The sequence below is a fragment of the Mytilus galloprovincialis genome, chromosome 3 (assembly GCF_965363235.1).
Source record: "Mytilus galloprovincialis chromosome 3, xbMytGall1.hap1.1, whole genome shotgun sequence".
Taxonomy (NCBI): Eukaryota; Metazoa; Mollusca; class Bivalvia; order Mytilida; family Mytilidae; genus Mytilus; species Mytilus galloprovincialis.
The window spans coordinates 16100491-16344283 of record NC_134840.1 but is presented as its reverse complement, the minus strand read 5'-3'; the positions used below and the strand labels follow the sequence as shown (position 1 = coordinate 16344283).

The window sequence follows — 243793 nt, the reverse complement described above, 5'->3', positions numbered from 1 at the left end:
CCAATTCAAAAATAAATTATGTAATCTCATTTCTTTGTTTTCTCCAAAATTTCAGACCCAAACCTTTTCTATTGAGTCATAAAAGTGGATGTCTCAAAAACACAAACAAGAGACGTGGAGAAAGCTTGAATAATCTGTCAAAATGAATTAATGAGGCAGCTCTAAGCTCTGAGAAAGACTTTTTTGAAGTTGCACTACACCTTGACCTGCAGCAGATTAATTTGCTGTCGCCATTATTACATCATATTCAAATGTAACGATATTATGCTTTAATCTATTTTTAAATTTTCAGAAATTGACATGGGCTCTATCCTAAAGGAAGGAGGGAACACCTAGAAGTAAGTGACAAATATTACGTAACATTTATGGTCATAGTCACATGTTTATCTCATGTTTTAACTTCATATTTCATTTAAATATATATATAAGCAGTATTTTGGTTCCAAAACTAAGAATATCATGGGGAACATGTTTTTTAATGTGTCAGACCATTTCATTGTTTACAACATGTGTTTTCGTTGTTAAAAAAAAATATCAATTGATGGTTTAAAGGATCAATATTAAATTAAAACCTTGTATGCTAAATTGTCATCAAATATTAATTTGAATTTATTTGATGTTTAACTGGATGAAGAATTATCCAAAATAAGAAATAACAATATTTCTATTAATGGCATCCATCATTATAAACATGTTGTTGTCAATGTAGCGACATATTGTAATGGTAAATTTGTTTGTTTAAAACTGATTATGTATCTGCATACTTTTGTTTGAATTTAGTTATTTTGTAATTCATGTACAAATGTATTCTGCAACCTTTTTTTGGGGGAAAGTCCTAGAAAGAAATGTATTTTAGGATATAATATTTCCCAAATACAAAATCACCATAAGTGTGACAAGAAATCCTATATGTTGTTGTTGGTGTCATCAACATTTAGGTTGGACTGTGGTAAAGTGTTTTTTAGACAACAATGATTTTTAGGCTTCATTTAATTTTTCAAAACAATTGACAGAAACCACAATCAAAAGCTAAATTTTTTTTTATAGTTAAGATTTTGATACAGTATAGGATCCAAGGTTTTCAATCATCAATAACCTTCTTTTTTTTTTTAAGACTTCATTGAATTTCAGCAAACTTTTATGGAATCATCTTCATATTAAAATTAAGAATGGAAGCAGGGAATATGTCAAAGAACCAACTACCTAAATAAAGAGCAAAGAACAGCCAAAGGCCACTGATGTTCTCATAAGCAAGAGAATACAATACACATCTATAGTAAAAAAAAAAAATATCACTAATTGTTTTTATATAACAAAATGCATAATTTTACCTGAACTATACATGTTTTCTCCAGAGTCCTGCATATATCTACTATTGAAGCATGGTATTGTTTATAAATTGAATTGTATAGGGATTCATTTCAATGTTTCCAGTTGTAATTATGACATTTATTCTCTTTGAAGTTTAAAATTTTATTGGAGTTTTAATTCTGTGGATAAAATCTATTCACAAAAATATTAAAACTGAATTAAAACATGAAAAAAAAGTTCTGCTTTTAAAATTTATATTAATTATTTATTGATTTCAAACATATATTTCCAGAAAGTCTATCTCCCGAAGGTATAACTAATGATTTATTTTAATATTTATCCTATTTAGCATGATTCTGTATTATATAAATATATTTTCTGTTAGTAGAGGTATAATTGTACTGCGCAGCAGTACACATTGTAAAGGCAGTGATCAGAAAATTATTTTTATAAACAGTATCAATAATGCCCCAGAATAGTTATCATGTACCAATTAGTTTACACATGTGATAAATAAAGGTTGGAAGGGAGGGAAAGGGTTTAGTAATTATTGCATCAGTATTTTATCCATTCATTCTTTGTATCAACCAATTCATTCATACTTTAAAATGAGGGGTTAAAATTGACCCTTGAAATAAAGTATTTTTTTATAGCCAAAATACAAATTTGAATTGTTGTGATATAACTATTAATACAGAATTATTTCCTTTTCACACATCTTATTACAAATACTGAAGTTATGACCCCTGAATTATGCATTAATATAAAAAATTGTTGTTACATCAGTTTTGTTGTGATATTTGACTGATATTTTTTTTAGCATATATTACTTTGGACACAACCCCTAATCCAGAAATTGTTGTGTTAATAGGGATTCATTGTAAAGCTGTCACCTTTTGGTTTCAGAACATGAAACATGTTGGTTTCAGAACATGAAACATGTTCACATGAATATGGATTTAAAGAATTCAATTTATTCACTTGCAAGTGAATAATTCATGTGTGATTAGTGATGTTTCTTTGTTTATTTTGACAATACTGAACCTAACTGACTGCTAAAAGTGAATTATTATTTTATATTTCACATCCCTTAATGATTGAAACAAAAAAAATCATATTGATTTGGGGATGTAAGGGCGGGCGGGCGGCAACCAAATGTTGTCCGTGCATTTACTCATGAACCGTTCAACCAAACCTTTTAAAATTTTAATATGTTGTTACTGACAACATAACGGAGGTCAAGTTTTATAATGACGATTTTTACTTTTACCGTTCAGGAGTTAAGGTTCTTGAAAGTTTAAAAAATGTCGTGTCCGTGCATTTACTCATGAATCAGTCAACCAAACCTTTTAAAATTTTAATATGTTGTTACTGACAACAAAATGGAGGTCAAGTTCATTGCCTTTCCATTTGAAAACTATACAATTCATTCATTTTTAGCTCACCTGGCCCGAAGGGCCAAGTGAGCTTTTCCCATCACTTTGCGTCCGGCGTCCGTCGTCCGTCGTCGTTAACTTTTACAAAAATCTTCTCCTCTGAAACTACTGGGCCAAATTGAACCAAACTTGGCCACAATCATCATTGGGGTATCTAGTTCAAAAAATGTGTGGTGTGACCCGGTCAACCAACCAAGATGGCCGCCACGGCTAAAAATAGAACATAGGGGTAAAATGCAGTTTTTGGCTTATAACTCAAAAACCAAAGCATTTAGAGGAAATCTGACATGGGGTAAATATGTTTATCAGGTCAAGATCTATCTGCCCTGAAATTTTCAGATGAATCGGTCAACCCGTTGTTGGGTTGCTGCCCCTGAATTGGTCATTTTGAGGAAATTTTGCTGTTTTTGGTTATTATCTTGAATATTATTATAGATAGAGATAAACTGTAAACAGCAATAATGTTCGGCAAAGTTAGATTTACAAATAAGTCAACATGACCGAAATGGTCAGTTGACCCCTTTAGGAGTTATTGCCCTTTATAGTCAATTTTTAACCATTTTTCATAAATCTAAGTAATCTTTTACAAAAATCTTCTCCTCTGAAACTACTGGGCCAAATTAATCCAAACTTGGCCACAATCATCTTTGGGGTATCTAGTTTAAAAAATGTGTGGCGTGACCCGGTCAACCAACCAAAATGGCCGCCACGGCTAAAAATAGAACATAGGGGTAAAATGTAGTTTTTGGCTTATAACTCAAAAACCAAAGCATTTAGAGGAAATCTGATGTGGGGTAAAAATGTTCATCAGGTCAAGATCTATCTGCCCTGAAATTTTCAGATGAATCGGTCAACCTGTTGTTGGGTTGCTGACCCTGAATTGGTAATTTTGAGGAAATTTTGCCGTTTTTGGTTATTATCTTGAATATTATTATAGATAGAGATAAACTGTAAACAGCAATAATGTTCAGCAAAGTTAGATTTACAAATAAGTCAACATGACCGAAATGGTCAGTTGACCCCTTAAGGAGTTATTGCCCTTTATAGTCAATTTTTAACCATTTTTCATAAATCTGAGTTATCTTTTACAAAAATCTTCTCCTCTGAAACTAATGGGCCGAATTAATCCAAAGTTGGCCACAATCATCTTTGGGGTATCTAGTTTAAAAAATGTGTGGCGTGACCCGGTCAACCAACCAAGATGGCCGCCACGGCTAAAAATAGAACATGCAGTTTTTGGCTTATAACTCAAAAACCAAAGCATTTAGAGGAAATCTGACATGGGGTAAATATGTTTATCAGGTCAAGATCTATCTGCCCTGAAATTTTCAGATGAATCGGTCAACCCGTTGTTGGGTTGCTGCCCCTGAATTGGTCATTTTGAGGAAATTTTGCTGTTTTTGGTTATTATCTTGAATATTATTATAGATAGAGATAAACTGTAAACAGCGATAATGTTCATCAAAGTAAGATCTACAAATAAGTCCACATGACATAAATGGTCAATTGACCCTTTAAGGAGTTATTGCCCTTTATAGTCAATTTTTTTTTCTCTGTTACTAATGGGCAAAGTTCATTATAGATATAATTGTAAGAAGCAAGAATGTTCAGTAAAGTAAGAACTTCAAACACATCACCATCACCAAAATACAATTTTGTCATGAATCCATTTGTGTCCTTTGTTTAATATGCACATAGACCAAGGTGAGCGACACAGGCTCTTTAGAGCCTCTAGTTTAGCCTAATTTTCAAATTTGGATTTATTGACCAATATCACAATAAATCGTAGCTAATACAATGACTAGATTGGAAAAAAGTCTTTTTGTTGAAAATTTACGTTCCTGTGTTTTATTCATGATGTCACAAATAGTATTAATTGTGATTTTCTACGAAAATAGAATGAAAATGGGTAAATTTCCAGTGAATATTTGGACAGGAAACCTAGAGCACATACATCGACAAAACAAGTCTGTGACAATAACGTTTGTAATGACATTTTACATGTCTAACTTAAATATTTAGGTAGTCAACCACGTTGCTCTATGTTACCTGGTCTTAAATTTGGCTGAAATCCTGCCAATTTTGTCAAATTTTGCCAAAACTGCTTATTTTGGTCTAATTGGGATGTAAAAATCAACACTGTTGAATAAAATTATGACAGAAATAGTTCTCACATGTCTTTAGGTCAACTTATAGCATTTTTAGCTCACCTGGCCCAAAGGGCCAAGTGAGCTTTTCCCATCACTTGGCGTCCGTCGTCCGTCGTCGTCGTTAACTTTTACAAAAATCTTCTCCTTTGAAACTACTGGGCCAAATTAAACCAAACTTGGCCACAATCATCATTGGGGTATCTAGTTTAAAAAATGTGTGGCGTGACCCGGCCAACCAACCAAGATGGCCGCCATGGCTAAAAATAGAACATAGGGGTAAAATGCAGTTTTTGGCTTATATCTCAAAAACCAAAGAATTTAGAGCAAATCTGACGGGGTAAAATTGTTTATCAGGTCAAGATCTATCTGCCCTCAAATTTTCAGATGAATCCGACAACCCGTTATTGGGTTGCTGTCCCTGAACTGGTAATTTTAGGGAATTTTTGCTGTTTTTGGCTATTATCTTGAATATTATTATAGATAGAGATAAACTGTAAACAGCAATAATGTTCAGCAAAGTAAGATTTACAAATAAGTCAACATGACCAAAATGGTCAGTTGACCCCTTTAGGAGTTATTGACCTTTATAGTCAATTTTTAACCATTTTTCGTAAACCTTAGTAATCTTTTACAAAAATCTTCTCCTCTGAAACTACTGGGTCAAATTAATCCAAACTTGGCCACAATCATCTTTGGGATATCTAGTTTAAAAAATGTGTGGCGTGACCCGGCCAACCAACCTAGATGGCCGCCATGGCTAAAAATAGAACATAGGGGTAAAATGCAGTTTTTGGCTTATAACTCAAAAACCAAAGCATTTAGAGCAAATCTGACATGCGGTAAAAGTGTTTATCAGGTCTAGATCTATCTGTCCTGAAATTTTCAGATGAATTGGACAACCTGTTGTTGGGTTGCTGCCCCTGAATTGGTAATTTTAAGGAAATTTTGCTGTTTTTGGTTATTATCTTGAATATTATTATAGATAGAGATAAACTGTAAACAGCAATAATGTTCAGCAAAGTAACATTTACAAATAAGTCAGCATGACCAAAATGGTCAGTTGACCCCTGAAGGAGTTATTGCCCTTTATAGTCAATTTTTAACCATTTTTTCGTAAATCTTAGTAATCTTTTACAAAAATCTTCTCCTCTGAAACTACTGGGACAAATTAAACTAAACTTGGCCACAATCATCATTGGGGTAACTTGTTTAAAAAATGTGTGGCGTGACCTGGCCAATCAACCAAAATGGCTGCCACAGCTAATAATAGAACATAGAGGTAAAATGCAGTTTTTGGCTTATAACTCAAAAACCGAAGCATTAAGAGAAAATCTGACAGGGTTTAATTGTTTATCAGGTCAAGATCTATCTGCCCTGATGTTTTCACATGGATCGGACAACCCGTTGTTAGGTTACTGTCCTGAATTGGTAATTTTAAGGAAATTTTGCCGTTTTTTGTTATTATCTTGAATATTATTATAGATAGAGATAAACTGTATACAGCAATAACGTTCAGCAAAATAAGATCTACAAAAAAGTTTACATGACCAAAATAGTCAATTGACCCCTTAAGGAGTTATTGCCCTTTATAGTTAATTTTTAACATTTTTCATAATTTTTTGTAAATTTTTAGAAAATATTTTCCACTGTAATTACTGGGCCAAGTTCATTATAGATAGAGATAATTGTAGCAACAAGAATGTTCAGTAAAGTAAGATCTACAAACACATCACTATCACCAAAACACAATTATGTCATGAATTTATCCGTGTCCATTGTTTAATATGCACAAGACCAAGGTGAGCGACACAGGCTCTTTAGAGCCTCTAGTTTTTGTCGAGCCTGCAACTTTTGTTGCAGAAAGCTCGACATAGGGATAGTGATCCGGCGGCGGCAACGGCGGCGGCTACGGCGGCGGCTACGGCGGCGGCGTTAGCTCACTTCTTAAAAGCTTTATATTTTAGAAGGTGGAAGACCTGGATGCTTCATACTTTGTATATAGATGCTTCATGTTACGAAGTTTCCGTCAGTCACATGTCCAATGTCCTTGACCTCATTTTCATGGTTCAGTGACCACTTGAAAAAAAAGTTCAAATTTTTTGTAATGTTGAATTCTCTCTTATTATAAGTAATAGGATAACTATATTTGATGTGTGCGTACCTTGCAAGGTCCTCATGCCCGTCAGACAGTTTTCACTTGACCTCGACCTCATTTCATGGATCAGTGAACAAGGTTAAGTTTTGGTGGTCAAGTCCATATCTCAGATACTATAAGCAATATGGCTAGTATATTCGGTGTATGGAAGGACTGTAAGGTGTACATGCCCAACTGGCAGGTGTCATCTGACCTTGACCTCATTTTCATGGTTCAGTGGTTATAGTTAAATTTTTGTGTTTTGGTCTGTTTTTCTCATACCATATGCAATAGGTCTACTATATTTGTTGTATGGAATGATTGTTAAGTGTACATGTCTAGCGGGCAGATGTCATGTGACCTTGACCTCATTTTCATGGTTCAGTGGTCAAAGTTAAGTTTTTGAGTTTTGGTCTTTTTATCTAATGCTATATGCCATAGGTCAACTATATTTGGTGTATGGAAATATTTTATGATCTTTATGTCAGTCGAGCAGGTTTTATTTAACCGTGACCTCATTTTCACGGTTCATTGCACAGTGTTAAGTTTTTGTGTTTTGGTCTATTTTTCTTAAACTATAAGTAATGTGTCAACTATATATGTTGTATAGAAGCATTGTTAGCTGTACCTGTCTGCCTGGCATGGTTCATCTGACCTGGACCTCTTTTTCAAGGTTCATTGGTCTTTGTTTAGTTATCTTGGTTAATGTAAAGTTTATGTGACAGTTGTAATAAAGCTTAGATTTATACTTAAGACTATCAACATAATATCAATGATTAGTATAGAAGGCGAGACATTTCAGCATGTGCACTCTTGTTAGATATTTTCAAAATCCTAGGTAGGTGGACTTAGTAATTTTTTCTTACTTTATTCATTAAGGGGACACAGTTTGTCCTGCTAGAGGGTCATTTTCTATCTAGTTTATATGTTGTTATTGTTGACAACATGGAAGTCAAGTTTGATATTGATAATCATAAATTTTACCTATTAGGAGTTTTGGTCCTTGTAATATTGATAAATGCCAGAACACAAATAAATGTTAAAGAATCCGGTTTACTGTCATTTTGACAGCTCTTGTTTCTATATCTCCTAGCTAGCCCCTTTGATGAGAATTGTATGTCTGTGAGCATGGCGAGAGTATTGCAGTAATTAAAACTTAAATTCTACTATCTGATATATATAATTTAATTTGGATGTAACACGTCTTCTGATTGGCTGATGTTATTTTGTTATCAGCCCATAGACATAATTTAGTCATGTGACCATGATTTCATCAACGTTTTTCATGATTTTCTACGGTTTAAATTTTAGAAATGACTGTAATATTTTTTCTCTCTATTTGAAATAACATAAAAAATGTGGTGCACACCTTATGCTATGCGCTTTATTCAGTATGCACCAAATTTTTTATGTTATTTCTTCATGACAATCAGAATAATTTGTGACTATGCAGTAATTTATGTTTATGTTCCGGGACATATGAGTATTTGGACCATATGCGTATGGTCATGAACATATGGGTATATACTCATATGGTCGGAGTAATTAACACTATGATAAGATAAGATAAGATAAGATAAGATATTTTTTATTTCCAATTATGGGCCCCAAAGGGCATAAACATTACAACATCAATAATTTTTTTCATAATACAATACAAACAATGAGATAGTGCTCTATTTTTTGTTAACACATGTGAAACTAAATGGGCCAGATTTTGGGGCAAATATTGACAACAAAAAACAGTTTTTAAAAGAAAAGATCCCATTTTCTCATATTTTTCTGGTGCATGTTGATGTTATATCTTCATGTTTTATTTTAGGTAGATGGAATTAAGAATTTATCAAAGTACAAGACTGCTTATTGATTACAAGTGATTCTTAATCTTTAAAAACATAATTTGTTTTTACATTTTAGCAACATTTAAAGCAGAATTTGTTACCCTTCTAGATTACACTAAGATCACCTTCTAAATTACAATGTTTTATTGAAGTTGTCCAAATTTTAAGTTAATGTAGACATTTAGTGTTTGTGTCACATATTGCTTCTGCAAAATTGACAAGGTTCTTTAATAAAATGCTATCTTAATTACTAAATAAGAATCTTTAATTGATTAATTAGCCATTTGTGGCTTTGTAAAGGATTTGTAGAGCCGTGCTCAGAAGGAGAGGAGGATACTGCTCTACCCCTAACCCGAATAATTCAGTCGTTATATTCCGCTGATCTACGAAGGCTACATTAACGCCTGAACGTCTTCCTCAATCAAGACCGTCAACCGGAAAATTTAAACCACTATGCAATATGGGAATTTTGATTTAAATTGGCAGCTAAAGAAGGAGGAGTTCCGGATGTTAATTGATGTTAAATGATGTAAACTGATGTTAATTGATGTTTAAATTAATTATTATCGGATTTGTGTTAATTGAACACACATGTTTGGTAAGACAATTACAAGACAGTTGCGCAGACTCATTATCCTCATCGCCGCCAATTGGCTCTCGCTCCCAGAGAGCAGGCGACGCTGCCAATGATCATAAGGAGTTCAATCCCTCTTGTGGGAGAAAATCGGACACGGAAAGGGCTTGAATTATTCGAGTTACTCTACCCCCTGTTTATCCAAAAATCTATATCCATACCATGAAATTCTCTGTACTTTTCTGAACTACAAATTAATTCAGATCATTTTGTCGCATGCTTTACTGTTAGGTTGCATTTACAAATTGCCCACCAACTTCTTGCTTATTGAATCTTTATGTATTATTAAACATAATTAATGACCATTTATGAATTTTCTATACCTTTCCTAGTAGTTAATCATCTTGGTATCCAGAAATCATTGGAGAATGTTTTACTGTTTTAGGAGTTTTCACATCCAACACTCTTCAACTTCTTGTTTGCATACTATGTTGGGGTATCATCAGTTAATTATAGCAGTAGCATACACTTCCAACTTCTTCAATTTCAAAATAAAGCTTATAGTTACAGTTAGTTCATTGAAAAAGTGACAAATAATAATGGTATAAGGCAAAAACATGTTTTCTGCATATTCCATGTAATGTAAAACATTTTGATATTATTTTTTTTAAAGAAGTTGGCAAGATAAATGAGTTTGTTCTTAGTATCTCAAGTCATTGCTTCAATTATCTCCACTATACATCATGTTTGACTGAGAGATAATAATATTGAGAAAAAAATAAATGCTAAATTCCAATCTAATGAATTTGGTAACAAACAATAAGTTAGATGATTATATTTAGTTTGTGTACTATTTTTTCTTTGGCATGTAGGTATATTTTTATGTTTTTTGTAATAGATGGAATAAGAAAAAAACTGAAAACAGCATTCTAAGAATAACTCAATTACTTAGTGGAAGTAATCTTATTTATAGGTTTGCTCATTGATAATAAGTGCTTCTTTTTCTTTATGATTATTAGTGATTTTGTTTGTCAGATATAAAAAGTGATTTTTTTTTTGTCAGATATAAAAATGTAAAGAAAAGAAGATAGACAACTCCCCACCAGAGATTAAACGACGTAGAAATTAGTAACTGTGCGTCACTGCCTTTAACAATGAACAAAACTCATATAGCACAGCAAGCTTTAATGAGGCCCTGAAATGACAAATGTATAACAATTTAAAAGAGAAAACTCGTATCCTGTTAATAAAAAAAACAAATATGTTTAAGGCCGTATGGTGACCTATAGTTGTAATTACTGTGTCATTTGATCTCTTGTGGAGAGTCGTCTTATTGCCAATGATACCACATCTTCTTTTTTATGAGTTCAGCACAAAGCTGTTAATTTCTAATAGGAAGGTCAGGTTAGAGTACAAACCAAATATTGATGCCATGAAATTAATGCAATAGTAACGGTACATAAGTTAAACAAAAATATAGGACTGCACAATAATCCACACCGACATCCAACTAGTATGACAAACAACACATGGTCAATAGTTTGAAAAGGGCAATAACTATGAGTGAGAAATTATGTCATGATATTCAATTCCATATTGGTGACATTACTGAGTATAACACAAACAAATAATAGAATAACTTATTAAACATGAAAAGAAGCAAACTTAACAAACAACATATTTATGATATTTGGAGTTGGAAACTTTCAAGCATTATTTACACATTATTGTTCAATATAAGAAATACTTGACACACTAAGCAGCAGGAAGAAGATGCATGGATAAAAGAAATGTTAGGCACAATGTTTCCTTGTGTTAAGTGTTCAGTTATTAAATAACCCCAACAACTTGAATTTAAATATTGCATTTAATACCAAAACAAAATTTTAAAAATATATTTTTTCTTTTGGGCTTTCATAATACAGATTTTCAGTGAGGATTTTTGGAGAAAATTCTTATATCAAATCTAGTGGACATTTTTTCTCTCTCACCTAGAAAAAATATTTTTTTCTTACACATTTTAATTTATTCCAGTACTTTCCTTTCTTATAAAAAGGTAATGTTTGTTCAATAAGACAGCAATCCAACCATACAAATAACAAAAAAAGTATCTAGAGGTCATAATCAAATTGTATAGAAAAAAATATTACTGCTTTTGGTATTGAGGGAAATAAAAGTCTTCTTTGATTTACCATTACCTAGAACAATTCCCTCTTAATAATGGGAACAGGTTTGAAATCCTTGAAAAACTAGCAACATTTTAGTTTGAAAAATTTGTCTATTTTAAACAGGATGAATGTAAAGGATTGATTGATTGATTTGTACCGAAATAAAAGACGAAGGTGTATTAAAAAGAAGCCTTGAAAATGTAAAACTGATTTACACTGAAGTTGATTAAGCACATTTTGTCTGCATGTTAAGTTAATTTAAAAGGTGTGATGTCACTCAAGTCATATTTTAATTTAAAAGGTTTCTTTCATCCCATATTAAACATGCTTGGCAACAGACGGTCAGAAAATCTATTTTGGATTGAAAAAATAAGCAAGCAGATAATTTAGGAACCAAGTTTTTGTAATTTTGTGTCACAAAGACTTAATACTATTGTGTTGCAATAAAAATTGATCATAGCTACAGAAACATTGAGGCGGTCTTCCTATTAGGTTTGTATTAAACGGAATTGCTTCAGGGGAAAATGGTGTCCTGAATTAACTTATTACAACACTTTATTGATTATCGGGGATTACGTAATATTACACACGCTAGGCTTAAATTGCCTCCAAGCCTCTACCAGTAATTTCATTTGCAAATCCGTCTTATAATTCTGTCTTTTGAATTCATGTCTGCTTTGGTACAAATATATTGTCTGCTTTGGTAGAAATTCTAACAAAAGTGGAATCAAGTGAAGCCTCATTTATTATGGTTTCAATGACATTAATTAAGGGTACAAAGACTTAAAAAGTCTAAGAATACCAAGATCCAGACACTGCTTTAAGCAAGCATAAACCAAGAAAGACATTTTCTGTTGGTAAAAACCACCAATATTTTGTAAAATTTAACAAGCTTGTAAATTACTGGTATATGTAGTTCTCTGCTTGAATCCTTGTATATTTTCTTCATATGACTATAGTGTAATATTCCTGTGAAGATTATACTTTCATGTATGGAACGTGTGACCATGGCACAGTTATCATTCTTATATCAGTGCTTATCTGCAGCTTCTGTGTCTGATATGCTAGATAACATATTATGTCTGCATTGACAATGTGTTCTCCAGGCAATAATAATTTATATCAGCCTGAAGTTTTTTGTATTTATTATAGGTTATGGCAGACAAAACATAAAAATATTAGTGATCTATTGCTCATGTTGCTTGTAATTTATAAAATTATTGAATTGAGGCATATTGATATCAATAAAAAATGTTACAAATGGATAAATGATAGGAATAAATAGGATCTGTATCAGTGATCAAAAGAAATTAACATGTCAGCTGTACTTCTGTGGTACATATACATTTAAATCAGTAAAAATTGAGACAGAACCTAAAAAAGTCTCAATCAATTTTTGTTGAATTTGCATAAATGATTATACATGTAATTTCTTTAAATATATATTTTTAATTGTTTTTTTAGCTCACCTGGCCCCAAGGGCCAAGTGAGCTTTTCCCATCACTTTGCATCCGGCGTCCAGCGTCCGTCGTCGTTGTTAACTTTTACAAAAATCTTCTCCTCTGAAACTACTGGGCCAAATCAAACCAAACTTGGCCACAATCATCATTGGGGTATCTAGTTTAAAAAATGTGTGGCGTGACCCGGCCAACCAACCAAGATGGCCACCATGGCTAAAAATAGAACATAGGGGTAAAATGCAGTTTTTGGCTTATAACTCAAAAATCAAAGCATTTAGAGCAAATCTGACATGGGGTTAAATTGTTTATCAGGTGAAGATCTATCTGCCCTGCAATTTTCAGATGAATCAGACAACCTGTTGTTGGGTTGCTGCCCCTGAATTGGTCATTTTAAGGAAATTTTGCTGTTTATGGTTAATATCTGGATTATTATTATAGATAGAGATAAACTGTAAACAGCAATAATGTTCAGCAAAGTAAGATTTACAAATAAGTCAACATGACCGAAATGGTCAGTTGACCGCTTTAGGAGTTATTGCCCTTTATAGTCAATTTTTAACCATTTTTCGTAAATCTTAGTAATCTTTTACAAAAATCTTCTCCTCTGAAACTACTGGGCCAAATTCAACCAAACTTGGCCACAATCTCAATTGGGGTATCTTGTTTAAAAAACAAGTGGCGTGACCCGGCCAACCAACCAAGATGGCTACCACAGCTAAAAATAGAACATAGGGGTAAAATTCAGTTTTTGGCTTATAACTCAAAAACCAAAGCATTTAGAGCAAATCTGACATGAAGTAAAATTGATTATCAGGTCAAGATCTATCTGCCCTGAAATTTAAAGATGAATCTGACAACCTGTTGTTGGGTTGCTGCCCCTGAATTGGTAATTTTAAGAAAATTTTGCTGTTTTTGGTTATTATCTTGAATATTATTATAGATAGAGATAAACTGTAAACAGCAATAATGTTCAGCAAAGTAAGATTTACAAATAAGTCAAAATGACTGAAATGGTCAGTTGACCCTTTTAGGAGTTATTGCCCTTTATAGTCAAATTTGAACCATTTTTCGTAAATCTTAAGTTATCTTTTACAAAAATCTTCTCCTCTGAAACTACTGGGCCAAGTTCATTATAGATAGAGATAATTGTAAGCAGCAAGAATGTTCAGTAAAGTAAGATTTACAAACACATTACCATCACCAAAACACAATTTTGTCATGAATCCATCTGCGTCCTTTGTTTAATATTCACATAGACCAAGGTGAGTGACACAGGCTCTTTAGAGCCTCTAGTTTGTTATTATCTTGAATATTATTTTAGATAGAGATAAACTGTAAACAGCAATAATTTTCAGCAAAACAAGATCTACAAATAAGTTTTCATGACCAAAATAGTCAATTGACCCCTTAAGGAGTTATTGCCCTTTATAGTTAATTTTTAGCATTTTTCATAAATTTTTGTAAATTTTTAGAAAATATTTTCCACTGTAATTACTGGGCCAAGTTCATTATAGATAGAGATAATTGTACCAACAAGAATGTTCAGTAAAGTAAGATCTACAAACACATCACCTTCACCAAAACACAATTATGTCATGAATTTATCTGTGTCCATTGTTTAATATGCACATAGACCAAGGTGAGCAACACAGGCTCTTGAGAGCCTCTAGTTCATCAATTTTTGTAAATTTTTAGAAAATATTTTCCACTGTAATTACTGGGCCAAGTTCATTATAGATAGAGATAATTGTAGCAACAAGAATGTTCAGTAAAGTAAGATCTACAAACACATCACTATCACCGAAACACAATTATGTCATGAATTTATCCGTGTCCATTGTTTAATATGCACAAGACCAAGGTGAGCGACACAGGCTCTTTAGAGCCTCTGGTTTTAATCTTCAGTCATGGTGTATACATATTGCAGAAGTTTTTGTCCCAGCAATGTCCACTTGGAAAAAAAAATTATTACAATGAATTTCTGTTTTAAAACTATTGAAATAAAACTGTTGAAAGAAGTTAATACATGTACTTAAGCTGTGTTCTGCACCTGTAATTATGGTTTGTCTTCAAGATGTCAGAAATAACTTGACTAATTGGCAATAATACAGTAGATTGATAATACATGTATGTTTGCAGGTGGTCTACTAGTGGTTCCACGATATAATTTGTTACATGTATAATGATGACTATGTTCACCTAGGGGTTCCAGCCTTCAGGTCCAAAGAGGTTATTGTTGGTTGACAATATTGTATCATTTCAACGTTACACCAGGGGTGTTCAGTCTTGGTATAGTTTTCTATAGAAAGTAATGAACAACTTTATGATAAATAAAAGGGGTGTGGTAAACATCAATGAGACAGCAGCCCAAACTCAAATAAGAAGAAAATATCAGAGATCATTGGCCCTGCCCTCTCAGTCATAGTCTTCTGACATTGAGAGTATGCAAAGTGTTGTTATTTTTTTATGTCAACTTTTGCATTTATAATACTATTAAGACTGCAAACAGATGAGACATTTATCTGTGTCAATCTGTGAGTTAATTGAAATATAAATTGCCCATGCATTTTTTTTTATTCAGAAAATTCAAACTTAGTTTGTTCAATTGTTTGATTGTTTATTTTAGAGGGTGGGGAGGGGATGTGTTAGCAGGGCTTGAAAACCCTATGTAACTAAAGTTTTTTTTACTATATTGAACTTCAGACGATGTCCCTGTATTGATCTTTTATATCTATTTTTTGTTAAGTGTAACTTAGTATTTTTGTTGCAACTAGAATATGCATCAATTACTGATGATATATAGAATAAAATACACCAGATAGCCTTTATGGTTTATATTGTCTATACAAGATACTTCAAAAATTATATTTTAATGGACAAGTTTAAATGGTGAGATGCATATAATTATCTTTATATGAAAAGATAGTTATCCAACAACTGATTTAAAAAGATTTATTTGAACAGTAATTTAAAATTTCCTATTCAAGTAAGTGTAAAGGACTATTTTATACAAGATGATCTAATATTTGATATAAATTATTTTGTTTGGTATCTGTTTTATTGTCTGTAGAACTTGTTTACAAAACATTTATTTATTTAAATAGAAAACCTTCTTTTATAAACATGTTCTGAATATGGAATGATCATTAAAATAAATTTGATGCAAAAGTTATCTCATTAATATTCAGTATTATATCATAGTGTTTAGAGATGTCAATGTAAACATGATTTAAAAAAAAGAAAGATTTGAAAAAAAGGAAGATTTGTAAAGAAAGCATTCTGGTTTCACTTCCTGGCCAAGTGAAACTGCAAGTAAACAGCCAAGAGTGAGTCATAGCCGGAAAATAGAAATAAAAAGCAATAATAAAATTGTTAGATTTGAATATGCTGTTTTTTTTCATATCTTTAACTTACAGAATTCATTGAAATGATATAACATGGAACATATTTAGATTTCTTAGATAGAAGCTGCCATACGAAACTTGTCATTTATATTTGGTAGAATTGAGAGTACCATATCCATGATGTGGAATGTGAATTAGCTGCAGCTGACTTGAATCAGATACATAAAATGCAACATCATGTTGAATAAATTAATGATTATATCTTTTGAATTTTTATACTCTTGGGTTGGATTAATGAGGAGAATTCATTGTTTTGTCAACATATTTTATTGATATACATTATACATTTGTGAATGTATCTTGCTCTGTCAACAATAGAGCATTTATACAGTCACTACTGTGTATATCCTGATCATATATGTTACTACAGTACATTAATTATGAAAATGTTATAGTATGGTCCAAGGACACAGTTATTGTCCTTTGGTTTTCGTTGTCTACCAATGTAGTCCAGTTCAAAAAGGTCAAATTTTCTTCTGAAGCTGTCAAACTGAATTTGAGACCCCTTTTACACAGAATTGTCAATATTTTGAGTTAGAGTAGAGCTGGTAGAAGTTTCTATAAATTTGGCATTATTTGTCTAACTAGTAGTTCACTATACTGTAAAAATCTTTTTGAAATAGAGCAGGTGAGATTATTTTAAACTGAATTCATTATCTAAAAGACAACAAATGGAAGTTTTTAACGACCTTGACTGGCTATACAGCCCTTGCACGGTCGGCTTGGTGCCCGAAGGCGTTTGGTGAGCGTTTGAATAATTTTGCCATCGGTCAGGAACGAGTGGTGGTCGCCATTTTGGAGGTCGCCATCTTGGTTTTGTGAGTTGTTTTGGTTTGATATGTTGACTAATTTGATGTTATTTCTTCACAACGGCTGCTTTCAGGGCCAGTTTGGTCAGCTTGGCAGCCCGCTAACCTCGATGATGGAGTACTGGTAGATGAGTCGTGGACGTAGTTCTAAAGATGACAGGAAGCGTTATCAGGACCAAAGCCCTGAGGCAGTGAAATGAAGGTCAATCACCCAACACCTAGGATACATCCCTCGGACATTAATTGGCATAACACTCCCCATGATACAATGGTTTTGGAGTGCATGTTAACGCGGGGCGGCTCAACCATTGCGTTTACTGTACGGTGTTGGATTGGTTACTGTCATCTAAAGTAGTAAGTCGTTGATTATCTAACTGTAAACCCTCATCGAAGACAGCGGGTAAAGGAGAGCTGGCCCAGAACGTCCGTTCAGCTGTAATGACTGAGACGTGACTGAATGGAATGAGGATCTAAAAGAAATGCACTCCTAAATAACTGTTCTGATGTCTAATGGATTGTTAAAAAGCTGGAAAAAACTGTAGATCTTAAATAAATTTTGCAAATTTTTATAGAGTAATGCAATTCATTTTAAAACTTTTTCCATCTGCAAGAATATAAAAGTGTGTTTTATCTTATTGATTTGACAGTTTTTACAAATACATATATATTTTCTTGTTCTTTTCATTATTTTTTTTAACTAAGCCATTTGATTAAAGGGGAGATAAATCAGGTAATTTAATTGAATTGATAATATACAATTTATAACAACTTTTTTTGTAGCAAGAAAATGATGTCTGTAACCCAATTTTATTCTTTTTATTTTCTGAATGCACATTATAACTTTATAGAGCTTTCTTTTCATATTTTATTTGAAAAATTTGTTTTTTTACATTATCTTCTACACAGATATCATCATAACATATATTTTTTGCAAAGTTTGGATTATTATATCATTTAATTTTAATAAGGTAATATACAGTCAACTTTATAAAATATTATCTCAAGAAAATGAGGTCTATCACCATTTTTGTGTTCTTTTCATTTTGCCTTTATAATTTAATAATATTTTACCTAAGTTTAATATATATATATACCGGTATATGAATGGGATACAGAGATAAGTTGCTCTTGGCCTGACTTGAACTGTTAGTTGTGTAGAGTCAATATTTTTTACTTTTCTTGTGGAAGAAACATTAGAGCAGTATGCCACAAAATCTTGAAATGAGGTCCTAAGTTAATTTGTTTGGGAAATAGTTTGCTGACAATTCTCTGAAACCAATAAAAGCATATTAAACTTCCCATGCCCACTGCAACACTGCTACAAACCCATGTACCCCGTAATGCTCTGTGAGATGAATTATAAACATGAAGTAAAAAACAAAAACTGTAATGATGCAGTTGATCTACAGTTGCATGACTGGAAGTTTTTCATAAAATTAGACAATAAAAGATCTTCTATTACAGCTTGTGAAAGGCTTAGTTTTAAATCAATGAATTCACAGGGTATCAGACAAAGACAATGAGAATGAAGTCACCGCAAAAAAATCACCTACTTTCACTTTCACTTCTGAGAATTCGACATTTTCTAAATATTACATCATACTTTAAAAGAAGTCTTTGTTATTTTGGAAAATGGCACTTTATGTTGTTACTGGTTATTATTTTTTTTAGATACAGTTCAGTATTAATGTATTTCACTTTTGCATTCCATGAGTTATGGTCCTTCATGTACGGGAGTGTCTGTGAAATTGCTAATGAATTGTTTCAAAATCTGCTCTTCTAATTTAAGCTGCTTTTGCATGATTAAAGAAGGTGTTCAAATTGTATATTGAAGATTTTCATTTTTGCAAGAGTTATGGTCCTTGTTTTATTGAAAATTTGCACCATATGTTCTTTTTCAAGCAGTTATTTATCAACTGTTCTACCATAATGCTTTTAAAATTTTAATATCCTGTTATTTTAACAAAATGGTGATCAAGTTTGATATTGCCAATTTTCATTTTTTGTCTTGATGGATTGGAAAATTAGCATATAAGTTTCCTAAAAAAAATAGCATAAAAAAGCCATTTCAAATTACAGAAAAAAAACTAGTTTGTTTTCAATTTGACAGCTCACTCCTTGTTATAATTTTATGTAACTTTCAGCATAGTCACTGTCAGGTGACATCCTTTTATTTTCTACTTTTTTGCTATTCACAATAATTTTTTTTTTTTTTTTGTGAAATATTTTAAACTTTGTTTGATATCATTCTTGGTGCAAGGTGTGATATTTTCAGTCATTTTAAATTCCAGTTGACATGGTTGATGCATATTAAGTAGTTTTTTTTTTGTGTTTTTTTTTTATCTCTTTTTTTATCTTTACTGGAGAGTAAAAGACTATAATGCACATGAGGCATGTAACAGTATTTGTTTTTCATTTATAAATTACATTGATAAATGCAGAAACTTTTTCATGTACTTTTATTACTTTGAGGCAAGATTGGTAATTAGATATACCATAAAAGGTTATCTTGTTTGATCATTGAGGGTCAAGGTTTTGTGTATTGAATTTTGCCTAATACCATTGAGTGATATGTTTATCATCCATCCAGAACTTGTTTAGCTGGGATAAGTACAAAAGTGATAAACTTTTTATTTGTTACAAAATAATTTATATAAAATAATCTGGTTTATTTCCTGTTATTAAAAGGTATCATATAATTGACTTGCTCAATAATTTTATAGAAAGTTAACTGACTAAAAAAAAATCAATTTAAATTAGGATACAATATGAAAGGATATATCACCAACCTGAGAGAAGTATTTTTAAATGATGGATCTAGAAAACATAAAAGTAATAAGGCATAGATTACATTAAATCATTTTCATATGATAGAACTTGAAATAAAATGATTTTGCTTTAAAAGCCCTTGATTTTTTTTTCAAACCTTGGAGCATATCATGTCTGTCTGACAGATATCTATGTCACTTGGCATTGAATTCATTAAAACTCATTTTAGATTGGATTTATGCTTCAGAAATTATGTATTTTAACCCTGCTCTGAAGGAAGCAAGGTTATTTCAAATTTTAGTCACACTTTTCTAGAAAATCACTAATCAGAGCTTGCTGAAATTTTATAACTAGCTGCATGTTAGAATACATTTCTTATGTGTATTTTCAGAATACTTTCATATTCTTACCCAAAATGGCCATGTATGAAATTATCTTATATTTCTACCCAAAATGGCTATTTATGAAATCATCTTAAACGGATAGTAGCTACGATTTTCATTAAAATTACTTTTTTAATCTATATGCCGGATTTTGAACAAAAAGTAAAATAATTATGATTAAAACAATTACAGGTTACGTTTCATTAAGCATTTAGAAGCTTTTTAACGTTTAACACCTACATTTATTTATTATCTATAGATAATAATTCGATGTTAAGCCCAACTCTTATTCACATGACTTTTACTCTTCAGTTCCCAATGCACAATCGCACATTGTGCCTCGAAGGGAAAATGGTCGAACAGGGGAATGTTATCGTGGAAATGGAACGCGAATTTACAGTTTCAGCGAGAAAAGAAACAAAAAAGAGGTGCAGACAAGTTATTGTAAATTAAAAATAAAAAAACGTCGATGAGATCGGTCATTAAAATCACTCAAAACACCTGCGACGATGGCAAAGTCAAACAGAAGTAGCCGACGGTTTGCGTAATGTTTACATTTCTTAAATTTTCCAGATCACATGAAAAAAAATCTGAACATGTTCACAATTGTCAAAAATATGTTTACAAATTTACGGGCAGTAATCTCCCACCTTATAAGAAATTAGAAATCAACTTCCTAAACTTTAGTATTATTCTTCAAGTGTACCCCTTCATGGAGGCCCCGATTTAACACACAAACATACAAACACGTGTATACATTATCGCCATTGTTGGAGAATCTTGGTTGGAATAATATGCCGGTATTTGTTATACTTTTTATTTACATAATTTGATAAATGGCGTCAAATATGTACGTTTAATAAAGCGTAATTATCAAATATGCAAGAAAACAAAAAGCACGTGTTCGTATCTATATATATCTTGGTTAGCTCACTCGCTATGTCGGCAAAGTTCGGGAAGTAAACCCGATGCATAATTAATGAGATGAAAAGGCACACAACGCGATATGAATTATCAATTATTAACACTTCTGTAGTTTATGAAAACATTCTAGCGATCTTATTGCTTATATTTAGTACATATCTTTGATTTTAGCAGCTTTAAAACTTGTTCATAATTTTGTCAAAATCGTAGCTACTATCCCTTTAAATACCTACCCCAAAATTGCCATTTATGAAACTGTTTATATTCTTGCCCATTATGGCTATTTATGAAATTGTTGTCACCAAATTTTCCCAGGAACAACCAATTAAGGCTTTAATCTGAAATTTGAAATCATTTGTGAGCATGCTTATACCCCGTTTCATGCCTTTCCCATCCATCAATTCTCAACTTCCTATAACTTAAGTGTGGTATCATTTATGAGCTGTAGCTCACAATTCAACTTGTTTTATGTCATTACAGGAAAGCAAATGTTCAAGACAGCATTGATTTGACCATGACATCAATTTGAGAGATTTTTTTTTACCTTTGAAATATCATTTCAGCATCTATGACAGTTTTTTTCGTGTGTGTTAATGTCATGTTTTGTATATATGGGTTGTCATTAAAAATTTCTGATGCTGCAATATTTCTCATTACACTGTGCACAAAAATTTAGAGTTCTCAAATTTTCAAACCTTTTTAATATAATGTCAGAATAATCCACAAAGGCCATGTATTGCCAAAAATGTTTAGTAAGCAGATTTAAAGTTCTGTATGTGGTTTGTGATTTGGAATCATCTGATGTTCAGGTTAACTGTAACTGATGTTTGTTTTAGTGGAAAGGGTACCATCATCTATTCATATTGAAATGTACTATGTGTTTTTCTACATGATTAATCAAGGTTATGAGAACATGATTCTCTAAGCATTAGATATCATTTCCTGCCACTTAAGACATAATCAAATGATGTTGAATGGTTAATATTGAATTGATAATAAATGTACATATTGTACTTACAAGAAATGAGTAATGTATAATATTTTGTCTTGCTGCTAAGATTACTACTGTAAACAAGAGGTATACTGATCTTTTGTTGTCTTAATTGTGTACTGTAACGTATAAGTACAAAGCTTTAGATTTCAAAAGAAAGGCTTAAGTGAGAACATCCATTCCAATGCATGCAGTCAAATTTGGTTATTTACCGTTTGTCCAAATGGTCGATACTGGAATTTAGAAAAAAAAAAACACACAACATTAATTGAAAATTGATGTTTGGTGAAAACTATTTCCTACCTTGTATGATTTTTTTATTCTTTGAGTAGGGGTTAAAAGGGTTTAAAGAACCCCTCCTCTGACATTTTTCGTAGTTACCTGGCAACGTTGGTAGACCACTAACGCACATTAACACTTTGATTTATATAATCAGACTCAATGTGATTGTCTAGACCAAATTTGTTGCATTTTATGTTAAAAAAATAAAGTGTTGGCGATCGATGACAGAATTTGAAATTTAAACTTATTTTCTGCAACTTTTTCTTATCATTTGCATTTGATCTGTACATGTCACCCTGTAACATCGACAATGATCAACTGGTCGATTAATTTTATGCAAAAGGAAATAACTCTTGAAATTTGTAAATAAATTCCTGCCTTGTTGTGCAAGGAAGTGATAATTTTACTGACGGATTTCCTTTTTCCTTATACAGGTTCTGAAGTAGCTGGATGCTGTATACTGTTAAACTATTGCATACCTTTAGAGTGAAAGATATACGTAGAAGTTACAATTAAAGGTAAATTTGTTTTTAAGAAATTGAGATATGTGGTATGATTTTCAAAATAGAACTTATTTTAAGTTGATCACTTATAAACGCAGACGCTGATTATGCATAATCTGTTGATCCATCTGATCATGTCTGAAAAACCAAAACTGAAATATTTTTAATTTGTGGAAAACAAAATCAAAATAATAACTTGAGAAGTTAGGTGAAATGTGAGCATTTCCTGCCGTGAAAACAAATAATCATATGATATAATATATGACAAGAATTTAATTGATTGTTTGATGCACATATTGTACTTCAGATATTAAATGCATGTTTTTTATTTGAATAAGATTATATGGTTTTCATTCTGTTTTAATACATTGAACAAGATTGAAGAATATTTAAAAGACAGATGAAATTAGAAGATTAAAGAACAAAGAAAATATTTTTTTCAGTCTGGACTTTTACAGAGTTATCTCCCTTTTTGAACACAGTAGCAAGGTTTGGAATAATGAAGAATAACTATAGATTTCTTCTATACATATCCAAGATTATTTTAAAAGAATAGTTCCTTCTGATGTAAATATAAAATTTTGGGGCACGTAATTCCAGAAATTCACCTTTTTGACCCGAAATTGTAATTTTCTAACCCAAACAGCAAAAGTTTGAAAATTTTCACAATGTTGAACAAATACCTTACATTAAACGATGTCCTTTCAAAGTGTTTTGTACATAAAACAGCATTGTATGCCGAAGAGTATACAAGTCTGGCTTATATTCTTCCAATTTCTTTTAAAAAATATTGTTCCCTCATTTCAAATTGGAGTAAAATCTGATTTTGACACTGTTTTCAACAAATGAAAGCGCCATGTTTACACTTTCATCTGGGTAATCAATAAAGAAAAATAACTTGTGTTTGCAATGTTTTTTTAGAGTTAACATAAAAGAGGCATTCCAATCACGATAAATTGGGACTCTTCGTCAGCTTTCTGAAGCGTTGGTGAAAGGGTTAAAAAACCAAAGCTTCAGTAAAATGTTTTAACATAAGCAATTTCGTACTTTCCTGTGGACTTCTAAAACTAGAATAGAGGTGAATTCTATCTATTGAAATGATATGCAACTTCAGAAGAGATCATTATGTTGAAGTCTGATTTTGAAAAAGTTCTGTTTCTGAATAAAGATACTCGTGGAAGTATTAGTGCTAATGTATAAAAGTGAAAGAATTTCTTATCAGTCAAATTATGAGAAAGAAATCCTTTCATGCAGTTACAAATTTGTTGTGACATAATATGTCAGATTAAAGCATGATATTTTGAAAAGAGTTGATATCAAGAAATTATTAATTCATTTAAAATGAAGGATCAAATTTTCCCACAGCCTCTAATTTCACAAGTTTAAATATTTTCATTGACAATTTCTAATTGCCAGTGTTGATATGTTGAACATGTTATTTTTATTCCTACCAAATGTTGTTGGTTTTCTCCACACTATGGTTTCCTCAGCCAGTAAAAACTAACTACCTTGATATGGCCAATAGTACAAAAAATTGCATTAAACTCCCAACTATTTATCTATCTAGTATATATATTGAAGAATTTGAGTAAAAGATTTTATAGTACGCTCAAAATTTTCTTTTGAAGAATGGGATTAAGTGTCCAAATGAATTTGCATTCTCTAAATAGTAAATTCGTTTTTCTAAAATTTTATATTAAATATCACCAACAATTTTGTAAAACTTAAAGTGATGTATCAGAAGATCTGTATAAGACCTAAAATAAAGGTTGTTTACCTTTCTCAGACTGACAAAGTTATAATATCACCTGAAATAAAAACAAAATGAGTTTGTCTGTCTTTATATGTGATTAGTTATTGTGATCAAGGGCAAACATGGTTGTCCTGGATAAATGATAAGTGTAGTTGTTTTCTGGTTAGTGATGTGTTAGGTCATTTAGTATAGTCTGTGCCTGTAGCTAGTGGTACCAACAAAAAGTCAGATGTGTTCTCATTATACGACTGCAAAGACCTTGAACAAATCAGTAGCACCACAACAATTCAAGAGTTTTGAAAATAATGTTAAATATATAAAGATGTCAGAACAAAAGAATATGTTTAGCTTGCTTTATAGTTCTTTGTTTCATTGATGACAAACGTGACAAAGGACTAAAGTAGTTGAAGAAAAGTCTGGGATTTCAGAAAGCTGTAATAATTTTCAAATATTAATATTTGTCTATGATTTTAAGTATTTTTTTTTTTTTTTTTGAATATGTAAAGTATAAAGGACAAGGGTCACTTTTTGTTATATTTGCCCAGGAAGACAACACATGCATTCTTGTTTGATTTTTCTATTCTCAGTATGAAGTTTGTATCGTAGGGGATCTATACTTGTTGACATTTTGTCTATTGGTTTTTGGGGAATAAATAGTCTGTTTTGAAATGATGCCACATTTCTTAGTTTTTAGTTTCAAGTGTAAATTTACTACCAAAAAAAGAAAGTGAGAGCATGCTTTAATATCATTAATTCAGGAGGAAGTATAATATCAATAAAAGAGTAAGTGCAATAAGGTTAGAACAAGAAACAGAAAGAGGTTGATCATTTCTTATTGGTGCTTTTAGAATTTACTGTCTAGAAGCAATTAAGGATGTTTGCTTCTCTGGATTTCTACTTTTTGTCAGATATTCTGAGACCTCTAGTTTTACCTGTACTTTTTTTACTAAAATTTTATAACATATAGTTCAAAAATCTTATAAACAAAATTTCTTAGCTTTTGAAAGAAACGTGCAGATGTTAAATGTATGATCAATTGTTTATGTCTCAAAAACAAGGACAAAGACCTTTCATTTTTTCTCCTTTTTTTTTGAAGTTCTGTTATTTATATACTATTAATTTATTGCAGTCTTTTAAGTAGCTTATTATTTTTAGACAGAGGAGTAAACATCACTAAAACTCTGCTATGTTTTTAATTAGAATTGTTGCCTGTTGCACTTTAAATTAATGTCGTAGGTAATAAAAGGTGCTCTGTAAAGAAATGTTAATGTTTATTTCACAAACAGATCTGATTTCAAGTTAAAATATAACTCTATTATTCTAAGTCATTTTAATCAAATAACTTTTACATATAGATTAACCTTTAGAACAGTGAAAAATTGTTATTTTTTTTCTTAATGATTCATTTTCTTTAAAATACCAAATAAGGTTGAAAGGAGTGTTATCATTATAAATAAACTCTTGTTTATTTTAACTCTGATAAGTATTTTTTTTCTAAAATCATATGATAATGACTTTCAATTTAAAAGACAGAAACTTTATTCTTAAGTTGGGTGTTAATTTTATGTTACTCATGGTTTCATCTCCCAAGTTGGTAAGACATATATTTCATGTTTTAAAACAATTTTTTATGTTGGTCTTCCAAAATTGCATGTTTTGTGTGATATTCATATTTGCTGAACTAGTATACATTTTTTAAGGGGCCAGCTGAAGATAGATTTGTGGCTTTTGCCTGCTTTCTGTTCTTCTGTGTGTTGTTGTCTCTTTGACACATCCCCCTTTGCATTCTCACTTTTAATTCCATTTTTTTTTTAAATCTTTTGTTAATTATAAGCAAGTATAACCTTGTCCAAATATCTGTTCTTTTTGTCAGAATTTGTAGCCCATTTTATGTCAAGGGACAGTTGACTTTGCTCTCATATATGCTTTACATGGCTTTAACTGAATTGGTTTTGAAATGAAAGGAAATTTCTATAGATAATATTCACAGTTGATAAAACAAATGTTATTGAAACTAAATGTTCATCCCTCATGTATTGACTTGTTTTCTACAAAATTGCTTTGTTGTCATTTTGATGAGGTACAATAATCCTGTGGTCACTACATTAATTTTTGCCCAGCCTGCATCTAAATTTGAGGTGTTTAATTTTTTTTCAAAAGTGACATCTTTGTTAACAATCTGTAAATGAAATATATTTTCCCTGATTTTAACATAAGATGACTAAGATTTGTATGGTTAAAGGTCATGGTCAAGGTCGTTGCCCCAGTGTTCAAGTTCTGTTTTTGGATTGCCTTTTCTTAGTAACTATACATTAGAGGTTAACAATGTTATAGATATAGATTTGTTCCGATGAGTTTTAAGTTCATCTGACATTGTTATATATCCTTGACTCCTTTTCCCTCTTCCGTATTCCTTATAATATCTTCGTTAAATCTGAATAACTTTAACTCTACTTTCTGCTATATAGATGACGTTCTTTCACTAAACAATTCAAAATTTGGTGACTATGTGGAACGCATCTATCCCATCGAATTGGAGATAAAGGATACTACAGATACAGTTAAGTCGGCTTCATATCTTGACTTGCATCTAGAAATTGACAATGAGGGTCGGTTGAAAACAAAACTTTACGACAAAAGAGATGATTTCAGCTTCCCAATTGTGAACTTTCCATTTCTAAGTAGCAACATTCCAACAGCACCTGCATACGGGGTATATATCTCCCAATTGATACGATATTCCCGTGCTTGCATTTCCTATCATGATTTTCTTGATAGAGGGTTACTGCTCACAAGGAAGCTATTAAACCAAGAGTTCCAAATGGTGAAGTTGAAATCATCCCTTTGTAAATTTTACGGACGCCATCACGAGTTGGTTGACCGTTATGGAATAACCGTTTCACAAATGATATCGGATATGTTTCTTACGTCGTAACTAGAACCCCTTCCCTTTCATGAATGTGACCTACCGAATTAGACTATTTACCGGATTTGTAATCACATAAGCAACACGACGGGTGCCACATGTGGAGCAGGATCTGCTTACCCTTCCGGAGCACCTGAGATCACCCCTAGTTTTTGGTGGGGTTCGTGTTGTTTATTCTTTAGTTTTCTATGTTGTGTCATGTGTACTATTGTTTTTCTGTTTGTCTTTTTCATTTTTAGCCATGGCGTTGTCAGTTTGTTTTAGATTTATGAGTTTGACTGTCCCTTTGGTATCTTTCGTCCCTCTTTTATAATTGTGTATAACTGTATATAGATTTTTTTGCATTGGTTTAAGAGTTACTTAGAATGACTTCATGTTTAAGTTTGAACATTTCCTGTTGTTATAAATTTAGACTCAAGTATATGTACATGTAGTTTGATTTAAGATGTATATAAGTAAAGATTACGTCAGGGCTATTATTCTGTTTGAAGTATTTTTTACATTATGATAAATTATTATCTTGACATTGGAAACTGAAAGAGTTGATGATCTTCTGTTCTTTATTTGTCAGGTTTTGTTAATTAAACAGTAAAAAGGGCTTGTGATAGATCCACATTTACTTCAACAATTACACAACAAAGAAGACATGTGATAGATCGTAATTTTCTTCAACAATTACACAACAAAGATTCAAACACATCATATTACTAAGAGTCCTCACGTATAGGCTATTTTCTAGTGGCAGTCATGATTGCTAATGAGACAACTATCAATTATGAACAGAAAACGAAGCTGTGAACAATTACAGGTCACACATTTAACCTTTAACAATGAGAAATACCTATACCGTAAAAAGTTGCACTTCTGTAAATATAGACATGGCAATTTGCCAAAGTAACTCCTCTTACAGCTAAAACTGCAACTTTTATTATCAAGTTTCAAAAAAAAATTATATTCCAGATGGAAAGTTCCTTTATACTACTCTTTTTTCAAAGGTCAAAATAAATTAGGGCTGTGCGGCATATTTTCAACATTTACATGCCCTGAACTTCCAAGAGATTAAAGAAATTCTGTACTACCCCTCCCTTGACTTTGGTCTTCTTCAGAACTCAATTTAGCCACTATCTATGTGTATTTATACTGGTACCTTTCCCCTGTTATGTCCTTATGAGTTGAAACAGACATCATATCTGGGAACCAGTGTGTAAACAAAAGAAAATATCTTTGAATATTATATATCTCCCCCAAAAAAGTGTGGTTTGTAAAACAATTGAAAAGAGAAAACCAATAGCCTGATATATACTGCAACAAAAGACAAATAACAAAAATGACAACAACCTACAACATTAATTGGATTTCAGGCTTGCGACAGGCACTTAAAGAATGTGGTAGGATTAGATGTGGTACGAATGCCCAACTAGTGAATATAAGTCTCCTTCCTTCTCACCATCCCCCTTAACCTGGGACAGGGGTATGACAACACTATATATTGATAATAATTTACTACTGTAAGATTTATAACTTATATTGGAAGAAAACAGATTTTTGGCACTAAAGTAAAAAAGAATTTTAAGATTATTTCTCTTTAGATTTACCATATTTTGCCATTGTTCCTATGAAATCTATTGTAAAAGCAAAATAGTTGCATATTTTATTGTCAGCTATTTTTTTCCATTAATGTTTTAATTTAATTTGTTCATAAATTCTGCATTTGTACATTTTGTTGACATAGTATTTATTTTTTCTTAGAACAAATTATGGTATTGACCAGTGGCTAAAGAATTGTTAAAAATACTCAGTTTCTGCATGAAGGGTATTGAAATTCCAATAAGAATCAATTGATGGATAAAACCATTCTGTATTAAAAAAATTCAGTTGGCAGGTGTTTATAGAAATTTCATACATGTATTCAAAACATCAAAATTATATGCATATGTGTGATTGTTAAAAAAAAATACTCTTGACTCCAGACAACACTTTAAATTTTCTTTGACTCATTTAAAACTGAAAAAGAACTTTTGTACATTGAGGCAGGATTCCATACATTAGTCCTATATTTTCCTTGGTTTCTGAAACATTAAAATTTTTTGTAACTTTGTTTAGGCCTAAAAAAAAAAATGTGTGTTTCCGGTAACATCATTTTAAAAAATAGGGTCGGTAGGTCAGTATTCTTTTTTTTTTTTTACATTTTTTATTTTGACATTGTAGCGAAATCTGGAAATTTATCATAATTTTTCCAAGTCCGGGTCCATAATTAGTTTCAAATACCGAAGGTGCAGCCATTTGCAATGTTTTTGAAGCACCTGCTGTGCAAATTTCTTGAATTTAACCTATTTGGAATACCTTTTGACATTAATAAAATGTTTTACTGGCTTTCTGTGCCAGTAGAAGCAAGTTAGATAAATTATTATGTCGAATAACAGAAGCCTGTGTCAAAAACAGGGACTGTTGATACCATTTTTTTTTTGGAGATCCAATAAAAAAATTAGGGTCAGGCTAAAAAACAGGGTCGGTCGGGTTACCGGAAACTCAGATTTTTTTCTTTCTCTGCCTTATAACATTTACGATTTTCATTTTAATCTTGATGGTAAATACTTTTAGTTTTAATTAATATTAATTTGAATGCAGAAATCACAACAAAGTTATTTTAGACAAATATGACATTTAAAGTTTGACAGCGAAATCACTATTTTAATTCAAATTTGTTTTGAATCCAATTTACAAACAATTAGAAATGAATTATAGATAAAGTAATATTCCATTTATAAATCTTTTGAAATACATTTAAATAGGGTACAAATGTATATTCAAAACATAAAATCACAAGTGCAGTAAATTGATGCATTGAATTTCTTTACATTACAAGTTTTCCCATATGCACAATGTAGTTAAAAAGATCCTTTATGGCAAATTTATTTGAAGTTATATTAAAATTCAATAAAGATTAAAAAAGTAAATATACTATAACTGAATATAAATATTCTATTATAAATGCACACTTCAAAATCAGTACTGCATATATTCTATGCTTGTTGCACATGTATTGATTTCAAAAATAAGTTTTTTTATACCTCATATGTAGTGAATGTCCAATCAGAATGTAAATTCTATTTTTAGCTGGTTGACGTGTTGTCTGGAGATTGTGTGTTTGCTTTGCCATGCTTTCACTTGTAGCTGTCTTGCTTTTAAAGTAGCTGGTTGCTGTTTGAATTTTATGAAAAACTGTGACTTGATAGTGTGTGATAGTTATTGTACATTTTTGTGGAGGTTTTTATACAGTCATGGATAGGTAAGCCTATAGTTGTTATTGATAGATCAACTTGACCTAGATTTACGAGCAGACGACTACTGACTGTGTAATGTTTTGACCAGCAGATAAAAAGGGCATTTCAGGTCATACTATTTAATACCTTTATTTATAGACTGACCATACTGAAGTGAACAAAAATAGCCATGGTCAGTAGTTTCACTTTGGTCACACTATATCTTTTTAACAAAGAATTTTCCACCATGTATTTTACAAATAGAAAATAGATATCTTAAGTTATTTAATGGCGGTTTTGTGTGTCTGTGATACAAAGAATGTGTGTCAGGGAGGAGTTCGTTGTTGAATGGCGATACACAAAAAATTTCATACAAAATGTCATCCTCATTTATTAAGATTTCAATACAGGTATTTTCTTTTTCACGTGATCGATTTTGATCTTTTTAAGATTTGGTACATGCGCATTACCTTTTCTTTGAATTGATTGTTAAAAGTGTGGATGAAAATAACTAAATTTTGATATAGAAGTCTAAATGTTGGACCCAATTTTTATTTCATTGTTGTCATTATTTCTTTGTGTTCAGTATCATTTTTAATGGCCACTAACTTGTTCATAACCGTGGAACAGACAAAATAATTGGACATCAGTAACCTTTGTCACGTACCTGTTTTTATTTACACGATAAAAAGGAAACTTTTAGATTTGATGGCAATGTGATTTGTAAGTAGAAGTATATATATTATTTATGAAGCAGTTATGGAATTTAAATTTGTTAAGTGAATTGTACTAAAACACATTTAATTAGGTAGTCATGCAACAAAAATTTGTACTTTAAAAACCGGCTGTTCATTTTCATTTTAACTGCCATTTTAAACAAATAGAAAAAGATGAAACAAATGAATGTATTGAAGCGTTATGTTGATTTTTTGACACTGTTAGGTTTTTAACCACCTGAACTTATCAGATTTCCTGGTTTTTTTAAAAGCTTCGAAATAAACAATTAATTCAATTGATAGAATGAAATAGTCTTTCTCTTTATAAAGTCAACATAAGACTTCAGTGTTTTTTAACTGTAGTTTTGTGAGTAGTTGAACTTATACATGATAAATTTATTGAAAAACTGGATCTTCTAGAAATTGTACCTTAAAATGAAAAGTATGTTAAGGATATTGACTTAAAAAGACAGAAAAAGGGCAGAGCCTGTAATTAGTCATAATGATAGTCGGCTTTTTACTTTCTTGTGTCAATATCATAAATTACATTTTCATCCTAACAATGTGTCTTTTGATAAAGAAAAAAAAAAAAGAAGTAATTTCCTTTTTAAACTGTGATGTTTGTTTTTACAACTTGGATGGTAAATAATCTTTATAAATTTGGATCCTTGTAATAGGAAAAAAAGATCCGACAAAGGATATCCTCTTGTTTGTCAAAATATTTGTAATTTAGTGCGTCACTTAATGAAACGGACTAGACAATTTTCATAGATTTTTCCAGTTTTATTTTGTATAACTATATACTTCTGAATCTCTGTGTAAAAATTGATATGAATAGCAGACAAAAGCTTTTCAGATATTTTTCCTGATGGCATGTTTCCTTTTTTGGTCTCAAGTAAGTCATATATTACATCAATGATATGACCCGGTTGATAAAAAATATCTCTTGATATTCTCTTTAAAGTTTAATTCTATAATATCTTTGGAACTTACTGTATTTGTAAGTTTGGAAAGTAACTTAAATACAAATTGTGGCAAATATTTAAAACCTGGACTTTCCCTTTTATAAAACATCCAGAAAAAGAAAAACAGGTGGATATTTGTCTCTTTGACGTCACGCAACATCTCCTTATTTATGTAGGAAGCTAATTTGCATTTCAAATAGGTGATATTTTGCTTGAAATCAGTTTTCCTCAAAACAGTATTATTTGTGCACTATATTGAAAGGTGCATTGTCAACGGCTCTGCCTTAAATGTTGGGTGCAAACTAATTGAGTCTTTTTCTCCCGGGATATAATAGAGAGAAACTGAAATTTCATTAAGTTTTATTTGAATTTGAAATCTTGAATTGAATTTGTTACATAATCGCAGGATTATATGACCTGTATGACCTCACCATTGTTTGATCTGTGATAAAAGCACTGCAGACGTGCACTTTGCTGGCAGGTGTAAAAAGTACACAAAGCGTGAGCAGATGTTTACTTTTAATGAATACGTGTACATATAAATTAAGATTTTTAAAATTTGGTCATCTTAGTTTGAAACTTTCAGTTAATATTATTGATGTAAAAACTTGTATCTTTTTATTGAGTAAGATTTGATTGACTTGACCTTGATATTTGAGACCTTCTTTGTGTTGGTTGACCTTTAGTCCATCAATTTAGAATCTTGACAATCATGACGAATTTCCAATCTTATTATTATGCAGATATCGTGTTATTTGAAAGCTTGGTGTTACATAATATTCTGCTGCACAGTTTGTGCATCAAGAAAATGCACAATCAAATATCTTGAGTGCAACACAAAGAAAATGTTAATTTCAATTTTATGAATCTGTCATTTGCATGTGCCTAGATTTTTTAGTAATCATTGCCCAAACATTCTCACATTTTCAATTGTAATGCAAATAGAAGTTTTGTTTACAGTCATGTCTGAAGATGTTTTCTCTCTCAGAATAGCGTCGTCAATTATAATTACTTCACGGGTTGCGGAAGTTAAACTTGTAAAAAATCCCTAATAAGTAGAATGAGCAATATAGAAAACTTACAATGTTTGCCAACATGATGAGCATAAAGTTCTTTGTAATGAAAAAAGTGGCGCCATATTTTCTGTTGATGTCACGTTAAGTTGTATGGTATGTTCACCACTCTAGGTTGGCTGATGACTACTCATTGCTATCATGCTATATTGCTGCCTTTCTGGATCAGACCGTAGGTGAATGGCAGGCAAAATAAAGTTCCTATCAGCCTATTCAGTCATATACCAACTATCTTCTTCAGACAATTTTGAAACATGGTTTTTGAAATTTCATAACTAAGAAGCATTATGTTTTGATGGCCTGTGCTTCTGTTTGTTTGTCTGTTTAGCTATCTGTCTGTCTGTCCTGCTTCAGGTTGAAGATTTTGGTCAAGATAATTGTTGATGAAGTTGAAATGCAATCAACTTGAAACCTAGTACACATGTTCTCTATGATATGATCTTTTTAATTTTATGTCAAATTAGTTTTTGACTCCAATTTCATTGTCCACTGAACATAGAAAATGATAGTGAGAGTAGGGCATCTGTGTACTATGGACAAATTCTTGTTTTTTTTTAAATTTCCAAAAGAGACTATCTACATGTATGTGTTTACTGACCTTATTTCCTAATCCTTGCTTTGAACTTTGTATAGATAATAAGTAGATTTTTTATATGATGAAATGGTAAGTTTTACCTTGCAACACGCCACCTAAGGACACCTTACTAAAAGAGTTGTTGCAACTTTCCCCACACAGCATCAGAACCTTGACACTTTCTTATCATGACATTCAGTTCTAATGTCAGAACCTTGACACTTTACTTGTAATGAAATAAAAGAGATGTGGGGTAAATGTCAAAGAAAGTCATTGATACAATATAATTTTTTTGGGAATTTTCCTGATGTTATATTTTAAAATTTAAACACATTTCCTGGATTCTAATCTGTGCACTCTTTTCTTGGCTTTCTGTTACTCAGTGTTATAGGAAGGGAATTAAACAACTCCCTTTTATCTTGTGCAGCATTTAAGCTTTTATTTGGTCAATATTTGAAAAGTGTTGTTAAGTTAATACAACTTGGATTCCAATGCTCAACTAATGTTTTGTTCTATTTGCAGTTCACCAATACCTGTCCATATTTTACAAATTGATATTTTTTATAACAATTTATTCTTTTTGGCAACCTATTTAATAGAAAATATATGACTTGATTCAGTTCAATCTGTCCATTAGGACTGTTGTGTCTTTTACTGTGATAATGTTAATAAATCACATTTTCATAAGTATTTTTTCTTAAGGTTAATCTTAAGAGCAGACAGGATGCATGATAGATTAACCCTCCAATAGAAACGTAGAGTTGTGTGTCATACCTGCACAGGTAACATTTACCTTTTTATCTGCTGTGAGCAGGTGTTGACACAAAGATCACTTGGGACAAATAAAAAGACTTTTGAATTTGAATATCTTAGTTAGGATCAATAGTTCTTGCAGATTTGCTATAATATACTCCAAGCTAGACTCATGCAAATCAATTTGTTAGAATTGGATAGACTGATTTTCCCTTATGACATATTAATGCAATGTTGATGGTTGGGAATAAAAAGTGAAATTGAGTTTCCTGGTCACAGTTGGAATAAAATGACAGGTTTGATGAGTGTGATATATAGATTACACAATATAAATGTCACAGGTTCACATTGTATTACTCCATTGTTGTATTGTTCCAATGAAAGGTACCTGCAAATGAATAGCTCCCAAAATATATACAATGCAAAATCACTAATAAATATTGTTCAAACATTTTTATATTGAAATTTGTATTGTTAGCAACAAAAACATTTGGTAAATCATTTTTGAATTGTATTAAAAATTTTAAAAGGAAAAAGGAAAAACTTAAGGAAATATTTCGTGGAGATGCAGCACTTCTGTTAATTCTTTCTTACCTAAGAATGTGTGTGTATGTACTTGAGAACTAGCATTACTTGAAGTGTTGATGCATGATATGTTTGGTTGTCTGAAGGCCACAGATATTCTTCTCATTGTAGAATGATTTTGATGGAATAGGCATCTAAAATGTTCCCATTTGGTTTCTTGTTATATAATTGAAAGATGAAATTAACAAACAGCTGAAATAAGCATACATTTCACCCTATCTTTAATTGAAAAAATCATTTTGATGGTTCCTCAGGCTGCAGGCGTTGCATTGCTCATGTTTATTTTCTTATTCATTAGGATCTAGAGTTAGAAGAATAACAATTCAATATGTAATCAACAAATGTTATCTTCCTTGTCAATTGCTGTGATCAGTTACATTACCCTAGTAAAAACCTACATACAAATTGAGAATCCTCGCTGCGACTCCTGCAGTAATGTAATTGAAGTTGTCTGTTGTCTCTCATCTCTCTCCGCAAAATAATTACAAACCGATAAAAATTGTTATGCAGAATAAAAGTGAAAACTGTCTGGCAGTGATTATACATTTTATTGAGTCTACAGATAGGAGTTCTAACTACGTACCTAGTTCCAAAAGGCTAACAATAATTATACATTTTATTGAGTCTAAAGATAGGAGTTCTAACTATGTACCTAGTTCCAAAAGGCTAACAATAATTGTACATTTTATTGAGTCTAAAGATACGAGTTCTAACTACGTACCTAGTTCCAAAAGGCTAACAATAATTATACATTTTATTGAGTCTAAAGATAGGAGTTCTAACTATGTACCTAGTTCCAAAAGGCTAACAATAATTATACATTTTATTGAGTCTAAAGATAGGAGTTCTAACTTATGTACCTAGTTCAAAAAGGCTAGCAATGATTATACATTTTATTGAGTCTAAAGATAGGAGTTCTAACTACGTACCTAGTTCCAAAAGGCTAACAATAATTATACATTTTATTGAGTCTAAAGATAGGAGTTCTAACTATGTACCTAGTTCCAAAAGGCTAACAATAATTATACATTTTATTGAGTCTAAAGATACGAGTTCTAACTATGTACCTAGTTCCAAAAGGCTAACAATAATTATACATTTTATTGAGTCTAAAGATACTAGTTCTAACTATGTACCTAGTTCCAAAAGGCTAACAATGATTGTACATTTTATTGAGTCTAAAGATACAAGTTCTAACTACGTACCTAGTTCCAAAAGGTTAACGCTGGTGGTGAGCAAGATTTCAGTAAAGATTTTAACTACGTACCTAGTTCCAAAAGGCTAACACTGCTGATGAACTAGATTTCTGAACATTGAAATTTTACTAAGAGTACTTCTTACAAAACTTGATAGGAAATGATTCCTTACTTAGGTAGAGTGGTTGAAACTGATAGTCACTTGGCAAACCATTGTTTACAAAAACGGAAGATACAAAGTTTAGTTGTCTTCAATATTATTTGAATTATCAAAAAATGGAATGTGATTCATTCATCCAGGCAGCAACCCAAAATTAAAAAAAAAAATTCAGAGATGAACAAACAGTCCTCGTTCATACAGACGAGTTGTAGATGAATTCAACAGATATTACCAACAGTCTGGCATGAATACATGATGAATACTTAAACAATGTTAGAAACAGGGACAACCTCTTAACTTTGGAAATTAATATAAATATTACATTCTTGCATGTTAAATGAGTACTTACTTAACCCACCTATTATCTCAGTAACTCAATAACATCTAAATTTAACAAGAAACACAAATCCATAGGTAAAACACATTTGAGAGTAAATAGTACTGTTTTTGGATAAATGGTTTCAAGCTGAAGAGTCTAGAGAGAACACTTAATAATACAAATGTTATGGTCAAATATTTATTTTTGTTCTAGAAAATGCTGAAACTCTTCATTGTAAAATATGAAATCAATCTGAGATTTTTAAAAAAAAATGGAATTTTACTAAAGAAAAAAGCTTATAACAACTTCCTGTAAACAACATCGTTCCTTTCAAATAAAATGAATTTGTGGGACAAAAAGCCATTGGATCAGATTATAAAAAAATCAATGGGATGATTTGAAGATAACATTTCAAAATAGTGTCCAATTGAGAATTGTAACATTAGATAGACCTTTAAACTGGCTGATTGTGACAACAACAAAAAAACATGAAATCTATCCCAGTAAAAAATAGCAAGTTTATAGAGTTGTTCAGAAAAAAGTTGAATAGATTTTAGTAACAGCTACTTAATGCATTTGACATTTAGAAACAAGCAAAGTAATCGTTTTTAGTTTGTGTACATATAAAGTCTAGACCATTCAAAAAGCATTTTCTCATATACAGATTTAAATAATATAGTTTAATCTTGCTGTGTAAATGTAAAAATAAATACTTTGCCCTTGAGGCAGAATGACTTCCATACATACAGCAGATGTCATACTTATATTTTATAAATGTCAACATATTGTTTTGGGACAAAATTTGTAAACCCTTTTTACACTTGGAATTGAATGGTTCTTATGCAAAATAACAGAATCTGCATAAAACAGAGAGGTTTGGATTTGGGTTTGGAAACATGGTTGTCCTTTACTATGCATACCAGAGTAGCAGCTAATTGTAAGGCCTTCCAGAATTTGCAAGTATTTAAAGTGGGGGGGGGGGGGGGGGGGGGTATTTGCTCTCAGCTTTAAACTACAGCAAGATTTACCAGTATAAATGTATACTGCACACAACAAACAAGGCAAAGAAATATGTGATCATTAGTTAGCAACCAATCACTCACCAACCAAGTATTGGTTACCAGTATTGAACCAGTCAGTTTTACTGGTATCCAGCTGGAATTCCTCACATTCTTGATAAGGAATTTGATAAGACCTCCATGCAGATTATATTTGTGATAATCTTTCTGCATATTGTCAGTTCATATTCCATTAGAAATCTTGAAATATTGAAAGCTGAACAGATAAAAGCAAGCTATAGATTTCTTCTTATTAGTCACTTAATGGTAAAGAAAGTTTTTGTTTGGAAAGCGTCCAAAAATAAAATCTTGTATTCTAGAAATTATTATGCAATGCTGTAGTCAGGAATGTATTTAATTGTTCTGATTTGTACAGTTAAGATTGACAGATTTCCTGCCAAGGTCGTTGTGTCTTAAATACTTTTGACTTCCTCAACTAATGCAAACTGGCTACAGTGACATTACCTAGAGTGTCGAAAGTGGCATTCAACACAGCTACCAATTAATCAATGCTGTGTTTAATGGTTCCACAAGTCTAGATGTAGAGTATACTGTGTAGTGATGGTTCATAGTTCAGCTGTGTACATTGGTTGAACCTGTCTAGTTCTACATTGTAGTGTTAATTAATTGTTTTGTTATGTACATTGGTTGAACTAGTTTAGTTGTACACTGTTTTGTTTGTTCATGGTACCATTGTGTACAGTGGTTGAACCAGTCTAGTTGTACACTGTTCTGATAGTTCCTTGTTCTGCTGTGTACATTGGTTGAACCAGTCAAGTTGTACACTGTTCTGTTGGGTCATTGTTCAGCTGTGATCATTGGTTGAACCAGTCTAGTTGTAACACTGTTTTGCTGGTTCATGGTTTTACTGTGTTCATTGATTGAACCAGTCTTGATATACACTAATGATGGTTCATTGGTCAGCTGTGGTCATTAATTAAACCAGTCCAGTTGTACATTGTTGTGTTGGTTCATTGTTTTCCCCAAACAAAGGCGAACTGCCCTGTCTAGGGACAACATGTAGAATTTCATTAAAATCTCAAATTTTTTCAAATGTTTCATGTGTAAATAATGATACTTTTAGTATTTAAATATCTAATACCTCCAAGAAAGATTCATATTTATCAATATTACACAAGCTTTAAAAACTTTTTATTGTCTTCTCATTAAAAATTCTGTCGCAGTGATGTGTCAATTGTTTGTACATTTCAATAGTTTTGTTTGTAATGGTTGAAGAAAGATATTATTCTTCCTGAATAATTGGTCTTGCCGTTTGTTGAAAGCCAGTTTTGAATATTTGATTAGGAATTTGAGCTTTTATTTGTTTGGTTTAATTCTAACAGAGTAGTTTGTGTCAGGTATCAATTTCTGGCATTTTACTTAAATTGTTTTGGAGTTGTTTTTGTTTGTTTCTGTATGAACAAACCACAATTCAATACACATATGATTCATCTATTGCTTCCATTCTTATTTTAAAAGAAAAAAAACAAAATATAGGAAGCCAAGGTTCCATTGGATGTTAATAAGTGGTTTGCTTGTTTTAAAAATCTGCTGTTATATATCGAAACACAGATTGGCAGGTCTTGTCTTACTTTGCTGTAAGTTCAGTATTGTGAAGACATTTTGGGGGGAATTTAAAGCAAAGAGAGTCTAACAACTTATGTTCTGAGTTCAGGATTCAATCAGTTTCATATACAAATGTTTTTTTGTATCTTTAAAAGTATTGGTCTGAGTGTAACTTTTGAAAGTTGATATAAGAGTTGTTTTATTGACACATCAAGTTTTAAATATTATTTTTTGTACTATTATCAAATTTTATAATCAAATTACCTAAGTTTTATAATTTATAAAATCACTCTGTTTGATTTTGAGAATATATGGTTCATTAAATTTGATCACTTTATTAAAAGTGGTTTGTAAACTCAACTTATATGCGACTAATTTAAGTGTTTTGTAGATTTTCTGTTGTTTACATCTCTTTCCTTTCTTTTTAACAATGAATATCAGTTTGATTTTATATTGTCCCCTTGGTATCCTATTTCTGTCATATTTTTCAAAAGAGTATAATATATATATCATTAAAAATAGGCGTTGACTGAAACTTTGAGTAAGTGTCCACACTATCTAGTCTTACAAAATAAGCATGTGTAAGGTCAACTATACCAAGGAACAATAGGTAGTATAGGTCTCCCATTAATCTTTCTGTGAGAGACAAAGCTTGTAGGTGTATATGATAATGCATGAGAAATTAAATACATGCACATTTATGTTGTCAAACTATGTGGTTAGACTTTGATGTCATGTGCAAACAGTAACCCTATTTAACTTGTCAACAGCCTGATATGACTAACTAAATAGTTTGGGTGTTAACCAATCAAACCCAATAGTGGCCCGATAGACCTTTAATTGTCAATTTTTGTTGTGGAAGTTTCCATTTTGATAAGGAATGTTTTTTTAAATACTAGTATTCTGAAGTTTATACTAAAAAAATGAACAAATTTGAAAAACGAGGCAAAATATAACTGCAATATGTTAAAAAAAAAAATCATATGATGAAATGATTGATTTTTGAAACATCACCTCGACAAAATAAATTGTATCCTGTTCCGGATAGACAAAGGATTGGGGAAAAAAATCAAAAATTTCTGTTTAATCATGATTGAATGAACATTTCCTGTCCAGCAATTGCAACTGGACCTTGAGCAGTCCTTGATCAATCAATCAATCGGTCAGACTGTTAAAATGATTTGGGTGGAAATTTTAGCAACTAAATATGCAATAAGATCACCACTTATGACATTTAGCCATTCCTAATGAACCAGACTAGATATTTGTACATATGTAATAAATATTTTGTTTTAAATAAATGTAGAAAGGATTTTGTTTAAAAATCAGTTCAGATGGGTTGTTGTTCTTAGTGTTACATGATTGTTCAAGTTGTTGGGTTGTAAGTGTACCCCATTTCTCATTATATTCATATAATGCTACTGAATATTATCCTTATATAAATCCTTTTGGTCATTGAACATTATTTCTACTTACTTTAACCTTGTATATTTTATTTCTTAATCACTATTTGCCTTATCCACATAACTCAATATTAAAAAAAGATTTGAAATGCAAATTAAGACTATTAAAATCTCTACATTCAGGCTTATTGTAACATCTTATATATCAGAGTTGTTGAAATTGATTTGGACGATGAAATGTACATAAGCGGAAAATATCCTGACTTCGTTATTAATGCATACTTATATCCTTTTGTAGGCAGATGGTCGCTGATTTCACATCGTTTTCAGTCTAGCAACAGACGAACATGTTCAGAATAAATTATTTAGATTTTTTATGACAACACTTGAACTATTTAATGTACATATAAATTGTTTTTAGTTTTTGTGTTCTTTAATAAATTTTTCCTATTCAAACATCTTGGTGTCTTTTAAGTCGATTCTCTGTCAAAATTATATGCATTTGTGGTTGATGAATCCAAGGGGTCAAACTAAAACCCCAAATCAAAGGACATCCATGCCATGTCTATGTCCATTATATTTGTATTGTAATGTTAACATTGTCCTCATTTAACTTATTTAAATATATAGAATAGAAAAGTAAAATTTGATATATCAGATATATAGAGGGATTTATTCATATTATATAATTACAAAATTATTTCTTTGATATTAAATATGGATCATAAATGTCATAGATTTGTACATGGTTACTTTATAACCACAGTTCAGCCTACACAGTCATTTAAAATGACATGAATTATACAACACCCTTATATTGGATACCTTTGTACCTGGATTTTTTCAGTGCAGCAAAACATGTGATGCTGTTTTATTGACTATTTTTTGTCAAGTTGCATAAATTTTAAGATATTTTGTCTTTTATATAAAAAATGTTTATAGATTAGTAATTTAATCAATTTGTAAAAGTGAGTTAAAAAAAACAGACATAACTAAGTTCTGCATCTGAGGCCATGCCAAATTGAAATTAATGGAGTGACAATACAACTTATAATAGATTAGCTAAGTGCTTCTTAACTTTATTTGTTGCACCTGAGGAAGTCGGTTTATAAAACCAAGATTGCAAGGGAATAAGTTCACAAGCACTTCTACATGTTTCTGCCAGGATTCAGACAGTGCATGTGAAGTTGTCTCCAATGTTTACATGGGCTAGTAACATCACCATCAAGGCCTGTTTTTTTACCCTAGTTATAATTCATGTTCTCAGAAGGATCCTATCTTGAATCTACTCAATCACATAAATTGGTTAAAGAAAACAAGGTAAGAAACAAAACCTGAGGGAAACTCTTGATTCAACAACCTTCTTTATACTGCTTTAGTCTTCTACTTAAATAATATATTGAGGGATATTATACACATATCAGAACTCAATTGAATAACATCTAAATTTGAGTTTTTAGGTCTATTAGATCATAAAAGTAATTTTAGCATACAAAACATCCTATTCTATTGCCTGCAAGCTATTGAAATACCCTATAAAAGCAGTTAATATTTAAATGTTATACAAAATTCATACAATTAGAAATCCATAAACTGATGATTTAATAGGTAATGAGATTATATGATAGATGCATGTTTTTTTTCTGTCGCCTCTTCAAATTCACGCTTGGTAGAATAGCTATCAATATGGAGATATTATAAAAAGGATCTTTGTGGACTTAATGGTTGTTTGACTTTGTCAGTTACTATGTGGTGGACTTTGGTAACAGATCTGTGGGCTGTAATGGCCGTCATGGTCCGAATGATGCATTGACTTTGGTTTATGGCAGTTAAAAAGTTATTAATAAGCTTTTTAGTGATTTCTTTTGAAGTGTGATTTCTTTATAACAATGTGCTAAAGATTTTATTAGAGTTCTTATATTTTAAGGAGTCAAGTAGATTTGGTGGACCTCGGCTGTTGTCTTCTCTTAGGTCGAGGACATATTTCCCATTTCCATTCTCAATTTTATTTCTCAAAATGTATAAACTGGTGAGGGATTTTATGACTATTTGGAGCATGGCATTTTAAAAAGGCTGCATATTGAACAGTCACCTGTCTTTTGTTAAATACCATATTTTCACTTGTGGATATTTGTGTTTTTGAGTAGCTGTCTCATTGAGGTGCACCCACTTTCCCAGGTTAACTAGTAACTTTTGTCAGGCAAACAGATCAGTATCATTTAGCCTTTAATGATGAAAGTCAGCTCTCTATATTATCTTGTTAGCTTACTTGAAGAAATCAAAAGATAAAAGTTTAGAGAAAGTTGATTTACAAATATTATTAATAAAGATCATTTGCAAAAGCTGATATATATCAGACTTGATACTTGATAAGTAAAAACAGTGTTTTGAGGCTTGGAACGAAACCTACCTTACTCTGTGGGGAATGGAACAAAGACATTTTAAGTTTTATTGAATGAATTTGACTTGGTTTCACTTTACAATTATTATCATATTTTGTTTCTTTAAAAGATCACAGTTGGAAAAATCTAGGTTTCAGAAGGTTATATCAATTATCATAAAATGAATGTCTAAAACTAATGTGAAATGCCTATAATAAATATCCTTGACTTAATTTTTTTTTATAAGTACTGAAAACCATAAATTAGATTGTAACAGGAGCTGTTTAAGTAGATCACAAACAGGAAGTAAAAGTGGGTAGTTTTGGTACTAGGTTTCCCTTGACAGGAAATCATATTTCATTAGCTCTTCCACTGCATATTTAGCATGTATTGATTTTCAAATTTAAAATGAATTTAAATCTTGTTGAATTTTATTCAGCACTAGTGTCAAAATAGCAATATTGAAAGTTCAAAGAAGGCAATTTATTATAAATATTGTAAATAAATGTGTTGAAAGCTTTATTTGAATTCCTTGGTTGGTTTGTTAAATAAGTTCCCTATTAATTTCAATAGTGTTTTGCTAGATTTGAATAATAAACTAAGTGCATTTAAAGTTTTTGTTTTATATCTAGAGTACTACCATAACAGGATTAAAAGTTGCTATTTTGTATTCAGTATTTTTTTTTATAGACTTTTGTTATTCACTTTTGGTGTATACATGTAGTCCGTTTCGAATAAATTGAGTGTCATCTCATCTGTGTATTAGCATGTGGAGTGTCATATTTTTCATTAGCAAATTATTGATAAAATCTTTTAATATAATTGGTTATCTTAGTTTTGTGGAGACATTCAAAACGTTTATTATTATGTGTATAATGTATGTAAGCTAGTTCCATCAGCTAATTAGCAGTGTAATAAATGGAGTTTTTAAATGTCCCCTTCACCCAAGTTATTGCATAACAAATTTAGTTATTTTTACAAGACTTTTACAGGAAATCACTTAAAGCTTTTAACGTAACTTTGAAAATATGGTTAATGGCATCTTATACTGGAAGTTAATAACTTTTTTAATTGAATGCATACAACTATTGATTTATTATTGCCCTGTCCAGACAATGAGGGGTGCGTCTGATTGGTTAGGATTGAGGTTAATTACTAGTGGGTGACTTATTGGTTAGGATTGAGGTTAATTACTAGTGGGTGACTTATTGCATCTCGTGTTATAATGCACATTGGTAAATAAAGGCAACAGTAGTATACCGCTGTTCAAAACTCATAAATCCATGGACAAAAAATACAGATATTCTGCAGGGAAATATTATATAATTGTCAATGATCCAAATACTGCATGCTATGGTTTCCCTATACTACTAAAATAAAAACAATACTTACTTTATATAGATTGAAATGGTGTTTTATGGAAGAAGGTTTAAGTACAGGTTAAAGGAAGCCTTTAATTCTAGGCTGGTTTAAGCTTTCCAGTGATATTTTTGTAGTTTACTTGTTCTCCTACTTGATTGGTCAATTAAGATGTCACATTTTCTTGCTGTCCATGCCTTAAAGACAGCCATCAGAATACTGTCCACATCTGTATCTAGTTAAATATGTTATTTCTCCAGATTGACAGTTAAAAATTTAGACTATGTAACCTTGCATTAAAAACTTCAATTTTAAATAACTTTTGTGTGTAGAAGTGTCATACCTCACTCAATGCTTTAGTAAGAATTTATATTTAACACATAAAGGAAAATGGACTTCTATGTTTTTTAGCTCTAGGGAATATTTGTGGAAAGCATAAATCTTTATATTGTTCCTGATATCAAAACTTATAAAGGAAAATATAAAGACTAGTTAAAACTTCTAGTTTTGTTTGAGAGTAATATATGTTGGCATCAGAACCCATGATAAGATGTCTGATGTGCTGTTTATACTAGCAGTTGGCATTTCACTACTGAAGCTCATAATGGCTTGTTGCTATACAACAACACAACAGCATTGCATGATGGTATCTGTCCAGTTTCAAGGTCATGATATAGGTTGATTGTACATGGTGTTACTGACATGCAAGTACAATGTTTTGTTTGTATTTACATCAAAAACATATGTTTTGTAATGAGTTTTTAATCGATTTATGTCTCCTGGGTGGTAGAAATTAAGAGAATATTTGTTGACTTTGTGTAAAATTACCCGACTAATTAGATAGTAATTGGAATGGATAAAAAAAGGATTGGTCCCGACATGCAATTTCAATTTTTGATTTGGTAAATTGATGGAGTTTTAATAATAGAACATTAAAATAGTATGGTAATTTTTTTTCTTTTGCTAGTGTAGTCTGGAAGTGGGAGTATGGTAAACAAAATGACACAAAATACAAACAAATGCCCACTTAGGAGAGATTGGAGAGGTTATTAAATATTTAAAATCTGTTCCAGAATAACACTATTCATTCTGTCAGTTCCAATGACAATTTAGTCTGGTATTGTATTGTGATCAGGGAAGATTTTAGCCTATTCAGTCCCCCCAGTTCCCATGTTAATTTATAGTCTAGTATCATAGCATGATCCATAGCGATTTTGTCCTATATGACTTAAATGATAATGACCTGATGTGACCTGATGGTGTGGGGGAAATCATGTTTCCAATCATCAGATATATATACAGTAGTATTGGAACATATATCATCTAGAATCTCCTAAAATCTTTGATTGACCACTACCTCCTGTGAAAAACCACTAAGGCTAATTTTTGGTGAGAATCTTCAGAAGTACATTGGTTAAATTTTGTGTTGCATATGGCAAAATCTGTTTGTACACTTTCACCAATATCATTTAGCATTCTGGTGGACAAAAAATCAGATAAATATCTCTAGACATGTTCAGTATCAATATCTCTAATTATAACCATACTTTGAAGAACATACATCTTCACAGAGAAATGTTTTCATTTTTCAAGTAGGAATTGACATTGTAACCTCAAGGGCAGACAGTAAAATACGGAGAAGAGTTTGTTTAGGGATTCCGCTAACATGAGTTTTATGGACATCAACTTTTCAATTGTAATTAACTGTACTGTTAGGATTATATCAAGAAGGAGTTTATTTATAGATCTAGACTGTCTCAGTAAATAGGATGACACTGTATGTTAACTTTTGCACACTAAGGGACAAATATAATTCTATAATGTCCATGTTGTTTATGAATTCAGAGTGTAGTACAGCTTTTGTCTCTCATCACATCAGTGCAAAGTAATTAGAAATTTAAACCTGCTTGTTGTAAAGAGTTATCAAGTTGTCTCCTGAAGAAACATATGTCATATCTTCAATAAGTAAGGACCAAAAAAATCTCAATTATGACAAGCAAAGTTATGACAAGCAAAGTGTTCCCAGATAGATAGCCTTGAAGTAATGACTGAGAACTTGACAAGTGAACTATTTTCTTGCCAGAAACTAATGTGATGTTGACAATTTCTTGTAGTGTTTAGGATATCTTATTAATAACTTACTGTGTATCATTTCCAAGTACAAACATTTCAATTATCAGGAAGAGGATAAAGGAATGAAGACATTTCGTGTAATAAGATGTTCAAATTAACGACATTGCCGTACATAATTCTCTCTTGTAGACAAGGAGCCAACACAATTGTTTTGTAATGTTGGAATATATTTTATTGTCAGATTTAATTGGCTATCTTTAATCTAGTACAGAAGACATGGAATTTTATAGAAATTGAAAAAAAGTGCAGAAGTTCAAATTCAATGCAGATAATTGCTTAAAAATAATACTGATAGATGTTTTCCTTAGGTATAGGGTAAGGACATGTTGTAAGGGATAAAGATAGATGTTTTCCTTAGGTATAGGGTAAGGACATGTTGTAAGGGATTAAAATGCTAACAGACGGATGGATGCAAGGAAGTGAATGATTTTCTTGTTTCTTGTGTTAATAGTTTCCTACCATGGTATTCATTCTTATTATATTCCTAGTCTGTTAAGATGTTTTATCTTCAGGGTCCAAGTTATTCTAAGAAGTAATATCCTTGTTTTACCCCAATCCTTTCCAATGTTTTTCTTTGTCAATATTTCGGAGCCTTCCCTTGTCATTCATTTATAATCTATCTTTGATATATTAGAAGCTTAATTAAAAACTTCCAATAAATTGTCATTTACACTGGGCTAATGATATCAGTAACAGTCATTATAGACTATGTATGTCCCCTGGTTAATACCAATTTATAGACTGTTTTAGGTGGGACAAAGATTTTATTGGTCATTTACGAGTAGATTATGGACATTTAATGAGAGCCATCAGATCAATGGAGTTTATTAGTTCTGTCTATTAGCAGAATTACATTCGAAGGCTAGACATATCTAGTTATTAGTTTCTTGTTCTGTTCTATTTCTAGTTAAACATCTTAAGGCTAAACATATTTATAAACTGTTCATTTTGTTGTAGTCTTACAAATGTTCTATTTCTCATTAAACATCTTTAAATTGTACATATAAACTATTCAGTTTCTTGAAGCTTTATGTTCTATTTTTCTTTACACAGAACTATTATTTAGTTTCTTGGTATCCCAATGTTCTGTTTCTGTTTGAACAGTTGGGTTGAACATATCAACTGTTTAGTTTCTTGAAGTCCCAATGTTCTGTTTCTGGTTAAACAGCTAAGTTGAACATATCAACTGTTTAGTTTTTTGAAGTCCCAATGTTCTGTTTCTGGTTAAACAGCTAAGTTGAACATAAATTAGTAATGTTAAATTGTTTATCACTAAATATTTGTGTAAAATATCAGATTTATGGGCAAGAATTTTAGGAAAAATTGGATGTGACAAAAAGGAAAATTATGTTTCAATTAGTCCAATTGAATTGCCTCTCTCTCTGAATAATACCTTACTCTAGAATGCTCAAAATCAAAAGTATGAAAGCCAAGAGTGTAAAGATACCTGTTTATGTGAGGGGGTTATGTGCCATTGGGAATGGATCATGATACATGACTTCAGCATACATGAAAAATCAATGGGGTCATGTCTGTTTTGTCTGTTGAATGTGTTTACTGATTTGTCTTACTTATATAAGCATTGGTTTATATTTTTCATTAGTCTGTATATTTACATAGACAGTACTTTGTAGATGGTTCAATAATTGTCTGTTATATGATAAAATCACTCTCTTGATTTGATGATTATAGTAGACCCTTGTTGATTTGATTTGTCAATTTTTAATCATAACATCCTTATGCTAATGGAAGATGTCAAGTTGTCATAGTTACCAGGTTTTAACATTGTGTTATAAATTTTATTTTATCTGAGCTTTTAACGATGCTTCAGGCATTGTTTGTCTGATGTCTCAAATTACTTTTTTTTAAATGCTAAGTTATAAAACTAGATGCGAAAAAGTCTTTTTATATGTGTAATGTTCAGCATTAATTATAAGGATGATGTAGCACACTTGCTTTCAGGGTAGGACAATATGGGATCAAGAAATTTCATTAGTGGGCCCTACTGACTGCAGATGAGGGGGATCACTGCAGTCATACTTCAGTGATTCCCATGTAATCTACCAGGGTGGGCTTAAAAACCCTCTTAATCTATCTCTCTAGGAGTTTGTCATTTTGACTTCAACCAGGTGAAACATTACATAAAAAGTAAACTTATTTAAATATGAATTAAAACCCAATTCATGGTAAAGAATTGATATTTACATAATTAGAACCTGATTTGGAAGTACTTAAAATAAAGATTAATTGTATTTTACTGGAAACCTTATTAGTAACAATTAACCAAACTTGTCACAAAATAACCTGAAATTCAATATCTGCAATAATTCTAATTATTACTGGATTATAATTGATGCTTTTGTTCAAATGACTCAAAAGAAGTTAGAGAATGACTCAATTTATTGAAACTATAACAAGAGCATGAATTTCAATGGTGTAAAAAGCAGTAATTGTTTGTTATTCATTTCCAATAATCACCTATTGTAAAAGGCCATGTGGCCGATTTTTTTAATCACTAGCATCAGTTTGGGGTTTGTATTTTTATTTGTTTGTCACAAACTTATGTTATTTGAGGATTTTATCAGTACAAAAAAAAACATTGTATAGATTAAAAGATTAGGTTGTAAACCTCCATTCACTATTAAAAGGTAACTTTGAAATGAAGGACTAGTTTTAGCTACCTGTATGTTTTTGATTTCCTCTGACATTTTGTGAATGAGAAACCTATTTATTACAATATTAGTTGATGTCTGAACTAGAGCAAAGACACTTTATATGTACATTTTATTTATATATAATTATATTTAATTAAGTTTGATGTTATGGAACACAGAATAAATTTTTCTTCTTTTTTCCACAAGTCTCTTTTTGAATTTATGTCTCTTCTTTAAAAGCCTTAGCTTAATTATCCCTCAAAATACCCTTCCCAAAGATTAACTTTTCTAAACAAATCAATTGAAAGTAATAAAATGAAATCTGATTGCCATCATGCCTGTCTATTAATAATAGATAAAGAGAGTTATCTCCTGCTTTTCTAACTGCACAATTCTACAAGAAAGACAGTCATGTAGGAGAAGAAATGATTGCATCCTTTGATCTATATTTGATGAACTATCTACAGATGTATTGGGTCTTGATAAAGTCACTTCAATTCCTCTCATCTCAGACTTTTGTAGTTGATCTTACTAATAAGCCATGACTGTCATAACTCAACTTATTATTATAGTCAATAAATATATTTAAGATGTTATAATTGGTGAACCTGAAATTAAAAAGGTCTTTTTCATATGATCTGTCTTGCCATGTCCCCTTCATAACCATCATCTTTCCGGGATTTTGTGCATATTTCTTGTTTGTTTACCACTGGGTTCTCCCTTATTGAATGTCTTGTAACTGCTACTAATTATACAGAGGAATCTCCCTAACCAGTATAAAGAGGTCATGCGACATATAAAGAAGTAAGTTGAAAAAAAGATTATTTGTGAAAGCACTAGTCCCTACGCTTCACCTATCATACTAGTAAGAAAGAAAAAAGATTAACTGCGCATGTGCGTGGACTTTAGAAAAATGAACCACACGTCTTACAAAGATGCTTACCCATTACTTTGTGTTGAATGGTTTGGTACTTTAAGTAGAGCTAAATTATTTTCAACAATGTATTTAACTAGCTGTTACAATGTTGTGGTGATGCATAATGAATATATTGAGAAAACTGCTTTTACAACACTGTTTGGACTTTACGAATATTTATGGATGACATTCGGATAACATAGGCGTAGCATGCCCCAAAATAATGGTACGGTTTCGGGAAATCAGATATATGGGACACGAAGTGGCCCATCCAGCCTCGCTATGCGAGGCTGCATTACAGCAGGGGGTATGGGGGCCGCTCAAGACCCCAGGAAGCTCTGGGGTTTATAGCGTTAAAATCCTGCATTTTGAGAGTTTCCTGGCTCTTGAAATTGTTTTTGAACAGCAGCATTTTTTACAAGACAATTTGAAAAAAAATGAATGTCTGTGTCTTGCAGGTTTTGTAGTTTGTTTTCTATTTTTGTGTCAATTACATAGCGAGATTGGTGAATGAGAACAATACTGTCATACTATACCTCGCCACAAATCATTGCGCAAAATTCATGATTTTTAAGTGATTTCTGTCAGTTTATTTATTATAAGATCTTAATATCCGTGTGCTACGCCAGTGGATAATGCAACACACCTGCAACATTTCAACATTTGATGAATAATATTTTCCAGTTGATTTTTTTTTTTTTGCAGTTAACATTACATACAGTCTTAAAAGGGCATTAGCTACGAGATATATAAAAAATGTAAAGTTTGATTTTTTTTTTTATGTTCAATCAATAATGAAAGTGAAATAGTGAAATAACAATTCGCTTTTTGCAGCCAAAAAGGTTCAATTTTGTCAAATTACGCTAAGAAACATTGATAATTAGTTATTCACTTGCAAGTGAGTCTTTTTGCAGCCAAAAAGGTTCAATTTTGTCAAATTACGCTAAGAAACATTGATAATTAGTTATTCACTTGCAAGTGAGCGAGTCGACCTCTTTACATTGGTATTCATGTGAACTTCAATTCATCTACCCCATGCTCTGTAACCTGTTTATTTTAGACTTTTGATAGTTTGGATAAATGTTTTACATTGTTATAAATCAAATATAAAAATATAAGTCAAATCGGGAACCATGAATTTGACAACTAGTGTCCCTTTAACAACAGTTCATAAAGTAGGCAAGACACTAGGTTCCGCAGAACCCTTACAAATTTTTATTCACATATTCAGATTCTTTTAGAATTTAGTCTGGGTTATATTTTTTTAAATTGGTTTTCTGAGGTGCATTCTATTGATTTTAGTAATGTTTCTGTCAAAATACTGTGTCCTCACTTTACCTTGTAAACATGCTGCTGTCCTATAATCATGTTGCTTCCAGAACAGTGCTGTACTATTTGTAAGGACTTTTTGATGAAGTGCGTGAGATGACATGATGGTTGTAATTACAACCAAATGAGTCTGAGTTATATATTGTCTATAGTAGTGATTCACTGGTGACAAAGTCATTCTGCTTTATAGGCTCCTGGATATATAAATCAGGCCTGTTCTCTAGGGACAGTGATGTCATAAAGGTAATTTGCTCCGGAGCTCACCTTTACATTTTCTACAATAGCTGTCATTGTAATAATGGGATAGAATCTCCTGTGTCACTAATGATGAAATGCTATTATGGGATATCCTTCAGTTTACAGCAACAACCATTAATTACGATGCTTTTAAATTAGTAGAAAGAAAAATATATGACTCACATTGTTGCTAAAAGCAAAGTCTGGCAAAAGTCAGTCAAGTAGTATAGGTGTTTGAGAAATTCCACACATACATCAAATACTACAAATGTCAAATTTTAATAGAGGGGTGCGCATGTTTAGGTGCTTGAATAATTGTAATTACTGTTTTGCAACTGCAAATGATTTGATTTCTGTCTGCTATGCAGAGTTGATGCCAAAGTTTTGTGAATCACTGAAAGATTGTTTTTTTAAACTTTGTAAATATTCATACATCACAGTGTCTGCTAGGAATGTTAGAGAGTGCAAGTGCACTTACTTATGTCAAAGGCATCCTGGGGAAAGTTATTTTAATATCCCATTTAATCTTCTATGACAACCAGAAAATTACTTCTAAAATCAACTTACAGAGAACATTTTTTCATCCCAGTCAACAATTTTCTAATGTAACATAATTCCCTTGTTGCTTATTAAAATTAATGGCTTGTAACATTTGGGTGTTATAAAAATGTTTCTGAATTATATAAGTATAGCCTTTTATAATATTAAAATAACATGCTGTATGTGAATGGTATTAAACCATAGTACTCTATAATTTATCATATTTTGCACATCATTAGTTTTAATTAAATAGGCAATTTTAGATTTAATATAAACGTTATATATACACAGTAGAGGTGTTGTTCTTGACAAAAGTGTTGATTGTGTATTATTTATATGTAAGGATAAGATCAGTGATCCAATTAATAAAGCATATATAAAATTTAAAATAAATCAATGTTTTATGTTAAAGATAAGTAAAGTGTTGACAATGGCCTTATTTTGTTTGTCTATTACTGCAAACTGTGACAAAAGGGACTTGTGCCCTTGACATATCAGTACATGCTGATCTATGTTTTAGATTTTATATATATAGAGAGAGATTGGTTATTGGAATTGGTTTAATTACATTGTAAGCATAACTAGTTTCTGTCTAACCTTCTGTTGTAATGTCACAAGTGTTTATGTACTTGTTTTCAGTTTATAAATCACTTTAAAACAAGATGATATTGATTTGATAAATTGCATCTTATTTTGAGGTTGATCAGTCATTTATTTCTTCTACCAACTAATTTGAAATTAAGTAAATTGAAATGTTGAGGAAATGATTTCTACATGTTTTTAGTTTCTTACTGGCTAAGCCAAATGGGACTTAAGGTATGCAGTCCATCCATCAGTCCTGCAAATCAGTTTTCAACACTTTTTTAGTCATGCTTGAAGATATTAATTTGATATTTGTTATAATATTTTAATCACAACAAATTACATATCAAATTTGAAACTGGTTTAAGGTTCAAATGAATTTCTGCAGAGTCCTCTGACTTAGAAAATACAGGCATTAATAATCCTTTCACCAAACTTTCTTCTGTCATATTTGAAGATATCAATTTGATTTTTGTTATAAATCTTGCACCATGACAACTTACAGATCAACTTAGTATTTTTGAATTTTTTGAAATATTTTATCTTTCTGAATGATTTACACTATCAATGTTTTTTTTTATTCTAACTCTAATCATAAATCATTTAATTAGAGAGACAAAAGTTCTAAATTTACTGGCATCAACACTGATAAATCCTAGGAATGACAAACAATCCAGCATTATTTTCCCTTGATGGTACGAAATATTTGCTCCCATATATCTCCTCTGTCTCTCCTAATCACATGAGAACACCTTACCTGTTGGTTATTAATTTACTTCATCAAAGATTTAACACCTGTAGTTACCTGTAAGCCTCAGGTGAATATCCATCAATCATGGACCAGTTAGACTTGTCTAGACTGACTTAGTACCAAGTAAAAGGGACAAAACTAATTGGTACATGCTTGATCTTCCCAACCACCAAATTAGATGTTGATGGGACTAATTCTTTGTCTTATATGAAAGTTAAGGTTTAAAGCATTTGACAACTTGACAAATGTTGTATGTAGGTCTCTAGGGTGTTAAAAATTAAAAGCTTTTTTTAAAAATTACTTTACTTTATTATAAAATCTGCAGTTTTCTTCCTCAGCTTTGATAAATTTGACTCATTGTTTTAGAAATGTAGGAATACTTTTCTCTCACCTCCCTCACTTTAAGCAAGACGTCAACTAAACTTGGTGTATTGAATGATCATGTAAGGTGCATATGCCGGCATGACATTTCAGCGTGTCTACCTTTTTATACGACCGCCAAAAAAAATTGCGGTCGTATATTGGTATGACGTTGGCATCCAAAGACACATTGGTTTTCGCACTATAACTTTTCTAAATTAGTTTAAATAAATTGAAATCTATAAAATTTAAACACAAGGTTTATGACCGCAAAAGGAAGGTTGGGATTGATTTTGGGAGTTTTGGTTTCAACAGTTAAGGAATTAGGGGCCAAAAAAGGGCCCAAATAAATATTCTTAAGTTTTGGTCCCGTTTTCAAATTGGTCTACATTAATGTCCAAAGGGTCCAAAATTAAACTTAGTTTGATTTTAACAAAAATTGAATTCTTGGGGTTCTTTGATATGCTGAATCTAAACATGTACTTAGATTTTTGATTATGTGCCCAGTTTTCAAGTTGGTCCAAATCAGGGTCCAAATTAAACTTTGTTTGATTTCAACAAAAATGGAATTCCTGGGGTTCTTTGATATGCTGAATCTAAACATGTATTAAGATTTGCTTATGGAGCCAGTTTTCAAGTTGGTCCTAATTGTGGTCCAAAATTAAACTTTGTTTGATATCAACTAAAATTGAATCCTTGGGGTTCTTTGATATGCTGAATCTAAACATGTATTTAGATTTTTGATTATTAAGGCCCAGTTTTCAAGTTGGTCCAAATCGGGGTCCAAAATTAAACTTTGTTCGATTTCAACAAAAATTGAATATATAGGGTTCTTTGATATATGCTGAATCTAACTATGTATTTAGATTTTTGAGATTTGGGCCCCGTTATCAAATTGGTCCACAATGAGGTCTAAAGGGTCCAAAATTGAACTTTATTTGATTTCATCAAAATTGACTTCTTGGGGTTTTTTGCTATGCTGAATCTTACCATGTATTTAGATTTTGGATGTCATGTCCATACTTTTTCCAACTGTTCAGGGTTCGAACTCTGCGGTCATATAAAGCTGCGCCCTGTGAAGCATCTGATTAAAAATTTACATTTTTAAAGTCTGTTGACGTTTTGAGTGAAGGATTTTAATATCATATTGAACAAAAGACAATATTCCTTTAAGTTTGCAAATTATTTTCACTCATAAAAGTTCATTGTCCGAAAAGTTGAATGACATTTGGTTAAAACTGAGGGCTTTAAAAATGCTAATCCAAGAAAACATTTGCATTTTATATTGTAGTTAACAATTGCTTACTCAAGAGATGGGAGGAAAAATGAAAACCGCTGCGGAAATATTCTATCAATACACTAATATCATAGGTTAAAATTGGAACATGGGGATTAAAATATTTTTGCCTTGGATCAATGAAATCATGCAAAATGTTGAGGGTTTTTAAAGGATTTTAGTCAAATTGAATTATGTTGTAAAATTTTATGTCTATCTTTACAAGTCATATACAATAGTTTCCTTGATTTTACTGAGAAGGAAAATTGGAATTTAGTACCGAGGAAAATATTAACAAAGAAAATATATTCAGTAAATTATAGAGAAGTAGACCTTTTATGAAGATATGGTTTTTATAATAGAATTAATGTGGGTGCAATGAATGTAATAGCCATAAACTCTTACACTAGTTTCTCATTACTTCTTCTGCTTGCATAAGTCGACACAAACTTCTAATCAGATATTTTTTTAATATACCTCAATAAAATTTGATATTTCTGTGAAATGTAAATGATTTAGGCATTGTACCACGTGCATTTTCTAAAAAGTAGGAACATTTTAATAAAACTATGTAATTCCAATCCTTTTATTTAAGGAAAAAACTTTTGAACCTGAAATTATTTTATACCAAACTTTAATGAATAATGTTTCTTCAGACAGTAATTAAATAAAGGTCAAGGTCATAACAGTTATAATTGGCTGACATTTTTCTAAAATTTGTATCCAATCATTTTCCCTGTAAGGAGTTTGTAATGTGAATGGATATGACCTCTACATATGTTGACACTGTAACAACTGGACCTTATGTTGAAAAATACTTAAAAAGAGAATTATTGACCAATTGTAGACTTCATTCAGCATCTCTTCTTGTTTAATGAGGTGGTATATTAACTATCAATAATATCAAAATTCCTTTATCAACAGCTTGGCTCTTTATTAAAAAACCACAGTCACCTGATGAAGAAAAAGTTTACTGTATGAATCATGGTAACATAAATATCAACTTCAGTATTTTTCTCAAATGAAATATTTAGATGTAAGCTTAAATTTGATGTTGATTTTGATTTTGTTATTATAGATAGATCTTTATTCATAAGAAATTGGATTGTGTGAATTGCAAGTTTTTTCAGCATCTTTGTGTAAGTTCAGTTTTCTATACAAACTAACTTTTTATCAAGGTCAAGCCGTTAAAGACCATGAAATATATGAGTTTGTGGACCATTGAAGCATCTGTAAATAGGTTTAATTTCCTTAACAACTTGACCTTTTTTGAGGTTCATCATTCTGGGTCAAAAGCAAATTTTAATTATATGTTTGTGGACTATTGAAGCATCTGTGAATAGGTTTGTAAGGTTTTATTTTTTTTTGAGCTGATGAAAACTTAATGAGTTTGTGGACTATTGGAGTATCTAGCTGTAAATAGGTTTAGTATCCTTGCCAACTAAGGTTTTCCTGACAGTTGTCACTCTTGGACCATAAAAAGTTGAAGCATCTGTAAAGAGGTTAAGCTTGCTTGCTATCTTGGCTCTTTCGTGAAGGTATGAAGGTCATCAATTTGGGACCAGGAAATATATATATGAGTTTTTGGACTCATTAGAGCATCTATAAATAGGTTTAATTTCCTTGCCAACTTGGCCTTTTCTGAAATCATCAATGTGAGACAATCATATTGATTTGTTATGAGTTTTCGTACTATGAAGCATTCTTTTCTAAAGTTTCCTTGTTAACTAGGGTTTTCTGCATATTATAGCGCTTTATACCTTACACACATATTTAGTTTCTGCATTATTGAAATTTAATCTTTGTTTGAGTAAAAGAATCTCTTTAACTTTGAATTTACCTGAAAAATCATAATGTTATGACAATTGACCTACACAAATGTCATGAGTTTCAGGTCTTTGATGTAAAAGGTTACAAGGCAAAAGTTTATGCTTTACTATATCATGTTTATTTTCATGAATTATGCATGAACAAGTCAGTACTTAGTTTGAAGGTATTAATACCCCTGACAAAGTTTGTGGGGAAGGAGGAGGGAGTATACAGGAATTTTTGCTGTTCTTGCTAAGTAGTGTGTATTGAGTGTTAACTTTGCAGTACCATTTTTATACCGATATACTTGCAGCAAATGACATTAAAATTCAATAGAATTTTGATTTGTAGGGTAAACATGTGATATTTTTACATTCAATTTACTAGTTTTACAGGTGTATAATTCTGAAGTTTTCTGTAGTTTTTCCTTTTATCTGCAGTTTATGGTGTAACTTTAAAGTTTTGTTTGAGTTGACAAGTACTTTTTATCATAGAAATGAGTCACAATTAATCTCAAGGTAAAAAGATGGTGACTGGTTATATCATCCAGTGATTATCTCCAGGGTCAGTTAATGGGGTACATGTTTTATCGAACCCCATACTTCACTATCATGTTCAAGGGGTTTTTAAGCATGAAGAAATTTGACAAGGTTACCATGTTGAAATGCATAATTGACTTATATTTTAAAATAGATAAGCAGGAAAAGGGTTTAATTTTAAACATGACTTCAAGCATAAAACTATATATATATTTTCATTTCATTCTATGTGATAAACCTTTCTCTTTATTAATAAAAAAAAATGCTTGATACATATGAATATAAAAAAAAACTTTAATAAACGAGTATTTTTTTTCCATAAATATTTCTTTCCAATAATTTACAAATTCCTAATCGAAGATCTTTTTATTACCTTTTCTTTATAATTGAAACTAAATCTTTTCTGTAGCATAGCAAGTAAATAGTCATTTCAGGTCAATTTATTATTTATAATAATTGATTAGTAGATATACCTATTCAAATTAGGTCAATAGTTGAATTCTGTTTAACCTTAAATGACCTCAGATGCTAAACATTTTGGTGTTGCCTTTCAATTTCTATTAATAGACACTTGTTCTGCTCAGGTAGTCATTTTTTTTACCTGAAATAGGACAGAGACATTTCTATTTTCTGGTTAAATGTTGTGGGTTAGATCTAACAGGAAATATAAACTGAAGATAAGTGTTTATTTAGTCGCTTGATATTTACCTTGTCAATAAATGGGGAGTGGTGTATAGTGAGATGAGCGGGATAAAAATGTAAATTTCAGGGTCATACTTTTTTTTAAATCTCAATGAATCTATATCAGTTACGGAAGCCATTTTGTTTCTGAGGGATTTTCCGATAGAAGAAATTTCCCGATAGATACAGGATTTAGTGTGTTGTTGCGTTTTAAGAAATGGATGTTAACAATGACAGGATGTTGATATATTGTCACAGGTGAAATTCAAGGTAAATCTAAATAGAATAATAATCTACCAGGAAGATGTGTATAATGGTAAATTAGTTTTCAGTTATATTTTCGATGGATTTTAGTTTATTATCGTCTGTCCTGATATTGTAAGTACAACATGTATTTATGTCGACATTTCTCAAAAATGATAAAAAAAAGAAAGAAACATTGTCATTTTAATTGTGTTTTTCGGTTGAATTTGAGTTGTAACAGAAATCAGGAAATCAATGAAGCTTTCTTTTGATATATAATATAGTTTTCCAGTATATAGTCAGCATATTTAATGCCTTATCAAGCACATCAATGCTTTGTCCATTTCCCCCTGGACATGTACATTTAATATAAATACATCTTTCGGCACACAGCTATCATATTCAGATTAATTTACAAAAATATATCCATTTAAAAGTATTTCCAAAGATCATTTGGGGGAACAGTTCTTTAAAAGTTAAAATTTCCCATTTAAATATGTTCTATAAATATTACGATTAATAAATGTATTTTTGATATAACTATAAAAGTTCATAATGTTTACCGCCATTGATAAGCGCCATCTGTTAAGATGAAGATAGATTGATAAAAACACTATCAGCTGCAGTTATCTTTATTTTTAAAGTCCTTACAAAAGCCATGTCCAGTCTAAAATCTTCAGGTAATTTAAAGGTAGGAGACTTTATCTGATTGACCATTGTCCTATGAACCCATTGACCTTCTCTCAAGTGTCCACACAGATTATAGGATTTGTGCAACTGACATGGACAGTGACTGGATTAATAATGCTTATGGGTGAATGTGATTTTTTAATGTTATATGGGACGTGACTAGGTTGTTGAACTGAAACATCTTGTTATGGCTGGCAGCTGGGCAGTGAGAAATTTACCTGAGAATTTCTTGTTGTTTTCTTTAGATTATATGATGCATTGAAGATGGTCACTTCAGAAGGTCAGTAAAGAGTAATGTTTTGTTAAAGTAAAAGAGATGGTTTTCTTTGTGTTTTGCTTATTTATTTGAGTAAAACATATGTCTGTTTTTTGGGGGTATCATCGAAGGATGTGAGTGGTGGCTACAAAGGGAAACATTAGGGTTTTAACATTTTTCCTTTATATAATTTGAAAACTCTTACACAGGATATAATAACTAAAACGATCACTTGTAAGTCAGTTGCGATTTGCAAAGTTAAAATCGTGTTCATCCATACTAATTAAGGTTACAATAATATAAAGGGTCTTTATTAAGTTGATATGAACAATAGTCCATTTTTAATTCATAAATATATTGTTGGCTATTATTACTATGACCGAAGTCATTGAATCTGAAGAAAAATATAGTCCTGAACAATTTGTATGTATGATGGGTGTATTGATGTCTTCTTTTAAGTTCACACCTTGGGTATAGTTTTCTGTCAGGTGAAGTGAATGCTGTCATTTATGTAATAGAGCTAAGGGCATGTGTTTGCTTTACTGTTGGATTTATAAGGTAGTTACTGCCACATTCTTTACAGGTTTTTTTTAAACCTACAGAAATCAAGACATTTTCCTGCAAACTCCTTGCCAAGAAGATTATTTTAGCTCTGCATGAATCAGACTTTGTGATTTCCTTGTATTTGGTTCTCGGTGCATACACATACAATGCTATTGTGTTGTGTGCTTGTACTATTGTGTTTAAAGTGCAGTAGTTATATGATAAGGTTGATTATTTGTCACAATTACGTGTTAATTAAGATTGTGGTGTCACATTCATTAGTCGAGTTTAATATAACCATGAACTCGTTCTCACATAGATATGCCTTCTTCGATTGGAATTATATTTTCACATAGTTTGTATACCAATATACATTATATGTTGGGAGATTTTGTCTGGAAAAGGTGTATCATGTCTTATAGTAAATACCTAACCCATAGACAATTTTACAAAAAAGTTGACCTGTTCACTGTCTTGGGTCATCAAAGAAATGGGCCTTGGTGCTATCACTTTATGTTTAAATTATAACATAATATGCAGAATATACAGACCAAAACTTTCAAATTAAGGTTTAATTTTATTAAAGGGATGAAAGCTTCAGTAATAATGATTGCTGATAGATTTTACACTGGTTAAAAAAATAAATAGAAAATGGATTCAATCTCAGGAAACATTCCCTATAAATTTCCAATGCTGTTCCCGGACAATTTTGTATTTCAAGTACAAAGACACATATATATAAATATATGAACAGATTTGTCATTTTATGGCAGTTCATGTGTAAATATTTATTGTTGTCCTTAGTGACTTGAGGGGAAGAAACCATTAGTGTATTGTTATAATATATGCACAACCCTCAGTTGTTGTATGATTGAGACAGGTTATTTTGTTCTGACATTAGTTCTAAAGAGATAATTAAATAAAGTTTTCCTTGATATTGCCTTAGTGTTATGCTGGTCTGGTCCATAGACCTATTACACAATACATCTATGGTTGATCTTTAATTATCCCTTTTTTTATTAACTGGCAATTAATTTTCATTTTTGATTTTAAACAATTTAGGCATAACAAAAATTCAAACTTATTTAAAATTTCTTTCATTAACCAAAATTTTGTATACTTTATGTTTCCCAGAGCTACAGTAAAAGTCTTGGAAAAAAATGGGTTCACGTTTATATATTTCATATTGAATTTTTACACCATGCAACATCAATGTAAAGAAATAAAAAATTAAGTTTGTTATGCTTGAAAAGAGGTGCACACATTATTTTAAGTCACCTTCAAGATGTCACTTGCATCATGCAGATAAAACAATTAAAATAAATTGAAATAGGATGAATGCATATGAAGTGTCATATAAATGTAGGTCTCAAGTTAAAAATACAATATAATGTGGGTAAAGCAGTGTTAATTATAACTTTATTATTAAAACATGAGGGTTAACACATCATTGTCAGCTTCAGTATATTACTATACATGTTCTGTTGTGTATTAGTAACAATAGGCAAACATTGGTAATTGTTTGGAAAAAGTATTGAGCAATAATGTTTCAATGGAATAAATTATTTTCTGCAAAAAAAACTACTAGGAAATACCAGTTTCATGTAAAATGACCATCTATTTATTTTTTTGTTTGATCTAAATGGAAAAATTTTATGTCTTCAGTGGAAGTTATATAAATTAAAGAAAGTAATAAAATAAGATGCATGAATTCTATTTTTCAGGATAACAAAAAAAATCAATAGTTTTATCAATAAATAATAACTTTCATTCTCAGTTTCATATAAAATTCCAACATAATTATATCCATTAAATCTAGCAAAGAAAAGATTTTTAGAGTGCAGACAAGTCAAGTTCTATAAAGTTGACAAGAATAAATATGTTTGGGTTGCAGACAGTACTTCAAAATATCTCCTTGTTTTGGCAGTGCACATGCATAACAGAGGCCTGCTAATTTAATGTATGTCATTGTCTGGAATGATGTCTATTAGAAATGGCGAAGAGGTATTCATTTATGATAGTTGAGGCATTCATTTATGATAGTTATAATTGGAATAGACCAATAGCCTGATGATATCTTACACAACATGGAGATGCTCAAGGTTCATCAGACAAGGCCCACAAGGTCATGTTATCATCTAGGATTGTAGTCTAAGGTCACTATTCTCTTTGATATTGGAGGAGAAAACTATTGCTCCTCAAACATTAATGGTATTAGCTTTATTAGCAATGGTGACAAGTCTAGAAATAGGTATAAACTGGGAAGGAAAGACTAGCAAACATAAGAAACATGGTCGTTAAGGTGTTGCTCAAACAGGGTCATATAAAGAAACTTAAAGGTTGGAAGTCAATAGTTGTAAAATGCACAGATAAAATTTAATGGTCTCTTTTAATATGTTTTAAGTGCTGCTAAGTGTGATGTTTTTCTGCAAGAGTATAAATAAGATAATAGCATTAACCCCTGTTCAATTTTATTGAGATTAAACAAAAGATAAGAAATTTAAATAAAGAACATTTAATATTCAGTTTTTAATTTCTCAAAGCAAATACCAGTTACGCAACTGCCTGATTGTTTCTTTGTTCCTAGAAAGATGTGATTGAATTGATCGACTGTTAAATCAAAACTGGACTTGCTTCCTTAGGTATTTCTCACCAGTGTATGATTAATAATGCTGTAGGAATATTTTTGACAACAGAAATGAAAGTCTAGATTGAGATAGAAAAAAAAGATTGAATATTTTTTTAACTCTTGCACTTCAGTATTACTTATCTAGAAAAACAATTTTCAAGCTGTCAGATTCTATTTCATCTATTTTCTGCTTCTTTATATTAAAAGATTTGCATTTTCAACCCCAGCAAATATGTTAGAAATTTATTGATTAAAAAAAAAAATCCTCGTTTAATACAATGTACTGAATAAATCTTATTATGGATATGACTGCATAATTTTGCAACAGGTTTTTCTTTTCATTGACGAGTCAAAAGGAGATTGGTTGTGTCAAGATATGCATGTTTATTTATCGATCGGCTAAGTGGCCAGACAGTGGTGCATTCAAATTTAAAACCGATTTAACGAAATTCTTGTATGATGCAAAGGTCTCTCGTATGTGCAGTATTATTTCCCAGGAACAGTGGATAGAATCAAGGTAGATAACTAGGGTTATGAGTCATTTCTCGCGTCTTTTTTGTGAGTGATTTTTGTTAACCAGACATGAAGCAAAGTTAAATTATGTAATAGATTTTGGAATTACTTGTGTTTTCAAGGATTGAGAAACCACAGGTAATGTTCAGACGGGACAATGATATTTGTTTTAAGAGAATTTATGTGCAAATTAAACATGCAACGTAAGTGCATTACGTGACATTTTGAGGTGCGCCTTTTATTTTTGATAATCTGTTAAAACTTTGGGAAGGTATGATAAATTATTATTTCATTATATAGGACAAAATATAACGTCATTTTATGGCGAACTAAAAGATGGACCACATTTTCATTAAAAAAAAAAGAAAAGAGAAAAGATTTTCTTTTCTTTTTATAACTTTTTCTATTACATGTTCTATGATTCTTGTCTAAATCTTATCTTTCTATTTGTAAGAGGAAAATTAAATTTAGTTGCTATGTCTTAATTAATGTAATGAATGAAAAACAAATTCAATGTTATATAATATTTACAATATTTGGTTTAAGTAAACTATTTATTACCTATAGAAGATTTTTTATTAAAGGGAGGTAATAAGAAGTGACATATGGTTTGATGTATTAGGCTGCTGACAGGCCATAATACTTGATCTGATGTTGTTCAACCTTACTCACTAATGAAAGTTGACATAAACTATCCATTGTTTCCAGCCAAACAGGAAAGTTTAGATAATATCACTTTTTCTGACATTGCTAGAATGTTTTACATATGGCATCCTTTGCCAAAAAGAACTTTTATTCTCTTCTTCTGGTATTTCCTTCCTTGTGCTTGCTTGAGGCAGTCTATAGTTGTCTGACAATTTTGTTGAAACGGAATATTCCTATTTTGTCTTGCCTTTGTCAGCTGGTATGTATATATACTTCCGTTCTACAGAAGTTGACGTCTGCATGTTGATTGTGAATTATTCATATAAAATTTTTTGATTTTGTATTGGTATCAAGAAGTACTATTTAATTAGGAGAGGTATTTAAGTAGAGTTAGTAAATGAATTTTTCAGTTATGAATTTTGAGATGGGACAATTGGACAGGATGTGAAAACTTATTCAGAATGATTTTTTAACCGGATGCAGTAAAAATATAGAAATAAGCAGTTGTTGATGAATTTCATAAGATAAATTAGCATAACATCAGTCACTTGTAGTACATTTTATGTAATAAATGATACTGTTGTGATTTGTCTAAAATATCTGTCAAAATAACACTTCCTTGAGTAATATGAACATTTTTTTGATAAAATTAATGATATATAATCTTTCCTTGTGATTGTAGTAGCAGATATCTTTTGAATTGGGATTTTCCTTAGAATAAACTATTTTTTATAATTTACACTGATAAACATTTTCGTCCTTGATCAAAATCAGAATATCTAAGGAGGACTAACATAGCTGTAACTTAAAAGAAAAACTATCTGTCACACTTGTAAAAGTATTTAGTAAGCTTTTTGCAAATGGTTACATTCAAACAGACATTATTTGGAACAGAAAGGTTGTCTGTATGAAATATTTTAGAGTATTAGCTTTATTTTGTTGTCATGCTGTACCGGCTTTATATTAAAAAAAAAGAAAAAAAGTTAGAATTAACCATATATTATTTTCTATTTTCAGAAAAGCAAGTAGTTTTTGGAGGAAGAACGACATCATATCATAAAAAACAGTCATTACCATAGCAACATACAACAGTCATTACCATAGAAACCATAAAGGATAATATTGATAAACCCATGTAACCTGTCATTGTGTAAAACAAGTGGATTTATTTGTGATACATTTTACAAAGTTTTTTTATTATTAAGTGTTGAAAGTTTTTATGATATTTGTTTGGGAAAGTTTACCGTTAGTCTTTCAGAGTTATTTTCTACAAAGAAAGTTACTTTTAACATAAAAGTTAAGTCTTATTATATTATTATGGCCATGGTGAACAATGCAGTGGTGAACTTAGCTGGTGTAAGTCAAATGGGCACTATGCTACCAAATAATGTTAAAGACTCACGATGGTTGACGTTAGAAGTTTGCCGTGAGTTCCAGCGGAACAAATGTACACGACCAGACACAGAATGCAAGTTCGCTCACCCACCACCACATGTTGAGGTTCAAAATGGCAGAGTCACAGCCTGCTTTGACTCAATAAAGGTAGGAATTTATTCTATTTGTTGTACTCCAAAAACTCAAGCCAAAGTGTGGAGATTGCGGTTCAGCTTCATTTCTACTCAGTCAGTTTAAATCAATTGATTTAGACAGCTCAGGATTGAATAAAACATTGTGATGGAATTTACTTCTAAATTTTATTATGTTACGTAATGGTTGGTCACTTCAATAACTAAATAGAAAATAAATAGGAATAAAATTTTGGACACTTGTAATTAACCAGACTACAATAACAGCAGCATCTTTAAAATATAATACCCAATTTACATTGATATCTAATCACAAAATTGTAAGATACTTTTTATAAGATTAAATCTTTTGTTGAGAAGTAAAATCATTGGCAACAAAGAGAATTTAGATTGAATCGTGGCCATTGAGACATAACTGATCATATGTTTGTACATCTGTATAGTACCAGTGACAGATAGACAGGTACAATGAGTAAGTACTAGATACAAACTTCACTTGAAAAAACATAAAGACAAACAAATACCTTAAAGTATATTGTTTGACTTGAATTAGTTTTTACTAAAGAAATCAGAAATTCAGCAATTCAGTGAAACTGGTAAAGCAAAGTGGGGATAAGGAGATTTTTTTTAGAGCAAATGTATTTGCAGTCAAAATTTATTGGATTTAAAAAAAAAATCCTACAGATTATCACATTTTATAAGAAGTGAGTCCAGTATTTCTGGACACCAATAAATATTTCAAGTCTACTATTTTGATTGCAAGTAAAATTTTATAAAGTCTGAATGCCCCACATACCCTAAATGAATAAATATACCATTTCTCTGAGTCTTAAATCATTCAGTTATTGCTTTGGTTAGTCACAAATTAAGTTTTCTGAAAGTACTTAATATTTTAAACAAGGTTTAGTGTACATTGCTTGAGACACCACTTCTGTAAACTTAATTCAGAACAAATAAAGAGACAAATTGAATAATTGTAAGACTGAACGAGTAAAAAGGTCATAAAATAACATTAGTAAAAAAAGTTTTGTACTGTTTAACGATTTATTTGACGACTAAATTATATTAGTTATATTTTATTAGTTCTCGGTAATGAAGGAAAATCATTCTGTATTCCTGATGGTTATTGCTTATTGGTTATAAATTAATTCATTTGCCAGATAAATATGTCTTTATGTTATAATTGGAAATGACATTTTTTTATGTGGCCTACCTAAAACAGATGAGACAGTGACTGACTACAGATTATTGACGGCTCTTGGTTTCCACCAGTTAAGATATTGTCACTCCTTTCCTGGGATTTTGTTCTATATGTATTATTTTAAAGTTTGTGTTGCATACAAGTCTCAAAATTTCCATTCGATCTTAATACATTTTTTGTATGACCATTCTAAACAGTCACAAAAAAATCAGGTTTAAGGTGAAAGAAGATATACAAAAAAATGGCTAAAACAGTAACTTTATAGCCCTGAAGTATAAGTTTTCCAGACATTGTTAAACTCATATAAGATATAGTTTGTTATACCCAACCTTCAATTTTGTCTAAGCCATCGAAAACACTGATCCAAGTTATAATAATCACAAGACTTTTTAAGTAGCATGATTATAAATGACAGTGTGTTACTCTTAAATCCATGGTTGACATTTTGAAACTTTAGTTTTAGTTCTAAATCTTTAAATCCATAGTTTTAATTTTTTTGCTTTTATAAATCATGTCAAGATCATTTTCTCCAAAGATTTAAATTTTTATTATCTCAGTAGGATTATATCTTTTACATGTACATAAGTATGATTAAGTAAGTAAGAAGAATTGCTGGATTGAAAGGCCTTGGTCTTTTTGTAAAGGCATGCTGGTCATAAGTGTCAGATGTCAGTGTTCAATCTTTATTATCCATATTCAGTCAGACTAGAAAATGTATCTATCTGTTTTGCTGTTTTTCTATGAATACATGCCAAGTAGAGAACTTAATACTGATCAAATGTGATTATACGTCTTCAATTGAACTATAACCTTAAGATAGAGAGTTAAAAATCCTACTCAGCTCTTTGTCTTATATACAAATCTGGATTAATGTACATAATGCATTACAATTATTAGTGTCCATAATGCATTACAATTGACCCCTTCCTTTCCTGACTATCCTCTGGACATCAAGCACTCACCCATCCTTTGTATCTAGTATTTCATTAATCAAGCTAGGTATATAAGAATTTTAGTGTCTTCATCAAAGTAATTTTTAAATTGTAATTGGATAACCTTTTGCAGACTTGACCTGATATAACCTTACTACCCCAGACAGTCCAGTATATCAATTGACTAACACCAATGACCTACCGGTTATATTGAATATAAGGATTTTAGTGTATTAATTAAACCTTAGATTTATTTACCCTTTTCCAGCCAATTTCTTCTCTTTACATATTACCAGACAGTACATGTTTGATTTAATAGAATTAGTATGAAAAACCAACACAACTGTTTACCTTACTCTTATATTTACTCAGTATAGGCTGGAGATCTATGTAGAACTTTGAAGGGACATTACAAATACTAAAACAATATTTATTTAGTACTTTGTTAAGATAATTATTTCTTCAGTCATGCAGTAAATTCATGGTGACATTATCCTTGTGGTTTGGCTCCAGGCATTAGTATAAATACATGAAACTATAATTTGTTTGTTTTTTTTTTTTTTGTTTTTTTTTTTTTTTTGTAAGTGGCTCAGATTACTAGTCATTAAGGCGTGTATATTCTCAGAGTTGGTTGTAATCTTGTTGGTCTTTGTGGACTTCTATATACTCCCAGGTGCTGTAATTGTGACTTTACATTTCCAGGGACAGCCATAAACTGATAGTTATTGAAGACCTGTATACTTTCCCAGACACAGTCAATTTGGGACCTGTATAAATTCTTAGGATTGGTCATTGCATTCTGGCCTGAATATATTATATATAGGGGCATAATTCATTAAGGGCATACGATACAGTTACAGGGGAGGTAATGACGTTGCTAACGTAAAATGTTATTTTCGCGACGTCAAAGTATGACATATCGGGAAAAGATGCATTTTTCGACTATTTTTTATCATTCAAACTGATTTAATTTGAAAACGAGTGCATGGACCCCTATTTTTTAAAACAACATTTTGTTTCATTTTGCAGGGAGATTATGTGGACCAAATTTTATAAAACTGTAAATAGAGGATTTTTTTTAATTTTGATAAATATACAGCAAAAAAATACGATTTTTTCTTAATGCATGACCATTTGATAAATATGAGTTATTTCTGAATAAAAAATGCATAATTTTTTAGGATACTTATAAAATACAAAAGTTACAAATTATCCAACAAAAAACAATTTGTGTTTATCTTTTAAAACAAAAAAGTTATTGCTTTCTTTCGAAAGGGAAAATACGGCCACAAATCCGAACTTTGAGCAAATATACAAAATTTCGACCTCATTAAACTCAAAAAGTAGCACATGAAGGTATATTATTTATTACATATTTGATTTAAGCAGGCAAAAACTAGTCTATATGGAAATTTTCTTCAAACTGTAAATACAGGATCAAAACTGTATCGTATCCCCTTAACTCATTGTAAATCTGAATTAATTCCCAAGCACAGCGTCTATAGACCTGTGTATATTCTTAGGAAAAATGATTGAAGACCTGTATATTCCCAAAAACAGTCATTCATTAGATCTGTATATATTTCCACAGACAGCCATTGTAGGGTGGTAGGTTTTTCTTTGGATAGCCAAATATGTTTTTATGCCCCACTTATGGGCATTATATTTTCTGGTCTGTTCCGTTCGTCCATTCGTCCGTTCGTCCCAGGTTAAAGTTTTTGGTAGAGGTAGTTTTTGATGAATTTGAAGTCCAATCAACTTGAAACTGTGTACACATGTTCCCTATGATATGATCTTTCCAATTTTAATGCCAAAATAGAGATATTCCCCAATTTTCACGGTCCATTAAACATAGAAAATGATAGTGTGGATGGGGCATCTGTGTACTTGGGACACATTCTTGTTCCATGGATTGTTGTTGCTGGTCTGTATATATTTCAATAGGGATTGTCATTGTGGATGTATATTAATTAGTTTTAAGATTGACAGAAATGAGAGAAAACTGAACTTCTGTGAACAAGTACTTGTGCTATAAAATCAAGAAAAAGGTACCTGAAGGTCCCCCCAAAAAATAAAATATAGAAGGTAAAATATAGGTTCTTAAAGAAAACATACACTAAGTTAGCCTTTTCTCTTTTAGAAATGGATCAGAGGCTAGTATTTACTGTTAAGTATAAGCCTTGTTTTTATCTTAACTTATAAACAAGACTGCTCTAACAAGCCTTTATATACTTGGTCATGATATTGCTTGTGGAGAGACCATACTTAGGAAGATCCCTGCCTTTGCTTCAAAGCCAGCCAAACAAGGATTGTGTATGCATTGCAATATGAAGCTTCAAGCTTTTTCAGGGAGAAATTTGATGCTCAATATAATTTATGTTCTTAATTTGAATTCGATTCTTCCCTTATTTCTCCATTTATAATATCACCTGGAAGGAAATGTTCACTTGGTTTTTTTTGTCAGTAAGCCAGTTTAAGTTGTAGTTTTGACTTCCTTTTTGAAAGTGTTCCTTATAACTATTATAAGTTAAGTAACAAGGATGTTAATGCAGTTTCTTGTTAAAATACGTCTTTATGTTAAACCTGAAACTTATTTTTTTCCCAAAAAAGTAGGTCACACAGTTTCCTGATGATAAAAAGTCTGCAAGCTTAATGATAGTAAATGGACATTGTATTTTGGAAAGGGCTTGTTTTTTTTAATGTTGCTTCCAGCCTTGTTTCATATATTTTCATGGCTTTAAATTTTTGCTTATGTTGCTTGTCTATATTATATGTAGATAACTTAACAGTATCAGTAAAGAATGGATGTTCAGTAGTACTTTATCATAACAGCAAGTTGTACTCTTAAGAAGAATACACATTGACAATACCATTGTCACCAGTTTGTTCAGTCAGTAGTATGCCCTTTCTTCTGATAAATATCTTCTTCAAATCAAGCCCTGACAGAGGTATATAATGCTCACAGTCAACTGGAATAGATATATGTAATAGTTTAGAAGTTTATAAGACTACAATAGGAACAAATTTAATTTACGTCATAAAAATATTTTATTTCCTAGAATGTGATAAAAGTATCTAGAATTTATCTTTATTGGACAATCTGTGTGTTGCCCTATAGATTGTTCCTATAGTATGTAAATATTTATAAAGGAATGTCCAATACTGTCCAGTACTTGAGGAAATTAACACTTGTGTACTGGCTGTCACATGATCAATAAAGGTTATTTTAAGGTGAAGTATCTGTTTAATCTAAAATTTATCAGATAGCCAACACTTTATCTTGATGAGGAAGTTTTTCTCCATTTGAACACTTGTGTAGATGAATAAGTTAGGGTTTAGGGTACAAATAAGTCATTGTTTGTGGTGTTTCAGATCAACTTCCTTAAAATACAAAGAAAGGATATATCAAATATAAAATAAGAAAATTTACTGTAAAAATTGAATTGACATTTAAATGCCTTTAGTACAAAGTTATGGTGATCTAAGGGAGATAACCATTAGAGTCAGCATGATTGTATACAAACAGTCTAATCACTGACATCTGACACATTCTACTGTTTTTCTTCTCTGACAATCGGTGACCTGAGTCATGAATTTCAATTTTAATTGTTGGTTTCTTAAAAATACTATTGAATGTAAGACTGAACGTTATGTCATTAGAATGCTTAATTACGTACCTTGCATGATTTTACAATTAAAATGTATCACATTTCTTAAAGTTGTTACTAATTTTAAACTTATTATAAATCTTTGATCAAAATTGAAAAGAATGGTTAATGAACTAGTGCACTAAATTACTCTTTGTAAAATTCCTTTAATTGTTCTTTTATAACACATTGAGCATGTTTTATTGACTCAAATTTGATTATATATTGTAAGAATTAAGTCCAGTTGTAAATTATTAATCTTTTATAGATAAATCAATAGCAAGTTTCTTCAGGAATAAAAAAAATACCAGGAAAATATATTTCAAGGGCTGTAACATGAGATAACTGACCTTTATTTAACATACAGATCACAGTTGTTGATTTCAATCTTATGTCAGGCTATAATATAAGGGTAAAAAAGTCAAATAATTACCGATTTTGATCAGCATGAAGTTACTGAGTGACATCATATTCTCATATTTCGTATGTAAAAAGAACTGTCTTTACAGTAGAAAATACATGTCTAGAGAAAAAAATAATCTATATTCAATGTATTTTAGCTTTCCTGAGACTGAACTGCATAGAACTGCATGGTTCCTATGTAATTTTCTTGATCTCATCAAATCCTCTTATTTGTTGAGCAAGTTGTGATTCCTGTATAAGAAAATTCCTGTACATTAAATTTCATTTGGTTTTAAATTACCAAGCTGGTTGACATGTCAGTCTCTATGGATACAGATGCAATTGCACAGTTTCATTCTACTAAAATCAATTTCATAATCCCATTACTATATACATATATATATTGATGCAGAATTTTCTGGAAATAACTGACTTAATTTTCCTTAAGATCCACCAGTCCTCTTGATTTGTGCAGTACCAATCAGATAGATATTAGAAAAATAGGGAGATAATATTATAAGCTCGCTCACATATTTAAGTTTACTTTTTTGGCTTTTTAAAAATGTTTGACTTTGAGCATTCCTGATGGTTGTAAATACAGAATACCAAGAACACTTTGTTGGTGGCCTACGGCTGTTGTCTGTTCTATGGCTGGGTTGTTGTCTCTTTAACACATTCCCCATTTCTATTCTCAATTTTATCTCCAAATAATTATACATATAAATATATAAGTAAAAGTATTACAGGGACGTTGAATTGCATAGGGATTTTCCTCTTTTTATGCCCCACCTACGATAGTAGAGGGGCATTATGTTTTCTGGTCTGTGCGTCCGTTCGTCCGTCTGTTCGTTCGTTCGTTCGTTCGTCTGTTCGTTCGTCCGTCTGTCCCGCTTCAGGTTAAAGTTTTTGGTCAAGGTAGTTTTTGATGAAGTTGAAGTCCAATCAACTTGAAACTTAGTACACATGTTCCTTATGATATGATCTTTCTAATTTAAATGCCAAATTAGAGTTTTGACCCCAATTTTACGGTTTACTGATAGAAAATGATAGTGCAAATTTCAGGTTAAAGTTTTTGGCTTCAGGTTAAAGTTTTTGGTCAAGGTAGTTTTTGATGAAGTTGAAGTCCAATCAACTTGAAACTTAGTATACATGTGCCCTATGATATGATCTTTCTAATTTAAATGCCAAATTAGAGTTTTGACCCCAATTTTACGGTTCACTGAACATAGAAAATGATAGTGCAAATTTCAGGTTAAAGTTTTTGGCTTCAGGTTAAAGTTTTTGGTCAAGGTAGTTTTTGATGAAGTTGAAGTCCAATCAACTTGAAACTTAGTATACATGTGCCCTATGATATGATCTTTCTAATTTAAATGCCAAATTAGAGTTTTGACCCCAATTTTACGGTTCACTGAACATAGAAAATGATAGTGCAAATTTCAGGTTAAAGTTTTTGGTCAAGGTTGTTTTTTGATGAAGTTGAAGTCCAATCAACTTGAAACTTAGTATACATGTGCCCTATGATATGATCTTTCTAATTTAAATGCCAAATTAGAGTTTTGACCCCAATTTTACGGTTCACTGAACATAGAAAATGATAGTGCAAATTTCAGGTTAAAGTTTTTGGCTTCAGGTTAAAGTTTTTGGTCAAGGTAGTTTTTGATGAAGTTGAAGTCCAATCAACTTGAAACTTAGTATACATGTGCCCTATGATATGATCTTTCTAATTTAAATGCCAAATTAGAGTTTTGACCCCAATTTTACGGTTCACTGAACATAGAAAATGATAGTGCAAATTTCAGGTTAAAGTTTTTGGTCAAGGTAGTTTTTGATAAAGTAGAAGTCCAATCAACTTGAAACTTAGTATACATGTTCCCTTTGATAAGATCATTCTAATTTTAATGCCAAATTAGAGAATTTATTCCAATTTCACAGTCCTTTAAACATAGAAAATGATAGTGTGAGTGGGGCATCCGTGTACTGTGGACACATTCTTGTTGTGTGGTAAATTAAATGTCTATTTCTTCCCAGACGTGATATAAATGATCCTAACGATGCTATAAACTAATTAGTAGAATTGTAAAGTACAGGGTCTGTGTTATTAACACATTAATAGACTCACAAAGCAATTGTTTATTGATAAAATGGGCAAGGAATGTCAAGATCAAAAACTCTAACAGGAATTAACAAAATTAGTTTAAATTGTTGTTTTTTATGTGTGTTTTAAATCTGACTCTTAGTTAACATCAGAGGATTACATGTGTTTGTCAACATATCAAGAATTATATACAGACTGAAACACAAAATATATGTCTTTTTACAACGATATGTGTGTTTTTCTTATCTGTAGAAATGTCTAGTTTGTTAACAGCAATTTCTGCAGTTTTGACTATAATACTTCATCTTGGAAATATACACATATTTTAGTTGAATTTTCTTGTGAAGCCATCACTTGTTTCTAAAACTATTGTTATGCCCCACCTACGATAGTAGAGGGGCATTATGTTTTCTGGTCTGTGCGTCCATTCGTCCGTCCGTTCGTTCGTCCGTTCGTCCGTCTGTCCCTCTTCAGGTTAAAGTTTTTGGTCGAGGTAGTTTTTGATGAAGTTGAAGTCCAATCGACTTCAAACTTGGTACACATGTTCCCTATGATATGATCTTTCTAATTTAAATGCCAAATTAGAGTTTTGACCCCAATTTTACGGTTCACTGAACATAGAAAATGATAGTGCAAATTTCAGGTTAAAGTTTTTGGCTTCAGGTTAAAGTTTTTGGTCAAGGTAGTTTTTGATGAAGTTGAAGTCCAATCAACTTGAAACTTAGTATACATGTGCCCTATGATATGATCTTTCTAATTTAAATGCCAAATTAGAGTTTTGACCCCAATTTTACGGTTCACTGAACATAGAAAATGATAGTGCAAATTTCAGGTTAAAGTTTTTGGTCAAGGTAGTTTTTGATGAAGTTGAAGTCCAATCAACTTGAAACTTAGTATACATGTGCCCTATGATATGATCTTTCTAATTTAAATGCCAAATTAGAGTTTTGACCCCAATTTTACGGTTCACTGAACATAGAAAATGATAGTGCAAATTTCAGGTTAAAGTTTTTGGCTTCAGGTTAAAGTTTTTGGTCAAGGTAGTTTTTGATGAAGTTGAAGTCCAATCAACTTGAAACTTAGTATACATGTGCCCTATGATATGATCTTTCTAATTTAAATGCCAAATTAGAGTTTTGACCCCAATTTTACAGTTCACTGAACATAGAAAATGATAGTGCAAATTTCAGGTTAAAGTTTTTGGCTTCAGGTTAAAGTTTTTGGTCAAGGTAGTTTTTGATGAAGTTGAAGTCCAATCAACTTGAAACTTAGTATACATGTGCCCTATGATATGATCTTTCTAATTTAAATGCCAAATTAGAGTTTTGACCCCAATTTTACGGTTCACTGAACATAGAAAATGATAGTGCAAATTTCAGGTTAAAGTTTTTGGTCAAGGTAGTTTTTGATAAAGTAGAAGTCCAATCAACTTGAAACTTAGTATACATGTTCCCTTTGATAAGATCATTCTAATTTTAATGCCAAATTAGAGAATTTATTCCAATTTCACAGTCCTTTAAACATAGAAAATGATAGTGTGAGTGGGGCATCCGTGTACTGTGGACACATTCTTGTTTTTGTAATGTTTTGGCCTAATTTCTAAGGCATACTCTTAGGACAGTTTCTTGTATGTTTTTGTCTAGTATTTTGGTATCAGAATTTCTGTGCATTGTTTCTGTACTAAAATAGAATGTTTCTACACACATTACATCACTGACAATTATAATCTCTTTGTTTGTAAATCATCTTCTTTCCTATATTGTGTTTTGATGAGCAAAAGTTAGGCATGTATATTGGCATAATGCCAGATCTCTGAAGGAATGTTGATTTCTTCAACACATGGACTGTCTCATTCAATTAGGTCATACCCACAGAAAGTACACACTTTTTATGAAATGTACATTTCTCCTGCAGTGCTTCAAGACAGATTAAATAAGTCTTATCCTATAAATATGGAATTTATGCAATAGCAGACAGTTTTATGTACAGTTGTTCCTTTTATCTGTATCTCTGACAATAATATAAACCCTCATGAAAATAGCAAGTACATTTTTGTTCTAGGGCAAAAAGGTTGGAAAAAAAATTCCAAGAAAGGAAAATAATTTTAACATGGAATTGGCAGGAAGTCAAAAAGTTATAAACATTTTTTTTTTTAAATTTACTGGTTCAATGATATAAAACTGCTTCCGTTATGAAAGGTCCTTTGTCAGAATTTTTAAAAAGTAAATACATACCCATGATTTAAACTAACTAAATGTGATTCTATTTTGACAGAAATACAAATAGATGTGTTTGTACTCTACAGTTTAAATTATGTTGGCATTAAATAGCAAATGATAGAATCTGGTACATCTATTTTTAATTTTTAAAAAGTATAGTAGAGTATATATCTTAAGGTTTAGATAGATATAAATCCAGGTTTAACCCGCCATTTTCTTTGGAATATGTCTGAACCATGTCAGGACTATATGACATTTGTTTTACACTCTTTCCATTTTTGTTGAACAACCAAATGTTTACTTTTTTTTTTAGACATTTAAAACTTTACAAACAACAGCTAATTCAAGTAAAACTGTTTCAGTATAAATATGATTATAAATATTCACATTTAACCCATATCAAGCTCAATGTTATTTCATTGTTTTATTTTGTTATGGAATTTCCTGTGTTTTAATTGTATTTTATTGACAAGACAAGTTTCCTTGCTATTGTGTTTTGAATCCTATTAATAATGTAAGATCTATCTTTCAATATTGGCTTAACTAATCATTGAGAAGTTGAACTGAGCTGAACTTTGCTTCCTAGAACAAAAAAGTGAAATCCTTTATAATTAGGGGGAATGTGATATAGCTATTCTTATTGCATTACATTAACATGGGCCAGGACCAAATCAATATTTACACAATCACGACCATTGACATAAATGCTTATTTTTGTGACAAGTTTATTAAGTGGTTATCCTTGTTAAATGAATGTATAGGGCTGATAGAATGTTATTTCCAAGCTGATAACATGAAGTGTAAACGATTAATCAAACAGAAAATAAGTTCCTGATAGATCGGTGCATTGATTAGGAAATAATGCATTTTAATTCAGTCATGTGCAACTGTTAATTGGAAAGTAAAACCATAAAATGCAGGCTATTAAAATTATTGAAAAGTGTTAGACGTTTTAATTGCAAGTTCAGCCTTGAAAAAATAAATTAAATAAAAGATTGAATTATTAATATGTTTTCTAATAGAACTAAATTATTTCATTTTCACAGCAGTATTTCAGTATCCAAACAGGGTAGATAACTCATTAATCACTTTTGTATGCAACTGAATCAAAATGATATTTTTCATTAAAAATAATGAGTTACACATGGAAATTGTAATCAGTGCTTCAGATTAAAAAAACCCTTCATTTCTCTAAAACAAACCTGCTTTGATGTTAATTTCATAGAATTTAGTAATCATAGTCCATTTCAGATATGATACAGACGTTTCTAAGTCCTCAACCATATGTTACGTTTATTAAAAAAAGATTTCCATGTAAGGCAATGTAATCCTGTTCAAGATGGTGCCTCTCTTTGCATTCATGAGGGTTTACTGTATACCAAGAACAGAATAAGAATATTTGTGCAAATAGAAAACTAATTATATTGCATACCAGGTTTTTTTTTAAGAAGTTTAAATAAAAGCTGTTGTACATGTTTGATATACATCAATAAACGTGCAGGGAAGTGTAATGGCTGTATTAATAGGCACAATACACTTATTTCGTTCTTGAAAGTATTATATTTTGCAAATTTTGGTTCACTTTTGTTAAAGTTCGCTATTGAAAAGCAGCTGAAGTTTTGTAAGTGTTCTTTTAGGTTGGGACATGACCTTGATCTTTTAGCTTTGCTTTTATTTGGTCAGAAATCTGAAAGACAAATGAATTACGAAAGAAACAATTTCTTTAGACTAAAAACAATGAAAAGGTGCCTGTTGGCATGGTGATATTAAGCCTTATTTTATCACATTTCCAGAAAGTTAATTTTAGCAAGAATAAATCAATTTTTTTATTTATCCTTTTTTCCTTGTCTGTCTTTAAGTCTAATCCATTTTAGATTTGCAGTAAGTATCAGTTTTTGAAGAATTTTACCCACAGAAATGTTTCAGGCATCAAAAGAGACAATTTTCCTTGTAATTTATGCTGATTACGCTTCCTGAAGCCTTTATTTTTTGTCCAATCTGTTAATGCACGCCATTACATAATAAGCTACAAGTTGAGCATTTTAATAGCTTTTCCTCCTGATGGATCAATTCTTTTAATGGAAATTTAATTTTTATTTTTTATACATTAGAATTGCTTTTCCAGGAATCAATCATTTTTAAGAAAAAAGAAAGAAAATCACTGCATATATGTTTTGATACATTGGATCAGTTCTCTGATATAAGGTGATGTGCAATCTTAAAACTGGATAGAAGGATCTATTCAGGTTAGGACCAAAGTTGGGTCACTCGATCAGTCCTATATTTCATGCTTCATAATGACCATGTTTTAATGTAGGTCTGAGTTCAGAGAGATATACAATTCTATGTTTCAGTTATGGTGGCCTTTCAAATGGGCATATCAAGCTCTTTTCAAAATGAATTCACCTAAATTTACACACACAAAATAAATATGCCCTGGTTTCACATACAACCATGTATGTTGGGTAAAAAAAAAATATTCTGCATCTTTCTTGACTCTGTCGGTGTAAATGTACAACATCAGAGGATTTGGCAAATATACCTTAACATTCCTAATTTTATGGTGGCATAAGAAGCTTCAACTTGTTTAAAATAAATTTATTTCTTGTTTATAGAGCTCAAAATTAAGGGAAATCTTAATGTGACTTTTAAGAGCCTGTCAAGTATAGGACCCCCAGTAGTTGATATTTCAATTAATATTCCTCATTATTATTCAAAATATTTTCATCTCCATTGAAGCCAACTGCAGTATTTTACAATAAACAGTAATCTTTTCTCCATTAGTTTAAGCAAATTAATGGAATTTTGAGATTTAAGATTATTGGTTTCAGTTTTTGTTTTACAATAAAAGTAAAAATCCAGATATTAAACAGTATGACTCATTTATGTTATTTGTCTGAAGTTATGTAATTCAATGCTATGGCATCCAACCAAAATGTTCAGCAACAAAATACTTCCTTTTTTTAGCTCACCTGGCCCGAAGGGCCAAGTGAGCTTTTCCCATCACTTGGCGTCCGTCGTCCGTCGTCCGTCGTCCGTCGTCGTCGTCGTCGTCCGTCGTCGTTAACTTTTACAAAAATCTTCTCCTCTGAAACTACTGGACCAAATTAAACCAAACTTGGCCACAATCATCATTGGGGTATCTAGTTTAAAAAATGTGTGGCGTGACCCCGCCAACCAACCAAGATGGCCGCCATGGCTAAAAATAGAACATAGGGGTAAAATGCAGTTTTTGGCTTATAACTCAAAAACCAAAGCATTTAAAGCAAATCTGACATGGGGTAAAATTGTTTATCAGGTCTAGATCTATCTGCCCTCAAATTTTCAGATGAATCCGACAACCCGTTGTTGGGTTGCTGCCCCTGAATTGGTAATTTTAGGGAATTTTTGCTGTTTTTGGTTATTATCTTGAATATTATTATAGATAGAGATAAACTGTAAACAGCAATAATGTTCAGCAAAGTAAGATTTACAAATAAGTCAACATGACCGAAATGGTCAGTTGACCCCTTTAGGAGTTATTGCCCTTTATAGTCAATTTTTAACCATTTTTCGTAAATCTTAGTAATCTTTTACAAAAATCTTCTCCTCTGAAACTACTGGTCCAAATTAAACCAAACTTGGCCACAATCATCATTGGGATAGATAGTTTAAAAAATGTGTGGCGTGACCCTGCCAACCAACCAAGATGGCCGCCACAGCTAATTATAGAACATAGGGGTAAAATTCAGTTTTTGGCTTATAACTCAAAAACCAAAGCATTTAGAGCAAATCTGACATGGGGTAAAATTGTTTATCAGGTCAAGATCTATCTGCCCTGAAATTTTCAGATGAATCGAACAACCTGTTGTTGGGTTGCTGCCCCTGAATCGGTAATTTTAAGGAAATTTTGCTGTTTTTGGTTATTATCTTGAAAATTATTATAGATAGAGATAAACTGTAAACAGCAATAATGTTCAGCAAAGTAAGATTTACAAATAAGTTAACATGACCGAAATGGTCAGTTGACCCCTTTAGGAGTTATTGCCCTTTATAGTCAATTTTTAACCATTTTTCGTAAATCTTAGTAATCTTTTACAAAAATCTTCTCCTCTGACACTACTGGGTCAAATAAAACCAAACTTGGCCACAATCATCATTGGGACAGAAAGTTTAAAAAATGTGTGGCGTGACCCTGCCAACCAACCAAGATGGCCGCCACAGCTAAAAATAGAACATAGGGGTAAAATGCAGTTTCTGGCTTATAACTCAAAAACCAAAGCATTTAAAGCAAATCTGACATGGGGTAAAATTGTTTATCAGGTCAAGATCTATCTGCCCTGAAATTTTCAGATGAATCGAACAACCTGTTGTTAGGTTGCTGCCCCTGAATCGGTAATTTTAAGGAAATTTTGCTGTTTTTGGTTATTATCTTGAATATTAGTATAGATAGAGATAAACTGTAAACAGCAATAATGTTCAGCAAAGTAAGATTTACAAATAAGTTAACATGACTGAAATGGTCAGTTGACCCCTTTAGGAGTTATTGCCCTTTATAGTCAATTTTTAACCATTTTTCGTAAATCTTAGTAATCTTTTACAAAAATCTTCTCCTCTGAAACTACTGGGCCAAGTTCATTATAGATAGAGATAATTGTAAGCAGCAAGAATGTTCAGTAAAGTAAGATGTACAAACACATCACCATCACCAAAACACAATTTTGTCATGAATCCATCTGCTTCCTTTGTTTAATATTCAGATAGACCAAGGTGAGCGACACAGGCTCTTTAGAGCCTCTAGTTTTCTTCTCTGAAACTTGTGTTATTAATGCCATTCATAGATTTATCAGTTCTGACATAACATTTGTAGTCTGAGTCACTTGAAAGCTTGTTATCATATTCATTTACACATATAAAAAAACAAAGGAATGCCACATTCCAAGATGGAGGTTACCTGGGAGTTATACCAAAAGTACCAATTATAACGCAACAGATGTGATCCATGGTGGCCAAGTCCAAACTATTTGAAAATAAAAAACTTATTGACATTTCACTAATTTTGAAGAGCTGGTATAACTGAAAAGCCATTTTTTCTGAAGTTTTATTAAGTAAAGGGACTGTCATTGCATATCAAAACAATACATTAGCATGGCTTCTGTTCAATAATTCAGCATATACCTTCTGTTGCATTAAAGAGCAGATTGGTTCCTGGAAGTTCAGATTATCTTCCCATCTGAGAAACTGAGGCTTTCTATTTCATTTTTTAGCTCACCTGGCCCGAAGGGCCAAGTGAGCTTTTCCCATCACTTGGCGTCCGTCGTCCGTCGTCCGTCGTCGTCGTTAACTTTTACAAAAATCTTCTCCTCTGAAACTACTGGGCCAAATTAAACCAAACTTGGCCACAATCATCATTGGGGTATCTAGTTTAAAAAATGTGTGGCGTGACCCGGCCAACCAACCAAGATGGCCGCCATGGCTAAAAATAGAACATAGGGGTAAAATGCAGTTTTTGGCTTATAACTCAAAAACCAAAGCATTTAGAGCAAATCTGACATGGGGTAAAATTGTTTATCAGGTCAAGATCTTTCTGCCCTCAAATTTTCAGATGAATCCCACAACCTGTTGTTGGGTTGCTGCCCCTGAATTGGTAATTTTAGGGATTTTTTGCTGTTTTTGGTTATTATCTTGAATATTATTATAGATAGAGATAAACTGTAAACAGCAATAATGTTCAGCAAAGTTAGATTTACAAATAAGTCAACAGGACCAAAATGGTCAGTTGACCCCTTTAGGAGTTATTGACCTTTATAGCCAATTTTTAACCATTTTTCGTAAATCTTAGAAATCTTTTACAAAAATCTTCTCCTCTGAAACTACTGGGCCAAATTAATCCAAACTTGGCCACAATCATCTTTGGGGTATGTAGTTTAAAAAATGTGTGGCGTGACCCGGCCAACCAACCAAGATGGCCGCCATGGCTAAAAATAGAACATAGGGGTAAAATGCAGTTTTTGGCTTTGAACAAAAACCAAAGCATTTAGAGCTAATCTGACAGGTTATAAGTGTTTATCAGGTCAAGATCTATCTGTCCTGAAATTTTCAGATGAATCAGACAAACTGTTGTTGGGTTGCTGCCCCTGAATTGGTATTTTTAAGGAAATTTTGCTGTTTTTGGTTATTATCTTGAATATTATTATAGATAGAGATAAACTGTAAACAGCAATAATGTTCAGCAAAGTAAGATTTACAAATAAGTCAACATGACCAAAATGGTCAGTTGACCCCTTTAGGAGTTATTGCCCTTTATAGTCAATTTTTAACCATTTTTCGTAAATCTTAGTTATCTTTTACAAAAATCTTCTCCTCTGAAACTACTGGGCCAAATTAATCCAGACTTGGCCACAATCATCTTTGGGGTATCTTGTTTAAAAAATGTGTGGGATGACCCTGCCATCCAACCAAGATGGCCGCCACGACTAAAAATAGAACATAGGTGTAAAATGCAGTTTTTGGCTTATAACTCAAAAAGTAAAGCATTTAGAGCAAATCTGACCGGAGTAAAATTGTTTATCAGGTCAAGATCTATCAGCCCTGAAATTTTCAGATGAATCCCACAACCTGTTGTTGGGTTGCTGCACCTGAATTGGTAATTTTAAGGAAATTTTGCTGTTTTGGGTTATTATCTTGAATATTATTATAGATAGAGATAAACTGTAAACAGCAATAATGTTCAGCAAAGTAAGATTTACAAATAAGTCAATATGACCGAAATGGTCAGTTGACCCCTTTAGGAGTTATTGCCCTTTATAGTCAATTTTTAACCATTTTTCGTAAATCTTAGTTATCTTTTACAAAAATCTTCTCCTCTGAAACTACTGGGCCAAATTAATATAAACTTAGCCACAATCATCTTTGGGGTATCTTCTTTAAAAAAATTGTCCGATGACCTGGCCATCCAACCAAGATGGCCGCCAGAGCTAAAAATATAACATAGGGGTAAAATGCAGTTTTTGGCTTATAACTCAAAAACCAAAGCATTAAGAGCAAATCTGACATGGGTTAAAATTGTTTATCAGGTCAAGATCTATCTGCCCTGAAATTTTCAGATAAATCAGACAACCTGTTGTTGGGTTGCTGCACCTGAATTGGTAATTTTAAGGAAATTTTGCTGTTTTTGGTTATTATCTTGAATATTATTATAGATAGAGATAAACTGTCAACAGCAATAATGTTCAGCAAAGTAAGATTTACAAATAAGTCAACATGACCGAAATGGTCAATTGACCCCCTAAGGAGTTATTGTCCTTTATAGTCAATTTTTAACAATTTTCATAAAATTTGTAGATTTTTACTAACATTTTCCACTGAAACTACTGGGCCAAGTTCACTATAAATAGAGATAATTGTAAGCAGCAAGAATGTTCAGTAAAGTAAGATGTACAAACACATCACCATCACCAAAACACAATTTTGTCATGAATCCATCTGCTTCCTTTGTTTAATATTCACATAGACCAAGGTGAGCGACACAGGCTCTTTAGAGCCTCTAGTTTTTTTTCAAAACAAACTGCCAAAAAAATAAAAATAAAAAAAATAGCTTTCATGCAGGCAGCCAACTAATTTACATGTTATTCATATCAAATAAAAAAACTCAGACATTGGATGATTATATTTACTGTTCAATGGTAGCTTTTCCCTTGATTTTAATATATTCCTTAACAATTGCAATGAAATTTAATGTAAATGTTGACTTTTTCAAATTTAAAACTATTTGAAAATATGATTGATAATATTAAACAGACTGTATGATATATGTAAATTTGTGTAAATTTATGCAAATAATGTAATTATGATAAATTTACAGACTGGTGTTACCAACAGCCTACATGCCTTTTTAATGCATTTCTATATATAAGAATTTTATTAATGCCATTTTTACACATGAGTGATTTCAATTTAAACTCTGTTGTTGCCCATTTGTTTATTATGCAAGTGCATGTGTCTCAAGGTTGATGGTTTCTTTTTTATATCTTTGGAAGTAGTTGGAAGAACATGTAATTTTCAAAAAAAGAACTGCAAATTTTGTCATCTGAACGTTTTCATTATAACAGAATTTGAGACCTATCTCTCTGAGTTTCTCCTGTCAAAACATGATCTGCAGAAAATAGCCATATTGATTAAACAAATAATCTTTCTATATTTATTTTTCTGTTTTTACCTCAAATTTCGACATGTCAAGAAGACTTGATATGTCAATTCAGAAACGCAACAGTCTTCCTCCTTTGTTATAGATTTGATAAACAATAAGTAAATGATTTCTCAGTAACAGATTTCCCTATTTCATGTCGTTACAGACTTTTTTTTCTTCTCAACATGCTCAAGGTGACAGTAATTGGGTTAAGCAGTATATGTTAGTTACTAAGAAAAACAAGATGATAAATAACTGTCTTCCCCATTCTCTAACCATTATATTGTTATGCAAGTTACACATGTTTTTAATTTCCACAATGTTATATCTTTGTAACATGCCTTGTTGTATCCAATAAAAAATAGATCCATCCTGTCAGAATGGGGGTACTTGAGTCAATGCTGTATGTTAAAATGGGGATATAATGCACCACAGAGAAACAAATCATTTCATGAAAGACCTCATTTAAGATATTAGGACAATCACAAACTTCAAGAAAAACAGACAAAGTACCATGACCTTAATATTTATCAAAATTCAATCATGTTTTTCCTGCAAGTTTAAATGATTTGTTTTTTCATAAGCATAGTTAATCTAATATTATAAAAATGCACATTTTATTTTTTCTGATTTGAAAAAGCCTGTAATGAATTGTTTACCTTGACTCACTTCAGGAACTTATTAACCTAGACTGAGAAGTCAGACAACAATCTGCTATAATTGGAACTTTAATTCTATCCATAGAAAATTGAATTATTCAAAGTAATAAATGATAAACAAAAATTTCAGGGCTTTTGATATTGGTGTTAAACATTTTTAGGTTTTCGATTAATACAGAGGTTGAACATCTTTTTCTGGTCAGAATATTTGGTGTCACTTATTCGGCTTTAACTATTTCACCTTTAATAATTCAATATACTGGTATAATTATAACTACATAATAACGTAAAATCTGTACTATTATGTATGCTCTCTTGGTCATGTTCTCCTCTAAATGACTTTATGATATTGCTGTAGGGGTCTAATAAATTGGGAGAGGTAAATGGTTTAAGTTTTGCTCATTGTTGAAGGCCCAACAGTGACCTATAGTTGCATGCATGTCCTTTTGTCCCTGGTTGATAGTTGTGTCATTGCCAATGATCATTCCACATCTAATAAGAATCTTTTTACTGGATGACAGCATCTTTAATTTAAATGTAATGAACATCCTTTCATTCTAGCTTAAGATACTATATCCTTTTGTAATTACTGGAATAATATCAATAGTATGAACACTTCTCCATTAGAACTATATATATGGATACTGTACTGAGAATCAGGACAGCCGTACTGTTTCACCGATCAGGTCATTAAAGGTTAATAAGACCAAAAAAAAACTTAGTATAATTCTTGTAATTACCTAAAGTCCCAAAAGGTCATTGTTTCTAAATTTCTATTACTTGATTTATAGAATATAGGATAATATAATGCCAGGGTCTGGCCGTCATAAAAAAATTGAGTTCATTTATTATACTTGGACTCAGAATTGAAGCAATCAAATTACTAGTACTGCATGGACACTCCATTTTCCTGTTAACGTGTTAAGTGTACCATAGAATCTAGGTCTAAACCTTATTTTACTAAAACAATACACATCACAAATAACCTGTGTGCTAAGTTTAAGTTGATGTGACCTCAACCTTAAACAAAGATGTTAACCTACTGAGGAACAGACTAACAAACCCATAGACAAATGGACATGCAGACCAAAGATATAATGCCCCATTATAAACATATACATTGTAAATATCTGACTGCAAACCAAGCGGTCATTCACAGGACAGAAGAAGTGCCATTACCTGTCAGAGGTCATATGAGGTGACTAGGATTCCTGCATTATATAGTATGATTTATGATAGGGGCATTGTCTGCTATGGTAATTACTAAGTCCCTAGCCATCATTATAACTATGATATATAGTATATGATGGTAGATGTACTGACGCACAAGAATCCAGTATAATACTTCTTTTTTCAAAAGTGCTCTAGACCAAACTTCCTGTTAGTATAGCAGCTTAAAAAATCAACGCCCTCAGATTATGGGTTAAATCTCTGGCCAACAATTCATACACAGAACTTAACACGTGTCCAACATTTGTCTGACCTAAGATTTGTCCTTAAAGTAAGACAGTAAGATATGTAATTAAAACAACTTTACAAATTAATGTGTAAACAAACATAGCAGACACCTGTAAATGTTATAAATTAACATAATGGAGTTATAGTGTAAGCTAATGTAGGCTCCTGTTGTTTACATTGTTAAAATAAACAGCCATGTGTTTCATCTGCAGAACAGGTGTCAAAAGTTACACAATTAACTTTAATCTGATATTAACTGATGCTTATCCGTCTGAAGCACTTCTACAGGAGTCACTTTTGGAGAAATTGAAAGATAGGTTGTTATAATCGGTGCTTAATCAGACACTTAAATGTAAATACAATCCTATCAACCTACTATTGGCTCTTCTATCCTATCTTATTCTTTTTTCCTCTTTAAGTGTCTGTGCTGCTATCCCTTACTTAGTATGCCTCTCATCTATTTCTACCCCACCCCCTTTCACCTAGATTTTAGCAAATATCACTATTAATATGTTATTATATATATGCATTGTTGTATTAACAAATGTATAAAATGATGATAACAATTTAGTTTGCTAAATCAGCAGAATTACAGGAACATCTGCAATCTACTTTTACAACAATCCATTTATTATCCCTGGCATTGAATAGAAAAGGCTCTGTCAAAGTTGATGATTTTATCTGTTTCAGAACAGAAGCCTCCCCCCACCTCCCCCCACCTCCCCTCATGTTCAATTTAAAGCTTTGAAAAAGAGCGGTAACTGATCCTTAATTTTCTTGTTTTCAAAAGAGTTTAAATTTATTTATTTTTTAATAATAAATTTCATTAGTTTTTTACAACAAGTTAAGTTTATAACAATATGTTATTAACTGTTTGGGAACTAATAGCTTAGTTAATATTATCCTACTATAACCTTGAAACTATTTTGACAGACTTTTATGGTAATACAAGATCAATTTTATTGCAGCTCTATAAGTTATGTTTTAATAATTACAAATTCAAATTCCTTTATTTTGAAGTTTTTTTTTTCTCAAATCACACATGTGATTTACTGCATGCTGTCACAATCTATTTTTTTGCATGACAAACTATCAAAATGACAACATATTGTCTAAATGTAACTGACTAACACAACAGCTTGAGAACTTTTTTCTTAGTTTACTAAGTATATGTTCTCAGAAGATGGATCTCCTTTATTATTGCACCATTTGTAAGACTGTCCACTTTTGTTTCTTGTTTAAGAAGAATGATTAAGCACTGTCCACTTTCATATCCAATTTTAGAAGAATGATTTAGCCTTGTTCACACCAGGGTGTAAACTTATTTACAGACAAGTGTGTAATTTTCACACTGATTGAGATTTATTGGACACATTTATCTAGTTTATCATCTGGTGTAATCAATCAATATCTTATGTTCAAATTTTACTCTTTCCCACAATATATCTCTTGGACAGTCTAAAACTGAGTGTCAGGTATCTGCAGAATTTGTAAATTTAAAGGATCTCATTTTAATATTGCTTAAAAATTAATAATATAATTCTTAAACCAAATCTATTAGAATTTTTTTTAAAGTATTTATGAATTTGAAACTGCACAGTGAAAGATTCCTTTGAGAGATAAATGTTATCATTTTAATTTTTTACTTGTTGAGTGGATTTGGCTGAGGGGAGGGGTGTGTAATGGAACCCTCTGTCTCAAGGTGTGAAATTATTTATCTTTAATTTTGATTCATTCATGATGGAGAATAACTCTGATATTGATTACCTATCCAGGGAATGGCTACTTATTGCTGTGGTCATCAATGACAAGTCATCACTATAAGTCACTGATTGTTATACAATTTGATATAAACATGGAATTTATTAAAAATTTCAAGCACAAGAAATTATGCTTATTCCATCATTAAAAATAATTCCAAGTTCAAATACTAGCCTGTTATCTACTATTTTTTTGCTCGTTGATAATTCATTTCATGGCTACAGACCACAATTAATTTCTCTATCAGTTCTTTATAATGTTTTGCATCATTAAAAAAATTGCACCGTGCACTTTTGTCAAATTTTTTGTGTGTGTAATGTATAGTCCTAGTCCAAATATATATCCAAAATTCAGAAAGATTGAAGCAATCACTTTTACAAATTTAGCCAATACACATCCATACCCCTATTGACAAGTCAAGAGATGTTCCGAAAACTGTAAATATTACCTTTTTGCACTTGGCCTAATCACTCATTCCATATCAAAATCAGTTTAAATACAATATCCAAAATTTTATTTTACCTCTCTTCTTTCATTTCCACCCAAAAAAATCTAAGAAATGAGTGAGGAAGGGAAAGAAAAAAAATTAAGGAAAAATACACTCTAATTAAAAGGAACTATATTCGTGGACAACGAAAAGCGGGGTCATTAATTGTGGTCTTGGGCCTCATGCATCACGGTCTTTTTTAATTTCATGGACACATGAATTCAAAATTTTGCTTTTAATTTTTTCAAAAATTAATACATGTAGTAGATTATGTATCTGACTTCATTTAAATATAATATGCATGAATTTTAATGCAAATAAATAAATAATATGGAACAGACCATCAAGGAGTTTTTGACATTGTATAAGAGAGCACAGGTCAATTTTCATAGAATCTACCAACCTTGGGTAGTTTGCCAACATGTCTACATGTACTTCAACTAACACGGATATTGAATAGTCAAAACAAGATTTAATTTATTTGGGAAAACTTTTCAATAGGAGGTTTTAATGTTTTTGACGTTTATTATACATGGTAATATCATTTTAATTGGCCTTGCGGTTTTTTGATGAATCATATTGCATACAGAAAGTGCATTTTATCTAGTACAATTCATTTAACATAATAACATCACAGAAAACAAATGACTGTGTATCTTTTTAGTAAGATAAATAATTAAATCTTTGTCAGTGACAAGTAATTCATCTTCCCTTGTTCTTAGGCCAAATGCCAAAGTAAAGAAAAACAAGAAAAATCATGTGAGAAAGAAAATCCCAAGGATAAACTTTCTACTAGTCATATGTACAGGTTAGTCTTGCTAGCCATGTGTACATGTTATTTGCTAAGCATATGTACAGGTTATTTGCTAACCATATGTACAAGTTATTTGCTAGCAATGTGTACAGGTTATATGCAATTCTTCATATTGATTCATGTATTGTCCAGTTGAAAGTCCAGTTGAAAGCTAAACAAATGGTCAGTACACTCTGTTCTTTCAGAATTTAGAAAAGTAATGGCATCTGTTAGTGATTTGAAAGTTACCAATGATTTTTTTCCAAAGACAGAGATATCATGATATCTTTAATGACTTCAGTCAAGTAATAAAAGATTTGATGATAATAAAATGTTTGTAACAATGTCTAACACAATGTGTATGGTGATATTGAGTCATACTGGTGACTATTATGTAATACATTTTATTCTTCCACTGATGGATTTACCAGATATTAAGTTATAAAACAAATCTTTTCTTCATTTCATTTATTACTGCAAAAATATTCTTACTGGAGAATCAAGTTTCAACAGTAAATGTAACATAAAAAATAACTGAGCTATCTCTACAAAACATCTTTAAAAATTGATAAGTGAAAGTAATTTTAGACTATATATTAAAAACAGTTTGGCTTTTGAAATTTGTTGAGGCATTAAAGTGTGTCGATTTTTTTCTTCCTGGCATGACACTAGATAAGATGCCATCTCAATGATTTGTTTATTTTAACTACTTGATAACATTGAAAATTAAGTTTGAAAAGATGAAAAACGAGGTACAGTAAAAAATTGAGAAGTTGGGTGTTGTAGGAATTTTTAGCCAAAAGTAATGTCCAAAGGGAGTTAACTCAAACTGACCAGGAAACTCCTTTTCAATTAAACAACGGTATTAAACAACACATCTCATTCCGATCATCTCAATGACCAATGATAATCTGCTTATTGCTATTTTACCTATGAAGACATTCTCAATTTAATTTAATTTCATTTCATTTCATTAGCAATGCCACATGCCTCCTTAGTTTCTAGCGATAATTTTCCATCTCAAGCGAGTAGCATGATATGAAAATTATCACAAAAAAGATCAAAGGAAAAATGCACAAAATAGTGATAATTGTTAATATAGTCAGAAACTGCATCCACATTCTTTCTTCAGCTTCATATTTAACATTTAAAGATAATTTGAAGAAAAGAAATTGTTCCATCTTTAGTTTACCTAAAGAATTCAAGATTGTGTTCTGTTGTCAAGGCAATCAAATCATGACGAGGAAAATCTATTGTTTTTCTCCCGTACACAGCAGGAATTAAATTACAATAATTTATCTTGTTTACTTGTTACGAATAATTGATGCAAGCTATGTATCTCTCTCTCTCTAATGTAGATTTGACAGTGTGTTGTCATTTAAGTTATGTAACCGTCATATTTTTTTTTGCTTTGAAAAATTAATGTTGTTTACTATCCATTTTAATTTTGTAGACTATTTTTTATTTTTATTTAAAAGTGTCATGCATTTACATGATTTATAATAAACAAACAAAACTGGTATAATCTTGGATCCCACGAGAATTACATAATGCATTAGATGCTTCTAGTTGCTGGAAGTCAATCTATTTGCTCAGCTAGAAAAGGTTTTTGTCGGATTTAGGTAGGGTAGCTGTAGGAACGCAAAATTGAAATTTTAAAGACAAATCATTAAATGTTTGAATCAGGTTTTAAAAGATATTACTAAAAAATTAATAAGTCTCCTTCTTGTTTCAAAACCTGTTTTTCCATGGGTTTAATATACTTTATTCAATACCATTTTTGCTATTTTCTAAAGTACAAGATGTTCTGATAAAATGATTTTATTTTGGATGATAAAAAAGTGGTGTGAAGTTGAAGTTTTATTTTAACCACTAAAGTTTTAAATCAACATTTATGGCTGAATGACGATTCTGAAAACCCAGTCTAAAGGACAAGAAGATAATGCACTCCAAAACTAATGACATTTTTCAATCCATTTAATGCTTTTCTTCCATTACTATTGATCTGAGCAATGTGGCAGGATTAAGTTACATAATTCAGGTTCGACTTGACATCCGCTTTCATTTCCTTTATGGAGGTGTAAGTCTGCCGTATTTCTGACTATATCACATTGCCAGTATTAATTCCTACACAATCTATATCGATTACCAAATAAATATCTGTCATTTGTTTCAGCATTGTTGCAATTAGTCTTGTTATTTATGAAGTCAAGTTACTAAAATAGCAATCAAAGGCATGCAATACATTTTTTCTTGGGAACAATTTTTAAGTAACTTTTTTAGGAAGAAATAGAACTTTGATTAATAAGTATCTGATTACAGTAAAAGGGGAATAACTCCAACTTACAAAAGAGATTAGCCTTCTGTGTATACTCTTGTGGCAAAGCAAAAAATATCATTTTGATTATAAGTGAATCAGATCATATGCTATTTTAAGATTCAAACAGAAAATGAAAAGTCAATATTAGATTAGTAATAACCTTGAAACTACTTGTATAAAGAGATTGCTTGCAAAAATTTTACTTATTTTGAAAGTAACAATTCAAAATATTTCATCAGCTTTGATGTCTAATTCTTTCAACAGATGTTGGAAAAACTTTGGGAATGTAATGTATTTTAAGGTTTTAGACAATATATATTTCACAATCTTGGGATTGATAAATTTTTGGAAAGAATTTGCAGAATTTGTTCATTAATAGCTGCAGCTGTTGAAAGATGTAGTGAAAAAAGAGTTGTTATGAATTAATTTCTATAAAGTAATGTAAAACATATATATATATACCTACAGAAGGTCATTGAAGGAGATGCTTCTTTATACAGATTATAAAATCTGTGGTGATGGATATATATATATACCTACAGAAGGTCATTGAAGGAGATGCTTCTTTATACAGATTATAAAATCTGTGGTGATGGATATATATATATACCTACAGAAGGTCATTGAAGGAGATGCTTCTTTATACAGATTATAAAATCTGTGGTGATGGATATATATATATACCTACAGAAGGTCATTGAAGGAGATGCTTCTTTATACAGATTATAAAATCTGTGGTGATGGATATATATATATACCTACAGAAGGTCATTGAAGGAGATGCTTCTTTATACAGATTATAAAATCTGTGGTGATGGATATATATATATACCTACAGAAGGTCATTGAAGGAGATGCTTCTTTATACAGATTATAAAATCTGTGGTGATGGATATATATATATACCTACAGAAGGTCATTGAAGGAGATTCTTCTTTATACAGATTATAAAATCTGTGGTGATGGAAAGTTGAAGGTCCAAATATTCTTTTTTTTTTTTCAAGAAGGATCGTTTATGTGAAATGGTATTTTATTGGAAAAAAGGTTTACAAATGGTGAATAAAATGTAATGAAATTTGTGGTATTATAGACTTATATTGTTGTGAAACAGTTGATTTGTCCATTTTACTGGATGTTATCTTATCTTTAGGTTTGTTGACCAGTAATTATCGTTTGCACTTTTTTTCCGAATTGCTTCTACAATGGACTTTTGAATTTTATTGGATCTGTTGACTTTTTTATAAATGATGCAGATCTAGCTATATCAGAAAAAAATAAGTCTAGAAAAGTTTTAATTTAAATGTCCTGGAATTTGATCATTTGTTATTTGTGCTGCAGTTGGTAGACAGATAATCTGATTGATCTGGAGTTTATCTGTTGTAATGGAGGTTGGTAATACTTGTGAAATCGATTTCATCTCAACTTGATTGCTATTTGTAATTCTGTTTTGTTGTTTGACTGCAGACATGCATTAAGCCAATGTTCTGTACGATGCATTGATTTGGTTACTTGTTGCGTTGGAAAAATCTAATAGATGTGAGTCGCATGTAATGTCAATTTGATTAGGAAGCTGCAACAGACTTATTCCTGGCACTGTTATATAAATCTTATGATCCACATTATGATTGGGACTCAATTTACAAATGTAATGAAAAGAAAATAACCTACTATTTACATATAGTCTAGACAGATCAGGATACAATCTAATGCAATCCTTCTTAGGTAGGCACACAAATAAGTGCAGGGATATAATGCTGGTTTCAAATTTTGTCAAATAAACTGGGTTCTTTTTATTTTGGTTGACAAATTTTAATTGAATTGTTTTTAAAACAAATTCTATGGTTTCTTGAACTTTACATTTATTTTGGTTTTTAATTAATGAAAACATATTTTACAGTTTATTGAAAAAAAAGTTCAAGGGTAATCTTGTTTGTATTCCAACCCATATAAAACTGAAGTAATTTGTGTTATACATGTATGAAGAGACCAAAATACATTTAAAAAAAATTAACTTACATTAGTTAAGAGGATTTAAAGTAAATAAACCATCAGTATAGTGGCTACAACAAAAATTATTCTAATATGACCTGCATCACCTTGATCATACTTGACATCTGACATAAAAGTACCTGTGACCTTCAAAAAATGTTTTTAAATTTGTTATGTGGATTGTTGTTTCAAATTAACTTTATGGTGACCTGAGGTCATTTTTTAAATTGAAATTTTTTATTGTTTCTCTCTTTCACAACAAAAGATGTCCCCCCTTTTTTGTTTTTTTTTTTGTAATAGTATTAACAAGTTAGTATTGAAGTTTCAAAGTGAAAATACATACCAATTTGAAAGTGGTGCTCTACTGTCATGACAAAGTAACTGTAAAGGTTAGGGATTTGGCCAAAGTTTGTTTTGCCTTCCTGATGCAATTACAATAATCTTGAAAAAAAATCTTTTTAATTAAGTTTGTGGGTTAGATACTTCACAGAAAGGTCTCAATATAAAATTTAATGATCAATAATATTACAATACACAATTAAAACCCTTGGCACCTATTGAATTAACTTTTATGTGTGTTGTGTCAAACTCATTAATTTATAAATTGATTAGTTTTACCCCTGATAAATACCTTGACTATGAATTTGAACAAAAACCTTGTACAAAACACTATACATTCAATCCAAGGCACTATCAGATATGTTTAATCAATCAAAATTGGGATAATTTTTGTATTTGGACAAGATTTGTTCCTGATAATATTTATAATGAAAATGATTGTAAAGTTACGATAAACTTAAGCTGTGAATTGTAACTGGTCTTTTAATAGAGATAGGGCATTATTTGAACAGGTAAGCTTGCCAAGTTTCTTATCAATCTGTTAAACAATGACCATATTTGAGTGTTTAACACAGGTCAAGATATCATTACCCAAGATCCAGCCTTAGCAATCACGGATTTTATTTTGTTGAAATTTAGACGTGAATATTCCTGTGTGTTTTTGTTAATTGCTGGAATTAATTCATCAATGAAGTGATTGTTTGAATATTGTTGTAAACTAAGAGTTTTATTCTTAAAAATGGAGGTAAATATGAGAGTTGTTAGTCCAAATTTGATTGTTTATTGAATGTTATTCAGCCATCTTAGATTTGTCAGTTTTAATGGAATTCTCAGTTTCTTGGGATATTTGTCTAAATAAAAATAAAGATCAGCATCATTTTAAGGGAAGACATCAAAAGTTCAATGAAGGATAAAAAACTCAATTCACTGATACCCACACCCCTACTCTTAACTTAATTTGGGAAAAATTGATTGACCAAAAGGGATATATGTTCAATCGATTTTAGATTAACAAAATTTGCAGCAATGTTGACCGCCACCCACCACCCCCAAACTATTTGATTTAAGTTTTTATCCTACATCAATCTTTTGATGTTGTCCCTAACTTAAGTTTTGTAATATGAATTAATACAAAATTAAAAATCTTTTCTTTGACTTTCCTGCTTTTCCATTTTACCTGGAACTGTATTGAAGGGATTTGAACTGTTTTGCAACCATTTGAAGAAAGTTCAGTATTTAGGAAAATGACCAACTCCATTTTAAAAGTTCAACAGTGAAGTAAAATATGAATATAGTTCCAAAACTAACTCTGGTAAAGAAATGTTTGTGAATTTGGGGGGTGGAGGAGATCAGTTACACTATTGGGTCTGTATAGAAATTGTTATCATAGTTTATTTATTTCTAATTGTTTTAAAAATATGGATTTTGGTAGACTGATCTTTTTGAGGGGAGAGACAAATTCAAAAGTTTAATAAAATGACACTGTTTTTGAAAATGGACTAGATTTTCGTTATATTACGCTGTAGTTTCATAATATATAAAGTATCAGTATGTTGTTGACCTATTTGATGGAGATAAATGTGTTGCCAGGATTATTGTTATCTAATGTCCAGTCTAAATACTCCAGATTATTTGTGTAACTAAGGGTGAAATCTGTCTTGTTTTTCCTTGAAAACTTAGTAAGAAAGGGATTTATCTGATAACAAAATCAACTCTTTTCACTTTATCTAAAACTTAAATTATTTAAGTTATTCAATTATTATTTTTTCTTTGATATGAAAAAGAGAGTTGTTTAAAACAAATTATAGTTAAAATCAAAATTTAGCAAGGTAGGAGCCTGTAATTCAGTGGTTGTCGTTTGTTTATGTATTACATATTTGTTTTTCGTTCATTTTTTTACATAAATAAGGCTGTTAGTTTTCTCGTTTGAATTGTTTTACATTGTCTTATCGGGGCCTTTTATAGCTCACTATGCGGTATGGGTTTTGCTCATTGTTGAAGGCCGTACTGTGACCTATAATTGTTAATGTCTGTGTCATTTTGGTTTTTTGTGGATAGTTGTCTCATTGGCAATCATACCACATCTTCTTTTTTATATTGAGTAAAATTTTAAGTACTTATGGGAGCCTTAAAAAAAAAATGCTACATATACTACAAGCATGAAAATGATAAAACTGGTCATCAATGAAAATGATAAAACTGGTCATCAATGAAGCTTTTAATTTTTATTTAATATATCATTAGCAGACATATTAATAATACAGCACTTTTCTTGGCTCTGTTTGTCAAACTAAGCATGGTGATATTGGCTCTGACTGAGGGGTATAATTAAACAGAATAATAGCTTGCTTTATGACAGGGAGATGAAATATTTGTATTTATTATCATTTTGGGGATATTGTTTACATTTGGATTTTGTTTTTGTGTGAAATTCTTCAATTATTTATTAATTTAGAAAATATGATAAAATATTCAATTTGTATTCTGAATTAAATATTAAAATATTCTTTGACACAAACATTTACTTTTGATTTGACGTTTTACCTACAATGTATTCTTTTTTTTTCTTTTTAGGGCAAATGTCAGAGGAAGGACCCTCCCTGTAAATATCTTCACCCACCACAACATTTGAGGGAACAGTTATTACAGAACGGAAGAAATAATTTAATTCTAAAAAACCTACAAATGCAAGCTGCAATGCAACCAATAATGTATAGTCCAGCTGGGATGGTAAGTTATCTCCCCTCATTTGTGCACTGCAGCAAATTCTCTGCTTTATTTTAATTAGTCAGTTTTGTATAGCTTTAGTATATTATTGAATAATTGCAATGCTAAAAATCATATATAGTTTTTGCTTTGTTTTATATGTTTTATACAATTTTATTTTTAGATGGATATAGATTTAAGCAAACAAAAGATATGCTTTTGAATTTTATGCTTAGCTTTTTAGTTTAACTAATAAATGTTACTGAATTTGTTTGAAACAGATTTAGTAGGATTGTTTTTCAGACTGATAAAAGCCAGGCTGATTTCGTGGACACTTAATAACTTTTATAATACAGTTCATTTTGCTATAGCAATAAATACCTTTTATAGTACATTTCAAACAAAAGTTTGGCTATATTTCTATATTGACTGTAACCTAGTTATGTGTCTTTAATAGCTTATTTATAGTAGTCATATTTAAACAGCATTTGCAGGAAACTATTTATTGCATTGATTAAGAACTCATATTGGAAGAGACATAATGGCTTTCTTAAAGTTTATATTCAATATTTATGTTATGCATGTGTTGGTAATCAAATTCACTTTTCCTGCTAGAATATGCAAGATTTTCATAAAAGAAAAGGTTTCAAGACAGTTAGATTGATATGTTGCATCAAAGAATGATTAATTTACCTCATTCCTGGTTTATCTGATGATGCAATGATAGTAGGACTAAAACACTTTCTCTTGTTCAATATTTCTGTTTAACAATGTAGGTGATCCAAGGGAAATAATTCAGGCATAATTTAGCCGACTTTTTTATGGAATCAATACATAGTTAATTTCTACATGTTAAATAATATAAAACATATAAGAATTAGCCAGCAATGACTTTTAACAGTTGCATGATTTTGTTACCTGCATATCATTTTGTTTGTTATCTAGTACAATGCACTTATTTAAAAGATTTCTGTTTAACTGCACGAATCATACCACTATTAAAAATGAAATCCCTTGTAATAAGTATTGACACAAATATTCCAACATCAGTGTATGCACTCTTCTTTTATTGCAATATGTTCTACACATGTAAATGGTTTTAACATACAATAGCTGAATTAATATTGTACTATGCTAGATGGCGCTGGTTTACTTTTATTTTATGATTTTTGTATCTAACAAAGCCTCTGATTGGTTGACGTGTGACTAATTGGTTTGCATGTTTTATTAGGCAGCAGGCAGTAAACCTTTGGCACCTTACCACACCATACTACAGGGCCAGACTTTACCTTTTTTGGTTAGTGGTAATCTTCAACCTTATATTTTTCTTTGTGTGTCAATTTATTCCTTCAATAAAACAGACTTGGTTCATTCTGACATTGAAGCAAATTCAAAGAACTGGAAGAGTTTTTTTTTCGATATATATTTTTTTTTTTAAACGAGTAGTCATTTTGAATTTGAATATATCTGTATGATTTGATGATTATGTTCATTTTTGTAACAAAACTGAGTAACTTTAGATTAAAATGAATAAAGGGAGATTAATCCAATGATTTTATTTCATTAAAGGGTCAGACTAAATTAAATGATATATAGGCCTGAGATCTCTTGCTAAAGTGGAACACTTGCTGTATAAATTTTTTCCAGGGCTGATATTATTTTCTTTGTCCCTTTATTTATAGCTGAATTCTAGCAAATGTGAAATTGGTGTGCTATTGAGCCTTTGTCAGTTATTTAGAGAAAGAAACCCTCTACAGAAAAACTCTTTTGAAATTAATACATAATGGCTCTGTTTTGTATTTAAGGGGCAGATAACTTTAAAAAAAAAAAAAACCAACAGCATGATTATGACAAATAAATAACCAAGAAACACATATAACAGAATACAACTAACGACAACCACTGAATTATAGGTACATACAGAATGAGGCAGTGGTTAAATACATTTGTGAAAGCTCAACTTTCCTTTTTTAACATGGTTTGAATCATCAGATAAATACAAAGCATAATAAACATCTGGCATAAACCCAACAGAAACAACACACCAATCCAAGAGTACTTACAGTAACAGAAAGCAAGTTTAAAGCCAATTACAACTTCAACATAAATGATGTTCTTCAAGACTAAAGTATCATCTACTTTACATCCAATGGATTAAGTGTTAAGATTTCATAAAAATAATAATTTTGACTGCATTATTCATTTGCAGGATTTTTCTGAAACTTAATTTAATGGGGCATCTTTTTCTTTTGTTCATCAATCAAAATAATCACTTCACATTGTGAATTAACAGTACTTGCATGGATTATCTTTCCTTGATTAATGTTGAGAGAACCAAGGCTGTTGAGGGATAACACACTGACTTTTGTAGACTAGTAACTGTGGTGATGGCTTTACATGTGCTTTTAACTTCCATGTTTCATAATGGCCGCAAGCTAGATCATGCCATTGATGTCGATTCTAGTCTTAAAAGTTTAGAAACATCTGACATTTGCTTAGCAAACAAATACAATAATCAAAATTAAAGTTTATCAGTAGAAAACTGCAGTGATATTTTTTGTAGAATAAAACCATTTTATTTACACAAGAAAAGAAACAATGAAAATTCCAAAGGAATTGATTTTAATTCAGTTTGAATTTGTTTTAATACATTTTTGTTTTGTTTGTAAAATTAATATTGTGTTGTTTTTTGACTTGATTCTGTATTCTTTATACACAACTTTGAATTAGTAGATCTATTATCTTAAATTATTAAGCTTTTCTTATTTACATATATATATACTTGCTTTTAGATGTGCTTATACTACAGCCTTTTATGCTTTTCATATAGAAATATGTATAAATTAATACAAAGATAATTATTTGCTTTTTTACCTTTAAACTGTGATGTGCATTCACAGTATTTGAAGAATCATCATAAATTTCTTATTGAAGTTTACATTGGGATGCTTGGAGTATTTTCAGAAATATTGATTTTTGTTATTGAATTATACTTCTAGCCACCACAGTATGTAGGGCAGCCGATGGCACAGCCACAGTCAGCCATGCAGTTCAATCCTTATTCAGTCGGAGTATGTGCCATCCCAACCAGTATGGCATCTGATGGAAATTTAATATCTCAACAGTTACAAAACGTCATTCCAACCCCTATTACAACGTTAGCATCACAACAGAAGTTACAACGGGCGGATCGGCTTGAGGTATACAAATGTGGAAATCGTAATATTAATGTATCCGTAGAGTTTTATGTATGCATAGTAAACTATATGTAGGCAAGAAATATTGCATGGTTTTCTTATACAATGTACTTTCTATGTTATAAAAATAAAAGAAGGTGACCCAACATAAAAGAACAAAATAAAATTAATCAAGTAGGTTACACAAAAGCCGATAGCTGTATGACAGGAAAAGACATTGGCAATTGTGTGTATAGTCGTTGGGCATTTTACACAGAAGCTTATACTATTCAGAAGACATCAACACTTTTGCACATAATGCTTCCTTTGGACATAGTCTGAATTGATTATTCCAAAACCACAGTTTTTACTTTCCTTACACACAATTCACATGTATAGAAAAATATTTATGCCTGTTTTGGGGCAAACTGATTAATAAAAAAAAATCAATCTACAAAATATATTGAAAATATTAAATATAACAAACACTGCCTTGTTTACTTATAAATAGAAAAGCTAGCCCTAAATGGTTAAGGTTATAGTTCAGTGAGGCTATAAGGAGGTTATTTTATGCAATTGTGGTGTTTTTTAATTTTTCATTATTGAAAAATACAAACATTTTTGTACTTTGAAAATTGAAAACTCAAAGAAAATTGAAAACTTCACTATAGTTTTGTAAACTTGAACATTCATAAAATATCCTTTTGTTAACCTCATAGATGCTTATAAGAAGTATGTAGGGCCTGTTTGATTTGGTTGCTAAACTATAACATTTACTTAGCTTGTTCTTGTAAAGTATACAGTGGTCTATTGCATCATTTTGTTATGAAATATTTTATTTGCACTCAAACCAGTTTTGGCTTAACTCCTTGTCTTATATTGGTCTGAATTTACTCCTTGAAATAAAAATCTTTAGATGTATTTATTTCTATCTAAATAATTAATAAGTAAATGTATAAATATTTTTATATTCTTGCAGGTATTGTGTAATTCTGTAAAGAACAGCTAACAGCAAATTTACCTCATTTCTATTTTTCATTTGTTACCATTATTTTTTATTTAAACAAATGGAAAATATAAGCACTTTGAAGCACTATTTTTCACCACAAATTTTAGGAATATATTTTTTTTCTATTTTGGAACGAAACAACAATTTATGAGTAAAAAAATCAAGGTGCTTCAAAATGTTACTTTTCCAATCACAAATAAGTTATTATTTTTAAGATAAAATAATTCTATTATTTAATCACATGACACATCAAAATGTACACGATTGCCAGTTGGTTCGGTTTTTTTTTAATTGAAAAAAATCCTTAGATTTTATGAATTATAATATTCTTAAATATAAAGAAATAAAGCTAGTATAGAACCTGCATCAGTATGTACATTTTGTTCTAAAGATATCTCTCCAAATATTATATAGCCTTGTATTCTTCTTCTACCTCCTTGGTATATAGTTAGTGAAAAATAAAGCATCATTTTATCATTAGTATTATAACTACTTTCCTTAGATTTTTTGGTTAACTAGCTCAGGATAAAATATTTATAATGATATATTTGATACTCACTTTATAATCAACCAACACTATTTGATATCTTCTGAATTCAGTTGATTCAAAATAATTGAAAACAGTATTAAAGCTGTCCACCAAATTTATAAAAAAAACAAAGCCCTTTGGCTTTGGTAAAGTGATGTTTGAATAATTTATTGGAAGCTTCGTAAATAGTGAAATAGGAGATACTAGCATTTCAAATTCTCTTTTATTAATGTTATATATATATCACTAATTTAGAATTACTTATAGCTTTGCCAAATATGTTAATATAAATGACCAATTGCTAAAATATTATTTTCTTTTTTTATCAATTTTGCTCACATGTTTAGATTATTTTGAAAGCTAATTTCCTATTTCAATTTTATTTGCTTAGATATTTTAATATGTAATATTTATGCTTCATTTCAGAGTGTTATTAAATAAGTTTTAAAGATGTTAGAAAATATGAATTTTTCTAAAACTGAAAAAAAAAAAATGATTGAAAATGAAGCGTTTTTGTTTTCCTGCTATTTTACAGGTATGTCGAGAATTTCAAAGGGGAACATGCACGCGACAACCAAATGAGTGTCGTTATGCACATCCTCCGGAAAATGTAACAGTAGACACGACTGACAACTTGGTTACAGTGTGTATGGATCACGTTAAGGGAAAGTGTACACGGGAATCGTGTAAATATTTCCATCCTCCTTCGCACCTGCAGGCTCAGATAAAAGCTGCTCAGCAACGAGCTAACACAGCTGCTGTGCAAACTCAAGCTCTGGTAGGGTTTCCTTCTATGGCACCATGAAGGCAGTGAATTATTCAAAAGAAACAAAGATAATTAATTTTATTAGAAAGCTACAAGATTTTGAAGAAAAAAAAGATAATTTGATAATACTTTTTTTCATATAAAAATAAAATCATGTGAATATTTGCTAAAAAAGTGAAACTGACAAAACCATTTAATTTGAAGAAATTATTAAATTTTTAAAGACAATAATTTTAGTTTTTGAGCAATAAAATGTCAATCACTGCCTGATGATGTCTATGCTATTCTTGTTCTTAACAGTTATCTTTCTAATCACTCTGTTTCCGTGGTTATCTGTAACCATGCTAGCATTTGATTTTTTGCTTTATTATGATATGTAGCACTTTAGCTTTTTATTATTACTACTCTGTTCATGCCAGGTTGCTCCAAACTTAATATTTTTCCATGTTTCATATTCTTATAGTAATTTCTATTTAGAAAAATTTTGCACCAAAAAATTTATGAAAAGCAGATCAAGATTTAACGTTATGTATTTCTTTTCTTTATTCATATATAAGTTTCATTCAGGGGGAAATAACTCTATTTGAAGGGTGTAATATAAAATTACATGAAACATGAAAAAGTGGTAATTTATCATGATATGTTGAAAGTTTTGTATTCTCAAAATTTCTTTAAAAAAAAAAATGTTTGCATAACTATTCTTTTTTTTTTCTCGTATTAAACTGGCATTAACAACAAACTCTTAGCAAGCCTGTATACAGAAATTCCTTGGGTTCACTTGACCTTTGACCTATTGCTATAGAGCACTTGTGGCTACTTTCCAGATCTCCATCTACTTTACTACAGTATTCTTCTATCCAAATCTCCTTATCCTTCACAATAGATAAAGATGTTTTTATTCATTAACACATTTGATTGGTTTATTTTAGTATAATAGGTTATACCTTTAATGCGATACATTTCTTTTGATTGGTCTAAGAAAGTGGACTTATCAAAAGATGTTTAAATTCAAAATATAAACGTTGACAACCAATCAGATGAGATGAATTTACAGCCTTTTGATATTGATATCAGTAGCACCTAAGCTTTTGCCAAGCCTAAAAAAAAATGCCAGCATTTTTAGTAGAACAATATTCTTAGTAAGGTGCCACAAGTAGAATTCATTACATCATTCATCTCAGAAGGATTGCTTCAACTTTGAACTTGGAACTGTTGTCAATGACGTTAAATAATGAACTTGAATTGCATATTTTTTTTTTAAATGCATTAAATTGGTTAGAGATATCTCTCATGAATTACAAAAAAAAACACCTTTGTTCCAATATACAAATTAGGTTTTATAAAGCAGTGTTATGTAATTAAAATATTTTGAAGGAAGAGACAGTTCAAAGTTCACAGTTGAAAAGTCTTCCATGTTATTGTATAGAATACAGCAGCATTTTCCATTTTACTTGGGGGGTATCCTTAAGGTTAAATTGATAAAGAGTTGACAAAGAACTTAGGCCTTTAGATAGTAATGATAGCATAATAGTGGTTAAAATTATATTAATAAGTATATTGTAGTATTTATTATTGACAAGGAAAATTTTCCTACTCACAAACTTTATTGTATATTTTTGAAATGCATTTGGCATGATTTAGATTTTGGACGATTTTTTTATTGTAAATTTAAATAGCTTATTGTTGCATGTACAGAAACTTCTGGATAGAAATTGTCAAGCTTTGGAATGAATAGTAATTTCAATTTTCGTGAGTTCGTTGCTTGGACATTTGTGGAATTATTGCTTTGAGATTGCTTCAGTTTTGTGAATAGGAAACCTTGGAATTTGCTGTTGTAACTATATTGTGTTGAGATTTTTATGGGTACAACTGTGTCGATGTAGTTTTGGCTTCTAAGTTGTCTGAAATATTATAGAATATAAAATAAGAGCATTATATTCAAAAACAGCTGAAATAAATGGAAAAGTGCAAATCATTGTAATGTTTGAAATCAAAAATAAAAACAAATTAATAGGTTTGAAGCAGAGAAATAAACTTTAGATACCTCAGAAGTGAAAATTTAAAAACTTATAAATTCATCTGGATTTGCACTTATATTTGAATTGATAAAACTGCCTTTTTTTCTTAAAATTTTGAGTGAGCATTGCTATCTAGACAATAAACCATAAAATATAAATGGTTATTGTTTCTATAAAAACTTTATATATTGAAACGATAAAATATGACATTATGGACATTTTCTCCTGAATTATCATACTATCATACTTCTATTTATGGTACCTTACTGACAAGTTTATCTTCTATCCTAGAACCAGTAGAAATGCCTATAGAGAAAGCTTATATTGCCTTTATAACACGACTGTCTTTGTTTTATTATAAGAATGGAGAGGTTCACTGTTAGATCAGCAGAAATAACACTCAAATTTTAACAGTTACTGCCACAACTTCTGTTTGGCATTAGAAAAATTTCTAAATTCTAATTGTGTTGCTTAGAATTCAAAACATTTTGTTTTAATATCCTTGAATACATCCAAATTAAACTCATTTATGTATTTGTTTAGCTGATTTTGGGCTATAAAAAGTTATTTTATCTTTACTTATTCAAAAAAGTTTTGTCCAGAATGTTGAATTTGTAATCTTTCTACTCGCAACAATTTTTTTCCTTCAGATTCTTGAATATAAAGTAATTTTATATATAGTTTTAATTTTTCAAAAATCTCTCCATGGTAAAACAAATACAGTAAGTTAATAGGCATTGCAGTCTTATATTCCTGCTTCGGCTGGCAAAAGTAGTTAGCGTAGTCATATGTGTGACAAAAACACCAAAAGTAGGTCAAGTAACATCACATTTTTATTATCGGTAAATATTATATCTGCACATTTTTTAGATCATGTTAAAAAATGTTTTTGAATTTACAAAGATTTTTGCGGATTGTATTTAGGGGATTTTTGGTATATAAAGCATAGCAATGTGTAATAGTGCAAAATCTGTTCATTGCCTGAAACCAGAACAGATACACATATCATTTTATAAACTTATAAGTTTTTGTTTTCATTCAAACCACTTTTTTTTTATAACTGTTTTGTTGTTCTGTATATTTGAATTACTGAGGTTACTTGATCTACAAAACTTTGCTTGAATCACTTCCTGTTGCTATTTACCTCTTCCTTCACACGAAAGGCCGTGTACATTTAAAAAGAAGAAAAAAAAAACGATTTATTTAAATTATTCATTTAAATATTGCAGATCGACTGTTAGTTTTCTATGAAACCTTTTGATATACATCAGGGGGTACCTGTAAAAAGTGAGCATCAAGGCCAAGTCAGTGACCCAGATATAGCATGTCACACATGATTGGTTATATACCTGGAAAGTCAATATCGATACTTCTGATTGGCTGGTTAACCATCAGCCATGTAGTAGTATCGCAGTGGTATGCTTTAAATGTCTGTCATTGGTCAATTCAGTCACATGATGAATATTTTAACCTCTGAACTATTGTATGAATTTTATTTATAAGTTGCTTTGTAGCTTATGGTAGTGTGAAGTTTTAACATATTACTATAGCTGGTGATGTTTTGTTTCACACCTTGCAATGAGATTTTTTTTGGGGGCGGGGAGGGGGGGTTTATTACAAAACCAAAACATACTAAATCCCTTGTAAAAAGTCAAGTATTTATAGCCGTGAATGTTTAAGATAAAGAAAGTGTAAAGTTAGTGTTTATTTGCATTTCATTGTGGAGATATTTTAAGTTAAGTTTAGATTTCATTGTTTTATGTGTGAAACAAAGACCTTGTTAGTGAAAATTTTGCTTGTGATGAATGCAAGAAATTGTTTAGTGGTATTACTATCGTGATAAATAAATTATTATTTTTCTGCTGATATATGAATGTAATAAATATTTTTGTTCTTTGTATGTTGTGGTCCATTTACTTATCTACGTGACAACCAAATCTTTGCAATACCCTGATAACATTAGGGTGAATTGATATCATCTGTAAGACTGTTTAAATATCAGGATAAACACAGAAAATGTTAGATTTCATACATTGGGTAAAATACATAACATAAAGATTACATTTAGTTGTTTGGTTTTAAAAGTGCAGTGGTTAGGTGAGGTTAAAGGTGAAGATTAGTTTCAATTGACAGAAAAGTCATTTATTTTACAATAGTATAAAGCCGGCCATCTTTGCTAAGATATACATGTTGTCCTGCTAAGTTCCAACTTAATTATGAATTCGGGTTTTGTTGACCGAATATCTATATTTTATCAAAGTTTCACCAATTGACTCATAGAACTAGTCTCATCAACATAACTTAAAACCATTGCACAACCTTTAGTCTACTCCAGTAATATTTTTTCTTATTTTGAAGTTCAGTAATATTTTTGTATTAAACATTATTTTGATAAATCTGATAAAAACTACTATCAAGACTAATGAAAATTAAGTTGCCTTCACCAAATGTTCAAAAATGTATATATATCTATTCACATATTTAATAAGTATAGAAAAAAGGTCCATTTATGTGAATTTACTGACACATATGAAGAACAGAAGTATTTTAAACACATATTTATGTTGCATATCATGAAAAAATCAGGTACAAAACTGTTAAAATGCATAGAACTGTACTTCCTTTATATTGTGTGTAGTTAATTTCAGGAATTGTATAATAGATAAAAAACAACATGAGATACAATGTACTTGTTGAACGACATAGGATATTAACCAAACAACATTCAAATATGTTTATTTTAAGGAGCAATAACTTTCAGGGAAAATTTATGAAACTAATCCAGTACTTTTTATTGATTCAGAAAATGAGAAATATATCAGTTGGAATATTTCCTAATTAAGATTATTTAATTTTGGGATAGGCCAAAACAAAATTTTAGATTCTAGCATAGTACATACTTCAAGGATAAAACCAAGATTTGAATTTGCACCTCTTTCAGTAATGAGTATGGTAGTTACTTTATGGAAATGTAGAGACAAAAGTTGACAAATTATTAACTGATATATTCTTTGTTATTAACTACCTGATTTTTTTATCGTATTGATAAAACTATTTATGACCAGTTGCTATACATACTGCACATAGTGTATATCCTTTTGAATGATCTAGCTATTTATATTTTGCAAGGTTATCACTTAAGTGTACTGCTGCCTAGAGTTTATCACTGTCAAATATTTACACCAGGTTATTTTCCTGATTTGAAAAAAAAACTGACCCCTCCTTAAATGACCAAATATTGAAAACGGTGGAAAAATGAAACTTATTATTTGATATTAGAGACAAATGTCCAATTAAAATTCTCCTTTAATGTCCAGTCCCAAAAGAAGGTGTCCTATACTTACTGGTAGATAAGTATCACCAAAGTCCCATTAGAAGGTGTCTATACTTACTGGTAGATAAGTATCACCAAATAACAAAATAGCTGAGTTATATGTTTGGAAGTATATGCATGCTTTAAAGAGAAGACTGAGGAAGTTTACACTTGGAAGGTAGTATGTGTGTTGTGGCTGTTTGTGTTTTCTCTATATACTATTCCATTACTTAGTTTAAAAACCACAAATATATAAAAGAGATTTGATCTAAGAATGACACTTTTTATCCTTATTTTTTGCTGTAGTATTACACAAAGGATAGGTCTTTTCCAGAAATACTAGTTGTATGGAACGGAACCACTACCCTTTATTACTATTAAGGTATATAGTTTCAGAAAGACCAGAGTGATTGTTTAGGATGGATCTGTAGCATTGGTCATTTCTATTCTATTTTCTTGTCCATTACTTTGAGTTACCAATAAGACAGCTGTGTGTTGTAATCTCATAGATAGTTGTACCAGTGGAGCCTTCAACAAAGTTAATGTATCTAGATGTCACTCAGTTTAATTTCCTTTCCAATAGTAGCCCTTCCAACTTCAAATATTTGGTTTTCTGATGAGGTCAATTTCAGTATTTATATTTGATATTCAGTTTCATTAACACATAAATATCTCAATTGCATGTTGACAATAAAGCTCCTTTCCCTTACTCATGCTTCAGTCACTTTAAACACATACTCTTGTCACATGCTGTAAAAGTTTTCAGATTATGTTTACCTGTTGTAGCACTACATATTGACCCCTTCCTTACATAGCAACTTAGTAGCTGTACCACAGATAAGTAACACCAAATGCTATCAACAAAGATTTACTAGCCATTAGACTTCATGATTATGCCCCTTCCAAGAAGCAACAATGAAGTAGGTGTTGCCCTCCTAAGAATTGACCCTTTCTTAAACAACAATCAAGTAGGGTTTGCACTAATTAGTATTGACCCCTTCCATAAATTACTACTAATGGTGAAGCACTACTTATAATTGACCCAATCCTATAGACAATTATTGACTAGCTGTGCACTGATTACAAATGACCCCTCAATTATTGACTAGCTGTGCACTGATTACAGATGACCCCTCAATTATTGACTAACTGTGCACTGATTACAAATGACCCCTCAATTATTGACTAGCTGTGCACTGATTACAAATGACCCCTCAATTATTGACTAGCTGTGCACTGATTACAGATGACCCCTCAATTATTGACTAGCTGTGCACTGATTACAAATGACCCCTCAATTATTGACTAGCTGTGCACTGATTACAGATGACCCCTCAATTATTGAGGCTGATGCACTACTTACTTATGGCCACTTCCACAAATTACAACGGATGGCACCCTACTTAATTGTTCCCTTCTATAGACAACAGTTGACTTACTGTAGTGGTATTTAGTGATACCTTACTCCATAACATGTATTTTCAGCTTACTTTACAGTGTTGGTTTTGCTCATTGTTGAGGACCATATAGTGACCTTGAGTTCTTAACATCCCTGTTTTTTGGACTATGGTGTATACTAGGTCTCATTGGCAATATACCACAACTCTTTATGTTTATAGCTGTAGCACAACTTAGTGATAACTAATTCCATAGCATGAATTTAATAGCTTACTATACAGTATAGGTGTTGCTCATTGTTGAAGTCTGACAGTGCCCTTCAGTAATTTATATCCTTAGGTCTTTTGATCTCTCGTTGAGTCTTTTCGTCAACCATATCAAAACTTAATTTTTATACATAGTAAAGTACTAATTTAGATTTGTTGAGGGGGGAAAATAAGGATATTTAACAGTTTCTGACAGTGCAACAGTAAAGCTAGGTATTTTTAATGTAAGGTTACTGTTCTCTGATGATCATGAAGAAACTGAAGAATAGATTAAATCAGTCCTGTAATCTAGAGTCCCAATAGTAATACTTGGTCAATTAAAACATTGAAATAAAAATGGCAGCCTGGATAAACTCTAAGCAGCAAGACAAATATGTGATAGGAACTAAATGCACTTGGTTTGATTTTCAGCAGTCCTGTCGTTAAGCCTTTTGAACTTTTTAGTTGCAGACATATGACATGTAGCAGCAGTGTATTACATCTGGCTTCAAATGTCAGAATAGGAAGACATTTTGTTTTATCTTTCTTTTCTTTATGCATGATAGTTTTATTCTTTTTTAAAGCACAAGTATATATTAATCTTGTACTACTTGGCAGAGGTTGTTGATCTGTAATTAACACAGCTATTTATTATATGTTAATACTCCAACCAAGATGTAATTATTTTTATTCCTAACAAAAATTCAAAACAAGGAAATCAAAAAAATAATTACATCTTCTTTGTAATCTATTCTTTAAATCGACCAGGCATGATTTTTCTAAACAATTTTTCTGCTTTATTTGTTAGCAGGGAGAATTTGACCACACTAAGACAACATACAAAAGTGCATGACTGATTGACAAATTTACTGATGGTGCTGTTTTTTCTTTTTTATTTTCATCTTCCCATCATGCCTTGTGCTGCTTGCTGTTGTCATGTGCTGCCAACCCTGCCATGCCGCCATTTCATTGGCCGAACGCCATGTACTGTGCTCTGCATACTAATTAGCCGCAAGTTGTAGAGGTCATTCAAGGGAAGAAGCGACCTCGAGACCCAACTGATGATCTTGTTCTGGTACTATATCCCAACAAGCTTTTGCATGTAGCTGTAGTATGCTTGTGGAAAACTTTTGCACTGTCACATGACCATCACCTGACCTGGCCTCTATAAATAATAGCTTTTATATTTAGACATTGTTCAATGTAGCCTCATCTAAGTTTTAGATGAAACTGCATTGTTTATTTTAGCCATTTATTGTTTCACAAGCATTTAAACAATATCACGCAGTGCATGACTGCTATTTTATATTTTCTTGTGGCTTTTAATTTCTTTTTTTATACAGAATTTGGATTTGGAGATTGCCCCCAAAGAAACCTCAAAATTCAGTTTTTGACGATGTCATGTGATTTTGCAAAATCAAAATTCGATAATTAATTTTTCAAATTGAAAGTAATAAAAAAATAGATAAAATAACATTGAATAACTATTTCAAAATAAAACGAGCCGTGTCAGACATAGATATGTCAGTATTATTGCATTGTATATTTATTTATATATATATATATATTAATGTAGAAATTCTAAAACTGCTTGGATTGTACATATAAAATATACTAGAGACTGAAACTTGAGTTTTGCTTGAGAATTATGTAGACTATTAGTTACTTTGTTTCTGCGGTGATTGTTTTCTTTTACGTGCATTTTGGGTTTGGGCATTTACACAGAAAAGTATTGACATTGCATACAACACAATAACACTAGGTTTTGGCCAGAGGGCTACAGGCTAGATTAAAATTAACTCATTTTATTTTTATTTTTAAGTTTTGTAATGCTTTTTAGCTTACGTTATTATAATTTTTAGTTTTTCCTTTTATTTTCCGTATTGATGCATGGTACGTTGTTTTTTTGTAGCAAAACTCAATGCCTACGATGATTCCATACAAGAGAGTAGCGATCGCTGATGGAAAGAGTCCAGTACCTGCCATGTATCAACAACCTATGAATATTGCAGCGTACCAGCAGGCTATAGCAGCCATGCAAGGACAACAGTACTTTCCGCTAGCTTGTAAGTTTGGATGGATAGGTTCAGTTCTTTTGATAAACTGTTTGTCAGGTTGGAAGGTATTCACCAGTCAGACAGTAATATAATATATTCCTTTGAATCAAACCTGGTGAGGGTCACTTATTTTGCTAATTCCCATCTTTAAGATTCAGCCTTATAAACTTTATTTGTATCTGAAACGGAAAGATTTTCTAGATTTCTGGTCATTTTACTTGTATATGAGTTGATGTTTGTATACATCGGCAGTACAAAAAAATAAAGGTTTGCCTTGGAAAAAGGGCCAATCTTCATGCACTGAATTACTGGCACTCTTTAAATCCCATATCAAGATGATTAATTAGACTGCATTATCATTTGTATTTATCATGGCTGAGCTGTTGCTTGGCAGATACAGCTTTTTAACAAACAGGCTTATTTTTTCTGTAAATATTTAACTAATTATTAAAAAAAGTATTATTTATCATAGAATAATATTTTTCATTCATATTAACTTTTTATCAATATTAGTAATGTAAATAAATCCAAACATTCTTGTTTTAAATTTTCTGTAAGAAAGCTGTATCTGCTTAAATTTTTGTTGCTGAAAGCTTGATATGCATTGTTATACTAAACTGATCACTTTAAAAAGCAGGGAAAAATCCTGGGTTTTAGGGGCAGGGCACCTCTTATATACAAGGTTAGGCGTTAGGATGTAACACTCAAATAGGTCACCATTTCAAGCTTGAAAATATGTAAATAGGTTGGGAAAAACTATCAGAAATATATGATTAAGTCAATTAAGTTCCCATAACTCCTTTATTCTGCCTGGTTATTTTTTTATCAACCAATTTTCTCTCTTTTGACACTTTGGTATTACTCTCTTACATTACTTACCATGAAACCAAAACAATATTCGGGAAAATTTTACATGTTTACCTATGCCTTGTATGAAAAGGGTGGGTTAACAGAATCCCAGCCGCACCCCTTATCAATTAAGTATACAATTGGTACCCCCAAGGACAAATCTGTCCCACTCACAGCTATGATATTAATTTATTTAATTGTCCACATGTTGTTATAAATACAGGGCTATGTGCAGGAACAAATAAAATAAGATTTAAGGACCTTGCTGGCTTAGTCTGATGAATATAACGAAGATTGTGATTGTGGTCAAGGAAAGTTGTTTTAAACTATCTTCCAAAATAATAAAATTTTTTGCTTATAATTGTATCAATCTACTGAAATATATGCTGTTTGTTGTGGAAATATCCAGTTTGCATGTGTGAAGGGTTTCCCCATAAATCTACACTATAAGGTGACAAGTGTTTCAGAAATTTGATACATTGGTTTGATCCAAGAACAATCTGATGACATTTGTAGAATTGGTAGATTTTGCTTATTGCTTTTTGATTTTCAAACTTCCTAAAATCTGACCTCATATCTGAATGACCTTGTACAAAAATGTACCTTATTATATGGGTAGAATATGAGATACATGTATCAGGTTGTAAAACTAGGAGGTAATAACTGAAATGAAATTGTTTTATAGACAGCAAAGCTGGTCCAATGAATGGAGCACAGATTTACCAGCCTACTTTCTCCACTATGCAGATGCAACAGGCTCCAGTAACAAGTGAGTTATTTCCCTTGAATGAGCTCTTCTAATGTATCTCACCTATATTATTTCCGTATACTAGGGATAGATTTAATCGCAGTAAAGGAGAAAGGACTGGTCTAATTCTGATTAGTTTATTCACTGATTTTAAGTGCATTAATACTCATTCATATTTTCATACTTTTATCTTTTACTTCAAAAATAAAGAAAAGTTACAAAAATGATTAAATCTAAAGCATAGATAAAATTGTTTTGAAAGATGAGTATTGATACACACATACACTTAACACCCAAGATTATAATCAACAGGCAGCATATGTATGTAGATCTACTTCTGGAATGAAATCTGTGGAATGACTTGATCACATTAATGTGGATAAATCTTTAGTTAATGATCTCTGTGGAATGACATGGTTCACATTTATGTGGATCTTCCTCTAGAATGAACTCTGTGGAATGAAATGATCACATCATACCTGTTATATCGAATGAACTCTGTTGAATGCCCATCTTAAACTATAACCTTCCCAATGAAGAATGATCATACATTTACATTTTCAATACTAATTTTTCACTTTTTTAGAATCACAAGTTGTTTTTCATGTGTGACTATTGCATGATTTTACTCTGGATAGACTAAATTTAAGTTGTCAAGGACATCTGAATGTTAAATTTGTGAGAAATTGTTTACTTATTGTTACTGTCTATAGAAATACTTAATAGATAGCTTAATAGCTTCTCATTATTTGAAATGATCCCCATTAAAATATCATGCAGTAGTCACCACTAATCTACACATAACTAAACATCAATACATGTTGTAGCATATTAATGGTTATAGCACATTTTTAGTTGTAATAATTTATTAACATTGCTTTTCTAATTTTCATTTGCATTTTATGTTTTATTGTATTTATTGTGTATTTATTTAACATTTTAATTTAACTAATTTTCACACTGTATACCCATATGAAAGATTGTTTAAGTTTCTCATTTTAAATCAAAGGTCTATCAAAATGGATTATTCATGAATTTTGAATTTGATGTAAAAAAATTAAAGAGAAACTGAACAATATTTTATTATGGGCCTTAGCCAATGAAATTGTTTTATTTCATTCTTTTCATGCTCTTCCTCCTGTGTGCTTTATAATTTGCTTTGGTCACCTGCATGTGGTGCTCATTTGCTTCAACATCTGCACCAATTTAACTATTGCCATGACAACTACAGTGCCACTGGTAGTAAACCCTGCTGAAGCTGGCGCCGCCCTGGTGACAGCCCCTGCGACCTTGATACCTACTAACGCACAAAGCGTAAATTACTTTGACCAGAATGGACAGGTAGTGTTGTGTAATGTGATTCTGCTAGGTTAATTGACAACCAAGTAAGGGGGGACAGTAAGGGAAATTTGTACAACCACAAATATACAAAGTATAAATCACAAAGTCAGTGCACCACTAACCATTACTAATTGTACTAATGATCAACACATAATACAGTAGACTTATCCAAACCTTAGAATTTTCTTTCTTAGCTAGATAGTATTTTCATTGAAATTTAATTTTAAAGATTATGATTTGCTTTCTTATACAAAAAAAAAGACAACATGCTAGATTAGCTAGAATACAATGTAACTATCCAAATAAAAAAGCTTCAATGCTGGCCAGATACTGTTGCCACTGACAAATATAAACAATTCTATTTCGCAGTAGACAAAGGCAAGTTAACTTAACTTCTATGCTTCAAGGGAATAAGCAGTTATACTGTTCTTTTATTTGACAAAATCTTTCATTGAGAAATAAAATAATTATTGTAGACAAATTCCTTAAAGTTAAGATAAAACCTGTAAATTGTTAACAGATAATGAACTGGATTTTTGTCGAGCCTTCGACTTTAGTCGAAAAAGCGACACTAAGCGATCCTACATTCCGTCGGCGGCGGCGGCGGCGTCCACAAATATTCACTCTGTGGTTAAAGTTTTTGAAATTTTAATAACTTTCTTAAACTATACTGAATTTCTACCAAACTTGGACAGAAGCTTGTTTATGATCATAAGAAAGTATCCAGAAGTAAATTTTGTAAAAATAAAATTCCATTTTTTCCGTATTTTACTTATAAATGACTTAGTTTTTCTGCGAGGAAACATTACATTCACTCTGTGGTTAAAGTTTTTAAAATTTTATTAACTTTAATAAACTAACCTTGATTTGTACCAAACTTGGACAGAAGCTTGTTTATGGTCATAAGATAGTATCAAAAAGAAAATTTTGTAAAAATAAATTTCCACTTTTCCGTATTTTACTTATAAATGGACTTAGTTTTTCTGCGAGGAAACATTACATTCTCTCTGTGCTTAAAGTTTTTAAAATTTTTATAATGTTCTTAAACTATCCTGGATTTTTACCAAACTTAGACAAAAGCTTGTTTCTGATCATAAGATATTATTCAGAAGTAAATTTTGTAAAAAAAATATTCACTCTTTCTGTATTTTACTTATAAATGGACTTAGTTTTTCTTCCAGTTAACATTACATACAGTCTGCAGTTAAAGTTTATAAAACATTTTTTAGATTCATAAACTATCCTGGATTTTTTTACCAAACTTGGAAGCTTTTTTCAATCAAAAGACAGTATCCAGAGGGAAATTTCTATTGATGTTTTCCCTCATTTTTGTTGAGTCTGCGATTAACAGCAAAAGTAGGCGAGACACTGGGTTCCGTGGAACCCTTACGAATTTTTAAATATTTGATCCCTTTACATCAAAAGTTTTTTTGTAATTTTCAAAAATCTATTAAATGAGATCTATGAAAGCAACTGCGACTAATTTCACGACAAATCTTAAAAAAAAAATAGTCTTAAGTCATGAATAAGTCGTTAACCTTTTCAGAATAACTTTTTTTTTTTTTTGAAAGGCCCTGATGTTACAAATGAACATGACAAACGTCCTAATCCTACAAGATGTATGGATGTAGTTTTATGCAGGCTATTATGCATGTTTACATGTTTTATTTTTGTTATTTTTATTTTTATTTTCATTGCTTTCCCTTATCTTTTCTTATTTATATTTGTTCATTTTTATTTTGTTTAATTTACCAAATATAGCTGTTGTTGATTTTCTGTATATGCACTTCACATGATAATCACAAATCATAGATCTAACAATATCATTACAGGAAAGACAATGAAGCCTAAAACATAACATTGTTTAATAAGCAATCATTGTTTTTTTCATTTACTTCTGAAACAAACGAATATTTGTCAGCAAAAAAATCCTTACTGAGAGTCTGGTTTTGGATGGATTTAAGTCTAAATCTCCCTTGATCTTCAGACAATAGTCTCAATCTACTTTGGTCTCGAGTGAATGAATTTCTCTGTCTTTGGTGGATCGAACTAGAAGTCTTCCAAGTTTTTTGGTTCTCAGAGTCTGATGGGAGGTAGTCTCTGTCTTTTATCATTTCAGGTAGATAGTAGTCACTGTCTCCTTTCGTCTAAGATGGATTGTAATTTATGTCTTCTGTGGATAGTTTTCTCAGTCTTCTTGGGTCTAAAAGATGGTAGTCTCAGTCTCTTTTGGTCTCCAGTGACGAGATGTCTCAGTCTCCTTTTGTTTTAGTCTTTGTTTGATATGAAGTATGAAGTTATTTTGGTGTCATATGGAAAGTAGTCCCAGTGTCTGATAGATAGAAGTCGCTCTTATTTTGGTCTTGGATGGATAATAGTCTCAGTCTTCTTTGGACTTTGACGGATAATATCTCAGTCTCTAGTGAATTGAAGTTTCATTCTTAGTTGGTGTTCATTGAATAATAGTCTCAGCCTCCTTTGGTCTCTGGTGGATAATATCTCAGTCTCTAATGAATGGAAGTCTCAGTTCTTTTTATGTCTCCGTTGAATAATAGTATCAATTTCCTTTTGTGTCTGTTGGACTGTTGTCATCTCTGTTTCCTTTTGTCTCTAAAGGAAATCCGTTTCAGTCTTTGGTAGATATAAATCTCAATCTACTTTGGTCTTGATTATTCTCAGTCTCATTTAGCCTTGGATTGATAGTATTCTCAGTCTCCTTTTGTCTCTTATTGATAGTAGTCTTAGCCTCCTTTGGTCTGTTTGCTATGCGCCGGCGTAAAGTCATCAATGTGCTGATGGATCGTCGTACGATGTAGATGTAGATAGTATTCTCAGCCTTTGGTCTTTGATAGATAATTTACGGTCTTTGTTGGTCTCTTCTGGTTAATTTTCTGAATTGTATTTGGTATATAGTGGATGGTTGTCTCAGTTTTGTTTGGTCTCTGTTGGAATGTAATCTCAGTCTTATTTGAGATGGATAGTTTTCTCAGTCTCCTTTGGTCTGCAATGGACAGTAGTCTGTCTGCATTGGACTTGGTTTGACATTTATCTCGGTCTATTATGGTCTCCAGGGATAGTTAAATCAGTCTCATTTGGTCTGTAATGGACAGTAGTCTGTCTGCATTGGACTTGGTTTGACATTTATCTCGGTCTATTATGGTCTCCATAGTAAAATAAGTCTCCTTTTGTTTATATTGGATAGTAGTCTTGTCTCCTTTGGTCTCCAGTCAGTTGTTGTCTCGTTAGGTCTTCTTTTGTTGCTGTTTGATACTGGCATTCTCTTTTGGTTTCTTTGAGATAGCTGTCTCATTTGTAATCCCTTTTGGTCTCTTATTGATAGTTGTTTCATTGGCAATTTCATTTGATCTGTTGGTTACTTGTCTTGTCAGCAATCCTACCACATCTCCATATTTTATATCAAGTCAATAAGAAGTGCATTGAATTTTTACCATCCACAGAACTCATATATATCTATCCTTTGTTTTAACATTGCAAAAAGGAAATATCATAGAACCAGTGACCATTTTCCGGTTTTCAGCTTTTTTACCATGTAATAAGAACTGTGTTTGAAAGTAAAATGTTATCACAACAAAAAAGAAAATTTAATTGTAAAAGTAAATTGTAATGCTTAAAGCTGTCAGGTGCAAATAAGAATAATAGCCTGCAAAACATGTTTACCAAAATATTAATTTAGTACCAGAACATTGTAAACTCATAAGGATAACATTTTTGTTGAAGACCAATTGCTAGTTTCCACAGAATTAATTCATGAAACCTTTGAGTTTTCATGTCTACCTGATCTTTATATAATTTTTCAACTTTTTGTCAATTTAGGAAAAGAATTATATTATTTTTCCTGAATCATAACATAGTTGTTAAATTTTTTATCTGTGAGAGTATTTTTTACTTTTCCCTTATTATCTTTATCTGTTAAGATATAGCAAAAAGGGGACATAGCTATTGCTGCTACTTTCCTGGAAACATAACTTATGGACGCTTTACCCTCTGAACAGTTATTCCTGAAGACAAAACTAATAGCTGCTTTAACCTCTAATCCAGTTCATTGTCTGCTAACTAATTTTAAACAATACAACTAACGCTAGACTATTTCAATTATTTAATTTAATACATATGAATGAGTTATATAAAATAGTAATTGATTCACAAACTGCAGGCTATTAATGTATAAATTGTATATTTTGCTGTTACAGTTACTGGACAGCCTCCCAGCATGCCGAGATTTTAGGTTAGGCCAATGTCAGAGGCCAACATGCAAGTATGTGCATGTACTTGAAGGTGAGTTTTGTAACTATTAGGCCATCAAAATTAGTTTATATTTAACATTCTCATGTATTTTGTGAAATAATATATAACACAGTTTTTTATTATTTTCAAATGCTATTTGAGAAAAGCAGACCATTTTTAGGAATCTGAAATGGCTATTAATATTTTCCCTGTTCCTATGTCTAAACTTTTGTTTCACAAAAAAAGTTACAAATTTAAGAGGTCATCCATTTAGTATATTTGTTTGCCTTTCGTTTATTTCTTAACTGTAGATTTCACAAGAGTCTGATGCTGTTAAATATAGACTTTTTAAGGTGGTTTTATTTTCTGGCATGTGTCTCAGAATGTAAGATATTGGGATGTTAATCCAGAAAGGACTGTGAAAATACATAAGGGGTTGTTTAAAAGTGTGCTCTACATTCTTGAGGTTATTTTGAAAAGGCAGAAACAATATAACAGCAATTTCTTATATTTTAATTCAAAATTACTTTTTTAAGGAGTAATTCACAAACAAAATGTTGATGACATCACTGTCTCATGACAAACTTATGTCAATGAGCTGATAGACAAAACAATATTTAGCCACTCATGCAGAAGACATATTACATCCAAAATCAAATTATTTAAAAATATGCACATCCAGTAATAAAAAATTTGATAAGTCATATTCATAAAAAAAAAAAAAAAAGTGAACAGGAACAGCTCCAGTATATGTGCAGCAAGTTTTATTTAAATAACATGAACAAAAGCCAATAAATGTCCATCACAAAGCACATTGAGGAGCCAATGATTGTACATAGGTCTACAATGTTGTTTAGTTGTTTGATGGGATTGAAAACATGTGATCCACACTGCACTTGAAAGCTTAGAAACTAGAAAATGATTCACACCTAAATTTATTAAAAACAAATGCCTGATGTAGATTATTCAGCAATTTGTAAAAACATGATATTTCTTAACTAATATACCTTTTATTTATAGCTGTATTTTGCCGCTAAATTAAATTGTACTTTGTTTTACAGAATATGTTGAAGTTGGGGATGGAAAAGTTACAGTCTGTCGTGATTCTGTCAGAGGAAAATGCACACGTCCCATGTGCAAATATTATCATATTCCTGTAGAACTTCCACCTGCAAAATGACAGTGAAAGTTTCTTCCAAACATCCAAGTGATGTCAAATCTGTCTTTATTATAATGTTTTAATTGACTATATGATTCCTGCCATTGGATAAAGAGTTGAATTGACTTGTTATACATTTTAACACAAGTGGCCATTTCATTAGAAAGGTGCTATTTAGATAATTCTTTATTGTTTGTCTCCGGTGACACACAAGTTAATGGTTGCCATATTATTTTCAGACACATTCAACTACTTTGCCAATGCTGAATTAAGATAATTTTCCCGTGATGTATGGACATAGTAATTAACATATTTGTTCAACTGTGCCATGTTTAGTTCTCCACACACGTACACAATTTTGCTCAAACCTTCTACAGTTTGATAATGTGTTCAGTATGATCTATCGGCTTGCAAGCCTTAGCTAATTCATACTACGCAAGTTTTTTATAACAAGTAAGGGTTAGTTACGCATCTCTACACAATTGTTACATAGCAATGCAGGATAATATAAATAGAGAAGTATTCAGTCACCATTGTTTGGCTATAAAAAAGATATGTTTGTAAGTTAAACATTTCAAGACTTGGTTTTACAAAACAAATTTACATAAATTGTACAAAACTATAATAATTGTATCAAACAATGGTGACCTACTTTTTTATCTGATGTGCGATAGTGAGCTAATTTATCAAGGAAAGTCCAATGCTTCAACATATGTCTTCATCACAAACTGCTAGCAAATTTCTGCTATCAGCTTTGTGTTAGTATTTTTCTACTTTGTTAATGAGTTACTTTAGTTTGAATATTTTGACCTTCACATCTCTATTTTAGAACAATAGACTAGTCCTACATGGAATAGTTTATTGTTTTAAAATAAAGATTGGAGAATTGTTGTAAATTATATTTTTTGATGAAAATGGTGCAATCATAAAAATGCACATTAGAATAAAGTCATTTAACATTACAAACCCTTAAAATATAACATTTTTCACAGTTTGTTACATTCAGACTTAATTGATTTTGATAGCTTGTAAGCAATCAAAGGACTTGAAAGACATATATTCAGTCAAACCTTATGTCCAGTTTACCTACATACTGATAATTTCCATGAAATTCCCTCCCATCTGTATGTAAAAAGGAAGTTAATATTTTATTTTGATAGTTTGAATTTGTTTTATTTTTGACTCTGTTCTGTTAAATGACTTTATCGTGTTATTATTTGATATGAACAAGTTTTATTTGAATGTTTTTAATAAAATGTGCCATATAATGAAATGTTTTTTGGTCCTCGTGTGACCCACAACCTACAACCAATTTCAACCATTTTTCTGACTTCTTTACAATATTTTATTTTTGTGTTTTGTGGTGGTAGTCATGTACAATGTATAGTGCTAATTTCTAAAGGTGTAAATATATTCATTACAAGTTGTACAGCGTATCTTCCCTTTATTTTATACAGATACAAAAATTATTTCTAAACCCAAGTTTTTTTATAAGTAATTTATTAATACTTATAATGTTGTTATTTACTACAAAGTGATTTTAATGAAATCTTCTATATTTTCTTAAGAATTCATACACAATTTAGGATTTTAAAGATTTGGATTTTAGCTTTGCACTTCTTATTGTAAAAATATAATAGTTTAGAAAAAAAACACTAATTTTTTAAAGATGCTTGAAAGCTTCTCTTTTATAGTAAATTTTCTATGCAAAATTAGCAAACTGTAGGTTTGCCCATAGGTGAACATTAAGTTTATTTTTATCCCCTCCCAAATTGAAAAAAAAGTCAAGTTCCTTCTTTTTGTTATCTTTATGCCAAATTATGTAATAAATTTTGGTCAAGAAATTGATTTAAGAAAAAATAGTGATACTTATTTCCAGTAATGGATAAATTTTGTCTCAGTCATTTTCCCCACAAAATATTGTCTCTAGCAAAAAGAATTATTTGAAGTTTTTTGAGTGTTGTCCATTTGTTAACTTTTTAAAATCTATTTGAATATAATTTCTTAGGAATATATAGTGCTGTACTTGCTGAAAATTTTCTGATGACTTTTTTTATATCGAAGTGCCATAAATATGTCTTAGTCTTCAGTTCTATGAACATTTACAAAAATATGTCTTTTTAAAGTGTTTTTTTAGTTTGCCAAAACTTATATTTAAATCATGATCTCTTATGAAAGGTATCTCTAGAAAATGAAATGAAAAAATAGAAATGTTTTATTACGTTGAAAATAGTTACATCAAATTTTCCAGTAAATTGTAAACTTAATATTTTATTAAAAATTTATTGAAACTTATATTTTTTATTTCCAATTTTTTAGAATTTCAATATACTGCAATTATTTAACAAAAAATAATTTTATTTTGAAATGATTATTTTTTCTCATCTATTTCATTGATGCCATATCAACTTGTTACTTTCTCAATTGTTTACATGACAAACTGTTAAAATTATTTGTGATATTATAATGTTAGTGTGTAGTTTTAGTCATTTGTTAACAGTGGTTTTAATAAGTGTCATCTTTTTTTCATTATTTTTAAATCCAATCTCTGCTATATTTTTTTTAATATTAAATGAGACATAACACAGTTAACATTAAAACCAAAGTCTTTCTAACCCTATACTACGCAAGTTAACTATTGTGTTCTGTCTTTTAGTTGGTGCTTTGTTACAAATTTTTCATTTCTATTTTTATTTTTGTCTTTGTTAGATGCATTTAAAATGTGTCTTTACAATTTAATTTGCCAGAAGAACACCCATGTTTCAAAAGCTTATAATATGATTTCAATTTTGAACATAAGAAAATTGATCAATTGATAATACAGTTTTAAATTCATACAAAAATTATTATGAAATATTTGAAAGAAATTTTGGTTTAAAAAATGAATTTAAAACATAAAAATGCATGTTTAAAGTAAGAACAGCCTAGAAATAAGTTGTGTCTCTCCTACCAGCATATTTTTAAACTTTTATTTTTTTATTCCCAAGCAGAGATTGGATATTTCATTTGTATAAAACAAACTTGTTGAATGATCACATTATATTAGTCTAAACGCTGTGTGTTAAACACGCAGCAAGGAATGTGTTCTTTGTTGTATGAATGTTACCATAATTATTATGACATGTATATATATTTTTTGATTACTCCAATTCATGCATTGATTATATGGATAGAAAAAAAGGAACATCAAATGTTCGCTTTCAAGATATTTTGGTGTAAAATTATAGAGATTTTGTCTTGGGCAAAGTTTTTTATATAAGAAATCCGAGAAGTCTAAGCTTGCATACCAGTAGTGTGAAACAATTAACGGTATGAACCATTATAAATGTAAATGGCTTTGTTTGCTTAAGTGTGAACAATTGAGGTGCAATTATCTATGTTGGAACAAAATTGAAATGAATTGTGTATAATTTTTTCAAAAATTCAAATTTTTAGAAATAAAGATTTTAAGTGTTTTATTTGTACAGCAAAATCTCAAAAATAGAATAAATTAATATTATTGGATGAACATAATTGTTCCTGTCAAAATTTGTTCTTGCATAGATTAAATCTCAATTGTTCAAAGGACTGTCAAACAGTTCTCTCAGCAAGTGCCCATCAGTATATTTAGCAGCTGCTTCTGAAAATGAAATTTTAATTGTGTGTTGTAATAATTGGTCATCCAATCAGATTTGCTGTTTCAAACCAAAAGAATTGAAGCAGTTTGAAAGATGGCAGGCCATTGGATTTTAGAATTACATCTAGGTGGATAAATCTGATTGGATTGTCAATAGCTAACTAAAATTGATTCAAAGAATGTGAAAATATCTTGGAAGGATTATCAATACTTGTTGTTAAGAATAATTATTCACGGCTTGATTTTTAACAACTTAAATGGTAAATTATGCATGCCTTGTAGTTCATATCAGCAGCCATCATATTATATATCTTTGTCAGCCGGTGATGGTTTTATTTGAACTCACAAAAACAACATCATTTATTATTTACATAATGATTTTGTGCTAATTTTGCACAGATTCACTTACAGAGCTATAACATGTAGAATTGCTTAAGCTTATTTGCTATAAATGCGTCCATAAGGACATCATGTTGCTTACAGTGTGTTGTTTGCTTTAGCTTGTAAAGGACTCTGAAAGAGAAGCATAAATAAATATATGATTTAGAATATAACCATTATACATACTAGTAAACTGTGTTGTGCTCTTTTTCTGCATGATCTCACTTCCTTTGTCCTTTTGCAGTGAGCTCCGGCTCAAGGTTTTAGAGTGTTCTTATATTTACACCTAGCAAGAATTTCCAGCCGACACATCATCTTTTAGATGCATTGTGTCAATATTTGCCTTTAAAGCAGCAGTCTTGGTATTCGAACAAAAGGCATATGTAGTGAAAACTAACTGCCTTTACTATAGAGTTTTTTTCTATGAAATATAATGTTTGTATGCAGAATTATCACAGGCAATTTAAATCGCTGCTAAATAGTGGAAAACAGTCACTTTTTAAACCAACTTTATTCAAAGCCGGCTATATTTTATATCTCTGGATTAGAATTTAAATAAAACAACCAATGGCAAGAAAATTGGGCATTTAAGAATATGTGTTCAAGTTAATAGGAAAAGGAATATATTCATATATATTTCTGACATGGCCCACAGACCAACACCAGATATGCATTTATATAATGCCTTTTGTTTGAATACCATCAGTTCTTTTCTCTGTTCATTAACTTAGAATGTGGAAAGCTTTGGAACAAATGGTGTAGATTTCCTGTTTAAAACAGTAGCTGGTGCAATGTGTGTGTCGGTTTGTTGGTAATAACATTATTTGCAAGTCACAATTTGAAGACACATTGACTAAAAATTGGTCTTCTTAGATTTGGTGCTAAGTTTCATGTGTGTATTTCTACAAATGTTCGGAAAAGACCCGGTGTCCATGTTCAAATTCATAAATTTGTATAATATATTTCCTTTTATAAAAAGAGTCATAATAAAATTTAGTTCGCACAATAGTTACAGATAGTCTTTGGTCAGATTGTATGCTGGATAAATCCAGTGTTTCCCTTCTGTACTGAAGGTAAAGTAGCCCCCAAGACCCCTGAGCTACAAGTTTCTACGAACAGTACAGGGTAATATTGCACTGTGAAAGGAAAGTTTGCGGTGGCACTTAGAAGGTACTTTGGGAAATGCTTATTTTTTTCTTGTAACTTGCTGCTGGCGCGCAGAAAAGCTTTTAAAGATTTGCTTTTAATACCAGCTATGTATTACATGCATTTATGTTAAAACATTTTGCTCACTCTCAATTGATACTTCTGGCAGTGTCGCCTAAATTAATCTTGCCAAATTTATAATCACGTGTTCATCAGTAGAGGGCCCACCGATTAGCTTTGTAGTGGTGCTATTTTATTGGTTCAGTAGCTTAAAGATATTTTGTAAAAATCTTCAATATTCCAAAATGATCTCAGAAGTTTTATATCTTTATTTGTTTAGTTGAATCTCTATGTTTTTATGTTCAGTTCCCAAAATATTTCCTGGGTGCCAACGGAGGAAGAAAAGTTGTGAATATCTACAGTCGGGAGGCTAGCAAACAAGGGCAATGCCACGCTTAAAAGGCTTACACCTGCAACCAATCAAATGTAGGATTGGCAATTAGCCCTGGATAGTTGAATGTTTACCCAGCATGCATTTCAGTAGGTTGCACTTGACATGCTGGCACCTTTCTGTTGTAGATGTTTTTGTAAGACCAAAGACGTGTCTTCCAGTGTACTTGTCAAAGACCCGAGTCAGACTCGGTATTTTTTCGTTGTTAATTTATCTGAATCATTGTTTATGATTTTTGTTAAGATTATTGTGTATATAATTATTTTGGTTAATGGATATCTTTTTTTAATTAAACCAAAACGGTAGTGATTAATTTTTCACTTTTCATTTTTTTTCACGGAAGATTTTCCAAATCGTCACCAAGTGATGTACAAATTTAATCGTTCTTAATATATAAAATTTAAAGTGATTTAAACTGCCTTTTTAGATTATTTAGTGCCATTACTCGTTGAAATGGATAGGCCACTGTGCGCACTAAAATGCTGTTAAGTTTTTGACACGGATCCATAAAGTAGGTTCTAAAACCGGCTAATGAAAGCGATCGCTCCTTGGACTGTTGTGTTATTTCACAAACTGATAGATAACAAAAACATTTGTAATACCATCAAAATATATGTCACAATTATAGACCTTAGTGACGGATAACAGTTTTATTTGTAGTGGCCTACTTTTTAATCCAGGTCTTTTTAATAAGCGAGTAAAACAAGTCGCGCTGGTTCGAGTGCATAACACCTTAAACAATTCTTTTAAATACAAAAGGATGAGATGAGAAGGTTCCTTTTATTTTACTGCGAAAATGTAAACCATGGCATTTTGTTTCGTACACTCAGAGTTTCCTGTCCACAGCAAAACGGAAAGCTAAAATTTCTGCTCCAAAGTAAAACTACCAAATGAGTCTGAATCTAGAAAGCTATTTCGATTAATTTCTCTACAGGTGTATATTAAAGGATTTACTCAATGTCGAAGTATTCAACATCTAAGTATACTTGCACCATCCAGGCATTTTATTAGATGCAACGATAAGTTGTCAGCATTTAACCATGGAGTCTATTCAGTAGTCATAACTATCATGCTCATTGTACCGAAAAACGAAATACCAATGTAAATTTTCAGTAAAAAAAATAGTTTTGCAATTTATCATTGCATGTACCAGTATTCAGATCTGGATTTGCCTTTTCAGAAAATGATATAAAAATACGAATTCCTTGTGCTCGGCACGAGTTCATGAAAACTATTATCAAATAATGGACCCTAACATAATATTACGTCCCAGCCTGGTAAGCTCGTGACCAAAAGTTCGAAAAGTCACATGTATCATACTGTCCAGCGACAGACTTGCTATGGATGTAGTAAGAATTGATTTGTAACAACACACAGAAACAATCGTGTATTTCTGTAGTAAAAAGAACTTAAGTGTCGACTATTAGACCCATTAAAATTAATTTGTCCTTTATTAGTACTTGAGGAGATCAAATATCCTGTTAATCCATTTCGATGTTGAGCGAACGAAAAAAGCAGTACAATTACTGAATATGTTGTACATTTGAAGTTCGTTCGAAGCCCTTTTTCGCTGTCATTGTTTAGAAAAATTTTGACTGCTAAAGAAATCGAATCATAAACAATTTAAAGTCGGCATGCCATATAAATATAATACTGAGACTAATATATATAGTAGTCTCAGTATAATACAATCTCTTTTGAGCTTAATAAGTGACACACACATACAGACAAAGCGAGTCGACAAATACCCAAAAAATACTCAAACTCAATAATAGAAAAACAACTGACAATGCCATGGCAAAAAGCATAACAATCATCAAAATACAATTAACTGTTAAACTGTTACAGTATACAAAACACATCATAGAAAGACTGAGCAACACAAAACGCACCATAAACGAAGGTGATCTCAGGTGCATCGGAAGGGTTAGCAGATCCTGCTCATGTAAGTACATTAAGTTTAATTGGTACATAATGGCATCAATAGTATACCGCTGTTTGAAAGTCATAAATCGATTGAAAGAAAACAAATCTGGGTTACAAACCAAAATTAAGGGAAACATCAAATAAAAGAGCCGAGGAAAACAACGAAACAACAGAAACACTTAAAGTACTACAAAAAAATCAAATGATAATGCAACACACACAGAAACGAACTATACAATAACAACAACTATTTTCCTGACTTGGTACAGGACATTTTTAGAAAAAATGGTAGGTTGAACCTGTTTTGTGGCTAGCCAAACCTAGCGATTTCATGGCAATGTTAATATAATACTAAAATGATAACATTCAGGACAGAGAAATACACAAGTATAAAATACAATAGAACATTACGACATGCTAGTAGTTATTATAGGTATTAGGCCAGCCCGTGTCTCTTCTACATTAGACGCAACAGTGACGCGCTGGTCAAAATAGTAAAGAAAGCCAAACAAAGATGAAGAGCATTGATGACCCAAAATTCCAAAAAGTTGGGCCAAATACGGCTAAGGTTATCTGCCTGGGATAAAAAAAATACTTATCTTTAAAATAATTCATACTTTTGCAAATAGTAAATTAATAAAAGTGATCATATACTTGATATACATGTCAACACCGAAGTGCTGACTAACCACAGAATAAAAACGAAGACGTAAAACAACCTAGGACAGCACATAAAACAGAACAGCCGAAACAGGCATTTTATGTCACCCGATTAGATTGACGCACAAAAGTGACGTCACAGGTAAATTTCTTAAAAAATAAAAAATAAAAAGGATATAGAAGAGGTACGAAAGATACATTGTACCAGAGGGACAGTCAAACTCATAGATTAAAAATAAACTTAAGACTAAACTGTATCTGTAGTATACTTTATCTCTAGTTCGATGGGATAGACAACATATTTTGTATTATTTAGTGAGAGAACATCATCTATATAGCGGAACGTAAAGTTAAAGGATATGAAGTCAAACTATTAATAATAAAAAAAACAAGTCGGCAAGAGGAAGGGGACAATTGGTTCCCATTGGAATTCCGACAGTCTGTCGAAAAAAAGTCCTTAAAACGTAACAAGTATGTTGTCAATCAACAAATCAAGTCATCCGATTAGATTGACGCACAAAAGTGACGTCACAGGTAAATTTCTTAAAAAATCAACAAAAAAAGGATATAGAAGAGGTACGAAAGATACATTTTACCAGAGGGACAGTCAAACTCATAGATTAAAAATAAAATTAAGACTAAACTGTATCTGTAGTATACTTTATCTCTAGTTCGATGGGATAGACAACATATTTTGTATTATTTAGTGAGAGAACATCATCTATATAGCGGAACGTAAAGTTAAAGGATATGAAGTCAAACTATTAATAATAAAAAAAACAAGTCGGCAAGAGGAAGGGGACAATTGGTTCCCATTGGAATTCCGACAGTCTGTCGAAAACACGTCCTTAAAACGTAACAAGTATGTTGTCAATCAACAAATCAAGTCATCCGATTAGATTGACGCACAAAAGTGACGTCACAGGTAAATTTCTTAAAAAATCAACAAAAAAAGGATATAGAAGAGGTACGAAAGATACATTTTACCAGAGGGACAGTCAAACTCATAGATTAAAAATAAAATTAAGACTAAACTGTATCTGTAGTATACTTTATCTCTAGTTCGATGGGATAGACAACATATTTTGTATTATTTAGTGAGAGAACATCATCTATATAGCGGAACGTAAAGTTAAAGGATATGAAGTCAAACTATTAATAATAAAAAAAACAAGTCGGCAAGAGGAAGGGGACAATTGGTTCCCATTGGAATTCCGACAGTCTGTCGAAAACACGTCCTTAAAACGTAACAAGTATGTTGTCAATCAACAAATCAAGTCATCCGATTAGATTGACGCACAAAAGTGACGTCACAGGTAAATTTCTTAAAAAATCAACAAAAAAAGGATATAGAAGAGGTACGAAAGATACATTTTACCAGAGGGACAGTCAAACTCATAGATTAAAAATAAAATTAAGACTAAACTGTATCTGTAGTATACTTTATCTCTAGTTCGATGGGATAGACAACATATTTTGTATTATTTAGTGAGGGAACATCATCTATATAGCGGAACGTAAAGTTAAAGGATATGAAGTCAGACTATTAATAATAAAAAAAACAAGTCGATAAGAGGAAGGGGACTATTGGTTCCCATTGGAATTCCGACAGTCTGTCGAAAACACGTCCTTAAAACGTAACAAGTATGTTGTCAATCAACAAATCAAGCATCATGACAATTTCAGTTTCAGACAATATTTTGTTTGAATCAGAGTGATTCGTTACAAGTAGGATTTATTCCTCCCCAAGACAAGATACTTGTATCTACGTTCGCCATTCTTTTTTGATGAAACAAAGTAATACCAACTCTTTCAATTTGTCTTTTAGTTTGGAATGCGGAATACTTGTGTAAAGTGTAGAAAAGTCAAATGTTTTAATACTATTGCAAGATGAGATAGTTTTAGATTATATGTACTCTTAAGATCTTGGAATTGTTTAGTATCGACATCTGATTCACGCCACCTCTAGAATAGGCAGTTTCACAATAACTTTGGAACCCGGCTTTGATTGCTGATAAAATAGATGTAAAATAATTTAGAAAGAGGTTTCGTGGAACACTTGGAAGACCCAGCAACATACCGTTGTTTGTAAGGACACTTATGTAGTTTAGGTATCCAATGCAGTATTCAATATTAGGTTTGAAATAATGATATTTGATGTATTAATAACAATTTACAATACCATTCATATAGAATTGGGTTAGTAATTAGATAATAAACTATCTAACTATGTCTGTATTTATTCTATATCAAACTGTAAACCAAATACATCGTGAACTTTGAGTTGCCCCAAACTAAAATCTTATAAATGAACTGAGTGATTAATTATCTTTACCCTCACACACGAATAGAAAATAAAAAAAATTAAAATTACAACTACATTAACAATATCCGGTCCGTAAAATGAATACAACTATAAAACTAAATACACGAATGTTGGATAACAAATATCGTGACACGTCTTATAGCAATGCGAATTCACGCTCAGCAAAACAGTCACAATAGGGAATATGTCACGTTCGGTACTTAAAAGAGCAGACGACGTAATGGCAAACCACAATCTAAGACGTGGTAAAAATGTCCCTAGTTAGTTTAGAAAAAGACTCATCGTATGGATCAACCAATTCGTGATGGTGTCCATAAAATTTACAGAGTATCATTCTTAATCTTTCCTCCTCATAACTTTGTTGGAGCCGTTTCAACGTAAGGAGCACACTACTGTAGGTCTATATGAAGTCCGTAAAGTGTGAACATGCACGAGCATAACGTATCAACTGAGATATGTTAAGCCACGTTCGATGAAAATATGATGTATTTGTGGTTGGAATATATCCGTGTTCATCTATTAAACATACATTCCATAAAGGTCAACGAAATCATGATGGCGTCCATAAAACTTGTGGACGGATGCTTTACCCTCCGTCACTTGAAACTCTTGGTTTAAAAATTTCCTTGAATGCAGATATACTCTATCGATGAAAACCCAGGAATATCGTATCAACTTGGAGTTACTACTGTTATAGACGCTACATTATACACAAAAATGGAGAGTTTACAATTTGGAGTTGAAACGATCTCTTTTGTCGAAAAGTTATATTCTCAATCGGACAAGATATGAAGCAGAATTGCATTGTAACTGTATCTTGGATAGCCTTCATTTCAAGTTCGATGTGATAGATGCATAACAAATAGTCTTTTAGCAAAACATTACAAGTTAAAGGATACTGAGAACTTCTGTACAAGGTAAAGGATTCTGATAACTTTTTTTGCCTTTCTTGCTCATTTGTTTTTCCTGAGAAACTCTTTCATTTTGTCAGCATCTATCTTATAATTAATTGACGAAATCGGCAAGATGATTCTGATTCTGATTCCCGTAGGAATTCTGATAGTTTCTGCAAAGTCACGTCCTCAAAACGTAATGAATAATTATCAGAAATCAGTATCTTGATAAAGTCAATTTTGAAATATAGAAATTGAATCAGAGTTCTTTTTATACAAAGTATTATTTATCACTACCTAAGACAAGAAACCTGTATCTACGTTGGTCGTTTATTTTATGAAACAACGCAGGTCCTATTCGTTTAATTTGTCTTTTAATTTTAATGAGGAATACTTGTTTGTGTAAAGGGTAGAACAGTCAGATGTTTTAATACTATTGCAAGAGGAACAATAACTCTTAAGTCTGTCTTAGATTGCTGATGAAATTGATGTCAATTTTTCATAAAGAGGTTTAGTAAAGCAATTGGTAGAGCAATCAATTTAACGTTGAGACAATGTTTGTGTAATTTGGGTATCCTATATAGTGAATGAAGAACCAGTTCTTCTTGTTCGGAGGAAACTCCAATTGGAAAAAGAATCGATCTATAGCGGATTTATTTATTGGTACGTGTCATGGAGGCATAAGTTGCGATTCAAAATGAATTTTTAATTTCCTAATAAATAACATTTATTTAAACATGTTTTCTTAAAATGTCATGTACTAAGTAAGAAATACGGAAGTTGTTATCAAATAGTTCGTTTCTTTGTATACTGGCGTTTGTTTTTGTTTCACTTTACTGTTCCTGTAGTTGCTTTGTTATCTCTAAAAGTTGATGTGGCCTTTTGTTTTAGTTTGTAACCCGGATTTGTTTTCTCTCAATCGATTTATGATTTTTGAAAACCGGCATACTACTGTTGCCTTAATCATGTAATGTGATTTACACACAAAAACGGTGTTGTTTCGGGATGTATTGGCGGGGACAATATATTTGTTAAATAGTCCAGACGGGTGTTTTGAAACATTTAGGTCTCAAAGATTGATGTAGCATGTGCATTCATAGACCCATTTAGTTTTTTTTTAATTCTGATTGTATCAACGATCTTATAGTCGTTATTCATTCGGATTGAGTATCTACGACTGTTTTTGCTCGCGTTTAACCAATGCCTGGCGTAATCATCGCCTGAATCCATCAGAACTTTGGAGTTGTGATTCCATTTGATGGATTAAGGGTCAAAGTATGTCGGGATTTTGAATAATACATGTCGGAGTGAACAGACTTATGATAAACAATAATGTCCAAAATGAAGGCATCGATACCTTTGTTGGCAAAGAATGTTTTTGAAACGAATTTTTAATATTGTAATGCAAACTGACCTGACTGTGACTGACAATAACCGAGATAATAGTTGTATAAGTTTGTATTGGTTTGAACGGGGGTTTGTAACGATAGTTTCCAATCAGAAGCTTGTAGAAACATACGTACAGGGAATGAAGTTTTGAAAACTCGAGTTTGAAAAGGGTAATGAATGAAACTTTGAGCTAATTTGATATAAATAAAACAACGTGTTGTATAATTGACAGATGATCGTATAATGACGATGACAATGACTACGTTAACGTCCAGTAGAAGAATTGGAAAAATGAAGTTGACATTATGGCAAACATAACACTAATATTCAGCATGGATAAGATGGGCTCAATAATACACATACCATAAATCATTAAAGCAGCAATAAGAAAGAATTAAAGCAAATAACGCTTATTATAAACAAACTAACACATACGCAAAAAGAAGTAGATATATAATATGTATGCTTGAAAAATGTAAAACATAAAATACCACAAAACAAACAACAATCAAAGACAACTAATGAGAAAAAACAGAAAAGGTAAAGCATGAGATTGAAAGATAAAAAAAACTTTGTACATTGTCGCTACGAAACAACAGGGCTGTTTATCTATCTTAAAGCAGAAGTTATTTATACTGTCGACAAACCCGGTTCGCGACCTCTGGTGTTCATGCGATACACTCGGTTTTAATTTTTTACATTGATCGGTCTTAGAATCGATATAATAGATTTGAACATCAGTAAAGTACATTATTCTTTATTTTGTACCTCCTACGAAATTGAATAAAAATAAATTGCAGTAAGTGAACAAGTTTTAGTATTTTTGTTTTTATGTGAATACTTTGACAGAGTACGTTATTATAGGAAACCAAATAAAAAGATATTGTTCATAAGTAGTACATTACCACCGCTGTCCTAAAGATATACGTAGTGGGAACTTGTTTATGGTAAGTTTGCTAATGAATAATAACACATCGCTATAATTTTGATGCGACCGAAATGCTTTTCATCATGTACTGGTGTCACCAGAAACGCACAACTGCACACACATAAAAGTCAAGCATATTTCTGTACTTCATGATATATTAAACAAGAAGGGAGCGAAAACTCAGAAATGTCAAACTCTTTGATTCATTCTAAAATTTATCAATTCAGAAATGTATGATATTTGATGTGTGAATTGCGATGTACTGGCAACTCTCTGTAAAAACAAAACTTCACTCTCGCCGCATTAATATAAGTAAGAATCTTCTAAAATTGATACCATTAATCCTTCACTGTATGTTTATCAGTATATACAGTACAACAGTTGATTCATTTATTGTTTGACAGCGTTCCTAATATGGTTCATTTTGTTATCTTGTTATTTCGAAATGTATTATTTTGAAACAATTCACACGAATTCGTTTTGTTGAAGGTACTTTTGAAGCTACAGTGTTTGTCTCGACAATCGTACGTACTTGTAAGTTGTATGCTGTTAATTCATTTCTCTTCCGTTCGTCTCTTGTGTGCCCTTGGGGTCGGTTTATGACTGAATCTTTCTTTGCACACATGTTTGTAAATGTACGTATTTTTAGCGCGTGCTACTTGGTGATGGATAACTGATTGGTAATATCATCCTTAAATCATATCCCACGCAACGGTCATAGTTTCACTTCATTTGAGTGAATGTGATTTTAAAAAAATGAACAATATTTTTCTGTAGTTCATCCTTATGTGAAACAGTAACCTTTACTAATGTTATCAAGTCGTAAGGATCATAAGTGATCATAAGAGGATTGTGTCTATCACGAGGGAATTCATTGTTTATATCAGTTGTTGGTTCCGCCTCTCGTTTTATGAGCCGGAGATTATTAACTAGTTTATGAAATGTTTAGTAATTCAAACATATGTATCCAAAGTATATTCACCTAACTTTTTTCTCTTTTCAGCCAGACAATGTCCTTTCTTTAATAAATGAGACCCCTTTTTTATCATTTGTTTTTACATTGACGCAATTTACTTGAACAAGGATATCTCCAGTATGTCATATTCGAGGAAGAGTGCACTAGATTGTGGTGACTGCCATTGGAACATTTACGCCGACAGTAGTTTATGGATGTTCAAACTTAATAAATAGATTAAGCAGAGAAGTATCAAGGTAGAAAAGAGAAACAAGTGAATAATAACAAATTTAAACAAAAATGAGGCCGGTGTGTCGATAGGGTAAGTGTATCCTGGTATGTATGTATGACCAACCAAGGGAATTCACACAATTGGTAAAACATCACATTCGAAAAAAAAGGACATAATAGGTAAAACTACAAATCAGAAGAATATCATTGTGTCTCTAGAATTAGGTGCTCAAAACATGTTGCTAATCGGTTAGTTTAAACATATTGCATTTGATGAATTAAAGCAAAATGGATTGGGCACAAGTTAATCATACTTATGAAGTCCTCGATATTGCTATCTATATCATTAACGGAAAGCTTAATACTAAATTTTATGATAAAAGAGATGATTTTTCATTTCCTATCGTTAATTATCCATTTAAGATGGTGACCTTCCCTTGTCACCATCTTACGGTGTTTATGTATCTCAAATTGTACGATTCGCTCGTGTATGTTACAATATTTTAGATTTTAACGAGAGAAATGTATGCAATACTGAAAAATTATTACACCAGGGTTCTCGATATCACAAACTAGTCAAAACATTTACTAAATTTTATCATCGATATAAGGACATCAGTCGTAAATATAGCTCAACATGCAGACTTCCTATACGTTCAGGTATTTCACATCCAAATGTTTATGGAAATATTCTTTATAAAGCACAAAATGTCAGTATTCACCCCAGAAGCTAACAAAAGCTTTAAATAGACTTCTTAAGAAGGGGTATAGTTACGATACTGTTGTCAGGTCATTAAAGATTGCATATTTTGGCGTTAATATTGATTCACTTATAGGGTCTTTGCATCGGAGCAAGACACATTTATTTAAAAAAAAAACAGTTGTTGGCATAACACGGGTTATGATCTTGTCATATATGTTATGATGGTATGATACTAAACTCCTAACGGGAAGGATTGTGCCTGATATTCATATTATGAAGACATAATCTTTCAATCAGTTAAATTGAAGGTATGGAGCTGGCATGTCAGTTGACTGCCAGTAGTATTTTGTTATCTATGTATTATTGTCATTTTGTTTATTTTCTTTGGTTACATCTTCTGACATCAGACTCGGACTTCTCTTGAACTGAATTTCAATGTGTGTATTGTTATGCGTTTACTTTTCTACATTGGCTAGAGGTATTGGGAGAGGAATGAGATCTCATAAACATGTTTAACCCCGTTGCAATTTTTGCGCCTGTCCAAAGTCAGGAGATTCTGGCATTTGTTAGTCTTTAATTTTAGTTTCTTGTGTACAATTTGGAGTTTAGTATGGCGTTCATTATCACTGAACTAGTATATATATTTGATAAGGGCCAGTTGAAGGACGCCTCCGGGTGCGGGAATTCTCGCTGCATTGAAGACCTGTTGGTGACCTTTTGCTATTGTCTGTTCTATGGTCGGGTTGTTGTCTCTTTAACACATTCCCCATTTGCTTTCTCAATTTTATTCTCCATAATACAGTAAAAATTACAATAATAGTATAATATAATGGACATGCATATAAAGCAAACAGTTTATAGAATATAATACTAGCTTTCATAGGTAAAAAAGAGGAGAGAAAGAAAAAGAGAAAACTAAATTTGAAAGTCATATGATTATGTGGTGATGACATGTGTACCGATGATAACGATGGTGTTCCGTGCCAGTAACAATAACGCTCTATCAAGTCATAAGAAATATGGTTGACCTTTTTATGAAATTTTGAACATGTTTGAAAATTTGGATATTTTGTTCATTCGAAAGTTCCAAGTGTCCGCAAATTAATAATCGGTTGACACACCTTAAAATCGTTTCAGTAAATTTTAATGGTGACCAATAAATTGATGTCGTGTCGATTTCAGTCCTAATAACTCTTTATTCTTTCAATATACTGTTTCCATTGGTATTGCACGTGCAAACTGATAATTTGAACTTCTCAGTAATGGTAATGGCCCCATATAGTCCAGTCGATTTGTGCAGTTTTTTGACAAAATTGCTCAGATTGTGGTAAAAGTATGAAATTTGGCATAGTAGTAGTATATGTCATGGACAATATTTTAAACTATGGACCCAATCTGAAAATCGAAATTGGCGGAAGAGGTGGCCATTTTAAAATGGCGGCCGTTTGATCTCAATAGATTAATGATAGAAAATCATGAAAGTGATATTAGAGAAGATACTGACATGAAATCTGGTTGATAGAATAACAGTGCTGAATCCAATTGTCTTGTAGAACAAAAGTTTTGAAATATTACCCATATTGAATGGCGGCCATCTTGAAAAATCTTTTTTTTTAAGCCAAAATATGTAGTCATTATTCGATATAATAAAAAAAATGCATTGTGGAAGATATATACAAATGTATTTGTTTAAGATTTATAAACAGGACAAAAAGCTAGCCTATCCCCTCCCCCGAGTTATTCTTCTGTTTTGTAGCGGGTATAAAAGCATTAAAACGCGTACACGAAGAGGATCATAAAATGAACTATTACTCTGAAAGCAACATAGAATAACAGGAGAATTTTTTTTTTATACGTAGAAATAAAGCAAGAAAATATGTGTATACCTGTCGTTTATAATAGTTGGCTGATTACTGGATAATTCGTTTTGTTGATATTGTTCATTTGAAACAACTTTCAAAAACCTTGATTGCAGACATAATGAATTTTATATCATACAAGTAATGTTATAAGAACATCAACTGCTCAAATGTTCTCAATTGACGTTAACAATATCTAACAATAAATGAAATGTACATGTACATGTTTTGTCAAACCACACTCTGTTTATCATATTCTATCACATTGTCATCCACATTAACATAGAGTAGTACAACTTAGAACTGCCTTTACACATTTGCAATTCCTTAGTAACCGTGTTTACTTTGACTTATAAGTTAAGCGCTTGCTGCAGGACATTATTATATAGTCATATGGTATATTCATCACAATTGACAAGGACTGTCATCTGAGGACTTCATATATATTGATTTTTTGGTAGCCATCTTGAATGATGGCCATTTTGAAAACATGAATTTCCAATATATCATTATTCGCTAATTTTATTAATTCACTGTTTGCATTCATACTTTTTTTACTAATGTATATTGGATATTCACATAGAGGTCAGATAAGGCATGCACATGTTTACAAAATTAAGATATGAGTATCATAATTACTGTTAATTACACGTTTGCCTAAGTAACTTTTTAAAACAGAAATTACGTATATATTATATAATTTATGACCGAAAGTTTGTTTTTTTGGAAAAGATCAAAATTGTTGATTTCGAAAACACTGGAACTAGATATAAGAAAAACATAATGGGCAATTAAACTGGAAGGAATGTGTGAAACGGCAAGAGAGGACATGTAAGGGTTTGCAATGCCAAGCAGATACAAACAGAACAGTCATAGACATTTGAGCTGGCAATCCCTCTTTTGATGCAAGCATACGAAGATGTTGGGTCTTCAATTGGTTTTCCTTTCGCTCAATTCGAAACAGTTGAATGAGGGCTATGGAACTGCAGAAACCCTCCAGAATCACAAGGCAAAATGGCACAAACTATGTCAAACAAATTTTCAGACCTCAAAATATTTCATCAGCAAAAGGGAAAACATACTTCTGATGTTGAAGATAAGTTGCCAATTGAAAGGAAACAAAAAGTAACCAGACACTGTAAAGTGGAACTGGATCAAAAAGAACAATAACTGCAATGTTTTTGTTCTGTGGTGATGTATCTGAAGATCTCCATGATACATCGACATTTTCAAATCGACCAAAATAGGGCATGACTGTGCACTTGTACTACAAGACATATTCCCTTTGCCAAAGTAAGAGCTGGAGATGTCAAATCACTAGTATCATGCTTGGTGATTGATGAAACTTGACAACATAGCAAATAGGCAGAATAAAAGACACAGAAAGAAAGCCAGGAATCTTTTATCCTTGGAGTTGTGCTTTCCTAAATAATGAAATACATTGATGGCACACGTTCTGGAAGAAGCATTGTACCAATCTCCAAGCTTGCAGATCACGCTAAATTGTACAGTAAACGCCTGGAAGATCTTGAAGTTATTATGGAAGAACTGATACAACGCAGTTAACAAAATTGGTATGTAGCTGCTATAGGATATCTATAAGCATACAAGCAAGATAAATTAGTGCTCTTGATTTTCAACAAATGTAATCGTGAAGCTCTGAAACAGACCTAATAGAAAAAGGGTAAAAATAAAGGCATCACCATAGCCATAGCAGGCAAAATAGATATGCTTGATACTAAGAATAACTTTACAGGGACACTCAATAACAGCTGTTGACACGCATTAGTTCAACAGACATAAGTGTCCTTAGTAAAAATGATACAGGATGGCCAAACATCAAGACAGTCCAGAAATATCGTTGAGTGGCAGACAAGACTAACCATTTCTCAGCTATAATAGTTCAATTGTGCAACTCGTCGTTAAAAGGATACAACTGCAACTTATCAGTCCTCAGATAGAGAGTAAGATGTCTCAAAGATTGTGGAACTGATTCATTTGGAAAGCCTACATTGAATGTCCCTGTAAACCTTTTTATAGTAACAAGCTTATCTCTTCACAAACTTTTCTAGTTACTTTGACTATGAAGAGGCCTTCATCATCACGACTAAAAGTCATGGCCTGTTTCAGAACTTCCCCAACATATTCGTTGAGAATCCGGAGAAAGACGCAACCTTTCGTGTGTGCTTGCTTATCATCTATGGCAGCTTGTATTCAATTTTTCAGAAGTGTTGTATTAATCATTCCTGTACAATTTACCAATATCATCAATTTCAAATATTAAAACAATAGATGTTCCATAGTGTGAGCCGTCACTGTTTTTAATCAATTTGGCGAGCCCAATTCCATGGATAACAGATTCTTGACTTTTTTTTCTGTGTCTCGAATTCTGTCTAATTGCCCTGTCGTGCAGTTTTAGCAAACATTTAGCATGATATCTGCTCCTGAAATATTAATCTCCAGCACTGAGTCTTGCTAAAAGAACAATGGTTAGTAGTTCAAGTGACAGTCAAATACTCTATTGTCGATCATAATTGTCGAGGCTTCATGATGATAGTCAGATACCTCATCACAATGAAAGAAAAAAATTCCTGCAATTATATTGTTCTTGTTAATTCATCACAACCGTGGCTGGTTATTTTACTGTTATTTTCAATCCGTGACTCATCTTAGACTTTTTTCGTTTTTCCTGAAAAAATATATTTTGATCTAAAGATTTGCTTTGACACGATAAGTACCGTTTGCCTTGTAATTCTCCCATTGCATTGCCTTCATCAACTTGGAACAGTTGTATGCTTACAGAAAATGACTGATTACCAGCTCAAATGTCTATGCCTGCTCTTTTTGTATTTGATTGACATTGTAAATCCTCATGTGTCCTCTCTTGGCGTTACGGAATTCTTTCCAGTCTATTTATTATTTTTTCAGCTCCATTGACTTAATACCTACGTATCATTCCTTTTCAACATACAGTGGTCATAACTTATATTGTATATACCCATTTTTTGGTGGTAAAAAAGTAACTAAGCCCTACATGCTAAACTGCAATTAAAAAAATTTACGCATATTTTTAAAATACATTTATTAGTTAACATATGCATGCCTTATTTCAGCACTTGGTGAATATATCCTATATGAATAGCAACAGTCATATAAATAAATAATAAGAAAAACTAGTTGTAAATGCATATAAAACTTAGTATTAATTCCAAAAACAATTTAGGATAGCGAATAATGATATATTTGAAATTTACGTTTCCAAAATGGCCATCATTCAAGATGGCCACCTAATACTTCAATAGTCCTCAGTTGATATCTTTTGTCATAAGATATACGAAAGTTTATCAAAATTGGTAAAGTAATATATTTTTTATATTTTTTTTAATAATTTTTATTAATTTTTTGGACATGATTTCAAAATGGCCGCCCAGAGCCGCCATTTTGATTTTCTGAAGTGGGTCCATAGCTATAAATGTTAGTTATGACCTCAACTAACACTCTACCAAATTTTATGCTTTTACCACAATCTGAGCAATTGTTTCACAAATCGACTGGACTAATAGAAGTATCAAACAACAAGGTAAGTTTGAATATTATTTTTGTCTTTCACGATAATTTGTATGCGTTTAATACTACTGTAGAATAGGCGACTACTCTCAGGATCTCGTTGAAACAACATAAATGAAAACGTGATTTGCCTCCCTTAGTGCAATAATTATCAATCGGTATATAGATTTTTTGTGCATACAGTAATGTTTTTCCCTGGGTGAAAAGTAACAAAATGGTCATAGATTATTGTTAAAGTTTTATTTTAGTTCCTTTCCTTTATTTTCCTAATAATATGGAATATTGAAAATGGTAGCTGGCTATTTTTCAGTTTTCAATTTTCCTCGGAGTTCAGTATTTTTGTGATTTTACTTTTTACTACAACCAAGTCGATGTCAAGTTTCTTCCTAGAAGAAACTTTACTGCTGGTGGATTATTCCCCGAGGGCATCATTAACTTGGTAGCTTTTTCCGTTTTGAGTTATTCTCGGAGTTCAGCATCTTTGTTATTTTACTTTTTTTATATCTTATTATTGTTAATTTTAGTTGCACAAATTATGTCGTTGTCTTCTCTGAATTGATTCAAATTTTATAATACACGAACCATTTTATCGTTGATTTCACAGTATGAGTTTTGATCAATTCCGTAACCGAAGCCATAGTCAGGGAAAAAATGTCAGAAAAAACAAACAATACTTGGATTTCGAAGGTTACTATAATAGTTGTGAGTCTTATATAAATTGATTCGATTTATATAGTCCAAATTTGATTTGTACAGTCCGTACTACTATTTCGCAACATGTATGGAAATAATCTTAAATGAAATTTTACTAACAAGTTTGAATTATCATAGTAAAACCTTTTTATAAGCTATAAATCATCTTCAATGCATATGAGATATACAATTCCCAACTCATTCTATATTCAAGAGATCTTAGCTGCTACCCAGACATTTTAACATGTTTCCAGAGTCTGAACCGAAAGTTGATGTACCAGTTTTATATCAAAGAATGTCTCGTTATTTAAAAAAAAATCGTAAGATACCCAAAACCGTGTTGATAAGTATTCCGTATCAACAAATAATACGTAATAAATGGTCTTGAAGTATTGATTATAGGTATTCTTTGTTTACTTATTTTCTTTTTATAGTGATTAAGCTAATAAAACAAAGTAAACTACTGTACCCTTATTTTTGACATTTTTATCTATTCTGTCTGTTTAGTTTTTTCCACACATCGTTGTCACTATGATAGAATTTTGTGCAACTGTCATAAAAGTGAGATGTTTAACAAGCTATCAACCCTAGTTTAATCAACCTGTTTCTACATAAGGACATGCTGTACAAAGTCACGAATAAGACTGTTATTTTCCATCCGTTTGATGAGTTTGAGCTTATGCTTTTGACATTTGATAAGGAATTTTCTGATTTGAATTTTCATTGTATTTCGGTATTTTTGTTATTTTACGTTTTACATGGTCATTATCAATCGACTGTTATTACGAAACACCAAATGCTGATTTGGGTAATAACTTCAAGAAATATTTAATAATAGTTTGGTTGTAGTGTAGTCTTTACGTAAGGCGATGTTCAATACATGGAATGAAAGTTGAAAATCAAATAATTTCGTGAAATCTTCATGACGATAATCTATTTTGTAGTAAACAACTATGTTTATTATTTAGTATCACAGAAACAACTTTTTGTGCATTGAAAATAATTCTAGACATTTCTTATATGCATATTGTAAAAGTGGAAAAAACTTAAAATAGCACAAATTCAAATTCAATGCTCTAATTCCATTAAATGTGACTTTTTAGTCAGTTGTAATGTATGTTTACAGTCGTTTAGATACTGGATCCCAAATATTCTCATATTAACCTTATTATGTATGTTCGGGTTGATTACCCAATGTTGTCAAGATAACTAACTATAATTACCAATTATCATAGTGCGAGTTTCTGCTAGCTATACAACAAGTTTTGACCAAACATTATTTCGGAAAATGTCCGTACCAAGTCAGGAAAAGGATTCTCACTTATGCCGTTAATTATAAAACCACTACAAAATGTTTTTTTTAAATGTAAGTTTTCATTTTGGGCAATATTGTCATTTTTTGCAGATGCAGTTGTTATAAAAAAAAGTCTATGTGTGTTGGCGTTTGCTTTTGTTGCGCTTCACTGTTTCTTTTGTTCAGTTTTTAGTTGATGTGCTTCACTCGGTTTTGTTTATCAACCTTGATTTGCTTTCTCTCAATCGATATATGACTTTTAAACAGCAATATACTACTGTTGCCTTTATTTGTTTGTTGAAACTGATTTAGCCCAGCTAGAACTCAACACAACTTTTTGTTCAGAAAGTCATCCTGTAATCATCATTATTTTTATGTTTTTTTCTCATTTGTCGTATTTTGGTTAACCTAAATGCTTCCCATCATCTAACCAATAATCTTCCTCATTGATGATGTATTCCCAAAGCCCCCATCCTGTTGCTCTTATTTCTGGACTGGTTTGGATATTTATATGAGCAAACAATGTTCGTCAATTTTATCCATATTCGTCTAAATAATAAATATTAGAATTTCCCGCAAAATGACACAGAGCCGGGATCGTGGTTGCTGGTCAACGTTATTTTCCAGTTTATTTTGTTAATTATGGCGCCAAAGACGATTTAACTTTTTCAGGGACAACAATATTTATTTTCCATTATTTTCCTAAATATCATGTATGATATTGAAATTTTGGGATTAATAATCCAAATATGCTAAGAGTTGGAGATGAATTTTGAACATGTTTAAATGCATCGTATTTATTAATAAAATTCACGCCGTCTACTATTGAAATAAACTGGTGTATATAATTCTAAATTGCAGGATGTTCGGTAGAGTGAAGTAGTCCCAAGGACACTCTGGTTTTTTATACACTTTCATGATACTATTCCCGGGTAACTTTATCTATTTGTGGAACTGCGCTATGATTTACACTGTGCAATTTACTAGTTGATGATGAACCCATATAAGTGACGTCACAATCAGCGAAATTACAATTTGTCTTTCGCAATATCTTGTATGCTTTTGAACACCTTTAAAAAGGAGACTACTCAAATGGTCAAGCAGTGCCTGTATAACCATTATATCATCCATTTAATGTCCTAATGTAAGCAAGAAGCCCTAGGATAAAAAATCAGGGGATGAAGGGGAGGTTGGGAGGGACCTTTAATTTATGATGGTAAGTATTTATTAAATAAAATCTCATTTTACTTTAAAAATATACAATTTTATGTCAATAAATACGTTACCATCATAAATTCTGAGTAAAATATAGAATCTAACACAAAGCTGAATCCCCTGAACCAGAAGATGCAAGAGGAAAAACAACTCTTTGTGTGGAAACTAAATGTCCTAAGGAGTACAAACTCTGAGCTTGAGTAGCTAAAGACTGCAGATAGTGAGATTTGAAAGAATTTTCAGTTCTCCAGAAACCTGCAGATAAGACTTCCTCTAAAGAAGCATTATTAAAAAGGGCCCAGGAGGTAGAAATAGCTCTAACATCATGGGCTTTAACATGCATACTATTCAGAAGTTCTTCATTAGAAAATTAAATAGTTTTACAGATCAAGGTTGAAATGGTTTTAGCGGACAAATCTTGTTTTTCTTTGTTAATAGGAATAAATAACCTGGAATTTGAGGAGGTGCGGAGACTTCAAGTTCTCCGAAGATATAAAAGTAAGACTCGGATAGGACAGAGTACTTTCGAACTTGAATCATCAGGAAGGGCTAGAATCACTATCGATTCTGAACCGGAATTTGATTTTTGGCTAAAAAAGCTGGATCCGTTAATAGGGTAACAGATGACTTATCCCTATTAAAACGAAGGCAGTAATCAGCAGTGGAAAAAGCATCAATTTCACTCCTTCTTCTACCAGAGGGAAAGTCAAGAAGAAAACAACACTTTTACGATAAAAACGTGATTTCAACCTTTTCAGTAGGTTCAAAAGGATGAGTTTTTACAGCTGACAAAACAACACTCAAATTCCAAGACGGGATTAAAACTCTCTGTCTAGGGCGTCCAAGAGTAAAATTATTAACTAAAAGAGAAATGAATTCATTATTACCAAAGTCTGGACCTCCATAGAGATGAATCGTCCTAGAAATAGCTGATCTATAGCCTTTAATAGTAAAGGGAGATAATCCTTTCTCTTCAAAAAGGTGGATCAGAAAGTCTGCTAGTTGTTGTACAGAAATTTGGAAAGGATCAATTTCCTTCTCACTACACCAACTACTGAAGATAGTCCACTTGGCATCATAGACGATGTTAGTGGAATCTCTGACTGCTCTGGAGAGATGTATGGCTGCGCATTCAGAAAAAACTCGCTCCTTGAAGCTATCCCTGAGAGAAGCCACGCGAACAGATGTAGCTTCTCTGGATTGGGATGTAGAATCTTGCCCTTCAAATGGGACAGAAGATTGTGCCGTACTGGTAGAACCAGTGGACGAGGACAAGACAGATGTAGAAGATCTGGAAACTAGGCTTGGTTGTTAGGGCCAAGCTGGAGCAATAAAAATGATCAACCCTTGCTCTGCTGAGATCTTCCGAAGAACTTGTGACAGAAATCTGAACGGAGAGAATGTGTAAGCGAACATCTCGTCCCAAGGAACACTCATGCAGTCTACTGCGTAAGCTTTCGGATCTGACACAGGAGACATGAACACTTGATCTTTGTAATTGAGGCTTGTTGTAAACAGGTCTACATGAGGAGACCCCCACTGAAGTGTTATTGCCTGAAATACTGATTGGAGAAGTCCCCACTCTGTATTGACTGGGGAAAGTGTTATTGACAGAGCATCTGCTTACACATTGAGTTTCCCTGGTACATGACAAACTACAATCTATAGATGAAGGTGATTGCAAAGAAGGAGGATTTCTCTTGCTAAAAGATACAGCTCGTAACAATGAGTTCCCCCTTGGTTTCGAAAATAAGCCACCACAGTGGTGTTGTCCGTTGCTAGAACCAGAGATTTGTTCTGCAGTAGAGACTGAAAATGAGACAGTGCAAGAATAACTGCCTTCATTTCTAGTATGTTGATGTGTTCCTTCAAAAGATCTGGAGTCCACACTCCTGACACTAAAAGACCTTCCAGATAAGCTCCCCAACCCAGGTTGGAGGCATCTGTGAACAGAGTCTGATTTGGAACTGGAGAGGACAGAAGTTGGCCTTTCAAAACGTTTGCTTGAAAAGTCAACCAAACCAAATGAGGAAACAATTCCTGATGAATGATTGGAACTAGAAATTCCCAATCCTGTACATGTGTACCTGAGAGCCAATGCTGATGTAGATAAAATTGAAGAGGTCGAATGTGAAGGCGACCAAGTGGAACAACATCCGCTAGTGAATTCAAGAGACCTAGCAGTTGTGAAAACTGGCGAGCAGTAACTGTTTTTGAGATAGAAACAGATGAATTTTTCAACAAAGATTCTGAAACTTTTCCTGAGGAGGTCGAACTATGCACTGATGAGTAAGGTAATGTTCGCCTAGGAAAATAAAGTCCTGAGACGGAATGAGGTCCGACTTTCTCCAAGAGATTAGAAACCCCAGAGAGAGCAGCAACCTGATGACTACATCGGCATTGAGATAGAGTTTCTCGGGAGAAAGTTCCTTGATCAGTGAGTCGTCCAGGTAAGAATGAATCTGAATAGCCTGTGAATGAAGGTGAGCTGCATGAGTTTGGTAAAGGCTAGTGGTGCGGTTGACAGACCAAAAGGGAGAGCTCTGAATTGGTAAACCCTTTTGTTCCAAACAAACCGAAGGAATTTGCGGTATGAATGGCAAACTGGAACAAGAAAATAAGCGTCCGTTAGATCCAGGAATGTTGTCCACATACCTGGAAGAATCGAAGCTCTTATTGAACGATTGGTCTCCATTTTGAAATGTGGAATAATCATGTAGGAATTGAGGATAGACAAATCGATGACTGGTCTCATTCCTCCGGTCTTCTGCGATACAAGGAAGAGACGAGAATAGAAACCTGGATCTATTGAAGATACAAGGACTTCCTCCTCTGCCCTCTTTGTCAAAAGAGTCTCTACTTCTGTTGACAGAAGAAGAAACTTCTGTGGATCTTGAGTATTGCATAATGGGATAGGAACAGGAGAAAGAGGTTGTTGTTCTTTGAATTGAAGAGTCAATCCCCTCAAATTACTGGCAGAACCCAACAATCTGAGGTAATACTTTTTTTTTAGAAAATGTGTTAACCTCCCCCCCTACTGGCAATTGAGAAAGAGGAGTTTTGTAGTACATCTCTGAATAGGGCTCTGACAGTAACGTACGACGGGCAACTTCCTAGGAAGAGGGATTGGCCCTCTTGTCACCTCTCTTAAAACTGTTAGGTTTAGACCTAGGGATTGAAGATTTCTTAGGTTTATTGCTTCCAACGTTACTGATTTTCCTCCTCTTCTCTTGAGAATTATAAGATAAGCCTCCAGCGGAAGAATAACTACCTCGTTTAGAATTATTTCCAGAAAGAGATACATTTACCTTCACTGGGGCTGAAGTTTGATTGAGATGCTTCTGTATCTCATCAAGTGGTAACCCGAAAATCTTCTCATCCAATTAGACTTGATTAAAGCATCCTTAAGATTATCTGACACCTTTACCTTATCCAAAATTTTAGATCTTTTGGATAAGGTGCAGTTGGCGATGGAACCCATAATCAACAATTGGGAGGCACCCAAAGCCTTGTCTACCTGTCATAGAAAAGGTTTGACCTCTGGTGGAAGAGAAGAGTCTTTAAGAACTGGAGCAACTGCTGCTAAAAAGTGTTCAAACAGACAGAGGAAGACGCAGTCCATCGGCAGGTTTAGAAGCAATAGTTGATGAAAAAACCTTGTCACATTTGAATACCAGTTTACCCAAGGTAGAGTCAAAAACCTCATAGTCTTTAGAGCAGATCTGCTCAGTAAATGAGGCAAGATACAGATACACTACGACAACTACTAGACACTGCTAAAGGAGGAGCAGGAACTGACAGATTAGATGTAGTACTCTGAGGAACAATAACTGGTGTTGGTCCACAATAAGGCCAGAAACCTGGAAAGGACTAACTAGGAACCTGACTAGGAAAAACCTGATTAGGACAACCTTGACCAGGAAACCCTTGACCATTAAACCCCTGACCAGGAAAGCCTGAATAAGGATAACCCTGAGACCACGGAGGTCTAGACCAAGACATGGCATTACTAGCCGAAGCGGGTAAAGTGAAGCCAAAATAGGACGCTGATGCTCTAGACCCAGGTAAGTTTAAACCCATAGAGGTACCAGGGTAAGATGAAATGGACCCTGTGGTGTCAACTGGCCTAGAAAAAGTGCGTAACAGTGGTAATGGTAGGGAGATCTCCATGATAACCGACAGAACCTGCATTCAGGGTCTGTTGACCGGTCCTAGAAGTCACCGAAGTAAAAACGTCGGTTAGTTGACTACTATTAGGAGGGGTTCCCTGCCCTACTGTTGTTGCGGTCACAGGAAAGGGTGACGAACCGTCTAAAAAAACATCACTACCTGTAATGGTCTCGTAAGGACTGGGAGCATTAAACTCCATAATTAAAGAAGTATGAAGTTAAACACTTGTATACATAAACAACAATATTATAACAAAAAAATGTCAAATAAACAATGGTATGGGGATACCTACAATATTCACTATTGAAAAAAACAAAAAACTTAAAGTCTTCTCTGTAAGTTGTAACACATGTGTCTCGATGCGCAGGCGGAAATTAAATGGATGATATAAAGGCATGGTTATACGGGCACTGCTTGGTCATCCCTCTTCTCATTGGATGATATTTTTATTTGGGGTTTTCCTCTTGTCAGACTTGCGCAAATGGATGAACTCAGAATTTGTGATGGTAACGTATTTATTGACATAAAATTGGATGTATCTTCCTTAACTTACTACAAAGTTCAAGGTTGGATGTAATATTTTATCTTTGTTTTCATAGGTCGCTGTTTCTTTAGGGTTACTCTGTGTGCAATTAAAGGATATCAACAAAAATACCGAATCCAAGGTAAGTTTTAAAAAAGGAACTCACTGAACACTGGCACGACAACAAAGAAGTGAATGTTGCGGAGAAAATGGTGGGGAAACCAGGCTTTATAGCTAGATAACCTCCATTTTGTTAGAAAGTTGTCTATAGTTTCGTTATATGGACATACATATTGTATACATATCACACATTCATTCAACACAACTATTTAAAAAATTCAAACGAACATACCACTTAGTCTAACAAAGACAAAGAAGTCAACATTTTTTTTAATTGAAAGTTCATGCAGTATAAAGTATACACGTTCTCGATAAAGTATAATATTGCGTAAAATATCATTACGAAGGGTAAACAAAAAGATACCGATACTGTAAAAATCATCATGTATCCGAATCGCACCTCTGGGCCATGTGCATGGCAAACTACATAAACAGAATAATTAGTGTTGAAGTTTTAATTAATTTGTTTCCCAATAATTATGGTAATAATACAAATAATTGAAAAAGGTATTTATTTGCCAATTTTGTTTGTCGTTCATTGTTAAAGTTTAAAATGCCGTTGCCATTCTTTTCAACATGTTGTTATACTTTGATCTTTTATAGCTTACTTTATACGCCTACGATCTATGTATATGATAAAGGTAGTAAAGATCAGGAAGTCTTTTGAATTGAACTGTAAATCCTTAGCTCTGAAGATTTTTGTCTCATTCCACTACAATCCAGTAACAGTCTAAAATAGCCTATATCTGTACTCGACTGTTAATTTCTTTGTCATTTGGTCACTTGTGGAGAGTTGTCTCATTGGCAATCATACCACATCTTCTTTTTTATGTGTACTAATTTTTACTCGACAAGTCTGAATTGGTCTGGTATATACTTGATGATACTCGACTGTATTCTGAATCATACTTAACAGTCTGAATTTGTACTCGAACTTTACTCGATAAGTACTTAACCATTTTAAACCGGTCGTAACCATACTCGACAGGTCTGAACCATGCTCTGCCTAGTCTGACCCATACTCAACTAAATCTAAATCACGTTTTATCTAGTCTGAATCATGCCCTACCTAGTTATACTCAACTTAGTCTGAATCACGCTCTACTTAGTCTGACCCATACTCAGTCTAGTCTGAACCATACTCGACCTAGTCTGACCAATACTCAACTAAATCTAAATCACGTTTTATCTAGTCTGAATCATGCTCTACCTAGTTATACTCAACTTAGTCTGAATCATGCTATACCTAGTCTGACCCATACTAGACTGAGTCTGTATCATGCTCTTACTAGTCTTAACCATACTCGATCTAGTCTGAATCATGCTCTCTAACTGCTCTGAGTCATACTCGACTTAATCTTAACCATACTCGATATAGTCTGGGTCATGCTCTTCCTAGTCTGAGTCATACTTGACTTAATCTGAATCATGCTCTACCTAGTCTGAACCATACTCGACCAAGTCTTGACTAATCTAGGCAGATTCTTTTGTATCTATCTATTGTATTTCATCAATTAAGGAATTTCTCCTGGAAAGAAATTTGGACAACAATTTGAAATTAAAAATGTACTCAGTATAGCTTTGAAACATTTTATAATAAACATATTTTAATTTCAACATCATATTCACAAACACTTACATATCTATATATCACCTTTAAAATAAAATAAAAACAAGCTGATCAAATAATCTAAAAACTGAATTGTGACTCATATTTTCGATGTTATTCAAAAGTTTTTGAATGTTTCTGATAGGATTTATTGTCACTGGACAATTTTCAGCATTAACTTAAGCCTAGTATATATTTATGGTGTCAGTAGAGTTTAGTTAATAAAGCAAATTAACAAATTTAAAAGATGACACCTTTGTTTTTGTTAAACCAGAATTTAATTTAACCATGATAACATAACTTCTATATCAATTATTGTATAACTTTTTAATATGTGTTCCAAAGTTAAATTAAAAAATCAATTTCAATTAAATTTAAATAATTTTGCCAAAATTAAAGACATGCATGGCATACGGGAAGTACTTTATTAGGGTTTAAGGTGTAATACCACCAAATCATGGTACGTCACATCCGGTTTCATACAAAAATAGGTCAAAAACAAAATCCGTTAAATTTGAGTTGGAGGTAATTAATCTTACAATTTATCAGTTTTGCAGTAAAACATTTCTAGGTCATAAACATATCTTGGGTATTTCAAAGCACCATTATTTTTTAATTGGGGTTTGTATAAAACATTTTGGAAACTTTAGGATACATCGTTACTAAAGCTTGTGTACAGTTAGAAAAGAGGTGGAACATTTAATTGTTTATATAACTTCCAGTGGTGGTTAATTTTTTTTATGCAATGAAATGTTATATGAAATTTCTCTATAGTACTGGACAGGATGAACATTTACTAAGCCAAGTATTTCTTTATTTGAAACAAAGATAAATTCTGTACTATTTTTTAAAAGTGCAAATTTAACAAAGACAAATAGGGGAAATAAATGCTATTACACCTAATATGGGAAACTGTATATGCACATTTGACCTCGTGAGTACTCTCATGTGTAAGGACTTATTGAAACCTCCTTGGTGACAGTAAATTTTTATATGGATTGTTCATTCTGCTTGAATACATTTATTGCTCATTTCTTAAAACATTTCTATCACAAATGAGTGAAATTTACCCCATTATTTTTATTTATTGGCCTGAAAAGTTGAAATTTTGAGAAAATGAGAGGTATAAATGAACCAAAAGATACCTTATAAATAAGATAAAGAGGTCCGTTAGTGGTATTATCTTCCTAAAGTCATCTTTTGTATCATATTCAACTGTAGGCAGATGTGAGAAATATTTGATCATTTATTGGTCTACACTATATTCTATCACGATGCAGATTGGTTCTCCTCTCTAGAGATCTAGATACACAGACAATAACTTCTGTACATATTTGATTTATTTCTACATCTATAAAGCAAAAATATGTAAGAACATATATCAAGATACGAAAGAGTATTCAATATGTCATTTAGATTTCTTTAATTTTTAGAACTATTTAGGAAGGTCATTCCTCGCTGAGTCTTTTACAGATACAGTATACCTCAGCTGTTACAGCAAAATATAATCACATGAAAGTACTATGTAACTGACGTAAAAGAATGGAACTATACTGAACGCTAATAAACTCTGCATGATGACAATAGCTAAATGATGAACACATAAGGTGTATCAGAACCCCCAACCCCTGACCCTTATCCCGATTCCTTTTAAATGTATGGCACACACATCTTCTACATAAGAAAATGCCTGTACCAAGTCAGGAATATGACATTTGTTGTCAATTTGTTTGATGTGATTAAATTTACTTGTTTGTACTGAAATTACATTTTTCAATACTCATATATTTCATCAAGTGAATTTGTGCGATTTGAACTGTTCCTGTATGTAACAAGACACCCGAAAAGCTGTTTCCATTTTAATTTGCATTCCATACTGAATCACCGGCACTTGCTGAATCACAATAAACCCAGACTGAGTCTCCCTTTGACAACACAGTAACAGCACTAGTGGAGGTACATGGACCGTCATCATGACTGTTTTTCTGATTAAAAACCCCAAACGTTTTGTTATTAGATCTCAACGTTAGAACCACATTTTGATTCTTTTCTACACATATTTGCAATATAAACAAATATGTCTCTGCATGTGGTGCCGTAAATTTTCCGGTTGACTTGTCATATCCACTACCCGAATTGATATCTACATTTGGTAATTTGATTACTATTCCTGAAAGATTGGAGTATGGCGACACATTTCTAGCACGAAAACAACCACAGGATCCTTTCCTATAATGAAAAACATAAAAGTAGTACAATTCTTTAATAAATGAATATAAAACAGTTTTTTATTCTAGCTATGCAGGCGATCTGTTATTATTTGCAACATTAGAAATATGTTATAGGCAAAAATGTCCATACATGTATAAATACTTTTCATTTTTATTAAAACAAATCAATTCAGAAAAGTAAAACTATTTCAGGCGTAGGCCAAACAAATTTGCTTCGACTGAATGATTGATTGTTGCTGTTTTACATCACATTAAGCGCCGTTGTTATGGAACTAAGTTTTCTTTTGTGCAGAGAAGCACTCAACTTGCAATCCAATTTAAATAAGGTAGGATGAATTTTGAAAAACATAGGACAGGATTTTAAGTGAAATAAGAGCAAGATGAGCAAATTGGCATAAAAATAAAGGCGGATGATAATTAATGTATGAAAAAGTCAGGTAATACCAATTAAAAAAGGCAGGAACGAATACAGTGAAAAATCAAAAGGCAGGACAGAGATTACATTAAAAAATAATGCAGGACGATATTTTAAATCCAACCCCCACCTCACCTTTAAATCAAATGATAGCTCCCTAAACCTCATAAAAAATGAAATCAGTCTAACATTTACAGATCTAACATTGTTGGGTTGATATTTAGACGCATAATATAATCAGATTGTGTTTTCAGCCTTAAAAAAGTTGTATTACAATTACTTTTAATCCGATGGATGAAATCTGTCGTAGAGATGTCACTGGATCAGACGCACTTATATGTTGTTTATAACGTTGCAACAACAGTAGATGATTCCAAAAGATCTTTTTTACAGAAAGAACGGTCTGTTTTCATATTCTTTAATGTAAACGTTTTACACAGGAATTTGTATTCTTATCAAAATTTATTTTGCTTATATATATTTGTATATGTATATGCTTCGTAAAAATAATACTAATTCTTACCTGATTCACCAGATGACCCTTTCAAACCTTTTTTACCATTGGCACCTTTATGACCGAGTCACCTGTTTGGTCTTGCACTCCAGAGAGACCCATACTACCTATTAGACCTTTGTCGCCGATTGTACCATTTTCACCGACTGATCCTTTGTCCCCTAATGTCCCATTGCCACCTTTACTTCCCACGGTTACTTTATCGCCGTTTTGACCTTTTTTCCCAATGGATCCTTTTTCACCAAGTGGACATTGGTTACCTGCTGGACCTCTCCCCCCATTTTCACCTTTGTGACCGATACGACCTTTGTCTCCTCTTTGACCCTTTTCGCCCTTTGAGCCTTTCTGGCCTGTTGGTCCGTTTATGCCTAACTGACCTTTTATATCGAGAAGTCTCTTTTCTACCATTTCTCTGCCATTAACGACTGGGCACTTTTCTTTATTTGACCTTTTTCGCCAATTCAACCAAGGTGACTAGTATGTCATTTGTTGCCATCTGTCTCTTTCTCGACATTTTTTTACTACAATGGGTAAAACTATGGTAAATATGTTTGTCAATTTATATGCATACAATTGAGAATGAAAATGTGGAATGTGTCACAGAGACAACAACCCGACCATAGAGAAGACAACAATCGAAGGCCACCAATGGGTCTTCAATGCAGCGAGAAACTCCAGCACCGGAGGAGTCCTTCAGCTGGCCCCTAAACAGATAAGATCACTATTAGTTTTTATATTGGATAGAATGAGATGTACAATTGGGAACATGTCCAAAACAAGAGAAAATATAGCTTACTGAAAAAAATGTCCTTATGTGTATTCAACATCCAATCACATACCTTCTATCTGTCGCGATAAGTTCATATTAATAGGTGAGAGGAGGGATAAAGATAAAAAAAAAGTTTCTGAGTGGTCATCTTACTATATATGAGTATACATCAACACTTAAAATACTTTTTAATGCCAATATACTACAGAGTTTTGACAGATTACATGTGATCAATGTTATACAACCAAATAATATAGAAAAAAACAGCTCTACCAAGAACACAATCATGATACACCCGTATTGACATTTTGATGATTTGGAATATTTAGAAGGCAATCTTTTAAAAAGTTAGTAATATGTCTGTGTGACAAAACAAAACGTGCATGATGAGTGATGTCCATATGAAAATAGCTTTTCGCAAGAAACAACGTTAACTGATAAAAGTCCAATAACTTTGGCACAATAAACCATATATTTTCCAAACTATTAAAAATTATTTGAGAATCCAAAACTTTATCTATTATGCATTTGAAATTGTCAGTACGAAGATATATATGAAACATAAACATCGAAAATGTAAGGTTCTAGATAAAACATAAGTAGAAGAAAAATAACCAAACCATGACAAAAAAGAGACGAAAAGACAGACAACAGTTTAAAAATATCTACACTTTAAACCAAAGACTGATCAACACGAATCACGAATCCCACCAAAAAAACCTGCTGCAAATGATATCAGGTGCCCCAGAAAAATCAGGAGATCCTGCTCCATTCGAGGCACCCGTTGGTTTAACCAGTGAAAATTGCAATCATATTTGGAATCCTGCAATCATGTCATAATGTCGAGGAACAGTGCCAAGAAAACGGGATTGTTGCTATGAAAATTTGAGTATATTTGTGGGCATATCTGTCACATATATTCAGTAGCGATCAACCAAATAACGATGGTGTCCGTTAAACTTTCAAAACAAAAATACAGCTCCAATGTGAAAGCAACAATGCTCTATATCGATGAAATAATGATGTTAAACTGGAACCATATGTAGGCGATGTTTGTATATTGCTACATACATATTGACGTAACAGGGTTGTACTTTTGGTTAATAATTACTAACTTTATAGTTCTATCATTTTCGCTAGCCAAGGGTTACGATCCACTCCAGAAGAGAGCGGGAGTGGATCGTAATCCTTGGCTAGCGAAGATGTAGTTCTATATAGTTCTACAGGATATATGACCAAAGAGATACAAGTTAGCTAAATATATTAAAGCTTGGACACTTTTGGTATGCACAAATACAATGTATTCAAACTGAAAAGAACTTTGAATACAGTAATTGATATTATTACAAATAAAACCGGAATTGCTGCAATTATGATACTGGTAAAATGCTAGAATCATGGTGTATCAATATTCATGTAGTATACTTTGGTACTTTATAAGCACTCTTAAATTATCCTTTGGTAAGTTAAGAAACTATTAAGAAATTAAGTTCCAACTCAGTCAAGCAAATCGAACTTGGAAGGAACTAGCTATTCTTTAAAGTCTTATTTGTTCATAAAAGCTCATAACGTATTATAGTAAGTATATATCCTTGGCCTTAATTCATTCTCGAATTGAGAATTCCTGGTAAAAGGTAATCCAGGCTTCGTACACACCAAGTCTTTAAAAATCTGTTAACTGTTTTCACATAAGGAAAACTAAGAATTCAATATTCAGCCTTCAAAAATTAAACATGTCAAGCACAAAATCGCCCGAGTTTAGAAAGGTATGAATATATTTAACAAATTAACTTCCACAAACTTCATATCTGTCGGATAACAATAATAGTATGCTAGGACTTGTAACGTGGTGTTTGACTCGGATATGTGATGAGGTTTGCACAGTTCTTTGAGAGATCAATGATCTCCCTTTTCATTGTTGGTCGGGGTCTTATAAATAAAGGCAACAGTAGTATACCGCTGTTCAAAACTCATAAATCCATGGACAAAAAACAAAATCGGGGTAACAAACCAAAACCGAGCGAAACGCATTAAATATAAGAGGAGAACAACGACACAACATCGAAACGCAACACACACAGAAACAGACCAATCATCAGACAAAACACCACGAGAATAACAAATGTAACATGAAAACCAAATACATGAATTTGGGATAGACAAGTACCGTGCCACGTCTTATCTCAATATCTCAAAAATAAGAGAAAACACAAACGACTCAACGTTAAAATGCAACACAAAGAGAAACGAACAATATATAATCTTATAAAAGGTACATTACTTATGAATTACGTGAAGCATTTTGGACTTTAAAAGGCTGCAACTTACCTCCCCGTTTCAGTTCCTCTAACAAAAATGAAATATTTCGGAAAAAATTCAGGTCTTTCATAATTACATAATACCAACCAATGTCTTATTGTTATTCATCCAAATGTAAAACGATATCGTAAACACACGTTATAACATATGTAAATTCATGCAGAACAGATTTTTGTGGCAGGTGAAATTCACATTAAATATGATTTCCGACAGAGTATTAAATTAACTTCCTGCATACATTTGTAGTTTTTTAAAGATATTGTTGGAATAAATATTTTAACAGAATTTGAGATAGTATCTTTATTTAGCATTTTGCATACTCTGATTTTTGATTTGATCATCCTTATCAAAATATCCACCCCCCCAAAAAAATCGGTCTCTCAGCTAAAACAATATATTGAATTTATTGTTGCTTGCCTCCTTTTCAACCTTTATATTATCTACCTACCATAGGACACTTATTGTATGACCATGTCCAACCTTAAAGCACCCATTGTTAAAGTCTTTTTTGGTAAAACACAGTTCAAGTCCAAGACACTTCCGTACATTAGAAGTGATTATTTTTTAAATTGATTTAAACAGTTATTGTTTTAAAAATCCAATCATGATATATATAAAATAGTACATTTAATGAAACTATATCTGCCAACACCCTTATTTTACTGTCAGAAAGCAGTCGAAAGTACATAATTTATATGATTTAACCGTTCGCATATAAAAAAGATATATGAACACATGTTTTCCAGGCATCATCAATGACTGTACCTTTATTTTTTCTTCTTATGTGTTACTTGTTATTTAATTTGTAATACCACAAATTGACTACATAGGCTGTAAAGAATCTCAAGAATAAAGATAATCATAAGACTATTGCAATTGTAAACAACGGTACATTCCTGGTTGAGTGTTCAAAGTACAAAATCATTTATTAATGTAATGGTATATTTATTCAGATGGAAACAATCAAACTTTCAAAGAAGCAACTTCATTAAGTGATTTAGAAATAGCAACATGTCTGCTTATAAAAAAAAAGTTTATATGCCAGTATACCTTCTATGCTAATAAATTAGAATTTTAAATTTCATATCTACGTCAGCTCAGATAGACTTCTGATATTTAGTCAAAATTGATCGAAGTGAATTGTTCTCATTACCGATAATATACGTCATCGTATGGCCTTCAACAATTAGCCACGCCAATACCGATTAGTCAGCTATAAAAGGCCCCGCAATCACAAATGTAAAACAATTCAAACTAGAACACTAACAGCCTAATTGATGTAAAACTTGAACAAAAACAAATATGTAACACAGTTACAAATTTAACGACAACCACTGAATTACAGGCTTCTGAATTAGGACAGGTGCATACATACAGAATGTGGCGGGGTTAAAGATGTTAGTGGGATCCCAAACCTCCCCTAACTTGGGACAATGGTGTTGTAGTATAACATAAGAACTTACTATAAAAATCAGCTGAAAAAGGCTTCATTCATCAGATGGATACAAACAGAAATATATCTTATAAAGTTATTGCTCCTAAATAAAAAAAAAAGGAAAAAAGAAGCCAACATTACAAATGATGAATGAGTAAATCCGTAAAGCTATCAGTAACAAGAAATTTGCTTTCTATAATTGGAAACACAGAGTAGACAGTGGCAAGATACTTGTACTTGATTGACATCCCAACAACAAAAAGACACTAAGTACAGATCTTAGAGTATTCACAGTTACTGACAGCTAGTTCAAAGCCAAATAGAACTAATCAAACAAATCATGCATCTAAGACTATTTTATCATTCATGTCACATCCAATATCCACTGGATTTAGTGTAAAGACGTCCTAAACCGAAAGAGAGCTACATGACCTAGTGCAATGCCAAGATACATGAATCGACACATTGTAGATCCAGGAAAGTGCATATGTATATTGCAATTATATTTAGTTTATATTTATGTATGACACATATCAAGTTTGTATACAGGCAAACATCCCTTTCCTAAATCCTGGATATACCAAGACAATAAGTTAGTCATACACCATGTTCGTGTGCGGACACACTGATCTTAAATATATACATATAGTCAAATTGCGCTTGTTCAACTATTGAGCACCACAAAATTATATATTGCCAAAAACAAATGTACTTCCGGTTGTCCTGTTGCATATAAACTAGTCAAAACATTTACTAAATTTTATCATCCCTATAAGGAAATAATTCGAAAATATATCTCAACATGCAGACATCTTATACGTTCAGGTATTTCACAGCTAATCTTTTATGGTAATATTCTTTACAAAGCACAAAAATGTCAGTATCCACCCCAAAAGCTTACAAAACCTTTAAACAGACTTATTAAGAAGGGATATAGTTACGATACTGTTGTCAGATCATTAAAGATTGCATATTTTGGATTTAATATTGATTCACTTATCGGGTATTTGCATCGGAACTAAAACATTTATTTAAAAAACAGTTGTTGGCATGACACGGGTTATGTTCTACTCATATATTTTATGATAGTATGATACTAAACCCCTAACGGGAGGGATTGTGCCTGATATTCATATGATGAAGACATAATCTTTCAATCAGTTTAATTGAGGTCTGGAGCTGGCATGTCAGTTAACTGCTAGTAGTCTGTTGTTATTTATGTATTATTGTCGTTTTATTTATTTTCTTTTGTTACATCTTCTGACATCGGACTCGGACTTCTCTTGAACTGAATTTTAATGTGCGTATTGTTATGCGTTTACTTTTCTACATTGGCTAGAGGTAAAGGGGGATTTTGCGCCATTCCCAAGTCAGGAGCCTCTGGCCTTTGCTAGTCTTGTATGCTTTTTAATTTTAGTTTCTTATGTATAATTCGGAGTTTAGTATGACATCCATTATCACTGTACTAGTATACATATTTTTTAAGGGGCCAGCTGAAGGACGCCTACGGGTGCGGGAGTTTCTCGCTACATTGAAGACCATTTGGTGGCCTTCGGCTGTTGTCTACTGTATGGTCGGGTTGTTGTCGCTTTGACACATTCCCCATTTCCTTTCTCAATTTCATTTTGTTCTACTATGAACTATGTATATTGCTATCAATATTTGAATGTAAGCTATTGTCATTTGATATCAACTTATAATGGAGCATAATATTCTTACAAGATACAGGTATCGACAGATTGTAGATTCATGAATGTGTATTTGTATATAACACTAATAATAAATATGCTTTAATTTACTGATAACAAAATCAATATCAATACCAATAAAACAATAGTCAATGATCTAATTACAGTGTTGAATGGGTAACCTTTTAGAATCAGTTTATTTAAAGGATTAATAAGTTTACCAGGATCGTTTCTAAATTTCCGGGCACGGTAAACAACATTTCCGTAAAAACGAGGATGTACTATACTGTTTGAAATAAGTTTTATACAAGTACAAGCCAAAATAGTCTGTATGTAAGTATGCAGGTAAAACTTGAGTTCATAAAAACACTGCATGTAGGTATACAAGCAATCAAATGTAATAGATTCAAATAAATAAAAGTCAAAGGTCATGGTACACCATCTTAGTCTGCAAGAAAACCGTGAACTGAAAAGTTCAAGAAAATATGCAATATACTTGCCACTATAAACATGTTTATACAATAAGAGTTTAGACAACACCACGGTCTGTAAACAGGCATACAGACTTGAACTATGACAAAATAAATAATATTGAATATTCTGCATACACCAGGTTCGCATGCAGGCATACTGACATTAGAAATACTATGGTAAACATAGTGTAAGCATTTAGCATACACTAAGTTGATATACAGGCGTACTTACCTGAGAAATGTTAATAGATAACTTAGATGAGTTTTCAATATTCACGAGATCCTTATCCTTGAAAAGAGACATGATAAAGGAAAGTAAGAGGGGGAAATACCATACTTGTCACAGAAACATCCGAAAAGAAACACTGTAAATGCTATTTTAGATATATATTGCAGAAAAATGAGACTGCCAAAATAATGTCGTTAAAAGTTAATTAGGGTTAGGGTTAAGGTTAGGGTTAGGTTGTAAATTGATTGTAAATTGTAAAGAAGTTAACCAGTAATAAATTACCCGCCCTGTTAGTTTCCATTAGATGTACAGTGAACGCTGCGGTCATAGCAGAAACAGATATAACTATAATAATCGCTACCATAGAAACTCCTATCACTATAACACATGATGCATTTTTTCCATGCTTTCTTGTCATTTTCAATTTTGAGTCAGGTGTTCTGATGAGGAAAGATGTATCTGCTGTCATACCGTTTACTTGGTCTATGAAATCAAGAATAAAACACTTTCTTAAAATACGACAGCGTCACACAAGTTTCCGTTTGATTAGGGACTTTCCGTTTTGAAATTTCCTCGGTGTTCGGTACTTTTGTGATTTTAATTTTTTCTACAATTATAGTAATTGCATGCATGTACATGCACAGGCACTTGATAACTAAGGATGTAACTAATTGTGTCTTACGTAATATGTGCAATGTCATATATGTCCTTTTAGAAAAAAATATTGAAATATTTTGATAGTAGACAAAAAAAATATTATTCAGCTTCGATAGGTAACAAAAAAGTTTTAATTTAGGAGTTGCCTAAAAAATGGAAACACTTATTTTATCGAAATAAGTATAAATCAAGTTTCATGATTAATAATCCTTATAATTCTTAAGCCATACATTCTCATTTTCGCAATGTTTCATTAATTGGCTACTATTTACTATCATCCGCTAGGGTTACATTACATTAGAACTATTCTTTTTTCACTGTCTGTTAATTTTCTAAAATGTTTGAGAGATTATGCACTTGACAAAGGATGAATACATACATTTTCTCCAATATACAGACTTGTCAGTATAATTTGTGATGTAGCTCTTTTCCGTCTTTTTAATCCAGTAAGATCGGAACCTTTGCATGAGGAAAAGAGAAAATTCCTTCCTGTTTACCTTACCAATTTTACTAATGAAAGAATTGATGCAATCAACATCAGCAACGTTCTACATCACAAGGAGTTAGCATCTGAAATGCCTATTTATTTTCAAAACCAGTCTGTTCCTATTGCATCTAAAATATTTAACTAGAAACAAGCATTGCAGGACCTTGATTTAGAACAATGCCTGAAATACCCTCTGACATGTGACTGTTCCAACTCGGCTTATAATTACAACCACTCTGGCTATGTTATTACTGGGGTTCTAAACATAATTCAACATGAAAATCTCCGAAAGGGAATTTTTCACGGTCCTACGTACTTAATTAATATTATTACACAAAGTTGACTGCTGTTCCCCTTTTTGAATTTTTTACCTATTATGTCTGTTTGTTTTCTTCACGCATAGTTGTCAATATAATGAAATCTGATGCGACTGTCATGCAATCGATAGGTTTAGCTAGCTATAAAACCAGGTTCAATCCACCATTTTCTACATAACCGAATTCCTGTACCAAGTCACGAATATTGCAGTTGTTATCCATTTGTTTGATGTGTTTGAGCTTTTGATTTTGTCATTTGATGAGGGACTTTCCGTTTTGAATTTTCCTCGGAGTTCAGTTTTTTTTATGATTTTACTTTTCACATGCATAATTGACATACATGTTGTAACTAATAAGTTGGCGATTTTTCTCTGATTTTGTACAAATATTAGCAAAATGACACGTGCCAAAAATGGAATTGGATCTCCTTACTTTCCCGGAGCACCTTCGAATATTCCCTGTTCTTGTTGCAGTTTGTGTTGTTAATATTTTGCTTCTGTGTTGTGTTTTGTAGTTTGCTCTTTGTGATTTCTTCTCTTTAAGTGTTTTTGTCGTTAATTAATTAGCTTTACATTTTTTAGAATGACATTTTTCAAGGTATACAAAGAAGGTGTGCTATGAATGCCAATAAGACAACTCTCGAGCAGTTATTCGGCTTTCATTGTATATTGTGAAATATTAAATCATAAGTTTTTGTAACCATATTTCTTATAAAAGAAAGAAACAAATTTTTCCTAAAAGTATGTTTCTGAAGTTGTCATCACGTTTTCAGTGCTTATCTTGTTTCCATGATGTTTTCACTGAGTCAGATGACCACAGACCACATTTGAATTCTCTATTAGTTCTTTATATCGTTTTGTTTCATTTAAAAAAATGCACCGAATATTTTTGTCAAACTTTGAGTGTGTGTAAAGTACAGTTCTAGTCCAAAAATATATCCAAGATTCAGAAAGATTGCTCTGCAGTATTTTACAAAATTAGCCAATATACATCCATACCCCTATTGACAAGTCAAGAGCTTTTCAGAAAACTGTAAATATCACCTTTTTGCACCTGGCCTAATCACTCTTTCCATATCAAAATCAGTTAAAATAAAACATCCAAATGAAAACAAAAAATGAGAAAAAAAATACACTCGAATTAAAAGGAACTATCTTTGTGGTCTTGTGCCAGATGTAATTGTAAGTTGTATGTTTCAAATTGTTTAAGGCTATTGTTTCTTCGACCGTAAATTTACTGTATTCGAAATGTTTATTTTTTAAGTGGACGCCATTTGAAACAATGTGTTCCAATTCTGAATGAAAGACTACTTCGGCAACCTCAGAGTTAAAGTTTGTATAAAAAAGGCGATGCAACTAGAAGGGTTCTTAAATAGAACACTAGTATTTTGGAGATGAAAATGTTTTTGTATCGTTGAAACCTGTGTTGCTTAACAGAATGAAATCACTTATCTGCCTCCGAAATCGTAGCCAGCGAGAACAGATTTCAGTATAATTTGAAATTAAGTGGCTAATATATGAATTTAAAACACATCAATACATTCTCTTCTGCATATTGGTTAATTGTCTATCACTAACATAGTTTCAATTACAGATGTTAATTATCTTAAACATTTAAATATAACAACCGAGAAAACAGGCAATAAATAGGCTTGTCTTTGTAAGTTTTATGTACATACCAAATGCATTTCTTTGAGCTAGACACACTTTTGTCATTAAACATATTATCTTAATGATATGATTAATGTACAAATCATGTCTCGATGCATACAAATGTCTAAAAGCAGAATTGTGCTTCTCTGGAAGAACGTTCCTCTGAATAAAATTAGATAACCGAATAATCTTCTGATAACTTAAATGTAACAAAAAGTATTTTTAAGGATTATTGAACTGACGTGTAAATATATCCGTAAAGTATTACAAAATTGAACGTCCCATCTCAAATACGGGTTTGTTTTGGGCTGATATTGTTTTCAATATAATGTTACTTAATGTGTTACTCGGATCGAGTATATGATTTAAAACTATCACGACCTTCTATAGGTAACCATATACTGTTAATTGAGAAATAGTAACGTGCATTTATTTTCTGAAAAATACAAATAGTGCCATCAAAATGAATAATGTGATTTCATATTTTTGCGACATAAATACTGTTGCAATTTTTCAGAAAAAACAAAAATGGAATTTAACAGTACAAAAATGACATAGGGCAAAGAACAAAATTTGAAACCATTACAGACTATTTCATATTACCACCGTTAGATGCTTTCAATGTGATATTTAATCACTAAATATTTATTCAAGCTAAGCTAAATCGAAGTAAGCATAAAAGAAGGTAGGCTGATCCTCTTGAAACTGTTAACAAAAGAGAAAATCATGACTTCCATGGATATTTTAATTAAGAGTTATAAGTGATATGATCTTGACAAAGAAATATTCACATCAAAATGTACCATGTAGCTATAACCAATTACAATGAAATCTACATGATGACAATAGCTATTTTTAAAATGTAAACATAACGTCTACAAGAACAACCTTTCCAAAACGAAAAGTGTTGGAAAATCTATGGAAAACGTATCACATGTTATTCGTTTGATGTGTTTGGGCTTTTGATTTTGCCATTTGATTAGAGATTTTACTTTTTGAATTTTTCTCGGATTTCAGTATTTTTTAGATTTTGCTTTTGCGGGTATCGAAACAAAATTATATGGATAACTTTATATTGTAAACTTCTGTGTTTGGTGTGGATTATACAGTTCCTGTATGTAACAAGGCACCCGAAAAGCTGTTTCCATTTTCACCGGCATAGACGTGTTCACTTATCCATGAAGCTATTACAAAATTGCACGTGTCATCTGAACACGGGTGTGTTTTTGGCTGATATCTTTTCTAATATAAATTTACTTTATTGTGTAACTCGGCTCGAGAGTATGATTCAAACGCACTCATCATAGATACCAGGATTGAAATTAAGTATTTGCGCCAGACGTGCGTTTCGTCTAAAAAGTGACGCCCGAATCAAAGAAAGTTAAAAAGGCCAAATAAAGAACAAAGTTGAAGAGCATTGTTGAGGACCAAAAATTCCGTACAGGTTTGCCATATGCAGCTAAGGTAATCTATTTATGTCAGAGGTATAAAGGCTTAATATCTAAAAAATCAAAGATTTGTTAACAGATAATTTATAATTTCGACCACAGCAATAATTCATGTCAACACAGAAGTGCTGAGTATACTGGGCTGGTGATACCCTCGGGGAATAAAATTTCCATCAGCAGTGGCATCAAAACGATTACGACGTTCTAAAAGTACCCATATACTGAAATTCAGAAATTTTTTCGAGCATTTATTATTGCGATTGTTCAACAATTGACACACATACGAGTGCAAATGTTCAAATGTTGCTATTATTTGGAATGCTGCATGCAAATAGTGCTATCAAAATGTGTAATGTGAGTTTTGTGACCCTCTATCTTTTTGCAATGTTTGTTATCTACAGTACAACACATTCAAAGGATTAAGACTTTTTCATACTGCGAACCCTGTTTTATTTACGTAACTGTTGGATCTACAAAACTACTCACCAGAACACTATTCTAGCTAAGCTAAATTGAAGTGCGACGAATTGAAAGCTAGATCTCTTAAATCTGATGTTAGCAATAGGGAAAATATTTCTTTCCACAGATATTTAAACATTAAGTGATATGATCTTGAAAAACAATATTCACGTAACATGTGTACCATGGAACAATAATCAATTCTAACATGATCTACATAATGAAAATGGCCATTTTCAAAATGAACATATGAGGTCAACAGAAACAATCTTTTCAAAAATGATAGGGTTGGCGAATTATATTGAAAACGTGTCTTACTTGTCTTGAAACAAAACAATTTGACAACTTTATAATGCAAAACTACTGTTTGCTGTATGAATTACAAAGTTCCTGTATGTAACAAGACACCCGAAAAGCTGTTTCCATTTTCACCTGCATTCCATACTGAATCCCCGGCACTTGCTGAATCACAATAAACCCAGACTGAGTCTCCCTTTGACAACACAGTAACAGCACTAGTGGAGGTACATGGACCGTCATCATGACTGTTTTTCTCATTAAGAACCCCAATTTTGTTGTTATTAGCTCTCAATGTCATTAGAACATTATGTGTATCTTCTAGACATATTTGTAATATAAACAAATATATTCCTGCCTGGGGAGCTGTAAATTTTCCAGTTGATGTGTCATATCCACTTCCGTAATTAATAGCTACATTAGGAAATTTAATTATAGTGTTCGAAAGATCTGAGTCTGGCCCCACATTTCGAGCACGAAAGACAACCACAGGAACCTTTCCTGCAATAACAAGCATTTAGAGTTGTAAAACATTTAGAGATGCATAACATTTTTGTTTTAACATTTTTTCATTATTCATCTCGTATTAAAATATGTCATTCAACTAACGAGGCATGCGATATTTTGTTACATGTTGTTTTTTTTGTAGGGATTTTCAAGTATTAATAAATATTCATAAGTAAACAATTCAAATACTTGTGCACTTTTTTATGTTATGATAAATATCAGTGAAGAACAATCAAACTATTTTAGGAGTAGGCAAAACCAATGTGCATCGACTGAATGCTTGATTGTTGGTGTTTAATTCATGCTCACCGCCGTTGACTTTATACTGGGATTTATTGGTAGAGAGAACCACTTAGCATTCATACATCCTAGAAATTACTTTATATGATTGAATATATAAAACACTGTATTATATTGAATATAAGATAAAACGAGATGAACGGAGCTTCGATTACAAAAAGATTGAGACAAAACGGAGATGTGGGGAGGGGGGGGTGGGGAGGGGGGGGGAGAAACAAAACTAATAAATAATTGCCAATAAACCAAACTACGCTATTACGGTACTACACATAAGCTTCGATAATAAGTTCTGGTAACAAACATTTAGCCATTGCAATTCCTGCACATTATTTAAAAGGGGTGTATCATTACAAATAAATAAGAGGCCAACGGAAGTTCATTAATACAGAAAAAAGAACGGACCATTGGCATGTCCGTTTTTGAAAAGCTTGACACATATTGTTTGTTTTAATCAGATTGCTCCAAAGATGATACTGATACCAATTACTGTTCGTAATTTCTTTCTTTCCTCGTCTACTCATTCATTTTTTTGTACGATTGATGTTCTTTGCTGATATGTTGACATGTTTTGTAAAATAACAATTAGGAGATATCTGTAATGTATTTTAAGCTCCGACGCCATCAATTGGGGATTTGATGGTCGCAAATTACGTTTACTGATGCCATCGGAGCTTAAAATACAATTCTGTTATCTCCATTCTAATGAAACTAACAGAAAACAACGTTAAAACATGTATTTAAAATCTGTTATATGCCGTCTGCGCTTGCGAGTACGTCCGATAGCATCAATTGTCAATTGATGCCAAATTGATGCCATGTAAATAAGTGACGTTACCCAATCAAAATGAATGTTACAAACGTTGTTGCATTAGAATACATATTCTTACCTGCTTCACCAGGAGACCCTTTCAAACCCTTTTCGCCAATTGCACCTTTGTTTCCTGACTCTCCAGTGGGACCTTTGTCGCCTGTTGGACCTTTGTCACCAATGACACCCTTATCACCAACTGATCCCTTGACCCCGAAATTTCCATTACCACCTTTTCTTCCCGCGATTCCATTATCGCCTCTTTGACCTTTGTCCCCGATAGAACCTTTCTCGCCAACTGGACCTTGATTACCTGTCTGACCTCTGTCCCCATTTTCACCTTTGTCACCGAAAGGACCTTTGTCTCCTCTTTGACCTTTGTCACCGATTGAACCTTTCTTGCCATTTGGTCCGTTGACACCTAATTGTCCTTTTTCACCAGTAAGTCCCTTTTCGCCTTTTTCTCCCATATTTCCTTTTTTACCGGCTGAACCCATTTCTCCCATTTGACCTTTGTGGCCAATTTCACCAATGTCACCATTTGGTCCTTTGTTACCGACTGGGCCATGTTCTCCCATTTGACCTTTTTGGCCAATGTCACCAGTTGGTCCTTTGTTGCCTTTCGTTCCTTTCTCGCCATGTTCACCTATAACGTTTACAACTATGGTAAATAATAATATTCTATATTTGTCAATTTCGTATGCATGTGTGAATATCTGGAGAGATCCACTAGTAAGAGCTTTGGTAAAAATTAGTGGAACAGCGGCAATGACGGTATTCATCTCTTAATTTATCTTGATACTAATACTATTCATGTATCGAAGATAGTAACGGACATTCTTTTTCATTTCTAAAAATCTGAATTGGGTATTTTAAATTTGACGTTAGCCTTAGAATGATCGGCTGTTTAATCTTCGTTGTATTTATTGTTACCGTTTCAGGTCTTGTTCTGGAAATGGACAGAACATGATAAAAGTAAGTTTTAACTGTGGTGTAATAGTTATTTCTTTAGCGAACATAGCATCAAGTATATATGATATATACAAATAAAAAAAAAAAAAAAAACGTCCGCATATGTAAGTCGAGTCGTAAAAAAGATATTAGTGTCTGGATGGAGATATAACATGTTGAAATCAAAATGAACTGTATTTTAATTAATGTTTTAATTTCAATACGCATAAAAAACCCAACTTGTTTTAAATTCTAAAATCTCCGTTAGAGTTTTAACTTTCATATTTAAACACTGTTATGACAAAAAAATAAATAAATTGAAGATCAGATGAAGTAGCTATACGGACTTTGTACATCTTAACATGATACACTATTTTTGACACATCACTAAAAATTCTCACGTCTATTAAACTTTATTGTTGCTACTTAAAGTCAAATGTTTTGTTCTATACATATTAGAAATTCTTAAATTACTACTTGTAAATATCAGATTATCGTCCTTTCCTAAATATATCAGGATTTACAGTTAACGTTAGAACATATATATCCTGGGGTCAATTTGTTTTTCTCATTTTATTTGTCATTTTGCACGTACATTATTGACACTTTAAGCTGTATGATAGATCATTCACCTTTCACAAACCTTTTACATTTTACACATCTAGAGTCGTTTTCACAGAAAAACTTTGATTGATCGCAAGTATACTGAATTGTTCCGAAACTTAAAAATAGCTTTGTGTAAACTAGAGGATCATGGGTCACATATCGCTAATTTTGGATATGATATATAAAATTCATGTTAAAAGTCAGAATAAAAATTACCATAAATCTGTAAACTATTTTACAATCCAAAATTTTGTAAATCTGAACGCTATTATTCATTTGATTGGTTTTTTTTTTTTTTTTAATGTAAAAGCTTTTTAAAAATATTTCAAATTAACTAATTAGGAAAAAAGTGTTTTTCTATAAGAACAACTGAAACAAAACGGTTATAACACGTTGTTGACTTCTGTGTCCATGAGAGTGTCATATAAGTGAAAGGATTAGCAAGCTATAAAACCAGGTATAATGTCCCATTATCTACATCAGAAAATGTCTGTACCAATTTCACCGTTGTTATCCAAGCGTTTAGTGTGTTTGAGCTTTTGATTTTGCAATTTGATTGGGAAGTTTTGAATTTTCCTCGGAGTTCGGTGTTTTTTTAATTTAAGTTTTAGCGAAAACAGAACCACTGTTGCATCACAAGACAGTTGATATATTAATACAATAAGTTTAATTTGTAAATGTTCATTCTAACAGTTCTACTATTAAAGAATTATAAATGCTTGTCTTTATACCAGATAATGATCAGTCATTCGATATTTTACTTGTATTTATATTCATAATCAAATGAATGAAAGTATGCCTATATCATACCTACCTTTTTTGCCTGTCGGTCCCCGAATACCTTGTGGTCCATTTTCACCGACATTTCCCTTTTCTCCCTGTGCGACTTCCTCAGTGTTATCGCTCACTGAGCCATTCGTTTCTGTTGTTTCATTTGTATTGTTCCTTCCAAAATTTCTTTTATTAGAATGTTCTTTGTTTTCCTCCGAAGTGTTGAGCTCTGAAAAGTATGTACAAACAAAAATTAGGATACTTAAATTGTTTTATTTGAAAACGTGTTTGAAATTGTGAATTTAGTGAACCAATATCAAATTACCCAGTTTGTTGGTTTCCATTAGACGAACAGTTAACACTGCAGTCATAGCAGAAACACCTATAACTACTAGAATCGCCAGTATAGAAATTCCTATCACATTAACACAAGTTGCACATTTTCCATTTTTTCTTGTCATTTTCAATTTTGCATCAGTTGTTTTGTTGAGGTAATATGCATCTGTTGACATAATGTAATCACCCATTATCATCTTTCCAGGAAGAAGAAACTTCCCTCAGATACGAAAGTGTGAAACAAGTTTCAGTTTCTACTCTAATAAGTGCATACATGTACATGTAATTGATACATATGGAGATAACTAAAATGTATGGATAATTTTAGTTGTATCTTAAGTAATAACCTTAAGTAGCAGATGTATGCATACGTACGGAAGCCGGTTAGGGTCAGGGTAGAGTTGTATTTTAAGTCGTTATAACGAGTTAGCTTATCTAACTCTTTATAACAACTTAGCTAACTCGTTTAAACTACCCGGTTAACAGCTTAACTAAATTTTCAATAAAAAAAACTCTGGTCAGCTGTTTGTAGAATATGCAAAGGAATAAAACAAAGCTTCCTGTAGGTGCAAAACATGCAATTATTTCTAAAGTTTCTGGCATTCTTATAATATATAAGATTTACATAGCTGACGATCTCAAACAGGGTTGACTTGCGATCAGTGTCGTAGCTGCTACAAAAAATGTAAGTAGGGAAAAATAAAATCACAAAAATACTGAATTCCGAGGAAAATTCAAAACAGAAAGTCCCTGATTGAATGGCAAAATTAAACACATCAAACGAAAGGACAACTGTCATATTCCTGACTTGGTACAGGCATTTTCGTATGTAGAAAATGGTAGATTATAGCTAGCTAAACCTTTCAATTGTATATATAGATTTTGACTATACTGAACGTATAACTAACCTAGCCGCTAAGTAGATTAGGATAGCCAAAAATAACTCACATGATCTAGAGAATCCAAAATGACGTCGGAAAGGTTATTACTTATTACGGCTACCTATTATACGTAGCATCTCGTTCCACATCTAAGACACATCTACTATACTGGGGCCGTGTCATCAAAGGTGTCTTAGGACTAAGACATGTCCTAACACCATCTTAGGAGAAATTGTTGCTCTTAGCCGTGTTATCAAAAAGATCTCATCTTAGGAGATGTCCTAATGTTGGTCCCAACTTTAGGACTACTCATAAGCTGTCTTTGGATAGTCTTAAGACCATTTTCACTTTTAGGATAACTTTATGATGTCCTAGCATATAAAAAATTATAGATTCTTTTGTATATTCTTGTTAAAATAATTACATTATCATACGGCGAGAAAATTTCACTTATGACTACGATAGAACATATTTGTTAAGATTATTTTAGGACACCTTCGATGTGTAGTCTGAGATATATCATAAGACAGTCCTAAGACTGACCTATAATTTGTCCTCAGATATATCTTAAGACAAATCTTAGGACACTTTCGATAACACGGCCCCTGGCTGCTACGATACAGAACGCAACCCAGTTGTCTATGAAACAAGTGCGCATTAGAAACGCTGTTTCGGAAACATGCAGTATATGAACAGTAGATAGAGCACATTATGCATCAAGTGCATAAACATAAAAAAAAACACAAAAAACACAAAAAGAAAAAAAAAACCAGCACAAAATAATCATTTACAAATCTGACAAAAAGAATGTATGCATAAAGCATAAAAGATTTCAAGAGTGACCTAAGTTTTCCGCAATGAATTATGTCAAAAGAGGCAACACATCTGCAGCAACATTGTTCAACAACAAATATGCACGTAGAATCCACAATTTCCGCTGTTCAATGTCAATTACTGACTTACCTTTCTCATATCATCTTCAGTCTAATAGTATCTGATGGCTTTCAGTGAAAAAACAAAGTTCACTCTCTTTTCCTGTGACATAAAATAAGAAAGTCGAAACTTTAATAATCTCGTGACAAAAACAAAATATAAATGTATGACGTCTAGTATAGATATTTGTTTAGGGGTCAGCTGAAGGACGCCTCCGGGTGCGGGAGTTTCTCGCTGCAATGAAGACCAATTGGTGACCTTCGGCTGTTGTCCTCTCTACGGTCGGGTTGTTGTCTCTTTCACACATTCCCCCTTTCCATTCTCAATTTTATTAATCATGCCCAGTGAACGACAAACAGTGATAGTTTTAAACAAACATATCATAAAAGTATAACAAGGTCATAAGTAGCAAGTTTAGTTAATATGCAAATGAAAATAATATGATAAAGCCATTTAAGGAAAAATGAAACATATAATTCTTTTATTTTTGATTTTAATTTTAAAGGTAAAATAAAAAAGTACTTCCTCTTAATAAACGTCATAAATTTAAGATTTGGAAATGTTTTTATTCATCTCAAATCATTCCTATGATGCACACTTTTAATATAATATATATCTATTTAATTGAAGGACAGAAATGCAGATGACGCTGTTTATGAAATAACAACAGAATATAGATAAATAATAAAGTATGTGTGCTTTAAAAAAATGTATAATTTTGCGTTGATTATTAACAGCATAATGTTGATTTGTGTATATTTAAGTACATACTACTTTGCATTGATACAAATTGTATAACGTTATTGAAGTAAATCTATCAGTGTTGTAATGGTCTAAATGAATTAAACAGACTAAGAACTAATTTATCACCGTATCATTCAATATAACCAGATAACACCATAGTTAACATTGATAACTGGGAAATTGAAATTCGAATTTATTTATTCAAATTATATGCAAACACAAGACATTACATTTTAAACATAAACTGTAGGTCTTAATAGTACTTGAAAGGGTAATTTATCAGTTCAAAAGTGGACTAAAAGTTACTTTAAATGTTTAATCTCCTATGCTATTTGAAATGGTCTTCTACCATAACAAGTTCACTTGTTTACCGTATATTAATTTTTGCACCTGTTTTATTAGCTAAAACAAAAATAATGTGAAAAGCTTCAGCTGGAAGAAAACAAACAATTGTAAAATTCTTTATTTTTGTTACTGTATCAACTAAATATGGAATATGAATATGAGGTTCCATGATAAAAGTGAGAGTTCGTTCGGTTCTACCTCCAGATTAAGGCTAGTCATTATTCATTAAATTTTACTAATTGCAAAAGTAAGCGTTGTTTTAGGGAATGGAACCTTTTCTGTAATTATCATAACTTATATAAAAAAGAAAGAATCATGTTCGGGGGTTAATGGAAAATAAGGAACAGTTTGTAAATCTCCTACCGGGACCATTAATTTTATGTGTTGGATTTATAATACAAATTGTTGGTTTTTCAACGACTCATTGGTCAGAGAGAACTAGCACCAGTGCCACCTGTGGATTATGGAAAGTTTGTACACATGACGATGATAAATCAAAAGCATGCTTCACAATCACTCAAAGAGGAAGTGTACCAAGTAAGTACTTCCGGTTATATTATGAAATAATGGTAAAGCAAAGATTAATTTAGAAGTTTTAAAGCGGTTTTGTTTTTATTGTTTTTTTATATACAAATCTTTTTTACAGAAGAGAATAGAAACATTTTTGTCTTCAATAAAAAAGAAAATAGGAGGGAGTGGAATTGTTTACAGACATTTGTATTGACGTACAATAGTTAAGGTCCTTGATTAACATAAAAGTGTTGTTATTACACAAATGATGACCTATATGCAATTAGACTTTTGATAGAATAAAGTGTATAACGCACACATGGGATATATTAAATTTTGTTCTTTTGATTCATTCTTGTACATTTTAATTCAACGACATATAATGTTGTGACTATAGATGTAATACCCAATACGGGTATAACGTCTATGCTGTGACTATAGATGTAATACCCAATACGGTTATAACGTCTATGCTGTGACTATAGATGTAATACCCAATACGGTTATAACGTCTATGCTGTGACTATAGATGTAATACACAATATGGGTATAACGTCTATGCTGTGACTATAGATGTAATACACAATACGGTTATAACGTCTATGCTGTGACTATAGATGTAATACACAATATGGGTATAACGTCTATGCTGTGACTATAGATGTAATACCCAAAACGGTAATAACGTCTATGCTGTGACTATAGATGTAATACCCAATACGGGTATAACGTCTATGCTGTGACATTCTGCATCAACCTGTGTAAATATAAACTTTGGAGAAATTATAATACTTTAGTTTTAAGTGATATTTCTTGTTTGAATAATTCAAAATTAATATCGTCGAGTTGATATCGCATTACAGTCATACAAGATTGTTTGAAGAGTTTATCACAGTAATATATATGTATCTGAAAACAAGAAATTTTAGGGAAAACAATTTTCAAAAACATTTCTTTTGCAATGTTCAATATAACTCTTCATTGTGTTACTAAGACGGTTCCTTTATCAGTGAAAATACATACCATTATACCCATTATACAGACAAATTTATTTGTTTTTGCTTTGGTTGCATATAAAACACGAACTAACGACATAACCTTCAAATCTTTTAACCGGTGTTATTTCTAAATTATTCTACTTTTTCAGTAATGGTATTTTTGTGTAGTTTCCTGGGTATTGTAAGTGCCATTATAACTGGACTGTCGTTTATCACTGCTGTTTTCACAACGTGTCAGAAGAAAAGTACAGCTTTAAGATGGTCTAAAAACTCAGCGGCAGCAACTCTTCTTGCAGGTATACCATTCAGATACATATGTATTATTTAAAGAGACTGAACTAGGCAAGAAAACACTATCTTGACATTTTAGTGCAATATTACTTTTTTTTTTATTGCATATAGAATCTGATAGACTACACAGGCAAATTTCACTAACACCAATTTCAAATGAATATAAATGTATGTGAATCTCAATTCCACCTCAAACGAACTTGTACGTGAAACTCACATGAAATCAGTTTATGTGAGTTTCTCATGAATCTCATTGTCAAACTTATGTGAATTTCACGTGAAAATCACATGTATTTTTTTCACGTGAAATTCACATCAATTATAAAAAATAAGGTTATTTAAATAACATCTTTTTCAAATTTAATTATCAAAATCATGAAAAATACAATTATTTATTTTGAAAAGTTCACGTGAAATTCATGTGAAAAATTTCATTGGAGATTCATTAAGATTTAGTATACATGAAAATGTTCATGTTAGTTTCATGTATTTGCTCGTTTGAGGTGAATCTCACGTGATTTTTTTCACCTGAATTTCATGTGAGATTCATGTGAAATTCACGTGAGCAAATTTTGCCTGTGTAGAGACGGCAGATATTTTACAAGTTTGTCGATAAAATTTGAATGAAAACGTAATCATATTACAATACTTCAATTGTGTTATAGAAAATTTAAGGATTATATTTATGCCATACACATACTTTAGATTTTTAACGAGATATCTTATGCGATTTTTGTTTAAACAGTACGGCTATTAAAATATTTTGTCACAACACGTTTCATAATACACTCTACATTTCAGTGGCCTTGTCAGTCAGCGTTGAATGTATTTATGGTGCAACTTACTCCAGTATTACGTACGACAATATCCCTAACCTCAACAAGAAGTCGACGACAACTGAATTGTCATGGTCGTTCTTTTTATATTGCTCATCTTCAGTGATTCTTTTGATTGGAAGTCTATACTTGATAATCGTTCCGTCTAACATACTGTCAACTAATAAAGTGTCTACAAACATGCCACAGATACCGGTATTACAGATCCATCCACCACCTAGTGACCGAGCGCCGACGCCATTATACCTGTTGTCTCAACGTTCATCATCTCCATTACCGTCACCATTTTCATCTAACGCTCATACTCAACATACCCAGAGTTTACCGCCTGTCTTTACACAGATGCGGAGATAAGTGTATATTTGACATATTTTTGTTGACGATTCTAGTTATATAATTAAAATAAATTGTTTTTTCAAAAGACTATTCTAAAGTTATATTTACTATTGTATTTAAAAAGGAACTTAACATTCTGAATAAATCATAGAGGGTCCGTCCCTGTCCTTGTTTTCGACTGATATATTAAGCCATTGAAAATTTGATGGAAATGATTCTAGAATTTTTTCATACAATTAACATTAATTTAGAAAACTATGAATTTTTTATTTTATAAGATTTTCAAAGATAGCTTTAATACGTTATAGAATAAAATTATGAAAAGGAAGTAGGGGTATACAAACAAAACTTTAAATAACGTTAACAATAGATTGAACCAGCCCCTCTACCACTTTGTACATAAATATTAATTTCTGGCTGGAGATCTTGTAGTTCCAGTTGGGCTAGCATTATATTATTTCATTAAATGCCTGCGTATTATATGTTCCAGGATCTTACATGGTACTGATGTTAACGATACAGGTCTGTAATTCTCATCAGCATGTTTATCGCCTTTTGTGAAAACGCATGATATGTTTGCGTTAAGCAAATCTTGTGAAAGGGTTCCAGTGTCTGTAGATTTTTTGAAGATTGCTGTCAGTCCTGTTATAATTCGGCACATTCTTTCAAAATTCTGTTTGGAAATCCATCTGTTCCAGAAGCTTTTGATGGGTAAACATCTTTCATCAGTTTATCTAGTCCCTTTTCTGTTATTATGAGGTTTGTATAGATTCCTCAATACGTTTTGTTGTGTCTGGTATTGTTGTGGACTTATTTATTGTGAAAATCGATTTGAATTGTTGAATTAGTATTTCAGCTTTCCCTTTGCTGTCACTGATGACATCCCTATGTTTTTAATGGGCTACTCCGATGTTGTATTTTTTTCTGGATTTGATGTATTTCCAGAACGGCTTGGTATTGTTTGTTTCTATGCACTTTAGTATGGAGTCGTTGATATATGACCATTTAGCTTTCCTAATTTGGCTTTTGACTTCTGTTTGGAAGTGCATGTAGTTTGACCAATTATTTTGTTTTTTTTTAGCTTGCTGGTATAATCGGCTTTTCTTTTTTAACATCTTCCTTATTTTGTGTGTTATCCAGGGAATTTCAAGGCTATTATTTTAGCGGATTTCTTTGGATGATATATGTTTGTCCATGCTTTGGAATAACTTTTTTTTGAACGTGTCACTCATTTATTGGACATTTGAACCTTGTGTATACATCTGTTTAATTCTTGTTGATGTTTTAGAGATGTCTTCATTTAGTTTTTCCCAATTTGCCTTTGAGTAGATATAGCATTTTCTTGGTTTGCTGCGTTGATAGTCTGGCTAAGTGTCGCAGTCTGTTATCACCATTACATGATCTGATATGCCTGGTGCGTTTTTTTATGTTTTAATATAAAGACGGATTGATGGTATATGCTAAATGAAGGAGGTTGTTTTCTCTTGTTGGTAGTTTATGTATTTGAGTAAGTTGGAATGTGGCTGTTAGTTGCATAATTTTGTTTTGGATTTCTTTATCGTTTGCGTTTGAGTAAACTGTTGATGTTTCCCAGTTAATATCTGGACAATTGAAGTCTCCTGTTAACATGATGTTGGTATTTCTAGCTTTTGCCATGTTGAGTGATTTATCTACTTCTTCTTCACATTTCATGTTCTTTTGTGGCATTTAGAATGAGCCGATAAGTAGTCCATTTTCCCCTTTAAGTTGTATTTTAACCCATTCTATTTCGAAGATTGTAACAAGTTCAGTTTGTTCTACAGTTATGGTGTCATTATGGACTAATTTAAATACTCCTCCTTCAATCGTTCTCCTGTCATTTCTATATGCTTGGAATACTTCGTTTGATTTTATTGCGTCTTTTGTTCGATTTTCCCAGGATTTTCTATTTTTAACCATGATTCTGTTCCACAAATTATGTCGGGTTTTATGTGATGGACTGCTGCCTTGAATTCTGATGATTTGTCTTTTAATCTACTACAGTTAATAATTAGTATTCGTAGGTTTCCTTTTTCCAGTAGGTTGAAGATGGTTTGCTTTCTATTCTGCTCTTATTTGTTGTCTTCTAACTTTGTTTTTTAATTTGTCCTCAATTTGGGGCTAAAACAGCAATTTCTAGTATTTCCAATATACCGATCTGATAGTATCCACAGCTGTTGACCACTATTTAAAAAACAACTACAACTAATAAATAGAGAATAATTCTCCAGTTTATGATATTGATCAATCATGTCGTACTGTTACACTATTGTCCTAGTGTAGATGTGTCTGTCCCAAGTCAGGAGCCTGTAATTCAGTGATTATTGTTTGTTGTTGTGTTTTCGTTCATTTTTTTAACATTAATTTGGCCGTTTGTTTTCTCGTTTTAGTTGTTATACATTTTCATTTTGTGGCGTCTTATGGCTGACTATGCGGTATGGGCTTTGCTCATTGATGAAAGCCATATGGTGGCCTATAGTTGTTAACATATCTGTGTCATTTGATCTCCTGTGAAGAGTTGTCTCATTGGCAATTATACTACACCTTGTTTTTGTACATATCACAAATTAAGTATAAAAAATTCATATACAGCCTAGAAAAGCAAGACCTTTTGTCATGTCAAAAGCACAGAGTGTCTGTATGATCATTAGTGGTCATAACTGTATAGCAGATTATATGTAGTTTCCAGGTGTCCATTAGATTACACGTCAGTATGACATTTCTGTGTTAAGTGAGCTACTAAAACACGGAAAAATCCAATTCAGTATGTAGTCTTAAACTTTTAAATCTCATGCGAGATGCCTAATGTTCCGACATTGTTTTTTTTTTAAAAGTATTTATCAAAGTCAAGCGACAACCATATAAGTTTTTTTTCGTGCAATACAATTTATCCAAGATATTTGAAAGAGGGTGTAGTTCGCAATAACTGGATTTATACTGACGAGCGGAGCAATGCGAAAAATAATTTGGACGATTATACGCTTAATATTTGTATAGATATTTTGGAAAACATGAGATTTTCAAAATTATTTAGCGATCGGAAGGGGGAATACGCCCTTTACCCCTGTATTCTCAAATGCACTTTAAGGTATACAAGGACAAACAAAATCGTCCCACACATTAGTATATATAGGTAAAGACGAAAAAGTACTATTTGATAAATATATCAATGATATGAATTTCTGCCCATATCAAATTATCTTCAATTAAATTATAGAAAAACAATATTGAAAACAAAAAGTCGAGTACACCTTTTACATTCGGGTGTGTTGGAATCTACTTTAGACGTTAAACCGTGTAAAACAAATAAAACAGACAGCCTTCTCGCTTCGGAATTCATTATTTTAATATTTTCATGCTAAATTTTGTCATGGTAGTTTTTAAAATTCAGAATTTGTGAAGAACTAAAATATGGGTCAAGTGAAATGAAAAGAAATGATGGGTGTATTTGATTACAAGTTGCTAACTTTCTTATTCAATTATAATATGTGTGTCAATAAAATCATTCAAAGATTAATGACAAAATATTCAAAGATTAAAGAAAAATAGTTGGGGTTGATTTTACATAAAGTATATTCCAGCAAAAACTGTGTGTTCAAAGAGAAAAACAAGCATGCAGTGTATTCTCCCCTCCGTCATGCTTCTATGCAATATGACGAAATACGTTAAGTTAGGTCGGTTATGTCGAGTAAAGTCATTTTATTGGAAATCTCTGCTTAGCGCGTAGTTATGAAATGTAAAGGATGACATGTTAATGTTTTCACATTTACAACAAAGCCATTAAACATTAGATCTTTCTACTAGTTCATAGTCAGCTGTGCATAATTCGATGCATGATTTATGATGCCATATTTCACAATCAACGCAGCATACACCTTCGCATTTCCATGTTACAGTGTGATCACATAGCCCACATGGGTATTTGTTGCTTTGTTCTAGGATTATTGTTCTATGTCGCCTCCAAATAGTACTTAGAGTAATACAAGGTGATGTTTTGTCTTCCCTTTTATTGGTAGTGAAAGTGGTCGTCTACCATTGTGTAGCATGTTTTTATTTAGTGTTGACGGGATAAGCCGACTATCAATATTGTAGCTACTAAGTTCATGTTAATAAGATGTACAAATATATGTTGTTTTTAGTGTTACAGTTTTTGATGTAGCGTAGAAGAACCCGTACTGACCTAAAAAATAAAACCGTAACATTTGACCAATGATCTAATTCAGTTCAGTGTATTATTTTTCCTGGTTTCTATTGTATCTTTAGCTTTCTAATGTGGATTATTTGGTTTGTGTGTTTGGAGTCTCGGTTTAGTGCGAAAGAGACCGTACTGACCTCGAACAGCAAACACAACCAACAATCTAGTTGTGTCTGATCTGCTATTTTCTTTAGCCATGTGCGTGCTAGTATGTTGTCCGAGTGTATGCCATCTACATATAAATCAAAGTTGTAGTGGTTTCCTTCGGCTGATGTGCGTTGTGCTCCTTTCTTCTATTTTGATTTGACTTTCAAGTCGTTTCAGAATTTTGGTGTATGGCTGTTAACTTCTGTGTTTAGTTATTTGACTTTGTTGTTAAATTTTATGACTTGTTCTGCTTATTCGGTGTCTTGTGATTTGAAATCATCTGGTGTTTTTTGTTTTTGGCTTTATTCCAACGGCGTATTGAATAAAGGAGTTTCTAGTGTGGTAACCCTACAGTCTTTAAATTTTCTTGTCAGTTATATGCATTAACAGTAGAATTCATTGATATGCGAGATGGTTTCTCCTCCATGAGATGGTACGGATATATATCTTTTTGTTGTTAGGTGTCAGGTCGCATGTTCCAAACCAGATGTATATCCAGATACGGCCTAGTGTGTCTATTTTATGTTTGATATTTTTTTCTAAAAAATCAAATCTATTTTTGCTATTTGCTCTACTTGCACTCCATCAAATTATTGAGTTTTCTACTTGGTTTGATGCTATAACCTTCTTTTTAAGCCAGATTTCTTTGCTATCTGAAAGTACTACGGGAGTGGTGGGCTTGCTGTTGTCTTGATGATAAACTTTACGAGTTTATTGCTTGGCATAACTAAAGGTTTGAGATCTTGTGTGATGATTATTAAATATTAATTTTTGTACCTTGCTATTACAGTTAGCGGCACATTTTCAATGTAAAGTTAACCTAGTTGTACTGAAGGTAAACAAATAAAGATGGCGGCAAATAATTTTAAAAGCTATCTTCGAGTTTGTGGAAAATTGCACGTTTTTCTGCCCAAATGATTGTATAAGGGAATTATATTGTTGTAATGTTTGTGTTTGAAATGACTCCTGATAAATTTCCCTGCATACTGTGTCTAATTATCAATTTTTCTCTGTTCTCTTCTCATCGATTTAAATAAACGTCCTACTATTTTGCGCATGCGCTTTGTCCATATGTATAGCTGTAGCATTATAATAAGAACGCATCAACATAGTCATATGTATATCTGTAGCATTATAATAAGAACACATCAACGAAGTCATATGTATATCTGTAGCATTATAATAAGAACACATCAACATAGTCATATGTATATCTGTAGCATTATAATAAGAACACATCAACGAAGTCATATGTATATCTGTAGCATTATAATAAGAACACATCAACATAGTCATATGTATATCTGTAGCATTATAATAAGAACACATCAACGAAGTCATATGTATATCTGTATCATTATAATAAGAACACATCAAAAGAGTTATATGTACTAGTATGTGTGTAGAAGTGTAACTAGAACACATCAAAATAGTATGTTTATTTGTAGCAGTATAACTAGAACACATCAACAGAGTCATATGTTTATCTGTAGCATTATAATAAGAACACATCAACAGGGTCATAATATTATGTTTATTTGTAGCAGTATAATAAGAACACATCAATAGAGTTGTATGTACATGTATATCTGTAACGTTATAATAAGAACACATCAAAAGAGTTATATGTACTAGTATATGTGTAGAAGTGTAACTAGAACACATCAAAAGAGTATGTTTATTTGTAGCAGTATAACTAGAACACATCAACAGAGTCATATGTTTATCTGTAGCATTATAATAAGAACACATCAATAGAGTTGTATGTATATCTGTAACGTTATAATAAGAACACATCAAAAGAGTTATATGTACTAGTATATGTGTAGAAGTGTAACTAGAACACATCAAAAGAGTCATATATTTATTTGTAGCCGAGAATAACATGAACACACCAAAAGAGTCATGTACATGTATATCTGCAGAAGTATTATAAGAACATATCAACAAAATCATACGTGTATATTATATGTAGCAGTATAACTACATGTAGAACACATCAACAAGTCATATGTATATCTGTAGCTGTATTATAACTAGAACACATTACCAGAGTAATATGTATATCTGTAACAGTATTATAAGAACATATCAACGAAATCATACCTATACATGTAGCAATATAATGAGAACATATCTGAAGCATTATATTAAGAACACATCAACAGAGTCTGACGTATAGACGATGTACAATGTAGTAGCATAATAATATCAACAGAGTCATGCATATAACGTTTGCATTCATTATAAATAAAACAGATCAACAGTCATTCATATAAAATTATATATTAATTTTGTACTTATGTGATTAAAATACATTATCGATCAGAGGCTTTTGCATATTTGTGTTGTTTGAGATATATAAATTGCAACCTTACTACAGACAAAATACAAGAAAAAACAAACAGACAGAAAATAAATCACTGTACTATTGACTCATTGATATACATGTATCTTAGTAACGATAAGATAGCAAGATATATACAAGTTACGTAATCTATGCATATTCTTCCTGGTTAGTATGAAAATGCATGTTCCTTTAATTAACGTGGTGATAGGAATATCATTGATATGTCCATCTGTTCAGTTCTTTTTCATGGAATTCAAATATCCAACCTATTATACACATTCCGCTATAACAAAAGAAGCTGTAGCCCGGGCTGCTGTTAGCTACATAACTGGCAATCCACCAGATGCTGAAAAAAGTGCTGTTGCTGTACTCGACACAATATTCGGAAAAGGTAGGTTAATGGGAAATAACTTTAGCATACATAGACTAAATCACGACTGACGTTAAACCCACATTTTAATGACTTGTTCGTCGTCAGTTATTTCGTTCACATAGGCTAATACCCAGGAGATCATTGTTTTGTACTTTTTCGTTAGTTTTTGATGTTTTTTACATTAGGCTCGGGAGACAAATTTCGTTTTTCAATTTTTCAATGTATTAACAGGCATTTGTATTATAAACGGGTGTTCTTGTTCTGTCTGGATCCTGTTTGGTTTTGATCATTTATATATTGAAATTCGGTTTCTAAACTAATATTCACAACATTGACCGAGTAAAATATTTGTTTGACGATTGACTACCCAAAATACATGCGTACAAAATGAAAAAATCTTGCACAGAAGAGTAAGTTTATGATATATGCATGCATTGGTTCAATAATTGGTTTAACATTATTTTTCACCAGTCACTGGTTTCATATAACTTTACATTAAATAAAATATGTTCAGTATCTCTGTATTTACAAGACAATACTAACTTTCTTATTTACTTAGGCCCTTGGCTCCATCGGGAAGCATAGGCAATTGACGAACTCTCTCCATCTAACTCGATTTAGCGCAGCTTTTCTAAGGTGTTCCAGTTGTATCCTTGCTGTGTTATTTCAGATTATGTGTCCCTGCGCCAGGTGTTTCTTGATCGTCCTCTGTTTCTTTTTCCTTGAGGATTCCACTGTCTAAAGTGCCTGCCTTGTAATGCTGTTTGTTGTTTTTTCGCAGTGTGTGGCCTATCCATACCCATTTTATTTTCTTGATTTGGATGCCAATAGGCTTTTGTTTAGCTCTTTTCCATAGACTTCCATTTCTTACTTTGTCGAACCATCTGATGTTCATGAATCTCCTTTGGCAGTTGTTGATGAACCTTTGGAGTCTAGACAACATTGTTTTAGTTGTTCTCCATGGTCTCTGATCCATACAAGAACACTGATTTTACGTTGGAATTGAAAATTTTCATTTTTTGTGCTTCTTGAGATGTTCTTGGCACTCCATACTTTTCTTAAGGGGACGATCATTTTATATTCTGGGGAGGAGGGGGGGGCAGGAGTTATTTATTTTTTAAAAATATGAGGACAGATTATTTATTTTGCTGCACTATTAAAGCAAGGGACTGATTATTCATTTTCACAACTATATTTATGATATTCGAAAACATAAAATTTTTAAATGATTTGTTTATTATAAATAATACATGTATTATTATAATAGTCAAGTCATTATGTACCATTTAATCAGAATTAATTATCATCCTCTGCAGAAATGAATCAGGCTTTTTTTTTTATTCCCAACTGCATATACATATATTGCATACATGCATTGTATTAAAGTTTGGTTGTAACTAGCCTCTTTAAAAAGTATTGCCAAACTAATCAACTTATTGATGGTTGCCGCGTATTGATAGAATTAGAAGTAGAAACAGAAGTTGCCGATCGGAGCGAGTCCAAAAAATTTATGCAGGGTTTTGGAGCCACTGAAGGCCCAAGAAGTTATAGAAGAAATAATGCAATATCATGCTTTCTGGGTGATCCGAAGACCCTTTCATAATCTGAAAATGCAAATTTTGATTTAAAATTTTTTTTTTACAATATTTTGTTTTCAAAGCAAAATGTATAAATTCAGTGCAAGACTTAAGTTTCTAGGGACAACATCAAAAGACCAATGTGCATGATAAAGCAAAATTGGAATTCACATAGTTAAGTCTATGGTTGCTGTTTTTTTAAAAACTCATTATCAAGTTCATAACAAAATTACTAGATAACAAAAGGAATGCAACACTAACAGAATACAGAAGGGCAATCAATGGACAAAAATATTTGTTTGACGATTGACTACCCAAAATACATGCGTACAAAATGAAAAAATCTTGCACAGAAGAGTAAGTTTATGATATATGCATGCATTGGTTCAATAATTGGTTTAACATTATTTTTCACCAGTCACTGGTTTCATATAACTTTACATTAAATAAAATATGTTCAGTATCTCTGTATTTACAAGACAATACTAACTTTCTTATTTACTTAGGCCCTTGGCTCCATCGGGAAGCATAGGCAATTGACGAACTCTCTCCATCTAACTCGATTTAGCGCAGCTTTTCTAAGGTGTTCCAGTTGTATCCTTGCTGTGTTATTTCAGATTATGTGTCCCTGCGCCAGGTGTTTCTTGATCGTCCTCTGTTTCTTTTTCCTTGAGGATTCCACTGTCTAAAGTGCCTGCCTTGTAATGCTGTTTGTTGTTTTTTCGCAGTGTGTGGCCTATCCATACCCATTTTATTTTCTTGATTTATAAATTCAGTGCAAGACTTAAGTTTCTAGGGACAACATCAAAAGACCAATGTGCATGATAAAGCAAAATTGGAATTCACATAGTTAAGTCTGTGGTTGCTGTTTTTTTAAAAACTCATTATCAAGTTCATAACAAAATTACTAGATAACAAAAGGAATGCAACACTAACAGAATACAGAAGGGCAATCAATGGACAAAAGGCAAATAAATAAGAAACATTGATCCCGAAAAATCAGGGCTATGTCTGAGGGAAATCAGCACTGTTTCTTGCAAGGCACTCGCGGTGAACACAATTTGATATAGAGACAAGTGTTTGGTTTTGAAATTTCCTACATGAGGCATTTGACTCAATGTAGCTACGGCCCTATTAAAATAAAAGTGAGGTAAGGTTTCCTGAGAAAATATACCTCAAGTTAAATGAAACCAATTTTCAGACGTTTCAAGTATATTTAAATAATATTTATACTTTTATTATTAAAAAAAATTGGGAAGTGTTTCCCGATTTTTTTGGGGTAAAAAGATGAATTTATGAAGAATATGGTGCCATCTCATACTTTCGATTAGACCTGCTGAGTTATTTATTTTCAATACATTGCAAGTCAGGTAATTTATTTTCAAACTACCACAGAACAGACCATTTATTTTTGTGATTATCAAGGCTGAGTTATTTATTTTCAAAATCCTCCCCCCCCCAGAATATCAAATGGTCGTTACTTAAGATGGCTCTGGATTTGTTGATTCTTGCTTTTACATTATCGTCTGTACTATGTTGACAATGCTTCCTAGATAAGTAAACTCATCTAGTTCTTCGATGTTGGTATCATACTTATTGGTTGTTTACTTTTGGTATTGATCTTCATTACTTTTGTCCTTCTGCGTTTGGTTTTGCGTTTAGTTTGAGTCCAAGCTTTATATTTATTGAAGAGAGAAGGTTTTGTTTTCTTACATTTGTTGTTGTGGATATAAGGGCTATATCATCCACAATTATAAAATCCAAGTCTTCTAGTTGTTGCCAGATTGTCCATTGGATTCCATTTCTTTTCCCTTCAGTTGCTTCTTTCATGATGTAGTCTATTGTCAAGAGGAAAAGAAAAGGTGATAGAATGTAACCTTGTTTTACTCCAGTTTTGACATCAAAACTCTCGCTGAGCTTGCCTTCAAGTACAACTCTGTATTTCATGTTGTTATAAGAGTTTCTGATAATGTTTATGAATGATTGTGGTATTCTATAATGAGCCATGATGTTCCAAAGGGTTTCTCTATCCGAGCTGCCAAAAATGAAATGCCTTTTCGAAGTCAACGAAGTTAATCAGTATCGAGGTGTTCCACTCTATGGACTGTTCTATTACCATGCGTAGTGTGGCTATTTGGTCTATGCAGAATCGGTCTTTTCTGAATCCTGCTTGCAGTTCTCTGAGTTTTTTCGTCTATAGCCTTTAGAAGAGGATTCTATTTAGTACCTATGCTGCCACTGATATTAATGCAATTCCTCTGTAATTTTTGCATTCTTTAAGGTTACTTTCTTTGGAAGTTTTATTAGGTGGCCCTCATTCTATTCTTGAGGCATTTCTTCTTGCTGCCACATATTACTGATTGCTTATGTAAGAGGTTAGGTCTAGGCTGGTCTTAAGGGCTTCTGGTGGAATTTTGTCCGGACCTGCTGCCTTTTCTGACTTCAACGTTTTTACAGCTTGTTTTATTTCGACTTTTGTAAGTAGGTTAACTTAAGGTTTATGTGAAGCTCTTCATCTGCTTTGTTGATAACTGGTGTATTAGCTGGAGTTGGTCTATTTGGAAGTTCTTTAAAGTATTCGGCCCATCTATTCTTCAATAGTGGTAAGGACCTTCCCATTTTTGTCAATACACAATCTTCAATTCAATTTTCATTTGTAGATGAAACTGCAAGAGAAAACTACGGAGAAGTAGTAGATCTAATAATCTCAAGTATGAGTGAAAGGTTTCGAGAAGTTTACAACAATCCAACACATATCATGGCTGATGAACTGATAGCTGAAGGTCAGTCTATAGATTAATTTTAATGTTTTAAGTCTATAATTATAAAATTTCATATACGATACAAATCGGATCTGACACAAGTTTTATCAACATATGTGTATAATGCCGCAATTCGACCTATAATTGTTTACTCTTTACAAATTGTGAGTGGATGGAGAGTTGTCATATTTGCACGTATACATGTACAACATCTTTTCTCTTTATCTCTCTATGGCGTTTTTAAAAACAGTGATACCAAGTTTACATTTTTTGTAAATTTTCTTTGGTGTGTATATTAAAAAGAAGATAGGGTATGATTACCATTGAGACAACTCCCCACAAGAGACCAAATGACACAGAAATTAACACCGTACGGCCTTCAACAATGAGCAAAGACCATACCGTATAATCAGCTATAACAGGTCCCGAAATGACAATGTAAAACAATTCAAAAGTCAGTATCACTGGACTAATCGCGATAAGTTTCGGCCTGGTTAAAAATAGCCACGCGCGAGTGCATCGCGCAAGGTTATACGTTCCCTTGAATTAAAAACAAACGTGATTTGTTTTTCGTCCAACCGCACGAGTGTTTTCGTGAAATAAATATTTGTCATGGTTACAGAAAACTGTAGACCATAGAACAACGATGTGAACAACAAGGGATCAGCGTTTGGTGTATACATGACCTTAAAAGTAGACGAAAGCGAAAGTAAACATACAGTAGTCGAGCAAAATTCAGACTCACCTAATATGTACTGTACTAAAGTCAGAATAACAACCCAAAAAAGAACGCTTTGTAAATTATTAGCCTGGCTAACACAAAAAGTCATATCAGTATACATTGTGCCTGATATTCATGAATGATGATGAAGACATAATCTTTCAATCAGTTTAATTAAAGTCTGGAGCTGGCATGTCAATTAATTGCTAGTAGACTGATGTTATTTATGTATTATTGTCATTTTGTTTATTTTCTTTGGTTACATCTTCTAAGAATTTCTCTTGAACTGAATTTAGATGTGCGTATTGTTATGCGTTTACTTTTCTGCATTAGCTAGAGGTATAGGGGGAGAGTTGAGATCTCATAAACATGTTTAACCCCGCTTCATTTTTGCTCCGGCCTTTGTTAGTCTTGTTTTATTTTAGTTTCTTGTGTACAATTTGGAGTTTAGTATGGCGTTCATTTATCACTGAACTAGTATATAAATTTGTTTAAGGGCCAGCTGAAGGACGCTTCCGGGTCCAGGAATTTCTCGCTGCATTGAAGACCTGTTGGTGATCTTCTGCTGTTGTCTTTTCTATGGTCGGGTTGTTGTCTCTTTGACACATTCCCCATTTCCGCTCTTAATAGTAACCCTCACACAGCCGGATAAAATGGTGTACATACTTATATTTTTACATTTACACAGTTTATTGTATATAAATACTCTGATATTACTTCTCTTGTGTTAACTTCTTAATTTGAATTGCGGGATTCAAATGTAAAAATGAAAATGTTGTTGACTCATAAAAAGGCGTGGAATATTTGTTTACTAGTCTAATGTTAAGCAGTATAACCAAATAGCGTGCCCTATTCCTACAATATGTCCTATCAGGTTTACTGAAAGGAGTAGGTCCGGTAAGGACCGATTTTGGCCTCAATTTTCAAGTTCATCTAACAAATGATTTTAAACATTTTTTAAACACCTTAATGTCTATTTCAATTGATTCGATTAGTTTATGTGATAGATTTTAACTGATTTAGTCATTAAAACGCTCCGATTCAAGCTTAAATCTAAAAAAATCTATCAAATATGCAAAAAAAACGTCACTTTTCAGGTGTTTTTTTTTTGTCAAAAATGAAAGTGGCCGCACTCGTGTTCATCCTCTACCTTTGTATATATTATGTTTTATCATCAAATACAACTTAAATTTCAATATTAAGAATGAACACGAATGCTTCCACTTTCATTTAAGACGGACACCATCTAAAATTTAACTAAAATGCTAAAATTTTGAAGATTTCAGTAATTTAGCATGCCTTAATGATGCTACATGTAGTATCCGATATATGTGCATTGTATTGTCAAAAACAGCCCATATTTATGTAGCAGGAACATTCTACTTTCTAAATAATAGCTTAACTATTACATTTTCACAATTATGTAAAACTGCTATATTTTGGGGCCAAAAAGGGGTCTTACTGAACCAATCCCTTTGTCACGATATGACAGTAGTTGTCATTGCGTTCCTGTATTTTATAGCAAGTCGACGTTCAAAATTGTGAAGACTGCTTTTAGTTTGTACAAATATTGTCTTTGTCATCCCACTCGAACGTTGATGTATATAACATCCAATCTTTAATTGGCATTCACAACATTCTTTAATATTTCTTATTCATTTTTTGATCTGGGAAAGTACATCAATCTTCTTTGATGGCAAAACTAGGGGACTGGGGAGTGAGTAATTACACCATCTACAAAACTATATAAAGAGGAAGGCTTCTGCCGACCAATGTTCAGCTCATAATTATAACAAATATATGATATGTCTGTATGATCAGACTCTTTCACATTACTATTAAGATGTCATTTGCGACATTTTTTGCTTTACCTCTCTCTTTTCTCCGCCTTATATTTTCCTGCAAATGTTTGATTTGTTTTGTGAAAAAATATTTTTAGGCAATTCCTATTTAATAAAAACGAGGCAGACAATTATAGAACTATCAACAAAAGACAAACTAGATATAAATTTCATTGCGGATTTAATTGGACGTTATCTACTGACCCTTCAAATGTTCTACTGTAACACAAACTGGGTAGAAATTGAACACAACAAAATCTGTGAAAATCTCGGTAAGTACATTTTTTTAAGGCTTGTCTCAGAATCTTTTTTTTTCTACATACCTTAATTGTGGCTTGTACACTCAAAATCCTTTTCTATATGTACTTCTTGCTAAATTTCAACATAACAGTAAATTAATAAATGTTCCATGATACAGGAACGTAAGGTGTCGAGAATGAAAAAATATAATTGGCTTTGCAAACTTTGATATCAACATCTGAAAATGAAAGTATTCTGATCCAGGTAGAGGTAAAGTTTGACTCCATTGCATAGAAGAAAATAACATTATAGGAATACTCTTGTAGAAAAAATTCAAGAAGGATTTGCATCATTTTTATCCTTACTTTACTGTAAGAGTTAAAACTTTTGACGATTTTATCCAATTGAATAGAAGAAAAAAAAACTTTTTTTATACACTAAAGAATAACTGGAATGATATTTTGCGAGAAATTTTAATAATTTGCAGTATATATTTAAAATTTCGGTACAGATATGATTTAATTTAAAGACTATTTGTATTTCAAAAATTCATAAATTAAAGCTTTAGTAAGAACCAAGGTTTCAACTCCCTTAGGCGGTCAGGCAAATTTAACTTTATATGAATTTGACTATTCATTTAAGGTCCTTTTAGGTCATCAAGCTCCTGAAGTTTCAGTGCATTTTGGCATCCCTTGCTTTCAAATGTTTTAGGTATGAACTTTCTTTGCGAAGTTACATCTCAATAAGCGCCCCGGCCTGTTCATCTCCGAAGGTATCATGCTCATCGGTCAGTGTTTCGGCACTGACATGATTCAAACATATTAAACTTATTTCAAATTCGATTTTCTAAGTTAAGAAAAATGTTAATAGCATAGGTTCATCTCATTCAGGTAAAGTAAATCTTAGATGAATTTGATATTTTTTAGGTCATTTTCGGCTCCTAAAGTTCAACGTGTTAACGCATCTTTGACTTTTTATGTTTCTTTTCAGATTTAGGTTTAGACAAATATGTACCTTTACATCAACCCTTACATGATTCTAAATGAAATCAACTTATGACAACATACAAACTGGTGAAACCCAGAGTTCCTGTACCAAATATTGACCAGGGATACAAACGTTCGTCTGTTCAATTAAATTATTATAACATTACAGTAACTGATTAAATGTGTAAAAGAAATGGTGTGCCAATCAAGATGAAAAATGCACTTTAAGTGATATTTTTTTTCTTTTAGGTATGACAGACAAATTTGACGTTCCCTTGTCAGACGCCGATGAAGCTAGTTGTCGTAACTGCAATGAAAAGAAGTGAGTCAAATGATTTGATATAAACAAAGGTCTCTTTTTTGATAGCCTGTTGGTTAAATCATTTTTTTTTTACACATACTATAATTGAGAGTATCATATATATATAGTTCTTTATCTCTAAAATAGAAGATAACCTGATATTTTGAAGATATGAGTAGATTACAATAATATGTGTACTAAAGATAAAAGCAGTTGTTATGGTCGAATTAAATTGGGGAGACCCATTTATACATGTAGCTATGTTTGTTGCACATCCCTATTTGTAAATTGTAAGAAATAGTCATTTGCCTTATATTTACAGAGAGGGAGATTGTAAAACAAACCTGATAACGACAAAACTGACCAGTGGCTATCTTGAACTTAAAACAAGAGGAGGCAAGGGAGGCAAAAAACCATGGAGTATGTATCAATAATTCTACCAGACACAAGTTGGTTCCTTTTTCCTTTTTCCTTTTTCGATATTCAAATTTTGAAAATATTACAAGTCCAAACTGAATTTTTTTTTTCCTTCAAAATTTTTTTTCCTCAAAATTTTTTTTTCCTCAAAATTATTTTTCCTCAAATTTTTTTTTTCCTCAAAATTTTTTTTTCCTCAAAATTTTTTTTCCTCAATTTTTTTTTTCATCAATTTTTATTTCCTCAAATTTTTTTTTTCCTCAAATTTTTTTTTTTCCTCAAAAAGTTTTTCTTCAAATTTTTTTGTCATTTCCTTATTCGTTTTCTTTTCCTTTTTCGATTATCATCCTTATTTGATTTCCATTTCCTTATTCGATTTTCATTTCCTTATTCGATTTTCTTTTCCTTATTCGGTTTCTTCTTCCTTTTTCAATATTCATTTCCTTTTTTGGTTCCTATTTCCTTATTCGGTTTCTATTTCCTTATTGGATTTTCATTTCCTTATTCGATTTCCATTTCCTTATTCAATTTTCATTTCCTTATTTGGTTTCTTTTTCCTTTTCAATATTCATTTCCTTATTCGGTTTCTATTTCCTTATTGGATTTTCATTTCCTTATTCGATTTCCATTTCCTTATTCGATTTTCATTTCCTTATTCGGTTTCTTTTTCCTTTTTCAATATTCATTTCCTTTTTCGGTTTCTATTTCCTTATTCGGGTTCTATTTCCTAATTGGATTTTTGTTTCCTTATTCGATTACCATTTCCTTATTCGATTTTCATTTCCTTATTCGGTTCTTTTTCCTTTTTCAATATTCATTTCCTTTTTCGGTTTCTAGTTCCTTATTCGGTTTCTATTTCCTTATTGGATTTTCATTTCCTTATTCAATTACCATTTCCTTATTCGGTTTCTTTTTCCTTATTCGGTTTCTTTTTCCTTATTCGGTTTCTTTTTCTTTTTTCAATTTTCATTTCCTTTTTCGGTTTCTATTTCCTTATTCGGTTTCTATAACCTTTTTCGATTTTCATTTCCTTATTCGGTTTCCATTTCCTTTTTCGATATTCAAATTTTGAAAAATATTACAAGTCCAAACTGAATTTTTTTTTTCCTTCAAATTTTTTTTTCCTCAAAATTTTTTTTCATCAAAATTTTTTTTTCCTCAAATTTTTTTTTTTCCTCAAAATTTTTTTTTCCTCAAAATTTCTTTTTCCTCCATTTTTTTTTCCTCAAAATTTTTTTTTCCTCAAAATTTCTTTTTCCTCCATTTTTTTTTTCCTCAAAATTTTTTTTTCCTCAAAATTTTTTTGGCTCAAAATTTTTTTTCCTCATTTTTTTTCCCTCAAAATTTTTTTTCCTCAAATATTTTTTTTTCCTCAAAATATTTTTCCTCAAAAAGTTTTTCTTCTAATTTTTTTTTCATTTCCTTATTCGTTTTCTTTTTCCTTTTTCGATTATCATCCTTATTCGATTTCCATTTCCTTAGTCGATTTTCACTTCCTTATTTGATGTCTTTTCCCTATTCGGTTTCTTCTTCCTTTTTCAATATTCATTTCCTTTTTCGGTTTCTATTTCCTTATTCGGTTTCTATTTCCTTATTGGATTTTCATTTCCTTATTCGATTTCCATTTCCTTATTCAATTTTCATTTCCTTATTCGGTTTCTTTTTCCTTTTTCAATATTCATTTCCTTATTCGGTTTCTATTTCCTTATTCAGTTTCTATTTCCTTATTGGATTTTCATTTCCTTATTCGATTTCCATTTCCTTATTCGATTTTCATTTCCTTATTCGGTTTCTTTTTCCTTATTCGGTTTCTATTTCCTAATTGGATTTTCGTTTCCTTATTTGATTTCCATTTCCTTATTCGATTTTCATTTCCTAATTCGGTTTCTTTTTCCTTTTTCAATATTCATTTCCTTTTTAGCTCACCTGGCCCGAAGGGCCAAGTGAGCTTTTCTCACCACTTGGCGTCCGTCGTCCGTCGTCCGTCGTCCGTCGTCGTCCGTCGTCGTCGTCGTTAACAATTTACATTTTGAACTTCTTCTAGAGAACCACTGAATGGAATGGAACCAAACATGGCATGAATGTTCCTTATGAGGTGCTGACCAAGTGTTGTTACTTTGTAGCCGATCCATCATCCAAGATGGCCGCCAGCGGGGGACTTAGTTTAACTTAGGACGCTATGGGAAATGCATACAAATGACTTCTTTTAGAGAACCACTGAATGGAATGAAACCAAACATGGCATGAATGTTCCTTATGAGGTGCTGACCAAGTGTTGTTACTTTGTTGCCGATCCATCTTCCAAGATGGCCGCCAGCCGGGGACTTAGTTTAACATAGGACCCTATGGGAAATGCATGCAAATGACCTCTTTTAGAGAACCACTGAATGAAATAAAACCAAACATAGCATGAATGTTTCTTATGGGGTGCTGACCAAGTGTTGTTACTTTGTAGCCGATCCATCATTCAAGATGGCCGCCAGCGGGGGACTTAGTTTAACATAGGACCCTATGGGAAATGCATACAAATGACTTCTTCTAGAGAACCACTAAATGGAATTAAACCAAACATAGCATGAATGTTCCTTATGGAGTGCTGACCAAGTGTTGTTACTTTGTAGCTGATCCATTATCCAAGATGGCCGCCAGCGGGGGACTTAGTTTAACATAGGACCCTATTGGAAATGCATACAAATCACTTCTTCTAGTGAACCACTGAATGGAATGAAACCAAACATGGCATGAATGTTCCTTATGTGGTGCTGACCAAGTGTTGTTACTTTGTAGCCGATCCATCATCCAAGATGGCCGCCAGCGTGGGACTTAGTTTAACATAGGACCCTATGGGAAATGCATACAAATGACTTCTTTTAGAGAACCACTGAATGGAATGAAATCAAACATGGCATGAATGTTCCTAATGTGGTGCTGACCAAGTGTTGTTACTTTGTAGCCGATCCATTATCCAAGATTGCCACCAGCGGGGGACTTAGTTTAACATAGGACCCTATGGGAAATGCATACAAATGACTTCTTTTAGAGAACCACTGAATGGAATAAAACCAAACATTGCATGAATGTTCCTTATGAGGTGCTGACCAAGTGTTGTTACTTTGTAGCCGATCCATCATCCAAGATGGCCGCCAACAGGGGACTTAGTTTAACATAGACCCTATGGGAAATGCATACAAATGACTTCTTTTAGAGAACCACTGAATGGAATAAAACCAAACATGGCATGAATGTTCCTTATGAGGTGCTGACCAAGTGTTGTTACTTTGTAGCCAATCCGTCATCCAAGATGGCCGCCAGTGGGGGACTTTTGAATGAAATTAAACATGTTCCTTTCCTTATAAATGAGGTTGTGTTGTCACTTTTAGCCAAATTTTATATTTTTTTATATGATTTCAAAAACCCAAGTAGAATCAGGTGAGCGATACAGGCTCTTGAGAGCCTCTAGTTCGGTTTCTAGTTCCTTATTCAGTTTCTATTTCCTTATTGGATTTTCATTTCCTTATTCGGTTTCATTTTCCTTATTCGGTTTCTTTTTCCTTATTCGGTTTCTTTTTCCTTATGCGGTTTCTTTTTCCTTTTTCAATATTCATTTCCTTTTTTCGGTTTCTAGTTCCTTATTCAGTTTCTATTTCCTTATTGGATTTTCATTTCCTTATTCAATTTCAATTTCCTTATGCGGTTTCTTTTTCCTTATTCGGTTTCTTTTTCCTTATTCGGTTTCTTTTTCCTTTTTTCAATATTCATTTCCTTTTTCGGTTTCTGTTTCCTTATTCGGTTTCTATTTCCTTATTTGGTTTCTATTTCATTATTGGATTTTCGTTTCCTTATTCGATTTTCATTTCCTTATACGATTTTCATTTCCTTATTCGGTTTCTTTTTCTTTTCCAATATTCATTTCCTTTTTCGGTTTCTATTTCCTTTTTCGATTTTCATTTCCTTATTCAGTTTCCATTTCCTTTTTCGATATTCAAATTTTGAAAAATTTCACAAGTCCAAACTGATTTTTTTTTTCTCCTTCAAAATTTTGTTTCCTCAAAATTATTTTTCCTCAATTTTTTTTTTCCCTCAAATTTTTTTTCCTCAAAATTTTTTTTCCTCAATTTTTTTTTCCTCAAAATTTTTTTTCCTCAAAATATTTTTTTCCTCAAAATATTTTTCCTCAAAAAGTTTTTTTCATTTCCTTATTCGTTTTCTTTTTCCTTTTTCGATTATTTATAGTATAACTAATCGCCGTATTTGTATATCAAAAATAAGACAACGCGTGACCGAACGACGCATGGATTAAACGAGCTGATATTGATGTCTCGGGATGATACGAAATATGATACGGATTTTGCCATGTATTATACGCTTTATCATATGTTTCAACAGAAGAGTATTATATGAACTGTTTTCTGTTCCATAGCACTGGGTTACCTTCAGTTCTACTTCTGTCTTGTTTCAAAGGCCTTAAAAGAACTGCTCAATTACTAATCCGAAGCACCTTGGTTACCTTACAATTTGCGTGCTGTTGTTTTAAAAATACTTTGTTTATTTTTGTATTTTTTATAGTTGCATTTAGTGTGCCAAAAATATGAAAACTTGACGTTCGTGACGTCACATACAATATGAAAACGACGTTCGTGACGTCACATACAATATGAAAACGACGTTCGTGACGTCACATACCAAACAAAGACGTCATTAAACAAAATTTTGAGGAAAATTTTTCATAAGCAAAAAAAATATCCAAAACTGACTTTATGTAAAAAAATAAAAAAAATTAAAAGTAGGGGTGTGATAAAGGGTAGGGGTGTGATAAAGGGTATGCGATAAAGGGTAAGGGTGTGATAAAGGGTATGCGATAAAGGGTGCGCACCAAAGTTGCGCGATACGGATTAAACAGCAGGCTATTTATCAAACATGCAAAACTACTGTATTTACTACTAAACATATGATAAAAGGATATATTGACCTGAAAGAAGTATATTGACTGAGAACGTAGTCCGAGGTCGATATACTTCTTTGGGTCGATATATCCTGTATTGACCTCATACAAAGGCTATATTTGTTATATTATTAATTTCCGACCATATTTGTATCAAAATCGTCATTTGATTTTGTTGGAATTTTATAGATATCATATTGTCTCCTTAACAATACAAAATATTAGTTGTTATTTCAATTGCTTTTTTTTTGTTTGTTTGTCATCTTAAGTATTTGAAGATTTTTTCCGTCAAATAATCGATCACAGATATCATCTGTTTCAAAACGTTAAGATCGTTTAACAATATCCTGAAATTCAATACATGACGTCACAAAGTTTATCGGTTTTTATATTTTCTAAAAATAACCGTGCAATATGCTTTTTGCTATCCGCCGTTTTCTCTCTACCTTCGAAAATATAGTTTAACATGTGACTATCCCTAAACGAATCAAATTTGTTAAAATATACAAATGTAAAATAATATTATTCCGTATCATGTCTTTGTGACGTCAAATACGTTGACCCGGCCTTAATAACTTTGACCCTGACATATCAGCGACGTCATAATGTTTGAACCGACGTTAATAACTTTGACCCGAACTTATCAAGTCATCTTTTGTGTGCTGGTGAAACAAAGAAAACACTTCCGAAACACGCAAATATAGCCCGATAAATCGATTATCAGATTATCTGCATATTGATATTGTAAAATATCAGCTGCTTGACATTATATGAAGGCTAGTTGATCTCGTTCGCTACGCTCACTCGACAAAAAGCTTCATATTATGTCTCGCAGCTGATATTTTACGATATCAACATGCAGATAACCTGATAATCGGTACTTATTGTATGACGTCAGAGAGTGAAATAACCACGTTTATTTCACATGTGAAATTATCGGTTTTTATTTAACTGGGAAATCAATGTAATTCATTGCAACCAATGTAATAACATTCCTTATTCGGTTTCTTTTTCCTTATTCGATTTTCATTTCCTTATTCGGTAACTTTTTACTTATTCGGTTTCTATTTTCTTATTTGGTTTCTATTTCCTAATTCAATTTTCATTTTCTTATTCGGTAACTTTTTCCTTATTCGATTTTCATTCCTTGTTCGGTTTCTATTTCCTTATTGGGTTTTTATTTCATTGTTATAATATTAGATTTCCATTTCCTTATTGGGTTTCTATTTCTTTATTCAGTTTCTATTTCCTTATTCAATTTTCATTTCCTTATTACTCTTTATCGTTAAAAAGGGTTCACCAATTCAGACAAAAATGAGATCTTTCTAGTATACAATGAAAAAAGAACTGGAAAGTCTATATGAGACATCAAAATGTTGTAACAGTGGCGGATCCAGAAGGTGGTTTCGGGGGCTGGAACCTCCCTTTTTCGGCCGATCAATGCATTTGAATAGGGACATATAGTTGGAACCCGCTCCCTTTTTAAAATGGCTGGATCTGCCCCTGTATAAGATGTGCATTTATAAGCTGTTTCGTAAGAACAAATGTCCCTACGTAACAATACATGATAGATTATGAAATGCCAGCGTATTCCCGAGTTTGATATTACATGCCCCGTTTTTTACTCCTTTTACAGAAGCGACAAATGACAACCTCAGTAGCCAGGTCAATAATTTTCTATATATAGATCGGAATTCCTTCTAGTTATTTAAAAGACTCTGATTAATATCGGTTAGGGAAATTTTTTCCGGAACTTTATATAAATAAAAAAAGAATAGGATATAGATAGCAAGTATCGTGACTAAGTGATGAAAACATCGGGTTATTCAATGAAATATGACTTATAGTGGAGGGGGCATTAAGTTTTTCCAGCTTTGTCTGTGTGTATGTCCGTACGTCAAAAAATTAGTTTTTGTTCTTTTATCTTGAGTTTGCCTCAACAAAATGTTAAGAAACTTATACACAATCCGTATTACAACAAAATACAGATCACATTTGAATTTTGGTGGCGTCATTTATACCATTCTAGGGTTATGCGCCTTAACAAATTAAAAAAAAAATACTGATTTTTGTGTTTCCGTTTTCTTTCATAAGTTTGCCCGACATCAAAATCAAGACATATACACAATACATTTGCAGTAAAGAAACAGCGTCTTTATTGCTGTTCTCTTGACAAATACATTGAGATCTTTTACACAGAGAAATCATGCTCGTTTCAATGAAAGTTGAAAGACAGTCCCTAGCACCGGTTTGAGCAGAATTGTTTGCTAAAGTCAATATCGTCACAGTTGTATGTGGCATAGAAGACACACATATGCGAGGCAATATGAACAATTTAATATGAACAGCTGGCAAAGGCTACTTGGCAAAATCTGTCATGGATTGCCCGACTATTTCACTTATACATTAGTATAAAACGAGACACATTTAAAGTGAAATAAAGGGTAAGTTACTAGAGGTTGTATGTATATATATAATCCTTCAAAAATGAAGTTTTAGGTGGTATGTACATATGATTAACTAAGAGTGTTCCGTCCTGCCTGTCGGTTTGTCCATAGATCTGGGAAGTACTAGAACACTACATTATGTAGGTGGTCTTTTTACCGGGCACAGAAAAAAATCCATCATACTTGTCATTTTTACCGCGCTGAAGTACGTCCATTATTCATTATTCAAAATTCAATAATGAATAATGAACTAGTTCACTATTCACTATTCAATGTTAAGTAATGAATGATGAAATAGTTTAGGTTTCATTATTCAAGTTGGAGCGGTGAATAGTGAAATAAAAATAACTGACACTGTAGCTAAATTCCGTATTTTTAAATTCGTCATTTTAGTGTTATCAAACAATCATTCAAATTATTATAAAAAAACACTCTGTAAATCTTTAATTTCATCTATTTATTTAGTTTCGGAGGATATAAACTTATGGCTTTTTCTTAACTATTTTTAAAAGAAATTCCATGTATGAACAACCTGAATACCAAAACATATATATATATATCAAAATTAAAATACTCTACGTTGTCTTTTTTTATTTTCTCTGGACCTTTGCTATTCTTCATCCTCTGATTAAAGATATAACAAGTTGATTGTGCAGCAATGACCATTAGAGGGGTCACGGAGGACCTAAATGACAAAACACGCGTGAAAATTAAGGAATAGCCAATTTTGAATAATGAAATGGATATTTTGAATAATTGAATGGACTGCTGTTACCCTTCAGCCCCGAATAATAGATAAACCTTATAACTCATTCGTAAGCTTATTAAGAGAGGAGCAAAAGGTATATAGTCAATATGTTCCGCAACGCATATAAGAGGAGTACCGACGGACTTAATATCGAAATACGCGTGAACATTGAAAAATAGTTTATTTTGTATAATGGAACGGACTGCTGCAACCCGTCAGCTCATAATTACGATAAAAATTATACACCAATAAAAAGCTTATTGATAGAGAAATACACTGATAATAAACAATATGTGCGGCAATGACCATTAGAGGGGTTACGGAGGACCTAAATGCCAAAACACGCGTGAAAATTAGGAAATAGCCAATTTTGAATAATGAAATGGATATTTTGAATAATTGAATGGACTGCTGTGACACTTCAGCCCGTATTTACAGATAAACTTTATACCTCATTCGAAAGCGTATTAAGAGAGGAACAAAAGGTATATAATCAATATATTTCGCAACGTTCATAACAAACGACATTCTAATGCAACAACGTTTGTAACGTTCATTTTGATTGGATAACGTCACTTTCTTACATGGCATCAATTGACAATTGATGCTATGGGACGTACGAGCAAGCGCAGACGGCATATGACAGATTTCAAATACATGTTTTAACGTTGTTTTCTGTCAGTTTCATTAGAATGGAGATAACAATATTGTATTTTAAGCTCCGACGGCATCAATTTGGGATTTGATGGTCGCAAATACCCGTTTACTGTCTCCGCTAACGCGTCGCCAGTAAACTTAATTTGCGACCATCAAATCCCCAATTGATACCGTCGGAGCTTAAATACAATACAGTTATCTCCTAATTGTGTGTACTCGATTATACTTTCAAACAACCGTTGCAAGTAGTAACCGTTGCAACGAACGGTTTGTGATTAAGATTTATTTCCCTTGAAATTGCACAGACATAAACAAGCTAAAAATAAAATATTTTCATATTTTTTTCAAATAATCGCCTGTTATACAGATACAACAGTTTAAATTGAATAAGTTGGCAATTTTTTGAAGTAGACTTTCAAAACCATGATAGAATAAGAGCTATTTTAACATATAAAATCGGCCTTATTGAAAATGTATATTATGATAAACATAAATACAAAACCTTTTTTAATACAAATGTGTAACAAGGACTGTGAAGGTCTTATAAATTCACAATTCTAGTACAACATTTGGATGTATTAATAGCCAGTCAAGGTCGTTGAAAACTTCTAGATGTTGTATTACAACTGTGAAACAAGGACTGTGAAGGTCTATTAAATTAACCAATTGTGAGTTTCCACTTAAACATAGTACAACATATGCGTACTGCATACGCGAAAGCTGAAACTATGCATTTTATTAGAAACAAATACATATTTAAGATAGATTAAGTCCGATGCCTCGTGTTAAGAGAAAGTCATGCTCTTTGTACGTTAAGAACCCTTACAACAACTCTTTGAGGGGTTCGTAGGTTACCTGATGCAAGGCAAAATTCATGTCCCTATCCAATATACCCTCATCTTCCTGTGGCAGTCAAAATTTCCCTGATCATCATCCCGGATGGCCTCAATTATTACGAGACCTACGTATTGTATTTATTGTTAAATTGTTCTCGTCCTGAATATTCATGAAATATTTGCCACTGAACGTTGAGAAACCAACAATCAATCAATCAATATATTTTCAGCATTTTCAAAATAAATCGTAATACACACGTATGCGATATTTAACCAATAAAGGTGGAAGGAAAGCTTCAATTAAAAGATCGTTTATAAGATATTTAAAGAATACAATGTCAGTACAATTTAATTAATAATTATTCTAGTCTTTTTAATTCTATGATGATTAATTATTTAGTCTAGGATGCATGATTTCGTTTATTATTTGTTTTTGGCTTTGAACTAGCTGTTAATAACTGGAAAAACTCTCAGATATGTACCAGGCCACGTACACTCTGTGTTTTAGCAAGGTGTATTTCTATTTGTATCTCATGATCTGAGTTAAGTCAGGCTTAAGTCTTTTTCAACTGATTTTTATAGTTCGCTCTATGTTGTACTGTTACACCACTGTCAAAGTTACATGTTTAACGCCGCCACATTATGTATGTATATGTGCCTATCCCAAGTCAGGAAACTGTAAATTAATTCAGTGGTTCTCGTTTGTTGCTGTGTTACATATTTGTTTTTCGTTCATATTTTGTACATAAATTAGGCCGTCAGTTTTCTTGTTTGAAATTTGTTAGCACTTGACATTTCGGAGACTTTTAAAGCGGACTATGCGGGATGGGCTTTGTTCAATGTTGAAGGCCGTACGGTGGTCTATTATAGTTGTTTATTTCTGTGTCATTTGGTCTCATGTTGAGAACACATGCACTTGCCTCAGACAAGTGCCTGTGGTGGAGAGTTGTCTCATTGGCAATTATGTCATATCTTCCTTTTTATATTGGTGTTTTTCATCGACGACAGAATAGGCAAATATGTCTTATTTATCAATAAATTGTCAGTTACTTTTATTTGGAATGCATTTCAAGAAAAAAGTCTCAAGTTGTTGATAAAATAAAAACATGAGAAGAGTGTCCTCACTGAGTCAATGCAAAATCTCAGGTTTCCAATCATCTAAACAAAATCTTTTGATGAAACGACTGAAATTTATTGTTTAATATTTAATGTCTAATTTCAAAATCATGCAAGAAATAATTATACAATGAAATTAACACAAATTTGACACGTTAACGAATATAGATAAGAAACAAAAGAATAATACCAATACCAATCACAAACGCAAATCTATATTTAGAATATTAAAGTCATGTCAACTCAGTTCGTTTAAGGTCTGTTTGATTCATTCTCTTATGTACCACTAAATAATTTCATAGGGAATCATAAACAAAGTGTTCTAGAAACGTTGAAATCGTTATCAAATAAAACGTGAAGCTAGTTTTTTTGCTGATATGCATTTCAATTCTTTTGATGTTATCATGATGAATGAAATGACCTCATTCATTAAATGATTTCTCCAAAACAGCACCAACCGTTGAGTTACGTACCAACCGTACCAGATACGTAGCAAATCGGAAAACCTCTAGTAGAAGAGTACCGACGGACTTAAATATCAAAATACGCATGAACTTTGAGAAATGGCTTATTTTGAATAATTGAACGGACTGCCTTAACCCATCTGCTCATATTATACACCAAATTAAAGCCTATTAGCAGCCGATCAAAATAGCAGCCACTTCAGTTTTTCAAAATTTGAATATCGAAAAAGGAAATCGAAACCGAATAAGGAAATGAAAATCGAAAAAGGAAATAGAAAACGAATAAGGAAACGAAAAAAAGTCTTCTGAAACAAAATTTGAGAAAAAAAAAATTTTGAAAGAAAAAAATATTCAGTTTGGAATTGTAATATTTTTTTAAAATTTGAATATCGAAAAAGGAAATGGAAACTGAATAAGGAAATAGAAACCGAATAAGGAAATGAAAATCGAATAAGGAAAAAGAAACCGAATAAGGAATGATAATCGAAAATGGAAAAAGAAAACGAATAAGGAAACGAAAAAAAATTTTGAAGAAAAACTTTTCGAGGAAAAATATTTTGAGGGAAAAAAAAATTTTAGGAAAAAAAAATTGAGGAAAAAAAAATTTTGAGGAAAAAAAAATTTGAGGAAAAAAAAATTTTGAGGAAAAAAAAAATTTGAGGAAAAAAAATTTTGAAGGGGAAAAAAAATTCAGTTTGGACTTGTAATATTTTTCAAAATTTGAATATCGAAAAAGGAAATGGAAACCGAATAAGGAAATGAAAATCGAAAAAGGAAATAGAAACCGAATAAGGAAATAGAAACCGAAAAAGGTAATGAATATTGAAAAAGGAAAAAGAAACCGAATAAGGAAAAAGGAACCGAATAAGGAAAAAGAAACCGAATAAGGAAATGGAAATTGAATAAGGAAATGAAAATCCAATAAGGAAATAGAAACCGAATAAGGAACTAGAAACCGAAAAAGGAAATGAATATTGAAAAAGGAAATAGAAACCGAATTAGGAAATGAAAATCGAATAAGGAAATGGAAATCGAATAAGGAAACGAAAATCCAATTAGGAAATAGAAACTGAATAAGGAAATAGAAACCGAAAAAGGAAATGAATATTGAAAAAGGAAAAAGAAACCGAATAAGGAAATGAAAATTGAATAAGGAAATGGAAATCGAATAAGGAAATGAAAATCCAATAAGGAAATAGAAACTGAATAAGGAAATAGAAACCGAATAAGGAAATGAATATTGAAAAAGGAAAAAGAAACCGAATAAGGAAATGAAAATTGAATAAGGAAATGAAAATCGAATAAGGAAATGAAAATCCAATAAGGAAATAGAAACCGAATAAGGAAATAGAAACCGAAAAAGGAAATGAATATTGAAAAAGGAAGAAGAAACCGAATAAGGAAAAGAAAATCGAATAAGGAAATGAAAATCGAATAAGGAAATGGAAATCGAATAAGGAAATGGAAATCGAATAAGGATGATAATCGAAAAAGGAAAAAGAAAACGAATAAGGAAATGAAAAAAAATTAGAAGAAAAACTTTGAGGAAAAATATTTTGAGGAAAAAAAAAATTTGAGGAAAAAAAATTTTGAGGAAAAAAAAATTGAGGACAAATTTTTTTTGAGGAAACAAAATTTTGAGGGAAAAAAAATTTTGAGGAAAAAAAAAATTTGAGGAAAAAAAATTTTGAAGGAAAAAAAATTTTGAAGGAAAAAAAAATTCAGTTTGGACTTGTAATATTTTTCAAAATTTGAATATCGAAAAAGGAAAAAGGAAAAAGGAACCAACTTGTGTCTGGTAATAATTCTTCGGACTTTTATTTGTTTGTGAGTGAATTGGTAGAGTTTATAAACCATTAAATTCCGTTAAAAGGGCGTTAATCCTATAATAACCTGAAATATCATTTTTTTAAAAGAGGTCTATTAGTATATCACAAAATATAAACATTATGATTTAAGCTAGCAAAATAACATAAAAACCCCTAAATATAAACTTCGAAACCTATATTGATTTTCCTCATATTTCAAGTCTATATATTAATAAAAAAAAATGTGGTATGATTGCAAATGAAGCAACTACCAAGTACATGTAACTTTTGAATTAGATTAACGAATGAACATCAAAATGAGAAAACACCATACCATATACATTTTAGTTAGCTAAAAAGAAGTCCCGACACGTCGAGATGTAAAAAAATAAAAAAATATAAGATGAATATATCCCCTAATCAACAAGGATAAATAAAATCTTAGAATATAGTTAAGATGTTTTGATCATGGAACTTTAATTTCAATCTAGTGAGGTAGCTATTCAAGATGTTTGGATGTAGAGAACATTATTATAATAATTAAACATCTAACTTTATTCATTTATTGCTAAAAGGTAGTTAGTTTGGATCTAATAAACTTTGCACAATGCTCAAAGGGGATCCTACTTTAGAAGAAAATTTAAATTCTGCTACAGCTACATTAGCCGGAATCTACCGTGCAAGGGCTATATAAGCCAGTCAAGGTCGTTAAAAACTTCCATCGTCATTAGCAGGGATGATTTTTTTTATTTTCTTCGGTTATCGTTTCATCGTAATGTATACAAATGTACTATCCTTATCATTATTATCACATGAAATGTTCAAAACACTCAGATAATTTACTTTGAAATGAGTACAAAGGATGATATACTTTAATATGTGCAGCATCCTCCGTTTATAACAGCACATGATAATATTCTATACAAAGCACAAACATGTCATTAACCTCAAAAGCTAACCAAACCTTTTAACAGACTTTAATATTCAGAATGGATATGGTTACGATACTGTTGTCATGTTAATAAAGCGGAATATTTTGGAATTAATTAAATATTGATTCACTCATAGCGTTATTGCATCTAAAATAAACACATTTATTCTAAAAACAAGTTGTTGGCATGATACGGAAAATGGTCTTCTTTTATGTTTTATGATGGTATGATCAGAAAGCACTAAAGCGAGGGATTGTGCTCGATTTTCAAATTCAACTAGTTTAATTGAGGTCTGAAGCTGGCATGTCAGTAACTGCTAGTAGCCTTTTGTTAAATTATGTATCATTGTCAGTTTGCTTAGATTCTTCTATTAACCATTCTGACATCGGGCTCATTGGAAGGTTGAGATTGCACAAAACATGTTTAATCACGGCTCATTTTTGCGCCTGTCCCATTCAGGAGCCTCTTGCCTATGTAAGTCCTTTTGCCCGAAGGGGCTCCTACTTTGGAAGAAAATTTAAATTCGGCTACATCTACATTAGCAGGAACCGACCGTGCAAGGGCTATATCGGCCAGTCAAGGTCGTTAAAAACTTCTATCGTCATTAGCAGGGTTGATTTTTTTTTTTAAATTTTCGGTTATCGTTTCATCGTAATGTATACAAATGTACTATCCTTATCATTATTATCACTTGACATGTTCTAAATACTCAGATAATTTACTTTGAAATGAGTACAAAGGATGATATACTTTAATATGTGCAGCATCCTCCGTTTATAACAGCACATGATAATATTCTATACAAAGCACAAACATGTTATTGACCTCAAAAGCTAACCAAACCTTTTAACAGACTTTAATATTCAGAATGGATATGGTTACGATACTGTTGTCATGTTAATAAAGCGGAATATTTTGGAATGAATATTGATACACTCATAGCGTTATTGCATCTAAAATAAACACATTTATTCCAAAAACAAGTTGTTGGGATGATACGGAAAATGGTCTTCTTTTTTGTTTTATGATGGTATGATCGGAAAGCACTAAAGCGAGAGATTGTGCTCGATTTTCAAATTCAACTAGTTTAATTGAGGTCTGAAGCTGGCATGTCAGTAACTGCTAGTAGCCTTTTGTTAAATTATGCATCATTGACAGTTTGCTTAGATTTTTCTGTTAACCATTCTGACATCGGGCTCATTGGAGGGTTGAGATTGCATAAAACATGTTTAATCACGGTTCATGTTTGCGCTTGTCCCACTCAGGAGCATCCTGCCTATGTAAGTCCTTTTTGTTTTTCATAATTGTAGTTCATTTATATAATTCGGAGTTTAGGTTGACGTCCTTTTTCACTGAACTAGTACACATTTTTGTTTAGGAGCAATCTGAAGCCGACCTCCGAGTGCAGGATTTTCTCGCTGTGTTAAAGACCCATTGGTGCTTTTTTGCTCTTCCTGTTCTTTGTCCGGGTTGTAGTCTCTCTGACACATTTCCCATTTCCACTCACAATTTTATCTATTTCTAAAACAAGTGATGCTTTATTTATCTAAGTTTATCTAAGGTGATAAACTGTGAATAATCCAAATGTTTCTAATTTTTGTACAAGATACCAACTGGCAAGACGTTGGAAAATGCAGTCATGGTGGTACATTGGACGTTTCATCTGACATTCCAGCACGTGGTGGTATAAACAAAGAAACTCCAGAATATCGTTTATCACCTCATTATTTCTTACACAATAACAGTGGGAATGCCGCAATTACAGCTTCAGTACATTTCCTCGTAGATAAAGGTTCGAATCTATACCCATAATGAAATTGATAACATTTCACAATTATCAACGTGTTAGAAAATATACAAACTAATAAAATGATAAATCGCAATTAATTCGACATTTTAAGCGTTCTACTTTCTCACGTATGTTTTAAAGTCTAATAGGCCGTGTTCACACCAAACGCGTGTACAATAAACATGTTTACAATTAGTTTAATGCGATGTACACTGGTTTCACATTAAATTTGTTCACATCTATACACCTTGTTTAATTACCTGTACATAAGATTTGTTCAGACGTGTAAACTATATGTCATTTAAATTTTCATTACGTAGAACCGAATGCAATGTTTTCGGACAACTTTTCTAGCAGTAAGGGAACAACCATTTGACTTCAAAAAGGGGTCACCGGATGGAAATATTCCGATCACTAATTGGAAAAAAAATCTGGTAATACAGATGATAAAACAAATATTATGAATCCATAGTTTCCCCATACATTATAGTGTTAAATATTGAAGAAAAAAAATTTGATCACCAGCATCGAAAAAAACCTCTGGAATAAAACGTTCGCGCGAAAAAAATTCTGACTCAGATAAAAAAGAAATACCGATCCCCCTTTTTGAAATTTTAAAAAAGGTTGCTCCTTTATGAAAGCCATTTTGATTATTTGCAGTACTTTAAATATACTAAAGATGTCTCGATTACGCATTAGAAAACGTAGGCTGCAGCAGACGAAAAAAAAGAGGATTGAGATAATAGGGATCACAACATTTTTATCATTTTTTAGTGTTGTTTAACGGATCTGAGATACTAGACACACATATCATTTACCTCACACGAATATTTCTGTGCACGTCAAGTCGATTCGGGAAGACCTTTTTCAAATGAATTAGGCAGCAACTACATAATCTCGGGGGAGGGGGGGGGGGGGGGTAGGGCTATGAATTATTTTTTAGGACAAATTTTGGTGACAAGACGAAAACAATTTTTTTTCTTTTAATTTTAGCATAACATATAGTGGCAGCTGAGGGTAAAACAAACAAATTTTTTTCAGGGTCAAAAACATTTTTTTTTCTCACAAAAACTGGAAACAAATTTTTCAAAAAAAAAATTTTTTCCAAAAAAATCCATAGAATTTGGTCTGATAAAGAATGTTATGCATTTTGTAATTGACCTGTTACATGTATTTATTTCTAGAATGTATTGTTTTGAAAATGTTCACGAACACACTTTTCATAGGCTTCATCTAAATTTGTAAGAGAGGTAAAGTTACAGTAACGCATACAAATATCGGATGTATATTTTGTTAATCATTATCCGTTGCCACTAAATAAAACTCAATAGCATGTCCATATCCGCTTTTAATGCACATTTACTAAGATTTCCTCTATGTAACACATTGTTGGTGTATTAGGCCGTGTTCACATTAACCTAAACTCGGTGTTGTGTTAGTGTAACTCACACGTAAACTAAACACAATTACGTTCCCATTGATTAAACTCAATGTTTACATGTAGTTTAAATCATGTTTTGTCTACATGCAGTCGATATACAATGTAGGCCTTGTGTAGGTTAAGTGTACGCAAAACTAGGCATTTAGAACATTTTACAGAAAGTTTTACCATGTATATTTAAGGAAGAAATGATTTTTTTGAATAAAATTGATATTCATAACAATAATTTATAAAGTTCTTTACAGAAATATTTGTCTAAACTTATAAAAAAAGTTATAAAAAAAACTTTACGTAGCTTTATAAACTCCTTATTAAGACTCAAAGCATCATCATTGCCAAGCACATAATTCTTTTGAAAAGGTCTTCCCAAATCGACTGGACGTACACGGAAATATTTGCCACTGGTCTTTACTCAAACAACGATTAACGCATACATGCATTACTAAAAAAAGTGTGAGGTAAATTGTATTGTTTGTCTAGTATCTCAGATCCGTTTAAATACACTTAGATAAAAAAAAAACCATAAACATCTCCCTTTGCTAAATACTCCTTGGAGAAGAAATACCGTTTGAAAGAAACAGAAAAGATAAAAATGTATAGTGATCCTTAACATCTCAATCCTTTTTCTTCGCCTGCAAGCACGCTGCTGCAGCCTACTTTTTTAAATGCGTAATCGAGACAACTTTAGTATCTTTTAACTACTACAAATCGTCGAAATGGCTTTCATAAAGAAGCAACCACTTAACTTAAGAAAAAAGGAAGAGGGGGGGGGGTATATATATTTTTCTGAGTCAGTATTTTTTTTAGCGCTAACGTTTTTATTAAGTTTTTTTCGATGCCAGCAATCAAATATATTTTTTCGATATTTAACACTGTAATGTATGGGGAAACTCGGGATTCAGAATATTTTTTTTATCATCTCTATGACCAGAATATTTTTTTTTATTAAATTGGGGATCAGAATATGTTTAAAGAAAAATCCACCCCCCTCTTTTTGAAGTCAAATGGTCGTTCCCTAACTGCTAAAAAAGTTGTCCGAAAACATTGCATTCGGTTCTACGTAATGAACATTTATATGACATATAGTTTACAAGTGTGAACAAATCATATGTACAGGTAATTAAACAAGGGTTATAGATGTGAACAAATTTAATGTGAAACCAGTGTACATTACATTGAACTAAATGTAAACATGTTTACTGTACATGGCGTTTGGTGTGAACACGGCCTTATATGTCCTCCGTTTTAAACCTTTTATTACCTTATTGAATACAGAAACTTACCTTGATCGATATATGCATTATGAAATACAATATTGTTAGTTATTAAACTGAAAGTTTATTTTTCTTAGAAAATGGCCTAGTGTCGGCAATAGGAATAAAAGCCTTTGAAAGCATATTCCATATACGATATCTTCCTCCGGTAGTAAAGGAGAAGAACACCACAGTTGGATTCTCAACAATGTCAACTCATTCCATTGTTTCAACGCGTCACAATATTCACACAGTATCAACAAATAATCCAAATGGCAATACAGTATCTTCTAGAACTTCAAGTATCATTAGGACGTCCACCAAAAAGCCTCCTAGTGTATCAAATGTCGTGTATCAACCAGATTGTTACAATTGTTTTCAATCATCTCTATCTCTTTTACTAGTAATCGATGATACTAATTCTATGAGTGATGAAATCTTCCAAGTAAGGGGGCAAGCTGTAGATATAGTGAAAAAGGCATACAGTTCACAAGTCTCCAACTATATCCTTGTAACATTTAATGATCCTGGTAAGCATAACGATAAAGATTGAAGTTCACATAAAATGAAATGAAACGTGCCATCCTTTCATGAATATTCTATCGAAAGTTCTTCCATAATTACCCACAAAAGTTTTTTTTTAATTAATAATAAGTATTCAAAAGTGCAAACATGCAATCTTTATAACAAAATTCTATTATCGCATGTTTTATATGAAATGTTAACTTCTATAAGATATATAAGGGAGTTTTATATGAAATGTTAACTGCTATAAGATATATAAGGGAGTTTTATATGAAATGTTAACTACTATAAGATATATAAAAGTGAGTTTAATTTGCTTTACCACAGTTCCCATAGAAGTATTTAAGATTTTAAATAATATCATTGCATTAATGTGAATGAAATTTTTCGCAGTATTTTAAGAAATGATTCTCCAATGTATCAGTGTATTATTGTGTTGATGTTTTAATCCTAAACTTAATGTTGACTTAAATTCAGACCCGATCAAAGTGAACGAGTTGTGATATTTAAAAACCATTTGAGAGTGCCAAAGAACAACAACGTTAAATTAAGGAAAATTAACATCAGGGAACGAAAAATTGCCCCTTTTGCCGTATATTTTAGTGTAGAGTTTCCCGTATAAAACTGGAATATCTAAAATAAGGCAAGGAAAGTTCTTGCCGTATAATTTATATTTGATTTATTTAGGCGTCATATTTTGAAATTGTTGAGTATTTAACGAAAAAATATCAGCAAGATTAGATTCAGTGTTGTTGAATTTATCAATAATAATTAGTTATCAAAGGTACCAGGCTTATGACGCGTGTTTCGTCTACATAAGACTCATCAGTCACGCTCAGATCAATATAGTTTTTAAAGCCAAACAAGTACAAAGTTAAAGAGCATTGAGGACCCAAAATTTCCAAACGAATGCTATTTAGGAAGGTATTTACTGAGTTTGGTCATAACTTATGTCACATAACAGTGCAATATCAAGTCTGTTATCAATGGGGCAGAATTGAGGTCAATAGGTCTACCTTGAACCGGTACCTGTCAATAAACCATTTATTGCCGAAATGTACATAATATTAACATGTATATATATATAATGGAAGGAAAACAAGATTGATCTGGTATACGAAAACGTGTTATCTGACAATGAGTTTACACAGACACGTAAAAGAAATCAAGTTGGCCCTCAAACTGGAAACAGAAGATAAGAATAGTTTGAATTGTCAGTTCTGACTTTTTAAAACACATTTCGTAGTACAGGTGTAATAATACAAATCATAGTACGTTACATCCTAATGCATACGAACAAGGGTTTAAAAAATGTGTAGGAAAATTACAAAAATTTTATTGCAGTAAAATAAATCTGTGTCATTGACATATATCTGTGGTGTTTCAAAGAACCTTATTTTTTTATTTGGTGTTTCAATCGAATATTTTGGAACCTTGAGGTTACATGGTTACTAAAGGTGGTACACAGATAGAAAAAAAAAGGTGAACATTTGATTGGTTAACTTCCAGTGATGACTATCTGCTTATATGCAATGGAACATTATGTGATTTTTTTTCTATAGTACAAACGTACTTGACAGGATAAAACTTTTCTGATTTCAATTATTTCTGTATTTGAAAAAAGATAAATTCTGGACAATTTTTTCAAAAGTGCAAATTAATCAGATCTAATGAATTAAAATTTTACTTAATGAACGCTACACCTAAACTTTTATTTATTGGCCTATAATGTTGAAATCATATAAGGCATATAAGATACATATTTGAACTTTTGTTGGTCCTCACTATATTCCATCAATTATTATTTTATTTGGTGTTTCTATAGAATGTTTTGGAACCTTGAGGTTACATTGTTACTAAAATTTGTACACAGATAGAAGAGGTGAAAATTTGATTGGTTAAAATTCAGTGATTGTTCTTTTCTTATGTGCAATTACATGTTATGTTATATTTTTTCTATTGTAACGACAGGATAAAACGTACGCGTGAACAGTATTTCTGTATTTGAGACAAAGATAATGTCTGCAAAATGTTTTAAACATAGCAATTAAACAAAGACTAATAGGGGAAAATCAATAACGGTATTACACCTACAGAGAGTTTTTACATATGTAAAAATTGCGCATTCTCAAACTTCTAAGAAGCTGTAAATAAAACATCATGCGTTTTCACCTTTTCAAAAAGTTATCATTTTGACAAGAAAATAGGAGTGTTAAACTTGTGTATAGTTTAACAGTATACAACTCATACGTTTCAGTCGTATCATACTGACCCAATTTAACAAAAACAACAACAGTGAGTAAGTTAGTTAAGTCAAAACATGACCGATAGATGCTTAAAATATTAACAGTTGGTTGTATTATTTTATGGCCGGACTGGTCTACCTCACAGAATGCTGTTATGCATTATAAATCAATCGATTTATATAATTGTACAGTATTATGTGCTTCATTGTAACCTACCAATAGAACAAAAATATGTTTAATTTAAATTCAAATCGAATAACATCTTGATAAAAATATTTACTATTAAATAAAATATTAGTATAACTTAAATGCCAAGATTAAATAATTTACTCTTTGATTTCGATTGATTAATTCTATCAAACAATTTTTGTCGAAAACTTGTACCAAAGTGAACTAACAGTTTCCAAATTATTCATAATTATTACAAGCAATCGTATTGCACAATACAATTATGAACCCGAAGCTATTTGTAAAATTGAGTGCATTTTTTTTAATAGTCTTGGTAACATTTTTGTATGCCAAGAAAAAAAGGGTCATTACAAAAAAAGAAATTGAGTCGAAAAAAAAAAAATAACGTCACGACTAATATGATATAAGATTAATAAAAGTCCATTAAGCATATCTCAGAAAAACTTCCGGTATCTATGATGATTGAATATACATATTGAACCAACCATAAAAAAAACGAAATTGCCCGAAGGGTTTGTATTTTCTTTTAAACAAGAGACTCCTACAGTATGTTCACTGATAAGTAACACTCCCTTAACAGTCATACTCGGCTGTGTACGGTTATGGTGCAAGAACAATTGAATAAAATATGTTTTGATCTGTCATGCATATTTCAAAACGTTTCACCAAATCATGAAGGTGCCCCTTAAACACTAGAAGATACTTAATTTTTTTCATTAACTTTATTTGTTCAATAGTTTCCTTTGTAAGCAGATACTTCTATTGTGGGAATAATGTTTAAAATGTCCTTGTAATTGTTATAAATTAGCTATACAAAATATACACATATGCTGGTTCTGTTGGAATGTTACCACTTATTACCGGAGTAATTGAGAAAGAATCTGTTTGAAGTGAACGTAATACAAATAAAAATAAACGTCATTGATAGAGAAAAGCTCAGTTTTATACATTGCCTATGAAAATGTCGTCCACCGAACATAACAAATAGGCGTTGACAAAAACATTCATTCCAAATATCATCAACACAATCTTTATAAAAATGCACAAACGTTACAAATCCTATTTGGGACCCTTTGATAGGGAATATATAGTTTATTTTATGCGAAAAAAAATCATCTGAACATATTCTACACAATGATATTATTTTTGTGAATTTGTTTATTAACAGCATACAGCAATACTTATTACAAAACATCAGATGGACTGCAAATACTCAACAGATTAAATCAGTTAACAGTACATGGGGGAGGTGATTGTCCAGAATACGCGTTCACTGGACTACAAACTGGTTTGTAATAATTTGTATCGGTGTAGAATGTTTCAAAGTATTTTGAGTTATTTCTTATGTAAATTGTAATTTATCTACATACATTTGCTTATCTATAGTTTTGTCCAATAGATTTAATTCATAACGTAGAACTCCTATACATAAAAGTGATTTTTTTGCGACGGTCAAACAAGTGAGAGGTTTAGTTAGCAATAAAACCAGGTTTTATCCACCATTTTCTGCGTAAGAAAATGCCTGTACCAAGTCTGGAGTATGCCATTTATTGTCGATTCGTTTGTAGTGTTTTAGATTTTGCCATTTAAAAAGGGACTTTCCGTTTGATTTTTCACCGGAGTTCAGTTTTTTTTTTTAATTTTACTTTCTAAGAATTCAATTTGGCTGCAATCTATGTGTCTTAATACCAGGAAAAATCCTAAGTTATGATCATATCTGGTACCTATTCGTAAACACAATACAATATCTATCAATATTATATATCTTTGTAAAAGAGAAATGGTTTGTAAAACAGCTGTATTTACAAGATACATGTACAGCCTATAAGTAAAGGCATTACTGTTTCATCTTGATAATTCATTGCCTGAATATATATAACATTATAATTACACTGTTTTGAATATATATAACATTATAATTACACTGTTTTGAATATATATAACATTATAATTACACTGTTTTGAATATATATAACATTATAATTACACTGTTTTTCAAATTTCATTTATGATCCAAATAAAACAATTTTTTCAACTGACACATCTGACATAAGTTAAAATTGTCACATGTCGTTTTAGAAGACATAAGTACTTATTAAGCAATTTAATATTCATGCATTAGTCTTTTATATCGTTGCAGCCATTACGCATGCAAACAACGGCTCTTGTGCCTTTTTGTTTACCGATGCTGACCCAAAAGACTATAGCTTATGTGAGTCAGTCGGCCGTTTGATTGAGCAGAAAAATATACATCTGGTTACATTTCTGACGGGTAATTGTGACAGGAAACTAGAAAAAGGAAAGTCAAGTGACTGTATCCAGACCAAACAGCAGCCTATTAGGTGTCCTTCACGTATGTCAAGTTATCAGATAGCTTATATGAATCTTTCTTGATGTACACAAAGGTACAATTTTTGCTCCAAAAGGGAGTTTGTTTGTTCTTGCATTTTTTCATGATAAACTTTCACATAATCTTAATAATGTACTTGACCTAATTTTTTGCAACTGTTTACTCACATATTCGGTTTTGGCTTATCTGTTTTGACCATTTTAATTAGTTTTTTTTCTCAGTCGTGCCCCTGGTACATGTAGATTGATCCCACACGCACTATCCGCACTACACTAATAATGATAATTCAACACATGAAAGCATTGATTTGATAAGTTAATATCCGATGATAAACGAATCAATGATATTTTATATATTAATCATATAAAAAAGAAGATGTGGTATGATTGCCAATGAGACAACTATCCACAAAAGACCGAAATGACACAGACATTAACAACTATAGGTCACCGTACGGCCTTCAACAATAAACAAAGCACATACCGCATAGTCAGCTATAAAAGGACCCGATGAGACCATGTAAAACAATTCAAACGAGAAAACTAACGGCCTTATTTATGTAAAAAAATGAACGAAAAACAAATATGTAACACATAAACAAACGACAACCACTGAATTACAGGCTCCTGACTTGGGACAGGCATGCATATTTTAGGATTCAAAAACATTACGTTTATCAAGGTTTTTTTCTTTTAATCATATGATATATATAAATATGATGTCTTATTACTAGATAATTGAATATTTAGTAATTATGTTTTACGCATATACCACAACGAATTTGAATAAAAGGAAACCACAGATAAATTTCAGCCTGCACCCAATTTTTACATCTATCTAGATATTGAAAAAAACATCAGTCAGGTTGAGCAACACAATAATTCATTTCGGCTTTCGAATTGTTGAAGGAGTGGGTTCACGAAAGGTCCATATTGACATTAAATTTCTAGAATAAACTCATCATAGATACTAGGATTAAACTTTGTCTTCACGCCAGACGCGCGTTTCGTCTACAAAAGACTCACCAGTGACGCTCGAATCCAAAAAAGATTAAAAGGCCAAATAACGTACGAAGTTGAAGAGCATTGAGGACCAAAATTCCTAAAGGTTTTGCCAATTACACTAAGCTAATATATTCCTGAGGTAGAAAAGCCTAAGTATTTCAAAAATTTCAAAAGATTTGTATTTCAACTTTGATAAAACAAATTCATGACAAAATATCTAAACATATCTGCAAACACAAAATCAACTCATCATAGATTCCCGGTTGGATTTTTTTTTATTTACGCTAGACGCGCGCTTCGCAAAAGACTACAATTACAAATTTACCCAGCTCTCAAACATTAATTAAGAACAATTGTGACGTCATTATGATGCCATAAATGTGCATATGCCAAAAAAAGTAATTTTGATAGGTTTTGCATAATTTAAAAAGTATTCCAAACGACGTTGGCCATATGCAAGGACCACCGGGTTTTTACTAGGATATGTATCCGACCCATATATATGCATCTTTCTAAAATGATTTAAGTTTGGTCGAAGGGCCTGGCCAATGTTTTTCACAAGGACATAGACCTTACAAATGCGTATATGTTTGGCTAACAACTTGTAGAATATTAAACTTTTGAAGCGGTCAACATTGTTAAACAATCAACAATAATAAAAAAAAAGTTTATCTAAATTATGATATATATCCATCCAAAATATCGATTTTCAGCAAGAATCCGGTTGCTGCATTTTGTTGACCAAGGGGCTGTTCTACATATAAGCAACGCCTGACTAACACAGATATTTTGAACAATCAGAATAAACATATATCTTGCAAAATGATTTTTAACTGATTTTATTGTTGTTAATTGTGATACATGTGTTGGAATGTGACCTTGATACCTCAAATATTACAAACAATTAGAACTCTATTGATATAATAGATCACATAGATTAAAAATTTTTATTGGTATAATATATCAAAAATAAATAAAGAGATTATTCAGATGGTAAACAAATGCATCAAATTATGTATTAGACTTACCTTCTTCTGAACAGACAGATGTATTCAATGTATGAACTTTTAAGAATAGAAATACATTAAAGATTGCAGAGTTTCAAATCAATTTTCTACAAGATAATAAAAGGTATTGTAGATAAATATTTGACCAGATCGGTTCACATGTTAACATCTTTAACCATGCGTTCGTAACTAAACGTAATATTTGAACACTGCTATATTTACCATATAGAGACAAATAAAATACCTCAATTGGTACTTTGATATTTTAGATAGGAATACCTAGTTTATTCATTAGTTACAATTGGGGTTTGAATAAGCTTCACATTACTTCAAATAACTACTGGTTCCGTTGGTTATTTGACAGTAAACTTATTGTAAATATAGTTAATTGCAAGCATTTTCCAACTCATTTCAAAGTTTATTCTTACTCTGTTTTGTTACATTACTGTCCAATGTAATGAATAAACTGATCATGCATTCCAGGTATGAAATTTTGTAAGCTTGATTTACAAAAGACTCATTAGTAACCTCTCGAATAAAAGAAATATAAAGGTCAAATAAAGAACGAAGTTGCATGACGGGCATTAAGGTACACCATGTCATTTCGGAAGGTTTTACCAAATACAGGTTGGCCAATATTATGTAGAATATTCTTAGTATTTCATAAATTTTAAGTTTTGTATATACTATGAGTTAATTTATAAGTTGCCATATCAATGATGTTATGATGTCAGGTTAAGTGCAAAAACAAGTGTTTTACACCACATCATTGTTTATGTGTCTGTTAAAAGTCAATAGCTTGTTATCAAGTGGCTATCGTGGGTTTCCTTTTTTTAATTGTTACACATTTTATTATATCCTTGCTTAGTATAGCTCATATTACGGTACGGGTTTGCTCATTCTTGGAAGGCATTTGATGACCTGATATTTACCTATTTGGTTTTTATTTGATAATTGTCTTTTTGTCAATAATACTGTATCTACTCATTTTTATATCATATTTTAAAGATGATTACGAACGAAGACTGTTTTAGATCCCTAATGAAGGCAATTGAGTTTTAATGTTTGAACTGGTGATATATTGTAGACAGAAAAAAGAGATCATCGTCATTTGGTGGTTTTTTTGCTGGTCTTGGGGGAACTATAATAGCTGCACCAGACAAAGAAATAACACAACCATTGAAAACATTGCTGGAGGTAGTTATTGTTTTATAAATAAGTTTTGAATGTTCGTCTAGAAGTAACGTTAACTTATTACATAGATGTATACATGAATTTTTGCGAAAATTACTGATATTTAGAGATAACAATAGATAATTTTCTTTTGTCAAAGTCACAGTCCCGTCTTTCATTCCACTTGTTACTAGTAATACATTAAAAAAAACGACTTTATGTTACTATTACCAGATTATTAATTTTAATTAGCATCTCAACTTGTTCCACAAAAGCTTGAACTGGTTACCCTGCATACCACGTAAGTCTTTTGATTATCGTTGTAGCGCTCTTGAATGCTGTTTATCTTTTGATATTGCTTTTGATTGCCATGTGGTTGTCTTCTGTGCTTAAAATATAAAGTATAACCCGTCGATATATCCCATATAAACTTATAAACATATGTTATAGTAATTCCGGTCGTAGCGCACAACAATAAACCCAGTTCAATTTAAAAGTGGATTTGTTTTCGTAAACTTATTGTAAGGCTTAAATAAACGAACTCGTGTTTTATACACAACGATGAAATTAAACCCACTTTATGAATTTTGTGCATCCGAAGCGCTTGTCTTGATTTACTTTAACAGGAACACTACAGCTAACATATCTGAAGCAAGGCATATACCACCATCGAAAACTAATAATCAAATTCGTCTAAAGTAAACTGTGCATGAGAGAGGAAGAACATTAGTTACGTGATAATTTAGAAACAAATATTCTATAAATTATGTCAGTTTAAAAACACTGACTTCGGAACTGATGATATCATTGTGGGCTACCAGTCAACAAGCAGTGGTATCGACCAAGTGCTATTAAACGAAAATTGAAGCGTCTGAAATTTGTGCATACAAAGCCATTTTCGTAAAAATTCTAAACAGGTATTAAGTCAATACAGCATAGATCGTCGAATAAGTAATTGCAGACTTACTCTGTTCAAGAAAGCTTCTTGTCTAATGGTAAATATTTAGTGTCTATTCATGGCAACGTCAAACAAAACATTAATCAGATACATATATGAAGTTATTAATTTGAGTTGTCTTGAGTTGAAGTTATGAATTTTAGTTGTTTTCCATTCGTTTGATATGTTTGAGTTTTTGATTTTCGCAATTTGATTATGGACGTTTCGATTTGTAATTATCTCGGATTTTGATATTTTTATGACTTCACATTTTGGGAATATGGATGGAACATTATACACGCAATTTACATTTCACTAAAGTAGGTGGTTGCATGTTTTCTTACATTTCAGTAACATAGCAGTAAAAATTAATGTCCCAATTCTATTTGAGACTGCACATATACATAATGCAAAGACAAATGAATGCTTTTTTTAACAGCAGTCTAACAATTGTACGAGAATAGTCCAGTTTATATTTGCATATAAACTCATCATTGATACCAGTATTAAAATTGGTAAAACATAGACAATTGACGCTATTTTATGAAAAATAACAATCAAATAATCAAGAAGAAACCGGACAAGACGTGAAATCAAGTTTATAATAGATGACATACCCATAATTTACATTAATTTTCGATCATTAAACATTTGTTTTCAGAAAAACATGGATATAAAGTATGTCTTCATTGCAAAGAAAAAAATGGAGTCAAACGAATTTTCGTTTCCAGTTGACGCATATTTGTCTGTCCTGGTAATAGAGATTATTGGCACAAGCAGCAAAAGTGATATTCAATTCCTTGATCCAAGAAGTATGTATCTAAGTGGTTTAATTATATTCTGGTCGCTGTTTGACCTTCAAACCTTTTGTTAATCTCAGGATTCCGATGCTAACAAGGCATATATGTACATGTATGTCAGTCTGATTATTTTTTATTGTAAATGTGTCTTAATTTTTAGCGTTTTGTTTCAAAGTGCAGAACATGTAGAAATTGCATCAAATTTAGATATTGTAATTAATAGTAGGAAATGAACCAAGACCCCACCCCGGAATATTTTCAATATATATTTGTTTCATACAAAGATTTTTAAGTGGGTATTTAAAAGTATCTAAAAGTGCAAAAATATGTACTTTAAAATAACAATATCCAGTCAAATACGACTAATTTAATCTGTATACAACTGTACTCAGGTGACAAAATTTATTAAATCTATTCATTTATCAATAGGATTAACATAATTGTTAAAAGATTTTATTTTTCGGGAGTGACTATTTCGGTTCGACTCGTCGTGTGCATTGATCGATTCTTTTCTGGTATGACAATGTTTTTCGTGTGAGTATGATGCAAAGTAAAAACACACGAATAACTTTTCTGATAAGAAGTAAACCGATGTTTAAAATGTATTCAGAAGGTATTATATTCTATTCTTCTTATTATGGGTGACTTGATAATTTGGCAATTTTTTGTGGTTTTTTATATTATTGTCTATTTGTGGTTTTTGAATATAATTAAAAGTTATAATTAGTAGGTAGTCATTTATACAAAACGACCAGCGCATGATTCTTTTTTGACGATACAAAGCTTACTATTGTAATAACTTTATAAAACACATAACTACACCGAAACAATGTATCTATATTTTCAGATGTAACAAAAATATTTAGCGAACGTGATACTTTGGATTACATTGGACGGAACACCTTCATTGCTAGTATAATGGTTAGTTTTTTTTTCTATGTAAAAGTTACATATGAACAGAATACTGTATAAGTAAAACACATACCTATACAATGTATAATCTAATCGTTTAATATGCAGTGTAAACCTTTTAAAGGAAACGTTTCAAAATCAAATACATTTTTTTTTATATATATCTATGCCTCATTTTGAAGAGACGGAACTGGTACAACATATATTTATACGTTTTTTAATATGACTTAACAAAACGTTATGTATATAGTATTAAATTGTCGATGTTCGTTAATAGCAAAGGCGTTGTAAATTTTTCTTCGATTTATGAGTTTAGAATGTCTCTTTGGTATCTCATGCTTTTCGTTCATATCCTGGTTGTCGCATTTAATTTCTTCTAAAAGCTTATTTGCAGAAGCTTCATGGACTTGAACAGACTAATCCTTTTGGTTTTTAAAAACCAGCAAGTAAAAATTTTGATACTAGTACTATGGATTTCTTTGAAATATAATCAGTTTGATCCAGCAGGTAGTACCTAATTGAAATGTCCTTCATTTAAGCGTTCTATACTAACGTAAGGAAAAATGTTTAAACCAAGTAACGAAGACAAGGTTAAACAACTTATGGACAAAGTTTTAAGTCATAGTAATGGTATTATATGAACATTGGTTTTTAATGCATTCAGCAATAAAAGTTCTGTAAACCAGCTTTTTGAAGTGGGTATCAATTTGTGTTACCATTTTGTTTTAAATTCGTACATTGATTTATCAAAATCATACTTCAGGATGCAGGCATTTGTCAGACCTGTTGGTGACCTTCTGCTGTTGTTTTTTTCTATGGTCGGGTTGTTGTCTCCTTGGCACATTCCCCATTTCCATTCTCAATTTTATTTGTCAATACAGTCCTTAAATTCCCCGTTCGGTGACTAAGTTGGACGCATCTTTCTAATCGAACTTGAAAAAGATATTACAACAGACACATTTAAGTCTGCCTTGTTTCTTGACTCTAACTACATCTTGAAATTCGAATTGAAGGTCGGTTGACAACAAAACTTCATTTTTGGTAGACTTTTAAAACCCATATAAAAATTCACTGATAAACCAACGGACTTGCAAAATAGAGATTTTGCGAACTTAAATATAGTTCTTAAAAATATTTTGGAAATTATCGAGAAAATTTAAAAGAGAGAAGAACATAACATTGACTTTTGTACCCCTATTATTGACATTTTTTACCTTTAATGTTTTTTTGTTCACACATCGTTGTCAATATAATGGAATTTTATACGACTTTAATACAAGTGAGAAGTTAATCTAGCTATGAAAAAAGTTTTAATCCGCCATTTTTATAACAAAACACATGTACCAAGTCAGGAATATGACAGTTGTTGTCCATTCGTTTGATTGATTCGAGATTTTGATTTTGCCATTTGATTAGGGACTTTCCGTTTTGAATTTTCCTCGGAGTTCAGTATATTTTGTGATTTTACTTTTAGTTAACTGAGAGAAAAACAAATGGAAGACCCGATCTTCGCTGCCGGAATAGACGCGATAGTAGAGGAAGGCAGAGGCATGCACTGCCGGTCCGATCTCTCGTCTATTCCATGAAAAAAAAAGCAAAAATGAAAATGAATTTTAGATGTGTGCGAGGCGTTTTATTTTAGGTTGCATTTCTGTAAATATTGACAATGCAATTTCCCATAGGAACTCCTTTTACGGCTAAAACTGTACCATTTTTACTATGAAGTTTTGAAAAAAAATCTTATCCTAGAATTGAAAGTTCATATGCACCACAATTTTTTTCAAAGGTCAAAATATAGGGCTGTGCGTCATATTTTCAACGTTTTTATGCCCTGAACTTCTCAGAGTTTAAACTTGCACTAATTTTCTTAACTACCCCTACCTCGAATGAAAGTTTACCACAGATTTCAATGTAAACAATATGCACGTGTTTATTTACTGGTAACATTCCCAAGTTCTGTCTCTGCGATATGGAACACAGAGAGCATAACTGGGAACCAGTATGTAAACAAAATTAATTTTCTATGAATATTCAATTACTCCCCAAAAGAGGCGTGTTTTGAGAAACAGCTCTATTTACAAAGTGCAACTTTTAACATACAATTCCAATAAACTGTTCAATATTATACAATTTGAAATATACTTTAGAATCCTGAAGAAGGCATGTGGACGCTAGCAAATTATAGGCAAAGTACTTGGTTTGTTCAAGTAAAAGGTCAAGGGGATTTGAAAATAAAAGTTAAACTACTGGAGCGTTTTGAAGGTTCTCTACTGGATATTTCTGGGAAACCAGTGTCAGGTACATTTAAGATACGATACAAATATGCAATAAAACCACAAGGAAAATGTATTTTGTGCGTCTCATGTAACAAATATTACAAAGAAATACCTTGTAAAAAACAGTGCTACAATGCAATATATTTCACCAGGTGTGTTTATGCTATTTATCTCACATTTTCTCATAGGTCTGGTCCCTATCCGGGTAAGCATAAAGTTTTGACTTTTTTTGTACCCCAAATTGTGAGTACCATTCTGTAATCAGTATATCTTTGAAGAATACACTTTATCTTTGAAATTTAAACTGCATAACTGCTCCATTTGGTGTAATTATGTTCCTATAATAAAGCTGTTAGTGCTATGTATGATACTGGAATAGCTTATTTTCAAAATTGTGTAAAATACTTGGGCAGTACATTAATGGAACCATTGTAATGATAAACAGGCCTAATTGTACATTTGATTTGACAATAACATGGGTGGTTTAGACGTTGAGCGGAGTAGTTTTAAGATTGTAAAAAAAAGAGGGAAAAAACAAGTTCCATATTCATAAAGATCTTTAAACTATCTTAACGTACTTTATTTGGCTGGTTTTTTTTTTTTTTTTACTTTTTTGGATTCGAGCGTCACTGATGAGTCTTTTGTAGACGAAACGCGCGTCTGGCGTATATATAAAATTTAGTCCTGGTATCTATGATGAGTTTATTTATTAACAACAGCAATAAGATCGCCTTCGAGCTGTTTTTACACAGCCGCGTCATGATTAATTGTATTCAATGAGATTAGGTGCACGAATCGTCTTACGTAGTTGCAACTTCAATTATTTATTTATAACTTTTATAATACTTTCAGTTGTGAAACATTCTTGATTAACTATATAACAAAATATGAACGCTATTGAAAATTTTAGGTCATAGCATAACGATAGCAGTATCAGTCACAGGACTAAATGAAACAACACAACTAGAATCAGTAATAATTTACAGCGAAAACCATACTGAACTACAACGTCAAACTGTGGAAGTGTATTCTGATTACAAGGAAAATATTGCAGTCGCCGATTTTATGGTCCCGTTTCAGGTAAAAAAAAACCCAACAAAATCAAAGTTATCAGGTCTATTATTTGGTACGAATGCAGAAGTTGACGAAGACTAAAAACTAATCATATAAAATGTATGAAGTTGTATCATACTTGGCTAAGTCCTTGTATGCCTTGGGTTAAACAATAGTTTTAGTGAAGACGTACTTCTAAAATAACTTTCATGCGTACCCGTGCTTGAGATAAAAACACATTTTAAAACTAAAATGAATATACGTATGCTTAGTCTAGTAATTTAATAAAAATGAAGTTTAAATCGTTCTACAAAAAGACAAAGCATATTATACAGACTTCTGTGTTACCTGTATTGTTTGTCTTAAATCCAGGATTTTTGGGTGACAGTTGAAGGTCATGATGACTCTTACATGTTTCAAAGAACTACAGAAACCCCATTTCAACCCTCAGTTGCTGATATCAAAATTCTTTCGGACACAGGTAATACATTAAAAGTAGTTCTACCATAGTATATGTAAAAAGTGAATAAATATTGAAATGTACAAAACATTTAGCATCACTTTCAGTTTGAACAACATATCCTACTTGATAATCGTTAATACATATAAAAAAGAAGATGTGGTATGATTGCCAATGAGACAACTATCCACAAAAGACCAAAATGACACAGACATTAACAACTATAGGTCACCGTACGGCCTTCAACAAAGAGCAAAGCCCATACCGCATATTCAGCTATAAAAGGCCCCGATAAGACAATGTAAAACAATTCAAACGAGAAAACTAACGGCCTTATTTATGTAAAAAAATGAACGAAAAACAAATATGTAACACATAAACAAACGACAACCACTGAATATACAGGCTCCTGACTTGGGACAGGCACATACATAAATATTTTGGCGGGGTTAAACATGTTAGCGGGATCCCAACCCTCCCCTAACCTGGGACAGTGGTATAACAGTTCAACATAAGAATGAACTATAAAAATCAGTTGAAAAAGGCTTAACTCATCAGATGGACAAAAATATAAGTGGACGTGGCCGGGTACTTATACATCCCGACACAAAAAGACACAATGAACAGATCTGAGAGTACTCGCAGTTATCTGACAGCTAGTTCAAAGCCACTAACAACTAATAAAAAAATCATGCATCTAAGACTAAACTATCAATCTGTACACATCCAACATCCAATGTATTTAGTATACAGACATCATAAACAGCCAGAGAAAAATATGACCTTGTGCAATGCCACGTTACAGGTATCGACATATTGTAGATCCATGAATATGTATAAATATAACATTTCATTTGAAACCTCAAATTAGCACAAAATGCTGGAGTGTTCTTACCTGAATATTTTATATATGTAATATATTGATCAACACTTATACTATTTAAATGCATCATTAAATTATGATATTAACGTATCACTGGATATAAGGCGAAACAATGATAGAAACCCTAGTATTTAAAATAAATATTAATCTGAAATGGAACTTTCAACGTTATATTGACCGAACTATCCGCCTATGGTTAGATGTTTTAAGTTTAGGTGAAAGTTTTGTTTACTTTTTACCTGCGTATCTAACGTCGATAGCAGGGTTAGAAACCGCCCAAATCCGTTCTTCATTTCGTCACTCCGTACGTTCGTCTGCCTGTCCATAAAAACATAGGTAGAAAACTTTCGTCCAAGAATTACTGAATTCTTAGAAAGGAAATTATTTTGTTTGGTCTGCAGCTTGATAGTATTTAGTTGTAACATTTCAGCAATTTGTTCATCTGTCCTACATTATTTCCTGTTCGCACAAGTTTTAAAAATGTTTGCACGGAACAGATTTAGACCAAACATTTCTGAGCTTCCATCGAAGCAAATAGTATTTTATTATGTCTAGGGCTTAATTATGCTCAGTTTCTGCGTGTATGCAATATTTCAGTGGTCGTTCATCCACAAGTTTGATTTTACAACACTCATTGTACATGAAAAGTGTTGGTCCATTTTCATTATTAATATCTAATCCAGTCAGCTTGATCGCCTTACAAACACTTCCAATTTTTCGATAGTTGAAATATTACAAGTCTCTGGACACATATCACCTTAATGAATTGCATGCAGCAACGCAGGTCTAGACCAAGTATTTAAGTTGTTCTTGTTAAGGTGAAATCTAGAAAAAAAAACTAGCTGCTGTAGCATTAACTGGCTTGACAAAACAAAATCTTAATCGCTGCGTGCGAAATGTGCTGAATATGACTATTTAGTTTTCTTTTTCAGACCTGTTAGAAAAAAATATTGTACGATCAAACAAATTGTTGTAGTTAATACATCTTATCCATTTAGTCTTTCTTCAAATACAGAGTTCAAAGACTAGCTTTGCTGTAACGTGTAGCTTATGGAACTTTAAAGCTTTACATATACGTACACTGTTTAAATTGTATTGCATATTGCAAGTGGTTTTATATATTGTTTTTAAGGCGAATTGTATTCTGGGATGATTTCAAACATAACCTGCAATGTGACAAATTTTGGAACTAAAAATGAAACTTTCATCGTAACGGCTGTGGATGACTTGTCATACTTAACGTATGAGAAAACCCAACGTTTGTTTATTCCAAGTAGAGACTCAGAAATAATAACATTTACATTAAGAGGTGGAAATATCAAATCTGTTACGTAAGTGTTAATGAAAGCTTATAATTTTTTATTAAGATTTGAATAATCATACAAAATCAAAATATCAATACAAACAAATCACATAGCATATTTACAGATGGAAACGCTCTTATAGCAAAAACAACGACAAAAAGACAGCAACAGTCATTTTCGTTACATCTTACATATAAGTGAATAATTAGGGTGTAGCTTGTATGTACATGCAATTCATATCGATTTCTTTAGCTTTAAATTTTACTTTAAATTTTTCCATTTTTGAATTTTTTCTCATGCGTTGAGAGTGTACCTAATATGTTAACTTGCTTAAATTTATATATGTAGCTTAATATGTTATAACCTCCATGCAACTGAAAAGTACTAATGTATCAACTAAAAACGAATCAAAAAGATATCCAAAACCAATCAAAATATATTCTTAGTTAACTCGAAAATAAGCATAGCAATGCATTAGATAAACCCATATATAAACAACACTAAAACTGAACCCCACAAGGATAAAACATATATTGATAAAGCACTACGTTTACAAATCTTACACAAATTTGACTATTGTTAACGTAAATTTGTGAAGAGAGAAAATAACGTAATACTCTTGAGTTTTATGTATGTTTAATTGTTTTGTTTTTTGTTTTTTTTTCTTAAAAGGGGGTTTGAGTTGCTCAGTGTTAATTTTTCTATGTTGTGTTTTGTGTACTATAATTGGCTTTTGGTCTTTTACAATATTTGTTGCCTCGGCAATTTCAGTTTATTTTCCAATTCTCTTTATTGATATGTGTATATTTAAAGTGTAATACAAGATGAGCAGTTTTCTTTTACAATATTTGTTGCCTCGGCAATTTCAGTTTATTTTCCAATTCTCTTTATTGATATGTGTATATTTAAAGTGTAATACAAGATGAGCAGTTTTAAGAAACGTAGTTCTCTGAAAAAAAGTTTCAAATTGCCGAAGGCAAAATTATTCCTGAGCCGAGTAGCTTATGCAAGAATGCTATACATTTGATAGGCACACATATGACATGATACACTGTATATAGTTCTGGTGCTGTATAATATGCAATGATTCAAACCAATCAATAATTAAACTTCAATAATGTGATCTTGGGTTGAAGTCATAAAACTTTGATCAGTGCTCGGAGCACAAAAATCATGTACAAAATATTGATTTTGGAGTACGAGTACAAAACACTGACTGCAAAGTTTTATGACTTCAAGGCCTTATGTTTCAGGACGGTTAAAATATCAGTAAATACCACTGATAATCGACTTCTGCAGGAAAAGGTTTTGAAATATATGGTGAGTTCTCAACATTCGTTCATTGGTATAAATAAAAGGGATAAAAACAATAATGATAGATAAATGATATACAAAATAAAAATTAAGTTTAATATGATTGCAAAACGTTTCCAAATGAAGTCATTCTGCTGTATCATTTGTGAAGACAGTGTTTCATGCAGATAGACATTTGACTAAAAACAGTATAATAAAACACGGAAAAGGCATTATAATGGACAATCCCATTGTTTTTAACAATCCATGCAAACAATGACTTTATTCGAGCATTCTGTCAAGGCAGTTAAATTATTAGTTTGATGTTCTAACTGGTTACATTTTTTAAACTTATAAACAAACTAAAGTAACATATTGCATGAACGAGATTTAAAAAACAATAAAAATACAAAATTACGTGATACGTTTACGACAGATATTTTCATAACAAACGTTCAGTCTACATCCAAGAACTCCTTTTTAAATCTTCATCATAATAAAAGATGTTTAGTGATTTTAATGTTTCCCTTGTGAACTTTTGGTGTATTTCAATTTAGTTTGTTATTTCATGCATCAGTGTTCGTGTTTTTTACTCTTTAAAAGTCCACCGGTGGCCTGTTATAATGCAAATTTCTGTCCTTATCCATCACATTATGTTGTTTATGTATTCATTGATAGTTCATATCTGACGAGAGTTGTTCCACTCGTGAAACATTTCTTTTTCATAAATGTTTTAATTTTAATTTATCCTGTATTATGTATAAAATATTATCGCTTGAAGTTGCAATATGTTAAGCGTTTGGCCCTTTTTATTTCTTTTCGTTTAATTTAAAATACAATCTGTTTCAAAATTCATGTTATCTTCATAATGCTATGAGGAAACATTTTACTAGTATTTAGGGTGGAGAAAGGAAAAAAAGAAGAAAAACACCAGAAAGTGACAAATATTCGTGAATATCCCGTTGTTTACTTATGTAATTAATAAGCCGGTGATAAGTCTAATTCGGTAGGTAAAGTTCAAGACAAAAATAGCGGGATTGACGACAATTAAAACATATCCATCATCATCATTAAAGCTGGTATTTTAAAGCGGTCGACCAAATTGTGTTGTCGTCTCTAAAAGATGTCAACTTCATCACTTGGAAATAGCTTTCTTGTAAGCAGCAACCATATATCAAAGACATCATGATCGGAAATGGAAGCTGTGGCATATATTATCACATAGGAGATTTACCAGTACATTTATGTATGTAAGACGTCCTGTCTCTAATCTAAGTCCGTTCCTCAAATTGGTGTTCAAATCTAACGTAATAAAAAAGAATACTATATCGACAGCCAATTGTGTGCCCAACTAATCGACGTCTATTTGATGGTCTCAATTAGACGTCAAATGTTTGGCTGCTGTAATCGGTCGACGTCCGTTTTACGGACTTGCCGCAATGATATCATCACAATATACTTTGAATAGAGAATAACTATAGTGGTTGTCGTTTGTTTATGTGTTACATATTTGTTTTTCTTTCATTTTCTTATTTAAATAAGGCCGTTAGTTTTCTCGTTTGAATTGTTTTACATTGTCATTTCTGGGCCTTTTATGGCTGACTATGCAGTATGGGCTTTGCTCATTGTTGAAGGCCGTATGGTGACCTATAGTTATTAATGTCTGTGTCATTTTGGTCTCTTGCGGAAAGTCGTCTCATTGGCAATTATACCACATCTTGTTTTTTTTTGTATATAATGGACGCTGGTTTAAAAAATGTGGCGTCGCAGTGGACTTCGATCTGAGGAACGCACGTCGATTATAGAACGCAGGTCAATTTGAGTCTAACACATATTAACATTTGCGTTTTGCTCAATCATAATACTAAGAAATCGACAAATGAAGATCAAAGCGTAGATAAAAAAAAAATACCATCATTTACTTTTAACTTTAGGTTGCTGAATTTATTCCACCAACTTTGAACGATATCAGTATGAGCTCCATGTGTATGTTAGAATCGATGAATTTCGAAAATTGTTCCTACCAGAATATAGGTTTGAATGTCAGCGTACAAGCTACATTAGGTCTTCAAACCGTGTACTGCAAACCAAATTCAATAGATGTAGAAGTTACGAATGGAACGGATACTTCTTTAAATAACATTATCATCAGGTATATATAGGAAACTAATTTAGAATGGTAAATCTTAAATTTTTAGAGATCTGGACTCGCGACGTCTAATTTTGTAATAACTTTACTACATAACTGCAAGATATTTCAGAATATCTATTTAATTATATGATTCAGTCGATTGGATTTTGTAGTTTTCTCTTTTATAACAAGCAAGAATAAGCTAGAATATCGTCAGTTGGAAGGAGCTAAGAGTTAAGGTGGTACCCAACACTTTCACTAAAATTTATTTGGCTCGTTTGATTTTCATAAAATTTTGATAAAGTATTTACCCTTTAACAAAAATATAAAAATTTCAAAAATTTTGAACAAACCATTATATCAGGAAAATTACACTGGTCATATAGCAGTTTGACAAACACCAATTTTGATCACTGAGAAGCTTAATATTCCCTTTACAACACAACGTATTTAAAACGTTTAGCTGACTTTACAGAATTATCTCCCTGTAGTGTTAGATACCACCTTAAACTCGTTATTTCGTTGCTACCGTTCTAAATTAACTTGTTTAAGCAAATAACAACCTATCGTTTTAGATGGAATCGACATCGTTTGCGTGTCTTGCTGCGTATAATATACACTCTTGTTGTATTATTATATATTGAGGAAGGTCAACTAGTTGTGTTGAAGTATTTTTTTTTGTTAAATAAATAACAATTATGATTAAGTATGCAGTAAACGTAAACTTTAAATAATATAGTCTAAACTTATGATAGGTAATGTTTTGTCGAGCAAACCAACTTCGAGCTAATACGTACTTTTCAAATCAGAAACATTGGTTAATTATTCTCCTCAGCGACAATCAATACAGTAAAACATGTAAAGGATAAAAGAAATTACTAAAACTGCTTTAAAACACCAGAACACGCTTAGCACACACAGAATCACCGAACAAATACAAGAACAAACAAAGACCAACAACCATAGACAATACATGGTTCAGATAACGAGGCTTGGTGCGTCATTTGGTTAAGTTAAACCACAGGTATTCCGTTAAAAAGACCTAACAATGTACGTGTACATGTAATTAAAGCAACAATGGCTTCTTCTGGTTTACGCAAGGTAACTTCGATGACCCGTATCAAGGTCAAATATTGTAATGCGAAGGGAAAAGATAGCCGAAAGTGAAGGTCAAAAATCTAGAACCTTGATCTTTGACCTTGAGTTCAATTTCATGGTAAAAATGCAGTGAGATATCATAAGACACTAAGTATATATGTGCGAGTATAGTTAAAACTTTATCTACCAAAACTTATTTCGCAGCATGTGTTTTGGTCTCAATTTTAGTATCATATTACAATTGTGTCAAGTGTTCACTCAAAACATTTGACACCGATACGTAAAAAGAAATATTACGACGCTACAACTAATACTTTTCAAGATTAAAATTTATTTTTAAAAATTAAAAATATATATATGTTTTTACAGTGGTGATTGCTGCATGCCAACATTTAGAGTATTTATAAAAGACACCAAAGGAAATCTTGTCCAGAAATTCTTCGACTTCACTGATGGGAACACATTTTCTAAGGTCTTACCTACAAAACAAATTATCCAGACTACCACGATTCAAGTATGTTTCATTATAGCATAATGGGTCAAGCGGAAAGATCTGCAAAGTAAACAGTATAGATATGATATTTACCTACCGATATTTTTCGGTATAAAAAAAAAAAGATACCAGAGGGACATTCAAACTCATAAAAAGAAGTAAACGTTCAACGTCAGCGCTAGCAAAAGTACACAAAACACATTTAATATAAGTTAGATAAATCCGATTTGTAAGGACTCTAAACGGAATAAGAAACGTCGTGTCGGCATGATAAGCATTTACAATAAAACCCATTTGAATATGTATTTATGAAAAAATGTAAGGGTAAAACACGTATAACATAGCAAAATGTGTTTACGAAACATAACGTGCATTATTTGTGAAGTTAGGAAGAGAATAGTTACAAAAACATAAATATCCCGCCACATCCTTTAACTAACTGTCCTAAGTCAAGAGACAATAATTCAGTGGTTGGTTTGGGTTTATCTTTGTGTTTCGTAAATGGAATTATTATAAATTGGGCCATCGTTTTTTGCGTTTAAATCTTTTATATATTATTCATGTTGCAACTTTTTTTTTATCTTATTTAACTGTAATTTCTTCATTAAGCCAACAGTAGTATACTACTGTTAGAAATACCTAAATCGATTGAGAAAAAAAACAAATCCGGGTTACAAATTAAAACTGAGGAAAACACATCAAATATAAGTGGAGAACTTCGACACAACAGAAACACACCACGAAGATGTAACACACACAGAAACGAACTATAATATAACAAAGGCCATTTTCCTGACTTGGTACAGGAAAATGGTGTGTTGAACCTGGTTTTGCGGCTTGCCAATGCCATTTGAAATCTGGTAGATATAATCGTACCAATTCGTCTTGTATTGATGCGTGTCCTGAACGAGCAACGAGAAGCCTGTACAGAATTTTAGAATTCTAATCTATCTCTTATTATAAACTATGTAACTGTGGGTATATTAAAAAACCACTATGTATATTCTGCTTTTTATATTTGAAATACATGTATCGAATACTTTTTTAAAAACAAACCAAGATGTCACTTAATCCATTGCATATATGTTCTTTAAATTGTCAGGGGTTAAGAAAATATGAAAAAAAGAATTAGACTAAAAGAATGGATAAAACAACAAAAATGCAACATAATATTTTTACAAGAAACACATTTTTCGAACAATTCAATAGATAAAGAATTTACGGGCGATTTATATCATAGTTTTGGAAGCACACAATCAAGAGGTGTTTCGATTTATATCAACCAAAAAATTAAATATGAAATCATAGATAAATATGTAGTTCAAGACGGAAGAATTGTTTTAATCAACACAGAAATAGATAAAAATATATTTACCTTTGTAAACCTTTATGCCCCAAACACATGTAAAGATAGAAATATATTCTTTAAAAAAGCTTTAAGTGTCATTGAAAAATATAGCCTTGGTATAATTATCATAGGCGGTGATATGAATGAAACGCTTAATATAAAAGATAGAAAAAGTAATAGAAAAGATCAACAAAAAATAAAAAATAAGACAAATGGGCTAAAAACTCTGATAAAAAAACTAAAAGTTATAGATATATGGAGAGCAATAAATCCAAATAAAACGCAATATATACCTGGAAAAGAAAAAATAATGAAGTAGCTAGTAGAATTGATTATTTTCTAGTTAGTCAAGATGTGAGACCAAGAGTACTCAGCACTGATATACGACCTGCTACTATTCAATATACAGATCACTTAGCGATTTCACTTAAAATTAATCATTGTCAAGGGAACAAAGGAAAGGGATACTTCAAATTAAACAACAGTATTCTTAATGACGAATCATACAAAATAAAAATAAATACTTTGATAGATAAATATGAAAAATTAAGAAATAAAAAAAGTCTAGCAATCGTGTGGGATCTCTTTAAAATAGAAGTAAGAGAGAAAACTATAGAACATTGTAAATTAAAAGCTAAACAGAAAAGAGACGAAATTACAAAACTCGAACAAAAACTTAAACTTTTGAATGAAATTCATAAAAACCTGGATGGAAAAAATAATAATTTGCCAAATATAATAGATTCAATAAATAAAACAGAAGAAACGCTACAAACTCTATATTCAGATAAAATAAAAGGGGCACAAATAAGATCACGAGTTAAATGGATAGAAGAGGGCGAAAAAAATACAAAATATTTCTTGGGATTAGAAAAATCAAGACAAACAAAGAAAAACAATACTGCTATAAGGGACAGTAAAGGAGAAATAACAGAAGATCAAGGCAAAATATTAGAAACGGGGAGAAATTATTATGTCAATTTATATAAGTCAACTAACCCGGATTTAAGAGAAATTGAAAATTATATTGAAAAAACTAAAATAAATTACAAATTAAGTACACAAGAAGGTAATGAAATTGACGGCAACCTGACAATAGAGGAATGTACACAATCTGTTTTTAAAATGAAACTTAATAAAACACCAGGTATCGATGGTCTCTCAATTGAATTTTATAGAGCTTTCTGGTCCAACTTACAAAACTTTGCTGTAGATGTTTTTAATAATTGCTATGAAAAAAAAAAATTGACAAATTCTCAGAAACTAGGATTAATTACCCTTATATACAAGAAAAACGACCCATTAAATTTAGATAATTATAGACCAATTACCTAACTAAATGTAGATACCAAAATTATAGCATACTCTCTTGCACAAAGACTGAAACCAATATTGCATAAAATCATTCATAGTGATCAAAACGGTTATGTAAAAAACAGATATATTGGATTTAATAATTTAGACAAATCCAAGATATTATAGATTATTCGGAAAAATTCAATGTAGATGGAGCAATCCTATTTTTAGACTTCACAAAAGCATTTGACTCGCTAGAATGGGAATTTATGTATTGTTCTTTAAAGAAATTTGGTTTCCAGGAATCTCTTTTGAGGTGGATAAATACGTTATACACAGATATAAAGGGTTGCATATTAAATAATGGCTGGATTTCAAGACCCTTCAACATTGAGCGCGGAATCCGTCAAGGGTGTCCCGCGAGTTCTATAATTTTTGTAATTGCTGTTGAAATTTTAGCTAGTAGATTAAGACAAAATGAAAGTTTTAAAGGTTTTCAAATTAAACTAGATAATAAAACCCATACCTTAAAATTAAGCCAGCTGGCAGACGACACCACTTTATTTTTAAATTCAAAACAAGAAGTGTCATTAACTCTGAATATTATAGAAATTTTTGGATCACTTTCAGGCCTAAAGCTTAACCGAAATAAAACAGAAGGAATATGGCTCGGCAATTTAAAGTCCTGCAAAGATAAAGTTGAAAACATTAATTTTACACAAAAACCTATAAAAGTTTTGGGAATATACTTTGGACTTAATAAAAATGAGTGTAAAAAATTAAACTTGCAACGACAATACGAAAAATCTGAAAAAATAATTAAAGATTGGAATAAAAGAAATTTAACTATGTTAGGTAAGATAACTCTTGTTAAATCATTAATCTTACAGAACATTACTTACGTTGCATCTGTAACCGAAATTGATAACGAATACCTAGCAAAATTTAAAAAATTGATATACAGTTTTATATGGAATAATAAATCAGAAAAAGTTAAAAGGGATATAATAAGTAAAAATTACCATGATGGCGGGCTTAAAATGATAAACATAGATAAATATCTAGAAGCGATAAATATTAGTTGGGTAAAAAAACTCATCGATAATGAAGATCTATCACCCAATTGGAAAGTCTTACCAAAATTTTATTTTGATAAATTTGGACAAGAATTCCTTATATTTAAAATGAATTTCAACAATATTAATTTGGTCTATAAACTGAAAGAACTAATTCCACAATTTTACTTAAGAATAATCATATCATGGATAAATTCAAAATCTGAAAAAGAATCAGATCATCTATCATATAAACAAATTAGACAGCAGCTTATATGGGGCAGTACAAATGTCAAATTAAACGGTAAATGTCTCATTTTCAAAAACTGGATAAACAGTAAAATTCTTTTTTTAAATGACATTATTGATAATAAAGGAAAATTTAATCAAAACATGATCTTAGATAAACTTTCCTGTCATGCTAACTGGTTTTCAGAATATTCTAAATTAATGAAAGCAATACTAAAACAATGGTTACAAGAGCTAACTAAAGAAGAATCAATAAAAACAAAAGTTGCCATTGACTCCGAATATAAATTTAAAGATAAAAAAGGGAAAATGGTATCACTTAAAAACATTTCCTCTAAAGACATTTACATCTCCCTCTTAAATAGATATTATGAAAAACCAATAGGATTTCAAAAATGGGACAACATATTTATCTTGGAAAACAACACAAACAAAAGACAACAAATGCTAAATTATATCTTTTATTATTTACAAGATAATAAATTCAAAATGTTAAGATGGAAATTTCTGCACTACATTTTACCAACCAAACAATTACTTTTCTCTTGGAAAATAACTAAAACTCCGCTATGTAATATTTGTGATGTCATCGAAGATTATGAGCACTACTTTTTAACATGCAAATTTCTGAAATCATTTTGGGATCAAATAAAACTATTACTTGATAAACTTAAAATAGGACATCATATCATATCAATTAAATCACTTTTGTACGGATACAAAATAAACGATACAAGTTATTACAGTATTAATGATTTAATAACAATTATTCTTATTACTGTATACAAAGGATACTATATATCCGAACAAAAAACAAAACAAATTAATATGTTTCCAATTTTCAAAAAAGAATTTCTTCAATATCACGAAATATTGATAAATAAAGAAGGCAAATATGAAAAATTCCATAATCTGGTTGCAGCAAAAATTAAATTAATTTCATAAAGTAGAATTTATAATACATCATGTTATCATATTTCTATTCCGTTACATACATGTCATTATTACTATATATATATATATTGTGCACTAACAAATACTAACTTATCAATGAAATGCTATATACTAACGTTAACGAGGCCGGGATAAGGTACCGGTACTTCATGTTTCTCTAACAAATGTAAAAATTCAAATAAACATTATAATTTCAAAATAAAAAAAAAAAAAAAAAAAAAAAAAACCAACAACCACTAACGATTTTTAATAGCCATTAATCACCTTTTTTGAAATTCATATGAGTCGATGTTCCTTTAGACTATTGAAAAAAGGAAAATCAAAGAAGATCCATTATTTAATTTCACATACAAGTGTATAGATGATTCCCTATAGTAAACAATCCAAACTGTTCTGATAGGGTTTTATTAATATATACCCTTGAACTAGAAATTAAAAATATGAAAGATACAGCTTATACGAAAGTCAAGACGGTACCGGTGCTACTCAGACTATGTTAACGTCACCGATGTCTAAGAAGAAAAATAATTAGCCAAAGATCGTCTAGTCTAAAATTGATCGAAGGTACCTACAGCAAATGACTTTTGACATGACTCGGTATTTTTGCATCCCGCAAATTGATTGTAGATTTTTTTTTAATTTTTCTATTGATTACCCGTCTATTCATATGTTCTTAATTTTTACTTTATCGAGGAAAGTTTAAACTATATACTACCAACGACAAAAAAATTGTTTCGTAATCATTATAGTCAAATTTAATATTAACTACATCTTTTCTTTCAACATCTTTGTTTTGATTGTTTAAATTGGACTACGTTGTATACCTGTGTTGTAAGTTTTCCTCAGTTTTGACAACTGGGTTCAAATTGCAGTCGCATTATCATTTTATGTCTGTTTGGGTTGCTCACCAATTCAGTCAACAAAACGGAACTATAAAACATTGTCATACGAGATAGAGGTTAAGCAACATATAAAACCAGGTTTAACCCCCCATTTAACTGGAAATCGTCTGTACAAGTATTGAATATGCCGAGTTATTTTTTACTTGTTTCGTTGATTGATAGCATTTGATTTTGACACTTTATTTGAACTTCCCCGTTTTAAATTTGACTTGGGGTTCGGTATTTTAATTATACTGTTTTAATATTTTAACTCATCATAGATATCAGGCTTACAAGTTTGTATGTACAAGGTTTTATTTCAAAACTGTTTACCACTGTGCATCTGTATATAAGGATTTGAACTTACATGAGCAACATAGCAAGTGCCACATGTTTTAGAGCACCTAATATATAACCCAGTTTTAATAGGGTACGTGCTACTCAGTCTTTTTTATGATGTGTTTTATGTTTTTATCTTTCAATCTTTTGTTTGAACGATGTCGTTGTTGGGTTTTTTTTTCGACTTATAAGATTAAATTTCCCCTTAGTATATTTCGCCTTTCTTTGACACACTTAAAGCCACATTAAAGTTTGAATCGTTTTCTCTTTTTCATCACACATATATTCGCCCTTGATTTGCAAAAAAACTTTTATCGACAATCATCAGATAAATAGCAAAAGTTTTAGTGTGACATTGAAATTTAAAATAAAACACAACTATATGATATGCTACTGTACATCAAAATCAATTATCGATTTCATATTTATGGGTTTAATTTTATTCAATTGTTGGGAATTTCATATTTTGGAATAGTACAGTGTTACAAAATTATAATTAATATTTCTTTCTTTCATTTGTTAATGATTTTTGCAGAAAAGAAGTCCGCACATGACTTCAAACAAGAACGTGGTAATTGGTGCTATTGGTGGTGGAGTGTCGGCCTTAGTTATTCTTGTGTTAGTTGTATCTGTTATGCTGTCAATGAAGAGAAAGACCAAAAAATACTCAGCGGAAGATATAAATATAAAATTGAAAAATTAAGTTATTCTTTTCGTGTCCTGATTTCTTTAATGTTTTGACCAAATGATGCAAAATAAACCTCGTTGTTCTAATTAGTTGTTACAAAGTTACATAATTATACTGCATACTTGTGAATGACTTATAATTAGGTTAAGAAAAAAAATTAGAGACAAAACCCTGATGCAAATCTTGTTTATATTCATTAAGGGGATACGTCTACCCAAAACGTGGACAAAGTAGATTGGATTTGAATAATTTTTCCAAAAAAGCTGATTTTTACGAGTTTACTCACTTCGTTGTTTTGTATCCCCTCACCTTTTAAAATATAAACATTTTTTGCTTACAGGAAAATTATGTTACTGCCGATGATTGACGAATAGAATAATACAGCATGGTCTTTTAAGTGAAGCAAATTAAATTATATAACAGAGAGGTGAACATTGTCTTAATTGAATACATAGGACAATTTTACATAGTTTTTGGTTAAATTAATATTTATTTGTTATTGAATATTATGTATCTGTTAAAGATGCCCGAAAGTACGAAAAATATAAATTATTACCTACTGTATCATAGCTGGATGACAAATGTCCTCTAAAAACATGACAAATTTTGAAAGATAAATTTTTAATATTTAGTGACTTTTTATTATCACCTTAATTGAATTGGCCTTATACAATTTGTACCCTTCATTGATAATCTACTGAATTAGGGTTCGTTACTGGCTATCAGAGCTCCCTCTGCCTCTATCTCAATCCCCTACAACCACGACCACGAGTTCTAGTAGATTTTGGTTGTTTTGTTTCCGAGAAATCTGTATAATTTTATATATACGTATTAATAAGAAATAGAAGGAATGGAACAGTCTTCATATATGGAACACGACGTTATTGCTAAGAGCGTTGTATAATCGCGGTATGAATGTTACATAACCGTGGCAAGAGCTTGCTATAATCGCAGTAGAAGCGTTGTAAGATCGTGTTGCAATCGGATAAATCGTGGAATGGTAGTGGTTGAACGTGATGAGCGTAGATAGATCATGATAATCGTAGTGAGGTTGCAGGACAAGCGTGGTGAGAACGTGGTATAATCGTAGCAGGATCGTTGTAGAAGCGTAATGAGAACGTAGTAGCTTCGTGAAAACAATGAAAATTAAAATGTTCATGCCGCTCTTACCGCGACCTCACCTCGATCTGAATTAATTCAAGATCGTGGTGAGCGTGGTGCGATCGTGGTCTAGTGGGACTGGGGCTTAAACAACTTCTTAATGTGAACATTTTTATCACTGGCAGATATAAAGAGTGTCCAGTTTACTTTAGTCATGCAGTGTAGGTTTTGATGTAATCAATATCTATAATTGAAAGTACAATGTGTTTAAATAAATAATGATTGCTGGCATAGTCTTTTTTAAAAAGTCAGAAATCTCTTTCGACATGACTTCTGCACAAACAGATTAAGCAATATGTTTAATAAGCTTTAATGATAACCAAGATATGTTTAATATTATTATCAAATGTAAGATGAGAACAGACAGGTGATTTTTCTGATCGGATTGAAATTACGAGTCATGTTTTCACAGCGACGCATGTTGTTGATAATTACAAAAATGCCAATAAAGTCTCTTGTTGAAACATATTCGGGTTAATTTTATCTTATATACTGGCTGTGTATTTCATATCCGCTGGATCTAGTATCTAGGACAAAAGTCCAGGTGAAGTTAATGGCGTTTAGTGTCTTTCGATATTTTTTTTTGTTAAAATGTCCTATAGCAAGTCAGGAAAATGATAGTTGTTATCTTATCTGTGTGTGTTGCATTGTCGTTTTGTTTTTTGTTGCACTTAAGTGTTTTCTTTATTCCAAAATAGTTAATAATATTGTTTGGGGAAAGATAAAAAAAATCCATCGAGCTGTGAAATGAGGCATTCCAGAGTTGACGTTTTGAGATTAAGTATGGAATGGAATAATTTCTCAACTTAGTCTTAAACCTCTCATTCAAGAGAAGTTAGAATACAGATGTTTTACACATTGAATGAGTATCTTAATCTCATAAAACCAAGTAAATTGTTTTACATTGTCATATCGGGGCCTTTTATAGCGTACTATGCGGTATGGGCTTTGCTCAGTGTTGAAGGCCGTACGGTGACCTATAGTTGTTAATGTCTGTGTCTTTTTGGTCTCTTGTGAACAGTTGTCTCATTGGCAATCATACTACATCTTCTTTTTTAATAAAAAAGAAATTAAGAATACTACCGAAAGTAGCAAGTATGATTCGCAGGGTTTTTCAACTTATAACAACTCAGATTGACGGCTTTAAACTTATATAACCTTTAAAGACATTGATTTCTAATTGTCACCTATCCATTTCTCAGTAGTATTAGTAAAACACCTTCTACTGCATTGTGTTAACATATCTCAATTGAAACGTTATGCCATCTCGAATTAGATGGCCAATACGTTGTGTCAGTGTCTCAATTCACTAGTGACATATTTTTGGCGATATTAGATCATAAGATAGCAGTGTAGTCGTCTGATCTGTACTTTAATCGAGTGTGTCCTATTCCCGATCGTGAAATTTTCATTGATTGTGAATTCTTATGGCGTGTGATGCATGTATATCAGGAGGTGCTTACCTTGTCGACCCTCATGGTACTGCTCCGTTTGGAGTTTATCCGTTTCTTTAATTGATGTTTGTTAGCTGGCTTTATTATGTTTGCGTTTAAACGTCAAGCCATATGTTTCTTTAAAATAATCGGGTTTTGTTTCTTTGACACATACTCCGTTCCCATATCCACATGAAAATGAAAAAAAAACTGCTGTGTGAACACATAAGAAAATATCTTCTTGCTTGCTTCAATATTTGTGCAAGCTTGCACGTTCAAAAAATAAATCCACGCTACACCTTACTCTTAATATAGAATTTTTTTCTATTGACATCAGATTAAAGTTTTAGTGTCTATTGTCTTAATCTGGTTTGCTGCATTCATTGTAAGCAGTGCTCTGTTTTGTTTTTCAATCTCTAATAGAATGTTTCATGTTAATCTTCTTACCCAAGTGCACGATAGGCAGAATTACTTTTTCTATCATACCGGTATTTTCGATGTAGTTATAATGTGAGTTTCCGTCGGCTCTTTCTTGTAAAGTGTTTCTTCATTATTTTGTTAGATGAACACGTGATTTCAGGGACGTAAATCAACATTACATCAGATATACAGATATAATCAGTTGATAAAACTTATTAATTCATTTTATTACAAATAACGATTTTATCAAAACACTTTGTTTCCACCTGCGGGAAATTAGCACCAACTTTTTTTTTACGATAACGTAATTAAGAAAGCTATAAAAGTGATGTGGTGTCCCTAACATTTTCTTCTGGCTAAATATTTGTTGTGTTTGATATGTTTTTTTATGGATATTTAAATGGAAATGAAGCCTGAATGCAAAGTTTAGTTTGCTTTACTGTATTGCACTTCTTTGAAAGTAAAGGCAACAGAAGTATACCGCTGTTCGAAATTCCTAAATCGATTAAGAAAAAAAAAATCCGGGTTATAAACTAAAACTGAGGGAAACACATCAAATAAAAGAGGAAAACAACGACACAACAGAAACACACACAGAAAAGAACTGTTGTATAACAATGGTCATGTTCCTGTCTTGGTACTGGACATTTTAAGAAAAAATGGTGGGTTGAACCTGGTTGCAAGTTTGTACTTGGCATTAAACAATGGACTACCTTTATGTACAGGTTCGGTTTTCTGTGGGAAATCAGGTACAGTACCCGATATAAGAGTGTAAGATATAATAGCAGTAGATTAAGTACCTAACGTTGCTTTCAGTAATTCCGAACACTTTTTGCTATATTTTGCGTTGACGGTGAATTGTTGATAGTGTCCTTTTACTTTATTGAAAGTTATTCAGCCTCCGGACAATTGAGAGCTCGGCATACTAAATAGACCTTTCCTAGTGCAATTGTGAAGTGGTCTGGTGACTTATACCGTTTGAATACTGTGCCCCTATTTTTTGACATTTTTATCTATTATGTCTGTTTGTATTGTTCACACATTGTTATCAATATAATAGAATTGTATTCGACTGTGATTCACGTGAGAGGATTAACTAGCTGTAAAACCAGGTTTAATCCACCATTTTCTACATGAGGAAATGATTGTACCAAGTCAGAAATATGACAGTTGGTATTAATTAGTTTTGGGTGTTTGAATTTTGATT

The 243793-nt window shown here is 31.7% G+C and overlaps 4 protein-coding genes and 1 pseudogene across 24 annotated transcripts; 3 read left to right on the top strand and 2 right to left on the bottom strand.

Annotated features, from left to right (window-relative positions):
- The first annotated feature begins 296 nt into the window (after positions 1 to 296).
- LOC143067267 (muscleblind-like protein 1) lies at positions 297 to 124259 on the top strand. 20 transcript variants are annotated; one of them, XM_076240377.1, is made up of 13 exons: positions 297 to 338; positions 23071 to 23154; positions 65533 to 66057; positions 97085 to 97240; positions 98448 to 98513; positions 100216 to 100416; positions 102466 to 102708; positions 110680 to 110745; positions 111583 to 111736; positions 113262 to 113345; positions 114556 to 114665; positions 118877 to 118961; positions 119972 to 124259. In XM_076240377.1, exons 3-13 carry the CDS (start codon positions 65833 to 65835, stop codon positions 120088 to 120090), a joined length of 1509 nt encoding a protein of 502 aa, XP_076096492.1. In that variant the 5' UTR covers positions 297 to 338; positions 23071 to 23154; positions 65533 to 65832; the 3' UTR covers positions 120091 to 124259. The 20 variants fall into 20 exon arrangements, 17 of the variants coding, with proteins under 17 accessions (XP_076096492.1, XP_076096491.1, XP_076096501.1 ...); XM_076240376.1 differs by lacking the exons at positions 297 to 338; positions 23071 to 23154 and adding an exon at positions 30936 to 31107; XM_076240378.1 differs by lacking the exons at positions 297 to 338; positions 23071 to 23154 and adding an exon at positions 31546 to 31804.
- Positions 124260 to 152469: 28210 nt separating this feature from the next.
- On the bottom strand, positions 152470 to 154292 carry LOC143066221 (uncharacterized; annotated as a pseudogene).
- An 11673-nt stretch (positions 154293 to 165965) lies between these two features.
- LOC143067266 (uncharacterized) lies at positions 165966 to 170684 on the bottom strand. Its single transcript, XM_076240375.1, has 4 exons — positions 170383 to 170684; positions 170101 to 170286; positions 167809 to 168375; positions 165966 to 166615 (listed from the first exon to the last, which is right to left on the bottom strand). Exons 1-4 carry the CDS (start codon positions 170588 to 170590, stop codon positions 166197 to 166199), a joined length of 1380 nt encoding a protein of 459 aa, XP_076096490.1. The 5' UTR covers positions 170591 to 170684; the 3' UTR covers positions 165966 to 166196.
- A 2650-nt stretch (positions 170685 to 173334) lies between these two features.
- Positions 173335 to 176307, top strand: LOC143066220 (uncharacterized). The gene is made up of 2 exons (XM_076239218.1): positions 173335 to 173833; positions 175813 to 176307. Exons 1-2 carry the CDS (start codon positions 173626 to 173628, stop codon positions 176283 to 176285), a joined length of 681 nt encoding a protein of 226 aa, XP_076095333.1. The 5' UTR covers positions 173335 to 173625; the 3' UTR covers positions 176286 to 176307.
- A 6819-nt stretch (positions 176308 to 183126) lies between these two features.
- Positions 183127 to 240129, top strand: LOC143067265 (von Willebrand factor A domain-containing protein 7-like). Of its 2 annotated transcripts, XM_076240373.1 has the most exons (20): positions 183127 to 183368; positions 187588 to 187710; positions 190350 to 190523; positions 191727 to 191799; positions 192101 to 192198; positions 207752 to 207937; positions 210727 to 211158; positions 214757 to 214876; positions 215729 to 215941; positions 219037 to 219146; positions 220721 to 220871; positions 221707 to 221780; positions 223919 to 224069; positions 224958 to 225127; positions 225473 to 225581; positions 227576 to 227774; positions 229001 to 229067; positions 230975 to 231192; positions 232639 to 232783; positions 239420 to 240129. In XM_076240373.1, the coding sequence occupies exons 1-20, from the start codon at positions 183149 to 183151 to the stop codon at positions 239585 to 239587; spliced, it is 3201 nt and encodes a 1066-aa protein (XP_076096488.1). In that variant the 5' UTR covers positions 183127 to 183148; the 3' UTR covers positions 239588 to 240129. The 2 variants fall into 2 exon arrangements, with proteins under 2 accessions (XP_076096488.1, XP_076096489.1); XM_076240374.1 differs by lacking the exon at positions 210727 to 211158.
- Positions 240130 to 243793: the final 3664 nt, after the last annotated feature.

What these genes read in the sequence shown, in the direction of transcription:
- LOC143067267 (XM_076240377.1), top strand. Translation starts at nt 65,833, where the DNA reads ATGGCCATGGTGAACAATGCAGTGGTGAACTTAGCTGGTGTAAGTCAA. An exon ending in TGTATAGTCCAGCTGGGATG is followed by an intron (nt 97,241 to 98,447) that starts GTAAGTTATCTC and finishes ATGTTTTATTAG; the next exon opens with GCAGCAGGCAGTAAACCTTT. An exon ending in ACAGTACTTTCCGCTAGCTT is followed by an intron (nt 111,737 to 113,261) that starts GTAAGTTTGGAT and finishes ATTGTTTTATAG; the next exon opens with ACAGCAAAGCTGGTCCAATG.
- LOC143067266 (XM_076240375.1), bottom strand. Translation starts at nt 170,590, where the DNA reads ATGATAATGGGTGATTACATTATGTCAACAGATGCATATTACCTCAAC. An exon ending in GGGACCGACAGGCAAAAAAG is followed by an intron (nt 168,376 to 170,100) that starts GTAGGTATGATA and finishes TAAACGTTATAG; the next exon opens with GTGAACATGGCGAGAAAGGA. An exon ending in AGGGTCTCCTGGTGAAGCAG is followed by an intron (nt 166,616 to 167,808) that starts GTAAGAATATGT and finishes TTGTTATTGCAG; the next exon opens with GAAAGGTTCCTGTGGTTGTC.
- LOC143066220 (XM_076239218.1), top strand. Translation starts at nt 173,626, where the DNA reads ATGGAAAATAAGGAACAGTTTGTAAATCTCCTACCGGGACCATTAATT. An exon ending in TCAAAGAGGAAGTGTACCAA is followed by an intron (nt 173,834 to 175,812) that starts GTAAGTACTTCC and finishes ATTTTTAACGAG; the next exon opens with ATATCTTATGCGATTTTTGT.
- LOC143067265 (XM_076240373.1), top strand. Translation starts at nt 183,149, where the DNA reads ATGAAAATGCATGTTCCTTTAATTAACGTGGTGATAGGAATATCATTG. An exon ending in ATTTTATGGTCCCGTTTCAG is followed by an intron (nt 225,128 to 225,472) that starts GTAAAAAAAAAC and finishes TCTTAAATCCAG; the next exon opens with GATTTTTGGGTGACAGTTGA. An exon ending in TCCAGACTACCACGATTCAA is followed by an intron (nt 232,784 to 239,419) that starts GTATGTTTCATT and finishes TGATTTTTGCAG; the next exon opens with AAAAGAAGTCCGCACATGAC.